The sequence below is a fragment of the Boleophthalmus pectinirostris genome, unplaced genomic scaffold, assembly GCF_026225935.1.
Source record: "Boleophthalmus pectinirostris isolate CB_2022bp ecotype Guang Dong unplaced genomic scaffold, ASM2622593v1 HiC_scaffold_1, whole genome shotgun sequence".
NCBI classification, from domain to species: domain Eukaryota; kingdom Metazoa; phylum Chordata; class Actinopteri; order Gobiiformes; family Gobiidae; genus Boleophthalmus; species Boleophthalmus pectinirostris.
In genome coordinates, this window is record NW_026570970.1 from 20,768,564 (window position 1) to 21,013,115 (window position 244,552).

A 244,552-nucleotide genomic window follows, 5' to 3' on the forward strand; every position below is an offset into this window, starting at 1 on the left:
CCCTCTCCACTGGATCCCATGTCAGTCGTCTTTGAACAGCCAAATTGACGAGTTTATGCATAATTGAGGCTTGTATTACGAATAAGAGAATGAGAGGAGTGTCTTTTTCCCAAGTCTAGAAGTAGGGGGATGAAGAAAGATGGAAAGAAATGGGGAAAAAAGAATAGCACCAGTTTTACATGTTGGGGAGAAGAACAATGAGGTTTGAGGGTGTCAGATGGAGAGACAGGCTGATGTTTGATGCATGGAGGCTGGGATGGTTAGACAGCCAGCCTGAGATAAAGAGAGGAGATCCACACGCTGTAACGTCTCTACTGTGGCAGCCTGTTCAGAGCTCTGGGGAATCTAAGTGAATTAAGCCCTCTGGTCCACGTGGAAAATTAATTTACTCTTGGCTCAGTGCACCACGCCAAGTGCCACCGGTCTCCAGTGAGAACATCATGGGAACATTTAGAACTGAAATGGAGAGCATGGATTTGACTTTAAGAAGAAGTGACTTGTGTTTTTTGTGTCATGATTATCGGGATGACAGGAACAGTGAATGATATCATGAAATCACTCAATTCACCTTTTTTTGAAGTTCCTGAAAGTATATATGCAATTAACTTTTTTCAATATGTTACATAATTCCAACACAGTGCTGTAGATGACTAAAGAAATTCTTGGCCAACTAAAGACATGCTCTGTGTATTAAAAAAAGTGGGAAAAAGTGGCGATGTCACAATCTCTCAAAACTATTTTATGATCTGAGCATGCATCTGACCCAATTTACAATACATTTATAAGATACAATGACAACAATGCATACAAATACGTACTAGTAAGTTACAGTAAGTTTAAATAAGAAAAGAGTAAGTTTAAACTCCCTATTCACTTTGAAAACTACAGCTACATCACCCCTTGCCTTCTCTTTCTACTGTGGTCCATATAAGTCTTTATGATCCCCGTAAATTAATTGGTCAATTTATAAAAATGTTGGTGAACTTAAACAACATCGAACAATAAACTAACTAAACAACTAAAGGCTAACATCCCTAACAAATGTAAATGTATTTTTGAGAATATGATAAAGTATATTTGTCTATTTTTTTCTTTTACAAAATGTGAACTGGGCAAATAACATAATACATAATAAGTCTACAAACAGTACAAATGTGGCCATTTTGCTGAATCTAGCTGCATAAAGATGTGAAATGTAAGACATCCAAACTCTGGCCGCACTGTGCTTTTCCTGCCAGTCCCTCTGCTCTCATCTCTCTGATCGCCTCCTGCATGTGCCAATTTAACCCGCTCCTCTTTGCTCTGTCTCAGATGTAGATCAAACTGGCACAACAAACTCTAATCTCTCATTTATTTACAAGGGATAGCCCCTACAGCCCGTTTCCCCGCACACACTCGGCCTGTAACGAAGCCTTAATGACTGAGAGAGGTGATCGCCTTGCCTCGCCCGTAGCACTGTGAGCTTGAAGTTAACCTTTGACCTTTCACCACAGACGCATACACACACACACATATGTCCTCTCACACACAGGCAGCAGTGGGGTCCTCTCCTCCGGCCCATATGAAGCTACCAACCAAACCCTCAATGAATACAAAGGGGATCGTGAGGATTAGCCAGACATTTGGTCGGGCATTGTTGTGGCCTTCTAAATGAGGTTGGGCCAGGGGCAGCCGGTGGTTTTCGGGGGCCCTGCGTCGTATGTGCTGCCCCTCGGAGGAAGAGCGATAATTACCTCTTCCTGAGAGAGATGACAGCTTTGGCCTCTGCGTCCCTCGAATCTTGGACATTAGCAACTGAATAGAGAGCTTTCATACTGTATATCATTTTAATCTTTCATGTTTCAGATCCAGCAGATGGCTTATTACTGGCGCGGGTGAGGAGGCAGCCAGGGAGACAAATGGCCCGTGTCTCTTTTAAGGAGGGATGCCGGCGAAATGGCATTCACATATAGGGCAAGAGCTGCAGATAATTGTATATGGGGGACGTTTTGGAGGTGCAGCGCCCGCTACATGCACTGCCAGCCTATAAATCATAAAACTATTAATCTTTAGACAAATCCCCTCCTGAAAGGCCTGACGTGGGGCAGTGAGTCTGGAAAAATGAAAGCTATCCCAATATGAAGGATCCTGGTATGGCATGCATGTTAAGTGTTGGCATTCAAAACTGTGAACTTTTAACCTAAAAAAATTAAATAAACAAGATTAATTGAAGATGAAACAAGATGATTGTTGTTGCCTGTGGTATTGTTATTCAGAACAACTTTTTTTTTTTTTCAATTCAACTCAGTTCAATTTATCTGTGTATGGCCAAAAGTCACAACGGCCTTGCAGGGTTTAACACAATTGTTAATCTTAATTAGTTAATTGAAGATGTGAGACAGGCCTCTACTTTGACAAAGTTTAAATTCAGGCAGATATGTTTGTATTCGACACTCTTCCCTCTTCTTTTTAAATGCAAATTTTATGATGATTGTTTATGTTTTGATTTGTCTGTATTGTAATTTTAATGGCTTTCTTATTCTGTAAAGCACTTTGAATTACTTTATGTACCAATACAAATAAACTTGCCTTGCCTTGAAAGTGCACTGTGTAACTTTTCTGAAGGAGGGTTTGTAGATTTTACTGCTTTGCCTGAAATGTTCCACAGTACAGCATCAAAAAATATATTGCTTTTGCATTTATTTTGATTTGTGTTAGGATTTACACTGCTCAAAAATACCTTAAAAATATGCATTCTTACTTAGATCTTTCCATAGATCTGACTTGTCACTTGGCCTAGTTGTGCCATCTTCTCAACTCAAGTTTAATATACTGTTAATTATACATGGAGACAAGCGGGTGACTGACCCTCCACTAGAAAAGTTACATAGCGCACCTTTAATTTAACCACTAAACAGTGAAACAGCTATTGGTAAATAACAGGCAAGCAGATTAACCAACATTCACGGACCCTTAATTTTCAATGTATATTTACTTAAGTATCATTTTATTTGGATTGTGAGAGGCTCTATGTACATTCGCTACTACACCTCTCCTCTTTCCACATCCCTCCATCCTCTCCCCTCTTCTTCTGCCCTAATACCTTTTCATTGACAATGCCCATCCAAAAGGGAGACAAAGGTTTCATCTCGGGGCGCTGACAATGATGCATGAGCCTGACCGAAAACACTTTTCAGGTGTTGTCATTAGAGGGCCATTTTTTCCATAGGCCCCCTGTGGAAAAAATACAAAGACATGAGCCCAAAGTGTAACACTGTAATATCTCTGAAGCTTTTCATTGGCATCTGTGGAGCAGCGGGTGCGATTGTCTCCTTTTCAATTACCTGATCTTTTCAACTCGGCAGGAAATGAAAAATGTACAGCGTAGTTGGAGCTCAGGAGCAAAAAAGCTTTCACCACAGTTCTCTTGTCTTCTCCAGCCAGCGCTAAGACAAAAGATCTCTGTACCATTTGAAAAAGCAGCAAACTTTTAAGCCTAATATGCCACATCAATTACTGTTGAAACTAACCACTGATTGCTTTGCGGCGCGTGCATCTAAAGAATCTGATTAATGCTTTGGTTATTTCACTGTGACTTTTGCTGATTGATTGAGGCACTTCCAATTTCTGACTTCACTCTTCTGTCCAGCCGCATTGCTAAAGACAAAGAGCAGTTCTATATTTATCAAGACAAGATGTTTCACTGTGAGGACAAAGGAAGAATCTGGTTATTAATAAAAAATATTTGCCAAATTAGTCACTTCGAAAGCTTGTTTGAAGAAATTTACGCTTCTTTGAGCTTTTTATCAAATTGACACGCATGAAGCTGTGATCATATTATCCCACAAAAGATGAGACTGGTAGAAACTGTAGCTGTTTACAAGTTGAGAAATCTGGTTTATGATGACGTAGCAAATGTGGACAAAGGGTAAACAGAAACATGCTAGTACACAGAGACTTATAGACATTTAGTAAACATGTCTTCTTTGATAATTGGGATTTTAATGTTCTGTACTATGCGGAAGAGCAAAGTTTACACCTCGGAAATGTGGCACCAAAGCTACTGCATGCTGATGAGGGGCAAGTGAAGCAAGCTGTGCTGTTTGATTCTTATGAGAGCGCAACAAAACTGCCACGAAAAGAAAAAAAAACAAGGAGTGCCTCTTGTCAGTGCTCTCTTCAGAACCAAACCAAAAGATTGAGTTTTCAAAGTTACATGCAACCGCAACTACACTGCCTTTTAACCGCAGTTGGAGTTCAAAACCTTCGATGGAGGGAAAATGAATTGACTACACAAAGAAAACAGCTTGGCCTACTCTCTATGGAACAGGCAGGCAGGGATGAAAAATACTTCTTGCTTCCAGTAAATAGCAACATCTGATAAATATGGAACAATGATTATTTTATTTATGAATTTATAATGACTCTCCCAATAGCCTTGCACAGTCGTATCAATGCTTTAAATATTAACCCTGGAAGGAACACATCAAGCTATTTTTGCTCACTATTGTCTGTTTAATTCTGCACCAAACAAGTCATTTTATCTTCCACTACTGCCTGTCCCCTGTGACTAATTACTACTTGAGACTAGCGCTAAGTGATGTTTCACCCCTAGACAATAAAAGGGGGACATGCTGCTATCACACAGTGGACTAATAGAGGGAACCGTTTGGCCAAAAAAAAAAAAAAAAAAGCATGTGAGCCAGCGATTCAGATCAGAGTGCATGAGGTTACCCCCCACTGAACAGCCATAAGAAGATCAGAGGCTGGAGGAAGACTGGATCAGGGCTGACTGGACAGTTGGATCTCCGTGTGCTGATCATTAGAAAGAGGCAGCAGCAGGAGCAATGGGGCGTCTCTGGTCTACAACTTGATACCAAATCTGAAATAGAGCAGAAACGCCAAGCTACGCAACACACAGGGAAGCAGACCAGGACACGAAAGGGAGGGAGGGGGGGGGGTGTCTCATTAGCGCTGTCCCAGAGGTGAAGGGGGCGGGCCTGGACTACACACTGGCTTTACTGTGACTCATGATGTCATCAATATGAGACCGGGTGGCTGGACAACAGCTGGAGGAGGGACTTGAGAGGCTCTAATCATAAGGTTGTAGCCCACCACCTACAGGTCAGAGTGGATGATTTAAAAACACTTTGGAGCTGTGTGCAGAACTAATAAGGTTTGGGCAGTTGAAAACACACAAGTTTAAACATTTCACTTCCCCAAACATTTATCAGGTGATCCTTGAAGGGGCTGTACCAACAGTTTTCTTGTAGTAGAGTAAAAATGCTCTGCCTTCATACAATTCTTAGAAACAAGTAGCTCTTAGTGACAAAATCTGACCACTATGCACTATCTGAATCTAATTATAGAGCAATTTTGGCAATGGCAAACTCAGGAGTAACACTCACTAATAGCAGGCCAGTAGTTGTTAGCAAGCATGACTTGTGATGCTTAAAAGTTGTAAAACACTTATAACAAACTCATAACAAATAATTAGGATGTTGAGGAAGTGAGGAATGAGTTTGGATGGTGGTAGTTTAAACATAACTTCCTTGGCTTAAATCTAGTGCAGCCCTTTTAATTATATGACCAAAACATACTGACAACTCTCCCAACCAGTTTGTGAACGAATGCTGCATGTCTTCTTTTAATATTGCTCCCATCACTCTCTCTGTCAACCCCACTTTCTGTATAGCTGTCAGTTGTGAGCATTAGAAGACAGTGCGTGACATTGTAACTCAAAGAGAACTCTGCTTTGACCTCTTCCTGCAGGTTAAGAATGACCCAGCCCTGACAATGAGTTTGCTGTCTACACACATGGTATAAGCTTCTTTATTATTCACACCATTCCCCCATACTATGTTCTCTCACTATATCCCGACAGAAACTAATCACAGCTGAAGTAATTGCATGTGATGGAGCCATGCCAACTGTCCTGTTTGATAGGGGGCCAGCCTGGGACCTCTCACTCAGCTCTGGACGGGGTCACGGGGGCGGAAGATGCAGACAGACACGCACAAACCGTCCCCTGAGCACGGCCAGGTGATAGAGCAGCAGCGCCAGAAGAAGAAAATAGATGCACAGATTAAAGAAGAGAGAGAAGAGAGGGGGGACAACTGGGTCAAGTCAGATCTAGGTGGTGAGTGACTAGACACATAAGGACCTGTGTGAGATGTTCTTAAATATACTAAAAATGCAATCAGAAGAGAGAGGACCTCAAGCTGCAGAGCACTTTCTAATCGTGGATCAGTCTGTGGTCTCAATGTTTCTGTTACTAGAGAAGAATGTCCTCCCATGGTCTAAATAAATACCATAGCCAGTGTTTAAAAATAAAACAATTACATTATTGGTTAACTTTTTTGTTCTTGTATTATCATCATCAAGCTTAAATGGTTAGTTAAAGTTAAAAGTTACATTTTAAACTTTCCAGGGTCTTTTATTAGGGATGGATTTTATTCAGCCGATACCAATATTTGACATGCTGTTGGTCAAAAATATGATGAAATGTTATCAATATTTCAAGATCCATGGCTAGGTCCAGAAACTGAAGTTGAGATGTGTTAGAGTTCACAAATTAACTTTACAATAAAAAAACAAAACAAAAAAAAACAAAAACATAACAACATTTTCTCATGATATAATTGTCATTTTTATAAAGTCGTGTCTTTAGCTTCATTGCCTCTGTATTAGTAATAAGAAATCTGTATGAAAGTATATACATTTTACTAATATATGAAATATTCTGATATCACCAATACCTAAATTAACACCAATATACCACCCGTCCCTTGAACACATCACCTGTTTAAATGCAACATGCTTCATACCCTAATGACTGACCAAACCTTTAAAAATCTATTTATTAGCCAAAAACACGAAGTCTCAGATGAATTCGAGTAGGCAACACTTCAAGTATATATATTCATTGATGGCTTCTGTGTATTGATTAGGTAAACTGTCTCATTTGACTCAGGCTAAATGAACGTAAAACTTTGTCTGTCATCCAATTAGGCCCATGATAATGTGTTTTGTTCTCCGCTTAGGATATGTAAATACAATGTGGATCTTGTGTGTTGTTTATACCTTAGTTTAGATGACAAACTGAAATGTGGCTTTTGTTGCGGTAACTGTCTCACGCTTCACCCTCTAATGCAATTCACCAGGAAGCAGCTTGGACACATCTTGCAGTATATATCTTTATCAAACCTGAGACATATTAACATAATTGTCAGCTTTTACTGTAGCTTGTCTCTTTAGCATCATTTTGGTTGTATTTTTAGATCCGCTGCACTGTTTGAGATTCAAGACCACTAATTAAATAGACAGAAGTACTCACCATGCCAAACTGTGATGTACTGGAAACTACTCGGCTTGTCACGTACATCTAAACAAACACAACAAACTATGCTTTGAAATGCCAAATACACCAAACTCAGTCTTAATTCAGTTCAGTGAGGGTAAGTAAATAGATTTTTTTTATATTTTATTTTATTTCATATTATGGCCTGTTATGATAATTACTATATGGACTTATCATTCAGTATATGATTCATTCATTCATTCATTTAACTCAGTGGTGGCAAGCTACTTATTGTAGCCACAGCTGCCTTGGAGCAGACTGACAATAGCAAGGCTGCCAATTTGCACCATCAACCCCTCCAACCACCATCACTCACACACACTCCACTCTCATATTAGGCAATGTGAGTGAAGTGTCTTGCCTAAGGACACTGACGCCTCACTGTAACACCTGGAATTCCCAGTGGTCTCCCATCCAAGTACTACCCAGGCCCGACCCTGCTTAGCTTCTGAGATCTAACGAGATCAGGCTTTGACATAATACCTGGAACAATATATTTTGGGGCTCAGAATTTACCATGTGTGTATTTTAGTTGCAATGGGGAGGTTTCAGCTATTCTTATGTTATATGGTAAGATTTGAGCTGTATGGATTTGAAAAAGTAACATCCAGGACTAAGTATTTGTTCATTCTGTTATTTATTTGTTGGAGCCTTTTAATGATATTTAAAACAAATACAGTATTGTTTTTGTGGCAGTGGCATAAAGTATTTTCATTATTATGGTTTAGCACAATATGTTTTATCGTGACAGAACTATTTAATATGCCCCAAGTTTTTGTATATGAGTATGAGTAAGTAGAAAAAGTTGCTGTTTCGAGAACCTTTAGAGTTTGACACTTTCTTGTCTCAGGGTAAGTTACAAGTCAGATCTGTGCAGAGGCAATGGCGCTCACAGTTAGAATGTATGTTTTAGCAATGAAGCCCCTGTAATTAACTGAATAAATGTGAGATAGATATGTGTAATGCCTTACTATGGAACATTTCTAGGCAAAGCAATAACATATCCATAGAGATGAGCATGTGTTGTATGTATATCCTCAACCAGAATGTTACAAACTGCATCATTATTAAGTCTTTTTTTTTTTGCTTTTCAATTAACAAAAAATTTAATAATAATTTTGGCATAAAAGCAGCGGTATCATTAGTTGTAATACAGTAACAGTAGTAATCACAGTAGAGTTAACACAAAAACATATGTTTTCTTACATGTTCTTATTTTGCATCTTTCCATTCACTTCACTCTTAATTACAGTAGTCTCTTACTGAGCAGCCCATTAGAGAGGAAATAATGTCAAAAACACAAAGGTTTACCTGCCTGATAAGCAGTGACAGTGAGGTGAGACATTGTAAGTGAATGTGTGTTCTATGCATAGGCCTGAGAGCTGTGAGCGGCTGGGATAATGACCAGGATGATTGATAATCGATGGTCCCCTCTCGTCTTGTCTTGCATTTCTGTTCTTGGGTTGTGTTTTAATGTCGCTCTTCTGCTCACTGACCTCATTAAAAGATCTGGTTACCCTCAAACAGCTTTTTAATTTAGCCTAATGATTTTTTGCATAATAGATCAGATACTCGGTAAGCCCCAGGGAACGGCCCTTCTTTTCAAGGTGCCTTTATAGTGTGAGGAGGTTTGGGACATTGTTATTTTACTGTGTGTTTTTGTGTCTCTGCAGTTGTCCCCTTTTAAGATACCGTCCTCTGCAGTGGATAATTTATGTCCCAGGGCACTTCCTCATTGCTTTTAACAAGTTTATCATAATGTATATCACCTACTTAACACAGGCTCCAGTTGGAGTTCTGTAGTATAATTTCTATAAGGATGTTCATTGTTATCATCAAAGCAAATTAGTTGTACAGAAATGAAACACTTTTTTCTTGATATGAATGAAATAAGATCATCTGAAGATGCTGGTTCTGGTTATTCAATATTATTCACTCATTCTGACAAATTAATGATATAGACCATACAGTGTTCGATTTTCTGTCAATATTATTCAATTACAAATATAAATAAATAATTTATTTTATGTATTTTCATTTGAACATAATGTTCAAAGTGCACAATATAACTTTTCTGATGAGAGGTCTGCCAGCTGTTTGTCTCCATGAAAATGTTACTGCCTGGCCTAAAATGTTCAGTATGGCAATAAATGTATCCATCATGCATTTATTGAATTACAGGAGTTTTATTGTTCAAAAATACTTTAATATAACTGTTAGTGTGAGCAGGGTTACCTCTCCACAGATCTGACCTTTGTTCTGGTGGCGTGGCCTGCGTTTTCCATACAAATTAATCAGTTTAATGGCAATCTGTTGAACTTTCTAAATTAACAATTACATTTTCATGAAGCAGGTGATGGATCTTCCACCAGAAAAGTTATATAGTGCACCTTTAAATAGTTCAAGTAGATAAAATGGAAATTAAAACATTTACAGATTAGAATAAAATACTGTGTTTTTGCTCTATTTGATTGCCAATCAGGCTCTAAAACTAAAGATGTCACATATAAATAGCAGCAGTCGCACACATCATTATCTTAATTCATTATCTCATAAAATTATGCACAGCAGTCGTTGAGAAGTTCATATCTCTCAGTCAAATGTCTGGGGAACTTAAAGTATGCACAGTCCATTTTGTCTGTGTATACACAGTGAATGAACTGTCAGGCCCAAAACCCAAAAGTGATGAATGAAACTCAAAATCAATTTTCTACAAATATCTTGGGAGGATGCTTTCAGTCCATATATAGCCCAGCAAACTATAATCTTTGCAGCTGGCCGTTGTACGAGACATGCTCCGTTCCCCACCACTGCTGTACAGCCCAATCCACAAAACACACAGAGCAGCCAGTGTGACAGGCTGGGCCCTGATCAGCAGTCACCCAGGCCTGCGCGTCTCGACATGATCACTGCCTGTCATTAGTCAGTTATGCTGTAAATTATTTAACCATGCACATGTTTGGAGCCATCTAAACACAGCCGACACAACGCCATGCAAAGTGCTTTCATGCACCAAGCTAGGCAGTGACACGCTCTCAGTAGAAAAAAAAAAGTCGGACTCTGGGAATCATTGAATGAATAAGTAAGTTGCCGGGAATAAATAAATAAGCGAAACAAACAAAAAACAAGCTGGAGTGGGGGGAGCCTTGAGCTGAGAGGAGGGGGATGACGACGCCGTAATTTAGCATTTCGACTTCAATCCCAGTCAAATTAAAAGGGAATCTTAATGCATGTGTCTCTCCCCTGCATTGATGTCTTCTCTGTCTCTGATATGGCGCTCTGTCGGTAGATGCAATATGCCTGACAATCTATTCCCAGACTGGCCTTCGCTGCCACTCAAACTACGCACAGCTCTACTGAAGCTATTAGACAGACTCTTTTGGGGAACGGAAAAGAAACCATCAGCACTCTTTTGTGTATGTTTGTAAGCTGGCGTGTATAGCATAAAGCAGCCTGGAGTTGACATGTGTGTCTTGGCATCCCTGACAGTGCTCCTCTGCTTGTATGCATACGCACACTCAGCTCCAGAGCTCAAGGGCCTTGTAATTAGGAAGTGCTCGACAAGGCCAGTCCCACTACTGTGCATTGTGAGGCCTCGGCAGCTGGAACTTAAGACAACATGGCGCACAAAGTGGGTAAACAGTGTCTGACATGTTTTCAATATGGTTACATTAGAACAAGCTGCGTTTGATTGAAAAGCTAATATTCAAGCCATGCAAATCATCAATCATGGGAAAAGGCCTATTAATTATTCAATAAAACAGTCTAATTCAAGAATCAATGTAGAGAAGCGGAGAAAGGGTTGTGGGGCTCCCAGCAGAGCACGCAGGAGAGGGAGAGCAGCAGTAATGTAAAGGAATAGGGAATTACCCCTCTCTCTTGGAGCAGGGGCTGGTCTCGTCCAGAGCTGTCAAAAACAACTGCCTCTCATGCATTTCATCTCGCCAAGTTTAAAGATGACTTTGGAAACACTTCATTTTCCGCACAAAACTCGTTAGCTCTTTGTTCCTCATTAGCCTATTCCTCTGTCTCAGTTACTCCTCCTCTTTTGTCCCTCTCTTCTCCATCACCCCTTTTTTCTTCGAAGTCATCGTTATGCCGCTTAAGACCGCCTGGCTCGACCGTTTTGAAGTTTGGTATTGTGCCCTCTGATCTAGGGCAATTACAACTGGGCCAAATCTCTTCCTTGGGAATTCATTATTTACAATCAATTAAACAAATTCATCAGTAGTCTCCTCAGCTGAATTCGGGGCGTGTAAGTGGTCGACCATAACGAAGGCGCGTGGCAGACTGGCCCAATCAGCTCTAATACAAAGAACTGTGGATTTTCCTGGAGACAGGCCCCCGGCCCCTGGCACCTCAAAGGTGTTTCCACAGGCTTCATTACTCACTGGGGACTTCTAAAGTCCAACAGTACAGCCACTTCAAAGCTCATTAGTATCTATTATTAATAAATTAATGTCCAATATTTTTCATATACCCAGGCTATCGTTAAAAGTTCTGGACTCAGAGTTAACTTCATTGAGTCCTCATTTGTGTGCCTCTTTATGAACTTTTTACAGATTATCTGGGCTATGTGGAACAGTAGCTTTAGCACAGAGCAGTGAACTTCATGTCCTCACAAACTCGTAAAGCTCTCAAGGTGTGTTTTAGGTGTTTAAGGCTGTCCAACCACAGCCACAGCGGCCTATCTGATAACAACGGTGCGGTTTGAACAGAGGAAGTCTATAAAAGTGGTTCAGACTATACATATACTGAAGCAAGAAGTAAACTATAGTTTTCACCATATATTATGCAAAAAATATAAAAAAGAGAGCTCTAGGTACATTTCAATGTTTTGATTGCTGCTTAATTTAAACAAATGTACATTAATCACAGAGAGTGTGGAGCTTGAATATGTTATGGGTCTTAAGTCTGTCACAGTATTTTAGTTTTGTTGTTTTTTTGTCAGTGAATTAACTTTAAACAAACATGTGTAAACATTAGGTCAGTGTCACCATTCTGGTTTCTATTTAGCTGCAATATAAGACGTCATAAAAGCTCAGAAATGTGCTTGCTTATAGTTGTTGCTAAAGATAACATTTTTATTAAACAGTTGCCTGTCACAGTCCATTGGTGCCTGATTTAGTGGAGTGCATCCCAAATGGACTGCAGAATGGGGCATACTGGTCCCAAGTGCCATCTTGAGGCAATTGCTTCTTACCTCACCATTAAATGTCGGAACGATCCCAAAAACACCAAAAAGCTCACGGAAGATGTGAGCAAATAGTGCACATACACCCTTGTAATGAGACAGAGGCACATCTTGCTTACATTTAATAAGGACAACATCTTCCACCTTCAAAAATAATAGTCTAGTATGGCTTTTTTGCAAGAATAACAGCACAACATAGGCAATATCACTTATAAGTTTCATCATCCCTCAACACACCCACATTAACAGTTATAATAGGCATTCAGAAAGGACAAATATGGGGCCTGGAGCGGTGTAATTGTAATGCACACTTAACAAGAAGGTCAGGACAAGCTGAAGGGTGACAGGACAATTACAACACAACAAGTCTCTGCCATTGCATGTTATTCTCTTGTTGTCAGACACACACACACACACACACACATACACACTGAAGATCCAAGAAACACAGCATCCAGGGCCCTCTCTGTGCATGTTAAACAATGCTCTGACTGTCAACAATCAGGCATAAATTAGCAGCTGTGGCCTCTACTGTATTTATTCTGGTAATTACCTCCCAGGAGGGCACACAGACACAAGCACCACACGACACACTTGCACCAGCCCCTCGTCTTCTAGGGAGGAGTCCATGGGCGCCCCACCAAAGACTCCTAATGCTAGCTTGTTTGCATGGCAGCATATGTAAAAGGAAACAGTTTAGAGCACCTTTGATTGCTAAAAGCTTGAAATCATAAAACTCAGTCTGTTGATGAAAGAGGCTCATTCTTTCTTTAGGGGATATGGGAGAGTGGCCCTGATGGATTGATTGACAGTTGTGAGGTTGCTGTAAATTCGGATATCAGAGTTCAATAAAAACTGACAAACGGGACAGAAAGAGTGAGGGAGGAAGAGGAGAAGAGGAGGAGAGAGACAGGGACGCAGTGGTGACAGCCACATGAAATCTCATCTCCATTTTTGACAATGGGGGGAACCGTGAGGCGTCGAGAACAGAGGGAGGAATTTAACTGCTTTCATCTTGTCATAATTATCTGCAAGAAGCCACATGAAAGGAAAAATCTGTGTTTTTTGTTTATAAATTAGAGAACAAGGACACTTTCCCTGACAACTTTGATGGCATTTTTCCTCTGTGCATGGTTGAACAGTCCTGGGCTAATGATCCCCTCTTTTCTTAAATCACTTGGAAAAACCACAGATGAAAATTGTAATAAAAATGACACTAAATACAATTTACCAAATGAGCACTGAGCTGAACTGTCATAATTCAGAGAGCTTCATTATCAAAATTGCCAAAATTGTGTGCTCATATCTGTCAGGACTAGCAAGCCAAATGAGGAAATTGATTTTTTCTCCCAATAAATTAGCAAAAAAGGAAAAGTTTCCAGTTTAAATTTGACCCTTCCACAAAGTCATGATGCTCTGGACCTTGGCATACAAGTCATTTTTACATTAACATATTTTTATATATTTTTTTAAATAATATACAATTAAATATTTTGTTGAAATAGTAGGATAGTAATATATTAAAAACCATCAACACATTATTTTATTCAGTATACAGTTCAGATAAAGAGAGACAGGTGAGGCCTGCTATGGTGCAAGTCTCCCATAATCTTTCATACAGTGGACATGGGTATATGCTTCACTTTGTCATAGTGTACAGATAAAACAATATTAAAACATAATAGTCAGATCAGAACATATGCTAATCCAATTTGAATTATACAATTTATAAAGTATACTCTCAGCTCCAACAGCTCAAATAAGCAGAAAGAAGTAGATCCCTAAAAATTCTTGAAAACCTGTGTCCTTGAAGCTGACCCAAATGCACAGTGACTGGCCTGAGTGTTAGTGAGTGCAGCAGTGTTTCTCTCTAAAGCTCAAACTTCATTAAAGAGAGCCCAGGTCATTTCTATGATCCATGCAGTTGGGCTTTCATGAACAGATCAACAAATGGAGACTGAAACCAGCCGCAACAGCGATCAATAGTTCTCCTCAAGACGCACAGGCGCACTCTGGGTATCCATCAATCTCCAGCCTCAGACAGAAAGTTAACCACAAAGTGAAAATAACAACTGCTTGGGTTAGTTGGCACCTCTCGTCCACAAAAGTAAATCTGTGCCTAGAACACGTTGGACACATACGTCAAACAGTGGAGAGAAGGCACTGAACAAGATATACTTCTCTGAGTAAAGTTTTCAACTTTCTGCTGCATGATTATTACGTGCATGGTTTATTTTATTTTTTTTTTCTTTATTTAACCAGAATAAGTGGAATCTCATTTTTAGGGTAGTCATGGCCCCAGGAGGAGAGCATCCACAGAAAATCTAAGCAGAGACTGGAGGAACATGCAAACTCCAAACAGAAAGGCCTCACGCTGCTTGGGAGTCAAACCCAGAATGGGATGGGAGCCAAGACGTCTTGATTTCAAAAACAATGTCCAGATGACTTCCTCTAAAACCTTTTCTAGTTTGGATCACTACAGTTCGCAACTGTTGGTAGTATGTAAAACTGCAGATCCCATAATAGTCTGGTATTGTAAGATAAAGCCAAAAGTGCCACTGAATTATTAATCACTAATGTCACTGGATTTCCAAAGTCAATATTCAAACAAAACAAAATGAACTATAATTCTCTTTTCTCTTAACGTTGCGTTTTAGTCATTTATGCTTTTAATGTGTTTTTGCAATAAAATGAGGTGCTTAATAATAGGTTCAAATCTGAGGCCAAAACAAACTGGAGTCTCAGCCTTTTGCTCCACTCTGTCCTGTTAGCCAATAGTATGGGCCACAGCTAATGGGTAGACCAAAGAAACACTTCATAAAACTGCCCATCATCTATCACTTAAACCCAGCACACATATTCCTTGTTTTGGCCTGGTTACCACTGCTAATGCTGTGTATTTTTCTCACACAGTTAAGGCGTTGTTGTAGGAGCAATCAGCAGCTGCAGAACGTGGTTGAAAAATGTGATGTTAAGCCAAAACACACACAGGGCAGACCAAATCTTTTAATAAGAGTTTAATACAAGAGAATCATGTTTATTGTGATCTAGGGGAGCACATATCACAAAGAACCACCAGCCTATATAGTGGCCAACAGTCGTGTGCTACGTGCTTACAAGGACACACCATATGTCCACATACACTCTGCACATTAGGCAGGAAAATGTCTGGTCATCCATCACTGCCTCATTAGAGCGGGGAGAAAACCAGGGGCCGGGAGCCATATTGCTGCAACATATTGTACGAATACCATCACACATACACACTGACAGCTTCTTATGTTTTTGCACAAAGGTTTACGATAACATCCAATGTACTATTTAGAGTCTGGGTCCTACTCGATCCAGAGTATCTCGCCATCTGTGGCACCAGTGACCTTTGACCTTTTGTAATGTTCAACTTAGAATGGTTGACTAAGATTAGGCTATCGATTTGGTGAACTGAGTCTGCATGTATTGTTTAAAAAAACACACAAAAAAATGTGTATAGAGAAGTGACCCACCTCACAGAGGAAAGTCAATAAAGTCTTCAACTGGACATCTCCTAAACTTATAATAATTGGAGTGTATTTAACTAAAACGAATAGAAAACAACCAGTTAGACAACAAGGAAAAGTTGTCTGGGAAAATGAGTCAAACAACAGCCAGTGAGAGAAGTGCTCAAAATTTTGTTTTCACTTGGCTTATATCATGCACTTTTTGTTTCTCCATTAGCTCCATGCTGCCTGTTTTCTGGCCTTAATTGCAGTTTACACGGTAAGGATAATCACTTGTGAAACAGGGCGTGTTATTTTCTTGCCCAAAGTGTGAATCCTAAGCAGGCCAATCGGCGGCTTTATCGCTCCATCTCTGCGCTGGCTGAATCTTAATGGCTGGTTGGAGAGAAGGAGCACAGGGAGCGAGGAGAGAGAGAGAGGCTGACAGCGGGGCTTGACATGGGCATTAAATCATGCCCCGAGGAATCCTCCATCCACAGGCTCCTGACAGCAGCACTGTCATCACGGCCAGGCCACTTCCTATGCCTCTTGACAACACTGGAGCAGAATTAGTCAGAGCATCAGATGTAAATTGGCGCTGTTCAAGGATGATAATGAGCACCAAGATACATGTCGGTGTCACTGACAGGACGCCATCATGATTGGCTGTCCCTCACACCACGCTCCATTAGGTCTAATGGTATTCAGGCCAGGTATAGGCGAGAGAGAGAGGGGGACTAAGAATGGACAGGGAGAAAGTTTTGTGTTGTGATCAGTTTGTATGATTTGGTGTCTGCGCATGTTGCTTTTCTGTAGGACCCTGTGGCCAGAGAAGTGGACATCTACACTGGGCACAAGCAGCTACAGCATGTGTCCACTAAGTGACACCATCTTCTCTGCACTCAGACATATGGCATCATCTGTCAAACTTATTGAAACTTCTTGCAGCGTTTAGTTTGGAAAAAGAGCCAATCAGATCCTCTTGGAAGAGTTCTATTGTTTTGTATAAATGTGCCATAGACAATAAGCCTCCAGTCCAAGAATGCAACTGGTTTTATCCCTGCCTGAACCTGTGTATTGCACACATACACAAGTCACTTCCAAACAAATCTGGGAAAAACTCCTGGCTCCCTACATTCCCATTCACTGTGTGAGCGCTATGAATGCATGCAGTGTGTACAGCTTGCTAACATAATGCAGTAATAGTTGCCAGTGTGCCATTTTCCCTGCCCATGCAGCGGATGAGCCAGCCTGAGCCTGCCCCAGATGCATACATTTCCCATAATGAGGCAGGTGGCCTCGACAGACGGCTCGGGCGTGTGGGTGACACGGTGTACACCGCAGCTCTGGGCACCTGACTGACAGACAGTGCCAGTCCTGCTCCTCCTGTACTCCTCTCTCTCTCTCCGTCTCTCTGTGCATGTGTGTGTGTGAGTCTTGCCACCTTGCTCTCTCTTTCTCTCGCTACATTACTGGTTTTTGCCTCTCTTCTTGCTGCCTTATCTTGTTTTGTTTTTATTTTGGCAATTGTACATATGTTTGTGTTTATGTGTGTGTATTCTGTGTAGCTTTGATTTGTAAATTCCTATGTTCGCTGGCAATTTAAAATGAAGACAGCTGAAGGTCATTAATTGAACTGCTACTGCTGTAAAGGGGTAAAACTCACAGTAATTAAGAATGAATAAATAATTGATTATGTATATTTTCTTGTAATTGGCTTCCCGTTACCCTTCTACATATGAAATGCTAATTGATGCTGGGAGTTAATTATGATTCACTCTGAAGTTAGAACTAGATCCAGAGAGACATCCAGCATCAAGTGCAAATGTCCAATCAGTGCCATTTCCAAAAGACCCAAGGTCAAGCCCCCTGCTTTTTCCGAAACTGCCTCCAAAGTAGGAGTGGTCAGAAGACATAATGATACAAAATGCCCTGCCAGCCATCTAATTGAAAGTATTTAGCAAACTAGCATAGGAAGTCATAAATGGCAAGGATTAAGCCAGAGGCTTTAAGCAAGAGGATCTATTAGGAAGGATTCCCCAAGGTCTAACTAAGGACGTAAGAATCTCAATTTCGGTCTATGCTGAAAAAGAGATTACTAGCAATCTTTTAAAATCTGCTCTGGGAAGATAGAAAAAGAAAGACATTAATGTGGAATTTGTCACTTATGACAGGGTAAATATTTTAGTGGTTCAAGCTGAAGATTTTTTGTGCAATTTTTATGTAAACACTGAATATTTAAAATATTATAAACCAGGGTTTGTAATTTGTATATTGGTAGTAACTGGAAAGCATTTGGATTGGTGTCATGAGTTGGGGTAATAGGCTTAAATAGTTGCTGGAACACTCCCATTACACACCATTGTAATTTCTCAAATAGTTGCCTAATCAGAATGAAGAATGAAGGGGAAAGCGTTCAAATTAAGCCCTATTGTAAACCAATGCCTTAGTTTAAGTACACTTTACAAAAACGCTGGTAGCACATTGTTATGGGAATCAGAGGCAGACACAGAGGAAGTTGTTGGCTCAGTCAGAACAGAGGCAGAGCCGCCTTGTGTGTCAGCTTTCCTAATGGAGTGTTAACATGTCCAGCAGTGAACAAAGACCAGAGATTGTGCTCCACTTCTCACTGCCTTACAGGACCCCTTCTGTCTGTCTGTCTAACTGACTGAGGTGTCCTCTGACTTGCCTGCATTAATTTTCTACAACAGGCCAGGCCTAGGGCAGCTGTGTCAGCATTTCATGAGCATGGTGAGTACTGCTGATTTTAGTAGTCTGGTCTATTGGCCCACATGGCAGTCCTGTCAAGGAAGTAGAGGCTGGAGATGCTCCTGTGCCTGGCTTACAAAAGCCCCTGTGATCAGCCCCTCTGTGGAAAAGCTTTCAGTGGATTCAAAAGCTCTGGGACTTACACTTTGGCAATGTCAAGAAATTTTAGTATTTATGCTGGAATTTTACTAAGTTACAGAAATAGATTCTGTCCTCAGTGGTTAGCAAATCAATGATAGCAAATCAGCTGTAATGTTCAGATGTTAAAATTATGAACAGTGGGTTATAAAGACAAGAACCTTCTATAGTCTTCATTTGATTTTAAAACATATATGTATATGCTCTATTTTTATTCTTTTGTACACATAATATTTCTTTGGTTTTGTTTTGGGATATTGCTTGCATCTTTGAATGCCTCCTCCCGAGTGTCCTCCTGCTGTTTCTGCATGTTTAATGTATCAGTCATTCAGGTGGGGAGTGACTGCAATGGCAATGTCTTTTAGAAAGGAAGAACTTGCTGTTTTCCTACTCCGGCACCAGGTGTAAGTGAAATTGACAGGGCTCTCGATACAAGCTGGAAATATGTTATTGTATGAGACATCCATTATTCTCCAGAACTTTACATCACACACTATCTTGGCCAGGCACTCTGATCTGGATCACTGTGTGGTTAAAGGAAAAGGGGAGGGCTGCACCACTTAAGTGAGTCAGTGTTAAATAAATTAAAGTCCAAAGACAAATCGATTAAGAGGGTTGTACAGTCAAACTTTAGACAAGATTTATGGGAAAAACAAACTTGTATTCTGTTGTAAGATAAAAACATGAGTAAAGTTCATTGTAAACACCACTGTGCTGCTGCTGCATGAGTTCATAGTTGGCACTCAGTGGGAAGCAACAGGGTTTGTATAATTCATTATAATTCTTGGACTAAAATGGTTTGAAAAGTAGTAAGCACACAAGCAAAACATGAAACATGGCAAGAATAATGAGAAAACACAGTGAACATAAGGGTCAAAGGAAGAGGGAAAAGCAAGAAGAAAAAGACTGAAATTTACCCTGTTAATCCACAACAAAGATTTGTTTGGTAAATGCATTTACCACCAGTGCACAGATTGTTATAAGCAATTGTTATAATTGTTATAAGCAACTTTGATTAGGTCTTCACAATTTATAATTAAGAAGTGTGCTGTTAATTGTAAGTAAGAGAAAGCATGCTGTTTGGAGGAATTCAGGCTGAAATATTATGGCATCGACCAATCAATAACAACAAAAAATAATTAGTTTGCCATGTGTCACTACCTCTAATACGTAATATAATTTTAAGAGAAGAAAAATATGAATCAATAATTAAGTGGTTGTGGCTGTGTATGTATTCTTTGTAAAACTTATGTCAATCCATCCTTAACCCAAAAGGTATTAGGTTCTGTGGCACTGATACAACCATTGTGTATACTGAATATTGATTTGTGGGGGTAAACATGTAGCAACAACTGTCTTTTGCCAGTTGCTACAGTTGCTCTTTGGCAGATACCTCCTGACCCTGGGGCCACTCTGGCTCCCACCTGTGTACCTGAGATAAAACTGCTGTGGGGCACCTGAGGCAGGCACAGAATGAGAGGCTACCACCCTGGAGCAGCAGCATTTCAGCTCCTAGGGAATGTTTACATATAGCATCATCCAATATTTCCTGGCTTTAGTCTGACGTTACCTGGCCTATTGGCTTGCTAGATGTGCTCTTTCTATAACTGTATCTTGGACCAGCTTGTTACATTTGACAAGAGGTGTTTGAACCAGTGTGGCCCAGCCCTGTCCAAGGCCTCCGTTCACTGTCGCACATAGAAACTACTCATTCCTCCCCTTCATCCTTTTGTTAGAAAATGGTACAAGCATTGAAGCGGACGCCAAACAGGTCTAAACCTGAGATGCTGATACAGTAGAAAACCTTTGCCATCCCTTTTAATGAGATACATGCACATACACACATCACTTGGCTATTAGACCAGGAAGAAAACTATTTGAAAGTGAATTTTAGATTTCCGGTGCTGGAGCTTTGCCTGGGAGTGGCAACTGAGCTCACACCTCATACACCTCAGTGTTTCGACTCCAGTTGCTCTCGCACACAGCATGGATGATCAAAAGAGGCCAACGGCTGCCGACCATTATGCCAATGACACTTTGAGTAAGAGTCCAGAGAGCGTAGCGACATGACAGCCATTAGGGATTGAAAGTGGGACTTTAAAGGAGGGCTGAAGGATAACTGTCAGTGCAAAATCAAAGGGCAAAAGTGAAATCTTCATAATGTATTGCACTGGAAAAATCTTGCTCAGGCTGACTCTCTCAACCATAGGCTCAAAAGTATCCCATACACAGCGAGGCCATTCAAGTCCCCAAAACATGAAACAGCCAGGAACAAAGAGCTGATGAGAGGAGTTCAGAGCCTGGTACTCTGTAAATGAGAGCGAACAGCAGTGAGGCCCATTGTGCGGGTGGCAGACACACACATCATTAAGGACTGGACTGGGTGACAGAGCAGAGGACTTCTAACTCACAGTCCAAACTGCACCTCTGCTTCCCCAGCTCGCATCCAGCTGACAAATGTGACTGAAGCAACATGGCAGCCAAATTACAGCTAATGGATCACACTCTGCTCCAGTAACAAAAGAAGAAAAACTTTTTCAAAAGTGCCAGCAGCTCTTCTGTCCCTGTGTGTCCAATATAAGGCTTCACAAGTTTAAAATGACTACAATACTTGACCATCGATAACTGGATCCAGACATACTCCCTTGTCTTCCAATTTGTTCACTCATTGTTAAAATTGACAAACAGAGTGTCTTTGTGTACGTAGCCTGAACTCTTTCAGAGCCAGAATCAAGGCCTGCTGCTGGCACTGACCAGACACTCCGCTGCTCTCACAGCTTGGCAGAAAACTGCCTCTAATGTGTCTCTCTGTCGCATAATCAAGGATTTCACAGTAAATCTTTGATCTGGGAGAACCCTCTCTGATGGGAGAACCCTCCAACTGCTACCACACAGCCTTCTCTGAGCTCTGATCTTCCTCCAATTAATGATGTCAAATGAGTGTGTTTACAGGCTCATTAGATTACTGCTGCAGAAGTAGAGCACCGCCCTGCACCATCCAACACACACAGACAGGACCCAGACCAGTGCTGCCTGTCTTGACATAGCCCTTGGAGGGACGCCTGATGGCACAGAACCAAAGTACTTTTGCCACGGCAGAGAGAACGAAGACCCAGTGTGGAGTACGAAGCCCTGATGGCAAGGTCTCACATAGACACAAACACAACCCAAAATGTTCAACCCAGCTGGACCTGTTTGGAGGCTGTTCAGGGAAGATTTAATGGCCAGGCCAATCCCCTGAAGAGTCTGAGAAGCCCTGAGACATGAGTGGAGGCCATGGCCACAGGGCAGAGAGACAGGTGCGAGTCTTAAACTAACTTGCTCTCTATACTTAATTAACATGTTTACTAATCCCGTGAACAAGCAAACACCCCATATATGATATTTCATGTATAGTCCAATGTTCTAAAGCAATTGCCCAATAATTCATATTAATCGGAAAATAAACCATAAACATCCAATAAAAATCCAGAAAAAAATATAAACAAAATTAACTATTTCTTAGTTTGAAAGACTTAACAGATGCATACGGTGAAATAATGATGTTATTCAGGAGAAAAATTAAAAAGGGAAAATATCAGAGCTAAGCAGTTTAATAAAGGAACTATTTATGTTTCATTCATCACATTTATAAATCACAACAGTATGTGTCCATCGAAAGCACCATGCTGTCTTTAAAGAGACACCATGCAGGCAGCACTAACATATAACTCCACTGCCCCCTACTGGTCCGGAGGTCAGCTGCACACCCCCAGATGAGAGCATCACAGGGCCTGGGGGCTCTCACCTTAGCTCTCTCTGAACAGAGGCGAGCTCAGGCCTTTTCTTTTCTACCAGCGCTAATTATGACACTAATGAGAAGAGTGTGAATCAGAGGGTACCATGCGGACAGGAAGACGGCTTTGACATGCCGCTTCAATTACAGAACAGACTGTCTTGCAACAGTCACGAGACGAAAGATTTTTTGTGGGGAGTTAAGAGGATGAGAGGGGAGCTGGAGGTGAGGGGGGCAGACACGGCCTCTGTAATTCATATTTAATATCAGTATCTGTGTAGCACTGCACCTAGCAGACCATTGCTGACGTAGGCACATCCTTAATTAGGCCTGATTGTTAATGCATGAAACATAGCAGTATATCCCATTAGGGGAATGTACAAGAAATACACCAAATAAATATGACTATGAAAGCAGAAAAAGAACTTCTAAGATCTCCAGTCTTTTAGTCATTCCCAATCAGCCCAAGTAGCACTTCTGTTTACAAATAAAGTAAACTAAAACTTATTTAATCTTATTTAGTGTATATAGTCTGGGGAAATATATATATTTTTTTTATTTCTATTTTATTGTCATCATACATCATGGGTTGCCACTGGTATGTTGGATGGTGGATTTGCTGGTTTATGAGCAAAAACAAGGGTCACTACTAACACATTTTTTAAGTAATCAATCTCATGGAGAGTAGGACTGGGCCATAAGGCCAAATATGAATCGTGTTTTTCTTCTACTAATTTATGCACCTGGACCAGACAGACTTTAAATAAACAAGCTTTAACAGCAAAGTGCTTTTCACTCCAGTGCCATTTCACACACAAAATAATAACACAAATGATTCCTCTCAAAAGAACATGCCTTTACCGTCAAAGAATTAGACATTTTAAATGAAAAAAATGACCATTTACATCACTGATTTGAAAGGGTCCGTCCAGAATTCTTTTAATTTCTGATAATTGTGTAGCTTAAAAAAAAAAACATTTACTACTTCTTCAGTGTAAATATTTAGTACATTCATCTGAAAATCGTAATTCTAAACTATAAATATTAAATTTTCATCTATTTGACAAAACCACTGGTCCTGATGTGTTTGCAGGAGACATGTTAAGACTGTATTTTTCACCTGCTGATATTTCGCAGACTCTGGGAGGCATTTTTTTTGACAAGGTGTGAGTGTGAGACAGAGTGACCTTGGCTGGAGTGACATAACCTGTACGGGCTATCGCTGCCTCAGCACACTTTACTCTAAACAGTCACTCAAAACATCACAGCCCCCCTGCGCCCCGAGGAAAACACTCAAAACTGCCCCCCCATGCCCAGGGTCTGTCAGAGCGGCACACAGCACATTACTATTCTATTGTGGTTTAGCGCCAATGCCTGCTAGCCCCACTGGGAATTCAATAAGCAACAAAATCACTGCATTTTTCACACACAAATCCACAATTTTCTCTTATTGCTGACTTCTATGTTTCTTCCTGAACCTTTTCCGCACTGTTAGGGAAAAAAATCCAACTGGTGGCAAAATTCCTTCCAGACTTGATCATATTAGGCCGATTACAGCAAAGGCCTCTCTCTCCAAGGCATTTTTGTGTATGTTTTAGCTTGGGCATCTTTTTTCTATCCTCTGGTCCTCTCTTATCTCGTTACACACTCTTCAGGCTTTGTGGTTAAATTATGTATTAAGGTCAATGTCAAAACATGGAAGATGTGTAATCTGCAGGGAGTTTCCTTTTATTCATTATTACAGTGAAGGCTGAGCACAACTGTCAGCCAGCCACGGTTGTGCTCAGCATGGAAGCTTATGTGCTCAGCGGGGCCCCACCAAACCTCTACTCTCCCCCCATCTCCATACACCTCTCCCTTGGCTTCCCCTCCCTCTTTTTCACCCCTCTTCCTCCCCACTCCTCCAGGACGGACCCCTGATAGATTTACCCTCACTTTGGGATCTCCCTTCTTCTGTACGGCACCAATCTGAGAGCTGTCAAGTGCACCTACATTGCCAATGTCATGAATGTGAAGGGGAACAGGAGGGAGGGGGTGTCATGCTATTTGCTTGTGGATTTGTCTAATCCGAAATCATGTCAGGATACAGCCAGGCTAGGAAAGAGACTCCCTAGCCCCATCCCTGGAGCATCTGTGTTTGTACACTAGTGTATAGAAAACAAGAAATGGACTAGGCTGCTAGTTTTTTTTACTCTTTGTTTTAATTCTGATGTTATGTGTTGACAGGACAAGCTATCATGTCTGTCCTCCAGTGGGATTTGGATCAGGGAGGTTCCTGTCTCTCTGGCTGTCGTCTCACTGCCGCTCAACACTTGACCCCTTGTTTTCTCAATTGCTGTCAGTCAACGTCAAAGAGGCTTTTTCAATGTCAGATATGTACTGACAGGTGTTGAGCGCGACGCTTTGAGGTGCGCTGGTTGCCTTTAACCTCAGCAGGTTGGCACCGCTCCTCCTCCTCCTACTTCATAGCTCTTGGGGGCCAGGGAAGCGGTCTGATAAATCTGGTCCAGCTTTGTTCCAGCCACTGTAATTATCTTCACATTAGATTAATTCAGTTAGGCCTCAGTCCCGTTTATAATACTAAAACTATTCCTAGCGGGCAGCCACTCTGTCATGTTAACTATCACACAGTCATGTCTGTAAGTGATAATAAGTCCTCTTATTAGTGACAAAGCAACACACAAAGACACAGAAATAAATATACAACAATGCAAGACTTTGGAAGCTCCCACTGTTGAATTTGAGTTGGAATTCAGTACTTACAAGTGGTTGATCTAACAAGACAACATTCACATATAAGAGATAATAATAGAATAATAAAATATTAGGTGGCTACTTTTCCAAATTACGGATACTAAAGTGAGACACTCCAACCAAGTTCTCCATTATTCTGCTTTTAATCCTAGTGGTAGGTTAAAGCGAAAGCAATAGCTTTAGGAATACTACACTCATTTACCAACTTGAACGTAAAAAACATTTGACCATTCTCACACATGAGACAGAGTCAATGGGTACAAATAGAAGCTATTCTAAATACACAAATGTAAAGAGGCTTAAGAAGTTTGCACATACTTTTACTGTAAAATTTACCAAAGAACTTTTTCCTTCCGGGTGGATTTAACATTACTTGATTGTTGAACACTGTGAGATTTTCATTTAAAAAACAAAAAACCTTCAAAGTGAAAAACAAAACAGAAAAAGGTGCACACAGAAAGGTAGACAACCAAGGTTATCTGACATTTATGCTGCTGTTGCGAATGATGTAGAGGGGTGAAGGAGCTCTATAGACCACAAGGCCAAGGTTGGATCTCTTTCAAAAGTCCCCTCTCTGATTCTCCCCTCCTCAGCCCCTCTCCTGGTGCTTGTATCTTCTTCTCCTCCCCTAACCTTACGTGTTGCGCTTAGGAAAATGCCTCCTGACTGGTGGGCCTAATTACTGGCTCTTGGCTGACCCACAGCAGGCCCGGGCCTCGTCAGAACACTGATTCAACATGAGCCCCGCACCGGCCAGCACCTCACACTAATGAATACTAATGAATAATTATCAGTGGCTGGGTAGAGCACAGCGCCCAGTGCAGGGACACCACAACACACACCCTGCTTTCTTCCAGCTGCATATAGGCCCTTACCAAGAAAACAGGCAGCCTCCCTCATGCACAAGGCTATGGAGAAATATGCAACTGTCCCTAAAGAGATGCAGAGGAAGACTCAAGGTTAAACCAGAGTAACAATGGGCACAGCGAAGGGGCTGACCTCCAGGAGAAATGTTTGGGTTGTCTGGGATGTGTTGAGTTAATGCGCATCACAGACAGTTTGCACAGATACTTAAAGGTGCAAATGTAACTTTACCTGTGAAGGAACAGCCATACAGCCTTGTACATAGTGCAACTTTGTATTTCAATGGTTCAGTTGTTACTTATGATAAGGGTTGGGCAATTTTGCCAAAATTTTTATTGCAATATTATTTGCCATTATCATGATAGGGATAATTATTGTATTTTTGCAACACATGAGAATGTGTGTATATGTATATGTATACAAGTATAATAATTTATATATATATATATATATATATATATATATATATATATATATATATATATATATATATATATATATATATATAATATATATATAATATAATGTACACAAGTATAATAATTTATATATATATGTATGTATGTGTGTGTGTGTATATATATATATATATATATATATATATATATATATATACACACACACACACACACATATATATATATATATATATATATATATATATATATATTATTATACTTGTATACATATACTTATACACTTTTATAGATAAATTGATAGACAAATAAAAAAGTGTATTTATTACCATTCCGTCTTCAAAGCTTTAAAGCTTTTTAAAGGGCAGCTATTGCACACAGATCTCATGTGGGCACTCATTGCCTGAACAGTCATCTTGTTTGTTGGCATCACTCACTGAGCAACCAACTGCTGAGGCGCAGCATTCTAACACATTATACAAAATACAGTGTAATTGATTTACTCACAGTTTTCAGTGTGTTTAGATTCAACTAATGTCTTTGCAACACTGAAGCATTTTAGCATGCAGTAAGATTTATTCTAAAGCTGCAGGATTAATCATGGTAGAATCAAAATTTATTTTGAATGGTGGCAATTCATCGCAGAGGCGGCACTTTTTAGGAAACTGTTTTCTGAAAAACACCAAAATAAACTGTCTGTATGGCATCTAATAAAACAGCTAAGCCTGCAGTTAAGCTCTCAACTTACAGGCGGATCTGGGGAAAGATTGTAATCAATATGATTCTTTTGCTTATTAGCTTGTTTCAGTTCTAGGTGGTATTTTAAATGTGATTCTAGATTCATGAATATATGGAAATCACACAACTATACATGCTACTGTTGCAATATATGTCAGAAAAAATGCAAGAGCTCAGACCTATACAACTGTTAATTACATTACAAAACTGATCTGTGACACATCAAATCAATATTCTAACAGCAATGAAAAGGTGCAGTTATTCTGGTAAAGAAATTAAACCATCTTTTGCTCTCTACATCTTTAACATCTTCATAGCAAATGTACACTGTTCTTTAAAAATAAAAATTGCCTTTAGCTTGTATTAAATTCCCACTGTCACCTGAGTCTCATTGCAGTAATGTGTATATCTGCCAGATGTCAGGAGTGAATTACTCCCAACTACTTAATGCCAGCTGCGACTGTGTGCGTGCACGTAACTCCGGCACGAGTGTGCACGTCGGCCTCCCCCGTGTGAGGAAATGTAAAACTTCTTAGTGTGTTATTTTCCTCTGCACCGTTTGTTCTTTTGATCTGTGTGTACATTATCTACAGCTCTTTGAATTTCAATTTCACTGTCATGTAAGCTCTTTTCATCACCGCCGATGGTTGCTGCTCTAATAATATTCAACTTTTAGGTCACAGAGGAATGCTAATTAGATTGCTATTTTAATTAATATGTCCCTGCAGGTTTCCATATCAAATCAGCTTTAACACTGTACTGTGCACTTTGAGCCAATAAATTACGACGAAAAGCCCCGAAATAACATCAACTTCAAAAAAACGGGGTGTTAAAGGTGTACAAGAGCGGCACTCGTTTGAACTGTGTTTACATAAATTGCTTATTGTTGCCTAATAAACTGCATAATGTCAACCACATAGGGCCACGTTTGATACTGTTTCAATAGGCTATAATAGACATTTCTATTTAATCCATACATGGACCTGTTCTGGGATAAAAGCTGGGTATTTACAAGGGCAGGACACTGTTAAATGGCATTTAAAGAGAAGACATAACAGCAGCTTGTGTAATATACAGGAGGTGGAGGTCAAAATAAATGAGTGTAGTTTGAATAGTTTAAATAAGTTGAAACACAATTACAGCTGTTGCTTTTACCACTGCCATGACAACATTAAAGCTAAAGCAAAGCTAAAAAGTTGGCTATTAATTTTTATGAATACCCTATACTTAGAACCCTATGTGTATACTGCAGAATGTGTGTTTGTTTGTTTTTTTAAATAAACACAGGTAACAGAGTTGTGGGCATGGATAGGGGGTAGGTGAGAACAGAAATTTTTCAGAGCACTAAAAATTCAAATACAGGACTATGAATAATTAAACATGTATATACCCCAAAATACATCTCTGAGTAAGCATATATTGAAAAATAAAAATTTTGCCTTGAAATTACAGTGTTTATGTTATAATGGTGGCATTTGTAGATTCAGCTCAGCTCTGTCTGTCAGCATGTATGTGAGTTTTTACCTGGATGCTCAAATGCTGGTTCTGTTGAACAGCAGGAGGTCCCATTCATCATGAGCAGAGTAAGAGACACCTGAGAACTGCTCCATTCTTCTTCTATAATCAAGGGTCATCCTGGGGCTTCGGATTGCTTCAGCTCACTGCAAAGACACACAACTTAGTCTCCACCTGAGAAACTACAATATTATGACAGAAAATATAGATATTCTTTCTGTATATTGTGGAAATGGAGGTGCCTCAAGATTTAAAGAGCATGTGTACTTACACCAACATGATTATAATACTGACTACTATAAGTACTTAAATACTCACTGATCAATTGTTTTATAGATTCACCCATATTCTTCCCATTGACAATTGTAGAAATAGGCCTTCGTGTGTGGTATCTTATCTTGAGTGTGCTGTTGTACGTAATTGTGAGATTTTCTTCATTGTTACATATAGAAACATACACATATAGTTAAAATTTCATTAAAAAAAAATAAAACTGCACAGATAATGAAATGATAAAACCAGTATTCAAAAACCGTAAAATCCTATTAAGTAAAATCCCACTTACAGCAGAAGATCAAGTTTCAAATAAATTGTTAGTAAAGAAACAGTGTAGTTATTGTCCAGTTGTGGTCCTTCGATACATAACTGCTTCTGAACACTGGCAGTAAACAAGGCATCCAGGCTCTAGCATGCACCAACAAAATTGATATGCATGGACAGAAAGGGGGAGAAACTATTTGGCTGTTTATTATACTTTAAAATGAAGTGATCCACATTTGGCTGCTTGCGAGGTAATTAATGTGGGGAAATCTTGAATTAAAGATGTAAATCCTGACACTTTGGCAGGGGGGCCGGTAAGGGACAGTGGTCTCCAAGGTCTAGATTATTCTTAGCGTCTACCAATTAACACCATGTATCTTCTTTTATGTTCACTTCAATTAAGAGCCTTTACAATTTTAAGTTCTTTTCTTCTCAGTAGTTAGAGTGTCAGAGAGGCTGATCAAAGGCATTAGCTGCCGACCATGCACCATAGGTAATGCTGCTTTGCATAAAGAAATCTGCATATTGCTAAGAAGGTTTTTTTTATTTTCATTTTGCATGAATTACAGAGATACATTGGTAGATCAGAGTGTGGAGGTGAGTATACACAAACACTGCTAGTGCTGAAAGATTATTTGGAATTGCCTTGTGACCATCTAATAACAATATTAGAACAGTTAACAATTTTCCATTGGACATTTACTTTTTTTAAGAAAAAAAAAAACAGTAAATGTAATCTGCCCAATGTAATGTAAAGTTCTCCACTAATATAAAAGAAAAACTCTCCACAATAAATACTGACCTCCCAAAATTATTGTTTCACATAACATATATTATAGTATAGTAATTATCATGACAGGCCTACCAACACCATGTAAGTAATGCCACAATAATAATTTAATAATGCCATACAGCCATTGCTTTTTCATAATGGTGGTTTTAGAGCAACATATCTTTACTTGTTTTCCTAGCTGCCATCTTTCTGTGGCCTGTATATAATTGTCTCCTCAGGTAAAGTGCATTTCCAGGTGCTAATGTGCGTGCACCTAGCCACTGTTGAACTTCCACTTTGACAGAACAAAACAAACAACCTGTTTGTTTGCAATAATCACTGTTACCTAATCCCATTACATTGTCAGCCACCAATAAATCAATGGGCAAATGAACTGGGCGCCTATGAGAAATCGCTGTCCCGAGAGCGCGCGTGCATCTGTATTATTCTATTGATGTTCCTCCAGCGGCCGTCCAGCAGATATTGAATGCTCTTTAAGCAAAGTGCTGACATCATAATAAAGGGCCACCGCGATCTGGCCCGCCGCACGCGCTTCAGGCTAAAGAGACGGACGGGCTCAGAAGAAGAAAGGCCATCTTCAAAGTCAATACTGCAACCAAGTGCTCTGTGTGGTTGTGTTTCCTGCATATAATGAACGTACAAATAGGTCATTAGAAGCTGCACACAGACACACATATACACACACACTCACACAACAGTCATTTAAAACAAAGGCAATGAAGTCAGAAACAATAATGCAATAGTCTCTGTGACAAATAATGTGTTGGGTGGATTTGTGTGACACTAATAGCACTCTTGACTTGTTTTGAAATCTGTCAGTTTAATTGAAGCCTTTCTTACCCGCCAGACTTTTTGAATATAAATGAATATTGACATTGCATTGAGTTTATTTTTAAGTGCACTTTGACCCCAGCATGAATGTATTATCACCTGACTTTTCTGATGACAGTATATTAAATCCTCAGAGGTTGACTTAAAAAATAGAAAGATTTAGCAATTTCAAAGATCAAAACATTAAGTTTGGTGTTATGAACGTGTGGCGCTCTGTTTTCATAACCCAAGTGTCTTAAAGCATTATTAACAAAATCTTTTGCTCTGCCTTGCATTTCTAAAGGGCCAAGGCAGGCTGTTTTCAATGTAATCACAGGGCATACAGCCATCTAGTGGTGGAAAGAGGCATGTGCACCTCAACAATGCAATAATACATACTTAACAGGAGTCTACAGATTGAAGGTACACCTTCTATTCATTTTAACAGTCGCAAAGATGAACTAGACCTGCACTGAATAAACATACCAGAGTTTGCATTACGCACCTAGTTATTTCTTTTGTGTGATGATTACTCCCACGTTTATACAAAAGGGAAACTCTACATCTCTTTTATACAGTGGATCTACGCTCAGGAGATCCGCTAATGGTCAAACTTGGGCTTTTTCAGCCTACACAGAACACCAGCGCACTGCGGTTTAGCCTAATAGCCAGCCTGCTGCGAGAGCTTAACCTCTCCCACAAACCTCACTACGGGAATAACAAGGCGCTATGGTTTCTGGTGGCCACAATCCTTTGCTATTCTAATAACAATTCTTCTGTGAATGTGGTTTGTTTCTTAATATATTCATTATAATAAGTGCAATTGTGCATATAGCAGGCATGAATATGTATTTGGTTCAGGCAGAAACACAAAGGAATGCCTGACCTGCTGTTAAATCAGTTGTTTTTTTCCCTGCTGTGAAAACTATGCTTACAGATCATTACAACAGACAAACAAATGTACAGCAAGTGATATAAGGAGGTGGTGGCTACCAAACATTAAACACTTTTACACATGTTCCTTTGTGTGTGAAGATATGATTACTGAGCCCATTCACATGCCGTTGTATCGGGTTCAGCCTCTACTTCTTTGGACATGCAGAGCCTTATCCCCCCTTGTTGTCGTCTAATTGTCTTTCATTGATCCTGTCCGACCTGGTGCCTAATGTTCATCTGTTTCCAGCGTTGTCTTGTCCTGCCAGTTGGGATCACACCTCAATCCTCCATCCTTTTCACAGCTTATAAAATAAAATCAAAATACAGTCACATGGACAGCTATGGCTTAGGCCAAGCTACTTAATTAGTCTGAAGGTAATTATATACAAAAAGAGTAATGTTTAACTTTTTTGTACATATTTTTGCATTTGCATAACAAATTCTTATTTAGGTACTAGGGAGATTAAACTGTATTATTACATCTATTTTATTTTAAATAGCCTGAAAGTAAAAGGCTATATATATATATATATATATATATATATATATATATATATATATATATATATATTATGTATACTTTATATGTAGTTTCTGATATTTTGTAACAAACTATAACAAATAAAATATTTCACTGTTTTTATTATAGAACACAATATAATTTTAAAACTTGGACTACCAGTTCAAAACTGCATAACTGAGAGGCCCACCTCTTCATAGTGACACTTCACTGTAATAAGCAGCATATTTTTATTTATGTGTCATTATTTATGATAAATAGTTATGCCCATCATATGAGTCAGAGTCTGATTGTTTTGAACAATACTTCAAACTGAGTGATAACAGGAGATATAAGTAATATTAGTTGTATACATAAGTACCTAAGCTGAAGATGTAATATGCTGTATACTTTTTAAAGTTATATTTGAGACAAAAATCGAAGTACAGTATACATTTGTAATCTATCACGATATCAGTGAAGCTGTTCTCTTCCTGATCTGTTGTCATATTTGACATGGTGTATTATCTTTTCTTTTGAAACTTCAATACATCTCTGGCCATCTTGAACACAATGTCTTAATTAACTACAGATAGGAAATACATCTTGGAAACAGTACAATAAAGGAGCTTTGTTGGTATAGTATGAAGTCAGATTCATAAGTGAAGGCCAGAGTGAGTTGGCAGGCACAGAGCAGGACTTCTAAAGAATATTATGGTTTGTATGACGATCAGTGGACACAAGTCTTTTCCTAACCTGGACTTAAGCCATGGGAAGTGGACGCACATGGACAAAGCCAGCGTCTCTTAGAGCTGTAGCCCGGCTTGGGTTTAATATGCAGGCCAGTTCTTGGTGGTATCAGATCAATGGAGACTTGCAAATCAGACACAGCCGCTGAGACAGACGGAGGAGAGCAGCTTTGGCGCACATTAACAGAACAGTCTCCTTCGCAGCGAGATCACACATTTCTTTTCTTTTTTTAAGTGAGACTTTTGTGCTGCTCATTAAAAGTATTAAGTTAAATGTTGGGAGATTTCATGTCTTTAATTGTAAAAATGTGCTACTTTCAAAAGCTCATTACAGTGACTTATTGTACAATTCCAGCATGGGAAGGATGATCAGGATAACAGCTTGGTACTTATTTGGAGCAAATTAGTGAAACTAGTATTAACAAATTTACCATCTAACTGTGATGGCCAAATAGTAGGCCATAACCTATGTAAGTATGGTAAGTAAGTACAGATCTGGCATGGTTTTCAAAAGGTTTTCAGTTATTTTAAGATTAGTTTACACTGTCTTTTAGCTTTCAAGTTTACTATAGCAAAATAGATACTGTGCCATTATAGCCTGTGTATTAGTTTAATAATCATGTTTTACACTTGATGCCCTCCTTGAACTACACTCTATATTTATCCAGGCTTGTCACTGGCTCAAAAAGAAATACTTCTCTGTAAACCCAAGTGGAGACATATTAAAGTTTAGTTAAGTTTCATTTGATCATTGTTTAAACTTTTGTGTCAAGAAGTCATAATAATTTCATAACCTGTCAAGGTATGTCAAACTCCCACAATAACACAATCAGGAATAAAAATGGCTTCACATTGCAACAGATTGTGAAATGCTTTCTGTCTCTTTCTTTTTGTGTATGGCTATAAACCATGTTTGCCATTCACAAACCAAAGGACAATCCTGTAATGTCAAGCTATCTGATATGCTCCAGTGTATATGTGATAAACAGCATAGCCCTCCTTCATGCATTGGCAGACTTTCCCCTACATTATTCACCATGCCTTCTACGTGCAGACATGCCGACCACTAACACGCTACGTTAATGTGATGTAAAACTGAATGATGAAATTCAAGGAGGCCAAATGAAAGAGAAACTGATGTGAGTATTGTGTGTGTGTGTGTGTGTGTGTGTGTGCCTGCATGTGTGTGTATGTATGTGTGTGTGTGAGCGAGCCCTGGCATTAGCTGGTGACTGTTCAAAGGTGAGGCCTTGGGTGATGGTGAATAGGATTCCCTTACCTCCTATAAGTACAGAGGAGGATAAAAGTCAGCTGAAACGACCTCAGTATAATGAATGGCTTGCTGATTTCCATGACTTTCCTGATTCTATGCCATGAATCTGTAATTTCACCAACATGAAGAAATAACATAAGTTAAAACAAATTCCTATGTTTGAATCATTATGCATACGATTATTATCTCCAAACGAATACAGAGAACCAATTTTCTTAATGGCATTTTTAGGTCACAATTAAGCAGTAATTTCCTTAATCAAAGGTGCAATTTGAAAAGTGATTTAATGCATGTTTACGTGATGTCCTGCAAGCAATGACAGCATGCTACTAATATGGAACAACTAAATGAGCAAGCATCAAAAGCATTTTTTTTTTTTTCATTTGAAACTGTGGCTGACCTCCAAATGTGACTAGACTGCAGTAAATACTACAATAGCAACAATAAACAAGTGGTAATTGGTGTGATCCTCTGTTCCAACAAGATGAAGCTTGATTTGCTGTGATTTGCATTAGCGTTGCCCCGTGAGGATATCAAACGCTCCCCGCTCTGTCGTGACGGGCCCGCTTCATTAAAAGAGCGATGGAGGCCAGCGCTGACGTACAGTCCATTCATCTGGATTACTGACATGAAATCACCTCTCATTTGTGCCGTCTGCCGCGTGTCTGATGTAAGGTGATCGTACTCGTGCATGTTCTGTGTGTGTGTGTGGGAATGTAATAATCTTCCTGACGATACCAGGAGAAGTGCGCCCTCTACAGGCAACTGCCCAACACTGAAGGGATGCGAGGGGGAAATGCATTTTGTATTGATGATTGTGAATTTAACTGACAAAATATCAATAATGCAAATAGGCCCGAATCTTTCTAAAATGAAACAAAAAAATATGTTTTTTGAAGATTCTTTTTACACTTTCTGAGGCTGGGAATCACAGGGTCCCTCACAATTTAATGCATGATACTTGGCTCAGGATAAGATATTATCACAATATGAAGAAAAAAAGTGATGATCAAAATATTGCACATAATACTGTGATGTGTTGCTCTTTTGTAAGAACCAAATACATTTTAGCAACAATACTTCTTTGTTAAAACACTACTTGTGGTTAATATGAAATACATCTATTTTAATCTTTTCTAAGAACCAAATACATTTTAGCAACAATACTTCTTTGTTAAAACACTACTTGTGGTTAATATGAAATACATCTATTTTAATCATCAAAACAGTGAATATGTCAAGTGTATTGCATAATCAAGTTTCCTTACACTATATAAGCAACAGAATTGTAGTGCGGTCAGAAAAAATAAAGCTAAAAGATACCAAAAATAGTCTTGCCAATATATCGAAAAAGCAGCTCACAATAACAATATTGTATCACCGAATTTAGCATCATGATATATCGATTGCACACCCCTACCACTTTCTACAACCCAAAATTAAATAAGCCTATGTGAATTGAGCACAAAAGCAACACTGAGAAGCTGTTTCCAAAAAAATTAAGGTAAAAAGGGACTAAAGGCTGAATTATGAATATAAATAATTATGCATCTGGAAACCATTTCTACAATTTTTTTTTTTTTTTTATCTGATTAAATATAAGAACACCTTTGAAAAACAATTTAAAATGCCAACTTATACAATTCTAGTGTAGTGTTTAGTCAAACAGCTGTTATAAATTGAATATTTCCTCCCTATGCTCAAAACATAATGTACCATTGACGTTGTAATGTCATAAAAGTGAGCACAAAGAAAGCCTTTTTGACGTGACGTTCAGCACAAGGTTCTCCTCTAAACCTCTTTCATTAATATGTGATGAGAGTGAAAATCTCCAAAGGCTGGATAGGCTGAGGCATTGTTTCTCTTTTAAAGTCATCTCACATGGAAGGCACAAGCTTCAGAGCGCAGTGATGTGCCTAATGAAAGACGTCTCCTCCTCTGTGTCTTGGGTTGGCTTCGTGTATTAGAAATCTAAATGTTGACTGAAGATTTTATTCTGTCTGTGATTTTGTTCAGGAATGAAAAGTAAAACTATGAGAAGAGCTAATCAGTATCCCAAAGCCATTTTGGGAAGGAAAGCATTTGGTCTACACGACAATTTATTTGAAATTCATATCAAACACGAGAATGTGTAACTCTTTGATGAATGCATTGCTGCTCCAAAAATGTGATCCTTCTTTTTTTTTTTTTTTCAAAATTTTAAATGTGTCATTACTGAAAATCACACTGCGCTGTATAAGAACAATATATACACAAAGGGGTACAAAAAGGAAAATTGGACAAATTAGTACAAAGCCATAGACTCCTAATATATCCTAATAACTTTTACACATGTACTCTATTACCGAAGGGAAACTTCTTTATACGTTTTAGCATACGACAATTAAGGGGAAATGACCAGGAGAGCCAAGAGTACATATTATCATACATTTAACATAATTTAATCACATGTAAAACTAAAAGAAAAAGTAGCCAAAATATTTGAAATTGAAATGCTCCTAAAATCATAACATGGAGCATCCAACTGTTTCAGTTCAGTTTGCTGTTAGACTATTAGATCTGTATCATTTTAGGAATCTGTGCTGTCAACTAACAGCACTAAACGCAGAAATAAAACTTTACAAGAAGCCAAGAGAACAAAGTTGTTTGTGAACTTAAATACTCCCAAACAACCTTTTAACACAACCATAGCTTATTGCTTATTCCTCCATGCGAGCAGTGTATGGTATGGTCCAAGTAAGTCTCTATGGTGCACAGCAGCAACAAAACACTTTTAACTTTATTTACTCTCCTTATTAGAGAAGATTGCTTATCACTTACTTCACAGAGCACCCATATAGCATAGCTGACAGCAGTAAGGGAATGCCGAAGCCATGATCTCCTCACTAACACTTTCCTACACTAACCAGCTGTCCCCCTGTGGTTTCAGCTCCGTCCAAACCTTTGAAATGTCCTTCAAGGCATAAAAAAAACAACATGCACATTGCTTTGGGTAAAATCCTATTTGTACACTGTAATTACACTTTGAAAAGTTGCAAAGTTTAAAGTTTCAAGATCTTCACTTTTTCACTGCTCATCTCTGATATTGATTAGGCTCTAAACACATGTATGGCTCGCTGCTGGAAAGAACAAAGAGGTTTTACTCATTACGTGCTGCGCCTAAGTCGTCTTTGAATGTTTCTGATATGATTTGGTGGTGTTATCAAGGGAAGCAATCAGAGAAATTCAGTCAATAATTTTCACAACCACGCAACAACCTGCAATTTGCTCTCAAGAAAAAAGCGTTTGTTGTGCAGTTATTAATAGGATTTAGCCTGAAAAGTATCCCTGATGTCCATTGTGATGAAATACAGCTTTAAGGCTCTATCAAATAGATTAAGTTTGTGCAAAAATAACAAATGCTGTCAGGGAATATTCATTTTCTCAGAAATAATAACACAATTAAGTCTTTAAAATGAAATTCCATATTTTATATGTATTTTACTTTAAGTTGAACAGATACTGGTATTGATTATTATAAATGTAGAATAATGTGAATCTCAAACACCCACTTAAGTAACTTTGACTGAACTTACTTGCGTTGTTGTTTTTGTTAATTGAGGAAATAAGATACAAACAGTACATACAAACATCAAGACTTCGGTACATCTGAAATCAAAAATTATAACTTACCCCATTTGTGCAGAGCTTTATATGGGGAGGGGGCAAGGGCATCAGATACAGCAATTATCACTGATACGTTTATCATACTGCTATGCAGAAAGAAAAAAAAAAACATTAATTGTTAGTAAAATTATGAGTAAAACTGTGTGCAGGAAATTAGCAAATTTTGACAGTTAATTTGCTAAAATGCTAATTGCATTATTATAATTTTTTTTTAAATAAATAAACAATTGCCATGTTGACTGTGAACTATAGTCACACAACACATCATAAAATAATATAATGATAAGAAACTTACTTATTATTCGCATTTCATTGACTGTGAAATGAAAAAGAAGACTTGAGTGAAAGTGTCCGTCCCCCGGCCAAACCCCCATGTTTTCCCTCCACGTGCTGCCGCTCTTGTGAGGTCTCGCGATATGATGTTTCCACGGGAACGCGATTCGAGATTCAGAAAAGTTACGCCAGGAAGACACTTGTCGGCGTCTACCATAGACTGTATACACATCAAAATCAACAGTGTAGTGGATATGTCTTTATTTTGTTAATCTCTCTCTGTAAGTAGACGCATTTGCACATCATCGCTGTATGTGTGTTAGCTATAACGGACTTGTTGATCCCTTTACTGCTCCTCCTAGCTCCTGTTTGAAAACAGCATAGCATCATAGCGCCATCAGCTTGTTCCTTGTTTAATTTCAACTATAATGTAACTAGTACAGCTACTTTATCAGCCTTTTCGACTCGTAATACGAGTTTTAAATTTTCGTATTGGCAATTCCGGGTTCAGAGTGGGCATATTTTCTCTTGCCTGAAATATATTGATGTTTTGGCTTCGCGCTAAAATTCAATAATGTTCCCAAAACCAGGTCATGCACAGTGAACACAACAGATATTTGTGTAAACGTGGTAAATATGTAACGTCACTTAACATTTACATATTTAACTGGGCTTATTTTTATTATCAAGTGAGCGAAAATACAAATCATCCACCCATCACCAACATGGCAAATGCAAATGTTGTGGTCTCATGTTCTGTCTTATTTATTTATTTATTTAAATCTACAATATAGTATATTTGCCTGTAAAATGGACAATTTAGCCTATAGAAAAATGATGTGTGCTGTGGATATGTAGCTAAAACTAACTACTACTTACTCAAACAGTTCTGTTTTTGTTTTTTTGTTTTGTTTTTTTTCTCAGACATTCCTGTATCTACCATTGATCAAAATGCCATCTCCTCAAATCCTTCAGCCAGTTCTGAAGATGAAGGTGGATGAGCTCTTTCTTACCTGGCTGAGTGAACCTTCCACACAGTCAATGCTAAAGGACTATCTCCACCTAATCAAAAATGGCCAATACACTGAATTGTGCAAAGATGCTTGTGTTGATCAGACGTCATTGTCATTAACTGAAAACAACAATGTGGCCTGTAAAAAGAATCAAGCAGAGAAGAAACCTGCTCCCCTCAGCACTGCATCTAGTCCCCCCTCTGCCACCACAACCCTGCCCTCGGGAAGTAGCGCCAACACAAGAGTAACTGGGCCTAGTGGAAGAATACTTCGCAGATCAGTCAGCACAAAAAAGGTACCACTCACACACAATATATACGGCATATTCAAGAAACCATCAGAAGTAAAAAGCTTACATTCAGTTTCCCTCTCATGAACTTATGCAACATTTATGCAAGCTTTAACTAGTTTGGTAGGTTATTAGGGTATATGGCTTCAAGGCTTTGTGAAATATTGAATTAAGGTGTGTCAGCTTCACTCAAGGTCGTACTTACCTTATGTAACTATGAACTTTTTAAACTAACCAAACTACTAAATTGTGGCACTTGTTTGCTTTGTATTTGCAAAGCTATAAATTACCTTTGTTGTGGACGTTTTATATTGTGCGGTTAATTTTGATTTGAGTGATTGTTACTATGTTACTCAATATTGTCATTATGTGTGTTTCAATGAGGAATTCCTTTGATTGAAGGATTAATTAAGTAGTGTTGATTGAAAGGTTTTACATTGACATAAATGAGACTGGATTAATTTCAGCACTTACTGAGGATATAATGGTAAGATTATCACAGAATGGATTGCCGAGTTGCTTATAATAAAAGAAACTTTGAATAGTCATGCTCCTGTCCAGACATTAGTCACTGTGGAAGTTTATTTCATATAAATAATGATATGGTTGAGCTACTTTCCCTTTCCTTTAAAAGCATTGGTTAATTTGATGTAAGATCCTCTTTTGCTTGTAATCCTGTATTTGTTTGTTAAATCTAATGATTGATTAATGAATTATAAGGAAGGTAAAAATAAATGATACAAGACCTGTTTTTCCACTCTAGTGCGTAAAAGAATAAAGAAAGTATAAACTGGATTTATTGTTGACAATGGTGTGTGTGACGATAGTGCACATGAGGAAACAGCTGTTTGCACATGCTGGTTGGGAATTTTCCTTCTCCTGCTTGTTGACGTGCTAAACGATGGCACGAGAAAGGGCACAAATGGTCACTGATAAATCTCGGTCTTCAAAGTTTCAAATCAAGACCCAAGGTTGTGTGTGGAGCTATAAAGCAGGCAAGCCGAATAACACAGTATCAGACTTATATTTATTTGGGAATAGGAAATATGTATTGTAATATGTAGTATTTTAATTAGCAAGGAATTGTAAACTTAACTTCTGCCATAAGAAAAGAAAAAGATGATCAATAGCTTGTGAATCATTCAGAAGAGACTAATCTTATTATTCATACTGAGAAAACCTGGCTGCATTTGAAGAGAATGTATGCAGAGTCCCCTTTGAGGGTTTTTCCAATGCATTCTATTACATTCACAAATCAGCTGGCTTAGAGGCAAAACCAAAATAATCTTTTTTTCATTCTCTTGTGTCTGACATGATAGTTTTGACAGATTTGCATAAACTTTAGAAATTCATTTCCACGTCTCTTTTCTTGCAGTGATCTTTAGCCCTCGTTTCAACCCTGTAACCTCTTATTAATGTAAAGCAGCTGCTGAATAGCTCATACCATATGATCCACTGTGACGTGGGTAGTGGCACGCCGCCATAGTGTCTTTTCATATTAAGGAGATTGTGACGTGGGATAAAGTAATACTGCTATTTTAAGACAACAAAATGAACTCTTGCATATATGCATTCTTCAAAGGATTAATGAAAAATCCGGTGTATGTTGCTGTGATGCTGCTTGGAACAGCTGGTCTGACTTTGACATCAGAACCCGTTATAGATAGCTCTGCCTCCCCCGCTGCGGGCATGAGATACCCAGAACTGTGTTGGTCAGATGAGGTGGGGCAACACTCCAGACTCTCAGTAATTTACTCTACATATTCAACTTGTAAAGCCTGTCGTTAAAAGAATATTCAGTCAAGAGATGTTATGCTTACAGTAAAATCAGTGTGTGAGATTGTTGGAGTATTTTGCTCTGGGCCAGTTGCCTGACTGCCTCACCATGCAGCCTAAAACAAAAGTAGAAGAAAAGCAGAATAAGCAGGCCAGTGTTGATTTGTTTATTTTTGCCAAAACATTGTACATGTCAGTTTCATTTGACTTTAGATGTATTGTATCCATAAATCAGGAGATGCTTATCTGTATGTAAAAATGTCCATTTGTTGTTTTATATTGAATAACTACCAGGAAAGATTGGAATTCATAAACCAGAGCTTGATTTGACCTCGTTCTTCTTTTGTCCTTAAAGTTCTTCTGCAGAATATTTAGTCATCACATGGCTTATATTGGAGCTATGTTAGGCATGCTGTTATTTATATTAAAATTACCTATTTATATGCTGCCTAATTTGACACATCCTTTTGCAGTTGGGAGCCTGTATTCCTGGAGGCCTCTGTTTATAACAGCCTGGAGGGAGCCAGAGACACGGAAGCTATTTGAAGAAAGGGCCTAGGGTCACTTTATCAGTTGTGCGACCTCTTGCTAAGTGCTAAAGAGCTTCTTGTGAGTTATTTGGGAGTCATAGTCCACAAACTCAGACCTTGAAGTTAAACTGAAATATCCACTCTGTTTTAGGAGTACAAAGAGTTCTTTTGAGTATTGATTGGGTTTGTTTGTCATGTGGACTGTGATCACTTTATCTGCTATAGGTTTGCGTAATGGGGCCATATCTTCTTCTGTCTTTGTTCTGACTCGTACCTTTACTTGTGATGGATAAGAAAAGTCTTCTTTTTTACATGAACTCTTCAGCTCTCCATTGTCACCTTATGCAAGATAGCTGGTAACATCTTGTTCTGCTTGTTTAGTTTCCAGTGGTCAGGCCTATTTCTAGCTCATGTTCAAATCAATTCCAAATCCTGGTTTTAGACGTCAGATTGTGTTGGATTGAGTCAGAGCTTTTTGGATTGTATGCTGCTGCTGCTGCTGCTGCTGCTGCTACTGCTACATGTGGCTTTGGTACTCCATCTGGCTCTAATCCAGATATGAGAAACCAGCAATAAGAATACTGTTAATTATTGTGTGGGGGGGTGTAGTAATTCTTTAATTTCAATCTTTCATTGATCCTGATACAACCCAATACATTGGTGCGAATAAATCCATGATATTGAAAGTAAGATTTTATTTTAAGATCTCTTGTTTTAGTAAGTAGTACTGTATAAAGTTTAGTTTTGTAGAGTTTAGTTTTTGTTATTAACCATTAAGTTTTCTGGAAACCAGTCTACCAAGATAGTGAAAGACTGAACCCCACAGTTTGACATGTTATGTAATACAGCGGACACCACACATGTTTCAGGGTAAAGCAGCTTTAACTGTTTGCAGATTAGATGTTCTGTAGCCAAGCTCAAGGTCTCATGGATCTCTGTGTGGCATGATAAATTAATAAATACATTTAAAAATAATAATTTTCAATGGATGCCCTTAGTAAATTGCTAATTGGTAAGTCTAGACCTCACTACATGCTCTAAAATACATGTAGTTCTTGCATTAGTTTTGATACCATATCAGTACTTTGATTTAAGTATCTGCCACATCTTATTAACTTATTTTAACCAATACCAGTGTAGGGACAGAGAATGGCATGTTTCCCCCAAAAACACAGTTATTTATAAAAAAAAATGGAATGTCTAACTGTCTACAGGACCACATTGTGAATAAAAGTTGTGAATAAAATAAAATAATTCAAACAGAATGGTGCATTCTAGGCTAGAATCAGCCTGTAAATAGTCTTATTGCATCTAATTAAAGGCCCAAACAGGCGGAACAAATTTCTTGTAACTGATACCTGATCCAGCTAATTTGTTGGTGTCATTGCATCCCTAATTAGTTTAGCAGTTTAAATTTCTGTTTGTTTTCTAATTATGGCCCAGGCAAAATATACAAATCTATATCTGAATTGTTTAGCTCTGCTTTCAAGCATTTTAACATTCCCCTTTTTATGTAAGATATTAACATATTTTACAGTTGTGTGTTACCTCATAATTATTTAATTACACAGAAACCCTGCAAATGACACAATGCCACTGCTGTCTCACCATGTGATCGTCTGGGGGTATTTTTGCTCTGGACAGTTGTTTGTTTAAACTGATGATAAATAAAAATGTAACATAAATGTTATATTTGTGCATTCTGCAGCGTATCAGGTCTCTGCAGAGCCCTGAGTGGATGATAACAGGAACTTTGTATTGACCAAAACAATGGAAACTTATGACACTCTCATATACAACTATTGACCGTCTTTAGCAGCAAAATTCAATTATATATTTCTGCATAAAAAGGCCAGGCACTTCCAGTGCATTAGGTCTGTGCCTTTATGGGAAATAGCTGTAATTGGGGATCGGAAAGTTTGTTTGAGCACTAAAGATAAACTCTTGTCTCTCCTGATCTAATTTCTTAGGTTGCCTAAACAGTGTTTGGCATAGCTTTTAATAGACACAGACTTGTTCACTCATCATTCTTTCAATTTGACATGTCCCCCCTCCCCCTTTGCCATCAACTATAATAAGATGTGGAATGTCTTGCTGCCCAGTGGAAAAGACAGGTCAATTTAGAAACAAAACAAATACTTTAAATTGTATGGATCTATATGGTCACATACAGACATTTGTTACAATTATTGCTTCTTGTAGAGGAAAACTAAATGTTACCCTTGCCCTTTTGAGCATCTTTTACCGACACTGTTAGCAATTGTCTTTTTGTGCATTATTTTGTTTTTATAACATCTTTGGTGATTAGTGAATGTCACTCAGTTTATCATCTGCTGGCTCATGTGGTGGCCAGGAGCTGCAACAACAGGTCTGTCACTTTACATAACCTTCTATGAGCAGTGAGGAATGCAAACTGGAAAGGGCAGATCACTTGCTCTCACCCCTCCCACCCCTCGCGCACACACAGAGTCCCAGAGTGCGTCAGTCCTTATCTCCCTAGCCGCTCTGAAGCCAGGGCTCCGGACGTGTGTGTGCAGACAGCTGGACCGAGCAGGCAGAGCCCAACTCTACACATGGACAGCGCAGCCTCAGTGGCAGCTGCTCTTCTGTTTTAGGAAGCTCCAACTCAGACAGAGCACAAGGACAAAACTTGGGACATCTTCTTGCTCTAGCAGTGATCAGTGCACCCAGGAGAAACCCACTGGATTGAGTTTGTTTATGTTTCTGGTCACGTGAAGCGCGAGGATGAGGATGAAGGAGCTCTCCCTACGCCAGGACCCCGACCTGAGGAAAGAGTTGGCCCAGTTGGCCCGAGGTTGTGACTTTGTTTTGCCCTCTCGCTTCAAGAAAAGACTCAGAGCTTTCCAGCAAGGACAGGCAGGTGCTTCTGTGTCTTCCTCTTGGTGACAATTCCACTTGTGTATTTAAGTTTGTTTCTAATATGCAAATGAGGAGGTTGAAAGATATTCGAGATATTCTTTTCCACTTACTTGTTATTCTGCATTGTTTCTTTTCTACCTCTCTACTTTGTATGTAGAGAAAGTGAGTAATTTAAGAGATGCAGTTGCTTTGATTCTGTCCTTTTTAAAACTGTATCCTTATAAATGTGCAGTATGTCATTAAGCACGGCAATAGCACAGGTTGCTAGCATTTAGCATCACACCAGACTGTGAGATAGAAGGGGGCCGGGCAGCAGGATATGTTTATGTCCATTTATAGCCATAGCTGACACCAACACACAAGGGGTACAGATCTGCAGCAATTGTTACGCAGATGGTTTATAAGCTCACAAAGTACTCTATAACATTGCACAACTATCCAGGCCAATGCTTTCTCTTATGTTAAAGTCACTTGTTGTTTGCTCTTTATGTCTTGCACCTGCTCAAGCTGAGTAAACCCTAAAAAGTGAAAGGAAGAGTAGCTCTATATAATACACTAATCTTCTTAACAACTGAAAAACAAACAAAATTAACTAAAATAGATATACTGATTTAATATACCAAGAATAAAATAATAGGATGTATCTGTATTTTTTTTATGTTATGAGGATTGCTACTTTTAGTTTTTGAACAATATTTTGGTGCTATTCCACTCATCACAATTGCCCTGCTAGATACTGCGGGGTAAGGCAGAGGCCCAGTTGCTGTAGTAGGGCCTTGGCATTACTTTTTTGAACACACACCATCAGTGAGACACAAGTGAGCAATATTACCTTGAGTTGACTGACATTGCTTGTTTATATTTATGGTAAACTAAGCTGCTTAATTATTTTTAATATAAATTACTTGGCATGAGCATTGCAAATAACTTGTCTTCCACAGTTCAGTTAGACCTGCTATTGGACTGTAATGAGATGTGTACAAATCTTCTAATTGTTGCCTGTTGCTGCAGACACACATTCTTGTGACGGATTTTATTGTAGTCCACAGATTTATCATGTCTTTATTTTAAGAAGAAGAGCCAGCCCAGTACCAGGGCTGAGAGTTTACAATGATGTCTCATACTGGCATAAATAGAACAGAGCTGCCCATTGACAGTGGTGACATCCTTTGAGAACACTCTGACAGAAAGAGCTGGGGACTTGTGTCTGTACTGTTTACATTCATTGTTTTATTTTTATTAATTATTCTTGATATTTGAAGGTGCACTCAAGTGGAAACAATATAGCTTTTGTATTTGTTATCAAGATTAAGATAAGGCCTTGATTTCTTCACCTATTGTTTACTCAATTGACATGTAGTTATTTTGTTAATAGAATAGTGGATACTTGTGGTTGTACTATAATTACATCTCATTTGTTTGTATCATCAGTGTAGATTATCTGTTTACAGGCTCAGGTGAGGACGGAGGAGCCAGTCACCACAGCACTGAGTGAAAGCATTCCAAAGTTTTACTTCCCTCAAGGCAGGCCTCAAGCCAATCTCAACATCGACAGCCTCATTTCTAAAATAGAGAAAACATTTTCTCAGTTTTCGAATGAAAGGGCCACCATTGATGACATGGGCCAGGTCGCTAAGGTAACAGTTTGATTTGTGACATTGACTTGTTTAGTTTTCATTTATTCAACTAATGAAATATGTTAGTATTTACTAGGAAAATATTCTTACTATTAAAAACAGTTTTGCCTATCAATAATATGTAAATGTATTTACTACAGTTTGATAACTTGCCCTCTGTATCCTCCCTCAGGCCTGTGAGTGTCCTCTCTACTGGAAAGTGCCATTGTTCTGTTTGGCTGGAGGGGACAGGACCGGCTTTGTGTCTGTTCACAAATTCGTGGCTATGTGGAGAAAGTAAGAGCCACTTTTCTTCATTGTAGCAATGCCCACTAACCCCACCAATACAATCAAACTTCTCCACTGGGTGCAAAATCTGCCAGATTTTAGCTTTGTTAATTCCTATGTATGCTTGATATTATTGTATTACTGAATTATTATGCAGAATGCTAGCTCTAGGCATGTTCTTGTATTAATGCAAACCTCCAGAGAGCTTGGCCAGCAGAGCCTTTCACTTGAGTTCATGAGCCAACAGTCTCATATAAAAGACCACAATCATCTCCTTGATTTTTATAATTAGCCAGCTATGATCCAGCATTGTAATTTCTGAATACATTAAGCCTTCACTGCATTTTTATTTTGAGAGCTATAAAAAGGCACAGTAGGAAATAACCATGCTAACATCTGTTCTGCCTCACCTCCACCAGAACGCTGCAGACCTGTCATGATGACGCCTCTAAATTTGTGCACCTCTTGGCCAAACCCGGCTGTAATTACCTGGAACAGGACGACTTTATTCCATTCCTCCAGGTACGAGTAGCAGTGTGCCGCTGAACTTGGCACGTGTGTGGCAAAACTGCCATGGCTTTGGTGGTCTGCACTGGACTTATTTTTGTGTGGCTTTGGTTTTTAATTTTGTGGGCTACATCAATAATGAACTGGACAGAGGAGACTTCTCTTGAGATTTAGAACAGCTTTCACATAGTAAAGATGTAGTTTCCAGGCCTTCACTTGAACTTTTTTGTATGTGCAGGGACAGTTTTTATAATATCTTATTGAAAAGAGAAATCTTTGTGGTAAAATTAAGGTACAATATTGACTGATTGAGTTATTACCATATTGATAAAGTTAATTTACAATACAACTTCACCTTCTAAAACTGCACATCAGAATCTTACAGTGTGCTGCCCTGGCTGTTTGTACTGTCATTGTATTTGACAGGCTGTTTGTGCTGCACCATGGCCCCACCCACACCTGCCTCACTTTCATGCTGGCAAAAGCGGCAGGCTGAACACTACACGTTAGCATAGCTGCTGAGATGCCTTGTGACGCTCACTGTTTAATTTGTTAGCTTGCGTTCAGTAAATAGCTTTTGACTGTTTTGATGAATGAAAGGAGGATTGCAGTGGAGTAGATGTGACTGTCCCTGCCTGTTTCCTGTGTGCAGTGATTTATGTGTTTCTCTATGATTTAATTTCTCGGCACTAGAGTCAAAAGGCACACTGACCGCCCCCAAAATAAGGCCTTCTAATTCTACTGCCACCTCCACATTTGTGTCAACAGTTTTCCCAGAGCAGAGAAGTGTGATTTTTGCATAATGAAGAACGGGCCCTTGTATTAAAAGATAGGATAAACAGTAACAGTGCAGTCTGTATGTAATGTATGATTTGATGTCACATTTTAATATTCCACTGAAAATATGTCTTTGTTTTGTTTTCTTCCACCAGACCAGTCTTTCGATCTATGCTATTTAAAACATAGAATGGCATCTAGTGCAAACAACAGTATAATATATTTTATTAGCCAGTTTGTGTTTGCTTGGCCCTTGATTCTTCTCTAAACATAACTGCCTTTTGTACAGTTGTTTTCTGTTGAGAACTCTGACTCAGTGTTTTCTTTACATTTATTTGTTATGGAAATGCTGGAGACAGGACCTGACTTATTTCTGTTTGCAGGATGTGGTGAACACACACAGCGGCCTAGCTTTTCTTAAAGAGGCACCAGACTTTCACTTCAGATATATCACCACAGTAAGATCAAATACTCATGCATTTTTTATATTTATCTCAGTTAAATAAATGTGCTTAATTTCTTTTTCTTAGGTAATACAAAGGATATTTTATAATGTAAACCGGTCATGGACAGGAAAAATCACAGGTTACGAACTCAGAAAAAGTAATTTTCTGCAGGTGATTTTTTTTTAAAAACATAATATTTATTGTAACAAAATGCTTGGCAACATATTTACAACAACAATTATTACATTTCCTTTGGCAGAATGTGGCTTTGTTGGAACAGGAAGAAGATGTAAACCAGCTGACGGACTACTTTTCCTATGAGCACTTTTATGTCATTTACTGCAAGTTTTGGGAGCTGGACACAGATCATGATCTCTATATTGACAAAAAAGACTTGGCACGACATAATGACCAAGGTATTCAAACATAAGTATAAGAACAGCTATAGCAAATATGCTGCTCACATCAAAAACCATGTTAACTTTTAATACAGCTTTGAATTAAGTTTGAGAAATATAAGTCTGTTAAATAATTTATATTATATTATATCTTTACTATTACACAAACTGTGACACTAACTCGATGACTTGAAAGTGTAGAGAATGAAGACAGGATAAGGGATCAGGAAAGGAGTTGATATGCTGTTACGTTTGTTAACTTTATAATTTCTATTTTGCAGCTATTTCTCGTAAAATGATTGACAGAATATTCTCAGGGACAGTAACAAGGTAAGATTTATTGGTTTAATTAAATTTACCTAAATTGGTTTTATTTGATTTTAAATTATTTAAAGGTGCATTGTATAACATTTCTGGTGGAGGGCCCATCAAATACTTTTCTCCATGGAGATGTTATTGCTTTCTCTGGAATGTTTCACAGTATGGCTTTAAACCTTTCCATCTTCTTGGTGACCAAACCAAACCAGATTACAGGTCAGATCTGTGGAGAGGCGACCCCGCTCACAGCCACAATGTCTGTTTTTTTGAGCTATAAAACAACCTGTAATTGAATATAAGTTAGAGCTGTTTGTTATACTGTGGAACATGCCAGACAGAGCAATGACATCTCCATAGAAACAAGCAGGTGATGGGTCCTCAACCAAAAAGTTACACAGTGCACCTTTAAGTAGCAACGCATTTGTTTTATTCAGAGACAGACAGGTGTACAAGGAGAGACGACTAAGCTACGCAGATTTTGTTTGGTTTCTGCTCTCAGAGGAGGACAAAAAGACAGAAACAAGGTATTTCTCTAGACTTTACTGTTAAAGATGATGCTGCCTCATTTCTCACACTAGCTTCTCTCCAGTATAGAATACTGGTTCCGCTGCATGGACCTGGATGGTGATGGGGTGCTCAGTATGTATGAGCTGGAGTATTTCTATGATGAACAGTGTCAGAAACTGGAAGCCATGGCCATTGAGCCTCTTCCCTTTGAAGACTGCCTCTGCCAAATGCTCGACCTTGTCAAGCCTGAGGTCAAAGGTCAGAACCCATTTTTGTTCACACTCCTACAGGCTCCACTATTCTCTCTTTGGCCCACACAGGAACCTCCTTAACAAATTCCCGTAACACTTAGCTGGAGCACTGACATTAGGAGACACAAGTCTAAAGTGAGGTACACATGCTTAGAATTCAAAGCTGCAAGAATGTGGCCCCCAGTCGACCTGGTGGCCCGCTGTACCCATGTGTACTGTAACATGTAACAAGAGCGAAGGCTACTTACCCAATATGATAGGACATATGCTCATGTGCAGTATATTATTCTAACATTTTTGTATTTATTCAGAAAAGATCACGCTACGAGATTTGAAGAGGTGCAAGTTGGCCCATATATTTTTTGACACATTCTTCAATATTGAGAAGTACTTGGAACATGAACAAAAGGACCCATTCTCTGTTATACGGGTTTGTAACAATACAATGACCTTTTTTAAATGATACGCAATTTTTTTTATGCCGTATGTTATTGTTTTGAAGGAGGTGGAGTCTGATGGCCAGGAGATGTCTGACTGGGAAAAATATGCAGCAGAGGAGTATGATATTTTGGTTGCTGAAGAAGCAGCCAACGAGCAGTGCAATGATGTGTAAGTTTTGTTATTAAATTCACAAATGCAAACAAAAATCAATCAAATTTGTAAAGAAATACTCATGTCTACTTACTGGATTAGTGAGACTGGGTGTCTGTAGGAGTCAGTGATAGATGAAGCTGTTGACAGGTATGTTGTATGACGGTTTTAGGAACACCACTGACTTCTAAAGGAAAATTGTTAACCAGAGCAGGTAAGGAAGGCACTCAGGGAACCACCCGGAATTAAATCTGATCCTTCTTTCTCCTGGGAATGTCTAGTCCTAAATCCACTCAGGGTTTCTCACAATCCCTCAGATTAATGTTGATGTTTAAATCATCTTTGGTGTCACATATTTGATCTTTGCTTGCAATTTATTTTTCAACATTTAAAGAGTGGGTATTATGCAAAATCAACTTTTTGTTAACATGGTAACATAACATGGTAGTTAAAGCTGGGTTTCAGATGACATCTCATCATTCTATAGGACAATATTAATTACTACAGATGGGGGGCAGCTAAAATTAATATTGTGAAAATGTTAAATTATGTTGTAATACAGTGAGTTCTAGGGTTTAGTCACTAAATGAAAATACCAGGTTCAGCATATGTGAGTTTACCTTTCAGATATTTTATGGTAAAATACAATGTAATCAATGGTGGAATCAGGCCCTTGCCCACATTTGGGAGTATGACACCATGATCGAGAACATGAAAACAACTAATAATCTAGCAATGTGTCTCGAGCACTATATGGGCACTATTCAAATGCTCCTTACAGTTAGGTTGTAGATCTTGGACAGGCTTGTACTGCTAAGTCTACCCACCCAAGCTCCTGCACAGCAATTTTCCATAAATATACAAAAGCATGATATAAAACAACTTGACAAATCTGATGGGATTTGCGGCAGTTTCATTAGCTGATTGATAGTGTTCTGAAGGGGGATGATTCAGCATAGGGACACATATAGCCTTTTCAAAACAATAAAAGGTAACACAGTGATCTAAATGTTGTATGTTAGCAATTAATACCCCATAGAAGTGTAATACCCACTCTTTAAACTTTGGAAATAGGTTTTTTTGCTGCTGCCATTGTTGATCCCTTCATGTGGTGCCCCTCTGTTTCTCTCCTGGGTTGATAAGCACTTGCTCTGTGTACTTATATGAGATTCCTTGTTTCTGTTTAGATACGACAATCCCTTGCTCATCTCCAGTGAGCTGGGATTCACAAAGAGACACTTCTTTGAGATTCCCAGTCCGCACGGCGATCTGGATGACTATGAATACGATGATGACTTTGAATGACCAGCACTGCAGTAGTATTTTCCCATAATTCAACTGGGCAAAATGGACACTTGTCAAAACAAAGATGTACAAGGTCAAAACCAGTACAAACACATGGTTATAGCAGCACATGATTTTTAACAGTTCTGTCGACAGTTTGGATAATACACAAATGCCTTGTATTTCATTGTTTCAAATCTTGCTCACTACTGTTTGGCTTACATCTAATTTTAGCTGTGAGTTTTGTGCCACAAGTGAATTACACTGACATAAGCTAAGCCATATTGTTACACACTAAAGTTTTTTATTTTATTTTATTTTAGACACAAACTATGGCACACATAATAGTTTGAGTAAATGGCCGTCATTGGTGAATAACACATTCCAATGATCAGTAATCCGCAAATAAGTCAAGGAACACTTTATATTGTACAGAGCCATATTTATTTTGTCATGAAAGAGTGTGAATTGTTTTTTGTTTTGTTTTTTTTATTGTAAAACAAGTATACTTGTAAATAGTGAGTGCGTAGTGTTGTAAATGATTTTAACTTTTCTATAAAGTACTTTGTACTTTCAAGAACAAAAGAAACAGTTAACATTTTTCATTGGTTTAAAAAAATAAAGTTATGTTAATTATAAAATTTCAGTGGTCAGACAATCTAACTTTTCACCGTTCCAGATTAAAAGGAAAGTGGAAAAAATATACACAAACACAATTTAGCATAAAGCTCAATTTAATACTGGTAATACATGATATTAAAGTGTCAGGCAGGAAACTTAGGCTTGTGCAATTAATAATGCTACAAAGACAGTGATCAACGTAGAAGCATTAGAATAGAAATAGAAATAGAAAGGAGAGAATGAATTTGAAAAAGTGCCATGATTTTTTTTTTTTTTTAACTGGTCAGTTGTATATTTCTGCAAGTGTTTAAAACTATATAAAAAAACTAATCCAATAATGTATTTGTGCACCCTTCATCCTTAAAACTTCCCTCTTTTCTTTAAAAATTAACCAAGTTTTGGCACTTTACATGTAAGGATGTTGCATACTATATGGCAATAGCCCTACAACACTTGACTATGTAGTGCATGTATAATCAATGTGATCAAAATGTGTCCATATAATTGCTGGCTTCAAATAGCTCTATGTTCCATCAGTGGAAGATTTAAAAAGGGAATCCAAAACTGTATTTTCCATGAACAAGTGACATAAAACACCATGTTTCCCCTATAAAAATAATATTCTTTTACAAACACAATGACCTGTAGCGTCTTACAAAAATCTCACTTAAAAAAACCTGTTATAAGGTGCAAAATAAAAACAATTAAAATAGTCCAATCTTAAAAATATCAAAATGTTATAGTTCCACGTCCACGGTTTCCTCTTGGGCCTCAGGGTCAGTGCTGAGCACAGGCGTGTCAAAGTTCAGTCGTCTCACTGGATCCACAGACACAAAGGAACGATCCATGTCTGCAACAGGAGTGCTGAGGAGAGAAGTGTTGAAAGTCATGCAGATTAAATTTTCATTTATTTTTAATTATAAAACATTTCTTACCTTGGACTAAATCTGAGTCTTTGAGCTTTACTAGGAGTTTTACTAATTTCATTTGAACTGATGGGACATGTAGACTTTTTTCCTATAAAGTAATTTTAACAAGTTACAAAGTTATATTAATTTGAACAAAAAATTTGTGATTTTTACCTTCTAGTTTAGATTTAGCACAGCTTGAGCGTGGTTGCACTCTCCTGTCAGAGCTAGCGTGGGACAAGGCATCCTCCCCTTCTGCTGCTGCCAATAGTGATGTGCGGTAGTGCCCCAGCGGCTGCCAGCACTCCTCCCTGAGGTCAATAATGTGCTCAGCTGTGTGCTTCTGCAGGTAACACAACCTGTAGCAACAAGAACAGACTAGAAAACCTACAGCACTTTCGCAGATGTACTATATACCGCACACTTACATCGTCTTTTTGTCAGGTTTGAGCAGTTTACAGGAGAATTCACTGAGGATGGTCAGGTAGGAGAGATTCACTGGTGTTTGTGTATCTGGGATCTGCTTGAACCCTTGAAACACAAAGTCTATTCCACTCCTGCACATATAATAAAAGTGGGTTTTATTTTTACTTAAAGGTGCATTGCGTAACATTTCCGGTGGAGGGCCTCTCAAATACTTTGCTCCATGGATATGTTATTGCTTTGTCTAAAATGTTTCAGAATAAGGCATTAAACTTTATTTAAACGGTGATCTGTTCCTAGGTATTGTTAAGCTATAACACAACTGTGATTTAATACATGTAGGGTAGAACTGTTTAATGCCATACTGTGAAACATTCCAGGCAGAGCAATGACATATTCATAAATCAAAAAGTTACATAGAGCACCTTTAAGGTTGCACAAGGGCAAAAATAAATGACATTTACAAGGACCTGTGGATCATGACGATGCATTCACGAAACTTCATGAGGTCCCCAAAGGTCATGGCGAAGCGGCGGGCCAGCTCTTTTATACTGGTGAAGGTTTGGACCCCAGGGTGTAGCCTGCTTCCACTCTCCTGCTCCTGCTCCTGCTCCTGCTTTAAGCGCACAAACAGCTGAGAAACACATAAGATATGATATGAGTGTATTTTCAATGACTCCAGTCTTTAGTTACATGTGTGGGACTGTACCGTCTGCAGAGACATGACCAGCGTCCGAGTGCTCTCAGTCTTATCAGTTTGTCTAGTTCTGCACAGTGTCTCCTTGATGATGTCTCCATAGTCATTATAAAACTGCAGATAACAGTCAGATATTTTCAGCAATCAAAAGAGCAAAATATAATAATATTTACTGTATATTAACTCAATTACTGCTACACGTAAAACTATATACTGGTTTTGTACATATCATCTATACTCTGTGAACTGTAATTTCTCCAACTTTACATTGCAATGGGTGTCTTGTGTTACCTTGACATAGCACATAAAGACCTCTGCAGCCATGCTCATCTCCAGGATCCCATGCACTATGAGTTTGCAGAACGCTGCCAGCAGGTTTCTCCGTTTATGAAGGTCCTCCAGCTTTTCAACTTCAGAGTCCTCAGTGTCTGTGGAGCCAGATGGAAGTGATGTATGGGATAGAGGATGTTAAGTGGTCAAAAAGGCAAAGTAAGTAGAGTTATTAATCATGAGAAATCACACAATCGAAATGAAAGAACAAAGACGTTCTAAAGTCTTTGAGTCACTGTGAGGACAATGGCTTTAGCAGGTGGAAATCAAAGATAACACCAGAGTAGAGTTATGGTTGTGACACCATGTGGCTTCAATCTTACACAAGCCTAATAAAACAGACTCAGAGGTGAGCCAAAGTTAATGGAATTTTCTCACGGAAAGAGATTGGCCTGATTTTATGATTTAACTCAGTACTCCTGCCCTCTGCCTGATCCCTGATCCAGCAGCATATAGGAAACACTGTCTATAGAACAAAACCAGCCAAATCCAATAAAACCATAGTTTTTTTATTACACCGTCAGAAACCAGTGATTCTATTCTATATTGCATGTGGACTTTTAAGAGATTTCACCACCACAGATATTGACTTATCCAGACTGTTTCATTCTGTTGTAAAATGTCAAGTGGTGAAGAGGCATTTTGGTTATATTGGTTATTTCTGATTGGGCTATGCAGTATAAATGTTGACTGGGTATATTGCTGCTTACTTTACATATCTCAATCACAGTTATTTTAAAAAGCATTAATCGAGGCAAAGAGTGGTCATGTCCTGGCTCTTCTAGCAGAAAAGAAGGAAAGGGACTGGGGCTGGTCAATGCAGTCATGCAGTCAACACAATTATACTTGTTTTAGCAACACATATTTTTATTATTTGAATTAGCACTTTCTTTTTTCTCATATTCACTTAAAACATTATACCAGTCATGATTATCTATGTTCTTGGTGTGATCAAAAATTATAAAGAAGAGCAGAACAATACTATATATTAGAAATACTACACAATTCACGGTACTCAAGTCAAACTGATTCTAAACGAATCCTTACTGTACTGAAGTCAGCGCTCACCTGTACTTTGACTGTCACTCTCTGGCATAACAAAGATATGGCTGCAAAGAAAGGTCAACAGCGCCCTCTGCAGTTTGGGGCTGGGAGTGTAGAGTAAAGGACCATAGCAGGTTGGATTCCATATATTTGACTGGTACGAATGAGCCGTCAGGACATCACAGATGCCCAGAAAAGCCTGATGTGAAAACACAATCCATGTGTGAAATGACAGTACTAAAAATGTATTACTAGTGTTATTCTGACAAGCCTACCTGCTGCCTCACTGCATCCTCACTGTGGGAGAGACATCGCTGACTACTTTCACAAAACTGACGTAGATGTAGTCTCTGGGCCAATGCCTTCTCCTACAAATGACCAAAGCACATTAAAAAAGCTGTTGTTCAAGTTTAGAATTCATTATTGGCTTGACAAATTATATTCACTCAATATGCACTTGGTTGATATGATATGTTATGGGAATGCACTATATTGAAGAAACTTGCCTTGGAGGTTAGGGTCTCACTACTTGTATTAAGTGACCAGAGCATAGCGTAACAAAGACACTGCAAAACTTCCAAAAGCACCTGCAATCCAAACATAAAATGAATCGATACATTACTAATGTTGCACATATTGTGTGATGTTATGTAATATTACCTGAGGTGGCAGTCCAGTCTGATCGATAGACATGAGAGGTAACACAAGCTCAAACAGATTCCAGTTTGACAAGTCATGACAACTATAGAACCAGGACAATCAGCCATTAATCAATAATAGTACAAATACAGTGTGAGGACAACCATACTGCATGTATTCTTACTTGTGAAAAGCTCTGACTCTCTTAATTGTGGATAAAAGTTCTTCCATTTTTTTACTATCTGCTGTGAAAGTATCCTCCTTTAACAAGAAGATATAAGTCAATATCAGTATCCCACAATTTATGAGACCATGAATATCCTATACCTTTACTGCATGTTCAAGTAGTACCCTTAGTTGGTTCACCCAATTTTGGACCATTTCATCTCTGGCAGTTTGGGCAGTAGAGCACCAGGATGTCTCGTCTTCACACAGACTGAGGTAGGAGCGAGCTGCAGCCTCTAGAACATCAGCACCACAGTGTACGTCTAAAACAGCTCTCATCGCTGACAACAGGTCTGACAGCAACTGGGGAGATATTAGTAGTGTTGTAAAAAGTAAAATCTTTGCGACTGTTAAGTTGAGTTAAGAAATTTGAAACCTGATCTTTTTCAGCCAATGAGAAGTCAGCAAGGAAGAATTGAGGAATCTTCAGAAGTAATGCAACAACATCTTCGCATTGTAAAAACTGTCAAAAAAGATTGAAAAAGCGTGAATTATCAACTGTAAGTGACTTATAATAAAATAATCTAATAACTACCTTTTTGAGTAACTTGGGAAGCACCTCCAGAAAATGTTCAGTGAGTTTGGTACAGTCATCAACTTGTGTCCTTTTTTCTTTGATACTCGCCACCTGTTAAAATGAAATATGTTAATGTTATGTAATGTAATTGGATTTTCATTTGAGGGCCACATTTTCTCAGAACAATGACATACCTTCTTGACTCCACTCCTTCCTACTAGTCCCGGGCCCTCTGATGCCTGACGCACAGAAGCCACCAGGATCTCTACCAGGACAATTTCCTCTGAATCCTTTAACCCTAGAAAATACAATATGCAACATCCATCCAGTTATTTAGAGTCACATATTCAGCTGCACATAACACAGAACTTAGTTATATGTGAAGGTAGCTGAATGGTTAGTGCTCCTGTCTGTGTCAATAATTTTTGACAAGGTTAAAAGCCAACACCCAACATTCACTTACAATCTAGGTTTATCACCTACACTGAAAAAGTAAAGTAAAATATAGCTGCAAGCGGCAATGACTGGCCCTCGCGCGCGCCTACACCTCGTCCCGCAAACGGCGCACCCCGCAAACGGCGCACCCGACAAACGGCGCACCCCGCAAACGGCGCACCCCGCAAACACGCGCCCTGCAAATGCTGTGCCTCGCAAAACATCGCGCACTAACCCTAATAATCCTAACCTTAAACCTAACCCTAGCCATAATCCTCACCACAGCCCCAACCCTAGCCCTATCTCTTAACTTAACCCTGCCATTTTACATAATTTTTGCATGTATTTATTAAAACAAACAGGCATGGTTGCAATATAAATTTTTGTTCCTTTTGCCAAGATGCATGTGGCTACAAAATTTTTTTTTTCTACACAAACTTTGTGTAAGGACATCCCATTGGCAAGGGCAGATTTTGTGCTTGTTGTCATGGCAACACCATGTAAATGGGGTGTGGGCATCATTGAGTTTTTTAATCGAAACCATGTCACAAATGTGTATACCAAATTTTATGTATCTATGACAAATAAAACGTTATTGTTCTGTTAAAATTATCTAGGGGGCGCTACTGCATGCATTTTTGTATTTTCTTACAAGAATCTGTTCAGGGTCTGGGTGTAAACCCACGATTAAAATTTGAGTGAAATCGGCTAAAGTTTGTGCTAAAATGTGTCCATTTTACCAATGGAATAACAGTTTATGTCATTGCTATGGCAACAGCTTAAAAAATATGGCATGGGTGTCACTGACTCTTTGGATCAGGATGCTAAAATGGAATTTTGTGCAAAATTTCTGAAATTTTTGAATAGCCTTCCACCTGGTTTGACCAGGACCAAACCAGGTCAAACCAGATCAAACCTGGTTTAATCTGGTTTGACCTGATCAAAACCAAATCAAAACCAGATCAAACGAGGTCAAAATCAAGATTCCATCATCACCATGAAGATGTCTTGTGTCAGCCAATCAGCTAACAGCATGGAGATGATGACTTTTGTCCCCACCAACACTTTTGGCACCAACACAACTTCTCAGGACACTGGTGAAGACACACACAAAAATGGACAGCTCGTACACTTTCTCCTCAAAACCCTGGCACCTCTATACATTAGAGGATGACGCTCACCTCTACGAGCATGCGCAACTCAGGCAAGAGCTTCCTAACTTCAAAAAAGTCGGGGAAAAGATGAATGAACAAGATTTGGAATTGAAAGAGCTCAAAGCTAACCTCCTGACAAAAGAGAAAGAGCTCGAAAATGAAGTTAGTGCGTACAATGAAATAATATGTCTGTATGTAGAACAACTTAAAGAACTTACAGTGGCGACTCAAACCACTTGTAATGATGTTGGTGGAGATCAAACCACCAAAGCAAATGAGAAACTGTCCAGGAGGGTGCAGGAGCTGACTTCTGAACTTTTTTCAACACAAGAGGAGGTGCGTCTCCTGAAGCTTCATCGTGAATGTGAAAGAGGACAGGGATTCATCCGCCCAAAAGGAGCGGCCGTAGTGGAGCAGCAGTGGAGGGGGCTCAGGCGTCAACAGCGCTAGAGCACCTCCAAACACTACTCGTTACATGCATGAATAAAAATAATGACTAAAAATATTTAAATGTGTGCTTTTGCCTTTATTTAGTACTTATTCATGTTTTATTGTTTTGTTTTTTTTCACATAGTTTAATTCACATGCCAGTCAAATAGCATACTGTGATGGCTTGTTTTTTATGCAGAAATTGGTAAAGTGAATGTACCAAAAATAATATAATACATCAGGGGTTTTCAGAGTGAATGCCTCCCCTTAGAGTAGTTAAAAACACCTGAGCCCACTATACCAGGACTTAACCAGGACTAAACCAGGTCTAAACCAGGTCTAAACCAGGTCTAAACCAGGTCTAAACCAGGTCTAAACCAGGACTAAACCAGGACTAAACCAGGACTAAACCAGGACTAATCTTGGATTTGAGAGAGAGAGAGGGAGAACCCCGAGCAAGAGGTCTGTGCGGGACAGAATTTTCAGTCCTGCTCCCTCCCGCAAAGAAATGTAATTTTCATTCATCCCTCATGCCCACATCTGCGATATTCTGTCCTGCTCCTGCCCACAAATCTTAACCTCTATCAAACAAGGAGAAGGGAAAGGAATTGTATAACATGTGCGCAAGATTAGACCACGTCCGCAAGTTTAGGCTGCTTAAATTTTTTTTATTAAAGCCAAATAAAATATCCAGCACAAATGATGTATGATAGACAAACGTGAATCATTTGTATTTTTTACTTTACACTCATATTTAGTTTGCAGGACTGCAGTTTATCATCCCACCTGCCCGCTCTCGCATTGTGCAGTTTCACTCCCTCCCGTGCCCGCAATGGGCTTTCAAAATGTGTCCTGTGCCACACTGTTTTGCGTCGGGACCCGCTGGAGGCCCGAGGGAGGCCCAAGGGAGAGCAGGGTGTCCACAAAGCACGACTAGGCGACGGTTGTGCTTAGCTCTGTGAGGCACGGACCTCTCCATCGATCCTTTCGCCTGCGGTCACCCAACGGTCTAGGCAGGCACACCTCCGAGCCCGTCCCCACACTCAGTCTTGGTTCAGTTCTGGTTTAGTCCTAGTTTAGTCCTGGTTCAGTACTGGGCTCAGTCCTGGTTTAGTCCTGTTTTAGTCCTGGTTCAGTCCTGGTTTTGTCCTCCTGGTTCAGTCCTGGGATCAGTCCTGGGTTAGGCCTGTTTTAGTCCTGTTTAGTCCTGTTGTAGTCCTATTTTAGTCCTACTTTTGTCCTCCTGGTTCAGTCCTGGGATCAGTCCTGGTTTAGTCCTGTTTTAGTCCTGTTTAGTCCTGTTGTAGTCCTATTTTAGTCCTACTTTTGTCCTCCTGGTTCAGTCCTGGGATTAGTCTTGGTTCAGTTCTGGTTTAGTCCTAGTTTAGTCCTGTTTCAGTCCTGTTTTAGTCCTAGTTCAGTCCTGGTTCAGTACTGGGCTCAGTCCTGGTTTAGTCCTGTTTTAGTCCTGGTTCAGTCCTGGTTTTGTCCTCCTGGTTCAGTCCTGGGATCAGTCCTGGTTTAGTCCTGTTTTACTCCTGTTTAGTCCTGTTGTAGTCCTATTTTAGTCCTACTTTTGTCCTCCTGGTTCAGTCCTGGGATTAGTCCTGGTTTAGTCCTGTTTTAGTCCTAGTTCAGTCCTGGTTCAGTCCTGTTTTAGTCCTGTTTTAGTCCTGGTTCAGGTTTAATCCTGTTTTAGTCCTAGTTCAGTCCTGGTTTAGTCCTGTTTTAGTCCTGTTGTTGTAGTCCTATTTCAGTCCTGTTTTAGTCCTAGTTCAGTCCTGTTTTAGTCCTAGTTGTCAAATAAAACCTTATTTTTACATAGGGGGCACTAATGCACAAAATTAATAATTTTCACATTAAGAAGCTTTAAGGCTGAGAGTTTAACAACTGTTTCAAATTTCATTGAAATCTGAGTTCTTTGAGCAAATGGGAGGAATTTGTAAATCTCCAAAATTGTTGCTTCACTGTTCAGAGACTGTAAGACGTGTGTGAAAATTTTTGATACCTTTTGATGTTCCACCTCTTGAGATAATGTGGACCAAATTTGAGCTCGTTCGGGTGAACGACCTCAGAGGAGTTCATAAAAGCTTAGCAAAGTTTAATCCAATATTGCTGCCCCCGGTAGAGCGCATTGGCGTGATAATATTTTTCCTTGTCTTGTCATAATCGACTTCTGTGTCAAATTTCATAATTGTACATGCTAATTTTTTTTCCCCTCATTCGTATTCCCTAATGCGTGTTTGAGTTGTTTGAGGGCACTGACGAGCCATTTTATGTATTTTTGGAAAATGGAAATTGCCAAAACTTAGAGAAGCGCAAGTTTTACCAGATGACAAAATTTCCAGGACTTTTCGTCAGGTTCAGTGGGTGAAAAATGGGTGAGTTGGTTAGGAGAAAAATAATAAGAAAGAAAGAAGGAAGAAAGAAAGAATAATATTCTGATGCAAGAACAATGTTCCGCTTTTTTTTGGCCGACAAACTATACATTTTCGGAAACCTCTGGAGCATTGCTACGTGATGGCGAGGGTCGCTGGTCACTACGGGTGAGTCACGTCGCGCCATTTCACTTTCAGGTCACTTGGAGCGTCGCTTTGCGATACTAATAGGCCCTTCGCCAGCCTCTGGCGCTCAGGCCTAATTAATCTGAATCTAATAACTGTAAGAATGCTTGTTAAACTTCCTAATAATTCATTATTGTAAAATGTTTGAAAATTTAAAACTGAGTAATGCTCCTACCTGGACATAAGGATGGTTCTTGCAGTAGTATGGAAGTGATTGTGGGCCAGTCCTTCAACAGAGCACTGGAACAGTCCAAAGACTGTCCACGAGGTAAGGAACATGCTGGTGCAGCTGTGAAATTCAGAAATGATCACCATACAATGTGTTCAATCCACTCTAAATAATGGTCACTTCATGTTTAATGTCTCCACAATATACCTTAGACTCCTGATAAAAGTCAAGTAGTGCTTTTAATTTTACAAATATTTCTTGTTTGTGAGCTTCCTCTGCATTTGTCCCATCCTGAGTGTTTGATGAGGTGTTTAGAAGCCTTAAAAAGCAAATATACTGTTTGTTTATTTATTCATTTAATATTATGTTAGTTATGCAAATGTTTACCTTAAATACAGAAGCTGTCCTGCAGCAGCAGCTAGGGGGCGCTGTGAAGAGTAAACAAACTGGAACAGCTGCCTGTATTCGCTTGGACTGAACGCACCCCCTGGTTTACTATGGAGAAAAGTTTCAATTAAACAATTGTAAAACCAAAAGAACAACCTGACTTTGTGATCTTACTTGGACATGAGAACCAGTAATTTCATACTTTGCAGTGCCACTTCATTGTCCTTATCCAGAGTCAAGGAGATCATCCGCTCCTAAAGCAAATATTTTATTTTAAAAAAACATTTGTATATTTCAGTGGCTTTTTTTGGTTTGTGTGATAGATTACTTTGAAGCGGCTGGTGAACAGATTTAGTTTAGGAAAGAGTGTAGGATCCCCATATAACTCCTGCAGACCCAATACGCACTTGATCCGAACATCTGAATTCTGTTAAAAAATAGTTTTTTTTTTTTTTTATCAATAGCTTCCTTTCTTTTTGCAAATTTTGTGATTCATTTACCTTGTCATGCATCATCCAGCCCATGTACTTGAGGTAACTATCATTGAGAAAAAGAGTATGGTAGTTCTTCATCCATGCACCCAATTCCTCCATGCAAATCGAACGGATTTCTGGAAGCACGTCACTACCAAACAAAGTAATTATTGTTAAAATGTACTCACAAAGTATAATATGGCTGTATGATAAAGCCAGATGCCTACTGCAATAATATGAGTACATAACTAAGCTACAAAAACATAACTTTACCGATAACGCTTAAGAAATACTCCTTTAAAGATGGCATTCATCATACTCTCCACCTCGGACCTTTTTTCTTCAAGCTGAAAGTGCATAGCAAAAAGACACCACACATTAAGAGGCATTTTAAAGAATAAAAATCTGCTCACAAATAAGCTCACCTGAGTTATTTTCTTTTGTATGCCTTTAATTTGTGGAGAGTTTTTCTGTCTTGCAGTCTTAGACTTTTGCACAGCACACAACTTCTGACTGTTCTCTATGCCCACACTGAGGCTCAGAGCAACATGCACCAGGGAAGTGAGCAGCTTCACAGCTTTAGATAATGCACAGTGTTAGCTTAAAGAGATGATGATTATTATGATTTAAATGTTATAAGATAGCCGTACCAGCCAGTGTACATGTGTGTCTGAAAGCCCGCACAAAGGAGTCAGACAGCGCCGTGAGCAGAGAGAGGATGGCGTTCATCAGGTAACTGTCGAAAAGGACACTGTGCTGAAACTGAGTCACCAGCACAGACATGAAGTCGCACAGCTCCGAGTGGAACCAGCGCCCGCACGGCCCCGACTGCACCAGAGGATACTCCACATCCTGGAAAATAATCATCATGGTAAGTTATGATGAGTTTACGACAATGGTTGCGATCAATCCTAGTAACTCACATTGTCTTGTATTATGTAGATAGAAGAAGAGCAGAGTAACCATTTTAAAATATACCTACCCCATCCAACGGCCACGTAACTGTAAGTATCCACGGAAAAGCCAAAAATCTCTTAACCTGAAGACCAGAGGCCTGAAATACAAAGCATATTTATAACTAAAACAGATACAATCCGAAATAAATTATTTTCATCTTTATTTTCTACCTCATCTAGTTGTTCCACCATTTTGCTCTTGATGTTGCTGCCATCTTTACTCGTACACATTTCTGCAGTGACCATACCTGATGAAGAAAATGATCGTCATTAATATTGTGGAGTTAGAAGATAGATGAACATTAGGCCAGTCATAATATATTACTACAGAGATGTACTGCAATAAACGATAATATGTAACTTCTTTATACCAGTGGCACAATAACAATAACACAACATAATCATAGGAAACCATTTTTAAGTAGACAGTATCATTAAAAGGTCTGCAACAAATAAATAGCATATGGAACAAATAATTAGCCATATAAGTGACTTATTCAATCCTCTCCAGCTCATATCTTATTGTATTACAGAATACCCCAAATCTACAAAAAACTGACAAAGAAAACAAACACATGACTATATTGAGTCCCAAAATATATTGTTAGTTTTCATATATTGAATAATAAGTCGATATAGCCATTATTATGACACTGACCTTTACAGCCACAGCACTGAATAAAGAAACTAATTAGATCCAAAATGGAGGGGTCTCTTTCCTTTTCATAGGCTTCAATCCAGTCGTCTATCACAGCCTGGCAACACAACACAACAAGTTAAGAGAAGGAAACATGAATAATAATAAAGAGCAAAATGTATAGCTTCAATTAAAATATGAGAGAAAGTAACAGTCTTCTACTTTAAAGGGGAAGCAAAAACTCCAAAGTTTGTAGATTTGATGGCTGTGACGTGCATTGTGTCCACTAGGGTCCGGTACGATGAAGTCAAAGTACACAAAAATTTAACTTCCATACCTTCATGGCACTGCGGCCCATGCTTATCACCTCAAAGAGGGTCACCGCCTCCCCATCATCTTGTTTGTCACGGCTACCCCCTGCTCGGCTTCCACTGCCCCGATCTGCTTTGGTGTTTTGACCTTTACTACTTTTAGGAGTGGTCTGTGCTCTTTTTCTTCTTTTCTGTGGCTGGCGTGTTGACACATTTTAGCATCAGTGTCATTTATAGTGAAATAGTGTATAGCAATATTCTGCACTTACCACATTCTTCTGTTTGTTTTCATTCCCAGAGTCATCCTCGGACTGAGGTGTGGCACAACTAGTATTTTCTCTGTCACAAGATGTTTTACTACAAACAAGAAATTATCACAATATTGTTAAGTCACACATCATACAAACAATCCTTAACAGAATAATGAGCAACTCCTACCTTTGCTCAGTGAGCCTGGTAGCAGCTGAAGTTTTTGGATCTTGTATCATATCCTCCTCAGACCTTTATACATGAATTAAGGGCGTGACTAGACATTTGTAAAGGTAATCCAGGTTTAATCTAATCAAAAAAGATGCATGAACATTCATTGATATATTTAGAACGAGCACGTTTAAAGAGTTCTGTATTCATCCAGCAAAAACAACAGTTGACTTTATTTTGACACTGTAGAGTTGGTTATCTTTAAATGAACGCACGACGCATGTGTAATGTTTGCCAGATTTTAAGACAACAACAAAGAAACCCCCTCATAAAAATAAAGGACCGGGACTTATATCCTACACATTACGCATTCTATTTTACATGCCTCTCCACTGGGAGGAGCTGCTAGTACCCCCAGGTTTGCCTAGGGACACTTTGACAGCTCAAAACTAACAACCTTTGGCCCATGGAGTTAAACTCAGGTGAGAGGCTCTCCTGTGCCCTCATATTCTCCAAAGGAAAGTAGCTATGTGTATTACAATGTGACTGATTCACAGGTGAGACAAAACTTTTCAATCTTACCTCTTTAAGTTTATTCATTCTCCTGTTGTTTCTAAGGATGCGCAATCTATCATGTAAAGGATGTCAGAGCAAAATAAGTGCAATGTTTTCATGGATATATTTCCTTCTTTACTGTAGCTCTCATATTCAAGCTTCTGGACAGCCTAACCCTCCATGATTGGATGAGAAATAAAATGTAAGCATTTGATTTGTCTCTGGATGTGTCACTCCTGGTTCTGACCCACCTCTCGCGGCTGATGCAGACACGCGCGCCGTCCGGTTTCTGGAGGCATACCTCAGCCACAGTGCGTGTGCCGCTGATTGAACGCCAGGGAGCGCTGTTGCACTGTTTATTTATTTAACACGTTTAAAAAACTGCTTTTCATTATGGGGTACCAACCATGTGAGTGCGAGGTTACTAATCATTTTAAAATTCTGTACTCTTGGAAAATAATCAGAAATAAATCATATTATATGTACAGAATATGCATAGTTAAATACTATAATTCACTTGTTCCATTAGTGTGCCTAAATCCATCTCCTTCATTCACACCACAATCTCTTTCACCTCACATAAAAAATAGCATTGTTTTCAATATGATGGATCAACATACATATAGCCTATTGAATGTTCATATTTTTTATTACTTCTTTAATTGAAAATTACTATAGTGCAAGAACATTCATACCCATACCTTCATATTCAAGACAAACAAAACACATGTAATCCTTGTACATTTGATGAAAATGTGTAGCACCTTTTATGGGTTTATATTATTGTTCATGACTAACACTTCAGGGGTCAGGACAAGAACTGGGCCATGAAAGTGAGAGCTGGATGAAGGTCCTCAGTCAGCTCTTCTGGCAGCGACAACACCACTGATGTTATGTTCTGAGTCATTTCTAGTATCCTAAACAGATCAAGCAATTAAAATCACTTAATTTAAGACAACAGTACAGCATACAATTATGATTATGATTATTACTAAATGAAATGTGTTCAATAAATCAGGTACACATTACATACCTGCAGAATAAGCAAACCCGTGTATGCCACCTACTGTATCTGAATCAGGGTTACAGTGGAACCTGACAAAAGCTAGTTTCCTCTGGCCCAATTTTAAAAATCTATTTCGAACTTCAGATCCATAAGGCTACACTTGAAGGACTTACTGCCACTATGATTAAATGTTTAGTGTAATTTCATCTGTCAGTGGTCTTATTTGATTGGTTCAAACATAAAGTAACCGACTTACCAAGAAACGTATTGAGCAGACAGCTGAGGTTCGTGCCTAGAACCTTCCTCTGCTACCAGTGACTGCTTTAGCTGTTTGAAATTGGCTTCAATCTCCTTCTTTATCTCAGAAAACACTTTGATTCCTCTAAAAGAACTGATTACTTGCTGAAAACAGACACAGTGATTATTGCTTTGACACCGAAGGGAAAAACACCAAATAAAGTTATGAAATCCGACTTACATATATAACTGAGAGCTGGTGAGCAATGTATTTATGACTGCCAAGGTGGTTGATGTCCTCTTCAAGCTGCTGACTTAGCACTAACAGTTGATTCAATTTGGCAATATGAGAAAAATAATCTACAATTTAAAAAGTAAGTTAGATAAACTAGATAAAAGATAAAACTATAGTATAGGGCTCAGTATACTGCTTGATGCTGCAAAACATACCATCCATGAGTGGCCTCTCCAGCATCTCAACAGGGCTGCCTTGAATCAAGAAAACCTCTACACGTGGAAACATTGCTGACAGGCCAATCATATCCAAGTAATCCTACGGAAATGACAGACAATGACGTTTATGTTTTTATTCATGAAAATAACAGAGATAGGAAGATTCGTAAACTACCTCAAGCTGTGGCATAGGCTTTGGTAGATGTTCAAGGCACTGAAGCATCTGATCAAGAATCTCTGATCCTTCAAAAATGTTAAACCAAAGAGGCTACTATAAAGATGCATAAACATACCACTGCAACTATAGGTTAGGATAGTACCTTGACTCTGAAAAGTGTCTGATTCTTCTGGACTACAGCCAGCCACCAACTGGTCCTGAAACTGATAAATATATAAGGTTCATTTACAGACTACCAGGCAAACCAGCACAAATTTTTTAGCCTATACTTGTCAGCATTGTGATTCATAAGAAGGCTGCAGTGGTTAAACTCCAATGATGTAGCCCACCTGCTGAGTCTGCGCTCTGATGAGGAGGTCTAGCTGTCCGCAGAGACACAGCATCTCCAGCCCCACCTGCTCCGGGCTCAACTGGATCGGCATGAGTGGGCGCTTCACCTGTAGCTCCACTGGACAGTCAGCAGACAGACAACATGGCAAACATACAATAAAGTAGGGCAGCACTGTGGGTGTGGACTGGGACAAACTAGAGTTGGAATGCGCCATGCCATTTAAACTGATGATCGTTTTCGGAAACAGGACACAGTTTATGCAAGGGCTAGGCTGGACTGCACATGAATTTCTGAATTACTCTTACCTTTAAACGCCTCATGGTAAACACAAGGGTTGATCAGCGGATCCGACGCACTTACTGCCATTATAGCTGGCAAAGTTTTTCATTTATAAAATCAATGTACAAAAAAGCCATGAATTTTATTAAAACCTGTTTTATAGCTACGGCTGGCGAATAGCTATTAGCGCATGTTATTGATCCTGTCCATGGCATCTCGCGTGCTTCGTTTGCTGAACCCGTTTCGTCTACTCGGGCGCTTGTATAGATGGTTGTTCACGCTATGCATAACGTAAAACATATAAAAAATATGCCATGCATCCGTAAGAACGTTGAATCCGTAGCAAAATAATTCAAAGCCGACGCCTTGTCTGCAAAACAGACGCTCAGTGGACGCCCCTCTCTCTACAGACCGGCGGAGAAGCAGATGATGTCATTGTTTCAGAGCGCAGGATCGCGCCATCAGTAGGTGTGGATGTAGCTGAACAGTACAACACTGGAAGAACAAACCAACTCCGGGTTTTATTTATTACATTTTGTACAAGATATTTTTATAAGCAGTTCAAAACAATGTAATAAAATACAATATTTTTCTGCCACACTTAAGCCTCAAATTAAAAGACAGACGCAGGGGGTAAAGACATTTAAATAGTGTAGGGTGGATTTACAAATATATCCTGGTCCTAGTCTGTCTGATAAAAAACATTAATGACAAGTTTTCTAGCAAAATCTCATTCTCAAATATACAATAATGTACATATTTTGTAAACAACCTCAATTCAATACATATTTTTTTCTGTTTACAGTGCACCTGGGGTGAAAATATCTTGCATCAAATGCTTATCCTCTGAGATTTTGTTTGATATAAAAAACTAAACTTGAAACAAGACAATTCATTGTATTTACTGTTTCATTACAGAAACTGTAAAACTGAAAATAACAGGTTTCCTCACAATTTTTTGGATTAGACACTATTCAGACATTCCATGCAATCTACCGAGTGCCAGGAGGTAACGTGAGGGTGGCCATCAGCTCATGGACAGAAGAAAATATTGTGCACTCCCCTGAAGAATACAGAAAAGCAAGGTTAATCTTTTTGACTGTTTTATTATTACATGAATTATTATTTAAACAGGTGAAAGGTTTACCTTGTCTGGCAGAATGCATCTCGTTGAACCTCTTCAGAATATTTGAGACCATGAGTGCTGCAGCTCCAGATGAACTGTGTTGTCTGGGGATGTCCGCCTGCTGAGTGAGACCGGTGGCCATGTCGTAAACTATAGGCACAATGATGCTCACTGGGTCCTGGGCCAGTGGAATACGCTGGGTAAGCTGTAACTGAAAACAAAGAGAAATCATCAGGTGTGACAAAATATATAAATCTGCACGATGATACAGTTGAAGCATTTCAAGGACTTACAAAGAAAAGCATTTTGGACTTGAGGACCACAGCAATGGTTCCCGGTGGAGCAATGGGGGGAGCACTTGGTGGGATGGTGAGACAAAACTGGACATTCCATTTTAACTGGTTGGCTTGGTCTGGGAACTGCATGAACATAAACAATATTGAACTTTTTTATGCAGTTGTTTTGTTGTTTTTATACAGTGTGTATTGCAGCCAAGAGTAATGAAAGTCAATGCAAAATAATGTACCAGTTCATGCTTCATGATGCGAACACAGTCTCTAAGAATATGTGTAGGAGCACCAAGAAGCTTTGTGAAGGCATTCAGTGTGTTGTATTTAAAGGGAGGTCCGGCAACCTGAAAAAAGAAACTGAAAATTAGAATAAACTAAAAGTTTTAGCAAATGTTGCCCGGTTCTTACAGTTTTACTCAAACATGAATATTAAAAACAATACATACTATGTACACATGGAGCAAGACAATTTGCAATTATTACACTAACCCTTGTCTCAAAGAACTTCTCCAACACCTGAAGCTCTTCTTGGGACCAGGGACCAGCATTTTCTGGGGTGACTTTCAATTGTAATGTCTGGTAATTCTTAGGATTTAGAGCCACACGACACTTCAGCACATCTGTCTTGAACATGATGACTCCAGGCTCATTGGAGTTTACAATGGTTAACTAGAAGATCAATTACAGCAGTGAGTAAAAAATAGATAGCAGAAATCTTGACTTAATCTTGACTTAATGTTCAACCTACATTGGGTTCTTGCTGAATTATTCTCTGTAGGTGTCGTCTCATGATGACTGAACCTAGGAAGCGCTCCAGAGGGGAGCAGAGGTAGCTTCCTGCCAGGCCGGGCACTAGGCAGGGAGTGGGCGATGGGAGTAGGAGCACATGCAAGGCGTTGTGGGTGAGGATAGTGGGTATGGAGGCAGCCCAGGGGCGCTGAGGTAGAGTGCGTGGAGGCGGCATACTTGAAGGCATTATCTGGGAACCTAAAGCAGAGGAGAAAGCTTGCATAAGGAAAACATTGTTGTATTCTTATTAATGTTACCTTTCAAATATCCTTAATGCTTACTTGTACCAGCACGTGGAGAATGAGGATCAGGAATTGGAGAGTGCAGTGATGGGTTACCAGGGGACATGCCAGGAATTCGGGCACCAGGAGAAGGCCCCGAGACCTGGGGTGAGCCAGGCCACTGACCTCTAGGGCTGGGAGACACCATTGGATATGGCGAGCTGGGATCTAGAGTACCTACAAATAAACATATACATTAAATCCATTTTAGTGACAACGTTTTTAAGCTAATCAATACACCACAGTGTGCCCACTTTATTATTTTTATTTTACTGATTATTTAGAAAATGCCCTTTGACAGCCATTGCTCCAAAACACAGACCAGAATCAACACCAGACCAGGGTTTAGACGTCCTTGCTTACCGTGGGGACTGGCAAAGCTGGTCTGGCCCATGGCTATGCCAAGAGAGGATGGAGAGGGGGTAGGTCCAAAAGGAGAGGGTGCCCTAAGAGCCCCACTAGGGGAGCCAGAAGCATGGATGTTCCCTGTGCGCGCACACACACACACACACACCAAAGGACTCATCAGTTTTCTATGCACTCATGCAGAGTATCACACAGACAGGTTAACATGCTAAAGATGGTTGGAAGAACAGATTTCATGGCTGGATGGAAAAAAAAAGCAAAATTTGAGAAACAAAGAGGGCACAAAAATAAAAATGGGCACACGTGGTTGCTTTTCCTCACGCCAAAAGTCAAACATGAGTATGAAAAGTAAAAATCAATATTACAGAAATGATACTTTAGATGTTTTATGGACAATCTGACATGACAAGCACATTAGCCTACTGGACATATTCATACCTGGGGATTGAGTGGGCATCATGGATGGAGACGGAGTGACATTGGTGTGGTAATTTGGAGGAGGTGATGTGAGGGACGGATATACGCCTCCTGGTGCTGGCCTCATGGTTTGTGGCTGTGGCTGGAACTGGTTCATTAAAGTCTCCATGACATCTGGTCCAACTGGAGAGGGAGGGTTATCATCTTCATTGACTGAACGTCTGCGGGCATCTTGGTTACTGTCTACAAACATGTTCAAAAACGTCTTGGGAGGAAAAAAAAAAACATTTGTAAATTCAGATATTATGTATTAAAATCGTAGTAGTATTTAAAGTAGTAGGAGTTGTTACCTTGAGACCTGGAGCAGGATAGAATCCTTCTACAATTTTAGTGTTGTCAAAAAGGCTATAGGCTCCATCCCTAATGGCCACAACACCACGACTGCGGCAGTAGATGTCAATGCAGTACATATTTCTAAATGCCAGGCGGATGTGTGTAGGAGATTGGGGCAAAATAGAGAAGCACTGGTAGGCAGTGTTTGTGCGCTGGGTTAGGCCAAGCATGGGAACTGTTGGTAGTTTGTTTATTGCATTCAGGGGACCTAGTGTGTCATGAAGGACCTGGAAAACAAAACACATGATGTTGCCACAGAGCATATGCCTAGTCTGTTTGAACATTGTTTAAACATTGTACCTGTAGAAGCTGCATCACATTTGGATTTTTATTGAACATCTCTTGTAGTTGGTGGAGAATGATATTGTGACAGTTTGAACAGCCAGAATTAGGACCCACAGTTCCCAGAGACAGGTGAAATCGGTGGCTGTTTGAGTTCCATTGAATGGTAACTGAGCTCCCCTTAGTGCTTCCATAGCAAAGCACCAGTTTACGGTAATTATACAGGCGTACTTCTGAGAACATATTGAGATATGGTGGCATTTCTGGAAGAGAAAAATTGAGGGAAAAATGTATAAATCAGTATCAATGTAAACATCGTGGTCAAATGTAATTTAAAATATAGATACCAGGCAGTGCTCTTGAGAAGTTGAGGACACATTGATATAGTTGACTGATAGCATTCCAGTCATTGAGGAACATCTCCACCACTTTCCGCCCACCAACTGGCTCTGACAGAGGGTTTTCGAAGGTCAGGTACACATGCCTGGTGGAAGCTATATGAGAGGATACATTTTTTTTTGTCAAGGCCAATCTGCTTTCAACTCAACACGACCACTGAAATTAGCAAAAATTAACATTGGCATCACTACCTTGTTCTTTGCACTGCGTACTGTTAAGAGGACAATTAGCCAAGATCAATTCAGCCACCCAGGTTCTGTTATTCCTGCCCTGGAGGCGAAATGTGCAATCCAGCAGGGAGCGCTCTAGAGCTCTTCTCGTCTCCTCACCCACACCATTACAAGAAGGTATTCTGTGAAGTTGCATTGACATGTGAGCAAAGCAAATATACTATATTTGATACATTTCATATCATGTAAACAAGTGAATAAAAGGCTTACTTTAATAGTCGTATTGCGTGACTGCTCCCATCTCCCTCTACTTGGACACCCTGGTTTGGAATCTCCATATTGGACAGCTACCAAAGAACCAGACAGATAAAAGATTGTTGGGACAAGTAGTGATAGAGGTGAAAATTGTATGATTTTCCTCTCAGCAAGAAAATGCAAAGTATCAACATATGGAAACATACTTCGGTCCTTAGTCCAATAAATGGCATGTTGGTGTCACACATAGCCACTAGATGCGCCAGTTCTTTGTTAAAGGCACTCATTTCCCCAGATCGTTTGGGCTTTTTGGGCTCGGAATCTCCTTGGTCTGGAGGCAACTAATCAAAAACATTAATTTTTAAGTTTCTATTTGGATTCACTGTTGACATCCTGTAGTGTTTTATTTTTGTAACTAACAATTACATATTTGTATAAAAAGCAGTGAATGCAATTATGGTACATCAAGATTACTTACTTTTCTTTTACTGCCCAGTCTGGCTCCTTTCCCTGTTGTGATGTCCTGAACGAGGTGTTCAAGATTAGGTTTGAAATGCTGCAGTAGCTGTGCACACAAAGGTCCATCATCTCCCTCTAACTGAGTTACTGACAGTATAGAGTATTTGTACTGCAATGAAGTAGGATTGCTTTGTACTTCATTCATTTCAACCACCTAAATAAAAAGTCATAACAATTTTATGTAGTGGATCAGTCAGTGAGCAAGGGTATATAAATTTTTAAATATACAATACATACTATGTAGTATTGCGGCAGTCGTGTCAGTTTGATGAATAGTTTGTGTTTGGACAAGTCTCCAACAGGATGAGAGGATGAATTTGAGAGGTGTAGAACATCTGTACACACAGTGGGGAGATGCTTCACAGACTGACGACAACGCTGCTCACCTAACCAGAATCTAATCAGAAAACATAATTTAAAAAGGGTTCCACCCCACAGCTCATTACAAAGGTGAATATTTCAAGTAGGAATTGATTACTTCAGTTGTTGCAGCCAAGATGTGACACGCTTCATATCATCATTGATGTTTTTTTCAATGTCATCAAGTATGGACTGATCTGAAATAAAAGAACCAAGTTAGAAAAGGGGAACAAATTAATTTATATATATTAATAATTGTGTTGCTTATTTACCCAGTCCATACAGCATTGGCTGGAACATGCCGGAATGCAAGTCAACAAAAATGTGAAGGCACTCGGAGCGACCACAGGGCTCCAGAATAGGAATTACTAATGTGGGTAAAGCAGTTTCAATGAACGCTAAAACAGAAACAACAATTACTTTTTTTTAAATCCAAATCATTTTAACATAATGAATCTACATGGTTTACATACAGTTGTCACAAGGGTTATTAGCCTTGAGGATTGCCTTAAGTTCCTGTAACTTTTGATGTGACCTGGCATGGACACTGTCAATAAGAAGTTTCTCCACTGACAGATGATCAATCTAAAGCAAATCAAAATGAATAAATAAAGTAGTGCCATTTAATGAATGTGCATGAATGTGCGTGCATGTATGTGCGTGCATGCGCGTGTATGCATGTGCGTGTATGCATGTGCGTGTATGCATTTGCGTGTATGCATGTGCGTGTATGTGCGTGCTTAATTTGCATGTGCGTGCATGCATGTGCGTGTATGTGCGTGCTTAATTTGCTTTCTATTTATTTATTTATTTTTTTTTTTTTTTATCATTTCTGCTCACCTTCATAGCTCTTTCCATTAACTTTGGATCACAGGCTGGAAGTGATGGCTCATGAGATATTTGCAGTGGCTTTGATCCATCAGTTTCATCTATCCTTATTGTGACTTTATGAACAGATGCTGTTCCAGTTTTTCTACCCAGAACCTGTTGGCTGTACAAATATGCATATGTTTTATAAATATTTAATTATTGGTTCTTACCTTTTGAAACAGTGTGCTTCAATGAATGCAATTTCAACACTTACTTCCAAACAGAAAGGGTAAGGAATTTTGCTGGCACATATTTTTCCTCTTGGACCAGGTCTCCCCATCTTTCTCTGATCAGCATCAGAGTTTGAGAGTGCAGCACCTCAAGCTGCAGCGATAGACAGAAAGAGTCTAGAGGATATTGTTAAAGAAAATATACAATCGCACAGAAACTATCCATTATAACATTTAATTAAACCTTTTCGTTAGTATTCAACAGGGACATATCCTTACCACACGCTGTGTGGGTAAATGGAGCATTTGTTCTTACAACAAACTGCTCTTTGACACCACAAGCAATGCTAGTTCTAATTCTGAAAGGGTATAGAAGAGATGTACGGATTTGCATTGACCGTCTACTTAACTTAAAGCAACATTAACCTCTTTGATCTTATATTTTTAAGTTTTTACTAGTTAAGTCACTATATTTCCTTTCACAGGGAAACTTTTTTTTTTCAATAATGTTAAAAGAGGTGCAGAACAGCTGCAGTTTTTCAGCTGTCCTCTCACTGAGAGATGTCAAGCATTTCTTTTCTTTTGCCAGTCAATGTTCTATGTTCTATTCACACTACAGTACAGAGACCTAAGTCCATAAAATCTCCCAGTTCCTATATAGTGAAACTACTTGATCTGCCCTGGCAGCGTGGCTTTAATATTAGCATCTGTGTAATGAGGAACATTTAAATATTTGAATGGGTCTGGGACAAATGCCAAAAAGCCAAAGAAAGAATCTACTGAAAATGACTTCTGTGTATGTATGCAAAAAGGATACGCAAACAGTTGTACATGTCCTGAAGAGGTTTCTCATCTGCACACAGGCGTGCTTGTACCAGCTCATGGATGAAGTTCACCTGTAAACTATGTACCAAGGCTCGACCATCTGTCAGCAAAAAGAACAGATTAATGTAAATTGTTGTCTTTGGATTTATACAACTTGACATCCAAGATATAATTTCACCTCCAGTTTCCTTATCTTCAACCAAAATGTCTAGTTTCAGCAGTCGCCAAGGAATATCTGGATCATCTCCCATCACAGTCAGAGTGGCCTCAAACTCTCCTTCGACACGAAATTTCACCCGTCCATTTGCTAGATAAATAAAGAAAAAAATAAAGAAAACAATCACAAGCTGCATGCTACTACATACGAACACATATTTTGACTAAAGTATTAATCAAGTTTCTTACCAACAGTAAGGTTGGCTAGCTGTGGAGGTAGATCTGTGGTGACAAGGCGGTGTCGTAATATCTGATTAAGTTGGTTTAGGGTTGTCTGCTTTTCTGTCTTGGTTATTGGATCTGGAGGAATTATTTTATCCTGAAAAGAACAGAATCAAATTATATTGATAAAAGTTGACTCAGAAATAACAACAAATTATAAACCAGTGACACTTACCCGAATGCATGTAGGTAGGCGTGGGTATGATCCTGTGGTCAGAACATCTATTGCAAAAGGAATAGCAAAGCTGGGTAAACGAGCATGTACCAGAGCATCTCTGGCTAATGATGCCAACCGGTCTGCTGTATCAACAAACAAAATAGTCTGCTGGTCCAAAAAACTGGAGATCATCTAAACAGGAAGATTAAAGTCGATCAGTTGTTCAGTTAAGAAAATATGTATCATCATTTTAAATAAGATAAATGAAACATAATATCACATAACTTACAGCACATTTTTCAACTTTTCCAGCATTGCTGGCCCATTTCACAAGTGCCAGGAGCCTCACAAACAGTTGTCTTGTTCGGCTAGCAAATTGTACAATTTCTATTTTTCTAGAGTCAAAAAATGAATAAGATTAATATTGAATCCAATAATATAACAATTACCCTTAAATAACTCTCAATTATCTACCTTTCCATGTCGGTTTTTCTGGGTAATCTGCAGGAAAAAAAACAAAAAACTTTTAATTAATGAATAACTATCACTGCAGAAACACTTCATACGGTCACAATATAATTATTAACATTATATTAAAAATCCTTGAAGCACGGGTCCTGAAGTCAAACAGTGATAGGTGTGTTGGTCCGGCCCCCTTACAGATTACTATATTTATTTGCAAGGCTTTGGAGGCAGGAGTGCTACTTGGATATGCAAAAAATGTGCAGAATTGTCCTTTTGGTGCTCTTCAGTGTAGGGACCAGTCTCAAATACAAAGTGGGAAAAAAAACTGAGGCACTCAAAAAGTACAAAATAATTAAAAGCCTTTAATACCACATGGCAGATAAAGTTAAAATACGCCAACGCGTATGTATCATAATTTTAAATAAGATAAATGAAACATAATATCACATAACTTACAGCACATTTTTCAACTTTTCCAGCATTGCTGGCCCATTTCACAAGTGCCAGGAGCCTCACAAACAGTTGTCTTGTTCGGCTAGCAAATTGTACAATTTCTATTTTTCTAGAGTCAAAAAATGAATAAGATTAATATTGAATCCAATAATATAACAATTACCCTTAAATAACTCTCAATTATCTACCTCAATTATCAAAACTGAACAGTTTTGCCCTGATGAAGGCCGAAGGGCTGTACTTTTTGAGTGCCTCAGTTTTTTTCCTACTATATTTATTTATTTAGTTTAGTAGTAAAATTTAGGATGGCACTGATAATCGTATAATTTAGAGTCCCTATAGAGACTTATGTTAAAATTTTATATAAAAACTTTGGCTTTCGACCAGTCCCGCTAGTGTGTGCTATTATCACTAGCCCATGGGCCCGACGCTAAACAGTACTCACAGCTCCGCCAGCAGGGTGATTTCATGGTAGGTTCTCTGGAGCAGAAAGTCGATGAGCATACTCAGCCGTACCCCTTGCGCAGCCGGTGCCCCGGGTGGTGGCTGCTGAGGACCTGAAACTACCGGGCCCCCAAACGGGACAAGCTGCCCGTCTGACCCGATCTGCACTGGGGCCATTTTACAAAGAAGATCCTGCGATGCACACCCGACGCCACAACAAATATATGAGCCGTAAAAACAAAGGTCACCGCACTTTTCAGACTCTCCACATTTTAACTGATCAAACTTAAAAGCGACAATTTGATTTCAGCAAAGAAAAATCAGTAAATACGAAACTATAACACATTAAGATGAAGCACTCATCGCCGCTTTGCCGCCATCTTTGCTGGCATCGCATCGATTACGCTGAAGAGAGAAAAAAGGAAAACCCGGGGGGAACCTGGAGAGGACCGACTGTGTGTAAAAATACAAATAGAAAACAATATTCCACTTTCTTAGAATTGACCGAAAATACAAAAATCCACTCTCAAGGGTTATGTAGGTTGCAACAAGCGTAAATCAAATCATTTATGTTGATCCTTTGCAGCTGATGTCAGCAGCCTTCCCTGGGAGTGTGATGCTAACCGTAGGCACTGCTGTGTTAGTTAGACTTTAATCTGAGATTGTTTTAACATAGTCTAACCATAAAGAACTGAGTTAGCTGGAACTACAACAGGTGAGGTAATTTATGCTGTTAAAAACGAGTCCCTCTCAAATAACATTCACAAGCTAGCTAGTATAAGCCAACAGTTGTTCAGTTATTCACTCACCTTTTTGTTTAAAATCCAAGACCTAAACTGGACCCCATAAATGCTCGTGTATAAATTATATATATATATATATATAGATAGATATAATATATATATATATATAGAGAGAGATAGATAGATAGATAGATAGATAGATAGATAGATAGATAGATAGATAGATAGATAGATAGATAGATAGATAGGCAAGCTTTTGTCACAGTTGGACACTTTGACTACTCTTTGTTACTTAATTAATATTAATATTTCTGATGGAGGCAGCCATCTGGAGATGGTGCTGCCTAGAATATTCCACAGCTTTCTTTTTATTGCATTAATGACTTGAAAACCGCACTGCTACACTAACCCAGAGCGGTTTTCTGGAAAGTGATGTGTTATTACTGAACCCATGAAACAAAGCTGCCTTGGCCAAAAACACATCACAGTATGTCACAGTAGGTGTAAATACATGCCAAACTCAATCAGCCACATTAAGAGTTACTGTGAGTTGCCTCACAGATGTAACTTTGGCCTAGTGGTGTTGTCTTGGAGATACATTCTAGGTCAGAGGTGCAGGTGTCCAAACTTTTTTTCATCAAGGGCTGCATATCAAAACACAGACAAAGCGGAGGGCTGATGGAGGGCCATAGACTGGTGTCAGTACAGTGAATAACTGAAATACGTATGTGCATTTATACCAGATTAACATGAGCCACCAGACCTTTACTCAATCTTAGACCCTCAATAGGACACACTAAATATTTCATTTATTGTTAATATTTTATTATTTATTTTGCTTTATCCGGGTAGATTTTCAAAAACCTTGCAGTAAAAAGTCACAGTAATATAGGCATATTCAACTGGAGGCCAAAAAAATGGTCTGAGGACTGCATTTGGCCCCCGTGCCATAGTTTGGACATACCTATTCTAGGTAAAGCATTAACATCTTATGAATACAAGCAAGTAGTGTAACTTTTCTAATGGGAAACCCCCCATTAGAAGTTCTAGTGCACCTTTAAGACAGTCTTGTTACACATAATATGAAGTATCACTCACTACACACCCGGTGCGGTAGGTGGCGATATAGTCGAGTGTCTTTCGGTTCGTAGCTGTATCGGCGATAAGTAATCTACGGACTGGCTGACCGTTTTTGGAGCTGGAGTTATAATTCTGAATACGACACGGGTTTGCTGCCCTTTTCATACAGCGGTGTTGTACTTGGTGATGGCTGTTGGGCTGCGCTGCAAACTCGCTTACTAACACGGCTGCACCGCCCGGTTCACGGTGTTCTTTGGCTTGTCATGTGAAGCTGTATTTGTGTCAGACTGCGCTTCCTTCCGCCATGTTGAACTGATTCAAGTTGTGAGTGACTGCTAGGACCGAAGTGACAAGCCCCAGAAATCGGACTAGATAGAGTTAGGGGGCTGAAACCGCGCCGGTGACGCAGGAAAAACACCCAGAAGCAGGAGAAATCGTAGGAATTAGACCATTGTCGTTACTCGTCTGTGTCCTGTGCAGCTGTCACCGATATAGGCCACGTTTATGTAATATTCGACGGCACCATCGTTCAAGGCTGGCCATAGCCCGTGAATAGAGAGGAAGTCATATCAAATTCCTGGTGAGTTGCTGCTAACCATCGCTAGCTCGGCGCTTACTGGTTGTTAGCCGGCTAGTGCTAATAGCGTCAGCTGGTGGTTGGTGATATGGTGTGCTATTACTCTTTTGATATGGTTTTCGTGACTTGTCCGGCAATCTTTACCATTCTTTGCATCTAGTGTTTGAATCAGTTTTAATGTCAAAGTGCTTGGAGCCATGTACGCTGTAAACATCTAACCTGCCTGCCAGTCTCACTGAAGCAGAGTTAGCACTAGCCTTCCGCAGTCATTCCTGGGCACTGTCTAATGACTGACAATGTTGGATTCCTTTTAAACGTACTATGTTTACAAATAGCGTAACGTTATGTACTCACATTATTTAAGACGGACCATTTGACATTTATATCATAAGAGGTGCCTGTTAATCAGAGTTATCTGTGAGTATAATTTCGTATTAAACACAGACTGTATTTCCATTTAGTTTTATTAGAGCTATAACTTGGTATTGGAAGATACAGGTCAGAGCACTCTACAATTTCAGGAAATAGACGATGCCACAGTCACTAACATTGAATGTTAACGCCAAATAAAATCGAAAGCAAACGAATGGGTTTCATGAACATTAAAAGCCGTACATTAGTCCTTGTATCTAGTGTCGGGTAACTTGTTGGTCGTTAGGTTTGCCCGACACGCCATGTAACGTTAGCTAAACTGACTTTACCGTTTAACTCGAACCGAGCTAACCGGTAGCATTACTGTCAAGACTGCCTTTAGTTGGCGTGACTGATGCTCTGATAATAATGATATACTTTGACATATCCTGTAACATTTACATGGATGATAAGCATTTAATAACACTTTAACAGCATGTCTCTGCTGCCAAAGCGTGAGCTGTGTTGTGTAGGTTGGAGGCCTGAGAATAATGAGGCCTGCCTCAGCGCAGTGGATATGGACGAGGCCTTCACGGCTCTGGGCGGATCACTTTGCAGCTGAAGCCAGCGCTAGTGCCGCAGCTACAAACCTGGCGATAACATGCTATCCCAGCTGTTAACCACACTTTATTACTCCATATCAGACGTACCGAGTCCACTAGTCTACGGTTAATATTTTTCAAATACAAATACATATTTTTACATATGTATTCTTTCAGTTTTAACCAGAATCATTGATTTCAATCGACTCACAATAGACGTACATAACTATGTAAATCCCGTTCTCGTAGAGCCGCAAAGCAAAGGCACATAACGCTCAGTTATAAAAGAAAGCGGTTTAAACGTAAACAGCCTCTGCTTTGTCTGTACAATGTCATAGAAAAAAAAGGAATAGAGACTGGACGCGTCAACAGGATTCTTGTCAAAAGACAGTTATTAATTGTTCACCAAGTGGAACAAGAGTGGATTTTTAAAGATGCACTCTGCAACTTTTTCTGGTGGCGGGTTCTACCAGCTGCTTGTTGTCATGGAAATTATATTGCTTTGCTTAGAACGATCCACAATATGGCATTAAACTTTAGACAAGCAACATGGAGACAGGCAGGTGACAGTAAGTGACAGATTTACAAGTGGCCTTGCTCACTAAACTGTATGCATGCTTTTCAAAGTGTTTTTGAGCTGATGTAAGAAACAGATGTAATACTTTTTTATCTCTCAGAATTGTAGAGCTCTTCCTGATGCATAAATGTTAGATGAGCTTCTTCTAGAGTCTAGTTTTGGTGGAACTCTCTTAAAAATATTTGATTTTCAAATTACACCACACAACACACTTTAAAACATGGTTTATTTCTTATTGTACATTTCATTATGAGTGGAACTTACCAAGTTCATTTCAACTGATATCACACAAATTGTACCTCATGTACTATATATGCTCATGTAGTATCGTGTAAATGTATGTGGTTGTCACCTTTTTGTATAAGAAATCAACTTTAATTTAAAATGTAATGTTGTATGTGTTTTCATATATAAATGAAATATTCACACAATGAAATATTCAAGACACATGTACCTGGCAGCTTCTGAAAGCATGAACAGACAGCAGTGTAATGTCATTTGTAAAAAGAGAAATAGCTTTTGTTCTTCGTAGCCTCAGTTTAAAAAAGACAAAGATGCATTTCAATTGTGTCTTTACTGAACTTGTCACGGATGGCTGACTACACAGGGCAGGGCTTGCTTTTGCTAACTATTATTATTGCTTATTTGCTTTGTTGGATTTTTGTAGTATTCTGGTAGTTTATAGGAATCCAGTAAAGCTTGAGGTTTTCCAGTGGTAGATGATCCATATAAAAATGTAAGCAATGAATAAAGTCTAAATATAAAAACGCCTTAGGCCAACATCTAAAAAGCATTGTTTCATAGAACTGCTTATCTGGGTGTTTGATTTTTGTCTATTTTGTTTTATTGAGGCTGTTGCAAGTAATATGTTTCTGAAAGATTATGTTTTTCATTATAAACATAACCTTGACATTTACTTTATGGCAGATTTTATTTTGATCCTTTTGTCACGCTAGAATACAATTATAAAACACAATCTTTACATACTTGGCATGTTCCTAAACTATCATCATCATCACCCCAGATTAAGATTAGTCAATCATTCTATTAACATTTTGGTTTCTATATGATTTAACTGTCTATCTTTTGTTTCTTAAAGCTTTTCTAACTCAAACTTTTACCCCCTCAGGTTATGCAATGGTCGCAGCAGCACATCCAGATCTCCAGGTGCTTGTGTCCCTCTACTGCGTGTTTGGGCTCTCTTCCCTCTGCCGTACAGCTGAGTTGGCTGTGATTTCCTTCCTGACCAGCACTCCCTAAGAGGCCAAGATTGCCAAGATCTGCCCCGTGGCGAGCATGACGGCCACCACGCGTGGCTCTCCGGTGGGGGGCAATGACAGTCAGGGCCAAAGCCAGGCACCTGATTCTCAGAGCCAGCCTCCGCTGCCACAGAATCAGGTTTGTGTTGATGTGCATTACACTGTCATTAACAGTGCATGTTTTGATTTGAGCCAGTGTCCCATTTCAGCCATGGTGCAATTTTAACAGGTCTTTCTCATACCTAACGATACAAAGATGCCTCAGGGAAAAGGATGGAGGGAGGGAGCGGAAAAGGGGCAGAGTGTAAAGGCAAGGCATCAATGAACAGAGCCTCCTGACTGGAGAAAGGGTGTTTGTGTATCTTTGTGCAGCGGCCTGCGTTGGTTAGAGATGAGCTGTAGTGAGACGTGAGAGGCAAACTGCCTATGTAGGTCAGCCTTCACACACCCCCACATTCATACTCTTATGTCTATGTGTCTTCATTAGTCTCAGACACACATCTGTTCACACCTCCAAGGATGCGCTCACTCCTAGACACTTGTCTCCCGGCCATTGATTAGCAGCAAGTCAAGGGTGGTCTTCCCCTAATTGTAATTCATTGGTCATTTTCTTCAAGTAGCGATATTTTGTACTATTAGGAATTAGGAATTAGAAATTACCTGTGGCCACGTACAACTAGAGGTTTGCTGTTTAATTTGGCTGCAGTGTGTTGGTAGTCATTTTTCACTAACCCTGTTTCTGAGATTTGTATTCCTACATTGTAAAAGGCAGCTTGCCAATGCAAGTTTGAGATCCTGTGTCATTTTATGTATATTGAATGTTACTACATGATGTATTTCATAATCTCTACTCATATTGTATGCTAGAATATAAAATGAATGCATGAAATATTAAGCTGCCACACATGAGCTCATTTCATGTGTTTTGTTTTGTCAAATGTAGTAAGCGGCTCTTTTGGACTAGAAAAGGCATTTACTGATTGTGTGATTGGTGAATTTTCTAGACTTCATCTCCTAACTCGTCTAATGAGAACTCTCCAGTGAGTCCACCAGAGGATCAGGGAGCCGGTGATGGACCTCCTCAGCTGGAAGAAGAAGAGCCTGCCTTCCCGCACACTGATCTAGCCAAACTGGATGACATGATCAACAGGTTGGTACTTATACCCTCTCACTAGACACATTCTGGGCTACTGCTGCTATTACTATTACATTCAAGTCAGTGTGCCTGAATGTTTACTTGTTTTTTGTTTGTTTTTTACCATAAGTTGCATAAGTGATTAGTTTACTCTAACAATATGTATTGTTTCAGTTCAAAAGTCGGTCAGAATCAAATCTTTGATGTTTTTTTCCCCCCCCAAGGCCCCGTTGGGTTGTCCCAGTTTTGCCAAAAGGAGAGTTAGAAGTCCTCTTGGAAGCTGCTATAGACCTGAGTAAAAAAGGTAATTTTTGCTACAAAGAAAAGAAAGTTCATTTACATGATTCTTGAAAATCACCTTTGCTCTTTCAATGACTTCAGCTTATCTATCTGGCTAAGGTAGTCAAGGTAGTCAATCTTTATACATTCAGCAGTATTGACCTCTTCTGAAATTCTTTTTCTGGAACCCAACACAAAATCATGAAATAGTCAAAGAATGTTAACCTGTTTTTTTAACAGCAAGGGTACATGCCTCTTGTGTAAGAAATACCCCAGTAATAAACATCATGTTTTATTTTTTGCAGGACTGGATGTAAAATGTGAGGCATGTCAGAGGTTTTTCCGAGATGGTCTCACCATCTCCTTTACAAAAATCCTGACTGATGAAGCAGTTAGTGGATGGAAGTTTGAGATCCATGTGAGTCTTATAACATGCTATGAATATTTTTATAACCAAATTATTTATTATTCAACTGAATAATAACATTTTAATCACTAGATGCACTATAATAATCACTATAATAATACAATATAATAATAATTGCCTTAATTGCAAAACATTTTAAATGTTTTACAATGTATTATGTGATATTTGTGTCTAATGTTTTTCAGAGGTGTATCATCAACAATACTCACCGTTTGGTCGAACTGTGTGTAGCCAAGCTCTCTCAGGACTGGTTCCCTTTATTGGAGCTGCTGGCCATGGCCACCAACCCTCACTGCAAGTTTCATATTTACAATGGCACCCGCCCCTCTGAGAGCGTCCCCGCCGGAGCACAGCTGGCTGATGACGAGCTCTGTGCCCGACCACCGGACCCAAGGTCTCCAAAGGTAAAGATCCTGCTGCACACCTGGTCTCATTTATAAAGCACAAAATTGAGTCTAAACATTACGTACGCGACGTTTGAAGTTTGGGATCTATTAAAAGACAACTTAACGTGAGATTATGTGGTCCTGTCTGCAGACTCTGAGGCTTGCGTATGTAGTTTTCAGAGACGAGAGAAGGACCTAGTTTGAGGAAGTTTGTTTTTGTGCACAATGGATATAGATCCCTTTACTTTATATTTCCAAGAAATATCAAGTAATATTGCTCACCCAAGTACAACTATCTGTGGGGAATAAACACAATGGTTTGTATTTATAATGTAATGTTTTGTCATTTCGAAGCTATCCACACACGTAAGCATGGTAACGTACAACGTGCTGACTTGTTTTGTTTCATATGAGGAAATCTGCTGCCATAATCACTGAACATTAAGTTAATAAAGCAAACATTCAACCAACGCTGCTGTCATATGTGCGGACCGGTAACAAAGCTCCGTTACCCCTCCTCTGCCCCACACACATATCACCACAGCTTCCCTCCGCACAGAGCACCAGGGCAGCGTGGCTCTGCTGTTCCCTCTCCTCGCGGTCCCCTGCCTCTCCTCATATCACACGGTGTGTGAGGGGCCAAGCGGACTGTGGCGGTATGTGTCTCCCTTATATGTGTGTATGTATAAATGGACATGGCAAACCTGCTAGCCACTGCATTTCAAATAGGGATGCACACAGGGGTGCATCACCTTGCATTTGTAATACAATACCTAAAATTACTGTTCTTGGCCTTATTAAAGCTATGGGGGCTCTATCAAAGCTGTGTAAAGCGCACGGATGTGAATTACTCACTGTATCAGCACCAGTGTGGCTTTCTGCTTAAAAAAATAATGCAATATGCAGCCCCTGGTGAAAAAAAAGATTTGGACACCCCTGATCTATAGGCTAAACGCCATCGCTTCTAAGCACTACTTTACTCAAACTGTTGTGTTTTAATAACATGGAAATATGTTTGTCAGAAAAGCCAAGTTAAGAGATTCCTGCTGGAGGTGCAGTCTATGCGAAAGAAGTCCCAGTATTCATAAATGAGACCACAGATATTCAAAAGCTGTTTAAAGTTCTAGCATGATGAAAATTATCCTTGTGTTTTTACAGGGCTGGTTGGTGGACTTAATAAACAAGTTTGGGACGTTAAACGGGTTTCAAATATTGCACGACCGCTTCATGAGTGGACAAGCACTGAACGTCCAGATCATAGCTGCACTTATCAAGTAAGATGATAGTTAATAGTGTTTTAGTGCATGCATTATTATTTCCTAACTATCTTTTTTTTCCCCCACCAGGCCTTTTGGCCAGTGTTATGAGTTTCTCACATTGCACACAGTAAAGAAGTACTTCCTTCCAGTCATTGAGATGGTTCCACAGTTTTTGGAGAACCTAACAGATGAGGAGCTGAAGAAAGAGGCCAAAAATGAAGCCAAAAATGACGCACTATCAATGATAATCAAGTCTTTAAAAAATCTGGCTTCACGTGTTCCAGGACAAGAAGAGACTGTAAAGAATTTAGAGATTTTTAGGTTAAAAATGATTCTTAGGTTAGTATGGGTGGCATATTTTATTTTAAAAATGATGTTCACTTTTAATGTACAGTGTGTGTTTGACACATGCATTATTATTCATTTTTTTTAGGTTATTACAAATTTCTTCTTTTAATGGCAAAATGAATGCACTAAATGAAGTGAATAAGGTGATCTCCAGTGTATCCTACTACACACATCGTCACAACCCTGAGGAGGAAGAGTGGCTGACTGCTGAGCGCATGGCAGTAAGTTAAACCTTTAGTAGTTCTCTATGCATTGACTTTTTTTTTTTTTTTTTTTTAAACACTTATTGTTTTACAGGAGTGGATCCAACAAAATCACATACTGTCAATTGTGCTAAGGGACAGTTTACATCAGCCTCAGTATGTAGAGAAGCTAGAGAAGATTCTGCGCTTTGTTATCAAGGAAAAAGCTCTTACCATGCAGGATCTGGACAATATTTGGGCTGCTCAGGTATTCTAAGATGTTAAATGGTTCACGATCAATAAAAAAAATACTAGTTTCTTAACAATTTGCTTTGTTGCCATCAGGCTGGAAAGCATGAAGCAATAGTAAAGAATGTTCATGATCTTTTGGCCAAACTTGCTTGGGACTTCTCACCAGAGCAGCTTGACCATCTTTTCGACTGCTTTAAGGTTTGAATTTTTTAATTGAATAAAATATTTTAGTATGTTCTGTGTTTTCAGAGACACAAATCCAACATAACCTTTTGTTACTATTCTCTTTACAGGCTAGCTGGACCAATGCCAGCAAGAAACAGCGTGAGAAATTGTTGGAACTAATTCGTCGCTTGGCAGAGGATGACAAGGATGGGGTGATGGCTCACAAGGTTCTAAACCTGCTGTGGAACCTGGCTCACAGTGACGATGTGCCTGTAGACATCATGGACCAGGCTCTCAGTGCGCACATCAAGATACTGGACTACAGCTGTTCACAGGTATCACTTTGACTCTCCAAAGGACAAAGAGCATCTCCACATGAGCTGACTCTTTTATCTCATGTCTTATCAGGACCGAGATACCCAGAAAATCCAATGGATTGATCGCTTCATAGAAGAACTACGAACCAATGACAAATGGGTGATCCCTGCTTTGAAGCAAATTAGAGAAATCTGTAGCCTCTTTGGAGAAGCCCCTCAAAACCTTAGGTAAGGCAGTAGCAGTGGCACAAAGAATCTGGTGTAAGATGTATTTGTTTGCACTTTGCTTAAGACATTAATTATTTTTATAATTTCTATTTAATTTTTTGCATATTAGAAATTAGAAATACAGTGTTTAGGCCTGTCACAATAATCCACTTAAAAGTGTGATATATTACATTCAAAAAATACCTTGATGACAATAATACTGACACTAAATCTAAAGCAGGATAATCTCAGTGTGCCTTTTCTAAATTAATAATATTATTTAAAAACATGAGCTGCCATGAATGAATAGCAGAATGAAACTGTAACACTGTGTAAAACTTCTGATGGCAGGCATGCCAACAGCATAACTTCACGGAGATGGAAAGTTAATGGTGCACTGTGTAACTTTTCTGGTGGAGGGTTCTGCAATCTGCCTTTCTCCTTGGAGATGTTGTTGTATTGTCTAAAGTGTCCCTGACTTTCATTTACTCAATAACATGGGTTTTTATTGATTTAAAAACTTATGTGTGTGTGTATGTGGGCTCGCCTCTCCACAGACCTGTAAATTGGCCTATGGTGTTACCTGCTGTCTCCATAGAAATAAATAAGTGTAATGCTATACAGTGAACCATTCCAGGCTACATCTCCATGGAAAGAAGCTGGTGACAAACCCTCCACCAAAAGTTACACAGTGCACCTTTTAAAACCAGTTTTTGAACATTGTCAATAACAACTCTGGTCTATGTATATAGATCAGTGTTATATTATTGTAATGCAAATCAATAACATCTCCATAGAGACAAGTAGCAACCTGCCATCCACCAGGCCAAGTTACAAGTCATGTCTGTGGAAAGGCAAACGTTTGCTTTTATTTGATTGCAAATCAAGCTATCATAGCCAGCACCAGCCTTGAACCTGAACCAACAGAGCCAGCACCTTGGTGGAAAAGTAAAATTAATTGATTATTTATTAGGTTACTTATCCAACCCTCTGCAGCTCAAATTTTTGGTGTACAACTAGAATGATGACAATAAATTATAAAAAGCGTGACAGGTCTAACAATGTGGCCATAACAGTATTATTTATTCTATGCGTATGAAGTTATTTTTGCTAACCTTGTGCAAAACTAAGTACCATGTATTTGATAATAAATTATCAAACTTGGCTGTGGCAGCCCCTAATGTTAATTTTTAGTTAAAAGAAAAACAAGTTTTTAACAATAGGATTTTGACACGTCATTTTATTTTATTGTGTAATATGCAAAATCATGGCACACATGCCTATTTTTTCAGAAAGAAAATTCCTTGTAAAATACAAACAAGCATAATAGGGTAAGTTGAGAGAGCCTCTTTGTCAAGCTGAACTATTTTCATGCATTGCATAAAATACTCTTGCTATTCTTTTCTGGGTTCTCAATTTTCATTAAAAAATAAAAACAGACATTTGAGGAAAATTTAAATGGTTACCAATAGTACAACATTCAAGACCATGTATATGAGCTCATACATTGATTAAAAAAAATATACATATTAATTGTCATTGCTACATTGTATTAAATACTGCCCTACAAAGGAAAGTATCTGTGCTGTCAGTAAAACTGGGAGAAAAAGTTTTGAAGGATTTGGTTTTTGTCTCCAATTTCAAATCAGTGACACTGATTTAATACTGATTTGACCTTCTTTGATTCCTTTTACTTTGTGTAGTGAATGTTCTGTTCTTTCATTGCCCAACAATAAGTATTCTAGTATGTGTGATGATGAATAAGAAGAGTTTCAGCACTGTATTTTGTTCCATTTCAGGGTTATATCAAAAAAACTATTTAAAGTGCACAGTAAATGTGGGGGTCCACTATCTTATGTGTTTGAGGAATTGAAATTATTAGAGCAAATTCTGATCATCATTATGTATGACACAATGTGTGCAGTCTTAAGTGTGTCTACATGTGGCATCAGCATAGTTGCACGCTACATGCTAGCTGTGTTTTGGGGTTTATAAAAGTTAATAAAAGAAAGGAAAATGGGGTGAAATGGTCTTTTGAGGCTGAGCTCATCTGTGGGGCACTTGTGTTTGCTCTTCACACATGTTCAGTGTTCACAGAATTATGGTAGACACGGCAAGAGAATGGCCCACTCTGCAACCAAGATTTCAAAATATCAGACACTACTTGTCTGCTGCTGAAGCTGATTGTCTTTAGCTGTATTGCTGTCCCTGTCGCTGAGATCTACAACCCATGTTTTTGACATAAAATTTTCCCCATAATCAGTCATACAAATTTTGGAAAATTTCAGTTAGATATATTTTAGGCAAACATTTTGTTTTGGTTAATATGCCCCAAACAATACTCGCAAAGCTTATTAACACTTTAATACAAAGAGGTAGCTGCACAAAACCTGACTACCCTGCTCTCTCAAAGGTTTATGGTTGGTAGTAAAATTAGATTACATCATTTGGTGAAAATAATCAAAATCAACCCTACATATTGGCCCAAAAATATCTGCATAGCTTATCTTCCAACAGTTGCTCTGCAGTCTAAACAATGGGTATCAGCCATGGAAAAAAAAAAAGGTAGATCTCTACACCAAATGAAACAAGTCTTATGAATGCGGTTACTGCACTTTTCGTTTGTAGGGCAGTGTCATATTAAGAGTATTTTTAGCACTGCATTGTTAATGTTGTATATTAGGGCTGTATAATTAATCAAATTTTAATCAAGATTCAGTAATTTGTAATTGTCAATGATCAGCTTGGGTCTTTTTAATCCAGGGGTCTACAGTCAATCCCCTATCAGTAAAATCATGTAATTTGGAGTAGAATTCAGACATTGGAGGAAGAAATTTGACTATTTTCTGTGAAATAGCAGTGATTACAATTATTAATTTATGTTCAGGAAAATTAATATAGAAGGCCATTTTTACTTTTTTTCAGTAGGACAAAATCAAATCAGATTTTTCAGTCAACAAAAATTTTAATTTCTTTTTTTTTCTTTCAATGTCGACCAGCTCCAATTTAATCATCAGATTTTTGGACAATAAAATTTGATAAATGGACCCACTGTATGTGACTGCACCATAATCTGTTAATTCATCTCTTTTTGTTCAGCTACAACAGGGAAAAATTGACAAATCATTTCTAATGTTTCTTTGCAATTGAGTCCAATCTTTATGGCAGTAGTACAAGCAGTACGGAACTGTTTGTAGCCTGCACTCTTAAAAAAAAAAAATAGTGCAATCACAGCTGGAAGATGCATATAGGTTTTTCTCAGTATATGAAAAGCTCAAACCAAGCTCAGAACCATCAGCATTCACTCACTGAGCTGCAGAGGCTACACTAGCACTGATCATGATTGGCTACAGGTGCTGGGAAAGAGGCCTTTTAGTTGTAAAAGCTAAATCTCAACATTGAAACTGAGGCTCATTCTGCTTTCTGATTGGATAATTGTCTTGAGAACCAAAACACCATATTTGAATTCAGTTTATTTTAATTGGAACATAAGAATAAATCAGCATTAGAATATGTTATCAGTCAAAGCTTGTTTTGAACATGTTTACTTATATCTGGGGACACAGGTCAAGTTAATGAAATTTAAAATCTAAAATTGTATGCAATTGTTTTCTTGCCTTGAGTCTGTTAAAATATATATTTTTGTTATATATAGGTAAATGTATTTTATCATGCATCTGTCCTATTGTAATTGACAATGAAATGCAATGAGTGCTGCTGGGTGGCCTAGGGGTTAGGTTGTAGCACGCTTGGCACTTTATTTGGCCTCACTGTTGGAGCCAATTCTTAGCTCTGATAATTGCTGGATGTGTCTCTGTGATCTCTCCATTGTTTTACACTAATCATTCTAACCGTTAGATAAGTAATAAAGCAAAAAAAAAAAAAACATGTGACATGTCACCTGCATGATTCCATGGAAATAGAAAGTTAAAACCATACTTTTTAGTGCCATACTGTGGAAGATTATAGCCAAAGAAACATCTCTATGGAAACAAGCAGGAGAAGACCCTCCTCTAGGCCAAACTAGTGTCAAGTTTGTGGAGGTGCAAGTCCGCTCAGAGTATGTTTTTTCAGGGTAATAAAAATAACCAAAATAAAAACACAAAACATGTTTTTATTTTGGTGTATTTTTTGGCAAAAAAAAAAAAATACATACTATGGCTTTATTTACTACTGCTGGATTTCTTACAAATACAACATAAATACTAACATTTTTAGCTGGATATTTACAAACCATTTTTGACTAGCTTTTGAGTCTTGTGTTTTATAACTTTTTTTCTTTCTCTTTCTATAGTCAAACTCAGAGAAGTCCCCATGTGTTTTATCGCCATGATTTGATCAACCAACTGCAGCATAATCACGCTTTGGTCACTCTGGTCGCAGAGAATCTTTCAGCCTACATGGAGACGATGAGGCAGCTCTCCAAAGGTTGGTTTTGAACTACTACATAAATAGACATTTAAGTACTATTTGTTTATCTTTTTTTTGTTGTTGTTGTTATTTGCAGAAGAACAGGCTGAGTTTGACCCCCAAACCGTAAGACCTGGGAGTCGGTACAGCCATGTCCAGGAAGTACAAGAACGACTTAACTTTCTGAGGTACAGCCATACTTTGAAGTTTAAGTGGCACTGGGAGCTTTAAGTGACATGGACATATGGGTTATGGACATTTGATACTCAAATAATTTAGACTCTATTTTTATTACCAGGTTTCTATTGAAGGATGGGCAGTTGTGGCTTTGTGCCCCACAAGCAAAGCAGATCTGGAAATGTTTAGCTGAAAATGCTGTGTTTCTATGTGACCGTGAGGCCTGCTTCAAATGGTTTGATTTTTCTGTTGCTCTTGTCTGCTTGATTGTTTTATTAGTTTTTTTTTTTTATTGTTCATGTTTTGTGATGTGCATCAACAGGTATTCTAAACTCATGGGGGATGAGCCAGATCTTGACCCAGACATTAACAAGGACTTCTTTGAGAATAATGTGCTGCAGTTGGACCCCTCTCTGCTCACAGAAAATGGCATGAAGTGTTTTGAGCGGTTCTTCAAGGCGGTCAACTGCAGAGAGGGCAAGTTAGTGGCTAAACGTCGGGCTTATATGATGGATGACCTGGAACTTATTGGCTTGGACTACCTCTGGAGGGTAAGACGGCTAGTTGATGCTGGAACCTTTCTTTCTGATATATTAACTTTTATGAATTTTATTTGAATTATTATTTCAGGAAAAAATGGGTTTGTAGATTTAATTGCAATTACATGTTGCCTTTTTCTGTCCTTTTTAAAGGTGGTTATTCAAGGTAGTGATGACATTGCCAGTCGGGCTATAGATCTGCTGAAGGAAATTTATACCAACCTTGGACCAAAACTGCAAGTTAACCAGGTACGTTTGTGTGTACTAATCTTAACATATTGTTGTGAGGAAAAACGGATTCTACTTCCTGACAATTCCGCCCAATACCAGACTCCTATTTTTTCACTCTTTATCTTTCATTGTTGGCATGTTTTTGTTTTTTTTTTGTTTTTTTGTTTTTTTTTTACAGGTGGAAATTCATGAAGATTTTATCCAGTCTTGTTTTGACCGGCTGAAGGCATCATACGACACCTTGTGTGTGTTGGATGGAGACAAAGACAGCATAAACTGTGCTCGTCAGGAGGCCATACGTATGGTGCGAGTACTAACTGTACTCAAGGAGTACATCAATGAATGTGACAGCGATTACCACGAGGAGAGGACTATACTGCCTATGTCCAGGTATAATTTAACATCATCATACTGAGTGCAATTTGAATAGAGGCTACAGTAATCTTACTCATGTTCTGCATTTTCTGCGTTTCTTACAGGGCTTTTAGAGGAAAGCACATCACCCTTATAGTTCGTTTCCCAAACCAAGGGCGTCAGGTAGATGACCTGGATATCTGGTCACACACGAATGACACTATTGGTTCAGTTCGACGTGCAATTCTCAATCGGATCAAAGCTAATGCTGCACATACTAAAATAGAGCTTTTTATTGGAGGAGAGGTTGTTGATCCAGCTGATGACCGGAAGCTGATTGGTCAGCTGAATTTAAAAGACAAAACGGTAAGCAAACTATTTTTAAAAAAATGTATGCAACATAAATTTAACAATCTGTAATAATCAGTCTCTTTGTTCCTTATTTCTTGTTTTTATGTACAGCTTATCACAGCAAAGCTAACCCAAGTAAGTGCCAACATGCCCTCTAGTCCAGACAGTTCATCTGACTCATCCACTGGATCACCCGGTAACCATGGTAACCACTATAGCGATGGACCCAATCCTGAGGTGGAAAGCTGTCTTCCTGGTGTGGTAAGATGTTTGATTTCTGATAGAAACTAGCTATGAACATAACCAAATATAAAGACATAATTTTTTTCTATTGAGTCCATCATGACCTATACTCTCCTTTTTTGCAGATTATGTCACTGCACCTGCGCTACATCTCCTTCCTGTGGCAAGTGGCTGATTTAGGCTGCAACCTCAATATGCCTCTTCTTAGAGATGGAGCCAGAGTTCTCATGAAACTCATGCCTCCAGGTAAGCATACATCAGGGCCCTAATATCAAGAGATGGTTAACTTTTGGAATCACATTTTGAGGTACACTTATATTTTGTTCTGTGAATCCCCAGATAATACCACAGTGGAGAATCTGCGTGCTGTGTGTCTTGATCATGCCAAGCTTGGTGAGAACAGTCTCAGTCCTTCTCTGGACTCGCGTTTCTTTGGACCCTCGCCCTCACAAGTGCTCTACCTCATTGAGGTGGGTTTTCATTGTTTCTATTTTTTGTTTTCAAGATTTTTCACATAACGATTTTAGGGCTTTTATAATAATATGCAAGATAGCAATTTAGTTTAAGTAAAGCCATGCTCTAGATATTTATTTTGTAACCTATTTTATGATGGCCAGTATGTACTAGAACATATGAAATGGTTTGGACTGTAAAAATGTGTACTTTTTGTTTTAGGTTGTGTATGCTCTGCTGATGCCAGCCAGTGCAACACTGGGGGAAGATGCCAGTGACTTCCAATACAACTTCTTGAAAAGTGGAGGGTTGCCTTTGGTGCTGAGCATGCTCACGAGGAACAATTTCTTGCCCTCAGCAGACATGGAGACTCGGCGTGGAGCTTACCTCAATGCACTAAAAATTGCCAAGCTCCTTCTGACTGCGGTTGGCTTTGGACATGTCAAGGCTGTGGCAGAGGCCTGTCAGCCCAACGCTGAAGGAAATGTTCCTGTCTCACCGGTTTGTCCACATATGACACAGACTGTGATACATTTTTCAAACAGGTTTGGAAACTTGTACTTAATGATATTTTTTCTGACTTGTCTTCCTTCTCTGTGCACAGATTAATCAGGCAACACATGACCAGGCCCTGGTCCTTCAAAGTGCTTTACAAAATATTCCCAATCCTGCCTCAGAATGCATGTTGCGTAATGTTGCTATTCGTCTGGCTCAGCAGATTTCTGATGAGGTAATTATTGTTTTTATGTTATGGTTGTAGTGTTTTATTTATTGATGTGTTTAAAAAAAAAAATTTTTTGTTTTGTGTTTTTTTTTTTTTTGCTGCATGCAGAACTTCTTCCAGGCATCAAAGTACATCCCAGACATATGTGTTATCCGGGCAATACAGAAGATTGTATGGGCTTCAGGTTGTGGTACTGTCCAGCTTGTCTTCAGTTCAAATGAGGAAATCAGTAAAATATATGAGAAGGTTAGTCACTCTGTGGTGCTAAATAGTGAAAAATCAATAATTTTGATTCTTGTCATTTTAAATATCATATCTATGTGGCCAGTATTTGTCAATCTGAGTTTGAATTGTGTATTTTTAGACAAATGCAGCTAAGGAGCCTGATGGTGAGGATGAGCAGGTGTGTTGTGAGGCCCTGGAGGTGATGACACTGTGTTTCGCCCTGATGCCCACGGCTCTGGACACGCTCAGTAAAGAGAAGGCTTGGCAGACCTTTATTATAGATCTACTGCTACACTGCCATAGCAAGTTAGTACACCAGTGTTGTTGTAATTTTTATATGCAGCGTTCACAAAATTACGATGATTACATCATCAACAGGTCCGTTCGGCAAATGGCACAAGAGCAATTTTTCTTGATGGCAACCAGGTGCTGCATGGGCCACCGACCACTCCTTTTCTTTATTACTCTCCTCTTTACAGTCCTTGGGGTTAGTGGAAAATAATACTCACCTCTTTAAATAACGATTTTGAGAGTAAATGATCAACTTGTTTTTTTTGTTGTTTTTTTGTTAAGACTACAGCTAAAGAGCGAGCCAAACACGCTGGAGATTATTTCACTTTACTTAGGCACCTTCTGAATTATGCTTATAACAGCAACATCAACCTGCCAAATGCTGAGGTGCTGCTCAACAATGAGATTGACTGGCTAAAGCGAATAAGGGTATGGCTTGCAAATAGTATATAGTAGCAAAATAAATCCTTGAAAGTTAATTATGTAAACTTTGACTGTTTAGGATGAGGTTAAAAGGACTGGTGAGACTGGTGTAGAGGAAACAATTTTAGAAGGTCATCTTGGAGTCACCAAGGAGCTGTTGTCCTTCCAAACACCAGAGAAGAAGTACTACATTGGCTGTGAAAAAGGAGGAGCAAATCTTATTAAGGTACATTAATTACCTTTCGAAAGCAAACTCTAAAATTGTGAGATTTTAAAAATCTCTAATCTTTTTTTTTTCCTTTTTATGAAGGAGCTGATAGATGACTTCATATTCCCAGCATCTAATGTTTACCTACAGTACATGAAAAGTGGAGAGTTCCCCACAGAGCAAGCAATCCCAGTGTGTAGCACCCCTGCTTCAATCAATGCAGGCTTCGAGCTGCTCGTGGCCTTGGCAGTTGGTTGTGTCAGGAACCTCAAACAGATAGTGGATACCCTCACAGACATGTACTATTTGGGTAAGATGCTGCAGTAATTTGATAAATGTTCCTAAACAGTCATTTTCATAGTTACATTGGTGTTTTTTCTTTTAGGCGGTGATACTTTGACTGAATGGGAATATCTCCCTCCTGTTGGACCAAGACCCAACAAAGGCTTTGTAGGTTTGAAAAATGCAGGAGCCACTTGCTACATGAACTCAGTCATTCAGCAGCTGTACATGATCCCACCAATTCGTAATGGCATTCTCGCCATTGAAGGCACTGGCACTGATGTGGATGATGATATGTCAGGGGACGAGAAGCAGGAAAATGAGGTGGCTGCTGATTTCCACCTCCTAGAACGTTATATATTATATACTTTAATAATCGGAATAATTGTACAAACATACGTGTATGTATTTGTAACACAGAGCAATGTGGATCCTCGAGATGAGGTGTTCAGTTACCATCACCAGTTCGATGATAAACCCTCTGGTAAATCAGAAGACAGGAAAGAGTACAACATTGGAGTTTTACGTCATCTCCAGGTCATTTTTGGCCATTTAGCTGCATCCAGGCTGCAGTACTATGTTCCTAGAGGATTCTGGAAACAGTTCAGGTATTTAGAATGGCAGCATGTTTGAAATCTCTTTTAAGTTTAATAGATATTTTTGGTGATTATTGTGCTTGCATCCCTGCAAGGTTGTGGGGTGAACCAGTAAATCTAAGGGAGCAGCATGATGCCCTGGAGTTTTTCAACTCTTTAGTGGATAGTCTGGATGAAGCACTTAAAGCTCTCGGCCACCCAGCTATGCTAAGTAAGGTCCTGGGTGGTTCCTTTGCAGACCAGAAGATCTGCCAAGGATGCCCACACAGGTGAGCGCTTTCTTATGATTTAGTCATTCACTGTTACATTTAAGTTAATCTTTGCTTTTTTTTACTAGATACGAGTGTGAAGAGTCGTTCACAACACTCAATGTAGACATCAGAAATCACCAGAACCTGTTAGACTCCATGGAGCAGTATGTCAAAGGGGATCTGTTAGAAGGAGCTAATGCCTACCACTGTGAGAAGTGTAATAAAAAGGTGAGAACACAGTGTTGTTAGACAAGTACACCGTTTAATGGTGTAAATTGATTCAAATCTTGTAATATATTTGGTTGGTTTCAACCCTGTTTTCTTGTTCAGGTGGATACCGTGAAGCGCTTGTTAATTAAGAAGCTGCCACCAGTCCTTGCCATACAGCTCAAACGTTTTGATTATGACTGGGAGAGGGAATGTGCCATCAAGTTCAATGACTACTTTGAGTTCCCTCGGGAGCTGGACATGGAGCCTTACACAGTAGCTGGGGTGGCTAAGTTGGAGGGTGATGACGTTAATCCTGAAAACCAGGTGATCCAGCAGAACGAGCCCTCTGAGCCCACTCCTCCTGGGAGCTCCAAGTATCGCCTTGTGGGCGTACTGGTCCACTCAGGCCAGGCCAGTGGGGGACACTACTACTCTTACATTATTCAAAGGAATGGAGGAGATGGTGAAAAGAACCGCTGGTATAAATTTGATGATGGTGATGTGACTGAGTGCAAGATGGATGATGAAGAGGAGATGAAGAATCAGTGCTTTGGAGGAGAATACATGGGCGAGGTATTTGATCATATGATGAAGAGGATGTCGTATCGGAGGCAGAAGCGCTGGTGGAATGCGTACATCCTTTTCTATGAGCGTATGGACTCACTGGACAAAGACAGCGAGCTTGTCAAGTACATCTCGGACTTAACTATCTCCTCTACAAAACCACATCAGGTGAAGATGCCTGGTGTTATAGAGTGCAGCGTCCGCAAGCAGAATGTCCAATTCATGCACAACAGAATGCAATACAGCTTGGAATATTTCCAGTTCATTAAGAAACTTTTGACCTGTAACAGTGTCTATTTAAATCCTCCTCCAGGTATGTTTTTCTCTACAAAATTTTAGCCATACTACAGAACACAGTTTATTTGTTGGTGCACTGTTGTCCCTGAATATTATTGTTAGAATTCACCTTTAAGAATATTTTGTTGCTGTTGTTTTTACTGTGATGTTGCCTAAACTAAGGTTACTTTAAAATAATGTAATTTTGATGCATTCTTATTTTACCTTTCATGTAGGACAAGACCATCTTCTGCCTGAAGCAGAAGAGATTGCTATGATCAGTGCTCAGCTGGCTGCTAGGTTCCTTTTCAGCACAGGATTTCACACAAAGAAAGTAGTTCGGGGTCCTGCCAGTGACTGGTAAACTTTCTTTTACTTTTACTTTTTTGTCTCAAATATATATTTTTTTTTAATTTTTTCCCCTTTTTGTACTTTTGTTAAGGTATGATGCCCTTTGCATCCTACTGAGGCACAGTAAGAATGTACGCTATTGGTTTGCACACAATGTCCTGTTTGCATATCCAAACCGGTTCTCGGAGTACCTGCTTGAGTGTCCAAGTGCTGAGGTGCGTGGTGCATTTGCCAAGCTCATAGTCTTCATCGCCCACTTCTCTCTGCAAGATGGCCCCTGCCCTTCACCCACTGCCTCCCCGGGACCCTCTACTCAGGTTGGTGGAAAACTGGAGCATCCATAGAATATTTTACACCAGAAAAAAAATGAAGCATCTTGGGCTTAATTTATTTGACTTGTGTTTCAGGGCTGTGATAACCTCAGTTTGAGTGACCATCTGTTGAGAGCTGTACTCAACTTGCTTCGCAGAGAGGTCTCTGAACACGGCCGTCACCTGCAGCAGTACTTCAACCTCTTTGTCATGTATGCCAATCTAGGTAAGGCGTGCAGACATCACAAACTGTCAGGTTCACCTGCCTCTCATGACAAAATAGTTTTAGTATTCTTCTACCTAAGTAAGAGAAAAATCACATTTTAATTTTGTAATAGAAAAGTTACACAATGGCATTTTTATCTTGGTCACAAAAGAGCTTTTGGCTGCTTTAGGTGTTGCACAGGATATTCAAACTAGATATTGTGTGCATACCAGCGGCAAACTGTAAACAGTCTGAAATGAACTGATAGAACAAGAAATTAGTTAATTTTCTTGCACATTGGGATTGTAAAGCACAAAATTTGTGAAAACAACTGTAAGATTTGTGATCAAGGTAAAATTGGAGTAATTGTTCTAAAGCTTGTACTTTAAATTTTTATTTCTACAGGTCTTGCAGAGAAAACACAGCTGTTAAAGTTGAATGTTCCTGCCACTTTTATGTTGGTTGCTCTGGATGAGGGTCCTGGCCCTCCAATCAAATACCAGTACGCTGAGCTAGGAAAACTCTACACAGTGGTCTCTCAGCTTGTTCGCTGCTGTGATGTCTCATCACGCATGCAGTCATCCATTAATGGTAAGTCAACTTTGGCTTACTCCTTTTTCTTATCAAACATGAAGTGGGGATAGCCCAGTGAGGATCTACATCCTTGCTCAGGATTTTGAGACTGAGAAACTAGCCACTTGGAGTTTGTGCATTGTGTAAGCACAGCTCTGAGCTGAGGGCTTTCTTGTAAACAAAAAACTTTGTCTTTACTTTTCCCTGTCTAAAATCTTTTCCCTTGACTGTTGTAGGTAACCCTCCACTCCCCAACCCTTATGGAGACACAAACCTAAGCTCCCCGGTGATGGCTGTGCAGCACCCGGTCGCAGAGATCCTGTTTGTGAGGACTAGCTATGTGAAGAAGATCATTGAGGACTGCAGTAACTCAGAGGAGACAGTCAAACTGCTGCGGTTCAGCTGCTGGGAGAATCCACAGTTCTCTTCCACTGTGCTCAGTGAGCTGCTCTGGCAGGTAGATGTCGCTCTAAAGTTTGTTGTCTGAGATTTTATTGAATTATCATCTCCTATCACTGATGTCCAAGTGATGGTTGATACCACAGAAACATGGCTTCCCTTATCTCTATTTTTAAAAATGTGGTCTTCAGAATAACTACTTGATCATGTGAAGACATGTTTGTTCTTCACAGGTGGCTTACTCTTATACGTATGAGCTGAGGCCTTACTTGGACTTGCTGCTACAGATTCTTCTCATTGAGGACTCCTGGCAAACTCACAGGTCAGTTTTCTGGTTTGCGTGCAACTACTTCTGCTGTAACTATGTAACTATGTTTCTTGTCATTTTTCTTGAATACCGTTGTGCTTTTGCTCTTAGGATTCACAATGTACTGAAGGGCATTCCTGATGACAGAGATGGGCTTTTTGACACCATCCAGCGCTCCAAAAACCACTACCAGAAAAGAGCATACCAGTGTATTAAGTGCATGGTAGCGCTGTTTAGCAACTGCTCTGTGGCTTATCAGATTCTTCAGGTACAGGCCGCTATTCAACCATGGTGCTACTTTTTTTTGTTTTTGTTTGAGCACCATATAAAATAAACATCTGTTTACATTTAAAGATGGGTAAAATGTTGGCACTCAAAAGGAGTAGATAGAAGTTCAAGGAACTTGTGGAGTTCTCCCTCTTGTGCTGTGTATGTCTTGTAAACACTACATTTGCAATGAACAAACTTAAATCTCTCTTTAGGTGTACAGTAACCTTGGAGAACTTGCATGCATATGCTCATGCATACAAATTTATGCCAGAATATCTTAAGGTTCAATGTAACACCAATAATGGCTCAGCTCAACTGTGCCTCCAGGAGCTTTTTACAGTACATACATACATAGACCCATTTTAAATTGTTTAATCACCACTAACTAAACTGCTTGTGTTTACTGATGCAGAGTAATGGTGATCTAAAACGAAAGTGGACATGGGCGGTGGAGTGGCTGGGGGATGAGCTGGAGAGGCGGCCTTACACAGGAAACCCTCAGTACACGTACAATAACTGGTCCCCTCCAGTTCAGAGTAATGAGACCTCCAATGGCTATTTCCTGGAGCGTTCACACAGTGCACGCATGACGCTGGCCAAAGCCTGTGAATTGTGCCCAGAAGAGGTAACTCTGCACTAATCACACTCTACTCCCACCACATATACTATAGGCCTACTTAATGTTAAACTGTTTGACTGAGTTAGGCTAAACACAATTAAGCTATTAAGTAGTCTACAAATTATTATGTGTTTATTTGTTACTTTGATTCAGACTTACTGCCTACCAGCATACACTATCAAATGCCACTCAAATCAAGACATTTAGACTCGATTTGACCTGTTGGTGGGGGCTATAAAATGTATAGGCACTAATAACAAATGTACAACAAAATTGTATTTGAATGTTGAAAAACATCAGATAAATGACACGCTTCTCTGTAATGTTCCATGCACAGCTCAAGTGTACACAGGGAAGCCCAGGGAAGGTCAGTATTCCAGGCACCACTACATAAAGGAAGGAAGTAAAAATGTTAAAATTATAGTTACTGGCAATAAAAGTCACCCACTTACTGTGAACATGTATATTTAGACTTCTGTTCATATTATACACTTATATTATTGCACTCATTTGGCAATGGGCAGTGTTTAGATCAGCTCTTGTTTAGATTGCCACATTTAAGTAACATCCACTTGCAGTTATTATTTTAGTTGCTCTTTTTTGGTGCTACATTCATGTTTAAAATATTTTGTGACTTGAAAATTGCATATACTATTGAGATTTCCATTGAAATAGAAATACATCTTAAATCAGCATAACACAATTAAGTATTAATTAAAATCTTCATTTAAAAGTATTTTTGTTTTTATAGGAACCTGATGAGCAGGAAGCACCAGATGATCAGGACTCCTCTCCTCCTGAGGACACATCTCTTTACCCCCATTCTCCTGGGACAGCCCAGTTTCAGCAGGTGGGCATTACATAATTTGCTTGAACAGTTTTGTTGTGATGTTTATCTTGTGTCTGAGATTTAACTGGTCCTAGATTTATAGATTTAACCTATTGTTGTGTTCATTGTTGTCTGCGCAGAACAACCATCCTCATGGGCAGCCATACACAGGCCCTGCTGCTCAGCACATGAACAACCCCCAGAGGCCCGGGCCGGCCTCTGCCCCAAATCCAGCTCCTCCTCAGACCACAAGCCCAGGTCCAGCTCCGGGGCAGGGCCCACGAGCACAAGAGAACTGGGAGAGCACTGAGGAGGTGGCACCCACCTCCACCCCTGCCCCAGGGCCTGCCCCCCCTAAGGAGTAATGCCCCTGCAGTGCCTCGAGCCTCCATCGTCCCGCTCTCCTTCCTCTTCTTTGGTCAACAGAGCTTCACTTTTGGCCCTCTCTCTGGCCCCAGGACAGGGCAGAGCAATGTCTCCTCTTATCTCAAGGCCACTTAAGATGTTCTGCTGTCAGCCTGTAGGAGGCGCTCTTCCCTGGCCTGGGACTGCTCAGCGTGGGACAGGGCCTGCTGGTTGCTACAGAGGCCAAGGAGTGGACAAAAATTCTACTAAAGGAAACTCATTTAACCAGAGCTGACGATGCTGATGCGCTTGTCTTCACGACAAAAAGGTGTACATAGTATGTTTATGTTTTTGACTGTTCAGATCCCCCAATAGCATAACTTATGGTTGGCTGCTGGGAGATGTTGCAGATTAAAATGAAAAATAAATGGATATTATAAATAAGAAAAATGCCCCAAAAAACTGTACGAAGTCAACAACTCTTGTTTTATCACACATGCTCAGCAGTGAAGTTTGTTATACCATTGGACGGTTCTTGGTCATTCAACTGTAGAAGGACACGTTATTATCATAATAGTTCTATTATCTGAAGCTCCTTGGCACCCTTCTGACCCATGCCAAATCAACTCACAGGTTGTGGTTGGTTTTAGTGTGACATATGGAATGGTTGGGTGGACTTTCCGGTGTTTGGTTGATGTGAAAACGCAGTGATGCAACATTGTTCTGAAACTCATTGCCTTCTTTTTCGTTTGTTCTGTTTATTAATTCAGTCCTTTTTGAAGCTCTATTTAATGCTGTAACATTTAGCATGGCTTCTCACCAGAATAGTGTAGCCCAAGGGAAAACTTGTGATCATAACAACCTAAAGCTGTTTTAAACCCACATCTCTACAGAGGGTTCTCCTTGTGTTCTTTTTATTTCCATCTACCTTATCTATGATGAGGGCGTTACTTTGAACTTGTGTATCAGAAAGTGGCTTTTTAATTGCACTTTGTGACCCTACAACTTCACAATTTACATCCAGATTTCAGTTTAAGGTGGGAATACATGGCTTAGCTTTCATTTATAGGAAAACTGAAAATGAAACATATGCAACAAAATTGCTGCACCTGGCTATCTGGTATAGTGAGATTATCTGGTGTCACTTAAGTAGAGCCTAGTTCTAGACCTGCCCATCATCGTACATTTGCTGTGAGCTGATTAGGGCTATAGTCTGCTGGAGCCAGGGACCGTGACTCTGGGCCACAGTGAGACCATCCGTCACTCAGCAGTTTCTCAGCAGGGTTGTATCGCAGGATTAGCAGCTGGTTAGTCATGATACAACTTGTAATTCTGTAGGAGTAAAGGTAAACATCAGTAAATACTGTATTTAATTGGTAACTTGAATGCGTGTATTTTTTGATCTTTGTTAAAACATACCAAATACTCCTGCAAATGAAAATATTCTGCCCACCGTATTATATTTAAATATTTTGCTCTTATTTTATAGAATTTATTTTGTTGTATTTCACAAATAGAATTTGATTTAAGAGGAACATTTTTGTCCTTGTGTTATTTTTAAAGATATTGACTGTACAGAGTTCTGCGCCCTGTTTTTGCCGACTTTTGTTTTGGCCATGGTGTGATTTTGAATTCTGGAGCTACAGTCGCGATGTGGACTTTCACTTTGTGAGGTTTTTGTGCACAGAAATATAACAAAAGCATTGCGCCCTTAGCAAATAAAGAACATGGAATCTTCTCAAGTGTCTTAATTTGTAGTGAGGTGCTGCTTTCAGTAGCACTTACTCTGCTCACAACACTTTGAATTTATATGACTTTGTTAAAAATGAAGACAAGACATTCTTTTGACACTTTTATTATCAAGAAGCACAGAGTTAATTTTCCTTCTCCTGGACCGTCTTTGTTCCACGCAGTCTGCCTGTGCGACGGGCAGCAATGAGACCGACCTTGCGACCAGCAGGTGCATCCCTCCTGATTGTTGAGGGTTTTCCAATGTGCTGATGGTTACCACCTCCGAAGGGATGCTCAACAGGCTGCAGATCAAAGTTAAGCACATTTAGCATCGAATCCAATGCATTAAGCCACTGGCAGGGCTAGTTCACTATTCCCTCTGTACCGTTTATTGGACTGTAAACTTATAATGCCCTTCCTTGCAATTATTGGGAGATATTTTGGAAGTTCTTAAATGTATCCTTGTTAATAACTTGCATAAAACTTGTAAAGTGTGTGTTCATATTGACTTACGTTCATAGCCACACCACGGACACGTGGCCAGCAGTTCCTCTTCGCCTTGTACTTGTGGTAAGCACGACCAGCTTTTAGGATGGGTTTGTCAATACGACCACCTCCAGCAACCACACCTGAAACAAATTCAATGCATCAGAAAAAAAGAATCCAACTAAAACATCACAGAAGCTTTGCAGACAGCTGTAGCTTACCCACAACTGCTCTGTTAGCTGAGGCAATGACTTTCTTGGATCCAGAAGGGAGCTTGACTCTTGACTTCTTAGTTTCAGGGTTGTGAGAGATCACTGTGGCATAGTTCCCTGAAGCACGGGCCAGTTTGCCTCTGTCTCCAGGCTTCTCCTCCAAGCAACAAATGATGGTACCCTCGGGCATTACGCCCACAGGCAGTACATTGCCAATGTTAAGCTGGGCTGCAAAATATTAAAACAGCATGGTCTGTGTGGATTATATTTGGTATTATACTATCAAATATTTCTAGATTTACACGTTACATAGTTGCTATACCTGATAAAGACAGAATACAATTTGGAATACGAGGACATTCTGGCCAATAGGCACCATTCACATTACGTCACAAAACAGGAATAAGTTTGGAAAGATGCGATTACAACTTCCAGTGTAGTTACTGACTGTGGCCACTGGGCTTGCAGACCAACTGTGATAAAAGCCCATTGAAGTAAATGATCAGTGGTAAAATAAAGACTGCATACATATGTGCTGTTTGGAATCATCTTGAATTTGGTGCCCTCATCTCTTCTAATCGCATGTATCCAGTGCGCTCTGAGTTGTGAGTCAGTGAGGAAATTCTGAAAACTGGGGTATGGTTGTAATTGTTTAGCCGAACGTAACAGAACACTACAATGACATTTAGATGAAGAAAACTGGACCTGGGAAGTTGTCATTGCATCTTTCCAATCATCTTCCTGGTTTATGATGTAAGCGTGAATAGAGCCTATTCAGCAAAAGGCTTGAGGGCTAATGAACTTGGATACCCCTGATTTGATAAGCAGGACTGGACTGAATGACTACATACCTTTCTTGCCGCAGTAGATGAACTGTCCGGTGTGGATTCCCTCAGCAGCAATAAAGAGCTCTGTCCTCTTCTTGAAGCGGTACGGATCACGGAAAGCGACCTTTGCCAGAGGAGCACCACGGCCCGGGTCGTGGATAATATCCTAAAGGAGACCAAATACAGAGATATCACTGTCGGCTGGGAATACATAACTGAAGAATCAAACGTAAAATTGCATGATTTAATGTAAAGCAATAGAGTGAGATTAAATAGTGCAACTTCTATACACACCTTATTGAACATATTACAGACATCTGTGAATTTCTGTTTTAGCTGCAGTGATCATAGCAAATGGAAAATACAGTGTTGTCCCTGACATACCTTCACAATCCCCTTGATGTATCCATGACGTTCAGCGAAGTCAATATGACGGAGTTTAGCAGCACCTTTTCTGTGCTTGACGTGGGCTTTAAACACAGAGCCCGCACCTTTTCTCTGTCCCCTGATTACACGTCCCATCGTGTACTGGGAAAAAAATGAAAATGTGCCTGTGTTATTAGAAATTACGCATTGCTTTCGGAGGTTTGCAAATCCCACTTAAAAAACTGCCACACTTCCAAGCAAACAAAAAGCAACACAGTATACAGATTTCTAAAATATAAATTTAGAATATAATTTAGTAGACACTAAAAGTGAAGCAACCGGCCTGTAGCTGCTCAACATTGCCATTAGAACGCCATGACACCGGTGTACTAAACAGAGCTGATTAAACTATTTAAACCAATGTTAATCTTAACAATATAAATCAAATACAACCCCCTGGATGTTATTGGACGCGTTTATAAACGTTATACGTGTGGATGACAAGTTAAAACATAGATTTAGACAAGATTTTGTAAACGGAATCACACTGAAGCACCCGTACCTAAACTCCGTTGACGGAAAGAGGAAGTATAAAGGAAGACGCATACGTTTTCTTCCGGAGAAATGCCCGAAGAGGATTTTGGGAAATGAAGTACACACCATGTTAAGGGCCTAAAACGATAAACTCATTACAACACAGATTATTTTACATATATATTCAACCATTTATTGAAGGAGCGTCTCACTCAGTCACAAAGTGCCTTGAACTGCATAAATAACAGTGCATTTATAACAACATGAAAGAACGTTTCACAGGAATAAGTTGACTTTTTAGCATTTACCCATGTGTTTTTCCCGCTACATGTCAGTAGATGGAGCCAGAGACGCTGCACAGTCAGGGAAAAGGATATATAACTTTGAAGTCTAAATCATGGATCTATTAAAATAACTAAATCAAAGGTTATCCTATATTTGATTATAGGTTTAGTTTTACTGTTTCACCGTTCAAAGAGCAACATTTTAGGTACACTTGAGGAATGGCAACTGCACTTCATCGTCATCATCTTCTACATATATGACACTGGAACAAGCGTCATAAGGCTCACTGTGGATGTAAGAGAAATATAATATAGTTAACGGTCCCATCTTATGCTATTTTCTTATCTATGTTGTAATGTTGTTTCCTCATCACAATTATAGACTACCTGTGTTGTGGTTTTATAATTAACACATATCATGTAGGTGAATAAAACAAAACACAACTAGGCATGTTTTTGATGAGGTACCAACATTCTAACATGGCCTAAAGCTCACAAGAGTCAATTTTGCACAATACAGGACCATTAACATGCAAATCCTGCATATTTAGCCAGAGTTCATCTCTCAAACAAAAAACACTTTTCATCACCACCGTCACATCAACTTTGTGATGTCATGTGGTAATGCAGGAAATGTTCCACTGTGTTTTTAAACTCCACACATCTTCATTAGAATAACATAAATAATTTCAGACATGGAATTGCCAGTCTCTATTGAAGAAAAGATATAAGGTGGTTTCATGACATCACAAGATGTAAGTGTTTTGAGTTTTAGAGGTGTAGGCAGGCTAATAATGAAGGATTACTCAAACGTGTGAATGAAACAAAACATAATTCCAGGGATGTTTTTGCTAAGGTAATAACATTCTAAAATGGCTTAAAGCTCACAAATCAGTTGGCATAACATAGGACCTTTAAATATCAACTTGATATTCAACTGGCCACCAGACACCTGTCCAGAGCAGGATAGTGGTCACACAAGGAAGTATTTGGCTAATACTTGACTGTCTTCTTGACCCTTCCTGCCAAGCCCTTTCAAGAGCTTTCAAACCATATGTCACTTGTGTGCATGTCCAACATAGGCTACAATAGGATTATTATTAGAGGAATGATAGTCTGCTGGCACATGGTTTCGTTTTTTAGCTTTGTTGTTGTTGTTGTTGTTGTTGATGATGTTGATGTTGTTGTTTTCTTTTTATCAGGCAAAGATCATGGCCTGGATCCTCATTTCAATAAGATGTATTCTTAAAGGATAATCTATAGTTCTAATTGAATAAATATTTGACCCAAATGCAGTATATAATAAGCTATTTCTTTTTATGCTCCCAATATCTCCGTGGGGAAAAAAGAAAACATAAGGCGTTCCAGTTCCTGATAATCATGCTGGTCAAATGATCCGAGATTAAATAAAATATCGCGACACTTTCGGCCCCACAGGGCACTTTGCCGGGTTACAGATGTGATATCTCGCGTTACCTGCGTGCTCGGCGTCTCATTCCAGCACGGTCAAGCCGCCGGGAGGGGGTTTTGTTGAGCAGCTCTACAGTAACCATTTCATACTGAACTCTAGCGTTATTTATATTTAGCAATTGTCGTTATTTTATTTATTTGAAATAGACGAGTAGTTAAATTTACCAGTAGCTGTTATACCAAGGCGGAACTTTTTACAAAAAGGGGAAAATCGTCGTACTTTCAGCTGAAGAGCTAACCGTGCTAACAAAGAAAATCCTTTCTCTTCAAAAATAATCTCCACTACTCTCTTTAGTTATGAGTCATGTGGTCGTCGATAATCCACACGGTCTAGATCAGCAGGTAAGAACTTTTAATACATTCTCCCTCTGTAGATGTGCTGTAAATGACCGGTATTATAGGGAGCCAAGTGGGGAGCTTCGTGGTGTTAGCTCTTTAAGCTCCGACATGCTAACGTTGGTAAAATGTCGGTGATGGCGTTGTGAGATTGTGATGGCGGAGGACCACTGCGTTGAGCCAGATGCACATGTAGTGTTCATTTAACGACACTTGACTAATGGTGGATTACAACCCATTATACATGTGTCCACTGAAGAGCCGGGGTTTATCACTACCCTATTAAGTTTTCATCAGTTTCGCATTTGGCCAACGCCGGGCCGGGTACAGTGGTATGTAGCCGGCTAAAGTCAGGCCTCAACCTGAAACGTGGCGCAGGAAGAAAAAAAGTGCTGGCACCAATACTCGATGTGGTTCCAGTTATATTCCACTGACCTAAATACACATGCTCCATTTTTAATATCCTCATTTATTGGACTGCGTTTTGACTCGATGTTTTTATATAAAAATGTCATTTTAATTCACAATTTTCATTATTTTCCATACTCGTAGAGAAGAGAATCTGTGTATATACAAGCTGAGGTAATTATGTACGGAATTATTTATTTAATGTTTTGTATTTCTGTAGCTTGCTGCCCTAGACTTGAACTCGGCTGACGGACAGGGCGGAGGAACCGGCAGTAAGTACTCAACTCTTCATTGCCACTGTTGTGCAATATGCAAATGTGTCTCTTGTTGATTATGAGAATGTTGTATGTTTTAACATGGTTTATTTCTCCACAGGGCGTTACATTCCGCCTCATTTGAGGAACAAAGATGCAGGCAAAAGTGGTAAGTGAATTATTGGACATTTGTTTCAACCCATCAGAGCCTGGTAAAAGGAAGCGCTGATTCACCAGTATCAAAATGGGGAAAAAAAAACAAAATTAAGTAATGATTTGTATGCCACCTGGCCCATCAGGAAATCAAATTCACACTTGACTGCTCTGGACGGGATTGTTTACACTCTTAAAGCAGTATTTTGTGATTGTGGCTCTGCACACATGACGTTTTTCTCGTTTTATTGTTTTCTTATCCCACAGCAGCAAATGCTTATTCCACTGGTAGACAGTGCGGTTATTCAGTGGCACCCGTAAATCTCTGTAAGTCCCTTCTGTCTGCTTTTGCTGAGGGCAATCTGCATTTCCACATGCATGAAATGGCCACTTTACAAACCAGCAAAACTAATTTGAAGGGGGGAGAGGGAATGTTGATTTTAAAAAAAATTTTTATTGGACTTAATTTAGTAATTGCTTTTGGCTGTGGTGCTTGCATTGGAAATGTTTCAATGTTTCTTTAAACATGTAATTCACTTTTGGTGTCCCTCAAGTTTCTCCTAAGCAGTGCCCACAGCCGTGGCAAGCTGAATGTCAGCCAAGACAAAGAAATAACTATCCCTCAGGATGGGATGATTGTAAGATTTAACGACTGTCACCTTTAAAGCCAATACTTAACTGTTAAGACAGTAATTCCCAGGGTCTTTATAGTCTTCTTCATGCCTTTGCTCAGGTTACCCAAGACTGGCCTCACAAGAGCTTGCCTTTTACCATGCCTACACTGGTGGTTGGCGAAACAGATGTGGTATACTTGTGTCTGCATGTCATGGCACTTAATTAATGGCTGCCTCTCAATTCAAACTGTACCTTCAGCACAATCAAACTCCTCGCTTTGTCAGTCACTAAAGTAGGTCAGAGGCCTAACATGTTCATGTTTTGTCTTATAGTGGTGCTTATAAAGCATGGTGATGATGACTCAAGTTTATTTTTGTCTACATTTTTGCCTGTGTTGTGGCCCCTAAGCAATGATGCATTTTTTAAATGTTTTTTCTGATGTAAGAATGCTTAATTTTTTAGTGTTGCCTTAAGTTTTGTAGAAACCAATTTAAAATCGCACATTTTCTGGAAATTATTTTAATTGTTTTATTCATAGAGACACTGCATGATATGGATAGTCATGGTTGCTGAGTACAGATATGTCATATCTGATACAAGTCTTGAGTCATTATTTCAAAATGTGCATTAGTTTGAGGAACATCCAGAAGCTCTTCTGAGCGTTCTAATACAATTGGGACTTCTACAAATCCAAAGCTGTAGTTTGCTGTGGACTGACTTGCTGCTTGTGTGTGGGCCTTATGAAGATTTGACTTGCATCCTCAGACCCACATCTCCTCTTTAGCCTGTCTGATTAAACCTGAGTTGCCATAATGCCAATAGGACTAATATGGCAGATATGTGGCTGGTCTGCCACTGTTGAATTAAGGCAGAGTTCTGCTTAGTGGCATGCCATACCATGGCAGCACTAACTGTTGTTGTCCCCCACTAGCCTCATCCTCAGCCTGCACTGATAGTAGTGTGGCCACCGATGGGAACGATGACACAGCCAGTGTTCACAGCTGGGCAGACCGATGTGGTAAATGTCCCCCACAGAGGTTCCATGACTTTTGGATCATTGTGGTTCATTGTCATTGTACATTTCTACCAAAGATTGGCATTCAATATTGCATTTTTTTTGTTTGTTTTTTTTTACATTAAATTCAAGCATAGTTCATATAGTTTATCCTGGCTGTAGGTTGGTGACGGCATTTACCTCCTTCACTTACATTATTTTTTCTAATAACCTGCCTTGCTCCTTTTTAGATTCTCCTGGATGGGACGGTGGCCGTACCAATGGATATGTGAATGGTTACCACGACAACCGTTCCAACGGGGGCTTTGGAGGACGTGGACCCCCACGCAACGATAGAGGTGGGCGGGGTGCCTACCGTGGTAACAGGGGTGGAGGCACGTTTAATCAGCCATTACAAAATGCAGGTGGGGGATTTGTGCTGCCCTGCTGTAGTTGTTGTAGTTCTAGTCAACGCCACCATCCCCACCCTTGTTCACGTGTGTGTGGTGCCATTACTTTTCTTCGCATTAAACATACATTTGATTTTGATTTTAATTAAATTTGTATTTTATTATAAATATTGTATATTTTATGTATGTATACTTTTAACATGAATCATCTATAGGTTTTGGAAATTACGACAATAAAGACGGGGGATGGGGAGGCGCTCAAAGAGATGCTGCGTACAGCAGTTTTGGAGGACGCAATGATCGATCCAGGTCTAACTACTTCAATGATCGTGGGACAGGCTCAAGAGGGCGGTGAGTGCACCTTCACTGTCATCTCCTATTGCTGTGATATGTTCATTGCATTCCTTATCCAAATCCTAAATGGGCATCACATTGTGCTCAGATATGAGCGTGGAGGTTACTCAGGGGGAGCAGGGGGAAACAGCCGGTGGGTAGAAGAATCCAGAGAAGAAGACTGGTCTAAACCCACTGCCCGCAATGAACGCTTGGAACAGTAAGATAGTCCTGTTACATCACAAAGCGTGTGTCTCATCAGTGTGTTTAACCATATCACTGTTTGAATTTCAGCGAGCTTTTCTCTGGAAGTAATACTGGGATCAACTTTGAGAAATATGATGACATTCCTGTGGAGGCCACTGGAAATAACTGCCCTCAACACATTGATAGTGTAAGAGTGTCAAGCTGCCTTGTGATGCTGTAAATGTGTATGAAATATTTAATATAATTGATTGCTTGGTTCCTCTGTAGTTCAATGACGTGGACATGGGTGAGATTATAATGGGCAACATCACACTCAGTCGCTACACTCGACCCACACCAGTTCAGAAACATGCTATCCCAATCATCAAGGGCAAAAGAGATCTGATGGCCTGTGCCCAGACAGGTGCGTGCTGGTCGTACTCAAACCCTTCTGAATAAAGAGCGTATGTGGGGCTGTGTTTATGCTGAGTGAGTGTCTTGTGTGTTTTCCAGGCTCTGGTAAGACTGCAGCCTTCTTGTTGCCAGTGTTGAGTCAGATTTACACAGATGGCCCTGGAGATGCTCTTCAGGCATCAAAAAACAGTGGGCAGGTATGGACCAGTCTTTGATCTCACCTGATGTAGTGCGTAATGTAAGGAGTGTGTAATGGGTCTATTGTTTCTTAGGAGAATGGAAGGTATGGCCGCCGTAAGCAGTACCCTATCTCTCTGGTCCTTGCCCCAACCAGAGAATTGGCTTTGCAGATCTATGATGAAGCACGCAAGGTGATTAAAGTGTTTTAAAATCCAGCCCAACCAAATTGAATGTATGTCTAAACTCTTGCTTTGTTTCAGTTTGCGTATCGCTCCCGTGTACGTCCCTGTGTTGTATATGGTGGAGCAGACATTGGTCAGCAAATCAGGGACTTGGAGAGGGGCTGCCACCTGCTGGTTGCCACCCCAGGACGTTTGGTAGATATGATGGAAAGAGGCAAAATTGGCCTGGACTACTGCAAGTATGTAGAAGATTCCCATAGGCTTTTTATACTACTGTTCAATACAGGTGTATTTACTGGTGCCTATTTTTAGCTTTTTGGTCCTGGATGAGGCTGACCGCATGTTGGATATGGGTTTTGAGCCCCAGATCAGACGCATTGTGGAACAGGACACTATGCCACCAAAAGGGATCCGCCAAACTATGATGTTTAGCGCCACCTTTCCAAAGGAAATTCAGGTAAAATTGATTAATTTATTATCTATTTAAATTTTGTAGATTGATGCATCTAATCTTTGTTTGTTTAGATCCTAGCTCGAGATTTCCTGGACGACTATATTTTCCTGGCAGTTGGCAGAGTTGGTTCAACTTCAGAAAACATCACTCAGAAAGTTGTCTGGGTGGAGGAGATCGATAAGAGGTCCTTCCTCCTTGATCTTCTTAATGCCACAGGTATGAGCATATAGTGCAGCAACCATTGTACAAATGTATTTTCACTAGGGGTTTGCAATTAAGCCAATTTGAATAGATTATTTTTAATGGTCAGTTATGAGTGAGGGTCTTTTTGTACCCTGTGAAAGCATGTTTTAACAACGTTTAAGAAAATGTAGTCTCAGTTAGCTATGTTAATGATGTTAAAATGTGGAGCCATTGGACTGAGCAGCCATGCGTGTGGTTTGGTTTTTATCTCAGTTATTCCCAGTGAGGTTCAGGAAAATGTGACAGAGCCCCCGGAGAAGCCTGGTAAGTATAAGAATGTATCTTGCCCTACAGCCCAAACATGACCATCTCACAGTTCATCCCGTCCCTGCTCACTTTGTTTTGCTTTGGCTATGTGCCGACGGCACTCGCTGTACTCGTATACCATTTTAGTTTGATGGAACAACTGGTGTGACAAAGCATTTGTTTCAAACTGACAATTTTATGAGCCATTCTGCTCTGAACATAAGACGATCAACCTTTTTTTTTTTTTTTTTTTTTTTTTTTTTTTTTTTACAATTTTCTCCTTTAAAGGGAATATTTTAGGTTTTCGTATGCTGAGTTATCATCATCATTTGGATTATTTCAAGCTTCTGATAGCCATTAATTAATGTAGCAACATTGTTTTGTTTTTGTTTTTTTGTGTAAAAGTACCTTTTGCCTTATGAATCTTGAATTGAAGTTTAAAGCATAGTTAATGGTTGTCAGGGTGCACAAATTTTGCACTGTCCCATGTATCACTTGTAGATTTTATTTTGCAAAGCTTTTTTGTAGTTTTGTGCTAGTGGTTAATGTGGCTGTGCTCTGTACTCTGTACCCCATTGTTAACTTTGCGTTTCCTTTTATATTGTAGGTAAAGATTCCTTGACCCTGGTTTTTGTGGAAACAAAGAAAGGGGCTGATGCCCTGGAAGACTACCTCTATCGGGAGGGCTATGCTTGCACCAGTATCCATGGCGACCGCTCCCAGAAAGACAGAGAGGAGGCGCTGCACCAGTTCCGATCTGGGCGCTGCCCCATCTTGGTGGCTACAGCGGTATGTGACTCCACAGGTGTCCAAGATAGATGGAGATTATTGTTTAGGTTTTGAGGTGTGGTTCTAATCTGGGCAGGGTCCCTCACAATTTCATGCATTACATGATCATTGTTTTTATCACAATATTTCGATAAATGTGATAAATGTTATATTGCCCATTCAGTTTGTAAGATAGTCAATTCAATGATCCAAACAGAATAAGTCATCTACTTTATGTGATAGTTTTTCTAAATAAACATAATTATGGTGCAATAAACTTAATGTACCAATAAATGCTCATAGCAATGTAGTCATACAGGTTCTTGTAATAGCTGATTCAGTATCAATATCACGAGTATCAAGTTGTTTTTTTTAACTGAGTGCTTGCTTTTCAGGTGGCAGCCAGAGGTCTGGACATCAGCAATGTAAAACATGTGATCAACTTTGACTTGCCAAGTGACATTGAGGAATACGTCCATCGTATTGGCCGTACAGGACGTGTGGGCAATCTGGGCAAGTTCTTTTATTAGATATTTTAACTGACGTATACTGAATGTATCGATGCTAAATGTTTTTTTTTTTTTACAGGTCTGGCCACGTCGTTCTTTAACGACAAAAACAGCAATATTACCAAAGATTTATTGGACATCTTGGTGGAAGCCAAGCAGGAGGTGCCCTCCTGGCTGGAGAGCCTGGCCTATGAGCACCAGCACAAGAGCAACAATCGCGGACGTTCCAAGAGGTAAGGAAGTCCATATTGTTTGGTTTAAATTGGAGAGGCACCAGTCCAGTTGTTTCAGCTCCAATAGTGATTTCTATACTATAGCTTTAAGTATTTGCCGATAACCAATATCAATCGATGCCAGTGAGAAACTGAAAGTTACATCTATTTCTTTTAAATAAAAATAAGACAAAACTGACAAGACAAAACATTTACTTTCTGGGCAATGAACCAGGATATTTGTAAGCTAATATTCAATCCAGCAGATTTTCCAGTATTGGCGCACACATCTGAGACCTATATCAAATCGGTGCATCCCTATTTTAAATAGTTGTGTTCAAGTGCTAAACAGCAGCCTCTTGTTCAGGTTCTCTGGGGGCTTTGGAGCCAGAGATTACCGTCAGACGCCTGGTTCAGGAGGCTTCAGCAGTAACCGCACAGGACGAAACACTGGAGGCCATGGAGGGAACCGCGGCTTTGGAGGAGGTATCCCTCAAGCTGACCGCTCACATCACTAAATGCACTGTGTAACTTTCTAATCTATTTTCAGGTGGATTTGGTGGTGGCAACTTCTACAGCAGTGACGGCTATGGAGGAAATTACAGCCACTCTGGTAGTGTGGATTGGTGGGGCAACTAGTCGCCATAGGAATAGGTTGCCTTGTCAACCAACCAAATGGAAACCACATGTTAACTTTCGCCAGACACAACAACCTTCCCTGTGTAGCTTCACTGACACACAGTACATTACCAACCCTGGGTCTCTGCCATTCCTCCTGTCCCACACGGGAAGTGCAGCGCGCCGCACACATGTACCAGCACGTGGCGGGCACGGGACAGCGCAGAGGCGTGCACACCTCAGAGTGAGCATGGATGCTGACATACATGCATTGTCCGATAGCAACCTCGGACTTTCATTGTTTTAAGTATTTTTGTTCTTTTTGTGGAAAAAAACAATCGAATAACCAGAGGATCATTTGTATGTTAATGTACTGTGCCTTTTGAATTTAAACAGGAAATCTGTTTTCATTTCACCAGATGAACATGGCCAAGAGTTCTAAATTTGTTTTTATTTTATTTCATAAAAACTAAGTAAAATAACCTTGGACTTAATCAAACCTTGGCAAATACTTGGGTTTTGTGGCTTCAGTGTCACAATTCCATTTGAACTCAAATTTACTGCACAAACATGTAGCTTTTTTCTCTTTTATTTACAGTTGGAACAGTTTTTTGAGCTATTGCTGTTAACTATAATTTGGGCCACTGTGTTAAGCAACTGTATTTTAATCCTCGAGGACAAGGTTACTTTTGTTTGGCTCACTCTATCCTGGACAGGCTCCATTTTAAATGGGTTTGGGAGTCTTTAAAATAGCCATTCCTGTGATTTATCTTAAAACACAGAAGTCATTAAGCTCAGTGCCAACACTCGCTGAGGATCCAAAAGAATTGATGCTGGAACATGTTACTCCGCAGTTCTGTTTGACTTGACAGTGTTAAGGCAGCTAGTATGTTCGAAGTGCTAGCTACATTAAGTGGGTGGTGTTTTTGTGTTAATTTTTACTTGAGACATTATGGTGCAGGCATGTGTGCAAAATGTAAAAATGGAAGTTTGTTTTTCCTCTTGAAATATCTAAGTAAAAATGCCTGCCATCTTGAAAGCAAGGGTTCAAAATGACTGGACAAAGGACCACAGCATCAGGAAGGCCGCACTGTGGTGAGCATTACTGAATCTGCACTACCACGAGGCCCAGATGGTATTCTACGCTTGCAAGTGTTTTGTTTTTTGGTCAAGACGGAAGGACAAGTGAACTGAGTCGCAGGCTTAACTTAATTACAAACGTTTTCTCTTTTCAAGCTGCGTTGGAGGCAGGGTCATCTGAAGAGACAGGCATTTGGTCACTGAGGTTTACCAATTGAACTTAAGAGGAGCGGGGGCAGCACTCTGGTGGGTGGGACGGGATCGGCTCAGGTAGCGGTTTGAAGTGCACCGCCTTGTCAGTGGCTTAGGTTTTCAGTACTGTGTATTTGACCTCTGGAGGTCTTTGGGGTTCAGGCTGGACCACTTCTAGAGACTAGAGTACTGTCAGATCTCCAGAAGTTTGTGTTGAAATCCACTAGGCTCTGGTGTAGCGAAGCCAGAGGCTGTTGAGACGGGGCGTTTAACATTGGCGCTCCAGTTTTCTTCTGGAGTGTTGTGCCTTGAACTTTTCTAAGAATTTGAGCTATACGCGGATGCACTGACAGTGACGAGAACTTGAGAATGAATGGTGCTACTTGATTTTGGTGTGTAGGCCCTTGTTTCATTGTGCCCATCGAGTTTTACAGTTCTTTTATTGCACATCTAGAGTTTTATATGGATGTCTTTGAATATGTGTCCTTAAGCTTCCAAATATTGTGTGTGAGGAGTTTGTGGAGAAACGCAGCTTGTTTACAAAAGGGGAAGGGTTCTCAAACCAGGATTTATTTGGGACCAGGGGATTTAGCAGTTGGGAATTTAGCCATTTGCACAGATTTCTAGATTCTACTTTTGCTGCTAGTTTTGTGTAATTTATTAAGCATTTTTGACAAATATTTATTTTTGTAAGCCTCAAAGTGATTCTTTGAAAGTTTCAGAAACTTGACCAAAAGACATTACAAAAACACTGGCACTTGAATGTTGAATGTCACCTGTATGCGTGAAATTTCTATTTCGGGGTAGTGTGAGCTTTTTAAATGTTAAAATACATGCGACTCAAAGTATCCACAGCTGTGTCAGGGCCTTATCAAGGCGTCTGTCATCTCGATTAGATAAATAATTGGTGAGCAAAAATTTTACTGAACAAATCTGCCAAGGTTTGGAATAAAGCTTTCAAAAGCGACTAAATTTCCTAAGCATATCAGTGCAGAAGTGTGACGATTCTCCAAATGTGTGCATTAATGTTTGATTCTCTAATTTGACCTGAATTTTTTCCAGTGAATGTCTGGCACATGGCAATCCTTAAAGTAACAAACATGTGGTTAATTCTCATTGTTGTATTTGCATATATGAAAGCTGTGGGTTCTGGTTCAATGTGGAGCGGGCTTATCTTGTTCCACATTTATTCGAGAACCCAACGCTCTTTAGATGTAGACTTTGCTTTCTGTATTAGCTTCTAGGCTACTGCACTGCATGGGAAATTCTCAGCTGTGCAATTGTATGATTTTACCAAAATAAAAATGTTTGAATGCAAAATGATCTGGCAAAATCAAGCATGTTTTCTGAATACATGTTTACTGTAGTCGTGCAGAGGATACCTGTAGCAAGCGGTCTGTTGCCTGGTAAATGGAGGGCACACAGACTGCTGAATTCAATTTGGTATGGATTGGATGGGCTTCTTTTTGAACTATAAAATTTTCATTTATACACTCAAACGTGTGACTTGTATTTTTTTTACCCCAGGTTTTACCCAACTTAAAGCTTAATGGCAACTGAGGTGAATATTGCAGAAACCAGGAAAGTGTAAAATAGTTCTCAGTTTTATCTTTGAGCATTAAAAATGGCACAATATTTCTATGCCATAAAAAACGTTGATGCAGCTTTAAATGCCTAGTTGTTTTTCTCTTGAAGGACACTTTCCATGACTTCATGCTGCAGATTCTCAATAATAAACATCAAAATTGTATGGATGGCATGGTTTTAAATTTTTTATTTTTCAAAATGATCACCCTTTGTTTATATCACTGCTTTGCACACTCTTGGCTTCATCCACTAAGGAAACCTAACTAGGCACACCTGTGAAATGAAAACCATTTCAGGTGATTTCATCATGAAGCTCATGGACAGAAGGCCAAGAGTTTGCAGCGCTGTTAACAAAGCAATGGGGCACTTTGGGGAATCTGAATCTAAAATATAAATCAGTTATTTAACTTCTTTGCTGCATAATTATGCACACTTGGCTTCATGTATTTGGTTATTTTGAGAAGGTATTAAAAAAAAAATTAGAATGTCCAAATTTTTGATTGGTAGTATATATATTTTTAAATGCATATAAATACAGACTTCATGTTTTGTTTAAATTTTGGGCTTACATCAGTCACTCAATGAGTGCAGTAATCACCCAGTTTCTGAGGCCTACATGTCCCTCTGGGGTCACATGGCTCTAATGTGTCTAAGGCTTTTATAATAGCACACAGTGCCACCATCACTGCAGCTCTGTTGAATGAGTTTGATCATTGTCAGAATTGGGTTTTTAGGACAGTGGTGTGTGTGCACTTTGGACTGTACTGTTCTCTGTAGTAAACTAATTCAGCAAATTGTATTGATCTAGTCCCTCATCAGGTCTTACCACTGATGGCTTGGTAATCTCCTCATCCATTTCAACATCTGCATTTGTGAGAAGTTTTACATTGAACTTGACCGTGTGCAGGAGACCTAACCCTTAATCTGTCTTTCTAAGTTACCGCATGCTTCGTCTGTTGCATCTGGGACTGTCGCATTACTTCTGTAATCCTGCCAACAGCCTCTCCTCATCCTTCCATCCAGGGGATTTGAGTGCCATTAAGAGATGGCTTTTTGGTGTGTGTTATAATGGGACACACACACACACACACACACACACACATGTAGAGCAGGGCGAGGCACATAACGACACATTGTTGCTCTGGAGGCTGAGGGTTGAAGGCTGATGCTCGAAACAGGCACAGTTTAGTATGGGATGGACAGAATGGACTTTTTTAGCTCACATGGATGTCTGTCAAGTCAAGGTATGTAACAGTTATTTTCTTTAATAGGTTATTGTTGATGATCCATCAAACGCCTATTGAAATATGTTAAATAACTAGCATATTTCTTCTTTACAATTTCAGATCAGTGTTAATCGTGGCATGTCCCACATGAGAGAGTACAGTAATGACCATCATCACTTTCACTGGTCAGTTGTTTTTCTTTTCTGTTTGTGTCTATATATTGTTTTGGTTTGATTATTATTCACTAGAAAACATAACAATGATCACTGGGGCCTGAGGACTTCACTGACTGACTATATGGTGTGGTGTGAAGTGCCATGTATTTTCTTGACATTTTTTAAAAATGTGTCCTTGATCTCAGAACTACATTAACCACACCTTGTTTCACAGAGAAAGGCTGTTTCATCACATCAATAATTGCATGGTTGGATTGTGCTTACATTCCAACACATTTGTGGGAAAAAATCTCTGAACAAAAACTGGAATGTGGTTTTCAAACTGGCCCTAACAGTATATTCAAAGCAGCTACGGATACTCCCTTTGATTGTGAAGCCAGTCTCTAATTATTATTCACCTTCATCAGCATTAAGAAAACAGACAGTTAATCAACCATTGGGTTACATAAATGATAGAACTTGGTCAAGTTGACCTACACCGGTGCTGTTTGTGCCCTCTCCAGTGTCCATCCTCTGCCTGATGCGCGTTGTGATGGCGGGCCGGTGGGCGTGTGCTCGTGCCTGTCCCGCCTCCTGCACCTGCACCCCAGAGAGGAGCTGCTCTGTGCTGTGTGATCGCACTGGGATGGCAGAGCTGCCCAAAGAGTTCCCCTGTGAGGCCTCTGCCATAAACCTGGACAAGAACAGACTTAAGTTTCTGTCTGAGAGAGCCTTCGGAACCCTGCCCTCCCTCAAGACCCTGTCCTTGGACCACAATAACATTTCCTTCATAACTCCTGGGGCTTTCAAGGTATGCATCAGTCATTTCACTGGAGAACACCTCATCAATTCAATTTGACTACATTTATATAATTACAATTGTAAAACATATATATGCTTTCTGATAGAATTCACTCATTATTCATTATTTCAACACACACCACTAGAATCTGAATAGGCCTATGGGGTTCCAGTGTGGCGAGCACTTCTGTCTCTCAAAAAGAGATTGCTGATTTAAACTTTGAACCAGCCAATTTATAACCTTTGACTGGTTATTTTTAGATTGTTTGCTCCTATTGTCCAAAGAGACCTGTGCTGTGATGAATTGGAGCTCGATAGGTGATATGAGTAATGAGTAATCTGATAGTAATATCTGCTCTGTTCTGCTTGGTTATCCTCTCCCTAAGATCCAAAGCTACTGCCTCACTGGTCCTTGATATCATAAATATACTCTTACCAGCAAACTGAAATGATCTGTGTGACATCAAAATTCAACCGTTAGTTTGATCTTTTTACAAATTTACAGGGGCTTTCAAACTTGATTGAGCTCAAGATGGCGCACAACGAGTACATCAGTTACCTCCACACGCGCACTTTCACCGGCCTGAAGAAACTGGTGCGTTTGGACTTGTCGGACTGTAACCTCTTCAACATCCCCGACCGCATTTTCATCGAGCAGATTGCCCTGAAGGAGCTGCTCTGCTTCCAGAACAACTTCCGGAGGATCCCAGGAGCTATCCGCGGCATGGAGAACCTCACGCACATTTACCTGGAGAGGAACAAGATCGAGGCTGTGGCTTACAACTCGCTGCTGGGTCTGTCCAGTCTCAAGTAAGTCCAGTTACAGCTGAACTTAAAGGTGCACTATATAACTTCTCTGTCTGAGGGGTCACCACCTGCTTGTCCGCATGGAGATATTAATGCCTGGAATGCTTCACAGTATTCAGTGAACTTTCTAGCTGGAAAACACTCGGACAAATTGGAAAAGAGAGGCTATACTATAACTAATAGTAATGTTGGTGAACTGTCTTATCAACGTTTTAAGATACTTACTTTCACCAGTTAACCTTGTGCATCCACTTAGATTAGACAAAATAAGACAATTAAATTAAAAGGGGTCTGCCATTACACTGTTACCCAATTTTATCATATTTTTTCTCTACGTGGAGGTTAAACTGTCTTGTCTATGGCAGGTATCTGAACCTTCAGGAGAACCGCATCAACGTGATCCATGACCAGGCCTTCCAGGATCTTGTGCGTCTGGAAAATTTCTACCTCAATGATAATCTCCTCTCCAGTCTCCCCCGAGTGGCTTTCCAGGGACTCAGTTGCCTCAAAATGCTAAACCTTGGCGGAAACCAACTAACCAATGTATCTAAAACATGGTTCAGTGATTTGGTTGAACTTGAAGTCTTATATTTGGACAGAAACCAGTTGGTGTTCATTGAGGAAGGGACGTTTGAAAACCTGACCAGCCTAATCACGCTCCACTTGAACAGCAACAACCTCACCACTCTCCCATTCCCAGTTTTCCAGCCAATCTACTTCCTGGGTCGGCTCTATCTCTTCCGAAACCCTTGGGAATGTGACTGCTCCCTGGAGTGGTTAAAGGAGTGGATGGAAAGCTACAACCTGGTGAGGGACATCCCATGTGCTTCTCCATCCTCTGTAGCAGGACTAGATCTAAGTGAAGTGGTGTTTGCTAAAATCAATGGCACATGTGTAGATCCAGCAGAGCTAAACCTGACCACAGCCTCCTCTGAGATTGTATCAACTACAGAAAATAAATTCAATAGTCTGATTTCAAAGCTGCTCCAACAGGAACTGAAAGAGGAGATGGGCAACAGTTCGGAGAGCCTCAGGAATGGGACAGTGCAGGAGTCAGAGGAGGCACAGCTGTCTGACCAGGCCTCAGCACACGGACCAAGCCATGGCTGGATCTGGGTCATACTGCTCTGGGCCGTCTTTGGCTGGTTGCAAATCAGTGTCTATGATGTCACACCATGCACATGAAGAACAGGGGCTGTATGTTCACAGGGTGGCATTTGTATATTTGTCCTCAGAATCAGAATACATATAAATGGAGCGATATTCAGTGAGGCAGCAGTTTTTATATCTGCACTGGTCTGTGTCTTATACTCTACAATATATGTATGACTGTTAAATATAAGAAGCATATGAGAGGCCAATGATATGCAGGCATTTTCACATAGCAGGGCTCAACAGCAAACTGTGGATTATTGTCGAAATGTGATGAAATATCTGTATTTGTTGCATAATAGTCATTTTTAATTAATATTATGTAATGATAATCATAGCGATATGTATTCTTGGTGTTGTCTGAACTTTCATTCACATCACTCACATTACATGTTTATGTGTAAAATGAAGCAGATCACAAGTGTGGCTCTATAGTTATCTCCAAGCAGATGTCCTCTGCTGTTTCTCTCCAGTAACTGTAATGTCGGAGTGCCAGCTTTTCCATAAATGCATTAATCTTCTTAGTGCTGTGGCTCGCTGTGGTCCTCACTGCTGTGGTGTTACGCAGTGTTATGGACAGACTCCACTGTTTCCTATGGACAGACTGGGCTTCTCTGGACATTTTCCAGACTGCAGCACTGCCATATGCTGCAGACTTCAATGCAAAGACATCATCCATGAAACATTTACATCAAGATGTCATTTCCTGATGTCTGGAGTTACTTTGCCAAGGAACAATCTGGGCTCTACAGCCAGTACTATTAACAACCAGAATTTGACCTATCATTATATATTTTGTCTTAATAAAAGAACAGTTTAACTTCTTTGTGCACTGTGGAGGCCTTGACCTTTGTCAGTGGAATCTGCCACTGACTATTCACCCTTTAATGTGGGATTAGGCTGTGCTTCAGAGGAACTGGGAAGGCTGGTGTGCTTCTCATCCCACTCAGTTATTTATATGTATGTGGGTATGGGCCTTAGTCATACATCATAAGAGGTCTGTAATGTCACTGGGGGTATCTTTACTTTTCTGTTGGAGTTTTATGTAAATGCTAAGGAACAGCAAAGGTGATAGTGCCGTTCTATTTATAATTTTACACATTTAATATGTATTTCTTGTGTGTAAGAGTAATCTAAAGCTTTCATAATCCCAAATAATGAAAAATCCAAAAAGGAACCCAGACTTTAACTTGATTTATTTTGTACAAACACATCTCACTACATGATCAATGTTTAGAAATGTGTGTTTCTTTTCGAACCGTTTCCGAGTATGGGATGTGCATAGGTGCCAATCCTGTTTATTTTTTACTCCCTTTGTCTTGGCTGAGCTCAGTCCATCAAACTGCTGGAATGTGTCAAAATATTTTTTCTTCTTTCTTTCTTCCTTCGGTTTACACAGGGGCACAGGGAACACTGACTGATGGCTTGGATACTTGCAAATGTCCACATGCACAATAATCTCATTCAAATCGCTAACGATGCATGGTTTATTAAGAGACAGTACCTTTTGATGTAACCAGACATGAACAGCTTGTCAAAATGGGAATGCTTAATGAATACAGATGACAATTTTGGAGACATTGCAGTGTCTGTGTGCTTTTACTTGGGAGTTGTAGTCCACTGACATTGTCTTTTTGTGAATGGGCAAGACTACAATGGATGGAAAAACAAGGGACACGGTACTGTCTCTTTCAGAAACAAACATCTACAAAAATGTTGCCTCGTAGCTATTACAGACATGACAATATTCACTTTATTTATTTTATACAACATTATGACTAGGTTGTCTGTAGGGGGACGGCTGCTTTAACTGTTTTGTGCAGCGTTTTGGAGTAGATTTCGATCCAATGCTGTGGTTGTATTCACAGTATGCTGAGTATTTGTCCATCCAAGTGCAGTGTAGAAAGTTCTCCCATGAGTTCTGGTATTTCTTTTCAAAGTTTGAAGAGGAGATTTGTTGGCATTAAGGTAGAAGGAGGCGATGGCGGTCAGTAAACCCAGGACACAGGCACCCACTGACTGGACGTGCACACCAGATCCACGGCCTCCTCCAGGTGCCTAATGGTCTCATCTATTTCATTGTTGATAATAGTCTGGTCAAAGTAGTGCGCATATGTCTTTTGGAGGATTTCAGACTCTTTTTGCAGCCGCTGAAGGGACTCATCCTGCAGGAGAAGAGACAATTAATTAATTTTGAAAGGATATTAAGTCACTTATTTTGGTTTGAGCAGAGTTTAGTGCAGGGGTGTGTAATATTGTGAGTAAAATAATACAAAAATTGTTTTAATAGCCCCCATACAGCCTTAGATTCTCTGAGTGCGGTCTGCTCCTTCATGGCCACTCCCTAGACACACCCCTGCTGATTGGTTATTCTAGGGCAGGTATATTCCCATTTTGTCCAAATGCTTGCGTGTAAGTGTTGTGCTGTGTATTTAGTTCTAACACATTTAACACAAGACAAATCAAACATATCCTCTAACGGCACTTACTGTTAGCGATCGGCACCACCTTGGCATCTGAAGAAAATGCCAAAATAAAAGCATGCAGCGTGCAAAAACAAGTGCAAAGACGGATGAGACATGCACAAAGACTCAAGCCAAAACAGAAAAGACTCAGCTACACTCATACATCAGTAAATTAGAAGTATCAGAAGTAGAAGTACAAACTGGTTACAGAAATGGGATTGAACAAAAAGTAAGGCAGAAATGGAAAAGAGTTGGACAAAAATAAATGAAAGTACAGGTCTCTGCTCTGAGTGTACCTCATTTATTCCTGGTGTGATCGTTGGTGCAGCGATAAACACGACATATGGAGCAAACTCAGCTGTCCGCAAAACCTTCAGGGCCTAAAACAGAGGTGTATTAATTATATAAACTATTGCCCACAGATTTGTCAGAGCACATTTGACATGATGACTGCACTGACCTGGGGCTCTACATCAAGAATGGCTATGAGGCCCTGCTGGTGGATCTTGCGGATGGTCTCAAGCCGCGTGCCATACATGGCGTCCTCGTGGCTGCCGTACTCCAGGTACTCGTTGTTGCTGATGTCCTGCATCATCTGGTCGTGGGAGACGAAGTAGTAGTTCTTGCCATTCTCTTCGTCCTTCTTTGGAGGTCTGGTTGTGTCTGAAGATCAGAAAAGAGGAGTACTTTAGTACTGTAATACTATATGTAACTGACAGTGTGATTTGACTTGTGGACTTACGTGGGATTGGGTAGGCGAATCTGTCAGGATGTTTTGTTATGAGAGTGTTCTTTATGTGTCTTCTGCCCACACCATGAGCACCTGTTACGGACACACAATCTCCATTGTAACAATCCATTATATGATCAACTAATTGCACTAATGAATATATGAAGAGTAACTTACCTAACAAAACTAGTGTTTTCCTTTTAAAAGCAGGGAGCTTTACGACCTCTTCATATGTGACGAGGTCTAGTTGGTCAAACACTACAAAAATGAAACCAAACCACGGTTAGGACAAGGGAGCAGGATTGTTTGTCGGTCAGACAATGAAGGACCAGAAACACTAAAATCTTGCTACAAACTTGAATAAAATATACTCTTAATTCCAAACTGATTTCTTTGATTTGGCAAGTATAAAAAAAGACTTTAGTGTCCTCTGATAGTGATGGAAATAAACAGCTCAAAAGTTTTACACTTTTTTCAGCAGCACCACTTCCATCTGTTGTCTTTTTCTCTGTCCACGATACGAGGTTGTTTCATAATAAAGCCTACTTTAACAAACATGCTTGTTTTTCTATGTGTTACATACATAAGTGTAATGAAGACTACACTTAGTTGTAATTTTGTATTTCACAAAGTTAGAGAAGTATCACATGATCTCTTCTCCCAGACTTGCCATAAAGTTGCAGCCTACGTTTGAGCTGCCAAGTGAAATACAATACCCACAAGCCCCTGGAGTGTTTGTGAGACAGAACAGAAGTGATTACAGGTCTAGAGTGAGTGTTAGTTAAAGCCAGACCGACGATTGTCTCTGCGCAAGTCTCATGTTACATAAGAGTTTAGACTTGCTACATTTCAGTGCAATGGTTTCAGTTTATGTTTTTGTTTCTGTTGATGCGTTCAGCAGAAACAAAACTGATAACCCTACAGTGACAGCAGTCTATTGGGGATGGACAAACAGAGAAAACCCACTGTCACTGGTTGTTACTTACATGCAGAGGCCGTTCAGAAGAAGCAAGCAAAAGAGATGGGACAGGGATCATTACAATCACAAAGTTACATTATACTCAAAAATGCAGCAGGGGTTACAGAGCAAATGGAAAAAAACTAATAGTAATGTACTTGCTGCTTGATGATTCACAAGAAAATGCAGTTAGCACAGACAAATAGCAGATACATGTATAATACAATCTTAATTTCTTAAGTAATAAAAGTAGTCATGGTAGTGTTGCAAACTGAGAATTGATGACTGAGGTTAAAATGGAGATGAGGCATGTTTCAATGTTTGGAACCAGTAAGCTCCACCCACACTGGGCACCAACAGTAATACGATCACTAAACTTTGCTCTAGTTACTCAGCTTGTATAATAAATCATAATCAGTTTAAAAATACTAGTAAAGTACAATACAGTTTCAATGCACTTTGCTATTACAGTATTTTTGCAATACAAAATAATGAATTGACCCTAATATATGTAATATTTTCAGTACAAGTCCAAACACAAACAAAACAAATACTTGACAGACTTACTTAACACAAACTTTTAAGATTGGTTACTGAAGTACTTTTCTTTGAGGATATTAAGCTATTCTTACACACATCAGCAGGTATGGCCCCCATAGAAACCTGTTGCATAACTTTACTAGTCAGACATGTGCAGACACTGTATACATTCATGCGTGCAGTGTAAAAAGCTTAGACCATAATACTGTATTCGTGCTTATAGTAGTTTGTAAACTTCGTCTCCAACGTGACTCTGGTGTTATGGAGTGCGCTGAGCTGGCTACAGTGAGTAGATACTTTGTCTCAGCCTTCTCAGATTCCCTTGTCAGACACAGCAGCTGCTGGGACATACTGTACAGCTTTCACTACATGAGACGGACACCTGACTCTCAACTCTGTGACACCAGCCCCACCAACTAAGTACTCGCTTGTATAGACAACTTTTTATTTTGTTCAACATTTAGAAACTCACCAGTGTTTTGCTATTAAAGATAGTCAAATGTTGTCCCATAAAAATGATAAATCTTAATACAGAAATCAAAAGTATGTTGGTGACATTGACTGTAGTGAGCTTTAAGTAATGTTAGAATGTTGTTATCTCATCAGAAACATACCTGGAGTTGTGTTTGTTTTTTTCATTCACCAAATATGATGTTGAGTAAATGTTATAAATAATGACTGTCATAATAGTCTCAGCGTAAATCTGAGGGAAATACTGACTAGTACCTAAAAAGGAAGTTGTTTTTGTTGCAATAGCTTATCTATGTATTTTAATACCATGTTTAACTGATATATTATAAATAAAATAGAGATTTCACTTCAGATATCCTTCCTGATGGAACCCCCCACATTTATCGGAGCTTGGGAAAGGCAAATTTCTCAAACCAAGATTTGCACATTAAATAACAGATTATGTGAATAGCTGGCTACTTTCTTTGAACAAACTGTAGCTGCAATCTGTGCAGATAAACTTGACAATCATTACCAAACTTCCACATTGTGCCTATCTCAGCGGTTAGCGCCGTAGCCCCGCCCCCTTTGTGTGTTTACACCCAGGACACATGCACGATGACTTTGACCCCTGCAGCAGTAATGTTACACAGCCCGGTACACAGCTGTGAAATGTGACAAGCAAAAAGGAAAAAAATGCTAACACTTTGTCTAGCACGGACCAAATTACTGCATAAATGGCCCAGGACTCAGATAAGATTTCTGCAAACATAACATCATTTAAAAATACACGTTTACTCACTTGCATTTAACCCATTATGAGAATTGTGTGATCCTCTGACTGTCTTTTACCAACTTTATTTTTTTATTGCTAATTTTAATATTTTGTTATGTCTTTTATTGACTTATTTTTTATGTTGTAGTTTGTTCAATGTGTTAATTAATATTATGTCTACTCTGTGCAGCACTTTGAAGACATATTGGTAAAAATGTGCTATATATATATATAAATAATGTTAGATAGGACTGGATCTTTTTATGCCCTGGCTCTGGTGGTGTCGTGTAACTTTTAATGTGACTAGACCAGTTTGTAATATAACAGCGCAGGGTGTGTGCTCATGCCAGAGTGTGTCATCGTGGGACTTACCTGCGTTGTGCTTTGCCAAATACTTGTCTTTGTACTGTTTCTTTTTCTTGCCAAACCAGGTGCAACTGGCCTGCTGTTCCTGCTTGGTCTTTTCCATGGCTATACACGCCACACGCCTAAAACACACAAATTCAGACCTTAAAATAACAGATTTTTATGATTCTTCATTTTGGCTTAATTTGATTGGATTGCAACTATTGTAAATTGTAATATTTAAGTTGTAGTTTTACAGCAATCAAGAAGCAATTTGTGAAGAAATTAGAAAAATGTGGAAGTCGAGTTCTAAACACACTAATGACATCACGCTACGGAGAATTCTATCCAAAAATTTTCCACATTTTCCACATAAGAAACAAATTTTTTCTGATACTTGAAACATTAATTCAACAAAATAAAAGTGTTTTCTTATATTTTGATTTGTCAGATAGTAATTTCTCTAGATTAGAGAAGTTTTTTTAAGTTCTAACCAGAACATAACATTTTAAAACAAAAAAATTGTCAAACTGGGAAAAAGAGTGAGTGTTTAGTAAAATGAGTAGTCTAACCTGTCATAGGGACTTAAACATAGGTGGGCTAAAATGGGGTCCATAGAATATGCCATATAATGTAATTTCATAAAGTCTACATCTATCATTATAAGTTGACGGATGCTACGTAATACATGATTGAACATGTAATACAAAGTCAGTTTAGTTACAGACAGTGACTGAACACAAAGTGAATTAAACTAGCCAGGGACAAGTCTTTCTGGAAGTGACTGTGACACACTGTGTGCTTTAGCGCTCCAGTTACTCCTGATTATACACTCCAATGGCAAAGTTGTCCAACCGCATATTTGTAGGTGTAGACATTACGTTGCATTTTAATTATTCCTTCATTTTTGAGTACAGGGGGCAACAAAAAATCTGTTTTGTTTTGTTGTAGATGATACAAACAAACTTTATTAATGCACAAAATTATCTTGGATTAGCTCACATACTGAATTCAAAACAATCTATGTCTCAAAAAAACCCCAAAACAAATAAACCAATTTGTAAGTAAAATAAAATATAGTCAAAACTAAATATACAGTATCTAGGTCTTGCGCAGGAAGTGTGGTATGGATAGATAGTCATATTAATTAAACGTAATTCTTACCATTCCTGCAGCTCGGGTGATGGGATGAGCCCCGCCGTGCCGTTCTTTGTGTTTTCTAGTTTGCCCTGCCACCAGTTATGGTCGTCTTTGGAGATAATCTGGATAATGTCTCCAACTCGGAACCGAATCCCAGCCTCTTTGCAGGGAATGAGCTCATCTTTAGACGGGTCATACTCAAACTGGGCTCGGACATAAATCTGTGGAGAAGACAAAAATGTGGAGAAAGTTCAGAGAAACTTTGACATTAAAACATGACTGTGGTTGGAAAGTGACAGGCTCGAAATGACAGAAAATTTTGTACAAGATAATGAGCACAAAGATGAGGGCGCAGAAGAGTTGTGGTTAAGAAAATACTTCTCAGAAAGGCCATCTCCAGTGAAATAAAGACTTTAATGAGCCTCGAAACACTGGTAATTATGGCACTGGTGGTGTCTAAGTGTCAATTAGTTCAAAACAAAAAGCTATACTCTAGTCCGCTACATTTGTAAATTGTGATATTGTATCATTTTCCCTAAATCTTACCTTCACAGACATTTTGTCCTTGATTGGAGGTCTGGCAACAATCTAGGATTTGAAAGCATCACACACATCATGCAGCGATATGCATCCTCTACACAGCACTCCAATGGGTGAGGTTGGTGGGGTAGGAAATACAGGAGTGATAATGGTAGGATAGGGGCATAGAGGAACGTCTGCTGTACTGCAGTGCCCTCTAGTGGCAGGTGTTAACTGGGTAACATTTATTTTGACACAAATGAATGTAATACATGCATAAAACAACGGGGTGAAACAGACAGGGAACAAAACTACTTCTGTTTTTGACCTTAATATTTGTGGTTATAGTGTTATACTTATTTGACATACAATACCTGTGCCATTAATGCCTGTTTGTTTAGAAATGAGAGTTTCCTAAATGTTCTAAAATGGATCAAATGTGGATTGGATGCCAAACAAAATTAATGAGTTCATTTTGTTTGTTTATTTAGAAGTTATTTTGTGGTTTTGATGTTTAATACAGGCGCTAGGGCTATAATTATGTTGGTCTAATTAAGTGCTTTTGGTTAGTAAAAGTAAAGATCAGAAACGGGTCAAAGACAGACAAAACACACACATCTTTTTAAACAAAGGGAAGTGAGAAGAGTTAAGTAATATTTACCTGCCGACCCTTGGGCTGAATGGTGGAAGGCAGGTCCTGTGGAAGTAAACCATTCATAACAAAGAAATATAATTTAGTTATGTGATATATAAAAAATGATGTGCCATTAAGCAAAATTATGCATAAACACAAATTTGAATCATTTAACATTCTCTCATTGCCGACTTAAAGGGTTTAAGCAATAATAAATACATACATAAATCAAAAATCAAAAATAACTACATAAACAAGAGGGTTGAAATGATAGCACCAAATAGTTTTCCTCTAATGTGTTAAAGCAAACCAAGCGTCAAAGAGCAAAGCAAGCGGCTAAAGCTCAAGCAGAATCTAAGATAGAGAAAGTGTACAGCTACAGCGCCCCCTGCACCACTGGTCTGGTACAGCAGGCAAAAGTGCACACCAATTTAACAGAGATATCGGACACAGTGGTTTTGACTCAAAAGATCAATGGGAGGGACCAACTTTCAAACAATCTATTCTAATAATAATAATACAGGTGTGTCCAAATCCAAATCTCTTAAAAAATCTGAACAAAATCCAAGACTATGCATACATTAAGATCAGTTTAGTTCTTACGTAGACTTGGTTTGGTCTTGATTTAGTGCAGTATTTAATTCCTGGCTCCATGTGGTGTGTGAAATTGTTAATAGAGCCTTAGTCAAATCTGTCACCAATGCCAGTCAGAATTAAAAGAAACATTTCTATAATACTTGTAATTTCAATACAAACTTGGTAAACTTTTGCTTTTCCTTGTGGGCTAGCCTGACACAGACCAGACTAAGCAATTTTTAGACTTGTTTGGACACAACTGTTGCAACTTCTAATACAACTCAAAAATCCACTTTTATAACTAAATATTAATTAAATAAAACCACAGACAAAATATACCACAAAGCAATATTGTGAAAGCGTGGATGTTTCAGGTCCAATCTATAGGAATGGTGGGGGCGTATTTCGGATTTCGGGGGGTCCTTACCAATATTGAACTGTTAATGCTGGAGTGGCCATTAGCGGGGGACTGCCTGGAGGTGTTGGGGGACTCTTTCTGTAATAAGACATACAGGTCAGCAGAACACACACACACTCTCATTCACACAGCTGCACTGATGTAATGTGTTTAAGAGGGCAACATCTGCACCCAGCCCCCAGGTCTTCGTATGGCCACAGGGGGGCAGCAGACTGGCGTAGGACCAGATGACTCCATGAGGTCATCGCTGCCAGTGCAGTGGCTCAATGCAAGAACTATCTGGATTTAATTAGTCTGAGCTCATACTATGTAGAAGCCAGTATATAATTCAAATGTCTCTTTATTATAATTGCCCTCACATAAAAAAAAAAAAAATGCGGAGTGAAACAATTTATTCAGAAAAAAATCAAGTATGTATTTAAGCTACTGTATATTTAAGCTGACCAAATGATTTCACTTGGGAATCAATTAAGTAAGTTAACTTTTCTTTTTGCTCGTCACCTGCCTTATAAACATACCACCATTTGCACATGAATTTGGTATAGGTTTGTTTATTTTTGTCTAAAGAGAGCAGGTAACCTCTCTAAACTAAATATACTCTCTTCAAACGCACTCTCTTCATCACGTTCATAATATTCAAAAGTGCTATCTGAGTAGAAAGGGAGACATGTTTTGTGGCAGGTTCGGTGGACAGAGGGCAGGGGCAGGATCACACAGAGAGGGGTGGCTTATTCCTGGAGCGGAGGGGGGAGGGGTGTTCCGGTATCTTGGTTTTTAAATTGGTGTGCTGAGGGTCCGACCCGGCACCAGCGAAACACAGCAAGTATCAGGCCCCACATACACACACCACAAACCTGGGTTATACACACACACACATACACACACGCTGTGGCCAGCAGTTTGTTAGTGACAAGATCAGCAGAAGAAACAAGGCACCAAAGAACATACAGTACCTCGCATGAGCCTTGACTCCGGTAACTTGGCACAATTTTAAAAGTGATGCTTCCTCTCATCTCCCTCTGTGAACAAAAGTTACTGAATTATTTTGTAACAGAAGAGTTTGATTTCTAATGATTTCAAAGGGAATTATATCAATATATCTAGTAGTTTTATGACCACTGTTTGGTATCTTCACATTTCATATCTGATAGTGGACAGGATGTACACTATCAGTCAAAAGTTGTCATGATTAGCTGTTGTATTTATTCATTTATGTGTAGAGCCATGAATCTAAACAATCAAATCATTCAAGTTCTAGTGTATCGTGTGAGGAGCTCTGTCAGAGTCACTTCTAAGCTGTGGAGACACTGGTGGTCTTCTCTCTATACATTACAACATGCATTGTACATTTAATTTTTTATTCTTATTATTTTTATATACTTACTATGCACCAGACATTATGTGTTCTTAATAAAGACTGAATTGAACTGAAATTTGATTTCCCCCTCTCATTCAATGTTTTTTCTATGTGTTTACTACTTTCAACATTTTAGATACATAAATAAGACATAAAATATATTAAGTTATATATATGGAATTAGGTAGCAAAGAAAAAAGAAGCTAAACAACTCTACTAAATATTTTTTGACAGAGCAAAGGATGGATAATTTGAGGATTTGGCTATAAATTATATATATATATTTTACATTTTTTCTACATAATTCCATAGATCTTACTTCATATATTTGTCTATATATCAAACATAGTAAACATATAGAAAAAAAAACATTGTATCAGATGGTGTGTCTAAACTTTTGACTGATAGCATAAGTTAATGTGTTAAATGCACATAAAATGCACATGGAAAGAATTGTGTAGCTTTAATGTGTAACTTAACTGATAACTGATTAGCACATGTACTTTAGAATCCAAAGAGGCAAAAAACTAAATCTAAACTTGTACTAAAAAGAAAGGGTGAGCAAGATTGAATGAAACAATACAACTCAGACATAACAAACTTACCAGCATCTTTTGCAGCTGCTCAACCGTCTGATTGGCCACACTGATACCATTGATCTCCCTGATCTCATCTCCTACATGCAACGTTCCTGAAATAAAGAGACACTGATAAATGAAAGCCTGACAAAACACTTCTTCCTTCCTCTCGCTTTCTTCTCTCCTCGGGTGCCTCTGTTTGATTACACCGAGGAGCAAACTACCAAATGCTTTACCACTACACCAACCAGTGACTATTCATTTATACAACCCAAATGAAAACTGATCGGCTGTTAAATAGAACTGTAGGAAAGTTAAATTATTGCAGTTGTTGGCACAGAATCCAAAACGTTTCAACAATCTAAATATAATACTTTACTCAAATGAAAGCACTTCATTTTTCTAATTAGGAGAATTACAATTACTGCTCAATGTGAATGCTGCATATTGCCGTTTCATAAGCATTTCCGTATTGCTAATGAATGCTTCGGTAATTTTAAACCAAAATGAATTGCTTTTGGAGTAAATAACTGATGCAGCTAGGGGACAACAAACATCTAATTTTATGTTTGGCAAAAGACTAAAAAAGACTAAAAAACTCCACTTATGAAGAGAGAGACAGTACCTTGTCGGTGGATCATTCCTCCGTGCATGATCCTGGCCACGATGCAGTGATTGGAGTCATTCATCTTGAGCGTAATGCCCTACACAAACACACAAACACACAAACACACATACACACATAGACACAGTCAGACTAGTGTCCTCTATGTTAGACTCAGTGATGGCAAGAATACTTTGAAAATGTATTTAGTTATAGAATACTGAATACTGAATATGCGTTACAGTGTATTTTGTAACATATTCTGATACATGGCTCATGTATTCTGAATATTTAACATACTTTTAAATCAAGTTTTGTTTTAATTATAGTGTAAAGACACAACATAGTATTAAAAACAGTGTTATATTTGTTTCACCATTTGTTCTGCACTTTCTATCACTAACTGGAGATGGAAATATTACACTTGCACTCACGACAAGAGCTCTGTTTTCTATTTTTCTCACTGATTGAAGCCCAAAGTAGATCAAGATCAAGTACTGCCATGTATCCCTTTGATTTTAGAAAAGTAATTATTCTGAATTCCACAAAATGAAAAAGTATCTGTACTGGAATAAAGTTGCTCAAAATTAGTATTCAGGACACGTATTTTCAGTACATGTATTCAGTTACTTCCCAATCCTGCACATCTATAGTACAATCGTATGGGACATTCTACCATTGGCTCATCTGTGTTCTTCTGGAACTGCACCAGCCGCACTCGGGTCACGTTCTCCAGGTCCATGTCTCCGTTGGTGCTCTCGGGCGAGTCTCCGTTCAGGTACGGCGAGGTGGGGGGCGGGGTCACCCTCAGAGCCTCGTCACTGTACACCTCATGGGCAACGACGTCGTGAGCCTGTAGCAAAGCCTAAGTAAGCAGTAAGAAGTTAGACCAAAACAATAATTATTACTCAGTTGTAGTAAAAAATGCAAGGTGGACTCCAATAATTAACACTTGTATTGTGTCAGAGGTCATCAGGGGTACATTGTGGACTAGCATTAGTGGGATGTGTTAACCATTTCCTGACAGAGCCATTTACATGTTCAGTGCTAGAGAAAAGCCACATATTTATTTAGCAGTAAATGCATAACTCTGTACTGGGAGAAGCCAGAAAGATCACACATATAAAAGGATTATACAAACTTGAACTGAATAACTGCACAACCATTTTGCTTATTAAGAATCTTGCACTTGTACTACGTTGAGTATTACAAGACTTAACTGAGTGGAGTGGCAAAGTTAAAAGCTGCAGTCACCCATTCTTCATTTTATAAATTATACTGTTATTTGATGTGATTTGGAGTGATGAAAGAAGTACTAAATATTAGTAAAACAATGCATATACTGGAGCAAATAAATGCTCAAGTAAAAGTATCACACAAAAAAATATAGCAGTTTAAAAATGTACTTAAAGAGTACAAAGTATTATTTTAGTATTTAGCTTTTGTGCAGATTAAGGCTTCAAAAAGTAGATTTGTATTGAATTTTGCCTTAGCCTTAGCCTTTCCAACAGGTCTCAAACTATGATAAAAAATACTTTTACTTTTCAGTCCTGTTCAAAAATGTAGTGGAGTAGAAAGTACAAATACATGCTTTCAGATGTAGTGAAATAAAGTAAAAAGTGTCCACTTTAAAATGTAAAGTAAAGTGAAGTACAGCTACCTGAAATTTTTACTTAAGTACAGTGCTTTACTACTTTGTTACATTCCACCACTGGTTATTTGGGAAGTGATGCCTTTTTCCTTAAAAGTTCAACAAAAACAGATTTAAAAAAGAAACAGAAAGTCTTTATACTTTATACTACCCGTCTCTTCTGGCCTGGCCTTAAAATGATAAGCACCAGTCTTCACGGTGCAGCGGAGCCCACCAATAACACTTGAATGGCAATTTAACAAACTGCTCTGAACTTCACAGGACAACAATCAACCCTTCAGTAAAGGCGCCTGTCAGCCTGTCCCAAGGGTGCCACCTACGCTCCCCACCACCCTCAACCACCCCCACCTGCCCACCCCATTCATCTAGAGGTAGAGCGCACATCAGAGGGGCAGAGACATGAAGGCAGCAGCACTCTCTCAACTCCCACGTCAGTCTCCATCTAGCACCAAAGAGAGGTGATGCGCACAGACACCAGGAAGTCACGGCTGTGTGAACTAACAGGAGTGCATGTGGAGATACTGTACCCTAATGAGAGCAGGGTGAAAGGGCAACTAATCCTCCCAGCAACCGGCAGCTCTGAGTTAAATTAAGGTACGGAAGAAAAGAAGCGCTGAGGCCAAAATGTGGATGATGCCATAATCAGCTTTTAAGGTCAATTCATAAAAGGCTTTGAAAATGAATGTGCTGTGTTATCAAAACAATGAGTTACTAATAAAATTCAAATAGAAAGTCATGATTCTGTCAAGGTAATAATCAAAATATGCAAAAAACATACAGGAAATGCAGTGTTTCCCACAGAAAATTGGTTAGTCAAGGTGGTGAGATACTGTGCTGGTAAAAGTGACAATTATGTAATGTCCAATGTCCAATTGGTTAGCTAATTGCCTAAATTACACTAGTACCCATGAATACTACAAATAATCCAAAACAATTTCTGTCTTACACCGAAAACCATTTTATTTGATATAATTAATGAGCAATGCATTTTAGTTTTATTCCTTCACTATGTTTATGTAATTAAATGTAAAAATGAATAATGCTGCACCAATGACGCTGCTCTAACTCAATATGAAAGTTGGGAATTTAGTTTTATAGTTTCATTGTGTTTTTAGTGAGGCTGTTGTCCTATTTTTTCTACAATAGTCTGACATAAGGGCTGTGAGGGGCAATAGAGCATTTAACCCTGAATTACACAATATTCACTTCAACTTCTTTCTTTTGATTTGTTTTGCTCCTTGCTTTCAAACATGATACACTCTTCCTCAAGGCTAAATGTTCACTCCTGTATAATTTATATTCCCTGGTGCTATGAGAGTCTTACACCTTTTAAAACCCACTAATATTCCTGTAAACAAATGTGATATTCTCAGGAGTCTTCTGGTGTTGACTCTGGCCTGAACTCAGAGGAATGTGGGCGGGACAGTGCCTCTCTCGACCCTGTGTGAGTTTACACGGCTCTGGCACCCAAGGATCCAGTCATATTAAACATGATTTAGTGCTCAACACACAACCTGCTGGGACCATACCTCCCCCTGCCTGCGCCATAGGAATTTCACTGCCTTTACAATTTTATTACCATTGTTATTTGTTTGTGATACAATCTTCTCCTCTTTTGTCTTTTGCCTGTTGAGGTGAAAATGAGCCATTGATCAGGAGTATGTTCATGTGATGTGATTAGCATAACTGATTGATGAATGCATTAATTACTACAGATTTGAAATTTTTGTATTTATTAGGATTTCTTTTCTTCTTTTTAAAAATAAAATGGGTAAATAATGTGTACTGGTGACGCCATATACGACAATGTAGCAAAGGAGATGGGCTACTTAAAATTTGAACAGTTAATTTCAGTTTCTATCATCAATGCTGATGTTCTCAGAGCTAAACCTACACTGTGTAACTTGCATTCATACTCTGTGTGGGCTCACCTCTCCACAGATCTAACCTGTCTCTTGGCCTGGTGAAGTCACCTGTTTGTCTCCACTGAGGTCAATGCTTTACTCTGGAACATTGTAGCAAAGCAAAACCATGGAGACAAGCAACAAACCCTTCACCAGAAATTTACATAGTGCAGTTATACAGTATACTGATTCACTATAAATCAGATTACAATCATTCCAAAAGTTGAACTCACCATAAAATGCGGTTGTGTCAGTATCCTCCTTAACTCCTTGGCTTCGTGGTTCTCTGGGTAACACGAAATCTCCTCCAAGACCTGAGACAGAACCAAAGTTTGGTCAGTTATTCTGCCCAAATGCCCTCTCCTGTCTCTGTACCTGCCCCTGTACCTGCCCCAGACCACTCCAACCACCTCTGTGCCCTGCGCTCTTAACTCGCCCTAAACCGCCTCCCTTGCCTCAGTGGCCAATGTGAAATCACCACTGGACGCAGGTCAGGAACTCAAGAATCTGGTCAAGTGTGAGCCCCTCCCTGTTCTCAGTCGGACACAGCGGCTCATGTCCGCTTCAGTTATGTGGAGCCTCGATGCTGAATGTGGCATTGTGGAGATTAGGGCCTCTCAGGGGGATTTACTCAAGTTCACCTGTCTGTCAATGCATTTCAACCATATTAAAGATAGTTCATACATTTGTTGATGCAAAACCTTTTTCAAATATTCAGTCTACCTCTAAGATTAAAGCTCAGGTGATTACTGTTCCCTGCCAACATTTTCTCACATGGCTCCCTGTTAAGAGTCACACTACAAAAACTAAAATCTTGCCAAGTTACCTTGAATGATTTGAATTAAGAACATGTTATATTGACTTGAGTAAATCTCACATGGAAAAATTATACACCAAGTTACACTTAAAATAAGAAAAACAAAACACTTTATACTTAAAATAAGAAACTAAATCGAATATTGGTTGAATTAAGAAAAAAAATACTCCACTGGTAGATAATTATTCTTGCAGTGAAATCTACTCGTATCAACTTCTTAATTTGAGTCATTTGAACTTACTTAGATATTACTTTTTGCACTGCAGTGTACTACTGATCTTTTCATGCTTTGATATTGATAGTGATATAAATAGATAATATCTACACAATTGTTGAGGCTATCAGTGTAACAAAAATGGATTAAAGCACCATTTATCAGTGATATAAAATATGCATAATAAAATGTGAAGCAAAAGTTTGAAAATAAATACTGGAAGGCTGAGACCCACAGTTAGGTTATTTCCTTTGAAAATCATGTCTAAGCTACAACAATATTATCCCCTGGTGTATTATTATGTTCCTTCCATGTGAAACCCTCATTCATAGAGTTTATTGTCTTTTAGCATAAACATTTTAGTTTTTATGCAAGCTTCAAAACATACATAATTATTGCACTTATGGATAGTTAACATGTTAAAAGTATTATTACATGTAACCAAAACAAAGGTATATATTTGCATAATTTTAGCTTTTTATATCATCTTGGTCACATTGCAAACATTCCCACACTAAATCTCATTCCAGCCACGTAATCCTGTCATTACTGTAAACATGGTGTGATGATGAGGTCTTGGCTCTTACATATTCCAGATGTTTCAAAGCGCCACTTGCTCCATCTTGGGAGGGCCTCTTCAAATGGAGGAAGACACAGGAACAATGATTATTCAAGCTTTTGACTCGGAGGGGAAAGGTCAAAGGTGACAGAGGAGGGGAGACTCCACCCTCAAATTTAATCAGTGTATTAGTGGGGGAGTAGGATTAGTATTTATAGCCATTAGCCAAGAATACAAGATTTAGTCTCAAAGATTAGAAATTGAATTAGTGCAGAGAGAAGTTTTAAGCGCTTTGACACACAAGTTTAAATGAGCTCAAAACCTCACAGTAAGCAGCAGGAGACATAACATCAGCTTAAGTTTAGTAACAAGGTAAGGAAAAATAGTGTGGGACAATGCAAGAGGAAAGAGAAAGGATAACACATACATTTTAATTGCATTTTATTTATAATATTTGATCCTAATGTTTGGATTAATGGTGACAAAATCTTCAATATCTACTTTGAAATTCAGAAGTTAACTATCGTAAATACACAATACAATAATAATACGTAAAAGGTTTGTGCTTTCTTAATGTATTGAAATGTAAACTTTAGTGCACTGGTGCATTTCTTTCTGTCAAGTACAATTAGGTGACTGCACATTAGTGTTTCCTGATATGAAATTTTCAAACTCAACTTCGATAGTAAAGATTAGACTTGATAATCAATTACAACCAATTTTGACACTTAAATGATCAATTTTAAAAGCTTTTTAGATGAAATTGTAAATACAAAATTATAGCATTTGTTTATTATACCATATGGTCTTACTCTACTCTTACTCTTACTTACTCCTCTCGTTCTGATAAAACTCCAGATGAAATGTTCAGAACTGTCAAATTGTATCTATTTATTATGTATGTATTTATTTATATAGTTATGTGGTTTGTTTTCAGCATCGATACTTAAATGAGTATCTAGTTTTGATAGTAGTTTTAATGTTGTTTAGTATCTGATTTTCACCACTTTTGCCCACTCTACTTGCACACATTCAACACTTATGTCCCCAATTTATGGCTTAGCAACAGTTTTATATATAAAAACGCTTCACTGTTTTGATTAGGCTTGAATGCAATGCTGTTTATTAAAGTTTATTATAGTGGCAAACTAAAGCTCACACAGCAAATTCAGAAGTGCCCTGACAACTCGTTTAATAAATGGCTTAGACCTTAACTTTTAATCCATTCACTTCTATTTAAGCACAAAAACATTTCAGTAGTTGTATTTTTTCTGCAGTGGACATTAGGTCAAATCTGGGTTAATTAACCAGGTCTGTCTGACACCAAAACCACTAACAACAAGCTTTTGTCTTAAAATCAAGACGCCACTTCTCACCAGCCCTTAAGACGATTTAATTGCTCCCGAAACCAACACAGCACACAGTAAATGCTCTTGTGGCGACTAACAAAGCTCTGCACTCAACACCACTACAAACATGGACTCGTCATGCCGCAGTTTTAGTGAGAGGTAAACAGCAGGAAAATACTCAAATAGCTGCAGCCAAACCCAGGAAACCAAAAATGTGTTCTGCTCCGTCTAATCAGTAACTACGTCAACAATCACCATTTGCCCAACACCAACACTGAGTCAAACAGTTTTTTTAAATGATGACATGTGATGTTAAGTGATAAAGAAAGATGACAACTCTTCGGATATTTTTAAGACGGTATTATTGTCCACATTATGGAGGCACTGATCCAGCTTTATACGTTCCAATACCGATGTCAATGCCATGGCTTTAAGTATCTGTGATACCCGATATCAGTGGATACTAGGACAGAGACTGAAAATATTATTTATTTCCCTTAAACACAAATGGCATATGGGAAACCATTATACAAATGTCTTTTGTAAGTTAAGTGTTGTATACAGTAAGTACAGAACAGGTCTGAAAAAATACAAGTTCAATATTACAAAGTGTTTTGGGTCAATATTGGTAAGTAAATCGTCTTATTACACCATTTTTATGCTCGATTGGATATTGACTGAACCGATATCTAATACCAGTATCGTATTGGTGCATCTCTAGTCCACATAATATGCTAGAAAAAAAAAGTTCTTAGATGGCAATCAAAACCCTTTTGTCCAGTGACAATCCAATGAATATTTCACAAATGAAATAAATTATGCATGTGAATGTAGACTTATTATTTGTTTGGCTAATCCCCTTTTTCCTTCTATGTTTTATTTATTCTCAAAATAAGTATACAAGAATGGACAATGCAGACAGCAGAAATTCAAGTTAAAGAGTGAAGATAAAGTTTAAGCAGTTAGTTTTCAAGAGCTACAGACACATTTGTAAATTAGTTTTATTACCAGTACACACACAAACAAGAGGAAAGAGGGGTATGAAACAGTTATCTTAAATTTAAGGTGCCACTCACCTCTTTGGCTCTCTGCACTCCATCACTGGGAGGGTTTCGGATCAGCGGGGAGGACCTGCTGTTGATCTTATCATAGAGCTGCAACACAAACAAGTCAATCACTACTCACTCTGAGCCCAAGTAGAACCATTTGCTCTTTGGTTACAAGAAAGTAAATTTTTTATATACATTATCCATAACAATAAATAATTTAACATCAAGTTTCAGTTCATATATTACCTGCTAAAATATTTGGTATTTTTTAATTTAACCACAACAAGCAAGCTGGCACAACTGAATAAATGGAATACACCCATTTGAAGACAATTATATATATTTTAGACTAGCCAAGGAAGCAAAAAAGCACAAAAAATAAAATAAAAAATAAAAAAGCAAAAGGACCTGGAAACCTTCATGCCTAACCCTGCTTTTGGACAACATGTCAAATTATCAGCAGATAACATGCAAACATATAGTAAAATTAGCTAAATAACAGCACCATACAAAAACACTGCATCATTACAGTGCCTGGTGTTGAACGTGTATTGACAAAACAAAATGTGCTCTCTGTGACCGGAGGATGTTCGACACAAGAGCCATGTTTCATTTAAGTCCCAGCTGACCCATAAAGTCCCTCACGGCTGCAGCTTGTGTGAGCCCAGTCAGGGGTTGTGAGGCTGTATTTAAGAGACTGTATGCTGCAAACAAAGAGGGCAGCTGTGTTCTCATAACACAACAACAAGCTCTATTCAAATATTATTGCTACCTATTGCAAACATGGTGTCTTGTGTTTGATCATTTTTTCAGTGGGAACTTGCAGAGTGCACACACAGGGCAGCTCACAGTTCGTCAGGGCAGAGATGGAGCAGAGGAAGAGAGAGAAGAGAGAGAAAGAAAGAAAGAGAGAGAGAGAGAAAGAGAGAAAGAGAAGGAGCGCGAAAGAGACGCAGAGGCTGGAGACAGGAGCTCTTCAGTACCAGACAGTTCAATGCAGTGCTGAGATCTAAAAAAGACATGTGACAGCCAGTCTAGTGGAGGAGAGCGGGGTCAGTTATCAAAAAGCAAACAAGACAAGCTGGAAGTGGTGTGTTCTTTGAGTTTTCCGTTTCAAAACAAAATGAAAAGTAATAAATGTTAGGTACTGTATGGCTGAAAAAGAAGGCACAGACCTCTGCCATGAGATCAGACCCTCTGCAAAATGAGATACATGTAAGTCCAATGTATGCATTTTAGCATACTAGCTCAGCAATGAATGTATTATCAATCACACAACTCAACAAAACTGTAATCTTCCTTAACCAATAACAAAAAATACCACAACAATCACACATACATTTTAACTGCCTATCTAACAGACAATCAAATAATAAAATGTGTATTTTCTACAGCATCTAGACATTCTCCTTTTTACCCACCCTCCAAACAAGTGCTGTACTTTTTACATGTTCCTGGCACTCAGCAAAGCTTGTTTTTCATGACAACACACCAAAAAGTTGTAATAAACAAATATACATAGAACTATAACAAAGGTATTATACTTTGATTGTTATAAGGCAATAAAGAACATGAAATTACTGTAAATATGCAGATTGAAGCAATCAAAAAACAACTTTTGTTAATTCAGTATGGCTGTAAGGAAATAAAGGCATAATTTGCTTTAGGAGACCCTTTTTAAGCACAAATCCCAATAGAGAATACAAACACAAGGCATTTGTCTGCAGCGCCTCATTATACTCGTGAAACTCTAAAAACACACACATGCGGGATGCTTCACCGAGATCAAATTTCCGAGCTGCGTGTTGTGATAAAACGATTTTTCCTTCGTGTAGATCTGAAGCAAATAGAGGATGAAAACACACTCACCCAAGAGACAGAAAGTAGTTTGTGAGAAAAACGCAGCCAGCCGAGCAGAGGAGAGAGGTTTATCTTTGCCAGAGCAGCGGAGAACTGAAGTTTGTTGTGTTTGGATGCAGAAGGCTCGACTGGTTTTGAATGCAGGGTCTTGGACTTTACAATTGAAGCCATTGTTCTAGTGATTTGAGGGAGGGCTACGCACTTCTTTGTATTGGTTTGACCCTCCCCTTGGGGTGTAAAACTCTGAAAATGGGACAGCTGTGGCCCCAAATCTGGCAACACCAATTTTTTTCAGTCTTCTAGAGCCCATTAAATCATATACAAATAGCAACATGTATTACTAGCTTCATCAACTTCATACACTTATATTTAGCTTTCAGAAATGAGCAACTTTCACCCGAGATGAGGGTGATAAACTGTCTACTGACACTGTGAAGTTTCCACAGGCGCCATGGCAACTTGAGAAAGAGTTGACAAGCTCAGAAGGACTTGGCATTTTCTTCTATCTGACAAAACTGTAGTAACAACGTGGCAAGAAATAGAAACAATAGGCTAGCTCTCTGTGATTTGTAACTGCTTTTGTTTGGTAATAGCTGGTAAATAAGAAAAATATGCATAATATATTCTATTTAGACCTGTCATGATAACAAATTTTGAAGTTCGATACATTGCTGAAGTAAATAAAGACAATAAACGATACTACTGAAACAAATTTATGCCCCTGACACAAAAATAAAAAAGCAGATTTTAACCACAAAAACTATTTAAATCAACAAAACAGTTAAAAAATCATGAACTGTGATAAATAAACAGCAGAATGAAACCTTACATATTTTGTTTGCATCTGTAATGAGTCACAGAAGTTATCCATTCAACCTCTGACAACTTAAGTCTTATCGTGTAGCCGAAAAATAACCAAAATTTCCAAGTAGTGCTAAGAAAAGTACATAAGATAAACATTGACGGCCACAATATATCGTTCCATCTTTCATATACTGAACGATAAGTCGATATAGTATTCAACAGGCCCAAACCTACACACATGTACAGAGGTTCCAAACAGGCTCACAATTTTTCATCCAATCAGGCACACAAACCAACCCCTGGATGCTACCCCAGACTCTAAAATCTGTTATGGTGAATTTTCAAGGGACAAAATCGCAAATAGTATGCAGAGATTTGAAAAATGATGACGAAAAAATGACATGACACTATCCCAGCAAGCTGTTTCTGTGTCATGGTGCCTTATCACAGAGCCAGAAATAACTAAGTAGGTGGGGCTAAAAGGTCAAACTAAAACCATGTTCCTGACTCATGGTTTGAAATAAGTCACTGGGACTTATGAAGAAAAGACAAAGATATTCAAACTAATGCAGACTTCACTGTTAAGAATCACATTAGACTATTAATATGAGACAGATAGAAGGTACACCTGAGTCCCAAATAGGCCAACCATCCATGTGTGAACAGTAGAACTTGCTCTTTCAAAGTATTATTATTCAAACAAGTCAACCAGTGTTTTCGCTTTACTCTTCAACACAAGTGAATATTTTAATAGGACTCCTGACAATTCCTGTCCAAAACAAACTTCTGTTAAGCCCCAGGCAAAGAACACAGAACTTTCTCAAACAATTAGAAGATGTTTGACTGTGAAAATGCACAAATCACAGCTCTAAAATATACACAAATTAAACTAAATGTATGTAATATATCATTAGATCTCTATAAGAAAAAAAAGACCTGCAGAGTTGACATTTTACTTCCTGGTCTGAACTTGTTGTGTTGTTGTGTCCTTGGGGAGCACACTTAACCCACCTCACCGCAAGTGTCTGTCTACACTGGTGTATGAATGGGTGAGTGGTTCTTTGATGTAAAGTGCTTTAAGAGTCTATATAAAATATGACCATTTACCATAAACTAAATATTATATCTTTTGAATGGTCAAGAGTCCTCAAAATGAACAGGAAGCTGAAATCCATGAATAGAAAGCAAAAATGTAAAAAGTAAATGCATCGACATATCGTCCTGTTTTTTAATCACATTAGAATCTGAGAATTTTCTTTAATTTTCTTACTTGAAATCTTTCCATCATTCTTACACATACAAAACTACCAACCAACGCGTAAGTCTTCTAAATCTTAAATCATCTTCTTAATCTGATATTGCGGTGGGTAATGGTATCACTTACATCAAGTAGCGTGTGCAGATGCTGGTCTTGAAAAACGCTGTGGAGGAAATCCAGGTCCTTCTCACTGCAGTCTGTGAGCGCGTGGATCTCCTCTAAACTGTCCAACACCTGAGAAACAGCCCCTGGACACAGACACAGACCCCAAAATTACCCCAACTTCTACAAGTTACACGTGATCACTCATTCATATATAATTCAAAGAGGCATTTTGTAACTTTTTTAGTGGAGGGACTGCCACCATCTGCTTATTTCCACTGGGGTGTTAATACATTTCATGGAACGTTCCACAGTATAACTAAGATAAGGCGTCCCATTTGTAAGATTTTTGTGATCAGTGTGCTTTGGACATTTTATTCAAGCCTGTCAAAACTGCCATGATAGTAAGAGGCTGATCTTGTATTTTAATGTTCCACAGTATAACTTTAAATGTATTTATTTTGATGAAGTTACAGGTCAGATCTGTGGACAGGCAACCCAGGATACAGTAATAAATAATGCATGTTTAAAAAAAAATATTTTAAGAACAAGAAAAAAAACTGTAATTTAAAGCAGCATTACTTTCCTTGTAGAAATGAGTGTAATTTTCCTCCCCAAAAAGTGTAATATAAAAATTTTCCTCTCTAGCAAGTGCATCGTAAAAGCAGAACTCATACTACAAAAAAAGACTGCTGCACGCTGTTTTTATCCAATTATAAAAAACTTTTTTTCACTTGCAAACTAATTGTGCGTAGAGTATCACGTGAATACTAGTTATGTAAGAGCTAGGAAATCTATACCCCACAAGATAATTTTATTGTCACACTGTGGAATATTCTAGGCAAAGCAAGAACATCTGAATGGAGCTAGTAGACATAAGACCTCCCACAAGAAAAGTTATGTGATCCAAAGTGAATTAAAACAAAAGAATAACTGGTCACTGGAGCAGGCAAATCTCAGTGACAGAGCATGCACTGCTACATGCATTTAGCCAGTGATACCTACGTTCTGCTGCCAGTAGTCCTAGGAGGAGGGGAGCATTAACAGAAATACACATCTTGCATTAGCATATTTTAGCATAGCACTTGGTTATTTTAGGGAAATGAGTCAGTGACGAATGCTATGCCCTGTTTGAGATCTGCAGAATGCTCTTCTATAAACTGAAAGAAATGCTGAAGTTTTGTGACAAAATATGTTGCAGCTACCCATTTGATAATGCTTTTTTCCACAATTGAACGGATAAAGAATCTATTTAATATAGATTTATTACATAACCTGTATTTTCATTTATAAACATATTACTGTTACTGTTATTTTGTTTGCTTTTGCTGAGATCTCCAGTGGTAAATGTTTGTTGGTCATATTATGTGAAAAGTGTTAAGTGAAAAATATAATAAAAATAATAAGAAGAAAGAAAAAAATTGTGCTAAAGTTTCAAATGGGTACATTTGATAATGCTGTTTTTCCACAACTGAAAGAATAAGAAGTCCATTTACTTTTATTACCTAACCTTTATTATATTTTATACTCATATTAGTATTATTGTTTTGTGTGTGTTTTTTTTACTGAGTTCACCGGGGTAAATGCTGGTTTGTCATATTATAAGACAAAAATAAAATAAAAAGAATTAACAATAGGAAAGAAAAAAAAAAAAAAAGTGGTGATAAATTTTGTGAGAAAATATGCTGTATGTTCCACGTTCCAAAATCCATGTTTGATTAAAACTTGCAGAGACCATTACATTTTGGGCATAAATTACTGCTAAACTTCATTTACAGTACTGTGCAGTTTGGATTTGTGTCTTTGTGCTGACAGCTAATCTTGTGATCATGATTTTAGTGCAAAAAAAACATCAAAGGCAGGATGTGAGAGAGGTGAAGTGAAAGTATAATAATTTAGATCTACTATTTATTTTGGTTTACCTGAGGAAGTGGGGTCATCCGTGAAATCATGGAGCTCTTCAGGAGGGTCTCCGTAAAATGAATTGAACTTGTGACTGGACACTGCAGCCAGGACGGCCCCCTGAAAATCATACAAATACATTCATCATCCTAAAAAGTAACATATAAAACCTAAAACCTGAATGTGCAAGATCTCATTTGTTACTGACCTTGAGTTTCCGCCTGGCATTGAATTTTCTCAGCTGCTCCACCGTTTCTGGCAGATGGATTTTGTAGGCGTACCGATCTCTCTCCTGAAACATACAAACAAAAGTTGGATATTAAACAGTGCAAAGTTTTCATACTTGACGTCAAAGTTAAAGAAATATTGATGACACAAAACCTTCAACTGTTTAGCCCCAACAATCTACTTGCACAGTGCAGATAAACAAAAATGCTGTCAATCAATAAAAAAAGAAGATTCTTCCCTTTCTGCCCCCTATTTTATTGCATCCTGTTGCATCATCACTGTGTGTGTTTTTCTTTCTGCAAGAGCATGATTTGATAGAAATTTTAAAATATGTAAAATGTTGAATCAAATCATTTATTTTAACTAAATAAGTAAACAACTTATTCAGACCTGCCTGCTATATACACTATCACCTTGTATTATCTAACAGCTAATGTAATAAACATAGCAAATTTTAAATGGAATAAGCCCATAATGTAATAACCAGCCAATATTCTAATAACATGAGTGAGCCGATAACGTAATAATGTAAGACTTTATTACATTATTGGCTGGGTAAAGGAAAAACATGTCATGATGTAATAACTTCAGCCAATAATGTAGTAAAGTATTACATTATTGGCTATTACGGAGTGTTATTACATTATCAGCTCACTCAAGTTACATTATTGACCAGTTATTACTAGGGATGAGCATTTGATTAAATTTTCTTAATCGATCGTCTGCAGAATTAACGATCGATTATTGATTAATCATTAAAATTTTTATATTAAAATTATCATCATTATTATTACTATCTGCACTACTAATCTGCATAAATAAATTCAACTTTACGAGATATAAACCGTAACCACTCTAGAGCCACATCAGCCTGTTTGAGATTGTGTTCAATGCAGCTTTGCGCAGAAACAAAACTTAAACCACATGGCTAATTTGCATAAACTAACCGCGCTGATGCGGTCAACTTCTGTCAGATTAAAGGACATGACTCAGTGGAATACAGGTTAGTGTGACCATATTTGTGTTTGTCAAAACCAGGACAGCGTACGGGAGGTGGGAGGTGGGGACTCGCCATCGACATTGCGCTACTCTCACCTGGCAAAGCTTTTTCATGTTTTCAGTGTCCTGGTGAGCTTTTTCCCACTGGACACCGAAACATATGTTCTTGCTTTGTACACTGTGCACATGGCCTCCCACTTGTCCCGACTGCAACGGAAAGCGTGGAATTTCTTGCACAAATCATCGTTAAATACGCATTTGCACTTCAGCACGTTGCAGGCTGACCATCTATTTGTGTCTCGCTCCTTCTGAGTGCAGAGAGCTACATGTACGGACCTCCGTTTGTCCCCGGACATGGATGTTTGGTCACCCTACGCTACGCACAGCAACCTACATTTGGTTTGTCGATTAAAATGAACGTAATCAATGAAATTCTTAATGATCAATTATCGATTAATCGACTAATCATGCCCATCTCTAGTTATTACATTATGGGCTTATTACATTTAAAACTGGCCAAATTTACTATCTTATTGGCCTTTTCTACTGCCTGTTATTGGTAATATGCTTTCATAATAATAAATACATAAAGTGATTCTTTTTGTTCTTGGAAGAGTTGCTTGACAAACCTTGAGCCAGGGGTGGTTGAGGGCCTCGTAGACTGTGATCCTCTCTGCGGGGTCCAGCATCAGCATTCTCCTCACCAGATCCTTGGCACTTTCTGAGATTTGCGCCCACTGCCTTGGATTCATCTGCATTTAAAAACACATACACACAGACAATAGACTTTATTGATCCAGTGTAGAAGTCAAATTACTCGGACATTACTTGGATAGAGTAGCTCACACATCACAATATATTATAATAACAGAGTAAAAAATATTAATGGTAATAACACATTCTAAATAAGAAGCAAAAAGATAGCAAGAGGCATAATTATACAAATGTATATGTATAAGTCAAAATAAAATTCAATAAAATAATACAATACATAAAATAAAATACAATACATAAGCTTACATATATTGATTACATAGAAATTAAAACAAAACTAAAAGAACGCACTGAGGATTTGAGTTGTCTGACCTTATATTTGCCTTTGCAGATGGCTTCGAACAGGCGGTCCTTGGTGCCGTAGAAAGGCAGACATCCCGAGAGAAGGATGAAGAGGATGACTCCGCAGCCCCACACGTCCACAGGTTTACCATAAGGCTCTCGCTTCACCACCTCAGGGGCCATGAAGTGGGGGGTCCCTACTCGACCTGGGAGAATACGACAAAAGCACGACTCAGGACTATGACATGAATTTAACTCACTGTAAATATATTTCAATACAGACACTGTGTTGTTTTGTTGTTGTAATACAGGCAGATGGATACACTACGTATGCCTAGATACATGTAGAAAAAGCACTAAAAATAAAACCAATTAAAAGGAAATGTTCATATATGACTGCACATAAGGAGACGCCATGAACTAACTAGAAAAGCACTCAGAGAGCGCAGACCTCCGCCAAGGACTACCCCCATTTTTTATATAAATTGCGATAAAATCAGTCTTCTGGATCAGATCTGGATCAGCCTTTGGAATATGAAAGAGGATCCCATTGTCCATCCCTGAGTCAAATTTCATGGGGTTTGGTCAATAATTAACCGAGATATTGAGAAACAATTTTTTGGCCCCATTTACCACAATGTTAACTAAAATTTCAAAGTGATCCAGAATCCAGGATGTCTTCCGGATCACCCCCAAAATGAAATCAGTTCTTCCTTTTCACATTTCCAACAAATACTGAAAATTTCATCAAAATCGGTCCATAACTTTTTGAGTTATGTTGCTAACAGACAAACAAACAAACAAACAAACGCCGGCAAAAACATAACCTCCTTGGCGGAGGTAATTATGGACAGTTTACTTATAATTTAACTTTCACATAGTTGCTGTAGTTGGCTATTCCAATTATGAACTGGACCTTGCATGTTTTTGTAATATTTGCAAATATCAAAAGTCATGATCTGATATCTGATTTCCGTTTTCAACAGGAAAGAGGAAGTAGGTTATTTTGAGCTGTTCTGAAAGGTTTTAGTCACGAACCAATCTCAGGAAGTGACAAAAGCAAAGAAGTCAAATTTAATTCTTATTTGTTTCATGTGAAATTACTTGAAAAATAAGGTTGCCCATGATAAATAATAGAATATTAATGTAAGCATGCATAGATGAAGGAGTAAGGGACTGCTACTTTTTTTTTTCCATTTACATTTTTATGAGAAAAGGTTGTCGTCATTAGAAATAGTGGCATATATAGATCAAATCATCATGATGGGAGGATACAAGCTGGATAGTCGAAGTCCAGTTCTCAGGATTTGTTACTTTGCACCATCAGCTCTATGCAAATGTACAATGCAAATATACAAACAAAGGTAAGTGTGCAAAATGCTGAAATAAGATGCAAACTAGTGTACAGAGAACATTTCATGGCATATTTAGAAATAATAATACAATTGTTATTTTTTATATTATGGTATTTTGATATGTTTATTTCTTGTACAGTCACTGATTACCTCCAGCCACAAGTCCGGACTCTCCGAGCTGAATGGCCACTCCGAAGCCGCCCAGTTTGACCGGGGCAGAGTTCTCTTTGGAGGCCAGCAGCACACAGTGAGGCTGGGAACAAGAGCACACATCAAGAGTTTAATGAATTTTGTGTTAATTAAAGCGCTACACCCTGCTATAAATGACAGACAAGCCACATATGCACTGCACACCCAAAGCAGCAGCACCCAGTCCCACCACACAGTCACCCACACAGGGAGGATCACAGGGAAGCTCCAGATCACTGGAACCAGCAGAATCCAACATATAAAACTGTAGTTAACAATGGGTCAACAGGTTCTTGTGGCTTTTGCATCGATTGTAAAGGAGTTTGTGAGGTGTGTAAATATTCACTAATTGTGAGCGGTTTAACATACTAGTGCCAAAAATAGTTACCGGAAAACACACTAAAAATACACAGAAAAAGTGTTGCAAAACTGTTGAGTTTGCGAGAGGTCTACTCTGGGCACTATTTACTGCTGTTTGCCATTTTATCTAAACGTGTGTTGTGTTTAAAACCTTTTTTACAATATATTGAAGATATCAAGATTTAAGTCTAAAACTGCTCAATGAAACATCACCAGACTGATAGTTACCAACAATTAGCAAAGTTTTCTTGAGTAATTTCATCAAACAAAATATTATTTCTCACATATATACTAACATAGTGAAATGTAAATCAATCTGTTTTTATTCTGAACATGTATCAGTCTTCGCTACATGTCAGAATGGGACCATAACGAAAACGTAGAGCTGTCCCTTAACCAAGAAAGTCACATGCAATAACAATTAGCCAACCATCTGTCACAATAATTTCTAGACAAAATGACAAAACAGCATACCCATCATTTACATTTGTACTTTAAATCATTCTATACTTTTACATTTTTGTCCTTTTCTGAACAATTGAATGGGAAGTTTTTAATACATTGTCTAAAGAGTTCCACAATTTCACAATAACAAGGTCTCTTTGTTTTAGTGCTCCTCATTTATTGTATTTATGTATGTATTTATTTAAGAAAAAAGCATATTAAAAAACATCTAGGCAAATGTAAATATCCGTCAAATCCTTTTCTTCATGGGGATGTTATTGCTTTGTCTGGAATGTTTCACAGTATGGTATTAAACTTTTCTACCTTCAGAGACCACACCAGACCAAGTTACAGGTCAGATCTGTGGTGAGGCAACCAAGCTCACAGTCAGAATGTCTGTTTTTCTAACTATTTTTTATAGTATTTTTGTCCAGTGTCATACTGTGGAACCTTCCAGACAGAGAAATGACATATCCATAGAAACAAGCAAGCGTTGGTGCACCTTTAACAGAGACTATGCTGTTGCTATCAGTGATCAATGAATTTATCAGTAATGTGCTCTGGTACCAATTTATTCTTGATTCTTCCACATGGTCAACAGTTTTTAACTGGACAAGAATCAAATGGTTAATAGCATTGACCTATTCAACACTGAAATAATATTAATATATTGTAATACCTGCTTTACAAAGTTATCAGGTTTACCTTAATGAGTCTAGGCTTTCAACTTGTGGACATTTAAGGACATATTTTGATTGTCTTTCCACTCCGAGCGCACAAAACTTGGCAGTGCTGTATACACAGAGAGTGGCTGCTCTATGATCTCACTGCATTTGGCCCAACCCTTTCACTCACTGTCTCTGCTGGAGATTTTCACTGTGGTTAAAAAGACACAGGCGCCCACAGCACTAACTTTTCTCAACAATTATTTTAGACAGCAGCAGACGCGTGAGGAAGGGAAGTGGCTCAACTTAACAAGGATGGAATAACACGGACAGAAAATCTTGAATCACTGAAACTCCGATTTTGTGGTCAATGGGACAAAGTGTGTATGAAGAGTGACAGTAGAAGGAGATCATGGACTGCAGTTTGGATTCTTGCTCAAGATGAGGAGTGTCTCAGAAAATATGGGAACAGAAAATATGTTTACGCACGGTGTTTGAGAGGGTTTGTTTTGACGAATTTCACAACTAGGTAAGTATCCTACTTCATTTTCACAGACTCAAGTGAAATCTTAGTGTTATAGGAATGCATGAGTACTATTCTTATTCTATTTTTATTGCCATTTTTTGCACTTACCATCAGGTATAGTGAGCATACTGTGGTAGTACAGTATCACATATAATATATATATATATATATATATATATAATATATATACATATATATATATATATATATATATATATATATATATATATATATATATATATATATATACATACACACACACATATATATGTGTATGTATGTATGTATATATATATATATATATATATATATATATATATATATATATATATATATATATATATATAATAGCATTTGTCTGTGTGTCTTGTATTCTTTGTATGTCAGAAATGTTCAGATTCTCAATTTCTGGTCTCATCCATAATATCTCAAAATGCATGAGAAATTCTCTGTAATACTGATTTGAAATATGATATACTCTCAAGAAAACCAGTTTGGGCAGTTGAACGTTTGGGAAATATGCCAAGGACACATCTGAGAGTATCCAACACTTTGACTTAGACAAACTTTATTGATCCACAAGGAAAAGTATTTGGACTCAGTAGCTCACACATCACAATAAATATAATAACAAAGAGCAAAAAAAAAAAAAAAAAAAAAAAAAAAAAATGGTAATAATACATTCAAAATAAGTATCAAAACTAGCAAGGGATGGGTATCAAATAACGCATAATTCTATAAATGTGTATTTCCGGGAGCTACCGTGACCTCTCTCACAGTCTGCCACTCTCTCTGGTGCTCTGGTCAGAGTAAAACCACTGTAACACTGTGGCCCCACATGTAGCCACTTCCATCTAGTAATTCAATTTAGTACTATGAGGTATCTTAAAGGTTGTATAGAGGATTTTCCAAGGAACGAGAAATCCAGCGACTGTTTGTCCTTTTTCAAATGTTGCGCATGCGTGAAAACACCCCCCCTCCCCTACAGCTCCCTACATAGAAACGCCTTCTCCCGCCTCCTCTTTACGCCAGAAACAGGTTTGTTTACAGCCGGTGCGCTGCACATGACTTGTAAACAACTAACTACAGTGTTGGTTAGGCAAGGCGGAGAAGTGAGGAGCGGGGGGAGCGGGTGTGCGGACATTTCGTTCGCGGACGAGAAGTGAGGAGCAGGGAGAAGAGCGGAGCAGGGAGAGAGGAGAGAGGAGAGGGGAGCGGTGCGCGGAGATTCCGTGCCCGGAGAAGTGAGGAGCAGGGGGAAGAGCGGAACGGGCAGCGGGGACAGGAGCAGGAAAGGGGTGCAGAGAAGGTTGCGCGGAGATTCCGTGCGAATGAACTAGCTACAACACGCAGCAGCAAGCGGACTCTTTCTTTGCCTTGAAAATTACGTTTTCAGACATAGGATATCGCTTTCGTGTCCTGAAAAACGTTTGACTAGCTCTTGGAAATAAAGTACGTTTTCATAATAAGCAGAAGTGACCTGTCCAGGAGTAATTTGGCGACCAATGCGTCAGTCTTTAGACCCTGCGTCTGCTTCAGTCGCGCCATCGCTGGAATGAATCTTCAAGAATCACCTTAGTTTGGCTTCGCTGCTTTTCCCCTTGTCTTCTTCTTTCAGCGACCTCAAAAACGGACTTTCTTTTGCGGCTAACTGCTCCTGGATTCTTGTCTGCCATTGCAACAAACTTTGTGCTAACTGCGAGGAAGATATAGGTCAAAAAAAGCCGCTAAGAACTGTTGCGTTGGTGGAGTAAACAGCGTCTGTGCGGCTTGCGTCTGTGGACTGCGTGACAGGCGTACGTAAACCACGTACCGGCGGCGCGCAGGCAAGTCAGTTACGCTAGAAACGTAGGGAGATTGATTGACAGCCTGTCAGCTAACAGATAACGAGGCAGTGTCGTTATCTATTGGCAAATGTTTAGCTGGCCCCACCACGTCCAGAGTTGATGAATTTTTATTCTCTTTTTTTTGGTCATCATAATTACAAGGCTACTGCACCTCTATAATGCTATCATTGACAATTTGAAACAAAAAAAAATCCTCCATACAACCTTTAAGGTCAAGTCTTACAGTCAAATATAACATGAGGGTAAATTTGTGCTCGTCATGATGCAGTTCATAAAATCTTACTTCATAAAAAGGGGTAGATTATAAAGTCAAAAGCTTAACCGAGGCCAGGGTAATTAAAAAGCTGCCTGAACTGCTAATTTGATGAGCAGATGATTCAAGGCCGAGACCTTAGCTAAATGCATTAGTGAAGCTATTGCTAACCTACACCGTTTTGTTGCAGTGTTGAAACAACACCAGGAAACCTCAACGGAAATCAAAACCACCACAGCAGCAAGTATTTTTCACTCTCTGAAGAAGAGCATCAGCAACATGGCTCAGACTAACCTAACCACGACCCCAGCCTCCAATGAGAGCAGACACTGTGAGGCACAGGAAGAGCTACAAACATCATTGGCTGTGCTGTATACCATCATTTTTATACCTGGACTTTTTGGAAATCTGGTGGCTTTGTGGGTATTTTTTTTTGTACACTCCAAGAAGAACTCTGTGCGTGTATTTCTCATTAACATAGCATTAGCCGATCTGCTACTCATGGTATGTTTGCCGTTCAGAATGATCTATCACAGCCAAGGCAACAGATGGAGACTGGGCCCGACGCTGTGTTCAGTGGTGGGCAATCTCTTCTATATGAACATGTACATGAGCATCACACTGCTGGGCATGATCAGTGTGGACAGGTATCTGAAGATCTATCGTGGTGTAGGCATGGATGGAAGGATCACCACTAGAGGGAGCATTGTTGCCTGTGCAGTAACATGGGCAGGAGCTATGGCATTCATCATGCCTATAATGATGTCCAAGAATCGCACACAAACCGACAGGTGGGTGAGGACATGCTGGAGTTTCTTCTTAGTCTATTTATAAGAAGTAATATGTGTTAGATTACTGAATATAGAAATACAATCTCTTAATTTAATTTACAAAGTCTTTATTCAAAAGAAATACATTATGCTGTTCTAAAGCATAATGAAACTGTGGTTTTGGGTGAACATCTGGAAGTCAGAATAATTGCAAAAATTTAACATAGTGACAAAACACAAAATTACCAAATTTCCTTGCGATCAGTTTTAAATGTTTATGGAAATGAATGTAGTTATTATTGTTTTTCAAGGGTATAGAAGTGCAAACTAACAGAATGTGTTGTTTTGCAGATGTTTTTTTTACAGACAGCTCCTCGAAGACAAATGGAAGGCCTATATTAACATTGCAGTCGTCGTGATTTTTTTTCTTGTTTTTATCATTTTAATGACGTCTTATGTGAAGATCGGATACTATCTTCGAAAGAAATCCCTGGAGAATCCAGACTTCCCCAGTGCGTCCCACTACAAACGCAGCGCCAAGAAGTCATTTTTTATCCTGTTCCTTTTCACTGTCTGCTTTGTGCCCTATCACCTGGTCAGGATCTTTTACATTAAAACGCAGATTACGGACACTTCCTGTTTCCTGAGGGGCATGGCTGATCGAGCCAATGAGATCGCATTGGTGTTTTCGGCCTTTAACAGCTGCCTGGACCCTGTCATGTACTTCCTGTTGTCTTCGTCAGTGAGGAGGGAGGTGCTGCGTCTGGCGGGCAGGGTGCTATACTTGAGAGAGGTGGTTGTGAATCGTGTTAACAGCTCTACTCTGGAAATGGAACGAGAGCCAGTGTCCAACAAAGGACAGTTAAGAATCAGCTCAGTAGTCATAGACAACCACAAGAGCTGAGCAGGGTACATACAGAAATACATGTACTATGTAGGCCTGTAACGATAACAAATTTTGCTGGACGATTAATTTACCAAGAATTTATTGTGATAAACGATAATATTGACATTTTGAGACCAATTTCAACTAATATAATGACCATGGAATAAAAATGCAAATACATCCTCTCAATGATCAATAAACCTTACTTTCTAAAGAACATTTAACACAGGAACTGTAAGACAAAAAAAACCAAACAAAAAAACAACAGGTCTAAATAAAACAGACTTAACACAGAACTAGCCTAATGTGTCTGGCTCACAGCAAGGACTTGTTAACAAAAATGCACTTAAATAAACCACTGTTGAACCAAATACAACCAAAGCAATAAATAAAATGGATTATTAAGTCTCCGTAACAAAATTGTGATTTTAGTTACTGACTTACATTGGAATATTGTGTCTCGTCTCTCTCTGGCTGCTGCTGTGAGCCTCGTCATTTTGGTCTTTAAGTGTTCATATTAACACAGGATCCTGTTTCTCTATGAGGGAGCCTCTGTCCTGGCTGGTGTCATGTCGGTTCGGTTTCGGGATTTCGGGTTCTCCCGGGCGCTATGCTAGTTGTGTCGCTCGGGTTTGGGTTTATGTCGGCTGTTGGGGTTTGGGACATTTCTTCTCGTTTGCGCTCGCTGCATTTGACGCACGCGGCTGTTGAGACGTGTCCCGCTCACCAGTGTTGATTCGGCATCGTGACTTGTTTTGGCGATGAACGGAGATGAACAGTTTTGTCACTCTGACAGCGGCGCTAGCTTGTGTTGCTAGCGCACCGCACAGACAGCGGCTTTCTGCATTTGCAGAATTTGGATTTGCAGAAAGCGCGCAGACTACGCGCGCATCCACTGTGTTGATAAACACAGCGCACGTTGGTTCAAGCGTCATTACATTTGTTAAACGAGAGGAGTCAGAGAGCGATAGAATCCTTCTAACATTCACCCTCTTTGAGAGCGAGAAAGAGCGAGAGAGAACAAACAAGCATGCAACTAAAATTTATCGTGGCTGGAAAAGTGATCGAGCTCGTTATCGTACGATTAATCGATTTATTGATTATCGTTACAGGCCTAATACTATGTGTGGACTGAATGAACGGTCTAGAGGTGCTGTGATCAGAATTTGTTTTGAGGCTATTATCAGTCATCTTAAATGAGCACTATGCAACCTTACAGGTTTCGTATCCGCTTCTAGCTTGTCTCCATGGAGATGTTATTGCTTTGCCAAGAATGTTACACAGTATGGAATTAATTTAATCCAGATAATCATCAGGCCAAGTAAGAATTCAAATGACAGTAAGAATGCATGTTTTCAAGGTAGCTCCCTTAATGAGTAATACTGTGGAACATTCCAGGCAAAGCAAAAATGACAAGCAGATGATAGAAAAGTTACAACATGCATATTTAATTTTGGATTGGCAGATACTGATCACACTGACAAACAATTTATTTGTAGAAAAAATGACTGGCTTTCTGTGATGGGCCAGTGATAATCTGTGATGATCTGCAGCCGATTGATGGAGCACTAAACAGAGCATCATGCTCACTAAATGTTACCTTTCCTTTCCTTTTCCTTTGGTAACAATAAAATCTTATTAGATTGAATAAAATATTTAATCTAATAAGTAAGTTTAACCCAGGGCTCAGACTGCACACAACGCTCTGGTCCGGTGGTCACGAGTATTCCGTATGAGGAAAAGTGGTCCGTACTGTCTGGAGGAGCTATGGATCTCTGGTGTAGTCTGAGCGAAGTGTAATAAATAAAAATGCATGCTTTTAGTTCACATTGTGAATCTTTGTAACAATTTTATTGCAATCATCTGTATATGCTCTTAAATATAAATACGCTTTCATGTTATGACTTTTTAAATACGTAACAACCTTGTGTCTAATGGTACTGATCTAGTTCAGTTTGAAGTATCTGGCTTAGATAGCAATTCAGAACATTGAAATTAAAGTTCCATCAAAGGGCAATTTTTTTCAGTATATTGATACCTGCAAAAAAAAACAAAAAAAAACAAACTAATATATATATACTAATTTTTGAATTTACTGGTATTTGGATATTTTTGACAACCTGTATTCTAGATAATGTAGTCAGACTGTCAACTGATATAATATGGTCGTAAAAGTCCAAACAGAGAAGACGTGTATTGTTAACTTCAAAGCAGATCTCATGACGGCTGTGATCCTGACATGAGCTGTTACAGAGCACACAGGGGGAATATTACAGAGATGAAAGCTTTTGACAGAGGAGCACATTGTCAACAAAATACAGCTATCATTTTAACATATGCCATATCATTTGTTCTATTCAGATTGTACAATATGTGTCTTTACACTGAAGCGAACTACTCTCTTTTGCACAAGTGGGACTACAGCGCCACCAGATGGACAAATCAAGACAATTTCGCTCACATAAGAGGAACATGCACTTGATCTGAGTAGGCATTTCATTTAAGGAAGAGCTAACGGTAACACACAGACCACATGAAGGACTTCGTGAAAATGAGTGGTTTGTAGTGACCAACTGTACATATATTTAAAAGTAAGTTTTCACTTTTTATTTCAAACATGTATTTTGAAAATTTACAAAAATTACTATATGTTTAATGTAAATTGTATAAGTTTAATGATGGAGGGCTCATTAAATGCTTTTCTCCATGGAAATGTTATTGTTTTGTCTGGAATGTTTCATTGTATGGTACTAAACATTTCTATCTCCATGGAGACCAAACCAGACCAACAGATCTGTGGAGAAGCAATCACAATCACAATTAGAATGCCCATTTTTCTAGGCTTTTCTAGGTTTTTCTTTGAGCTATAAAGCCAAGGGGTAATTGAATAAATGTAAGGTAGAGCTGTTTAATGCCATACTGTGGAACATCACAGGCTGAGCAATGACCTATCATACACACACACCATTTACATATTAATCTATCTTAACTTACCACACATATAGTCAGTGAAATAGTGTTCTTTTTAATGTAATATTAATTAACTGTGTTTTGAAAAGTCGTCACCTATTTACACAGGTACTTCCCAGACCGCAAATATATCTTACCACTGACTGCTGAGACTAATTATGATAAACGCCCACATAAAAAGCAACAATCTCACTATTAGTATTTCATATTTTATGCTGTTTCTTCTTTATCTTTCATAGAGCAAATGGATTACAGCTCTTCACCATCGGTTAACAGCATGCATGCTTCTTCCTCTGTCTCTCTTTGCCCTACCCCTGCTACTCTCATCTTCCTTCCTTTGGTGTACACCCTCCTCTTCCTCACTGCTGTCCCTGGCAACATTCTTTCCCTTTGGATCTTCCATCACCGCATCTCCAATGTATCCCCCATTAACATTTACCTATCACACCTCAGCCTGTCCAACCTTATCCTCTCACTCACTACGCCTTTTCTTGGTGCTTACTACGCTTGGGGCATCACATGGACATTTCGGGGCGTCCTATGCCAGCTTGTATTGCACGGCGCTACCCCAATTTTACACATTAACATCTACATTGGCGTTATGATCTTAACTTGGGTGGCAGTTAGTCGCTTGGTCTCTCTTCTGCAGCATACTCACGCAGCCAGACCAAGTGCGTGTCTAGCTCTGATGCCGACCAGATTAACTCATTGTCTCAAAAAAGTTTCATTCGCACGGGGAGTGTGTATTGCAGTGTGGTTAATAAATGTAGGTGCCATTGTACCTGTAACTGTATTTTACAGTGTCAAAGAAGCAATAAGTGCAAATGAGACAAAATCTGACAAGGAGGTTTGCTACAACCCCACAGTAGAAATTGGAGCCAATACGTCAGCAGCGTGCAATTTAGCGGCTATAACTATTTTCTATGTCTGCTATGCTCTGGTGCTATTGTCCTACATGACTGTGCTCAGACACATTAGGCGCTCACGGAAAAGTGCTCATATCGCCACGTCGCAAAGCTTGCTGGGAAGAGTGCTGAGGAATATTGTGGTCGTCCAGGTACAGTACAAGGACAAAAACCTACAGACATTCAGTATCATTCATAGAAAGCACAGATTCTTTGTAACCATAGCAACAACAAACGCGTCTGGAATGTGACTTGAAACTAGTGTTGTCACTCAATTTGGATTGTGGAAAAGTTCAATAATGGATACTGATTTTTATAAAAATCAGTGTTAAAAGACAATATAGGATGTTGTTTAAAAAAAAAAATCCAGTTTGGTTTTATTATATTTTTGTGAATTTCTTTTTCTCATTATCAGTATTGTTCAAATTAGTATATAGTTTCAATACTATACTAATTTTAGTATCAACTGGTATTAATTTGTATGACCTAATTTAAGCCTTGCATATTTAATTTTACAAAGTTTACATGTTTTAGCCAGCTAACACTCACATGTTATCTGTATTCTCTGATCTGTTTTCAGATTGTCCTTTCTGTGTGTTTACTCCCTTATCACATCTTCAAACCCATCTTCATTTCTCTGGCCTCTAAACAAGCTCAGCTAATGCCTGGTCATGACTGCCATCCACTCTCTGGCCTGGTTGAGGTGATTACATTTAATTATTCTTGTGTAATGTAATTTAGATTGTTATCTGCAAACATCAATAAGGCAATTCGAATAATATACGGTCCTTAAAGTAGCTGTATAAGCAGGTTTGATCATTATGTTGCCCATGCTAATTCATATGGAAACTTACAGACATAGATATGTATTACAGCCTATTCATGGGTTTCAAGCTATGCCAACAATCATATGTGGGCATAGCAATTAAGCACTTGAAATTAAATTCAAAATATGACTATAGATTTTTTTGAATGGGGAAAAGTGCCTCAAATCAGGAAGGAATCAGCATGAATATGATATGTGGGTGTATGAAAGCTATGACAGCTGGTCATATTGTTATTCCTTATGGTGTATGTAAGTATGACAACTACATCTGCAACTACATGGATTTATTTACCAAACGCTAAAATGTAAATGTTGTAGGTAAAGAACAGCCTGCTCCTTCTGGCAGCACTGAGAGGATCCACTGACCCTGTGATGTATTTCCTTCTGGACAAAACATTTCGACAGCAGACTCTCAAACTGTTTGGAAAGAAGCAGAGCACTTCAGGGATATGGTTATGGACCGTGAGTGGGACTGCTAAACCCGGACAACTTGGAGATAGCACCAGGACCCCTGCAAACTCCAGTCATGAAAGTGCTTTCTAAAGTGTTGTAAGCAGCAGCAGGGAGTGACTTGTCAAGCAACTTTTGCTTAAATGCAATGCCACAAATAAACACAAATATTTACAATACATCTTTAAATACTGTATATAGCATTTGTTTATTGCATGTATATTTCCGTCCCACATTCTTATACTAAAGCTAAAAAGGTAATTTCTCTCTGCCATGACTGTGCCTAATATTGAGTAACAAATTACCACAACAAGACTGCCCAGAAATTTCAAAACATGTAAAAACATCTGAAACAAAACTAAACAGAGAAGCAGATTGGTTTAACAGCCATTTTACTTCCTAAGAAAAGAGCATAATGGCATATATATTATATGCTGTATGCATATGTATATATATGATTTCAATGTGGTCAGTAGCAGTGGTAGAAAGTAAAGAAAAGAAGTAAAAACACATTTTTATGTACATCATTTCTCAGTGGATACTTCTTACTTTTGCTTAACTACATTTGAGAGTGTTTATCTGTACTTTCAGTTCTAGTCCATTTTTGAACTGGACTAAAAAGCACTTCTTTTAAGGTTCATAGGGTGAATTGACGTCCAGAGTTTGGAAAACAAAAATATACAAATAAAAACAGGTAGAAAAAGGACTACTGTTTCCTTTTCATTCTGTGAAATGCTTTACTTTCCTAATCTATAAAAGAAGATTTTAAACAGGTATAGTACACTTCAAGGCTTTGACTTCTGTGAGACTTTTGCTTGAGTTTTTTTCTACCCAAGTAATGAAATTGAGATTTATATAATGAAACTGTAATGATTAATGAAACTTCTTCCAGCACTGGTCAATAATAGATTATATTAAGGTTCCATTCCATGTATATTACAAATGCAAAAGAATGTAAGGACAATGTAAACAAGGAAGTTATTGTTCAGAATAGTCCTTCTTGTCATTATTTTCTATTAGTATGAACAACTACAGTGTGTTAACTGTAACCCAGTTACTGTAAAGTGAGCTGATATGAAGCACTTTCATTTCCTATCACGGGACATCTATTTCCTTAGGTTCAGTTACAGTGTGAAATGAAATGAACTATATGGCTGGAATGAATTAAATAAATGCAAAATATAATATATGTATCTCAGTGCATTCAAATAATTTATTAAAAAGTAAAATCAAAAAGAAGTCTGGAATATACTAAATAGTTTACTTTAAAACATGAATCAATAAAAAACATACCCAGATTATTTTACTGATAAAAGTGAAAGTTATAGTATGAGCAGGAGAGAAAAAAATAAATAAAAGCATTCTCTAAAAGAAAGGAATCCTAAATCAGAACAATTGTTAATAAATGTAAAAATTAATTTCATATTTTAAAAACTGAAACTATATCAAACCTATGAGAATGAAAAATAATGAAAATAGCAAATAGCAGCATGAAAACTGCCTCGAGTTCTCCAAAACATTAGAAAAACTAATAATTAAAAGTAATAATTTCTTAGGAAATCATTCTTAAATGGTCAGTAAAAGAAAACATTGATGGGACCAAAACAGTAGCCTGATTCATAAGCTGTTTTCACTTCTTTGGAAACCATCTGACCAGCAGCATTAAGGGCAGTTCACACCAAAAGCGTCAAAAAACGCCTCTATTTGGACGCCATTGCATTTGAGTTGACGCCGTGGACGAACGGGACAAAAATACTTGACGCGCGTCCGTTGCCCTGGAAACAAAAGCCCGGTCCCGCTCTTTTCCCGAAACAATGTCAGACCAGACTGAGAGAGTGTTTTTATGACATAAAACATGAACGGAGGAGATCGGGTCGACGACTGGGTCGTATATATATTTATACTCCACTAATGACACTGGATCAGTCCCGGTCTAGTCCTAGTTTGGTCCTGGTCTAGTCCTGGTGTAGTCCTCGCGATCGGCTCGGTGATTGTGGTGTATATATTTATTCTCCGCTCGTGTTTGTGGTTCTCGTTCTGGTTCTCCGGTCTTGCTTCCTAATAATAACGTCGCTGCGTCACTGAATACTCGTCCCTGATTTGTTGACGCGGCGCGTCTGACGCGAAAAGTTCAGCATTTTCAACTTCTTGACGCTGAAAATGCTCAAAGGCATATAACGTTTCCATATCAGCGCAAAACTACACATGCTGTATATAAGTTTGTTTTATCTTATTTAAAGAGCCCATATTACGCCATTTTCTGTTTTTGAGGAAGTAACAACGTTATAACATGGCCTAAAGAAACAATTTTGCATACTATAGGCCCTTTAATATATGGTTTAGAAATATGGTGTAATAATGACAAAAGATCACTGCATCTCCTTAATACTTCAAAAGCAAGTTGAAAGAGCTATGTGTAAGTTTAGATATTTTGAACATATAAACTTCTACAATCTAAAATTATAAATGTTTTGATTTAGTGGACTGTCATAGTGCATAACTCCTTTATAAAGCAAGTAAAAAATGCTGATGTCTAGCAGGGGGGGAAAAAAAAAAAAAAAAAAAAAAAAAACTCCTCATAGAAAGGGATGCAGGTGACTAGAGTATGTGGTAACTTTAATTTACAAAGACTACTAGGGCATGTGGGATTCTGTATGTGGGATTCAGATTTGGAATGATTTGAGGGTACACCTTGAACAATGCTACTTGAAACTGCTCGCTAACTGCTTTTATTACCAGACTTACAATTGTCCATATATAGTAACAATATTGTACATGTTGAATCATCAAATATATATTTATATGTATGAGGGTAGGTGTATAGGCATGTGTTTATGTAGTTTTAACTTAATTTACCTAGATACCGCCTTGTGTGTAATTGTAATTTATGTATAAATAGAACCTAAATCAAATAAGATGAGTGGGTGGGAGTAAATAAGTCTTACTTCTTCTCACTCCATTTCCAGATGGCTAAATTTATCATGTTCGTTGATGCTGTTCATTTGTTTGTAGGGAAAATTATTATGTTAGTTACTGATCTTGGTTATATTATATTTTATTAAAATTCTACATTTATGTGTAGCTAATTTAATGTGGCAATGTAAAACATGCATGATCTCAAATGAACTAAAGTAAATAAAACCAAATTATAATCAAAAGAGGAACTATTACTACTTAAAATGTCAAGTTGTGGTTTATACTGACAGAAAGCTGCTTTTCATTTGGCTGACTATGATACAGTAATAACAGTGAATGTAATATTTGTGATTAGTTTATGAAGTGTTCACCTTGAATTTAACTCCTGGCATTATTAATTATATAATTATGAATTAATCAAGCAAAGATCTTAATTGCAATTTGAGTTACTGCAATTACCAAATAAAAAAAGGCTTCAGTTTATTCCTAATAGAATGTTTTGTCTGTTTTCTCTAGTATCGCAATTTGATTTGTTCCCAAATTTGTGCAGTCCTAGTGCCCATGTGTCCATTGATGTTTACATCAAAAATCTCACTGCATTTATAAATGTATCAGTGACTGCACAGTGTCCCAATGCCTGATATACTGTAGTTCAAAACAGTTGATTTACCTCTCCCACAAACACCAAGCATCAATCTAAACAGCATTTTTTAAAAAAAGAGAAATAACTAATAACTCACAAAAATTATTGCATATACAAATAAAAACAACTGTAGAGGTATTTCTTTAAATTTAGAAGCAAGATAAAAACTACTACAACATGATGATTTATATAATTTCAGAGTGTAAATGAAGTCAGTGACTTTCACACCAGCACACACACATACCGCCCCCCTTTACAGGGCAGTACAGTCAGAGGCATGATGATTTCTGCTAAAAGTACATCTGATAAGGCAGAGGTGAACACGCATCCTATTTAAAATGCTGTCAAACCTTGAGCAATGTCAAAGCTGTATTTGAAGAAGGCATTCCTACATTTAGTGCATGTGTGTTGTAAGGAGAAAACAAAACCACATGCTATGGAAATACTTTGGTTTAACTGAGCAGAACCAGTACATTTCCTCAATATAATGCCACCACAGTAGTACATTACAGTGCAATGGTAAACTACTTCTCATCTACTGTAGCCTTAACTCATGAGGCTACTCCTCTGGCTTTGACAGTCAATACTGCCCGTCCCTGACACTTCTGTTCTCACACTCCACATGTTTTGTGTCTGTAAAGAGGCCGAATTGAAGCTACAAGAGGCAATGCATTATGGGAACCGTAGTTCTAATTATTTTATCGGAGGCCCACAACCAATAAATTAGAAATTGTCTCATGGGCCAGTGGAAATGATCTCAGATGCTGCATCGATGCCTGCGAGGAGCAAGTTTGAGATCCCTGATTTAGCATATTCCGGTTATATTAGGTAAAACGTTGTACAGGTGTTACGAGAACTATGTGCAAAATTAAATAATAAAATAAGATAATACAGTTCCACAAATTGGCTATAAATGAAAAATACAGTGTTTATACAAATTTCAGACCCACCATACAAAAGGGATGTCAGTCTGACTGTCAGTCACATGCTTCAATACAACTACACCACGACACAGTTTCATACCACATTTATACACTGTGGACAGTAGTTTTTAGCATGTGGTTCAAGTGCCTTTGTTTGCTAGAAGTTGCAACTAAGAGTCAGTAGTAGTCTTCATTTACACCAAAGTTCATCCTGGTTGTTTATGTGGTCCTTGTTTAGTCCAGTTGTTTCCATGACTTTCTGAATGAATTAATGAAATTGTAATTTTGATAATTAATAGGCCTGACAAGCACACTGAATCCAACAATATTGATGACTTGTTCTTTTACTGCCCCCTTATGGACAACATTTGCCCATGTCAGAGAAAGCATAACCTCAAGTTAAAATAACAAAGTGCTCTTATTTAAAGATGTACTCTGTAACTTTTCTGGAGGAAGTCCACAGCCTTTGCTGTCTCCATGGAGATGTTAATGCTTTGGTTTAAATTGTCCAGAGTACGGTATTAAATTAATCTGTCTTGCATTTATTCAATAACAGGAGTTTACGTGCTCCAAAATATCTTAACAACATTAATTTCTACAGTGAGTAGAGTCACGTCGACACAAATCTAACTTGGAATTTGGTTTGTAAGTCTCCAAAGTGATTCATAATTTTATGGTCATACTGTGGAACATTCTTTCACATCTTCATGGAGATAAACAGGCGACGGACCTCTGCCAGAAAAGTTCCACAATGCACCTTTAAGGCAGTAGTAGCATCATGCACACTTAAATTGGGAAAATATAGTTCCTGGGTATACTGCAGACTGACACAGTAATACACAAAGAGTGCAGAGCTGACAGAGGCTATAAAATATGCATTATGTGTGTCTGGGAAGCGGCTAGTCTACACATAAAGAAAGTACTGCAACAGAGTGCACTGAAAATCACATATAAACCATTAAATTCACAACAGGGAGGCTGCCAGGGGGATTGTAGCTTGTTTGTGAATGCCAAGAGTGTGATACAGAAGTAAAGAGATCTGCTTTAAATGTGAAGCCTTAGTTTGCATAAAATGTTGTTTTCTCTACAAGACTGGCTGTGCGTATTATGAGCTAGTTTAGACTAACATAGTGTAAAAGGGCACAAACAGCATGCTTTATCCAAGAAGTACGTCATCCAAATAACAGCATGCAAGGAAAACTGGTGAAGAGGCTTACATCTAAATATCACAGGTGGAATTAGAAAATGTACTGATATTTTCTACAGTTAAATACATATTGTAACATTACAAAATTGTGTCATTTGCATTTGTCACAACTGTAACACATTTACTTTGTAATGCAACAGTTATTTAAAGTGCATATGACAGATTTTTATAATTCCCTAATTTTGACTTTCTTTGGAAGGATGATAAATGTTGTAAATATAAATCATAGTTTTACCAACCAATCAAGATGCAATTTGTGAAGAAAAATGTAAAAATCTGTTGAAAATTACAGGAAGTAAACAGCTGATGATCATACTAAGGAGAATTCTATACAAAGGTTTAGCACAATTTACATTCTAGAAACACATTTTAAACATGAATTCAACAAAATGAGTGCTTTCATATATATACATTCATATATATACCCTTGTGTATTTAGACTTATAACTCTTGCTGAATGTAAAGCTGTTTTTCCCGCTCACCAAAAGGGCAAAAATAGTCAAGTGTGGTTTTTGAGGGTTAGCTTTAGCAGCACCACCCAGAGAAACAAAACCAGACATATTACGGAAAGAACAGGAATGGAAAACTATGCCATGTGCCACCACAAACTGTTTTCAGCTACAACTACTATACTTTTTTTTGAAAATGCTACCACTACATTTTTACAAACCACTAGCTTTTCACAGCAAGACACTCAAGTTGCAGTTGGAGATCCCAGGATTTAAAATAAACTCTACTTCCATTAATTTTTAACATTTACACATGTGAATTTCGGCGAGGACTTGTCAAGCCTTTTCCAAAAATCCTCTTTGAATGATACACACACGCAGCAGGGAAGCCTCATACAATGTCTTTCAAACACTGAACAAGAGAAGCCCGTGTAGTGAATAGAAATGTATTAAAGTTTAAACGACAAATACCTTGACGTCTCTATGGATGATGTTGTTGTCGTGGCAATAGCGCAGCGCCTCCAGGATCTGTCTCATGTAGTGACTATGGAAATAAATTGTTTTGTTTTACAGGTCAGCAGACAAGATTCTACAGGGGTAAAATCTGCACATAAATAAAAGACAAAGTCGCATCCGTTTAACATTACTAGGAAATAAGGAGTTGTGTTGCGTTTAGGCCATAGACAGTATGTACAAATGGACATAGCTAACCTGCTAGCAACCGTATTGAAAATAGGAAGTGAGCATGGGTGCACTTCCGGCTCCATGGACTCTGGCTCCAATTGACTTTATGTTGAAAAATTGTGGTCCCTCTCTTAATAACTGCTGCAGTGAGCCTTGTCATTTTGGTCTTAAAATGTTCGTATTAACCCACGCTATACGATCCTGGTGTTTTTATTTTATTATTTTTCTGTAAATAAATTTCTGTTCCTATTATGGAACTCCAAATTAGCTCATATAACTGCTAGGATTGTGAGCTTGATTTGACTGGAGTTGAACACAATGGGTGATGTTACACTCCCTTAGTGCACTTCTTTACACAGTCTATGGTTTAGCCTCATCAAGCATAGTCCATTAAGATGTTATTACTTTGCCTGGAATGTTCCACAGTACGGGATTGAACTATCTCCATGGGAACAAGCAAGGTATTTTATTTGTGCAGTAATAATATTTGACACTGTTTGCAAATGCTTGTTGGGCATGTTTACTGCCATAGTTATGAACAATCCTGGCAAAGTGATAAACAGAAAAGTCACGCAGCTTACCTTTGTTTCCAACAGTATTATTAAACTTAAATTAAAATGCATTAGCTTTTCATTTAGAGTTATAAATGTTAGTAAGAGTATCCAGTTACTTTCCAACAATAGTGTGTATTTCAGGTTTAAACATGTCTTACCTTGCCACTGCTTCACTGTAAACAAAGCCAGCATCTGCCCGTTTTACAATCTCGAAACACAGGTCTGCTCCGTCCATACTAACACAGACACAAGGAGAGAAAAGAGAAGAAGGAAAGTTTGGCATAAAGGTCATGGAAGGTTTCTAGGAGCAGACGAAAGGGCATCCTTATTAAAACTCCAACGGAGTTTGCTATGTGATAGGCCACTGAGGTGGAGAGGAGTGGGTCAGCGGAGAGGAGCTGTCGAGACTGACTGCGATGTATCAATGTCTCAGAGGGATGGAGATGTTCTAGGGACTTCACACGAGAATAAGATTTATATAGAATAGAATAAGTCCATTTATGTGTGCTTTTATTCACCATATGTTTATTACAGACTTACAGAGGATGTTTGTTGATCATCTACAATACCATATTTTGTAAACAATTGGGAAAATACTGTGTAGAAGATATTGGGAAGTGTGTTTAAATATCTCATCTTTTCTGGCCACATATCACTTGTATCATTCCATAAGACAGAATCAAAAAATCTTGTTTTGACAAATTAGAAAATCAAGTATATGGTCTATGATGATACAAAAATAAGAAATGTAATTGACAATACACTTTTTGTATGATACTTAAACTTCAACTAAAACTTTTACAGGATCTTTTTAGCATTATTTTTGATGGACTGCAAAAATTATTATCTGATTCACTTCAATAGTTATGCAAAATTGACTTTTGTGAGCTTCTAAGCCATGTTTATAATGTCGGTACTTCATCAAACATAACTGGAGTGTTTAATTGTGTTTGGGTAATCCTTGTGTATTACTCTGTCTATATCTCCAAAGCTCAAAATGCTCTGTTCCAAACCTTGTAGCTCTAGTTTTCAAGTTAAAAGTTACCTTTTATTCTCTCTTAAGTAGAGATTGGCAACTCCAGATCTGAAATTATCCAAATGATTCTAGTGCAAGTGTATGGATTTTAAAAACACAGAGGTGCAATTCCTGTATTAGCACATGACATCACAAGGTGGAACAGAGAATTTTATGTCTGAGAGAAGAACACAGCCTAAATGCACAAACCGTGTGTGTTAAACATGTGTGAATGAAACAAAACACAACTCCAGATCAGAAAATAGCTTAATATTATATATCAAGCTTTTTGCCATTAAAGCCCACCACTACATTGAACCAAACTTGTGTTATTTACGTATGTATACAGGTTGTTTTGAATGAATAATGTCAAATCCCACTGTAAATACAGCTTGCTCCATCATTCACTGCACTAATTCCTTAGAGTTATTTCATGTGCTGTCTTCATAAGCAAGAACTGGATCTACTTTATTGCAGTTAACTTTTATATTTCTGACATTTAAATCCACAGTGAAGAATTACATCTGTGAAAACGTATGAGCCATCTTGGATTTGTCGGGAATTTAATTTAAAAGTGCAGACGGCAGAGGCAGGGGAGAGATAACAGCGCACTCGTCTTCTTGAACAACTTTCAAGGATTTCATAAAATACAGTTTAAAATTTGATCACGTATCGGTAAACCCAGTAAGTGCTTGTGTCAAACAAAGTAGAGTTGCGCATTTTATACTAGAATATTTCTGATTTGAGAGATATTATGCAAAGGCTTTCCACACCATTTCTTATCCTCCAATAGTGAGAGTTAGTGATTTATTATACATTTGAAATATCCCTGGGGTGTCATTTATGGTAAAGATAGAGCTCTGACAATGACAGCAATTTAGGCCAGTTAAATAACAGCCAGAGGAGCCGTTGTGTTTCAGAGAGGGTGCAGACGCTCAATAGTTTGCAGCAGATGGATTGAAAAGACGTGATTAGTGTCCTTAGCAACCAGCCCTGCGAATGTCTGCTGTAGACTCTTTCACAAGTGACGTAATCATTTTGTAAGGGAGATAATCAATTCAGAACCTGTACCTGTGTTTTTTTGTTTTTTTTTATAATACTTGGTCATAATGTGATTAATTAAATTATTCTCTCAAAATTTGGTTAAATTAGCCCTATCATAATTCTCCATATTTTATCAGTTTGATCAAGCTTTTGTTTAATTTTTACAGCCCATTTATTTGAATTCATTGAACTGCATCATTCCTGCATGTGTTGTAAAAGGGAGAAGACAATGAAGACCTGATATTTTGGACAGCTACCCTGATATTTAGGGATGTCAAGGTTAGTTGTGAATTGATAATTGTGGTTACACAGATCACAATGTAATCATAAGAACCAAATTATAATTGTTACCATTTCAGAAGGCAAATTAAGTCATTTCAGTTCAATCCAGACTCCAAACCTAAATGGAAAGTAGTCTTTTTATGTCAGATTAACTTTACATTGGAATGCTGATCAATTGGACAATGAAATAACAGATTATCATGATAAAAAATTTGATGTTGTTGAAGGTCTAAAAACAGTAAAGGTATAAATAAAGGATATTATGCAAATTTTTTTCTTCTGAGCTTTAAGATATGTTAGAACGTTGTTACCTTCTCAAAAACAGACCTAGAGGTGTGTTTTGTTTCATTAACACATGTTTAAGTAATGCTTTATTATTATTAGTCTGTCTATATCTCCAAAGCTCAAAATGCTCTGTTCTACCTTGTGATGTCATGTAGTGAAATGAAATGATCCAAATTATTCTAGTGGAGGTGTATGGAGTATAAAAACACAGTGGAGCACTTCCTGTATTTCCACATGAAAATAGAAATACAGAGAGGTGGTGGTTTCTGATTGAGAGAGGAACTCTAAACTCTAAATATGCAGGGTCTGTGTGAATGAAACAAAACAAAACTCCAGGTATTTGTGATGAGGAAACAACATTATAACATAGATTAAAAAATAGTATAGGCCCTTTAAAATCCCTATTGGTATTAAATGTACTGTTTTATACCTTATATTAAATGTTTTTAAACACAGTGTTAAACTATTTACAAATACTAAAGTAGTCTACTGCGGCTGGCTCCCCTGACAACCACATTAGGGCTTTTTTCCCTTCAAATTCACACTTCAATTTGCGCTAATTGTTAGGCCAATTAGTGTAGCCTTTCTTCAGTGCTCCAATTAAACCCTGCACTAATGTAGGCTACATTATCTACAGCTCCATCAGTTCATACACTTAACCACCTTCATTATCAAGTAGCAGCTCAAAGAGACACATGAGTGCATTTACGGATGATATGCTACAAGGCTGTTCACTTGATCTACCTGAGCAATCATACTTGTATTTTTTGCTTCAAAAATCCCTTGGGTATTTTCCTGAAAGCACCTTTTTACCCTTTACGTTAAGCCGTGTTAACTATGCCAGAGATAAGAGAATAAGACGATCAAGGAATTGGATACGGAAAGGGATGCAGATACAGAAGCTCAGAGATGGGGGTTGCCCTAAGTGTGAAATCGTAATCTTATCTATTCATACAAGTCACGTGCGCACTGAAGCGGCGTGCACATTTTCTCACCCCACCCCCATTATAACAAGAGTCCTCGTGGATTATATAAAACTACCTCGGGCACAAAACCTACATCCGCTAGCTTCTTTCGCACTTCTACCAGATTCGCAACCTTTTCCTGACGCCCACACCCTCCCATTGCAGGCTGTATCAACACATGGGGCTGGGCGGGCACGGGGGAAACTTACAACTCAAAGACCATGTAAAGCATCCCATCTGAGCTGTAGGTCTCCAGCAGCTCCACGATGTGGGGGTGTTTGAGCATGTGACAGATGCTGGCCTCCCTCTTCAAATCTGGAAAACACACAGAGAGGAAAACATGCAGTGAGACACAACAGGCACAAGCACAGCTGAAGATACAACAGAATTCGCAAGATGCATTGCCATTTTATCTTCTACATAGGAACATAATCAAAAAGTAGTGCTGTTACTTGTTTGAGTTGATAAAACAGAACTTTAAAGGGCCCATATTACTCGTATATATATTATTCTGATATAATGTTGTTTATGGATCAAAAACATACTTGGTGTTGTGTTTTGTTTCATTCACACATGTTTAACACACAAATCCTGCATATTTAGGCTGATTTCCTCTCTCAAACAGCAAAACATTCTGTTCCACCTTATGATGTCATGTAATAATACAGGAAGTTCAGGAGACTGTTTTAGATAGTTTTAGACAGTTTTTAGACTCTAGACATGACCATTAGAATCATTTAGATGATTTCAGCTCTGGAATGGATCTCTACTGAAGAAAAGGTAAAGTTAGCTTGAAAATTACCTCTTCATGATATTACAAAGTGAAACAGGGCTTTGGAGATATAAGGATTAACCAAACATGTGAATGAAATATAATAAGTCCAGGTATGTTTTTGATGAGGTAACATTATAATACAGCTTAAAGCTCACGAGAATCTATTTTGCCTAATAAAGGACTTTTAAGATGTTATGTAGTTTGTATTAAAGTTTGGGAGAGACTTGTATAGACTAGGACCCATTGCTGGATTTCAGATGGCATCACAAGATAGGCCTATGTGGTAGAAATGGGGCAGAGGCATTTAAAAAAGATAAAGCACTTCATTTTTAATACATACGAGCAAAATTTCACAGATCCTAATATTCAGATTTCTGGTGCGGTATGGTGTAATGATAGACCTATACACAAATAAAAATGATTGGATTCTTAGGTTTTCATAGTAATTTAAATTTTTCTTTTTTTACCCATTTGCCAGTAGATCAAGAGCCTGAACAGCCTATACAGAATGATAACTAATATGCAGCTGAAATACGTGCCTATATTGTTGGTTGGTAATGGAACTGTATTGTCTGTTAAGGGTATTGTCAAGGCTGTGTGCTAGACCGAGTAAGTAATAATTCGTTGAAATAACATAACATAGTGAAATATAGAAATAAAGATTTGCTGGATTCCTGTAAAGAAAAAAAAAAAATCACATTATAAGTTTCCTGACACAGTATGGCTAGCAGAGTCATTAGGTCCTACTTCATCCAGTTGATCCCAAACAAATCTGTCATGTAGAAGGTAATTCTCTTCTATAGCTCTTTTCCTCTCGCCTCTGCACTTGAACCCTTCAGCTCTCAGCTCCAGCACTTCTCGACATTTGCGATGATCCACATGCGGGTTTTCTGCAGCTTAACTTTCACCGCTCCGAGTCGGATCAGGAGGTCTACTGCCGAAAACTGCCATGACAGGGACCCATACTCGTCAGTGGGTGCCATATTATTCAAATTGTCACCCAAAAACTGCCAATCTTTTTATATCTCTCATATTTTGGGCCCTGAGACTGCAGCCTGCCAATGAGCATCGGCCTCTTTAAATAAGCTGCTAATGAAGAGGAGGTTAATGTAGCGGGTGGTGAAGCTGAAAAGAGCGATGTGGTCCAGACACGGGGAGGATCCGCAGGGGAGAGATGACAGACAGAGTGCTGCCAGCAAAACAGGAAGTCCAATTAATGTTAAGAGTGGATCATTTACCAAGCTTTCAACGTGGAAGTGTTATGAAATATGTCCTGTGAGTAAGGAAATACCAAAGAAACACTAATGAGTTTGATAAGATTGATAGTACGTGTTACTTATAGCCTTTTTGCTAATCAAATGAAGTATGCATTGGGAAAGAGAAGCAGCAGTATAAGCAGATAGATTTTTGGATCTTTGGTTTTGAATCCTTAGTTGTTTTGAATTGTTAATTGCCATAGCAACAGTCAAAATTCTTCATTACTCTGAAAACCATGGATAAGCTGTAGTGCACTAGTAGTAAAACAACTACAAATAGTTGTACAAATTTGTGATACCATAACAAAAATATTCAATTACTTAAAGTAGCTCATGCATAAACATTTTCAGTGTTAAAGGGTCAATATTACTACTATTTCTATGTTATGAAGTTTCTTCATCAAAAAACATACTTGGAGCTGTGTTTTGTTTCAAGACACATGTTTAACACACAAACCCTGCACATTTAGAAAACAGAAAACACTCTTTTCCACCTTGTGATGTCATACACTAATACAGGAAGTGCTCCACTGTGTTTTTAAACTCCATACACCTTACCCTAAACATTTGAATAATGTCAGCCCTTGAATTGCCAATCTCTACTGAACAAATGGAAAGAGGTAGCTATTAACTTGAAACCTACCACTAGATGACATCACAAGGTAACAGAGGATTTTGAGCTTTGTAAATGTAGACAAATGAATAATAAAAGGTTACTCAAATGTGTGTGCATGACACAAAACACAACTCCAGGTATGTTTTGACAAGGTAACAGTATTCTAACATGGCTAAAAGTTCAAAAGAGTAATGTTTGCCTATTATAGACCTTTAAATCTAGTGTTTCGGGAATTGCTTTGTTTTTCTTTTTGAGCGTAATAAAGTTGAAATTGTTTATTTTTTCCCTTTAATGACTATAATGTGCACAGGTGCTGCCACAAACTCTTTAGAAAGGGTAGCTTGTTAAAATAAAGGACAATGTCAAGGTTGTGTAATCAATCATTGTCAAAACATTTCAGTGAACATATTTTCCTGGTTAAAAACATCCCACGGTAAACTCTAATCAGCTCCAATCATGTGCGCGTATGAGTGATGTGTAGCCAGAGTAAACATACAGACTCTTCTTCCCACTGTAAAGACCCAGGCGTGTGTTGGGTGAATGCTGATTACACATACACAAAAGACCTTTAGACCAGAATTGTATGTTTCTGTTATGATATAGACTCCAGTTGGTACATGTAATTACATCAGCACACAGCCACGCGTTGAGTTAGCGTGGTGTTGTTCTGCTTTGTCTCCAATGACATTTAATTAAGCTTACAGAAGAAACCGCGCGCCTCTTGTGCTGCTGCGAGCTGTCTTGCTAACATTAAGCTTATCCTCGGTGGACTCGTATGAGGCAGGGGCCAGCTACAACATAAGCTAATGTCGCTAAAGCCAGGATAAGTGGCTACCTTAAGGGCATTGTAGTGAGCGGCGTTTAATGTCATCTGTTGAGACTGTTGCTTTTAACACCCAAGTCCGTGATACTATAGAAAGTGAGAATTCATGATAATAAGGAAGGCTATAAAATGAAAGTGCAATGCATGACGGGAAGGTTGGTTTCTGTAAAGCTTGTAAGAAAACAGCTGGGCTCACTTCTGGGTTGAGTGTGTAATTTGTATTTAATTGCTCCGTGCCTTCCTCTCAAAACAGTGGCCCTGTTAAATGTGAAACTATGAACTCCTTGTGTCTTGAAATCCCATTTTTTTTCTTGTATCAGTGTTACACAACTGCACACTAATCAAAAAATTCTGATAAAAACATTACATTTAAAGCTGCCATCTTATTTTATTTATTTTTTAAAACCACAATCACACACACAAAAAATCCCTGTGTCCTTGGCAGGTAAAAGTGTGTTTATAGAAGCCATTTGCCTCATTAAAGCACATATGACAAGATAAATCACTGCTGAGGGGAAATCCAGGCATCTATTTCTGTTGATAATACGTTTCCTGAGTTTGTGCCAAATGCGTCTCCTTCCATCTGTTTATTTACAGTACATCGCCGGGCTTATGGTGGTCGCCTCACAGCTCACACAGGATTAGCGCAGGTCTCGTCAGCGCTAGTACAATTTTATGACATTTTTCAAAACTTCCATGTGCGCTTTTGGCAGAACTTTCTGTAATATGCATTTTACTCTCATGTACTGTTGTTAATTGCTGGAGTAGAACAGAACAGTCTGTGAAAACATTAGGCTAATACAAGGAAAAATGCCTTTTAACAATTCTGACACATTACGAATTTAGATAGAGCCAATGTGATTTGATCTATTTTTCAGAACACTATGACCCCATTATCAATTATCACATAATGGAAGTCAGATAAGAAGTTTTGTTAGATTAGTTTTTCAAATATTATTAGCATTAGTGAATGATGGAAAGGTCAGAAATAGAAGTAACAGATTTGAGTTATATTACCTTATTCATTAATATGTGTGCTATACAAACATTAGCACGGTCTCCTGTTGAAGGCAGCTTTTTTATTACATCCATTACAAGGTTTCCAATCATATCGCAGAGGCAGAGTAGAAGAGGCCCTAAAGCCAGAGGAGGGGAGTGGGTGCGACAGATGTGCTCTCTGCAGTGAGCCTGCTCCTCCTGCTGCTTCTCCACAGCACGCTAACTGATACTAGCACTGAGCTAATGTAGAGGAGCCACACACAGCCAGAGCACGGCGTCTACAGCCAAAGCCACAAACCACAAGAGCAATCAGAGCCGAAGCTTTTATGGGTCCACAACAGGCAATACGAATGAGCCTGGAGAAAATACGTGTAAGTGAATGGAGTTTGTGAAGCCAAACCCAATAATATGCAAATTCACTGTTGGAGGAGCTAGACAAGGACAGAATGATGACAAATGGATTAGGGAATCTAAAAGTATTCTCAAAGTAGCTACCACTAAAAAAAGATGTTCTCACATTACAGTTTTTGAATGTGAGTTTAATATTACAATTATGCCAAGGTTATGTCAACACCTGCCAAAAGAGAAACAAAAGGAACAGCCATGGCCCTACAGCTGGTGATGCACAAGGGTAGTGAGCCTGGCCAGATTGGGTCCATCAAAGAGAAAACTTACTATAGTAGTAACTACTAACTTTTGTAGTAAACAGTTTACCCACTTGTCTCCATGGAGATGTTATTAAACTCCACCAGAAAGTTACTTAGTGCTCCTTTACAGTTTGTTCTGATGAGTGTTCATTGTGATACTAGGGTTGGGTGGTATCCAAATTTTGATACCGTTAAACCTTCTCAGGATTTTACTGGGGTATACAGTATTACACACACAGAACAGACTCACCGTCAGCCACACATCCTCTGTCACAGAAAGAACACATATAATCCACATGTCCTTTAGGCTGACAGAAGCTGAACCTCATCAGCGCACCAGGAGCGAGCTGTTATTATCAGTGCTTTATAGTTTATGCAAATGAGCCATGTGGTTTTAAGTTTCATTTCTGTAAAATGTAAACAAATGTGCGCCTGAATCCAAAATGCTGCCAAATTGCAGAAGTACTGGTATTTTTTGGGGGGGACCAACTCAATTGCGGCCTGACTTGTCATCTTGTCTTGGTCTCTCTTATGAGTTGTCGTGTGACAACGAAATTAAATTAAGCAAATGTCATCTCCCCATGCAATTAAAAGAAACATTATAGATACTATTAGTTTTAAATCATGATAGTATTAAATTGAAAATACAACCAAACATTCATTTGTGCTGAGCAAACAAATTTAGGTATCAATAAATTATAATAATGTATTAGGTCTTTAAGCGCTGCAGATTATTTAATGACAGTAATGAAACTGATACCATTGCTATTGATATCGTGAGATACCGTAATACCGTATTACCGCCCAACCCTACGTGATACAATGCAAATGTTGATGCATATTTGATGGCTGATCTGTTGATGTTGTGTTGGATCTGTGTAGTTATCACATATTGCATGTGTTTTCCCATAATGCACTGGCCTTTTGAATAATGCTGCTGGCCCCTCCTCCCCTTGGAGTCCTGACCTATTCATCAGACAGATATCTGTGTATGTCTTTGTATCACGCTCCTGTCGGCCAGTTCACTGCCAAGACACTGACCATTTGACCCACTTCTCTGCGCCTGGCTCTGTGTGCACGCCGCTTTTATTATGGTGGTGCAATGTTACAGCTGCCCACTCAAGTGAAACTGTTCTGTTTTCTATGGCCGACAAAAGGTGCAACAGGAAAACAAATGTACAATGAGAGCAGTCGGTCAGGGACTACAGGGAAATAGAGTATGTGAGCGATGCAGGGAGGACTGCGGGAGCTGGGGTAAATGAGCAGGGAGGTGCGATGGACACTAATAAAGCTTCATACTCAAGTGAACAGAGCCAGTGCAGATAAGATAGTGGTCAAACAGCCAGAAGAGGGTTGTCATCTTTACACACGGATATATTAGCTTTTGTGATAAGACCTGTGCTTATCACAAAAGGTGCATTATGTCATTTTTCTGCCACCTGCTCGTCTCCATGGATACGTTATTGCTTTGCCAAGAATGTCCCACAGTATGGCAACTTTTCTATTTCCATGGAAATGTCACTAGGCCAAGGAGCAGGTCAGATCTGGCTGAGGCGAGCCTGCGCACAGTAAGAATACTTTCAGTGCTTTTTTGAGTAATAAATGTCATACTGTGGAACATTCTAAGCAAAACAATAACATAGCAGCACGTAGAACTTTAACTTTATTCTTTGCATTGATTTAATAGGCCAGAATCACAGGCCGCCACCTCATTCACTATTAATATCTGTAATTCAATCTATCTTGTTTGCTGATTATTGAGAGATTAAGAGTCAGTCTAGACAGCGTGGCTGCTTTACCGATGTTACAGAAACAAACGCCCCCAGTGTAATTAAAGCCAGTGCAATAAAAGGAAAATATATCACAGCGATGAGAGGAGCGCTTGTTTAATCGACCTGGTGGGCATATTCACTTGATCTCATATAGCATCACATTTTATTGCTTGTCTTGTAAATGGCCTTAATAGTCACTATATCTGTGATTATAATTGCAGTCTATAATTTAACTAAGCATTTGCAACAAAAAAAATCAATTTAACATTTAGTAGTATTTTAACACCTGCTTGAGGTATTTGCAAGGATTCCTGTAGTTAAGGTGTTAATATCAGGTGCTTAACAACAAAGAGAAAACACTGCAGGCATGGTTTAATAAATAACTTCACTGATCAAACAGCCCGTAGTTAAACAAAGGATTACAGCTGCACCCAGAGATTTTCCACTGTGACAAAAGTAAATGGAAAGAAAAAGACAAAGTAAGAATCCTGACCGGTTTATTGTAACTTAGCCACTGTACTGCAGTAAAGCGATGCCGTAACAAATATGGAGCCATTGTACAGTTATGAAATATAAAAGAGTGATTATTTAGAAGATCAGAGGTGAATGGCAAAAAGCTATTATATTGTGCTAGGCATCTGCCTGATAATAAAAGTCCTTAAGCCTTAGAGATAAAGGTTTGGGCAATATATTTATACTTGACAAGTCAATCATAAAAAGTTTCGTTTTCGTGACAGTTTTAATGCTAACTGCAGTCAGTATTTCCTGTTTAACCCTACAAGTATTTTGGAAACAATTACCCACTTCTTTTTTCCCGTAGGTTTCAGAATGACGGAAAGTTTGCACTGTTGTCATAGCAATTAATAATTCACAACTGCATATTCTATCTTTTGAAAGGCCAAAAGTCCTCAAAATATCACCTATAAAAGAAAACTGAAACCCATGAATGTGTATAAGCTGTGTGCATCATAGGCAAATTGTAAAAAGGGAACTGCCATTACGACTTTAAGTGTTACGTTAAGTGTCTTTGTGGTGTTACAGATTTGGGTTTGTGCGTTAAAACTGTAACACACTAGTTTCAACGTAACATTAACATTTTACTATTAAGTTTTTATTGCATTGTCTTGTGTTGTGATATTGATACTTTGCCGTGACATTGCACTACATGTACCTCTATTGGAAGAATGTTCAGCAGTTACCATGGTGACACAAAGCACACATTAGCAAACACAGGAAAAACTGTTTTAAGATCGTCTGAAGACTCAAGATCAATACGAGTGTCCTGTTTATGTGTTTGATTTCCAACATTGTGAGAGTGACTAACGGAAAAAAACGGTTGGACTGTAATTTTATGTGTGAGAGAGTGAGTCAGATTAAGTCTAATTTGAGTAACAGAGCTTCTAACAGAGTAGTGCTTTCAGTTAGCTTCACACCCCCAGGGAATGTTGAAGACATCAGCTGCAAAGTATTAATAGAACCTGCATAAATATTAGCACGAGCAAACCCCAGAGCCAGTCCAGACAGAAGCACAAACAACATTAAGTGTATAGACAGCAGCTTACCCTCCGTGCTGAGTCCCGGGCTGGAGGTGAACTGGGCCACGTCCACTATTTTGACGGCAAACTGCTGTCCCGTGTCTCTGTTGATACATCGTCGCACCACGCTGAACGGCCCCCTGCAGGACACACAGGGAACAGCACACATTTGATTACCACTCTGTCGGGAGGCATTGTAGGGGCTGTCAGACTGAGATGTGAGTGAGAAGGGGAAGTGAAGAATTGGGGAAGATGGTTTTGCTTATTAGAACCGTACAATATTAAAAGCCATAAGCAAGATGTGAATCTGACATAGTATTTGAATAATTCTTGAAGTGCACTCCGTAACTTCTAAGATGGAGGGTTCGATAAAGATGTTATTTCTTTGTTCTGCAGTAGGACATTAAAATCTCCCTTGCATTTGTTCAGTTACATGTGTTGTAGAGCTCAAATATATCTTAAAAAAACATTAATTCTTATAATGCGCAGGGTTGCTTGTCCATAGATTTGACTATTAACCTCAATTGTGATTATCAAGTTTATTTCCACACTGCGCAATCATCAAAGTATAACAGTAATATCTCCATGGTGACAAGCAGGTGGAAGACCCTCCACCAGAAAAGTTACACAGTGCCGCTTTAAAAAGACAAAACCTGGATGATTATATAAGGCTAAATAAGGACTATATTGAAAAAAGTGGCATTAAAAGGTGCACCACACAAGTTTTTGGTTGGAGGGTTTTTACTGCTTTTCCCACAATATTGCAAAGCACATATTTCCTTGAAGACAAGCAATGAAGCCACCAGCCCATGTTAGAGGTAGAAAATGGTTAGAATTCTTGTTTTTAAACTAGTTCTTAGCAATAAAAACACCTGTAATTGAATAAATGCACGGCAGATAACTTTATTATCACACTGTGGAACATTAAAGGGCAAAGCAATAACATCTCTGCGTTCCAACTGGCTGGTGGCGGACCATCTACCAGAAAAGCGCACCTTTAATTTCACAAAACCATTTCATAAAAGACAATACAGACAGTTTAAATCTCCCTAATGTGAAAATGTGCTTGCTCATATTATGATCACAATCACTTCACAATAGCCCTAGAGCCAGTCACAGAGTCCTGAAATATCAAGTTATTCCACTGGTGCTTTTCCTCCCTGCAGCACATCCTTGAACTACTTAAAGCTTAAAAGTTAAAGTTAAGATGTACACCCAGGAGGCATGAGCTCAAAGTACACACAGCGTCAGAGCGCGGGGCTATTCTTGCTTTTGGTGCTCTCCTCTCCTCCTCAGTGTAACAGCAGGCCGCTTCATTTACAGAGGGCATGGCTGCTCCCAGACTCTCATTTCGGAGGTTGAAGAGTTCACACACACAGCAGTGGATCATGGTTCTTAGGGGGAAAGTTTATTATCATGTTCATACAGTGGGATAAATAGGGCGGGTTGTTGGAGGTTGGGGGTACGACTCCACAAGATAGCAGGTCATGGCAACGCAAAACAGAGGAGGGATACTGTTTCGCATCTACCACATAAGGCTAATGGGTTTGAACTGACCTGTGCTCTGCTAATGCATAATGTGCTCATGAGCTGAAGAATATTTGTGGTATGAGGATGATGGGGTGTAGCATCAGGAGGCAGGTCAAAGCCAAACAACAAAAGATAGATCGGAAGTAAAGTACAAAAAAACTACAAAGGCAAGAGTTACAGTTTACATAATCTGTTCAGGTTACTATATGCTGCAGATCAAATTCAAAAGAGAAAGGTCTTAGTATATGTTGATAGACATTGTACATGTTTCTGAGTCATGATAACACTCAGTTTAGAGAATGAGACCAAGGCCAAGGTAGCCGCCAACACAATCAGTACATATCAGTAAATGAAAGTCACATCCCACATTTCAAGTTTTTTCTGTATAAAAATGCCTTATGGCATTTTATTAAAAATCTGTCTATTCTACAATTTAATAGTAATCAAAAGCTCCTTCTTTTTAGTGGAGAATGCCCAAGTTCTCTTACTCCCTGAAGATATTATTGCTTTTCCTGAAATGTTCCACTGTATGGCATTAAACATATCCATCTTATGTAATTAATTTGTAATGTAAGTGTTTTACTGACCAAAACATAAATTTTTACTGTGAGTGAGAACCTCTCCACAGATCTGACCTGTAACTTAGTTTAATGACATGGTGACATCTGTTTATCTTCATGCAGATTTCATGCCATACTGTGTGAAATTCTGAGTAAAACAGTAACTCTGCAGCAGAAAAGTTTCACAGGTCACCTTTAACAATCTGTTTCGTTTGTTTTCTGTTTGTATTGTGTGCGAGTTCACGTTGTATTGAAGCTGAGTAATTGTTGTTACATTTTATGTACAATAACAATAAAAAGTGAAGTGCTCCTTGTAGGGCGCAGCTTTGTTCCACGCCTTTTCCATTGCATTCCTTTGTGGATCTCTGCAGTTCAAAAGCACCCTATAAACCCAGTGAGAAACCCCACACACTAAATATAAACACAACACAGACATCACCTGCAGCTTTAGTGTGAATTACCATCCCACAGCAAATTAGAGCCAGAACAACCTCCGCCATAACCATAATGTTTGTGCACCCACTTCACAGCTAAAGACAGCAGCACCCCTGGCTACAGCCGACGGGATTAGTGTATGTATTTCTCTGTGTGTATGCCTGAGTGGGTGAGGAGGAGCCCGAGCCATCTTCGGAGCACAAATGGAGACCGTTGAACAGATGGTGATCAAGCAAAAGCTGCTTAGTGTCAGGGCAGTGAGGTAGGACGGTACCAAGCCAAAACATGGAAGAAACACACATTTTACACACACACAAACGCACAAGGTACAAATATACATAAATCCATCCTTGGGAAAAACATGAGAATCCTGCTGAGGAGATTTAATGATGTGGCATCTCGCGTATAGGAAGACAAACACACGCTGCTGGTCAGTAATTAGGGACTATATATTGTTGCACTATATAAAGATTCACAATGGGGTGGTAAAATCCAGGCAGAGTATACATTTATGAGAGTTTTGGGTTAAGGTCTTCGGCACAAAACTTTAGTCTGGGCGTGTGTGGATCATTTACAGTCAGTTTTGCCATGTCTGCAAATACTAAAGGCATTGCGCTAAAATAAAAATATACATCAATATGTGTTGTCTAAGTTGTTCCTCTGATATTACAGCAACAAGTGTTATGAATTTTATATTTTTATTTGGATTCTAACTCAGTTCAGTTTGGCTATGACAGTGCTACTTAGAGCAGCACTTCACATATTAAGAGCCATTTTCATAGACTCAAGACTTGGCCAATAAAATTATTTCCTGCTGGTTTGCTTGCTGGATAACCCTAAAACTATGGGCCAAGTTGCAACAGATGTGAAATGTGTTAGGACCCCACTAAAGCCACTCCTGATTAGAAACAAGTGTCCAGACTCTGAGGTCAGTGAAGAAGCTGGAATTAGAATTAGTCGTGTGGTTCTCCTCATTTTTTTCAGCTGATACAGAGATCTGATATGTGTCTTCCTGCTGTGACTGATAACCAATACTTACTATATATTTAACATTATTTAAAAATCCATGGCAAGGCTGACAAATTGAATACAGTTTTTAAAAGGTAACAACTGTAATCAATTTCCCTTTATGGAGAAAGTTATTCAAATGTATTTTTGCAGATATATTTGGGGATTTGATCAGATACTGATACTTGGCCTTATTGTACTCACCGTTATTGATACCAGTGTGATACAGCATAGGGGGAAGAGGTAGACTGAGGCACAGCACAAAACCATAGTACAGCACAAGAGCCAAAAATAAAAGGCTGCTCGCATCTACAGGTTTTCATTCAGGAAAATACAGAGTGGTATTGGATTGTTGATGTGGTCTGAGTACTCACTAATACTAATACCTGAAAAAAAAAAAGCGTTATAGGAGTTTTTACCAATGCCAGTATCGGTATCGGAACAACCCTATAATTTTTGCATGACTGTGTAAACGTACAGCCACTCTTTAGCTCCCTTGCTCATCTATTTCCATTTGAAAGAAAAACACAATACTTCAAACTGTAAATGAACAAATGAAATCTAAAGCAACAGTTTCTTTCTTCAGTTCTTCAGTTCTTTTTCGGCTCTTTAGACTGTGAACAGCCAACCTCCACAGGGAAATATACCTTCACAGCTGAAAGAAAACACCAGCTTGCCGACAAGGAATTGGTGCACTTGACGAACTCCACAGTCATACCTATATAAAACCTGATCTAATACACCCAATCCGGGAGGAATAGGTTTGGCTTTAACTTTACAGTGGATTGTACAAGAGGTGAAAGATCTCTCATTAGCAAAGCAGTCATGTCCCGCTGTTACTGTTATCTGTGCGCCTGCTCCGCTCTAGTCCCTTCACCTATCGGCCAGCCTCAAATGTCAGGCCTCGGTCTCGTCTGCCCCCCTCACAACAATGAACACGAGGGCCCTGGGGGAGATGGGACAAACAGAAAGAGACTGGACGTTTCCCACAGTGAGGGGAAAGGCAGCGGGCGTACCATCCGAGAAATCTCACATGTCAATCAAGTGAGGGACAACTTCAGCTCCAGTGCACATCAGTGACTGCACGGTGATACGTTTAGCAAGGCGGCTCGAAAGGAATAAAATATCTCTAACATAATATTGCACGCTTTATCTCCAGTTATTCACATTGGCAAGTACAGAAACCAGCCTCCTGCTTAAATGCTGTTCCTATTCTGATGTCGATACTTTAACTCGTCAACCAATATCAACAGTTTACTAGGGCAAACAGAAACATTATTTATTTTCTTTAGACACAAGCAGTATAAGGTAAAAATACAAGTTTCAACAGTTCTGCTGGAAGCCTAAATTTTCAATATGGGCACAGATATCTGATACCAATATTGAATCTGCTTGTGCTTATACTGCATGTTTTTAAGTGAAAATACAAGTCATACAAAAATGACCCATTCCTGCTTTATATTACTACTGCTACTTTCATGCTGAATTACAAATATGCCTTCAGGCACTATAGCTTTTATTAATTCAAAACATTGTGGATTTTTTGTCATTATTTTCAAATTATTCATGTAGGTTCTGTTGTACTATGCCAGTATTCCCAGTAGATGCTGAATACCAAACTAAGAATTAAAGAGAAAAGGCTGCAAATAATTGTCTAGGCTTATGCACGTTCCAAGAAATGTCTTTAAGAGGCGTGATGTCTCAAGCACAACACTGGTACAATACGACAAACTATGGGAGATTAGGTTTATTAAGTGCGTTGGCTGAGCAGAGGGGAAGGAAGGAGAGAGGGATGAAGAGGAGGAGAGCTTTGAAACGGCTCGAGAGGCGGAACTGGTTGTGAATGGGCATCAGCTGTGCTCCATACGCCATTATAAACGTGAAGAGATGTCAGCTGCACACAGACTGTTCCAATGATTCCTGCACTTCAGCCAAATGCAGGAAAATATGGACAGAAAGGGACGAGACGCCAGAGGAAAATCCATGTGGGGGAAAAAAATAAGATAAAAAAAATAAGTTTCAGTGGACTGGCAACTTTGGACAGAAGGAAAAATCCAGATGCAAAATGTCACAAACAAACGCAAGCGATTATCTGGACCACTGATTCGTGTTGGCCACCTAAGCCGAAGTTACTGAGTTTTGCTTCCTAATCCCAAAAGCTCTAACAGGTTTTTAACTTTCTTTTCAGTTTTTTATTTTTTTATTTTTACAACATTCTTTTTTATATTTATTTGGGATAAGCTTCAAGTGTGCTTTAGTCTGGGATCCCATGAATGCAGTGGGTAGGGAGTGACTGTTACTTTAACTGTCTGAATACTTCTACACAAAGAAGTCTAAACAAAATGCTTTTGGACATTATAAACGCATATCCCAAAAAGACTATAGTGGCACAAATAAATGTTGCTTATTGTAAAGTCTTTTGCCCAGTAAGTGTTTTAAGTGTTTTTGATCATACATTGGGCAACAAAGTTTGATTTTGTGATAACCATGTATAATCCAGATTGTTTTTAGACTATATGTGGGTTAATTTTATGGGGGACTATGATAGTCTACTCTATAAATGGAAAAATATACTAGTCAGCCTTAGGTGCAGAGGTACTACCAAAAAGGGGCTAACAACATAGCACAAACAAACATTGTTAGACTGCCACAGTGAATTGGTGGCATTTTTTCAGACTATAATTTAATTTCATACCACATATTTTCCCCATAAGCACATTTTCTGTGACTGCTCAACTCTCCTATTTTTATCCATATTAGTTCTGCTTTGTTGTCGTGGCCAATAAAATGATTTCTACCACCAGCTTCGAGGCACAAAAATAATGTCCCCATTCACTGTAGCTTTTATACAATATGGCACGTTTAAATACAAGCACGAGTTTCTTATAAGGAAGTGAAATGTCACTAATGCGGCAAGGTAAACATGTTTGACCTTTGTCGTCAGGACAAGGCGATAATCACTTAATAACCTTTGTCCTTTACGCCATATACTCCAGGCCTGTAGGAAAAAGGCGTGGCTACAACTCTAGACACCTATAGTCAAAAAGCCTGTAAGAAAAGAGCGTCCCTGCGGTCCATGTCAACGTAACCAACTAGAATTTACTACAACATCAAAAAGATAGGGTGCCTTATATTGCCCTGCATCTCTCCGTACTATTGTGTGTGTGTTGCAGTAGTAAAAGGTGATTTGTGGGCCACGGTCCTTCTCGACTTCACAGAGTGTGAATCACCCCGGGGTCTCATTTGGTAAATGTCAGCGGCTTTACGACACATGCAAGTCCACAGCGTCGCACGCCGGACTGGGGACTGATGTTCGGTCAATCACACATGCTTTACGTGTGAGGGCAACCTGTCCAGGTATCAGGTACTAAGAATTAAGTAATGTTATATAACAAGTTAGACCACTAAAGACCAGGAAGACCACTTCACAATTGTAATTAAAAGAATTATAGTGATTTTTTTTTTTTTTTTTTTGGGGGGGGGGGGGGGGGGGGTTTCTACATCCTAGCTGAACAGAGTCTGCAGATATGACAGCTAATTCTATAACTGTTACCAAACAAGTCATAATGTTACCAAGGGTCAAAAATTGTCTAATTTCATTCATGGTAGTTCCCCAAAAAACAACAGCCCAACCGTTAAGTAAAGTGGTTCAATCAGAGAGCGACATAAACATAATAGAAGCAGCACACTGTAACAGACTTGTGCAATAGAAGGCTATAATGAAACTATAATGGCTGCCTGGAGGAAACATTAAAGAAAATCGTCACTAAATGACTGTCATTAACATGTTTACACCTCCCATGGAGCAAGACAGTAAGTGTGAAGAGGGAAGGAGGCGCTCATAAAAATAGCACTTGGAAATCCCTTTGAAATGAAGACACAACTAGTGATGGTATGGTATGACGCACACTTGCACAGAAATTCTCATCAATGCATGTTCACATTCACATTCACATACACTGGTGAGCCCCATTATGTGGTCCAACCCAAACATCAACGGTTCAAACCACCTCTACCCAGTGCATGCTGTTATTGTGTCTTTGGGCAAGACTCACCTTGCCAAGGTAAGAATGTGTGTGCATGGGTGGTGCACGGATTGGGATGCCTTCCTTTAGTCAGTCTACCCCAAGGCAGCTTATCACCAGTGTGGGAAGTGGATGAAACGTGACTACAGAGAGCTTTGAGAGGCTTATAAAGCTCAAAAGGACAAAACAAATTATTACTATAATTATTTAACCATGAATAACGGTTAATTGTGATGAGAACCAACCTGCTTCAATAACACAAAAACACTAGTGTTAGGGTACACTTTCTGCCCCTTTACTTCTTCTAAAAAGTGTACTATGAACTTATTTCAAAACACAGCTTAAACTTCGCAAATGCAATTTTAGGATACAAAAAAATGTTTTCACAAAATCAAACGTTATCTCAAGTAAAAAGGCTTAAAAAAGCCCTGAAAAAGCACACAACGCTGCAGCCAAGTGCACATCCATCCATAGCTTGTTACTTTGGGAGCTCAAAGAACACAATCTCCAGAGGTGCTTGGCCAAAGCACATCGGCTGCAATTTATAAAGCGAGCCAAGCAGAGAAAGCACAAATATAAAGAATGAGAGGAAGTACAAAACCATGCCCCAAAGATGATACCAAAGAGAAAATAAAAGTATGAAATAAAAATACACAAAGAACCAAGGCCCAAGGATGAACACAAGAGAGTCTGGTTAATGTGGGTCAGCTATGCAATAAGCAAAATTAATATTAATAGCCAGTAAAGAATGGTCGCTCTAATTTTTATGTTATTAAAATTGAGCATAAAATTGTACAAGTCTTAATGGGAAAACTTAAAGAGGACAGTTATCAAAGGACCATTATGTCACATACCATTACATTACGGGCAGGTGTATGAAATGGCACACATGGATAAAAACATTCCAGGAGAAAAGTTAGCTGATAGGTTGAATAACATAAATCTGATGTATTGGAAGTAGAAACAACAGAAATGAGTATGAACCAAATTGTGTGCCCGTGGCAACAGGGTGTGCCTTATAAAAACCGTCCACTGGTGATGGGTGGTCATAATGTATGGTCTGTTTAGAATGGCTGCAATTATTCCAAATGAAAGCAAACCATTAGATAGATGGATAATTTTGATGGTATTAGCTCATTGCCCTGAGCAGTGGCGCTAAATGCCACAGCTTCAGAAAGTGGGTCATGTGTGCTTGAGTTACTTGTGATGTTATAAGTTCAGTAATTTAAGCTTTTATTGCACAACCCATTTTAATATCTCATTTCCCCCTCGGCACACGATCAGACCTAAGACCTATTGAAACAACCCTATCTACTATTAAATACCTGGATGATTTGTGGCATTGAACAAAAAATGTAAAAGGTCCTACATTACACAAAATTGACTCCTGTGAGCTTTAAGCTATGTTATAATGTTGTTATCTCCTCAAAAACATACCAAGAATTGTGTAGAATTTGTGTTTCATTCACTCATGTTTCAGTAATCCTACATCACAGGTCTGTCTACATCTCCAAAGCTCAAAATGCTCTGTTCCACCTTGTGATGTCATATAGTGGTAGTTTTCAAGTTAACTGCGACCTTTTACCCTTGGTTCAGTAGAGACTGGCAATCCCAGGGCTGAAGTTATCCAAATTATTCTAGTGAAGTTATTCTAGTGAAGTGGTATGGAGTTTAAAAACACACTGGAGCGCTACCTGTATCACCACACGACATCACAAAGTGGAACAGAGTGTTTGAGAGAAGAACTAGGCCTAAATATGCAGGGTTTGTCTGTTACACACGTGTGAATGAAACAAAACACAACTCCACGTCTGTTTGTGATGTGAAAACAACATTAAAACAGATCAGAAAATAATATAATATGGGCCCTTTAAACATATTTGACAAACTCATAAATGAACATGACAGTAACATTCACCTGTCACTTGCATAGATTTGACCTGACTTTCGGGCTCTCCCTGACAAAGCCTTTTCTATTTAACGTATTGAGAGAAGTGAAATTGGACTAAACGTAAGGATTTTGGGAAGTTTGACAAACAGCAAATTGTGATGGTGATTGGACCCGAGTATGACCAAAACTGCAGCTTGTGAAGCCACAGCAGTAGTGACAATCTCTGAAGTTTTAAAATACAAAAAGTTTTGAACAAGGCATATGGGGGTAGGTCTGTCATTATAACAAATTTTAAAGTGCCATATATTGATGACATAAATACAGACGATAAATTATATTATACTGATAATAAATTGATAATATTAAGTCATTTATACCACAACAAATATTCTAAATCTATAATATTGTTTTTAAAAAATCATGAACTGCAATAAATAAACAGAAGAATGAAACACTTTAGTACCAAAAAACGTCCTAGTAGCGCAATGAAAACATACATGATAAATACTCACCCCAAAAATATTGTTTCATATATTGAACAATAAGTTGATATAGTTTATACAAATTATGGGGAGTATATATTTTTATCATTTGGCAGATTTTCATGTGATTGATTCTTGACATTGTAAAACCAAATCAAATTCAAAGGCAAAAAAAAACCAACATCTCCTATACTAGCATATGCAGCAGCAGCAGAATTTCCTCATGACCTCATAATCAGTGTTACCTCTCTTTGAATCTTATCATACAGCCAAGAAATACCCCAAAATTTCCAAATGGTGCAAAGAAAACATACACTACACATGATAAATATTGACCCTCGAAAATACTGTTCCAGCTGATGATATAGTCATTATGGGGACAGACCTATCTGGGGGGGGTAAAGGTTTTCATGTGATTCTAAAGCCTGGCTAAATCAAGTTCAAAGACAGAAAAAAGACATTTCCTATACTAGTATATGCAGCAGCAGCAGAATTTTCTCATAACCTCATAATCAGTGGTACCCTCTCTTTGAATCCGTCACGCCTCTCTCCACTCACTCGTGGCGCTATGGTTACATAAGACAGCCGAGCAGCGCAGCTTATTTTCTGCTCCCATGAGGATTAGGCCAGAGCGTGGACATGCCAGCACCTGCACTGCTCACCGACAGCCCTCAAACACAGAGCCACTGCAGTGAAGAGAGAGACTTCCCCTAAAACCATCAACACAGCACCAGCGCTCTGTAAGAAGGGCTTTGATGTGTCTCTGCTAAGCCAGCTGGATCTGAGAGAGAAATTGTTTTAAGAGACATGAGAGCGAGCCACATGTGTCAAAGAGGTGCAGAGCGGTGGGTATCAAAGGTGAAATATAGACAGTGATTTTAAATCTTTTACTTGTCAAAGAACGGCACAAAGTCAGCCAAGTTAAGAGATATCAGATGTCTTAATATTAATATTACAACATGTTCTTTGTTGGAAACCTTGTGTAAAGAGTAAATAAGATAAGTTAATCTTTATTTGTCCTACATTAGGGAAATTACAGTGTTCAAGAACAGCAGGGGAATAGGAAACATGCAATCAAAATCAAGATAAACAACTATTAAATGAACAAAGCTGTGGCTAAACAATATTTTTCACAGCTATTGTTTACACTATCAAGAAGAACACATTGTAAAATATCTGTAATATTAATGAGACAAATTTGTAGAAATTCTGTTTATGCAATGTGGTCAGAAGTTTGTAGTATCTAGTATTAGATTGTGTCTAGTGTGTTATCTTCACAAATCTGCTAAATATCAAATAGCAATGAATGCTTAAAGCTGCAGAAAACAGCTGCACTCATCAATTTGCAATCTGTAAAAAAAAGAAAAAAACATAAACAACAAAACCATATGTTGTTTTTCTATGTGCTATACTGTCCTCATATTACCTCAACTGAGATTTTAGGAGTAAAAATGCCTGAAACTAAAAATAGAAACCAGTCCCAACAGCCCTGCTCACTTGCTGGACTGCTCCAAAGGTCCCCAACTGCAGGGAAAGAGTAAACCTCAAACATGCAAATTGCCTACAGACATAGAAAAAATGGGGGGGAAATGCAGTAAAACATAAATATGGTGAGGGAGGAGGAAGGCACTGAAGATGATGAGTTGTGACATGAAGTCTCACAATGGCGTCCTATCGGAGAATGGTACTTTTTAACCTCCCAGTCCCTCGCTCTGCTGCAGCACAGAGGCAGGTGAAGGGCAGGGCTCTGGGGCAGACACAGAAAGCTTTCACACGTAATACACTCAGATTAATGTTACCTGGGCTTGACAGTGGGTGTTTCAGACTGTATGTGAGTATGTGGATAAAGGCATATTCTGTGGCATTTCCATTATTAGCAGGAGACAGAAATAAAACAAAGCTGCTTGCCTCTAAATTTCAGGTTAAAACGTGAAGTCTCCTGTTACTTCCATACGCTACTAAACTCAGTTTTACTTTGTCATACATCCAAAAGCTATCCAAAGATTCAGAAGTAGTACTTTTCAGTCCCAAGCCCAAATAAACACAAGTTCTTATTCAACCACCTAAAATATGTTAAATAACTTCTTGATACCAATGGGGAAAAAGTTTTAAAAAAAATGACTGCAAAGAAAATAGAACATCTTCACTGAGCCGACCCTGAACTTATGAGACATTCAAGGACTTTATAAAGAATGCGATAAACAACGACATAATGCAAAAACTGAGGAGGATTTAGAGCTTAACCTCTTGTACCCATGGCCACAGACATGCAGTATAAGCTATGGGATATAAAAGACAAGGTCATGTGGATTACTGCATAGCGACTGTACATGAGTCATTGTAGACAAGAGAAAGTTGGGTAAATAGGGGCCACATAGTTTTGCTAAGTAAGCATGTACACATGATTTGGCAAAACAGCACCATGGACTTTTGGCTAACAAAAGTTATGCCTGAAGAAATTATTAATGCGTAAAGCTGTCTAGAAAAACAATACAGATATAACAAGCTCTTTCTGAACAATAAACGTTATGCGCAGGGCTTGTGTGCAACATAAATTGTATGAAATGTTATTTGAGTGAGTAATATTGTAAGAACCCACCTACAGAATAAGAAAGCTTTCAGAAATATGTGTGTGCACAGGACAGAAATTTGTGCATATTTGGCTGTAGTTGAGCATAGCATAAATATTCGTAAACTCTCGAATGAGTCCAGTCGTAAATAAAATGTGTTGTGTGTATTTTATCCGTCAGAATATGAACTGAAAAGTTACGACATCAAGAATTATGAAAAGAAAGAGCAGAAGAAACACCGATCGAGATCCAGAGAGCCTGCGTCACAGCTCCGCTGGAATTTGAGTTGTAGCAGAGGGTAAAAGTGGATGGTAAAAATGTAAAAACCCACCAGCTACCAACTGGTGGGTTAATTACAGTTTATTGTAAAAACATACTTGTCTTGATATATCTACTGAAGGAAGATTTAATATTAATTTGAGTATTTATTACCTGCGTATCCATTTTTTGACCACTTTAATTTAAATGAGGACCATCTGTCGTGCCTAAACTTGCCACTCTCAAGTTCTGTCAGAGTTCACAGAGCAGACATCATCATCATCATTAACACATAATTATCATTCAGTGCAGGTAACGGTGCAATTTGGAAGCAGATCTTTAGTGAATTAGGATAATCAAATTATGGCATAATTAGCACAATGACTGTGAAACAAAGCTAACAATGGGAACAAAGTAAAAAGGAGCAGAGAAGGGGAGAGAGAGCCCCGCTGTCCAAGGCTCGGAGAGGTTTTGGGTCCTGGGCCAACCCTGAGATTTGCTGCCGGATGCTTTTCCTGGACTGGTCTGTGGAGTCTATGGAGGCACTCTGTGGATTAGCAGGCTGATTTGTTGAGTAAATAGTCAATCATTGAGCCGTAAATGCCCATTTTTACAGTATATTGGAAGTAACAATGCTTTTTTAAAACAGAGGGAAGCAAGAAATTTAAATTAAACTGGCGTCAACAGTAAACCTTATAAAACCTTTTGTATAACAGCTGATTTGAATGGCTAATATAAAATAGCATTTTTCCAACCCACTGGTATAGGGTGTACACTGTTGACATGAGCACTATGCAAGTATATAACATAAAAGGTCAGAACAAACCATTAGGCCTCTCATCCCACATCCTTCTAAATTATTGAGTACATCCTGGGCCATTGCCAGGTCATTGGGGGCTCATAAGGAATATGTTTAGGATGCTTTACTAACAGAAAACAACACGCTACGACTGTGCTGCTTACAAATATGTGTAACTTAATTTATTATACATGCAGTGCATTATTTGTTAAAATTACTTACATTGTGAACCATGGAGAATTATCCACTGAAGATGCTTAAATCTTATACTGATTTACTGGCAATAGTCATATTCAAACAACTTTATCACTTTTTTTTTTTTTCTCTGTCTCACGTCTAAATCTTTGTACTGAGTTTTCAATGGTAGAGTATTTGTAAATTTGTACAATGCTAGATTTTTTTCAGCAAAATAACTTATTTCTAATTCATATACTCTAAAAAGTGTGAAGTGTTTTTTATCTTTATCAGAAAGCTGGATTTCATAATGCTGGTCACATATTAAGAGAATGGTCATAAATTATAGTATTTAGACAATGTGAACAAAAAAGATAATGATACAATGAATGATATATATTTTTGATTGATTGCAACACTACATTTTGACTTTAACATTCCTAATGAGGCAGATGATTTGACAAGAAGACTGAGAAGTCCATAGTGAAAAGAAAATCTTGTCTAACTTTGTGCATCTGTCTTTGTAAGTGTTCTGTAGCTCCACTGCAGAATCTTCAGAGTGATTCTAAAGAGAACTAAAGTCATTTGAATTTTAGGCAAATAAGATGAATTGTGTCAGCTTTGTCTATTTAAATGGGCTCATACAAAGCAGGTATAGTAGTGCTCAGGCATGTGATTTCTGATAGTCCCACAGCAGCGTCAGCACTCAGACTACAGCGTACAGCAGACTGCGCTGTGTGGGGTCTGCTGGACTTTGGAGAATAATGAGCTCCTGAACCAATTCACTGGAGCTGCAGGCTGTTATGATGTTGGAGCTGCAAACATAAATATCTGTGTTAATGATGTTTTACCTTCAGAAAGTTTTACATCCATAACACCTGCAGTTACAAAATCCAAAGGCATTCAGTGTTACTTTAGTTAGGTACAATGAACAGAATCACAGTGAACAGATACAATTGTAATCCAAAAGTAATCTTGATAGGAGAGAGTCTATATAAGGGATGCATCAATTTTAGGTAGATACCAATATTATTTGAAAAGCTGTGACCAATACAATAATAGACTGATATTTTCTGTATATTTTATGGCAGTAGTAAGCTTCTCTCCATGGAACTGTTATTTCTGCATTTGCAAAGAGAGCAAGCTTAACCCTTTCTTTTCTGCAGAGCAATATGGGGAATATGGGGGTGAATAGGTGAATACAGGCCAATACCTATACTGGTTTGAAATATGAATCTCTATAAATGAGGAAATCAATGTCTATATGAAGACCCAAAGAACACATTCAAACAGAGCTGGTCAATTTACATTCAATGTTTTATCTCGACTCTAAGCTCCCTTCTGATCTTCTCACTTTCACTGAACTCAACAGAACAATTGTAAAACAAAACACATTGAGTTTGCCACTTTCCCTTCATAAAGATTTGGGTGAAATTGACAACAGATCATCAAACATCTGGAATAAAACTCAACCCAGCGCCGACACTGAACCTCTTTCCTCTCACACACATGTACACCAGATCCCAGGCTCAGTGCTTCTTAATATAACATTTTCCAGAGATCAGCAACTTTGTCCTTAGCAGAAAAGAAAATATTTGAGAAGCTGAAGCCACAAATATGAATAAAAATGAATACACAAAATACAAAAAAAAGCACAGATGTTGTTATAATGCAAAATCAAATTGTTAATATGGTAACTACAGTAAGCTGCTAACAGGAAACGCTTCAATTGTGATGACGGAATTAGTTGGAAAAGGATATTATTTATAAGTTTAAAGTTCCTCATTTTACTAAAACATAGATTTCTGCAAAAATGTTCACACTAGTTTTCTCAGTTTGGCCATTTTTAAAATTGTACTGGTTTCCTGGAAATGGTGTGTTAACTAGGAAAAACTCCTAACGTACACAGAAATTATTTGATAAAAACTAATATAAGAAAACACATTTATTTTGTTGAATTAATATCTACAATATTAGAAAAAAAAAAAATGTTTCTTAGGTGCAAATTGTGATAAACTTCTGGATTCTCCCTATTGTGATGTTGTCTTTTAGAGCTCTTCTTCCTGTAATTTTTAACATATTTTTCAACTTTCTCACAAACTCTTTTTTGATTTCTGTGAAACTATAATTTATATTTAAACCTGGTAATATCCCACCAAATTAAGTCAAAATTAGAGAATCATAAAAATGTGTCATACCACTTTAAATTCCACAAAATGACCAGCCAAACAACTAGTGATGAGACAGGGCTTTAAAACCATTAGAGAAGAGATAACCAAACACTAATCATCATTTATCTCATCTGCCGCATTGAAGCAACTGTTGAATAAAATGTTCTGTTTAATAAAGTGCTGTGAAATGGGAAACAGAAGGCTCGATTATGTGCGCTGCATTTGTCATTTGGTCCAATTTAGGAGCTCTCAGGCAGTTTCCCATTTGAGATGAGTTTCTGCACTGAAACAAAGAAAGAGGAAGAAATACTGTAAAAGATGACATAATGAACGGCTCACTGAAGCTGTGGAGCATCAGACCCTTCCACCAGTGTGATGATAACTATGACAAAAGACAATAGTTACAGCATCCTCATTCTTATTTTGGAATGTCTCAGATTTTTAGAGGTGCATTGTGTAACTTTTCTGGTGAAGGGCTCGTCAAACGTTTGCTTTGTCTGGACAGTCTGACGGTAGGGAAGTAACAATAACTGACATATCATGATATCGTATCGTCAAAGTTGTCACAATAATATCGTCGGGCCATCACAATATACTGAATTACAAGTCTCTTTGATTAAATTAAGAGTTATGGTGCAGCAACAGCTAAAAAAAAGACAGAGGGAACTATATAGACCATGATCCTTTGCTCCATTTCACTGTAGACTACAAGAAGAAATAACAGTCCTAAGCACTTTTAATCCACAATTAGCTATGCATCTTTCCTTCATATTTTGGCATATTGGAAAATGATCTTATAAAATACTTCGAAAAAAGCTTCATAGTTGAATTAGTCATACTTTTTATACTCACCAGGAACTGATTTTGGTCTTTTCATTTTAAGTATTTTTATTGAATCACTTCAGCAGTAACCGTGTCTTTCTAAAGAGCCATTTGCCCAGTGCAGAGCCTCTTTGGGGAATGCAACAATACAGCCATAATAGTGGAGTACTACAACCAAATACCCACAAACCAAACCCAGTCTCAGGAACATGAAGAGGAAACTCTGACACTACATCCGTGGCATCTGGATTAAACTACTCCAAAAACCATAGCTCACAGCGCATGGGGGATCTGACGGGCACCAATCAATGCAATCAATTGAACTTTTGATTAACACTGCAATGCATTTAAATGATGAAAGGGTGAGGTAAGTGCAACAGAAAAGCGGCTGGATTCGTACCAGCCCAAGAAACCATGAATTTGTCTTTCCGGCGGCGCAACGGTCCAATCTGGTTTCTCGGAGTAATTAATCACGATCTAGCTCGGAGACAGACAAATGGGAGAGCCTGTGTGCGCGTTTTGAGTCTGCTGCAGAGTGGACGGGCGCAGTGGTCAGCATATCGTGTGGTCATTTCCTCCACACTAGAGCAGCAGCAGTCTATAAAAGTTAATGAGCCCACTGAGCAGCACAAAGGCACACGGACACAGAGGTTTATTAAAATGCATGTAAATGACTGCAATCTTAGCATAAAGCCCCCCAGTGCTGTATTTATTTGTTCAAAAAGGCCAAGAGCTTTCCTCCCCGTCTCCTCAAATTTCACACTCGTTTTAGTCAGACTTACGTAACACAGCTCCTGAACTTCTGGAGCTCTGGAAAAGATAGCTCTCTCCCTCTCTCTGTGGTCTAAGCTACGGGCAAACCCCTGCTCCCTGGAGTTGAGCAAAAGAAGAGTAGGTAAGAAGGCCTGTCACGATAATTACTAAATCATCTTATCGTTCAATATATGAAAGCTAGAGCAATATTTTTTGGGCTCAATATTTATCTGGTGTACATGTTTTTTGCCATTTTTTTATTTATTTTATAGTTACGCAAGATGTGAGCTAGAATAAATAACGTCTGTTGCTAATTATTAGTTCATTCTGCTATTTATTTGTTGCAGCTCATGCTTTTTAATGATACTGTATATCAAAAAATGTGTTTACTGGGATTATCTTGCTTGTTGTCAGTACCATTAAGTAGTTTCAATATTATCGTTTATTGCAATATTTCTGTGAAGCAATATATTGGATATATATATATTAATATAATGGATATATGTATATATTGCTCAGTATATTGCACTTCAAAATTTACCATGACAGGCCTATAGGTAACAAGACACTAAATACTGTAAGAATATTTATCTAAAGTGAAACTATAATCTTTAAATTGAATGAAAATACACAAACAAGCGCCAATTCAGACACAATGATTCAATTGAGCTGCAGAAATATCTTATTTATATTGACTACTACAATTGTGGAAGCTGTGATATTATTATATAACCATTTCACAGATTTAAAATTGGCTTTACGCTACAAAAGGTGATGAACTTTCTTTTCAATCCCACACAGTCGTCTGGTGATTCACTTTTACTGAAGCAGAGAGCAGCTCGGTCAGGTCCTAGAAGGCTATATAGTAACTACACATTTCCTGTATGCTCTCAAAAAGCCACAAAAGGAAATGTTTTGAATAAATCTTTCACATCCTTAATAAATCCTATGGGTTTTACTTCATTCATTCAGAGTTTTAGCTTCTAGCGCGTTGCATTTAAAGTATAAAAGTAGCATGTTTGAATCTGATGAAAACAGAACAAGTAGGAGTAATAAGAGAGATGACTAAGAGCTTAATAAGAACAATCTGTGTGTTCATTTCACAGCCAAGGACTTTAAATAGAAGTCATTGAGAAAGAGCAGTAGGATATAGTGGGCAGCTCCCGTCTGCACCAGCACTGCACACTTCACAGGAACAGAATCATTTCACATTACTGCACACATTAAATTCCTCCAATTTGTTTTAATTTGCCCCCCTCTAGTTTTATATACTTCAAATGGTCTTATTTCCTCATTGTTTTCCTCTCTGTAGAGTGCTAGATGCTGGAACTAAAGAGCCTATATTACGCAAAATTGACTCTTGTGAGTTTTAAGCCATGTTAGAATGTTGTTACCTCATACAAAACATACCTGGAATTGTGTTTTGTTTCATTCATACATTAAAGTAAAGTAATCTTTTATTATTAGTCCGTCTATATCTAAAAAGCTCAAAATGATTTGTTCCGCCTTGTGATGTCATGAGAGAGATTGGCAATTACAGGGCTAAAATTATTCATCATAACATCATAAGGGGGAAGAGTGTTTTCTGTTTGAGAGAAGAACTCAGTCTAAATATGTAGGGCTTGTGTGTTAAACATGTGTGAATGAAACAAAACACAACTCCAGGTATGTTTGTGGTGAGGAAACAAGATTGTAAGATCAGGAAATAGTGCAATATGGGCCCTTTAAGTTGCTGCCTAAATACAGGAGGAGCTTTGTGGAACTTAAGGGCTCCATATCCACGGCACGCACAGGCTGTCAGGCATCAGCTGTCATTCAAACGCAGACACGATGCTCCCAGACTTAAAATCCAATTTTACGATCTTTCTACACATCCAAATGTGTCAAGAGGTTTGTGTGTTTGTCAATCAAGACAATTTGTATAATGGACAGGCCGTGTCAATATTGGAGACACTCTTTGGAAGTTGAAAACAAGAAACAGCTTTTGAAATATTAATTTTATAAAGTGCAAAACCAGTAATACTAGGCCTGTCACAATAAATACTATATCGAGTTATCATTCAATACATGACAAATGGAAGTTTTTGGGGGCTCAATATTTATCATGGTGTCTCTTTCTTTGTATTAGTGGGACACTTTTGGTTACTTTTAGTTATTACGATGAGATTTAAGCTGCCGGGGTTTGAATTATGAACTCATTATAGATACAAACTAACTACTTAAGTGCTGCATTCTGTTATTTCATTGTTGCAGTTAATATTTTTTGACAATTTTGTATATTTCGAATATATTTTTGGAGATAATTCCAGTTTATGATTTGGTTTCAGTATCACTGTTTATTGCCACAGTCAAAATCTGTTTAATAAATCAACAATCTAGCCCAAACTAAAGTATGTCAAAGCAATTATTAAAAGATGTTTCACTGAACAAACCACCATGAGATAGTCTTTTTTCACACTACAAATAAGACTTGATAATTTAGTGTTGATGACATAAGGATTAAGATTGATTCAAGACCAATAAGAATTTGTTCATTAAAGTCAAATACCATGCACGACCTTTTTAAAGAGATTTCATCAAGTTACTCAAGTGCTCGATCAGCCCTTGTTTTTATCGTCAGAGCGGCATCATCTGTTTGAGAAAGCAGCTTCTTTCTGCCAGTTGTGGAAGTCCTCTAACACTGAGCTGCCTGCCAAAAAGCACGATGCCAGTCTTCCACTTTAGCGCCAACTTCTCAGACAGACTTCAAAAGAAATTCATCACTTCTCCTTTCTCCTTTGTTGAAAAGGAGCTCGCTGACCTCAAGGCCGAACACAGAGAGAAAGCACAAAAATACGAGATAAACACGGACAGGATGAGAGGCACAGACACTAAATCAAACTGGAAGAATGGATTTCACAGAGCAGTGACCGAGAGACAACGTGGCTTAACCTTGACAAGAGAAAAAAACTTCCTTTAAAGGGTGAAAGTATTGCTTCATGTCCAAAAACGCTTGCTACTACTTTTCCTTTTAGTCTCCTGTTTGAAGGTCACTTTAGAGCACCTCCTACTGCCCCTTCACAATGGAGAAAGAGTCTGACAGCACCCAGTACAACCCACCACTGTGAAACACTGTTGCTCATTTTGGGCACTGCCAGGGTAGCCAGTGGCAAAATGATGCAAGTATGTCAAATTAAAGGATTTATTTAAATAGCACTTTTTATACTATGTAAATTGATTTAGTTTTATCATGAAACTGAATACGTCCTATAATATTCATGCACCATTCTTTGAACATAAGGTGCTTTAAATGTGCACTTTTCTGGTGGAGGGTCCAGCTTTGTCTGGAATGTTTCACAGTATGGCATTAAGCCTTTCTGTCTTCATGGAAATCAAACCAGACCAAGTTACAGATCAGATCTGCGGAGAGGCAACCGCCACTCACAGTCAAAATGTCTGTTTTTCTAGGTATTTTTGAGCAGTAAAACCACCTGTAATTAAATAAATGGTAGATATATATGTATAATAAAAGGTAGAGCTTGTAATGTCATACTGCGGAACATTCCAGGCAGAGCAATGACATTTCCACAGAAACAAGCAGGTGACGGACCCCTCAACCAAAAATTTACATAGTGTGCCCTTAAGTGTCTTCCCAAATGGCAACAGTTTAAAATCTACCAGCATGAACCAGATGAGGTTGGTATTGAACCATCAACCATCATTCAAACTTCTGCTCTAGCCTCTGATGAAGAGAAGTTAAGGTCATCTACTGATTTTGTCAATGTCTCCTGTCTTCTTTTACCTTCATTCCATTTCCACACTCAAAAAGCCAGGACAAAACACACAGTATAGCCCACAATGCTATCTGATTTTGTAGTACAAGTCCCCATTGATCAACATGCCAGAGATGCTTTACCCAGACTCCTTAAACACACAAGGCTCGCTAAATCTATGCTACTCAGTCAATTGTCTGGAGCTGTGGCTATGGGAGCTGTCAAAGCATAGACACACTCAATAATGTGCACAAACAGTCACTCTTTTGTTACAGTTTAGTTCCTGTGCATTTAAAGGACATCATTTGAGGTCCAGAAAGATCAAGGTTTCAGTTCAGTTCTGCTCAAGCAACACGGTGGTAAAAACAGACACAAGTGCTGGAGCCACTGACCAGCGCAGCAGGGCTCTCGCACTGGAAAGAAAAGCTCTGACCTTAGCCTTGATTGCAGCATTTATGACTACATCAGGTTGAAAATGGATCAGTGGAACAATGGTGGAATTCACAAAGAACCAGTAGGCTACTCGGGTCGACCTGGAAAATGAGCTGTATTAGCTGTATTTACACAGATGAAATATAGATGGACATAGCCTGGAATGTGCCACAGTATGACATTAAATACCTATACCTTACATTTCTGCAGTAACCGTTGGTTTTATAGCTCAAAAATACATGCATTCTGACTGGGTAGGGGATTGCCTCTCCACAGATCTGACCTGTAACTTTGTCTGGATTGGTGTCCATGAAGATAGAAAGGTTTAAAAGACAAAGCAATAACATCTCCATGGAGATAAGCATTTGATGGGCCCTCCACCAGAAATGTTACACAATGCATCTTTAAATTTTTCAAATAATGAGGATGAAATGAATCTCTTTGGAATAAATTAGACTTTAAAATGGATGTGCCATGTCAGGTGAAGTAACACGCTGAATTTGAGACTAATCAGAGATGTTTTTCCATGAAATGTCAAAAAATGACACCTGATTTCTCCGCTTAATAAAATGTGTGTCATTTGTGTAATGTTTCCATTCAGCAATGAAAATTATGAATTAATCGCATATGACAACTTCTGTTATAAAATAGAGCCAGCCGTCAATTCTGGAACAAGTCTGTCACGAGATAGTTCCAGAAAGAAAGTGATTTTGTTCATTCAAAAATGATCCAATTTACTTGTTTATACTCAATTAAATGATTCAAAATACACAACTATCTTATTGTCAAAATGAGTAATGGAGATGTAAAAATCAAGCCAAAAAGTGTGCCAACAATTTCAAAATAGCCCAAGACCATCCGCCCCCTTTTTCACACTGTAGAGTCAACGGCCAAACTAATAATGACAGTTCCACATGCACAGGGCTCAGCAGGTGGTCAATAAAACCACAGCCAGTGTTTCATGCTGGGCTCCATCCATTTCTGAAGAGCACTTCCACTAATCCATGACACTCCAGGAGGCAGAGGACAAGAGCGCTTTGGGAGGCGCACGCTGACCACCCATTAGACTCTATGAATATACATCTACAAGTCTACAATAACGTAATATTATTTAAATAATAATGCAACTGAAATTAATTTAAGTTTTATATGGACCGACTGCGTAATTGTACAAACTGTGATTTTTCATAGTATTTCAATTACATTTGCAGTACAAGTTTAAAAAGTCGAATTCAAGTTTCTGATCCTGATTCATATGATGCATAAATTAGAGCAATTTACTACTAAAAAGTTATTGCTAGTGTTATATATTCTTAGGCTAAGTTCAGACTGCAGCCCGAAGTGATCCAAATCCAATTGTTTTGACCCTAAGTGACCTAATCTTATCTGATCTTTTAATGACAGTCTGAATGACACAGATATGATTTTTTCAAATGCAACCCAGGCCAATTGGATATGTGGGCCTAAAACCAATACATATTCGATCTTTGACATGCAACTTGAGTTTGAACAGCCAGGTCGCATTCATCCGTTCTACACGTAATAATAACACAGTAACAAGCACCTGTTGCGAGCCAATACAGCCCAACGGTGACGCATTTGCTCATTGAAATAGGTCACCGAAGACGTGTTTCCTCCCATGAGAGTGGTACAAATAGGTGCTCACAAATGTACACAAGTGTTCTTTTCATCATATGAAAATTGTATATTAACTCTGTGTCACTGACGCAGTGAAGCACATAGCAAACCCATCACTCTTGGCTGTAACTCTGCACACACACGTTTTCCTTTCTACAGATGTTGCTGCCACTGCACCACAAAATGCCATGACCAAAAACCTTGTCCTCCTCCTTCTCAATCTCTCCTTAAAACAAATAAGCTGTACATGTTCTGGCTACTTCCATAGTTTAGGCTACTTCCATAAACACTGAGCACCCTCGCTGCGCGTGACGTCATCGTGTCCTACAATGTGCATGCAGGACACTTTTGGGCGTTTAAAGTTCACACTGGAGATCACATGCAAGTCACATTTAACAGGCTCTATCACTGTTGGTTTTAATAGATCCATGTTAGATGAATCCAGCGTCGGTAACTACACCAGAGGTTGTATTCGCATTTTTCCAAACGTCTTCCTGATTTGTGATGTAAGAGTGAATAGAGCCTATTGGAAATGTGAACGACCTTACAAAAAACACTGGATTTCACAAAAAAATCCCAATTGAGCGTGAAGCCCTGCAGTCTGAACGTAGCCTCGGAGCACATTGTAAACATTTGTCGAAGAATAAGATTTTTCTATAAAATCAAAATCTATTTTATTCCAGAGGACAGGACATGTAATTTTAATTTTAACACACTCACCTAGTCCCTTTTTTACCACAAACCTTTAAGAGGCATACATAGTCACATTTTGAGCAAATATCTATATCTAATACTAGTGGCTTTAATAAAAAATAAAAATGCAAATTCTTGAAACCTAAAGCATTTAAGTTTTTTAAGTGTACTTGGTTGTTGCCTTGAATAACATTCTCAGCCAATGAATTGTAGATTTGAAGGAAAGTTGTTGTAAAACCTGTCAGCCTTCGCGTCTCTCCACAGTTATTATAATGGGCTGCTTTGTTTGTGTCCTCTGTGCCTTTGTGAGCATATGGTCAGGCAATAACGCAGACACCTCCCTCTTGCAGCTGACATTTATTCTTTATGGATGGCACTTTTGTTTCCTCGCTGTCATTAGTCATAACTGCTGCCTCGTGCCGTCCGAGAGCTGCACTAAAAGCTTTGGTTCTCAAAAATAATGATAATGTCGGAGCTGTTATTGTACATGGCAACGAGTGTCAACCAAAACAAGACTGAACTTATGTGTGGCTCTGGGACGAATGGCAGAAAAATAATATTAAAGGGCCTGTATTATGCTATTTTCTCATTTACGTTATAATGCTGTTTCCTCATCAAAAACATACCTAGAATTTTGTTTTGTTTCATTCACACATGTTTAAACATACACACCCTGCATATTTATGCTGAGTTCCTCTTTCAAACAGAAAACACTCTGCTCCACTTTGTGATGTCATGTACAGGGAGTGCTCCACTGTGTTTTTAAACTCCATACACCTTCACTACAATCATCTGGATGATTTCAGCCCTGAAATTGCCAGTCTACTGAAATAAAAGTAGCAGTTAACTTGAAACTACTACAACATGACATCACAAAGTGGAACAGCGCATTTTTAGCTTTAAATATGTTGATGGACTAATAAACCAGGATTACTTAAATGAAAAAAAAAGAAATTCCAGTGTTGCAACATAGGGTACAATAACAGTAAGAGACTAAAAATGTGCAATCAAAAACTAACTAACCATTAGCTAGAATATTAGAATATACTTTAAATACAATTAATATTTAAAACAGCATAAAAAGTAGTGCAGTAGACAAAAACTATAGGACCTTTGAGTTACACAGTAGTGAAATTCACCAAGTTCAGAAACAATTGTTTGAAAAGATTTTTTGAGATAAGGATATGTGAGATTACATTGTGTAGAAGAAACATCAGCAAAATATTTTTTTTTTCTATTTCAAATGTATTCATTGCATTCCGTTTGTAAATTTGATCATATATAGCTACTCTTTACTACTAAGCCTTGTCCAGTTGCCCTCGTCTTATGTCTCTTAATCCTCACCATTGGCCGGAGCAAGTGCTAAAGCTAAGATTAGCCCAGATAGGCATGTATAGAGTCACATTGTACACTCCTACCAACCAGGGGGTCAAACATGCTTTGAAAAAAACAGGCCAGGACCAACTTACTTACTCATGATTACACCAGGACAAACACTCCACTCGTCAGCTACACTGCTGCTGATTGGACGAGAAGTGTCCGTGCTCCGTCAGGGAGAGTGGAACTGCTATAGGTTATACTCATAGGCTACACAACAGAAACAAGGCTGCTTAAAGAAGCACAACAGAGTCGTAGGAAAAGCACAGACTTCTGCAGAATCAATGTGAGACGCAATTAACACTGTTAACCTGAGGTATGAAAAGTTATAGATTTTGTTCTGAATGATACAAGGATGTTTAAGTGGATATTTGAACATCCTTGATTTGGCATTTGAGACTAGTGCAGCAAATAAGAAAAAAAGTATGATTCAAGACTCTCCTGCCTTCAACATAGGCAAAGAATTTACAAAAAGCCTATTTTCAATAATCGGCAACATAATCTCAATAGTCTTCTTAACACAGAACCAGTGAATAGTTATTTTACCACCACAGTGAAATCTGTTTTTTTTCCTTGATTATATTTAAAGCTGTTCCCACCAGATGTTGAGTACAAATAAAGCAGTTTTTGCACAGGAACCAGGGCCTGGTCCTGGCAGAGTGCACAGGTTTGTGGTGGTCTCTCTGCAGCAGTAACAATCTCTTCAGCATGACACTGAAGGGGATACTAACAGATAGGTGTCAGCTCCACTGCCATCGGCCAATCACGCCCTTCGGATTTTCTGACAGGAAACTCCCTAATGGAATCTGACAGCCAATCAGAGAAGAGCATGCCAACTGAGCCCCGAGCTGCAGGTCGACAGGCTGAGGAGTGCGCGCTCAGATGCAGGTTGTCACAGAGTCAAAACATACAGTCTCTCAAATGTGACAGTGACGATAATTTACAAATACAATTGACTAAAACAGGGCTCCTGGCATAAAGTACATAATCAAGAAAACAAAGGAGGGTTGGTGGTAGCTGTGAGTCATTATTGCTGCCAGTGCAAAACTATTGTTGTGAAAAGGTGTCACAGCAGAGCACGGAAAAGCTCACAAAACAAATGAACAATTGCTCAAACACTTCTCAAAGTCAGCACTATTTACCAATAAACAGATAGTGTTCATTAAAGAGCCACAGTTAGCTTTCAAAATACCTGAGTAAAATAAAACTGCACAGGAAAACACCAACTTCTTCTTGTATGGTTATAATATGCAACATTAAAAAAACTAAATGTAACAAAATGCACAACAAAAATATAACGTATGATTTGTGGTTATTGTGTTATTTTGCCATCAGCTGAAAATATACAGTCAGTGTGCAGATGGGACTGAGTCGGTCCATCTCAATGTGTTTCTTATGAACAGCAAAAGGACAAGGATGGGCTTGTAGACTTATTGGTTACTTAAATGCAATTAATTAAACCTTGATTCAATTAAAATTAGCTTTATAACTTTATAAATGATGTTGTGTTAATCATCATACAAACAAGACTGGTCGCATCTACACCACAAGCATAGATTTATTGTTGAACTGTTGGTCAATATTTACTTCTTACATACTTCATCTGTTCTCTGCAGCATTTATCAAAAGCTGCCTGTGTATGGAGATGTTATTGCTTTATCTGAAATGTTTCACACTATGACATCAAACCTCTATCTTTCTATCTTCTATCCTTTCTATCTAAGCCCAAACCAGACTATGTTACAGGTCAGATTTTGCTGAGGCAATCCCGCTCAAAGTTAGAAAGCCTGTTTTTCTAGGTAATTTTGAGCTATGAAACTATAAAATGCAATAAAATTAAGGCAGCGCTATTTAATGTCATACTGTAGGGCAATGATATAGCCAGAGAAACAAGGAAGTGACAGAAAAGTTACACAATATACCTTTAAATTCTATATATCCAAAACAGCAAATGCAATAAATTGGATTTTTGTAAATATTTCCCCAAATAACTCACAAATAATAAACATAAACTCATTCTCTTTCAGAATGTTATGCCAGATTAAAAGAACGTAATGCTGCTTCTGTCTGTGCACTCATATGTTTTGTCTGTGTACGATCATGTGTGTGTGTGTGTCTGTCTTGTGTGTTTATTTACCAAACAGATCGCTGGTAAAAGGTCATGTTATACTTGTATTATGTTTACTTGACCCCCACGGAGATGAGTGCAGTAGCCTGGTGTGTGTCGCTCCACTCTTTGGTCATGCACATATGAAGCAGGGGACTTGGCCGGGGCTGGTACTTGGCAAAGGTGAGCTTTTATAAGTGGTTTGGGTAAAGTGCTGAACGCTGCTCTTATGACTGATTGTGTCTACAGCTCATAGCTCAAAGACTTCAGAGCTCTTCGTCCGTCTCTCAGCCCCGCTCTCAATGCCCTGTTCACACCTGCGATTTTACACATCCTATACAAAGTGAGCCGCTCTAGTGCCAGGGTGAACTGTGCTGCTGATATCTGAAAAGTACAACTAAATATAATACAATTCCTAATATGGGAAATTTAGCTGAGTGATACTCCAAAAATGTAATGGTAAAATTGTCACATTTCTATATAGCGCTTTTCCACCTTCAAGGCACTCAAAGAGCTTTACATCAAGGAACAACTCACCCATTCACACACACATTCATACACCCATGTACACAGACACTAGGGGCAAGGTGGATTAAGTGTCTTGCCCAAAACTACAACAACAGCATTCATCTGTAGGGGCTGTAATTGCTCCAATCTATGTGTCTGACTGTTCTACCAATAATTTTTATGTCGAGAGCAGGATTCAAACCGCCAGAAACCACCTGAAGTGGACAAATACTCTGAGTACTATAATATACCAACTGAGCTGCTGTTGCTATCATGAATTGTGTTAGTGCAATTTCATTCATTGCACATCTAGTGCAACCTAGTGAAGGTGCTAAACCAACAACAGTACCTAAATCACCTCTATATTTTAGATACAAACTTTATATTTTGTCTCTTATATGTAAATAAACATACAAAAAATGCTTCTTTTATTAAAAAAAAAAAAAAAAAAAAGCATTTTATGGAGCTAAATTATTTCCTGATTGTGGGAAAGATGGATGGGTGGGTAGAAGGTAGTGTTGTGTTTTAGTTTTTGTGTTTCCTCGAGTGAAGCAGAAAAGAGGGAGCCACTGTCAGTGTGAATGTTCATGTATGTTAGCTTAGAGTCGTAAGTGAAGTTGTAAATGCAAACTTGTTGTTCATGTGCTGCTTTCTTTCTTGGAATTCTGTTATTGTTTAATAGGGTTTGGTAAGTTTGCTTCAACTTGGACCCTTTTTGTCATGATCCAAGTAGTTGTGGTCTGTTTTGTTTTTGTTGCAAAATGACCCAATTAAAAAAAAACTAAACTTTTTCATTTAGTTTGATCCATTATAGGGTCACCAAACTACATCTTACCAATCTTTGGCATCTTCTCCTCTCACACCAACTTCATTTCCTCTTTCATTACGTCTAAAATTAAACCTTTTGGTCTTCCTCGACACCTCCAACTCTAATCTCAACATTCAGACAACCAATTACCCATCCAGCTGTACTTGCTCAAACCATCTCAGTCTAGAATCTGGCTTTCTCTGGTTTGGTCCTGCTATAGTCCTGATGTAGACTTGGTTTGGTCTCATTCTAGTCCTGGTTTATATTGATGTGCTGTGTCTAAACCAAGGGTGCTCAAAATTCACTGCAAGGATCACATAAGATTGAAATCATGTCTACAACGGGACTATTCTAGACCTAAACGAGAAAAAAAGCCAGGACTAAACAGGACTACACAGATGCTTTACTAGTTCTGAACCAGGACTAACGCAGGAGGACAAACATGTGGATTAAAGTGACTCTAAATAAAGCAAGTATTTCAACTGCATGAAGGAGCTAGTACCACAGTTTGAGAACCAATAGTTAGGCCTGTCACAATAACTACTATATCGACTTATCGTTCAATACATGACAGATAGAGCATTATTTTTTAGATTTATATATTTATTTATATTTATCGTGTGTACATTTTCTTTGTCAATAGTCTAAATAATACATGGACTTCTACAGTTTCATTTGTGCTGCTGTATTTGTATTACCATCCTGTAGTCTGTGTGAAAGACAATCCTGAAATTAAATCATTCACTTCACTTAAGGGAGCTGCATTCAGGTACTGTCCAGAGAATAGGAAATGAACCGAACTCTCCACCGCAAACAGTATCACAGTCTAGCCCCAGATTTGAAGAGGGTAAATATTTGACAAAGCAGCTGTATGCATCTAGAGCAACAAGACGAGCACTCCTCATCACATCATATCTGTCCCACACTGTTGGCTGTGTAATTCCACTCACCCAGACAAAATGAAAACCACCCCATAGTGTTACAACAGCAGGCTTGTCCGCACCTTCCCCAGTCCAGGAAGTGGTGAGTGGTGCGCGCGAGTTTGTATTTGACAGATTCAGTGGGAGATTGTCACGCCGATGCCCCCCTCCACGCCTAAGCACACTGACACGGAACATATGCACTCAACTTCCTGCCGTTCCCCAGATGGCGGGTTACAGAAAGGCCAAAAAGTGACAGTGACGTTGCGGTTTCCTTCCGTAATTCTGGTTGCCATTGCCGACAGAAGTTGCAGTAACTTCCCTACAAGGACGCAGGTATGCTGACACTTAGCGCTCTTAAGTACACGAGGAGCGATGAGTAATGACAGCTCCATTTAAGCTCCAGACACTTTGAACAGCGCAGGATGAATACAGGCAAAGTCACTGCACAAGGCCACAAGTGGGAGGACACAAAGGGAGTCAGACAGCCCACGCAGGAACACATGTGATACAGAACCTGAGAATACAATTATCAATAAACACAACTGTACACATCTTTCAGGCAAACAGTGTAATATTAGGTGTAGAGCTACCATTAAAAGGTGCACTGTGTAACTTTTCTAGTGGAGGGTCTGTTAAATACTTGGAGATAAAATGGTTACAATGTTATTGCTTTGTCTGGAATATTTCACAGTATGGTATGAAACCTTTCACCTTTCTTTATGGAGACCAAACCCGACCAAGTTACAGGTCAGATCTGCGGAGAGGCAATCCAGCGCACAGTCAGATTGTCTGCCTTTTTAACTATTTTGGAGCTATAAAACCATCTGTAATTGAAAAAAATGTAACGTAGAGCTGTTTAATGTCATACTGTGGAACATTCCAGGCAGAACAATGACATATTCATAGAAACAAGAAAGAGACAGACCCCCAATGAAAAATTTACATAGTGCACCTTTAAACAATACAAAATAGTGTTGAAAACTACAATACAGATCTTATATCGCAATGATTAAAAACACTTCTTTTACGCAATCTGATTTTCAACAAAATTAGAGCAATTACTTGCACAAAATCCAAACTATTCTTGACAGGTCTGTATAGTTTGGATACTAGTTTCAGTGTTTATTAGTAACTGAGTATTATATGCTTGCAGATAAGGAATCTCACAATATTTGATAAAAATAATAATCATATATATATATATATATATATATATATATATATATATATATATATATATATATATATATATACATACATACATACATGAGGTGCTCAGAGAATGTCTCAGACAGTGGGGTCCAGAGGAAGAGGTGCTGGAGGGACCATCATGGCAGGACAAACCCCTACATGGGGCGTACCACCGGAACATAACTGAAGTGGCTGATATCAAGAAATCCTACCAATGGCTTGAGAGGGCTGGTCTGAAGGACAGCACAGAGGCACTGATCCTGGCTGCTCAGGAGCAGGCCCTGGGCACTCGAGCAATAGAGGCCCAGATCTACCACACCAGACAAGACCCACGGTGTAGACTGTGCAAAGAGGCTCCTGAGACAGTCCAGCACATAACTGCAGGGTGTAAGATGCTGGCAGGGAAAGCATACATGGAGCGACATAACCAAGTTGCGGGCATAGTGTACAGAAACATCTGTGCAGAGTACGGGCTGGAAGACCCCAGGATCAAGGTGGGAAACACCTCCAAAGGTTGTGGAGAATGACCGAGCCAAGATCCTGTGGGACTTCCAGATACAGACTGACAGAATGGTGATGGCGAACCAACCAGACATAGTGGTGGTGGATAAGAAACAGAGCAGAGCCGTGGTGGTTGACATCGCAATACCAAGCGATGGTAATATCAGGAAAAAGGAACACGAGAAGCTAGAGAAATACCAGGGGCTCAAGGAAGAGCTGGAGAGAGCCTGGAAAGTAAAGGCATCAGTGGTGCCTGTGGTGATCGGAGCACTCGGGGCTGTAACCCCCAAACTGGAAGAGTGGCTACAACAGATACCGGGAAAAACAATGGACATCTCAGTCCAGAAAAGTGCAGTACTGGGAACAGCAAAGATACTGCGCAGAACTCTCAAGCTCCCAGGCCTCTGGTAGAGGACCCGAGCTGAATGAGGGTGAGAGAGACCTACCACCGTGGAAGGTGAGAAAAACACATTTTTATATATATATATATATATCTATCAGTGAAAGGCACAGATGTCAGGGAATGAGTTGGTAATTGTGCATTGTTCTGTGAGTGAGAGAGTCACGGCTACAACTAAGACAATGCGGTTTTCCCATAGACTGCATAATAGAGCTTGAAGGAACCACTTCGCGCCCATGCTCACTTCCTATTTGTAATGCAGCAGTCTATGAGTTTTCCACCCAGCTTCCCATGGAAGGCTGCTCTGCCTCTGTCCCCGAGTCCCAGTTGCACTTACAATAGGGCTGGCACCAAGCATGTGTCACCCATCTGTCAGACAATATGTCAACACAGCCACACTGCTAAATGTGGTTACAGACCGCCAGGACCCACCACCACTGTCATTTCCGAAATATTTGCAGAGTCAGAGTGAAAAGCCATTCTCTTAGCAATCTTCTGTACAGATATTTCAGTTTCAGTCACTGCATCTCATATCCAAAGTGTTTCTGTCTGACATTGCTGCTACTACTACAATAATATAATAGGGTATACAATGTAATGACATTACTATTTTGTAATTTACCTGTTCCAGTGGGGAAAAGAGCTTACAAGACTCAGAGGCTTTAGAGCTGATATAAAAGACCCAGTCTCACTTTGTGGAGACAGTTCAGATTTACACATTCACCCAAGATGGTTTATCATCATCATGTGAACTTTCCTTTCAAGATACCTAAGGCAACATTGTTTTTATTTCCTTTAGAATGAGAAATCAATAAACAGCATAAATGCACTCAACACTAGTTGTAGACCCCAGGTCTCCTCCAAAAGTGTGCAGTAAAGTCAATAATTCTCTGTTTAAATAAATAGAGGGCACAACAATAAAATGTTGTTATTTTTCTTGATGGGTGTAATGTGAATCTAGATGTTTTTGCAACAGATTTGCAAAAGCTGTGACAAAAATATCCTCTTTTGTAGTGGCGTACCTGGAGGCCTTGATGCCTCCTGCTATTAACAATAGAGCTGTCAGTGCACGAATCACACCTTTAGGCACAAAGCGATTCTCCTTTTGTTCCTCTGAACATCTCAATAAGCATTTGACATCAGCTGTGGGCTACATGTTTAAAGGATCATGTTTCACAGACAAGACCAAGACTTTCCATCAGGTATCAGCACAGAATGTGTGTTTCCACTGCTGTGAACAATATAAAAAAGCTCACATAACATGTGTGACAATACTAAAAACACACATCTACAATATAGCCTTGCTCTAGCTTTGAATTGCTGTAAAAGTCCAAAAACATTTTAAAGGAATGTTTTCCTCCCAGTGTGTTGCATTGTGGGTGTTGTTTTTCCTGGGGCCCCAGCTGTAACCCAGGTGACCATGTGTGCTTTGGCATGTCCACTGGAAACGGCTGTGGACAGAGACGACCACAGAAAAACAATAAAGAAAAGAGTTGAGAAGCCCAGAAAGTTGAAGACTGTGATAAAATAATAAACCACTTTTGAGTTATACAGCCTTTCAAATTAATTTAGATGGGATGTGACACTTTTGCTCCAAACTTATGCCCAAGTTAAGACCCCAAGATCTGAACCAACTTGTGATTTAATTACATCTTTCAAATATCACATAAATAAAAAATATGTTTTGGTTTTCTTTAAGTTACTCAAATGAGTCCAGGTTTGGTCCTTTCGTCTCTCATGTACAGTACGAGGACATGGTATGTAAATGTGTTTTGTGTGTGCTATGAACTTGCTGCTCCACTAATTATTCACACATGACATCTCTGTAGGTGAGCATTTACACGCACTGGGGGTCGGGGGGAAATGACTCATTAATTATGCATTAATGAACATAGCAGAGAACCTTGGTAGATAACAGGAACCTGCTGTGATGACTAACAGACATGTGCTTACAAGAACAAGACGACAAAACTGGTTAACCTTCACTTTACGCATAAGGCCAGTCGCAGAACTGTTGTAAAGAGATTCAAACCAAGTAAAATTGTCAAGAGAATTACCATCCCATATTACTCATCTTAGCTTCTAGCACACAAGCAATTCACATACAGTCTTGGTCACATTCCCTGGAGTTATCTTTGCACTCAAAGTGTTCTAATAAAACTTTATGGATATTTAAGACAAAGACAAAGTGTACAAATTCAAAAACACAGTGGAGCTCTCCCTGTATTATCACATGACCTCACAAGGTTGAACAGTGTGAATGTTCTCCCATTTGAGAGAAGAAGTCATATTTTGTTTCATTTGCACATGTTTAATGCACAAAACCTTCATAATTCCAGGTATGGTTGTGATGAGGAAACAACATTATAAAACAGATCATAAAATGGTGTAATATGGTAAATAGGCCCAATTATGATTATTTTCCCCAAATTATGTTATTAAAATTTACTACAAACTCACTCAAAGCCCTTCTTTTTAACCTCAAACCTATAAGAATGCTGTGTTGTCATATTTCGTGCAGTTATCTCTTTGCACTCGAAGTGTTCTGATAAGGCATTATGGGTATTTATGATGGCCAAAACAAAATATTGGCCTGTGCTACTGATTTAAGTCCGATATACTATGAAGTGCAAATATCAATATTAATTTCCTGAACACACACAATACACACTTTGCCATTTAACACAAAAACAGTTTAACTTCTTCCCCTAAAGTCTAAACTCTGTTCTGCTCAAAATCACATGCTTTTACTGACACAGGATTGGCTGTGGACTTGATAAAATTTCTTAATACAACTTTTTTTTTGAATGTTGATAAAAACACACTTCAATTTTTTTATCAAACCACTCCAGCTTGCATACTTTTGTAAATGTCATATTCACAGTGAAACCACCATTAAAAGTATTGGTGAGGACACTGGCAGACAAACAAAAACTATCACAGGTCCCTTATCTTGAGGACAATTACAAGAATTTCCAAAGCAGCAGATGCCATGCATGTCTCAGCAATGCTTCAGTCACACTTTCGCAGAGGGCTGAATTAATGTTTTTTTTCTAAAAACCTGAACAATAAAATGTCAGAATTAATATCTTTTCAAACACACTCTGTGATTGTATGGGATTTGAAGAATTCTGTTAACATTGACTTAAAAGTCTTACATTACGGAAAAATGACTTGTGAGCTTTAAGCCATGTTAGAATGTTCTTACCTCATAAAAACATAACTGGAGTTGTGTTTTGTTTAATTCACACATGTTTGAGTAATCCTTTATTATCACTCTGTCTACATCTCCAAAGCTCAAAATCACCTGTTTCCCCTTGTGATGTAGTTTTCAAGTTAATTGCTACCGTTTACCTTTTACCCTTTGATTTTAGTGAAAGTGTACAAATTCAAAAACACAGTGGAGCTCTCCCTGTATTATCACATGACATCACGAGGCGGAACAGTGAGTGTTTTCCCATTTGAGAGAAGAAGTCATGTTTTGTTTCTTTTGCACATGTTTAATGCACAAACCCTGCATAATTCTAGGTATGTTTGTGATGAGGAAACAACATTATAAAACAGATCATAAAATGGTGTAATATGGGCCCTTTAAGTTTCATTGTGGACCATGAAGATTAGGCACTAGACATAGCTCTGCTGTGTTGCTTCCCATATAGTCTCCTCAGGATAACATGCATGACAGTAGGCAATATGTGTATGAGACTTTTCATTAAATAAAAGAGATGATCAGGATTACAGTGCAGATAGCTTACACAGTGCAGCAAGTTCACTGAACCAAGGTTAATTCATTTCCCCCCCGTGTGACAACTCATCTTCACTTACACGCTCTGTGCATCAACCTATCTGAAATTACTCACTACATCTTAAATGCTCATAGTTACAGCTACACACAACATGACAATATGTGCTTTTCTCCACAAGAGAAACTGCGTTGACAGGAACATTTGGGGCAAAGTACACGGTGAACAAAACTCTGCAATAGAACAGTAACACAATTTTGAACATTCAAAAATATCCATAAAAGATGTTCTTTCTAAGGATTATTTCAGACTTTTACCTTTTTTGGACATCAAGATCCTCAAAACACAGCATTACACAGTAGAAATGTTATTGCGTTGCCCTGAATGTTCCACAATATAGATTAAACCAATCTATCACAAGGGAGACAAGCAGGTTACAGCACTACACTACATTACAAATCAGATCTGTGGAGAGTCGACCTTATTCACAGAAGGATTTATTGTATTTTTGAGCAATAGAAACACCCATAATGAATAAATGCTAGATGGATATGTTATTGTAGGGAAAGTAATAATAACATCTTGGAGACGAGCAGGTAGCGGACCCTTCCATTAGAAAAGTTGCACAGTGCACCTTTAATTGACATACGATTAATTCTTCCTCTATAATGACAGTGTATACTACATATCACCATCACTGAAAGTCACATTGCTATACATGTACAGTAGCATAAAATGACAGAATTACTACTGAAAACAACTACAACGCCTCATAGGGTTCAGGGGTAGAACATAAAACATTAGACAATAGACTGGACCAGGCTGTATCACCACATTGGACCAGAGTTACACGGACATCCAGGTCTGTGCCAGTCCCCTCGAGCCTCCTGCAGGGCTCTGAGCTATGCAAATGGAGGATAATTCATTCTTTTCAGAGAGGTCGCTTGGCTCCACAGCGATGTATGGAACAGGAGAGTGGCCATTGTTAAATCCACTGTGGCTCCAAATACAGAGAACAGCAAAGTCATTGATCCATTCAGCTGGATGATATTAGCTCCCATTTTGGGCTCCATTAACAGAAAGAGATGACAGGCACTGTAGGCAGAGCATAACCTCTCAATGGCCACGAGTCAGGGTGAAATCAATACCAGAAGCATTGTCTAGACCAGTGGTTCTCAAACTGTGGTACCGTATCACTAACATATCACTATCATAAGCTGTGTTCAATCAGCTTAGAGCTAGTTTGGTCCTGGTGTTCCTGATTACTCATAGTTTTATTAGCAATAGTTAAGTTACAGTTTACCCATGGTGTAATAAAAGTAGTTCCTTTGTTCAGATTTTCATCCTGGCTTATTAAAGTGACCTTTATTTAAAATGGTATTTGGAAAGGCTGAAAACCACCCCTTTGAAGTGTATAATCTTGTAAGCTCAAATCTAAAAACAATTCCGTAATGTCATAAAATTTGTCACCAACCATTAGTGACACGCAAAGTACAGAAATAAACTCCAGGGACCTTAAAATAGGCAAAGTGTGCCTCTTTATGGGGAGTGCAGCAGAAACACTCAACTCCTTAACAAGGGCGCACTACAAAGGAGCATTTCCCTGGGGCAGAGTGTCTCTTAATGTGTGAGTCAAACTAATGGACGCCTTCCTCCTCCATCGGACCTGACCTCTCTCGCTCTTTCACTCATCCTAGTGCTTCTCAATCCTTCCTGGTTCTTTCCGTTCTTTACTTTAAGATGGAAAAGTAGGAAATCAATCTGGATCAATCTATAAGGAGCAGTGTTGGGAATAATGGTGTTAAAGTAGTAAAATGTTACTTACGAGTAACAAGTAATCTAACGAACTACTCTTTCTTCTGCTGTAATGTCGTTATAGTTACTGTCAAAGGAAACAGGGCTCATTATTTTACTGAGTCTCAGCACTGGTGGTGACAGACCAGACTTTGCTCTCTCATCTAATTCAGAGAAGCAGCAGCAATGTTTTTTTTTTCTTTTGTTTTAGGAAGTAAACAAGACTGAAGCGAGAGATTGGCTAAAAAATGCACTGTTTGGACACAGTCTGCTGTGTAAAGGTGGACAGTTGTTTGTCCTGTGCTTGGAGGAGAATAGCCTATAAAAATGGCTCAAATTAGACAGATTATAGCTCTTGAAAAAGCAGCTGGGGTGTATCTATGAGGATTTTCTCTTTTTTGTAATGTAATTAGTTACTTTATCTGGTCATTTAGTTACTTTCATTACCCAGTAAACACAATTACTTTGGGAGAGAAGTAACACGCAAGTACAACTAATTATTTTTGTGTCATAGATAATTACAAGACAAAGTAGTCACAAGATTGTTCTCACATTTGAACACAATCTTGTGGAATTTCTTTCCATGTGTTTACATCTGACACAGCCAAAGATGGGTTAAGCCCTAGTGAGTTATGTTGATAAAATCAGTGAAAATAAATAGAATCAAAAGTGACAAATTATAATGTACTCTACTGGAATCAATTGGACAAAATAGACAAAATAATATCACACCATTCCTTCCATGATGCTTTCATGAAACCTGAAATTCTAACTAAATACTAAATACCTACTTAATTCATCAGAGACTTGATAATAAACTCGGTAGAGATAGACCGATAGATGGACCGATATATGCCAGTTTAAGCATATCGACATTAAATATCCAGCAGTGGCCGATATTTTGGCTCAAGCAAATCCTTAAATATAAAGGAAAGATGCATAAAACTTTATCTGAACACTCCTCCAAAGAGGGTACCACAGAAATGTCACTACATTGCTCTCTGATCTAATTTGAGGTAAAAGGTAATTGATGAGTTTGTGCTAAATTCAAACTATATCATTTGGGGAAAATGACCAAAATTGGCCATCCACAATCAGCCCATAAGTATCGGCAGACCTTATCAGCCTTCGGCTTCTCTGGATTCTAAACAATCATATCAGCGTCAGCCATGAAAAAAACCCACAACAGTCGATCTCTAGTTCAAGTGTCCGTGCTGAACCTTCAGTGAACTTCCAGTCCCAGCTCTCCCAGTCCGATGGCATGCTCACACAGCAGTATTTAACACAGTGCCTTCCATGTACTGTTCACTACTGCAGCCTATATATAGTCTATGTGTACACAGCTTTAACCTCAGTAAAACACACAGAGAGCTGCCCAAGACCCTCAGGCTTTTAGTGTAGTTTGTCTCTTCACTGCTCCACTCTTATTTGGTTAGTCTTTTCCCCACTTTCTCCCCTCTCCTCTTGGATCAAAATCATCCACTTTTCCCTTTTCTCCCTCTCTCAATGCAGTCTCAAATTGAGGCTGTGACAGTAGAGGTTCCACGCACAGAGAACAGCAGGTCAGCTGATAAAAGACTGCAGTCGCCTTCTGCAAACTGCAAATTATAGGCAGTCAGTTGAAAAGTGAGTAAGCTATGATTCACACAATTCAGGAGTTAGAAGGTCTCCTCCTACACCACTTCTTCTCAACCAAGGCAAGTTTACAAGCCTTGTGAGCTTTGGTGCTTCTGAAAGACCAAAATGATCTTATATCTCCATCTTTGAAGCCAGGCTGTGCTCAAGACCTTCACAGACTTCACCAAGCTGCAAAAATATCTGATGAAAATGTTCTGATTCTGCAACATACTGATATTGCATTTGCATTTATTGTTTTAAATCAGTTTTAGATGGCTTAATTGGCCTAATTTTCTGAAAGTAAATAATACAGATTTTGAATAATTTAACAAATAAACTGTTAAATTCCAAACTCCAATCTGACCTGTGCTTCAAACCACACACTTTCACTGACAGATTGGTTCTATCAATCACTGAATCTTGATTAAAATTCCAGTACTAACTGCAAAGAGCTAGAACGTGACAAGATTCAGTACCACAAATTTAAATAACACGTTTTATATGAAAATTTGAACAGCCAAGATCCAATGTCCAATTCACCCTATTACACCAAGCTAAATACTTAACAGATATATTGCAGTGGCCTCTCTTTTCCAAGCTGTATTTGTTTGAATGAGTGATTTATAAATTGCCAGTGACTGTGTGGGATAAAGCACACATGTCGTTTTTCAGGCTTGTTTAAACATGTTGAGGGTAGAGCATGTCTTATCACTCTGTCAAAGCGCCAACATCTCGGTGACAGTGCCAGTGTATGCCTGCGTCTGTCGGGCCAGGCTCCTCATTCACATGGTGCTTGTGTGTGCGTGCCCAATGGAGTGAATCATTCAAGATGCACAAAACGTCTCCTTTGAACTGATGCGGCACTAAATATCACACATGTAATTACCACAAAATGTAAGACAAACTAAACCACTCCGATTTAACGGTATTTACATGTGATTTAAATGAAGGGTAACATGAGTTTGAAATATCCGCTTAGTCATCTTCTGACAATTAAGTCTATTTATAATGGGGCCTTGAGTAGGAGGGGCCCACAAGCAATGGCCAGTGAGTTGCTGAGCTGACAAGAGACATACGCAGAAGAACAGCCATTCATTCATAGATTCACTTCAGGCTGCAAGATGAATCATAATTCAAATTATTACAAATATCAAAACATTTCAGTAATTTGGGTAATATGCAATTTCTATATCATCATGTACTACAGACTCTATAGGATATATATCTCAAAACGTGTACAGAACTGCATGAGATCAGTTTCTGACAGAATCATGAAATCAGCTTTGAAGATCTAATTATCACAATATAGTTGTGTGAGAAAACCAAACTCAGACAAGATCTTTCTAACAAGTCTTATTATATACTTTCTGAAACCTTTAAGATGCCAGAGGTATCCTGAAAAAAAAAAAAAAAAGACTTGCAGCCTGGTTGATGATCAGCTCAAAGATTGAAGCCCCAACTTCAACGCTGAGGAGCAAGAGTTCAGACGTAGACTATATAATATATATAACGATATAATTTTATATGAGCACAATATTCTTAAAATTGTGCTCATATAAAACAAGCTAATAATGAAATCTGGGCCAGTTCTCACAATTGCTTCAGCTTGCTGTCCTTTTTCCAGCAACTTAACAAACAACACACCTGGAAAAGAGTAAGAAACAGAAATCGCAGCCTGAAGTTTGTGTAGGCTTAAATCCTAAGGAAAAGTTTAATTTCCAAAGCAAAGCAGCCTGTTACCAAGGACATCTGGGAAAGCTTGGAGCTTCCTACAACACATAAACTGGAGACACACTCCTAAGGTGTTTCTCTTGGAGTGAATGTTATTCTGAATGGCTTGGATGAGACCTCCAGATGCTAATCGTGTCCAGATGTTGTGTGAGCATGACTCATGTCGCTATGTGCCGTGCCCTGCCCTTTAATCTCTGCACCAAGCTGACAACTGCCACTAGGTCAAAGCGCACGATTGTTGCAACTACAGTGCAAATGGGCAACAAATAAACTACAAAAGAATATGTAAAACTGAATAAATTTTGTTCTTATTTCTGTGGCTAAAGCTGCAAAACTGGTCGTCACAATTGGCACTATTGATTTCAATAGGTCAGGAAATGTATAGAGTAGCCTAGAGATCCCAGACCTGCCAGATCATTAGTTCAAATCCAAATTGTGCCAAGCGTTTTTGTGCGCCCGCGCGTATAGCGCGCGTGCCATATCTTTCGAGGTGTTATAAAGAGTTAATTGGAAAGCTCCAGTGACCAGCATTACCTGTGAAAACAGACATGAAGCAAAACAGCACTGCAACACTTACTTTCCAATGACCTCGCACAGCTCGTACACATCTTCAAAGAGAATGTCGTCGTCCGCCATAGTCATGCTCCGACCGGGGGGAAATGTATCCCCAAAATATGCGTCCCGAACCCGAGTATGCTCCTTCGTAAGTGCAGGCAACAAGGCAGGCCACAAGCAGCTTGACAAACAGATGACTGCTCGGGCTCAGCAGCGAGTGGGCAGGCGGTGAAGAGTTCACAAGGATCGGATCTAAATCCCAGTTATTACCGCTTGCTTCAACCCGCGCCCCCCAAAACGCTGCGTCGCCGTGGGTGAAAACGCACAGGGAAAGCTCAATAATCCAGTTTGGGAGTCCACCGGTTCGGCCCCGCCTTCCTCTTCCACACCGAACGACACTTACTCCGTGTTTGAGCCGAGCCAACGAGGAGCTGCTCAAATAAACAATTAACTAAACTACTCTGCTGCTGTCTGCCCCCGTGAAGCACTCATTCCAACTAGGCTACAGCACACAGAAACACGCGTGGAAGCCGCAGAAAGCCAGAGGACAGAGTGCATCAGAGATCGGGCTCACAGCGCTGGTCCAGGTGCGTTAGAGTATTCTTCACATCTCGGAATTCCACCCGGCTCCACTTTGCCGCGTTTTCATGGATTTGCGCACTGTCCCTCCAGAATTGCAACTATGGCAGGTTCAAGTCCGCTACGCACAAATAAGCGCCTGGACTCCCTGCGTCTTTCCCCTTGTCTTCACTTTCCAATCGTCGCTTCGTGTTTTTCCTGGGCACCGAGATTCACTGCTCGTATGCCCGGACGTGCAGGCAGCAGCAGCTCCTCCACGGTCCTTCCAGAAAGACAAGCTCCTCCTACAAGGAGGTTATGAAACTGCTCTACTGTCCTCCATTCTGGCGCAGAGCCGCTTCCCATGGTTCTCCTTTGAGGCACGCAGGCTTTGAGCCAACATGGCGGTGCAGTGGCGCCATTGAGGCTACTGTATAACAGTTTATATGGGATTTCTTTTGAACAAGTTTGGATTCGGATGTATTTGCGTTGCGTTGGTACTAGCTTATTTCACTAGTGTTCTTTATAAAAGTGTAAAGACAATACTATTATACACTTGAAGATTTAATATAGGCTAATAACAGTGCAGTGAGATTGGTTGCCTAATGTTTAATATGCTATATTAAAAAGGGATGTTTCATTATTTGAACAAGTTATAAACACACATTAACAGGTTATCGTGTGTACCTGATCCACTCTTAAAGGGTTACATGCAATATTCTGATTGTAGTGGTCCCAAACCTAGATAAATGATGAGATTTGTGACTTTAAGCACACTCAATTCTAAATTGAGCGTTCTCGTGTCAACATACAGATGTGTGGGGCTGATGCATTTTTAATGGCATTTGGTGAGCGGATACATTGCACACTGATTGCCTAATTATTGCTGGGTGAATAATTGAGCACGGTTAGTAGGCAAAACTCATAATGATGTTTTTTTATTCATAGAAATCTTGCTAAAATGGCTGTTCATTAAATGCATGTTCTTGCTGTATTCTTAGTTTTTATGACAGCTAGCACGGTAGCACGGAGCTTATCTCCCTATTTAAACATATACACACCGTGTGCCCTTGTTGGCTGTGAGGGTGTGATTTTAAATCTAATGCAGCAGGAGGCCATTTGGCTTAAGAATAGGAGAAATCAGGACATCAGAGCAAATCTTATCTCTACCCAACACACGCTCTTGTCTCAGCCAGGGGCCCGCTGCTCAATGTGTTCTGTTGGTGTTCTTGCCTCGGTGGCAATCGTGACATTGTAAGAACTCACAATCCAGGTGCTGTATTTGTGTACCCCACTGAAAAGGTCACACACACACAAATACACACACACACACACACACACACACACGCACACACAATGGAACATCCTGACAATTTCTCAGCAATCAATGTAAGCGTTGCATTTGTATTTGATTTCCTTCCCCAAACACCCACATTAAGGTGTGGTGCTCCCAGTGTGACTCGTGTGCTGTGCCTGATGCCACATGCACTTAGGGTGAGATAAAACCAATGACATCATCAGCTTTTCTTCCTTCTACAAAAGATCTGATGCAACCCCTTAAAACGCCAGACTGAAACAAGCTGCTAATTCTACTAGTCATGATTAGTCACCATGGTAACTTAACTTAAACTGTAAAGTTCATATTGATCTTGAGAAAATAGTCCTCTACATTTCCTCTCAAACTCTTGAGTGACATTCCTTTTGCATATTGAAGTTAATGAGGGAAAGAGGAAGTATGATTGTGTGATTGCCCATGGTTCAGGACTATATGAGACTTAGAAGATTGGTCATGACAGTAAGTTACTACCATATGTAAGATTTTGAGTTTAAATCAAATATAACCTTTACTGTTAAAACATGCTCTTAGATACAAACATTTTAGATTGCAAGTTGTTTATATATTATATTGTGGCTGTTTTGATTCTTAAAATTATTATCCAGTCAGAAAGCAGAAAGAACAACTCCATCATTTAGGTTTTAATGCTGAAATCGAGTTGGTTTAAACCTAAATGCCTCTCTGATTTGAATGGTCACTACTAGTGCAGCCTCTGCAGCTCACAGAGGGAATTCTGGAGGTTCTGAACTTTCACATGAGGCATGACCTGTCTGTCTACTGAGAATGAGAAAAACTTGTGTGTGGCATCTGACAAACCAGGCTGTGATTGTAGTTCCTGTTTTAAAACTAAGAGTGCATACAGTACCTTTAAGTTACTATTTCACTTCAGAATATAATGAGTTTACAACATTATTCTAATTTATGCATGTCCATCTGTGGGAAAGAGCGGTAAAGTTATCACTCCTCCCGTCTCACTGCAGAGCTGCTCCGTGTATCTCGCATAAATTCATGTAGAGTCACAGACAGTTCCTCAGTTCAAAAGGACTCGTCCCTCGTAACTGAGCAGCATGTCTAATAAGTCACACAGGGTCAGTTTGGACCACAGAGACTCAAGAATATCAGAGCTATGTCAAACCTAATGCAAAAACGATGCTTACTATTATAAAAAACCTGACAATCTTATAATTCAGATGTTTGCACAAACTATTTAATCTTCTTGAATACTGATTTAAAAGCAGAAACCACACACTAACCACAACTAACCCCAATGCATATATGCAGATTTGGTAACACTTTTAAATTACTGACTTAATTCATAATGAACATTTGTTATATGAGGAATGATTAGCCCTGAAACCTTAATTCAGTCCTTGTCCATATAAAGACATATTATGCATTATTATGATATAGTTGTTGAAAAGTGTTACCAAAAGTTTCAAAATAGGTTATCCGTGTATCTGTACTTGTTGGTAGCACCACACACTTTGTTACCTTAGTGTGGCTCTAGCTTGGGTTTGGAGTATGCATCTTGCCACTGGCTGAGTTTAAAGTAAAGCCAGTTCCAGTTTCCTCAGAGCAGGGCAGACTGCAGCTCTCTGTTGGAGGGCTGCAGGAGGATTTTGTGAAGAGCAGCTCATCTAACTGCATATGGGGATGTTTTTAGTGGTTTTCTCAACTCCATTTTCTTGCCAATATTGGTGATGTTCAGATTGATTCTGTAGAATGTGATAACGTCAGTGTTCCAGGTGTGGGGCAGGAGCCTGTTTTCCCTGTATGGATCCTACTGTATTTTTGATGGGAAAAAAAAGACCACCCACAAATTGCTGAATCAGTTTGAGAGAAGACATGTGTAAATGAAACAAATAGCGTAACATGGGCCCTTAAAGTATTTTGTTAGTACTTGCTTTGCATTATTATTTACACTTTATTTTAAAAAACATGTTCTCAATTCTGGTCCAGCCTAAATGGCATTGAGAAAAAAAACAACAACAACTATTGTATACATTGCCATAGCTCAAGAAATATATTTTTATTTCTTGAGCTATGGCGAATTGCTTTATATTTTTATGTGCAAAATGAAACCATGGTTTGCATTACCAAAACCTGGGATCAATTCAAGTGAGCATCAGTAGTCTACTTTGATATAATGCGTTTAGTAAAGGCAACATAACTTATGTAAATGGAAGTGCAGGTCTGTTTTCATTCGTTGCACTTTGTGAGTAAGTAACCCAAAGTTCTCATCTGTCTGGCTGACTGCAGCAGAGGTGTGTGCAGGTTGCTTATCAGAGAGAGGAGAGAGAGGAGAGGGGGATGAGAGGAATGGTAAACGCTCCTGTCTTTGTGGGCTGGAGTCATTTAAGTTCACCATCCGATAGTGTGAAAAAACTTTTGTCTCTCCATCTCCCTTAAGCCCCACACGTCCTGTAACACTGAGGTGGTGTCTTGGTGCTTGGAGGCCAAGAGTGCCACTTGTTGTAGCTTTGGTTTGTCTTTGTTCTGCTTTCTGTCATCCATCTTTACAAAACTCAGAAAAATGTGTTGGGAAAGTCCACAGCTCAGTGCACAGTGGTCGTGTCTCTGCTGGCTCACCTCGCACTCATGTTTCCTTATTCCAGCTGGAGTATTTTTGTCATTTCTCAGAATATATTATTTTTCTAGGTGAAGGCTGTAGATGCAGATGCACAAAGTGAATACTGGCTCTGCACAGTGACGTGGGATTTAGGCAAACAATGACATAGAGACCTTGAATAGAGTTTAAATAAAAGACTGTTGGTTTTATAGTTATTAAAGTACCATTTCACATTTTGATTTATTGTTTCCATTTCCTGTTGTTACAAAGCCAAAGTTTCTATGCAGACATTTGAAGAAAGTGTATACCCGGTTTTCAAATTATTACACTGATTCCTATATTCCTGTGTGTGTAAAGTGACAATAATTAATTTCTCCATTAAAATACATCTACCTGCTTCAAAGTTATGTACCTGATTTTTACCATCTTAAAAACTAGTTCATTTGAAATGGTTTGCAGTGGTCCAAAGTTATTTCTCACTACCTCCTAATTATTCATCACAACTCTCGGAGACCAGAGTGGAATTTTTTAACTAGCATTCTAATGTGCATTTCCTGACTATTGTACAATAAAACGCTTCATAATCAGATGCAGACAGTACACAGTGGACATATTGTGACCTCAAGAGCAGCTTATACGATATGTTTGTACTGGGGCAAGATATTTTTTTTGCTCAAATACATGGGGAGAAAAAAAAATCAAATATGGGCCCTTTAAATCTGAACATTGTTTGAAGCTTTTCAGTACAATATTCTGGATTATTCGGTTTTCTCCTATATAATTGCTCTCTGCGTGTGTCTGCATGAGTCTCAGCACCGTAGCCTGAGATTATTTTATTATATTGAAGTGTGATTATAAGAATGTTTCAAGTATCCCGCAGTGCTCTCCAAATGACCATAGTGCTTCTTTGAAAACCTCTTTTCGTGTTTTTTCCTCAATATCCCGTGGCCCTGAGAGCTGACAGGTGAGCTGAAAGACATGGCCCTGCGCTGTAATAGATATATTTTAATGGATTGTTGCATCGTGGCACAGGGAGGAAGGGAAACGCAATTATTCTCTCTGTCTATTCGTCCATGAAGAGTCTTGTCTGTGGAGGCACGGGGCTCGCAGGTGTAGGCGCACTGTCACTCCACTCTCTATGGTACACTCTGATTATGTTAGCTGTCCATAATATAATCATTTTCCCATGGCCAAACCTCAAGCATAGCAGCAGTACTATTTGGACTACATAGTGATAGCAGAAGCAACAGTATTAGACTTATGTGGCCAGCCAGAACAACACACTTTGACAAAACTTTACAAAGATAAGTTGATCTGAAGTCATATACCTGTCCCTGAATCCTGAGTGAGTGATTGACAGGTGGATTAACCAATCAGAGAGAAGCAAGGTCTGTTTTTTACTTGTCTTTGTTATTAAAGAAGCATGTATTTTTGAGTGTGCGTAGTGCAGATAATTCCGAAATATGATTACAACTAGTCACGATTATTCCGATCATTCCAATTGTTGCAGCCTTATTGTAGTGTTTTTATATTATAGACGTAACATTATAAACTGTGACTGGATGTTCAAAGGTTGGAAGTTCACTCAGATCAGTTATGTTTCCTTGGCAAGACACTTTTGTTTCCGTCAGTCAATCAGAAGTATCTAATTTCATTGTATCCAGGCAGTGAATGAATAATGCACAAAATTGGTTCAGTTCCATTCAGTTTTGTACTTTTACTATAGTCTGTCTTTCTTTTTTTTTTTTGAGTGAAATTATCAATTATCAGTAGTATAAAACTGTGGAATGAGCTGCCTTTGCACATTAGACAGGCCTCTTTTGTACCTGTTCTTAAATCTTTTCACTTCACACTTGTTCACTTTGGCTTTTGACACAGTTTGAGATGTTGACATTTTATTAGTTGTTTTTATTAGATTCTGTTTTTATTCATATGTTGTTTTATTGTTTTTATTTAATTATGTTTTGTAGCACTTTGGTCAACCTGTGTTGTTTTTAAACTGCATTATAAATAAAGTTACAGTTGCAGTTGCAGTAATAATTTGGGGTATTTAACTGTATATCCTCTTTCAGTGTTGTTGTGTAGCAACCTCTGTGGCATTTGGCAGTCCATCACACAGAGTTAGTTCCTGTTCAGTGCTAAATTTCCCAAAGAGTTGTGACCATTTTTTTTATCTGTGGAATTTTGTATTTATTTGATATTTATTGAGACTGTGTGTAAAGCAAATGGTTCGACTTGGACTTGTCAAAGGCATATTTTTGTACACACTTGCCATTGTTTGCTGAAACTTTTGCTGAGAATGACTTAAGGTACATTACAATGAACTGAAGACAGACTAATTTTCAATGTAATGAGTTTAAGCGCAATGAGGGACCTAATTTACTTAACATCGACACCATCAAATTTAGAAACACCCAATGATCCACATGCAGTGAAAGACGAGCGAGTCTAAGGTTTACAGAGATCACAACTAGACTAATGAGGCATTGTCAGAGTGTGTAAGAATGCTGCATATTTTCTCATAATAATGATGGTGAGTATTTAGAGAGCATTGCTAATGCACTGTGAATCATTTGGCAGCCGGACACCATACAGCAAGAAGAATTAAGCTAAGAAAACTCATATACAAGGCGTGATTAGTTTACGAGGTAAAATGACTCTTCCGGTGATGGCACATTGCACTTTGTATGAAAAAATACAAAGCTATTTTCTTGTTACTTGAGAGATACATAAGTTACATGTGTTGTATGTATGTACTGTATGTTTGGATCAGCTTTGTCTTATTATTTTTATATGAAAGAAACAAATGCCTTTATCTGTCTCTGCACTGGTATCATTTGATATCGGTTATCTGCTTAAAACTTAAAGCCATAGTATCAAAAATGGAATTGAAGGTATTGAAAGAGCTGAATCGCTGCATCCCTAATTAAATGTTTCCCAGTACGGCATTAAACATATATCTTGGATTCATCCCGTAGATATGTTTTTATTGTTTAAAAGCACCTTTAAAACATTAATTAATTAAAAGAACAGGGTTGTCTCTCCACAGATCTGATCTCTAACTTGCCTGTTGACATCATCTGCTTGTCTCCATGGAGAAAAATAAGATTATTGATACGTATTGTATTTAGGTTTTGATGTTATCCACTAAATTTATGTAGTTCCACCTTAATTAGATGGTGTCCTTTGTCAAACTAATATTATATTTATTAAAGGTGCATTGTGTAACTTGTTGGTTGGATGTCCATCACCTGCTTGTTTCTATGGATATGTGATTACTCTGCCTGGAATCTTTCGCATTATGACATTAAACAGCTACCTTACATTTATTTGAATTAAAGTTTTTTTAATAGCTCAAAAATACCACATATCTGACCTGTAACTTGGTCTGGTTTGGTCTCCATGAAGACAGGAAGATTTAATACCATACTGTGAAACGTTTCAGAGAAAGCAATAACATGTAACAATAACGAAAGCGGGCCCTCCACCAGAATGCACAGATCCATGTTACATAATGCAACTTTAATATAATTCATCTTATTCAGAACCTATTGAAGCTGCCATATGCCCAATGCCGTGTATAAATGTGGCTCTTTCTCCTGTGTCTTATTTGTCTATTGTTTGTATTGTACAGCTGCAGCTCCATTCTCTGCTCAGATTAGCTGTGATAGCTCTGCTCTGTGTGTGTTGTCTTTGAGGCCATCCTTCCTGCTGCTTCCACAATTGGTCTTCTCTGTTATGGTGCTGTGTGGTGCGTGTGGTCCATGTGATGTGCTAATTGGTTCAAAAGTACGGTAATTTCTACTGTAGCTGTAGAGCATGCGCCACTTTGGCATGGGAGTTTTGAACAGTAACAGGTGAAACGAAAGCGATTTTATTTTGTTTACACAAATTGTTAGGGTGTTGATCTATTACACATTGTATTATTGTCCTCACATTCATGTATGGAGCATGTTTTATAATAGTAATAGTAACTGCAGCTTGTGTGGTCTGCAGCAGACAGTATCCATAATAAGTATATACAGTATGATCTGAACATTAAAGGGCCCATAAATACTCTATTTTCTGATCTATGATATAATGCTGTTTTCCCATCAAAAATATACCAGGAGGAGGTCTTGCTTCTTTCACACATCTTTAACTAGCCTGACTCATTAGCCAGTTTCACTTCGTGGAAACCGTCTGACCTCGCAGCATTAGGATTTGTTCGCGTGATTGTAGGCGGGTACTATTTTATTTAACCAGTCATTACTATTTGGTTTTAACGTATTTAATGTGTTGGAATGCTCAGTGGTGTCCAAGTAATTGTTGGCACAACAGCAAACAAAACAGAGAGTGAAAATCCTCAATCTCAAGAATTCTTGCCAAAACAGAATGTATGGCTTCGTCTACTTCCATCTTGATCACTTTGTTTACTGTTGTGCTGTACCACAGAAGGGACCCAGACAGGTGCTTGAGTTTGACATAATTTCTTCACAGCTCTTCGCCGGTGCACGGTCTACAACTTCCGGGGTTCTTGCAAACTGTCTAGTTTATTCCGATTCCTGACCTAGTCGTTAAAGACAAATGAAATTGAGGCACTACTTGGCACCAGCCTGGCTAATCTTTAACACATAAAGCCTGCATATGTCGGCTGTGTCCTTCTCTGTTCCACCTTGTGATGACATGTGGTGATACAGGAAATGCTACGCTGCAACTCCATACACCTTCTTTGGGATCATTTGGATAATTTCAGACTTTGGAATCGCTACTCTCTGCTGAACTAAGTGGAAAAGGTAGCTGTTTACTTGAAAACTGGCACTTCATGACATCAGGTGGAACAGAGCATTTTGAGCTTTGAAGCTGTACACACTCACAGAGACTAATAACTAGAGCCCAACCGATATATCGGTTGGACGGTATTATCGGCCGATATTGGCACCTGCTGATAGGGGCCGATATTTCACGTGGGCATGTGATATGTCGTTAAAAATCTTAGACTCTCTACATTATGTTCATTTAATCCAATTTACAGACAGTTAAATGTCCTAATATGTGGCTCCACATCAGTATTTATCTGCGGAGTCATTTGTCTGTGTGTGTCCATACTGTCCCTGAACACACCACAGAGTCACGTCACTCACGTGTGTTTGTTTACACTCGCAGACATAGATCCAAACATTGAGATTATATTCTTTTTACGGATAATCGGTTTGAGTCTGAATTAAAAGGACATTTATTAGTGCAGATTTGTGATGTGAAGAAGAGCCTGTATGAGCGGTAAGTGTTGGAAATATGTCGACTTTGAAGCTAGTTTTGGTCATTAGTTATGGGTTAGCTGCTGTAGCTCCCGCACATAAACAGGCTGTTTTCTATTGGACTATTGTAAAGTGATTACATTGGTCGTATATTTGTTACTGGACCTGCATTGATATGTAAATGAGCTGTGAATAGACGTGTGAATTATGACATTTGCGCATATACTTAATTACCGTGGCGCGTACATATTTACGGCTAAAGATTAATAGCGCTAGATTCTTTACTAGTTATGGGTCGGTCGCGAACAAAATGGCTCTTAGAGCCGGCTCTTTGAAGCGAACGACGGGAGCCTGATCCTTATTGGGAGCCATGTTTTCTCTTTCTCTCACTTTTTTTCTCTTCACGCCGCGTGCAGACTCGTGCTAGTTTGACAGCAGCAGCGGCTGAAAACAAAACTTTGAGAAATTTGCGTGTACATAGGATAAAAAAAAAAGAGCATATTTGGCTGTAGTTTAGCATAAAATAAATAAACCAGGACTAATCTTGGGCACGAGATAGAGACCGAGTCCCGACACTCAGTCCTGGTTCAGTTTTGGTTTAGTCCTGTTTTACATGTGGTCTAGATCTGTTTTAGTCCCGGTTTAGTCCTTTTTCAGTCCTGGTTTAGACCTGGCACAGTCCTGATTCAGTCCTGCTTTAGACGTGCTTTAGACCTGCTTGCAACAAAACAATATGAAGAGCCGCTTGGGAGCCAAAAGAACCAGCAGCTTTTAGTGAGCCGAGCCAAAAGAGCCGGTTCTCTAAAAAGAACTGGAATACCCATCACTAGTGTCTAGAATGTGATGCAAAAATGCCATTAAGTCAACCTACTGTCTGTAAATATGATGTATAGAGTCAGAATAACAATAAATGTTGCCTAAATAAACCCAATTTAAAATCTACCAGAGCCAAACCTAAGATTTTTAAACAATTCAACATTTACAGTGAATTTTTACATCACTAAATATATCGGTGATTATATTGGCTATCGGCAGCTCCAACTCCCATTATATCGGTTTCATATCGGCCACAGCAAAATCCATATCGGTCGGGCTCTACTAATAACAGAGGATTACTCAGACATGTGAATGAAACAAATGATGAGGGAACAGCATTATAACATGGTGAAAAGCTCACAGTAACTTTGCATGATCAACCTTTAATGTATAATGTCCCCTAGGTCTCTGTAGCTCAGAACTCTAAAAATAAGAACGCTCACTATAAAATTTTAATTACACATCATCTTAACGTAGGGTAAATATTGACTCCAAGCCTTGTACAGCTCCATTGTAATCTGACTACAAAAACAGTGTTGTTTTTCCAGACTGAGCTCATAGACATAATGCATGTGACTGGCCTTGACCCTGACCTCCAACATAAGAGAAATCCCTAATCCCCTAAAGCAGGTCTATCTAAAATGGGCTCCATGCACACAATTGATTGGAACTAACTGAATTATTTATAGACTACAAGTGAATGATTAAAGGTGCATTGTGTCACTTTTCTTTACTACTTGTATTCATAGAGGTGCTATTGCATTGCCTGGAATGTTCCACAGTATGACATTAAATGTATCCATCTTCCAGCAAGTGTTTTATTGCTCACAAATAACTTGCAGTGGTGGAATAATCTACTCTAATCTTGTCTCCATCGAAATAAATCCAAAGGCATATTGTGGAACACTCTAGGCAAAGCAAAAACATCATGGCAACAAGTACAGACCCTCCACCAGAAAAGTTGCATGGTGCTACTATAAGACCAATGCATTCTCTATATAAAAAAAAAGGTAAAATAAATGATTTTATTTACACAAGTTGAAGTATATTTTTAAACTAATATGAAATGCAATAACTTTTTTTTTTCATTTATATATATATTTTTTATTCCCCTAATATTTTTTTCCATTTCTCTATATTGACAGTATGTGAATGTATTTTATTACCGTACCTATCACAAGCTCTTTTCAGATTTGCATACTGGTCAATCACAGTTCTCATTTATAAACAAGCCTGGATTCAGGTCACCGTGGAGACAGAGGGGCTAAGGAGATTTCCACATCAGACTGCATGGGGCTTCAAACAGGACGAAGCAGAGACAGGATTTGGGACTTATTTATTCCAAAGCCTGAGAGCTAGTGGTGCTCCCTCTTTTCTGCCGTTAACGAACTACTAAAAACAAGCAGTTGTGTGGCAAATCAAGAGTCAAATTGAGGTCAAATTGTGTCTTGGTGGAATGAAAAGAAATGATAGAAATAGATTTGATTTAACAACTTAACTTAAGGCAAATGATAGTGTCTGTAGCAGGGATAAATTCATTAAGGTACAGTATATATATATATATATATATGAAGCAACAAACCACAACAAAAGTTCCCTTTGGTTTCTTTGGCAGTTCTTTATTGATACTTTTCAGTAACATCATGCTGGGGGTGCTCTACATGTATATGTATAGGAGAATGTTCATCAGTTACCATGGAGACACAATGCACACATTAGCAAATGCAAAAACACATGTGGCTGGTTTGGTTTTCAAGAAAAAGGAGAGAGTGACCTACTGAAAAACTGAAAAACTGTTGGTTAAAACTACACCGTTATTTGAAAGGGACATGTTTAGCAGTAAAAAATCATCTCACTTCTTATAGTTCCACCTAAGTCAGTTCTTTCTGGTCAAATTGTGTTGAAACAAAGATCAGACTAAACTCTAACAAAACCTCAGACAGAGCATGCCTACAATAAGCATCACACCCACAGCTAATGTTATTGACATCATTTGGAAAGTATCAATATTACTTTACCTTCTCTATTAGCTCCAGTTTTCTCCGATGACATGGTTGTTCTTGTTCTCGAGACCACATGGCCGGTCTGATCTGGCACAGACATGGAGCATGAGGAGAAGGCAGATGGACACTCAGACTAGGCTGACAGCATATACATATAGAACAGTTTGCAGTTTTTATGTAAATATGTATGTATGTATTTATGTATGTATTTATTTATTATTTATTTGATGGAGGTGTCATGCCTGGTTACTTAATGGATCTCAGCCATACAAAAAACCTATTAATATACATAGGCAATATGGGTCAAAAAGCGTGTTCCTGAATTAGAAATTAGAGATTACAGTGGCATATTATGACTGCCTTCATGATAAAAGATACAGTGGAATAGAATAGATGGAGTCAATTATAATTTCCATATTGTAAGTTTGTACTGAGACATTTGCAGAATCAAACCACATGCGAACTGTAGTTGTAATTAAAATAGAGACAGTTTCCTCTAACGACAAAGAACACAAACTTTGATCTATGAGTTGACATGACAGAGTGCAAAACAACATGAGTCACTCCCACATAGAGAAAATAAAACTGTGTTTTAAGATGCATCCCTCTTTTATGAGCTCTTAGAAAAACAGTCAGTGATGTTCTGCACAGACAAGGTCCACATGTTTATCATGATGTTATCAGTGAACAGACATCTTTATATGGTTTAGTGGAATCAGACACCAGTACAATATAGTGAAGTGCCCTGATCAAGGATACTATGAACAAAATACTCGAAAGAAAACTACCAAATATTCTGTAATCTTTCATTAGAACAGGATGAATAAAAATGTTATTTTATTCAGGCCTGGTTTAGAAGATATATTCATTGGTTTTCTGTTTATTGATGTGATTTTGAGGACCTTTGCTCATTCAAAGGATATAATATGTTAATGTGAATTGTTAATTGCTGCGGCAACGGTCCCACTTTGTTATGCACTGTAAAAATTAGGAATAGCCATCCAAGTGTACTGATCTATGTTATAATGTTATTGCCTCATGAAAATATATCTGGAGTTTTGTTTTGTTTCATTCACACCTGTTTAACACTCAAATCCTGCAAATTTAGGAGTTCTCTCAAACAGAAAACACTCTGTTCCACTTTGTGATGCGGTAATACTGGACAGGCTCCACTGTGTTTTTAAACTCCATACACTTTCACTAGAATCATTTGGATAAATTCAACCCTGGAAGTACCTGTCTGTACTGAACAAAAGGTAAAAGGTAGCTGTTAACTTGAAAACTAATGCTCCAGGTGTGGTTTTGAGGAGGTAACAACATTATAACATATCTTAAAACTCACAAGAGTCAATTTTGTGTAATGTAGGACCTTTAAAGGGACAGTTCGTAATTTTGGACATGGTCTCATTTCCTAGAGAGCCAGAGTGTTGGAGACAATTTTTTAAAATATTCCATCCAGTTCTTGTATTTGCAGAGGTCGCTGGTGCTAGGCTAGTGCATGTCAATGGTCATAGTTAGCCTACCACTGAAAACAGTCTTACCCACTCCACGAAGCACCCGAAGCAAATCTATTATTACACCAGACTGTAGATGTAAATGTCTGAGTCTATAGTAAAACCAACCTTGCATTTAAAGAATTTATGTCTGAGCAGCAACAGCGAGTTGCTGCAGACTGATATATGAGAAAATAGTCCCTCAACATGCAACGATTCATGTGATACAAGGTTACATTTATTTCAAACGTTATTCTATCGACACAGACATTCAAATCGACAGTCTGGCGTAATAATAGATTTGCTTCAGGTGCTTTGTGGAGTGGGTAAGACTGTTTTCAGCGGCAGGCTTACTATGGCCATTGACATGCGCTAGCCTAACACCAGCGACCTCTGCAAATACAAGGACTGGATGGAATATTTTAAACAGTGTCTCCACACGTCTCCAACACTCTGGCTCACTAGGAAATGAGGTCCTATGTCCAAAATTCTGAACTGTCCTTTTAACTATAAACCTTGCTGCAGCACTGTATGTATTTATTTCTATTGTCAGTCACAGTTATGTAAAGATGCAGTCCAGAGGTGGAGAGCCCCCTGCCCCTCCTCCTGTCCAGTGTGTGGGTGGGCAGTGAGGCGTGTGAGTGGGATCACGCCTCAGAGATGGCAGAGTGAGCTGGGAACTGAGAGAGGGACAGAAAATGTTTTGTGCATTAGAGATATGTGAAGAGCCATGATGCAGTCTCTAGTGCTTTGTGCCCTTCCTTCACATTCAAAGGTCTATAGAGTGTAGAGAAGCTATTATTGCTTTTTTTTTAATTGTGCGATGTGACGTCAGGCCAGATGCAGAGTGTTGTTGCACAATGTTATTGTTCAAACTGTTGTATGTATGTATGCGTGCTTTTTATAACAAATAACCATAAAGAACCATAATTTATTTGGTATCATGGTCCATTCCAATTTATTTATTCAAACAAAACACCAATCCTGTATTTTTATAATTGTTGCGGTCAGAGGTGAGGACTTGCAAGCCGTGACTTAGACTCGAGTCACTATTTTTAGTACTTGAGACTTGACTTGATAAAATGGACTAAGACTTGGGACTTGACTCAGACTTGAGGTCTGTGACTTGAGAAGACTTGGGAAGCACTTTTAAATCGCAATTCTTTCTATTCTAACCACAATGATTCACACTAAGATCTTGTCAAAACATTTAAATAACATCAAAATGTATTTTTACAACTCTATAAATACTCAAATATACACAAGTATAATTTATCTTAAAATTCATATAAATTGCAAACATCTAAGCTATATTTAGTACTTTGATTTAAAGACTTGAAATGAACTGAAGCTCAGAGCAGATGACTAATACTTGACTTGGACTTAAGGGACCAATAATTCGAGACTTGACTTAGACTTGCCTGTATTTGACTTGGGACTTGACTCGGACTTGAGGTCAAAGACTTGAGACTAACTTGAGACTTGCAAAACAACGACTTGGTCTCACCTCTGGTTGCGGTATCAGATCCATACAGTTTTGTTTACAATTCATGTCAAAATTGGATCATTATCTGATTTCTTAGTTAGTAAATTATTGAAATGTAATGTTTCTGATTGTTCATCTGTGCAGGGTTGAACAAGGAAATTTGGAGAAAAACAACAACAAAAAACAAACAAACAACAACAAAAAATTTTTTTACTTCATATTCCAAACAGTTTCTCCAAGAATCCACTGATTAACACATTGTCACAAGTCGCAAAGTTGACAGTTTTGATCACCAGATTTCTTTTGAGAAAACACACACCAAAAATCATATCTTATTATTGTGAATCTGATTATTATAGTTCTCACTCAACCAAATAACATACTGTATATAGAATTGAGCTTAATGCATTCTAAGTAAACATTTGAATTTTACTTTCTCAATGTAAAACAGTGTTATTACTCATAGGAATAAACAATGGTTAAAAATAAGTATGCAACATGCCAGTAGTGAAAGCTCTTTACAGTATTTTATTTGCTATGATGATTCCTCCATTCCCCACAGAAAAACAGAACGCACAAACATTTACCAGGAGCATGCTTTGTTTGTGTGTAAATAAAGTCTATTTTCAGGTCTGTGGTTGAGGTGAGCCACACACTCAATATACAGCACGTTCATATTGACTCACTCACTGCTTTCCCTCCCTTTCTGTTCAATTAACACAGTAATGGATGTATTATTCACTATCGGCTCCATGTGAAGTGCATAATATCAAATGCAAATGAGAAACCTCCAGCCACAACATACAGCTCAAAAATAGACTATGATTTCTACTAGTCTGTTTTTTGTATTGCGCTGTAAGTTATTAGTTTATTATTAATACAGATGTGTTTGTGTGATTATGTTTTTAGCAAAGAAAAATGTATTTAAAGATGCACTTTTCTGGTGGAGGACTGCATGCTTGTCTCTGTGGAGGTTACTTGGTCTGGAATGTTGCACAGTATGACATTAAACTATCTACCTCCACTGAGGCAAACAGGTAAGGCAATCCTGCTCAAAAAAAAAAAAGTTTTTCTCTGTATATAAAATTGGACACAGCTAACCTGCTAGTTCCTGCAATCCAAAGAGGAAGTGAGTGTAGGTGGCACTTCCATCCCCATTCACTCTGGCTCCAATTTACTTTTTATTGAAAAATTGTCACCACTCTCTCTGTAACTGCTGCTGACAGGCTAATCATTTTGGTCTTAAAATGTTTGTATTAACTCACTGTACATGATCCTGGTGGATCCATGGAACTCGACTCTAAAAGTTTTGTTTGACTGGAGCCACTGGAACACTTAGCCTGATTTCTCAGTCTGACCTCGCAGCATTAGGATTCGTTCGCTCAACGGTAGGCGGGTACTTTTTTTTTATTTAACCAATCACTGCTACTTGGCCTTGACATATGTAATGCACCTCTAACGGGGCTAACTGGAATATTAAGCTTTTCCCAAATCCCGTAGGAAGAAGGGAAATAACATTGTTCCCTTTGATAAAATTCACCAAACATTCTCTTTGTTCCGGCTTTAAATCCTCAATCTCGGGAATCGTTTCCAACACAGAATGTATCCCTCTTTGCTGATTGGCTGGTGCCCGAACTCGCACTTCCGGGGTTTTTGTAAATTGTCTAGTGTATTCCAATTCCTGACCTAGTTGCTGGAGAGAAATGAAATTGAGAGGAACTAGGTGGCACTAGCCTGGCTACAAAACACTATGGGTGACATCACTCTCCTTTAGTCCATTTCTTTATACAATCTAGGGTTCTTCCGTGTATTATTAAAAAATCAAAACTCCTAGAATTCAATAAATACAAGATACAAGTTTTAGAAGACAGATGTTTAATTCAAGGCAAAACAGAACAGGAACATCTCTATAGAAACAAGCAGGTGGCAGACCCTCCAGAAATGTTACATAGTGCACCTTTTTGCAATAGAGTCAGGATTAAAATAAACCATTCATTTGTAGTATTTGTTCTCAATTATGAAACACAAGGATTTTACTACTGAACTACATATTTGTATATAGAAAAACATGGATACAATAATATTGCTATTTACATTTTAGTAAACAATCAGCATTTCACATTTCCATAAAAAGCTGTTGGAAGGAAATGCAGGACAGAGACTGGTGGTGAGTCAAAGGCAAACGGCTGTCCTCAGAAGCTGATTATGACTGGAGACCTCTGGGGACCGCTGCAGGACAATCAGGTTATATTAGATTGTACTGACTGACATGAGCGGTGAGCGTGTCTACAATGAGAAGGACAATGTAACTATTAACCATGGTCCAATGCAAGAATTTAAAGGTTTTAATTTAAAGGTGCACTGTGTAACTTTTTTGAAGGGCTTCTGCAACCTGTTTGTCTCCGTGGAGATGTTAATGCTTTGGTGTAAATTGTCCACAGTATGTTATTAAATTAATCTGTCTCGCATTTATTCAACCACTGGTGTTATTTATTGGTCAAAACTATCTTAAAAACATGAGAGTGGGGTCGCCTCTCCACAAATCTATCCTGTGATTTGACTTGCAATTCGGCTTCCATGGAGATTCACAAATTTATGGCCATACTGTGGAACATTCGAGGCACATCTCCATGAAGAGTCTCCAGCCGACAAGTTACACAGTGCATTTTTAACAAAATCTGTCCCAAAAAGACCTTTTCCGCAGCACTTTCACTTCTTTCTTTAGTCCCCTGCTGACGTTGTATATTGTATCACCATTGTTCCAAATATAGAGCACTTTCCCATTTGGCTTATTAACATTTTGGCACCCAGTAGCTAATAGCACCCAAGGGAGATGTCATATTTTGATAAGGAACAGCGTGCCTGAACTCTACTACACACTGTTGTTAGTGCCTCTGCGGATAAGCCAATCACAAGGCAGTAAGTCTATTTCAGTCTATTTATTTATCAGAGAAGAGGATGTGAGACAGATGAGACTTGTGAAAAAAATATATGTGGCCGGAAAACCTTGTTGGGTCAAATACGGGCCAGACAATAAGTATATTTATTTTATATTTAATTTTATTTCCAACAACAGCAAATTATGCCAATGATATACTTCATAATGCTGAGGTGCTGTTTCTGACTCAGGGGAGGGACTGACAGAGAATGCATACAGTCAGTGAGTGTATAGTGTGCAAAAAAAAAAAAAAAATTATATTTTGGTGATACAGTATCGTTATATCGTAAAGTATATCCTTTTTTTATTTTTATTTTTTAGCATTTTTGTGTGTGATTGCAGTACAGTTTTGTTGCTTATTTACTGTAAAAAAAAAAACATGTTAATTAGGGACGTAACGATATCCAAATCTCTCGATACCATATTTTCGCGATATGCATCTCATGGTACGATATTTATTATGATATTCTGCAGCCACTAACAAAATTGTGAATATGACACTATTCTGTAATAATCCAATAACAGGCTTAATAACAGTTTTTTTATCATGTAGATTGGACTAAAACAGAGCAAAGGATCATGGTCTATGTAGTTCTGTCTGTTTTTACGCTGTTGCTGCACCTTAACAATGAATTTAAGGAAAGAAACTTGTAATTGGATATATTTTGTGATGGCCCATGATATTTTTGTGAGACTTTTGACGATACAATATGACGATACTTCCGTTACTGTTACATCCCTATTGTTAATGCAATATACTTGACATATTCACTGTTTTGATGATTAAAATAGTGGTTTACTACTACTACTGTTGCTAAAATGTATTTGGTTCTTAAAAAAAGAGTAACATATCACAGAGTATCATGTGCAATAGTTCAATTATCACATGTATTGCTGTATCGTGATAATATTGTACCATGAGCCATGTATCTTGTATCGTACCAAATCGTGAGAGGCCCTATGACTCCTAGCCCTAGTGTGTAAGATAAAAACAGTATGAGTGGTGCTATATGGCAGGTTCGTGGGGAAATGGTGTTTTAGCTGCAGTCAGCCCCAGTCACACTGAGATTAATGAGAGATACAGAGGCACTCAGGAGACCCACACGCAAAGCTCTATGCATTCTTGTAGGATTTAGGACTAAAGTAAAGTGGGTTAGATTCTTTACAAAGATGAGAGCTGTATTTAAATGAGAATGTAATAAGGACAGAGGTTTGGGGTTTCTTAAGGGTTCTTTTTTTAGCCACCTATAAATGAAAAAATGCAAGATATTTAAGTTTAATTTCATTCTGTGGAAGATTCCAGGCAAAGCAATAACATAAATACTCTTCATCAGAAAAGTTACATAGTGCACCTTTAGTTCAATCCCAGCTGTCACCAGTCTGCTCTTGAGCAAGACACTAGCACTATGCCCATGTAGTGTACGAGTAATGATCCACAGGCTGCCAAATCACTTTTGGACTGTATCAGTGACATAAAATCTTGGATGTCACTGAATTTTCTGCACCTGAAGCAAGAAAATATGAGATTATGGCTTTTGGCCCTAGATCTCCAAATAATTCCTTCCCTGTGGGCCTGGGTTTGCTGAGTCAGTTGGTAAAGCTAGTTGTGTAAAACTTGGGCGTCTGATATGAAACTTGATCAGCAAATTAGTGCTGTGGTAAAGCTGACTTTTTTCCATTTATGGAAGCTGTTCAAAATTAATCCATTTTGTCAGCATTTCTGAAACTGTGACACACGCATTTGTGACAATCAGACTGGACTATTGTAA

At 38.8% G+C, this 244,552-nt stretch overlaps 10 protein-coding genes across 24 annotated transcripts; 5 read left to right on the forward strand and 5 right to left on the reverse strand.

The window, feature by feature from the left end:
* Positions 1-38,692: 38,692 nt before the first annotated feature.
* On the forward strand, positions 38,693-52,629 carry ppp2r3b (protein phosphatase 2, regulatory subunit B'', beta). Of its 3 annotated transcripts, XM_020936242.2 has the most exons (15): positions 38,693-38,798; positions 39,442-39,825; positions 46,457-46,642; positions 46,815-46,918; positions 47,329-47,431; positions 48,577-48,651; positions 48,724-48,810; positions 48,899-49,055; positions 49,319-49,367; positions 49,790-49,879; positions 49,945-50,120; positions 50,425-50,543; positions 50,616-50,722; positions 50,877-50,918; positions 51,892-52,026. In XM_020936242.2, exons 2-14 carry the CDS (start codon positions 39,469-39,471, stop codon positions 50,893-50,895), a joined length of 1,629 nt encoding a protein of 542 aa, XP_020791901.1. In that variant the 5' UTR covers positions 38,693-38,798; positions 39,442-39,468; the 3' UTR covers positions 50,896-50,918; positions 51,892-52,026. The 3 variants fall into 3 exon arrangements, with proteins under 3 accessions (XP_020791901.1, XP_020791900.1, XP_055003782.1); XM_020936241.2 differs by lacking the exon at positions 50,877-50,918 and having other exon boundaries at positions 51,892-52,629; XM_055147807.1 differs by lacking the exons at positions 38,693-38,798; positions 39,442-39,825; positions 50,877-50,918 and adding an exon at positions 40,959-45,002 and having other exon boundaries at positions 51,892-52,629.
* Positions 52,630-52,704: 75 nt separating this feature from the next.
* Positions 52,705-66,059, reverse strand: si:ch211-269e2.1 (cohesin subunit SA-2). Its single transcript, XM_055147668.1, is given in 33 exon segments — positions 52,705-53,473; positions 53,545-53,626; positions 53,692-53,876; positions 53,946-54,074; positions 54,411-54,574; positions 54,650-54,751; positions 54,929-55,065; positions 56,036-56,210; positions 56,287-56,379; positions 56,518-56,598; positions 56,672-56,753; positions 56,835-56,911; positions 56,978-57,178; positions 57,252-57,338; positions 57,411-57,503; positions 57,587-57,690; positions 62,150-62,224; positions 62,227-62,263; positions 62,351-62,462; positions 62,531-62,638; positions 62,705-62,784; positions 62,859-62,957; positions 63,031-63,154; positions 63,277-63,350; positions 63,429-63,580; positions 63,654-63,855; positions 63,986-64,057; positions 64,131-64,207; positions 64,618-64,714; positions 64,934-65,104; positions 65,177-65,264; positions 65,346-65,465; positions 65,910-66,059. Coding segments are annotated over 32 exon segments (3,537 nt in total). The 5' UTR covers positions 65,396-65,465; positions 65,910-66,059; the 3' UTR covers positions 52,705-53,346.
* Positions 66,060-66,595: 536 nt separating this feature from the next.
* si:ch211-218d20.15 (uncharacterized) lies at positions 66,596-68,731 on the reverse strand. Of its 2 annotated transcripts, XM_055152030.1 has the most exons (8): positions 68,393-68,731; positions 68,086-68,204; positions 67,899-67,959; positions 67,754-67,821; positions 67,576-67,678; positions 67,367-67,485; positions 67,145-67,290; positions 66,596-66,799 (listed from the first exon to the last, which is right to left on the reverse strand). In XM_055152030.1, exons 1-8 carry the CDS (start codon positions 68,451-68,453, stop codon positions 66,691-66,693), a joined length of 786 nt encoding a protein of 261 aa, XP_055008005.1. In that variant the 5' UTR covers positions 68,454-68,731; the 3' UTR covers positions 66,596-66,690. The 2 variants fall into 2 exon arrangements, with proteins under 2 accessions (XP_055008005.1, XP_055007998.1); XM_055152023.1 differs by lacking the exon at positions 68,393-68,731 and having other exon boundaries at positions 68,086-68,352.
* Positions 68,732-68,862: 131 nt separating this feature from the next.
* Positions 68,863-78,254, reverse strand: med14 (mediator complex subunit 14). Of its 2 annotated transcripts, XM_020936287.2 has the most exons (29): positions 77,837-78,254; positions 76,948-76,974; positions 76,763-76,868; positions 76,492-76,665; positions 76,284-76,413; positions 76,057-76,185; positions 75,871-75,978; positions 75,098-75,230; positions 74,854-75,004; positions 74,487-74,598; positions 74,286-74,411; positions 74,132-74,210; positions 73,891-74,050; positions 73,613-73,807; positions 73,341-73,475; positions 73,150-73,226; positions 72,901-73,061; positions 72,658-72,804; positions 72,329-72,573; positions 71,986-72,255; positions 71,657-71,900; positions 71,216-71,338; positions 70,853-71,029; positions 70,531-70,769; positions 70,272-70,451; positions 70,019-70,126; positions 69,786-69,911; positions 69,514-69,703; positions 68,863-69,429 (listed from the first exon to the last, which is right to left on the reverse strand). In XM_020936287.2, exons 1-29 carry the CDS (start codon positions 78,010-78,012, stop codon positions 69,359-69,361), a joined length of 4,299 nt encoding a protein of 1,432 aa, XP_020791946.1. In that variant the 5' UTR covers positions 78,013-78,254; the 3' UTR covers positions 68,863-69,358. The 2 variants fall into 2 exon arrangements, with proteins under 2 accessions (XP_020791946.1, XP_020791947.1); XM_020936288.2 differs by lacking the exon at positions 71,216-71,338 and having other exon boundaries at positions 77,837-78,253.
* A 1,548-nt stretch (positions 78,255-79,802) lies between these two features.
* Positions 79,803-104,735, forward strand: usp9 (ubiquitin specific peptidase 9). Of its 5 annotated transcripts, XM_055153605.1 has the most exons (48): positions 79,804-80,238; positions 82,895-83,163; positions 84,029-84,174; positions 84,384-84,463; positions 84,744-84,856; positions 85,051-85,269; positions 86,410-86,525; positions 86,598-86,849; positions 86,944-87,079; positions 87,156-87,308; positions 87,386-87,490; positions 87,586-87,792; positions 87,866-88,002; positions 89,274-89,312; positions 92,276-92,409; positions 92,489-92,579; positions 92,690-92,803; positions 92,891-93,119; positions 93,261-93,356; positions 93,517-93,728; positions 93,818-94,058; positions 94,155-94,304; positions 94,412-94,532; positions 94,626-94,756; positions 94,962-95,240; positions 95,344-95,469; positions 95,572-95,709; positions 95,828-95,994; positions 96,067-96,175; positions 96,262-96,408; positions 96,482-96,628; positions 96,713-96,920; positions 96,996-97,216; positions 97,313-97,500; positions 97,584-97,757; positions 97,826-97,967; positions 98,070-98,826; positions 99,026-99,149; positions 99,232-99,457; positions 99,548-99,677; positions 100,062-100,247; positions 100,466-100,686; positions 100,862-100,950; positions 101,047-101,203; positions 101,618-101,830; positions 102,162-102,191; positions 102,576-102,674; positions 102,794-104,735. In XM_055153605.1, the coding sequence occupies exons 2-48, from the start codon at positions 83,062-83,064 to the stop codon at positions 103,016-103,018; spliced, it is 7,827 nt and encodes a 2,608-aa protein (XP_055009580.1). In that variant the 5' UTR covers positions 79,804-80,238; positions 82,895-83,061; the 3' UTR covers positions 103,019-104,735. The 5 variants fall into 5 exon arrangements, with proteins under 5 accessions (XP_055009570.1, XP_055009574.1, XP_055009580.1 ...); XM_055153595.1 differs by having other exon boundaries at positions 79,803-80,238; positions 92,690-93,119; XM_055153606.1 differs by lacking the exon at positions 89,274-89,312.
* Positions 104,736-104,837: 102 nt separating this feature from the next.
* Positions 104,838-107,300, reverse strand: rpl8 (ribosomal protein L8). Its single transcript, XM_020936229.2, has 6 exons — positions 107,183-107,300; positions 106,639-106,782; positions 106,279-106,420; positions 105,437-105,655; positions 105,243-105,358; positions 104,838-105,031 (listed from the first exon to the last, which is right to left on the reverse strand). The coding sequence occupies exons 2-6, from the start codon at positions 106,774-106,776 to the stop codon at positions 104,873-104,875; spliced, it is 774 nt and encodes a 257-aa protein (XP_020791888.1). The 5' UTR covers positions 106,777-106,782; positions 107,183-107,300; the 3' UTR covers positions 104,838-104,872.
* Positions 107,301-108,919: 1,619 nt separating this feature from the next.
* ddx3xa (DEAD-box helicase 3 X-linked a) lies at positions 108,920-119,194 on the forward strand. Of its 2 annotated transcripts, XM_020936239.2 has the most exons (19): positions 108,920-109,250; positions 109,873-109,924; positions 110,028-110,075; positions 111,920-112,027; positions 112,294-112,429; positions 112,521-112,631; positions 112,706-112,805; positions 112,886-113,021; positions 113,111-113,208; positions 113,284-113,382; positions 113,452-113,612; positions 113,686-113,830; positions 113,899-114,043; positions 114,284-114,334; positions 114,924-115,105; positions 115,480-115,597; positions 115,673-115,826; positions 116,173-116,291; positions 116,356-119,194. In XM_020936239.2, exons 1-19 carry the CDS (start codon positions 109,206-109,208, stop codon positions 116,442-116,444), a joined length of 2,097 nt encoding a protein of 698 aa, XP_020791898.1. In that variant the 5' UTR covers positions 108,920-109,205; the 3' UTR covers positions 116,445-119,194. The 2 variants fall into 2 exon arrangements, with proteins under 2 accessions (XP_020791898.1, XP_055005677.1); XM_055149702.1 differs by lacking the exon at positions 114,284-114,334.
* Positions 119,195-119,316: 122 nt separating this feature from the next.
* Positions 119,317-126,713, forward strand: nyx (nyctalopin). Its single transcript, XM_020936202.2, has 5 exons — positions 119,317-120,526; positions 120,629-120,693; positions 121,188-121,474; positions 121,970-122,274; positions 122,637-126,713. The coding sequence occupies exons 2-5, from the start codon at positions 120,672-120,674 to the stop codon at positions 123,454-123,456; spliced, it is 1,434 nt and encodes a 477-aa protein (XP_020791861.2). The 5' UTR covers positions 119,317-120,526; positions 120,629-120,671; the 3' UTR covers positions 123,457-126,713.
* Positions 124,603-225,194, reverse strand: caska (calcium/calmodulin-dependent serine protein kinase a). 5 transcript variants are annotated; one of them, XM_020936332.2, is made up of 28 exons: positions 224,370-225,194; positions 183,128-183,240; positions 174,887-174,992; positions 171,245-171,322; positions 170,320-170,392; positions 152,770-152,872; positions 151,295-151,470; positions 150,838-150,960; positions 149,190-149,273; positions 149,002-149,101; positions 147,104-147,225; positions 143,083-143,160; positions 140,686-140,733; positions 139,301-139,381; positions 136,189-136,377; positions 135,534-135,612; positions 134,936-135,021; positions 133,927-133,992; positions 132,983-133,051; positions 132,007-132,042; positions 131,373-131,414; positions 130,851-131,047; positions 129,714-129,829; positions 126,796-126,876; positions 126,631-126,711; positions 126,349-126,551; positions 126,185-126,268; positions 124,603-125,588 (listed from the first exon to the last, which is right to left on the reverse strand). In XM_020936332.2, exons 1-28 carry the CDS (start codon positions 224,432-224,434, stop codon positions 125,412-125,414), a joined length of 2,856 nt encoding a protein of 951 aa, XP_020791991.2. In that variant the 5' UTR covers positions 224,435-225,194; the 3' UTR covers positions 124,603-125,411. The 5 variants fall into 5 exon arrangements, with proteins under 5 accessions (XP_020791991.2, XP_055005664.1, XP_020791994.2 ...); XM_055149689.1 differs by lacking the exon at positions 224,370-225,194 and adding an exon at positions 212,843-213,140; XM_020936335.2 differs by lacking the exon at positions 132,983-133,051.
* gpr34b (G protein-coupled receptor 34b) lies at positions 154,314-164,416 on the forward strand. 2 transcript variants are annotated; one of them, XM_055149716.1, is made up of 4 exons: positions 154,314-154,806; positions 157,094-157,694; positions 158,025-161,150; positions 163,015-163,139. In XM_055149716.1, the coding sequence occupies exons 2-3, from the start codon at positions 157,183-157,185 to the stop codon at positions 158,575-158,577; spliced, it is 1,065 nt and encodes a 354-aa protein (XP_055005691.1). In that variant the 5' UTR covers positions 154,314-154,806; positions 157,094-157,182; the 3' UTR covers positions 158,578-161,150; positions 163,015-163,139. The 2 variants fall into 2 exon arrangements, with proteins under 2 accessions (XP_055005691.1, XP_020791996.1); XM_020936337.2 differs by lacking the exons at positions 154,314-154,806; positions 157,094-157,694 and adding exons at positions 161,769-162,586; positions 163,579-164,416 and having other exon boundaries at positions 158,577-161,150; positions 163,015-163,137.
* Positions 225,195-244,552: the final 19,358 nt, after the last annotated feature.

Excerpts from the sequence above, each read along its gene's own strand:
- caska (XM_020936332.2), bottom strand. The coding sequence starts at position 224,434 with ATGACTATGGCGGACGACGACATTCTCTTTGAAGATGTGTACGAGCTG. Across the intron at positions 174,993-183,127 it reads CCCGGGACTCAGCACGGAGG|ATTTGAAGAGGGAGGCCAGC; the intron begins GTAAGCTGCTGT and ends TGTGTTTTCCAG. Across the intron at positions 135,022-135,533 it reads AGGAATGATCCACCGACAAG|GAACGTTGCATGTAGGAGAT; the intron begins GTACTGTCTCTC and ends TCTTTATTTCAG.
- med14 (XM_020936287.2), bottom strand. The coding sequence starts at position 78,012 with ATGGCCCCAGTGCAGATCGGGTCAGACGGGCAGCTTGTCCCGTTTGGG. Across the intron at positions 76,975-77,836 it reads ATCACCCTGCTGGCGGAGCT|ATTACCCAGAAAAACCGACA; the intron begins GTGAGTACTGTT and ends TTTTTCCTGCAG. Across the intron at positions 75,979-76,056 it reads TGAAGATAAGGAAACTGGAG|ATGGTCGAGCCTTGGTACAT; the intron begins GTGAAATTATAT and ends TTTTGCTGACAG.
- gpr34b (XM_020936337.2), top strand. The coding sequence starts at position 161,774 with ATGGATTACAGCTCTTCACCATCGGTTAACAGCATGCATGCTTCTTCC. Across the intron at positions 162,587-163,014 it reads GGAATATTGTGGTCGTCCAG|ATTGTCCTTTCTGTGTGTTT; the intron begins GTACAGTACAAG and ends ATCTGTTTTCAG. Across the intron at positions 163,138-163,578 it reads CACTCTCTGGCCTGGTTGAG|GTAAAGAACAGCCTGCTCCT; the intron begins GTGATTACATTT and ends TAAATGTTGTAG.
- rpl8 (XM_020936229.2), bottom strand. The coding sequence starts at position 106,776 with ATGGGACGTGTAATCAGGGGACAGAGAAAAGGTGCGGGCTCTGTGTTT. Across the intron at positions 106,421-106,638 it reads ACATCAAGGGGATTGTGAAG|GATATTATCCACGACCCGGG; the intron begins GTATGTCAGGGA and ends GGTCTCCTTTAG. Across the intron at positions 105,032-105,242 it reads TCCGTGGTGTGGCTATGAAC|CCTGTTGAGCATCCCTTCGG; the intron begins GTAAGTCAATAT and ends TTTGATCTGCAG.
- nyx (XM_020936202.2), top strand. The coding sequence starts at position 120,672 with ATGACCATCATCACTTTCACTG. Across the intron at positions 121,475-121,969 it reads TAACTCCTGGGGCTTTCAAG|GGGCTTTCAAACTTGATTGA; the intron begins GTATGCATCAGT and ends ACAAATTTACAG. Across the intron at positions 122,275-122,636 it reads CTGGGTCTGTCCAGTCTCAA|GTATCTGAACCTTCAGGAGA; the intron begins GTAAGTCCAGTT and ends TGTCTATGGCAG.
- usp9 (XM_055153595.1), top strand. The coding sequence starts at position 83,062 with ATGACGGCCACCACGCGTGGCTCTCCGGTGGGGGGCAATGACAGTCAG. Across the intron at positions 88,003-89,273 it reads GAAGCCCCTCAAAACCTTAG|AAAGAAAATTCCTTGTAAAA; the intron begins GTAAGGCAGTAG and ends CTATTTTTTCAG. Across the intron at positions 97,217-97,312 it reads ACGAGAAGCAGGAAAATGAG|AGCAATGTGGATCCTCGAGA; the intron begins GTGGCTGCTGAT and ends TTTGTAACACAG.
- ppp2r3b (XM_020936241.2), top strand. The coding sequence starts at position 39,469 with ATGCCATCTCCTCAAATCCTTCAGCCAGTTCTGAAGATGAAGGTGGAT. Across the intron at positions 46,919-47,328 it reads TTCGTGGCTATGTGGAGAAA|AACGCTGCAGACCTGTCATG; the intron begins GTAAGAGCCACT and ends CACCTCCACCAG. Across the intron at positions 49,056-49,318 it reads GGCACGACATAATGACCAAG|CTATTTCTCGTAAAATGATT; the intron begins GTATTCAAACAT and ends TCTATTTTGCAG.
- si:ch211-218d20.15 (XM_055152023.1), bottom strand. The coding sequence starts at position 68,301 with ATGGCGCATTCCAACTCTAGTTTGTCCCAGTCCACACCCACAGTGCTG. Across the intron at positions 67,679-67,753 it reads AGCCTATGCCACAGCTTGAG|GATTACTTGGATATGATTGG; the intron begins GTAGTTTACGAA and ends TCATTTCCGTAG. Across the intron at positions 66,800-67,144 it reads TCTGCTCAATACGTTTCTTG|GATACTAGAAATGACTCAGA; the intron begins GTAAGTCGGTTA and ends TGATCTGTTTAG.
- ddx3xa (XM_020936239.2), top strand. The coding sequence starts at position 109,206 with ATGAGTCATGTGGTCGTCGATAATCCACACGGTCTAGATCAGCAG. Across the intron at positions 113,613-113,685 it reads ATTGGCCTGGACTACTGCAA|CTTTTTGGTCCTGGATGAGG; the intron begins GTATGTAGAAGA and ends GCCTATTTTTAG. Across the intron at positions 114,044-114,283 it reads TGATCTTCTTAATGCCACAG|TTATTCCCAGTGAGGTTCAG; the intron begins GTATGAGCATAT and ends TTTTTATCTCAG.